The 243793-nt window shown below is 39.4% G+C and overlaps 1 protein-coding gene and 2 pseudogenes across 1 annotated transcript; 1 reads left to right on the forward strand and 2 right to left on the reverse strand.

The window, feature by feature from the left end:
• The first annotated feature begins 44903 nt into the window (after nucleotides 1-44903).
• On the forward strand, nucleotides 44904-46346 carry LOC133102280 (ferritin light chain-like; annotated as a pseudogene).
• Nucleotides 46347-95133: 48787 nt separating this feature from the next.
• On the reverse strand, nucleotides 95134-243363 carry UBE3D (ubiquitin protein ligase E3D). The gene is made up of 10 exons (XM_061207382.1): nucleotides 243208-243363; nucleotides 231688-231884; nucleotides 227988-228078; nucleotides 216220-216451; nucleotides 210396-210465; nucleotides 202090-202159; nucleotides 200966-201074; nucleotides 197729-197892; nucleotides 151666-151804; nucleotides 95134-95575 (listed from the first exon to the last, which is right to left on the reverse strand). The coding sequence occupies exons 1-10, from the start codon at nucleotides 243282-243284 to the stop codon at nucleotides 95555-95557; spliced, it is 1170 nt and encodes a 389-aa protein (XP_061063365.1). The 5' UTR covers nucleotides 243285-243363; the 3' UTR covers nucleotides 95134-95554.
• Nucleotides 116664-138742, reverse strand: LOC133102642 (cytosol aminopeptidase-like; annotated as a pseudogene).
• Nucleotides 243364-243793: the final 430 nt, after the last annotated feature.

The following is a 243793-nucleotide window of genomic DNA, read 5'->3' on the forward strand; positions in this document are numbered from 1 at the left end:
TCACTATGTTGAACACCTAAATCTAATATAATATTGTAAGTCAATTATATTTCAATTTTTTACAGGTAAGAAAAGAAATTCAAGGAAGAGAAAAAAGAAAGAGAATAGGGGTTTATTTTACTCTATTTCTCAATAGGAACATACGTTACATTTGCTCATATTTGGAGAAGAGTTTAAAAGCATAAAAATTGATAAATAGTAAGTAATCATATAAAAAGAGAAAAAAAGAAACTAATCACATCTGACAGCATAATCCCAGAAGAAAATTCTTCTTTTTTTATTGGAAGGGTTATGGAAAAAATCACCTGGTGTTGACTCCCAAATTACTCTATAGATTCAAATCTCTTTTTTCAGTCCTTGAATGATCCAAATTTCTCAGATTTGAAGGCTTTTTGACCTTCCCGTAATGTTTATATTGCCAACCCACACAATTTCTTATATATGTCTCACTCTCAATTAAATCTGTAATGGGTTTTGACCAATCTGAGCCCTCCTATTTCAAGAATTTTTTAGTGACACGTTTATGGAACCTAGTGCAAACGGTATCTACACAATCACCTCATTTTAAAGTTTATCTTCCCACAAGGCTACTTCAACTTCTCACCATATAAACTGAAATTACACAGTATTTATTGGACTGTTTATCTATATACCCTGGGCCATTATTTCATATAAAAGGTTTTTGGTAAAATAAGAAGCATGTTCTCTTGAACCTTGCCCTTTAATTAGTGTAAGCTCATTAGGGCCTGATGGTCTGACTTCATAGCAGGTAATAGAATGGATCTAGGCAACAGTGCTAAAATTAAACATTCCTTCCAAATGTTTCAGGCAACCCTAAGCCATGAAATGCCTGCCAACCCGTCCCCCACCCCAGAAGATCAACAGAGCAACCGCTGGGCACATAAAGTAGAACCGCCCACTGCAAAGTCCAGTTAATGAAAATCCACAATGGGTAATAGGTCTGCAACATAAGCACATTCTTACAGAAGAATGGATTCCCTTTATCTGTGCTTCTGATTCCAGAGGATGGTCCAGTGAGCAATTAGACCAGCAAAAAACTAATACCCATCAGCACTAAACTGATTAGATAGCTTCACATATATAATATTAGATTATTATGGAGTTCTTGCCTTTAGAAATCACTAGAGTACTGATCTTAAACACAAGCATTCTAGGGTCATATTGAGTTACAGGGCTTTTTTTTTCTTTTTCTTTTTTTTTTTAAGAAATTCAATTCAAATCAGCAAACTTTCAGATCGCCTTTTGTAGAAAAAAGTAATTTGTCTTTTACTGACCAGCACGCTTATCCATGTCCTTTGCCTTGCTTCATTAAATTCAATGCACATGTTTTGTACATATTTTAAGAGGAGAGACACACTCAAGTGTTACAGGCTGTATCTACTTTGCAATTCTATATGAGGTTAGAATCCCTCTTTCAACAGCAAGTTATTTATCTTCCTAACAATCTATCAAAATAAATATCTCCTAAGGTAGAGTATTATTAAATATTTTTCACAGCTGAAATTCTCCAACCCCCTCAGGCAGAATTAATAGTTCTTTGCTCAGATATATATCATGATGCTTCTCACCTTTTTAATGGGTGCTGTTGTTGATGGATCTTTTATTACTGCCAGATTGGGAACCCCCTGAAGGCAGAGAACATGTCTTATTCATCTCTGAATAAGTCCCAATGACTTTCATGGTGCCTCCCACATTATAGGTCAATAAATAATGACAACTTGTAGCTGGAGGTTTGTAGTTCTCTCTCTCTTCTGCCTAATCCCCATGGCACTATTGGGATGGGGGTGGCCAGGCAGAGAGGGGCAGAGGGTTGAAGCACTTTAGACTATTTCTCCTGAGTTCCTATCAATCCCAAAGCCCTAGTTCTCCTTTCCCTTTCAATTCTATTGCTATTTTGACTCCTAGATTCACAATATAACTCTTTTGAATGTGGCAGTGCTGTGCAGAATGGAAATTTAGACCCATGACAGTTCAATGCCGGAACAGGCAGCCTGGAGCACTAAAATTACCCAGTGGCACCTGAGGTCCCTGTTGGTGACACACTCTCACGCTGCCCTTGCACAGCCCTCTTTTCTTTCTTTCTTGCACAACTTCTCCTCTGTCCCTTCCTCTGGTTCTACTCTGTGACTGTCTTTTCTTCCCACACCCCACTATTTCTATTCCCCTGCCTGTGCTCAGAGTAGCCCATGGGCTAAAAGTATTGCTGAGTAGGGCTGGAAAATAGCCAGCAGAGTGCTGCCACTCTTCTTTCACTTGGCCAGAACAAAAATCATTAATCGATTTTTAAGACTCTTGTCTGCAACCCCCAAATCCTAAAACAGGGCTAGAGACAGCCACCACCAGTTAATATGAGCATGCATGGGAGACGAAATTCACTTGCAATCTCTAGGGAATTTTTATTCTCTTGGCAATAGAAAGTATTCATTTATTTAAGCCTTAGTACTGAACTGTCAAAATAAAAGCTTTCTTTTTTTTTTCCTTAATCTGCCCCACCCTCACTTCCATCCTGATTGACTGGTAGCGACTCTCCTGAAGCGCTGTGTTTAAAGTGATCAAGAGATCGCATCCTGGCCCAATAATAAAAGGTGCTGTAATGCATTAGCAACGTCTTGCTAAGAAATCAGGAATAGAAAGTGGCAACATACATGCTAGATATTTGCTGCATTTGCCCTACACTCTCGTCTGGTAAATTACTATTCCAATATCCTCAATGTAATCATCAGGGCTTGCAAAGTTTATTTCATTCATTCCACCAATGAACTGAACTTGAGTTTGAGTTAGTTCATTACAATTGAGTATGAGCCGGCACTATTAGACATTAGATGTATAAAGATAACTAAACACAGTCCTTAATGTCAGGCAACAAATACTCTAGCTTCTAACAACCACAGTATTCCATTTGTGCTTCAGTAAAACCAACCAGTAGGCAACGTTATCTATGGTCTCCTAGTTTAAGGGAATGGCTTGCATGGAACCATACTTTTATTTAAACCATGAAATCTTAACCTTGGATTTCCAAAAGCCTAAGCCAGTCACAGATATTTCAGAAGGTCTCCCAAGATTTTCTTGTTACATTTGAAAGGGCCTAGGTGATGTAAGTTCAAATGGTTAAATATTGTGTTCCCCTCCAAAGAGTTTGGGAATCTGTGGATTACATTTACATAGTACATGATATTGGTGACAATCGCTGAAATCAGGACAAGCCCACAGAAAATAACAGACTAAAGCAATACAGTTCTGCACAGATATGACTACAGTTGACCTTTGAACAACTCGGGGTTGGGGGGGGATAGGGATGCCAATGCTCCACAAAGTCAAAAATCTGCCTATAACTTATAGTCAGCCCTTCTATCCCTGGTTCCTCTAGCCTCAGTTTGGCATCTGCAGATTCAACCAGGCACAGATGGTGTAGTACCATAGTATTGACTATCGAAAAAAATCTGCCTATAAGTGGACCCACGCAGCCTAAACCCATGTTGTTCAAGGGTCAACTGTACATGCCATGCAAGCAGTGACTAACTTTCCAGAATAATCAGTTTAGGGTGAGGTGTGATTAATGTAGGAACTGTGACATTGACACATCCATGATGGGAGTAACAACCAGCCATCTGTGCTCAAAAGAGCTGTTTCCCTGCAAGAGGAGCATCTGGTCAACCTGAGAACTGGGGCAGCAGCAGGGCGAAGAGTGAAGATCAGAATGGAATATATACACGCTTAGTTCTCTGAGTTGAATCACCCTCTGCGATCAAGGTCTCCTCCTCTCTCTATCAAATACCATGGTGGTTTCAAACCCAGAATCCTCCCAAGCATTCGGCTTCTGTTTTTTAACTAGGTACAGCCCAACGTGAAATTGGGGATGGTGTGTCTTCCCCCAAACCAACCAAAATAAATCCAAGAATTGGTTTATTTTCAGCTGTTGCTCTCTACTGCAAGATGAGATGGGTATTGCCCCTCTTTTACCTCCCTACCCCCCTTCATTAGAACCAAATGGATCCACAAGACAAGGTATTTCTCAAGGTGCAGCCCATTGACCACCTGCCTCAAAATCGACCAAGGAAACATTAAAATGCAGATTCAGGGGCCCCACCCAGGAAATATTAAGGGCCCATAAATCTGCATTTTAACAATTTACCAGACAATTCATAAAGGAATTGAAGTGTAAGGATCCTTTCCATTCTCGGGTAATGGATTCATGGGAAAGGGCTTTTCCCATCTAGTTCTTAAAGGCATCTAAAATATATCAGCAAAACTGGTCACATCTGTGCAGTGGCACCAGGGTCACGCAAAGTTCAGATCACTGGAAATTTTCCGAAGGTTAACATGAAGCCTCACCATCAGCCTGGTGGGCCCAGAATAACCCTGTTCCCTGAGTACACCAGGCGTACGGAGGCCGGATGGCTGGATGTCTGTCGCGCGGTGATTCGAGGCCTATTTACAGACAGGGCATAGATCTTCGACCCTCAGAGGGCCTCTGGCAGCCAGGTCTCGGCCTTCACGGGAGAGGCAGAAGCTGACGTAGCTCCTTCCCAGTGCCGGGCCGCCTGCCTTGCTATTTACTGACGGATATTCCTGGCTCCGGGAGGGTAGCTCCCAAAGCGAGTCACGGAGGGATTTTTGCCTGCATCTCTGGCCAGAGCTGCTCAAAGCCAAGCACCTATCCTTCCTCCTGCCCCCATCAATCAATAGCAGACACAACATAACATGAACCAGGAAAGCTTCAAGTTCAAACACGGCCACTGAGGGAAAGCCCACTGTCCACTGATTCCCTGCTTCCTTTTTTTTTTTCCCTGCTTCCTTTTTAAGAAAGAAGACCTCAGAAATAAATAGAAAAAATCATTCCCTTGTTATTTTCAAATATCTAACCTTTAACTTTGTTTAACTTCAATAATTGCCTGAGTTGAGACTACTTTTAAAACCAGGTTCAAGTTAAATACTAAGTTCTCTATTTGATTTTATTCACTCTAGATTTCCTTTTCCATCACCTCAAAAAAGCAATCATTTTGATTCACGCACCCTTATTTCACACCACACATTTTAACACCCAAACAAAAAAGCCCCCATGCTAATGCTTCTATAGAATGAAAAGAGTTGAATTTGTGCATTTCCAAAGTATTTGTAAGTCTCTTGGTACTCCTACCATGCTTCTAGCAAATACACTTTACCAGGTATATTCAGAACATGATTTTCTACAGAATTCTTACCTTGTCCAGAACTGAACCTACAGGAAAGATCGACAGTCAATGAAAGAATTAAAAAGTTAGAGAAGAAAATGTCTAGAATTTAGTTGACAACTCTCATTTTTGCAATGAAAGAAAATGGATCCTGTAGGGTGAACTCAAAGTTTCCTTCCAGCACTGAAATTGTGATTTGCCTTGTATGGTGGAAGCTGTTGGCACCCTTCACCACCGGGGTCGCCACACAGGCCCACAGCATCCTACAGCGAGCACCTGTGTCTCTACCTGCCTGACTGCTTTCTCTGGCCACAGGAGCCAACTGAGTTTATGCATAGGTAGGAGGCAGGTGCTGGGGAATTAACGCCTCCAGACAAACTCTCAGCCAATGACACAGGTAGTTAGGTTAACCAGCTCCTCGCCCTCAGATGACACAGCCCTGAGGTGTGCTTTACACCATCTCCCAGAAACAGGTAACCTGCTGACATACCTTGTGTTGGCTTCCCTGACCCACTTCCCCACTCCCTGCCATACTTACCCTCCCTTATACTCAAATTCTTGTCTCAGGATGTAATTTCTGGCAGAGTCCACCCTAACACCCAAGGTCCCACAGTTATGGCAGAAAGGGAAAATCAAGCCAGTTTGGTTTTGTATTTTTTAAAGAGAAATGTATTGGGGAACACAGACGAAGAAGTCCATAGCTCTGTCTCAAACAGTGTGAGAGGTGTTCATCCGGTTCTTAACAAGTGCCAAGTTTTCAAAATCTTTATCTCAATTAATACTAGGGTGTTATTCAAATGCTGGAGAGGGTGTGGAGAAAAGGGAACCCTCCTACACTGTTGGTGGGAATGTAAATTGGTGGAGCCACTATGGAGAACAGTATGGAGGTTCCTCAGAAAACTAAAAATAGAGCTACCATGTGACCCAGCAATCCCACTCCTGGGCATATATCTGGACAAAACTATAATTCAAAAAGATACATGCACTCCTATGTTCATAGCAGCACTAATTCACAGTAGCCAAGACATGGAAACAACTGAACTGTCCATCAACAGATGAATGGATAAAGAAGATGTGGTGCATACATACAATAGAATACTACTCAGCGTTAAAAAAAGAACAAAATAATGCCATTTGCAGCAACATGGATGGACCTAGACATTATCATACTAAGTGAATTAAGTCAGAAAGAGAAAGAAAGACCATATGATATCACTTATATGTGGAATCTAAAATATGACACAAATGAACCTATTTACAAAACAGAAACAGACTCATAGACATAGAGAACAGACTTGTGGTTGCCAAGGGGGAGGATGGTGGGGGGGTGAGGGATGGACCGGGAGTGGGGTTAGTAGATGCAAACTATTATGTATAGAATGGATAAACAACAAGGTCCTACTGTACAGCACAGAGAACTATGCTCAAAATCCTGAGATAAACCATAATGGAAAAGAATATAAAAAAGAATGTGTATATATGTATAACTAAATCACTTTGCTGTACAGCAGAAATTAACACAACATTATAAATCAACTATACTTCAATAAAAAAAAATACTAGGGTGTTATTAAGAATTGAAGAACACATATCAATCAGGCTCACAACTAATTTAGTGACCAATTTTGAGGTAAAACTAAAAAAGCAACCGAATTTCCTCAAAGCCAAAAGTAGCATTTGGGATACTTGCTGTAAGAGGGCAAAGTGTTAACAATTCTGTAGGTGTCTTCAGAACTAATATTTAGTCTGAGTAAGCCCAGTGTCTCTATTTGGTTCACTATGTTTCAGTTTTGCTTTAACCAAGACACTTTTGCAATATTTCATTTAATTTGTGTTGGAGTAACCCTACAAATACTTGCTGGAAAACTTGAGTTTTTATCTTTTGTTTTTATTAACCTGGCATTTGGTAACTCTTTTGTCTCTGTAACAATACACAATTTTTATCAAATAAGTTTTGTGGGCAATTTGCAGGTTTTCAGAACAAAGGCTTATCCCTCTTCCATTGTTATATTGATGGATACATAAAGACACGAAAACAGGATTTCCAATTTGAGCCTCCACTCCACTGAGTCTGAGATCACCCAAAAGATTAATTTAGGATGAAAAATGTAGTAATATGGTGTACTGGTACAACTTTCTTGCCAAGGAAAGATATTAAATATCTTAAAAATAGTCATTGCTGCAGCAACACTGACCAAAGAAAAACATATATATTCATGTTTTCCAGAACAAACCAAGACACTGAGGTTGCAAGTGAGCAAGTGAATTGCTGAGACCACTCTGAGTCAAAAGTGTAAATGAAAACAGGTTGCAGGACCCTAATTCCAGATCATGTTGTCTAGATAAAAATTTTGATTATTTAACTTCACTGCGAGACAGAGGTGGATTTACCCCCAATTCAGTGAAGCTTAAACTTCAGGACCCTAGATGTGCATGCATCACTTCCAGAGCCCTGGGTGACCCCCTCATATGATCTCACATGGTGATATAATTTTGTAAAATCTGCAAAAGTACCATTATTCTAACTGTAATTCATTAAGATCAATCTCCTAAAGAGGACTTCCCCAAATTTTTTAAGCTTCAGATTCTACAAATTTGGAATCCTTTCTTCTGCTGGGTCTACATGAACATTACACGTATTTTTCAGCTGAACACTTACCCTACAACTCACAAACCCACCAAGAAGTTTTCTTTTCCCAAAGAGACTTTTTATTATAGCATTAGCTCAGGCCTCACAGTACCTCCCCCAAATAATGACTTCACTAATCCATGGACCAAGAGAAAATATTTTACAATTACTCTGAACCTTTGTGAGAAACTTAGGAAGCTTTAGTGCATCAGTGAGCAGTTAACATCTGTGGGTTCCTACTGAGATCTGAGGTTTAAATCAACTAGTGTTAACCTGGACTCTCTGCAATGGGCTTTCATAGAGAACAAGCATATGCTAATGTTTTAAATTAAAAATGTACTCTCCTGTAGAGAATGTTCACCAGCATTCTCCTTCTATGGCCCATGTAATTCTTATTGCATTTTGCACTCCAAGAGTGGTTATGGGACTCATGGAAACAATGAATCCCAAAAGAAAATATTTCTTTGTAAGAAACCATAACTCTTTGAATCTCATTATTTTGTGGACTTTTAATCATGTAGCTCTTTTTATCTTTGTTTTTTCATAAGCCCCTGCAGCTCTTTCTTCATTCTCCACTCCCAAATCCCAGCCAAGATACTAGATAAAAAGAGATGAGTCCTAATTTAATAGCAGGACACCCTGGTGTTACCATGCTTCCAGGCTAAGGGGTAGACCTGGAGAGGAGCTGGCAACTGAGCCTTCTTTCCAACTCTTAGCATTGTAACTAGTATTGTCAAGTTGCCTGCACAGGTTTCATTATCAATAATAATAGCTAACATTTATTGAGCTCAGATTATAAACCAGGCACTACCCAAAGCATTTGGCATGTATTATCTCATTTGAGCAGCCCAGTAACTCTAGAGGGTAGGTAATCTTTAATGTCCCCATTGTACAGATAAGGAAACTGGAGGTCAGCACGGTTAAGTAACTTGCCCATAATTAGTTTTTACAGATATCTACTAGCTTGAGTTGGCATCTGTTATTTGCAACTAAAGAGTTCTAACCAAAACAACTAAATCTTTCTCACACCAAACCCAAGTTCTTAACTATGAAAATTTTCATTTTTCTTCCTGTTAATGGAGGCATAATACAAAAACATGTAAATTGTGACACCAATAACATAAAGGTTGTGTGTGTGTGTGTGTGTGTCTGCAGGAGGGAGTAAAATTGTAGAGTTTTTGTATGTGATTGAGGTTACGTTTTTATCCGCTTAAAACAGACTGTTAAAATTATAAGATGTTTTATGGACTCCTGATGGCAACCACACAAGAAAATCCCTACAGAAGATGCATAAAAGATAAATAAAAAGTAATAAAAGAATATCAGTACAAAACATCAATGAAACACAAAAGAAGATAGCAAGAGAAGAAAAGGGGAACAAAAGAACTACCAGACAGACAGAAAACGGCAATAGAAGTCCTTCCCTATCAATATTTACAATACTTTAAACTAAATGGATTAAACTCCCTAATCAAAAGACATAGAGTGGCTGAATGATAAAATACAACAGTCAACTATTGCCTTCTACAATAGATTCACTTTAGAATTAAGGACACACACAGGCTAAAAATAAAGGAATGGAAAAAGGCATTCCATGCAAATGCTAAACAAAAGAAAGCAGGAGTGGTTATACTTATATCAGACAAAATAGATTTTAAGTTAAAAACAGTCACAGGAGACAAAGAAGGACATAATATAATGATAAAAATATTAATTTATCAGGAAGATATAGCAATCATACATACACCCAACATCAGAGCACCTAAATATATAAAGCAAACAGTGACAGAACTGAAGGGGAAATAGAGAGTGATTGTAGGAAACTCCAATACCCCACTATCAACAATGGATAGAACATTCAGACAGAAAATCAATAGGAAACGGCAGTCTTGAACAATACTATAGATCAAATGAAGCTAACAGACACAGAACGTTCCACCCAACAGCAGCAGAATACATAGTTTTCTCAAGCACACACAGAACATTATTCAGGATAGATCACATGCCAGGACACCAACAAATTTAAGAACACTGAAGTCATACCAACTATCTTTTCTGACCACAATGGTATTAAATTAGAAATCAATAACAGGAGGATCACTGGAAAATTCACAAATGTGTGGAAATTAAACAACACACTCCTGACAAAACAATGGATCAAAGGAGAAGTCAAAATAGAAGTCAGAAACTGTCTTGAGACACATGAAAACAAACACACAACATTCCAAGATATATGGGATGCAGTAAAAGCAGTCCTAAGAGGGAGGTTTATAGCAATAAACATCTACATTAAAAAAGAAGAAATATTTCAAATAAACAACTTAATTTTACACCTTAAGAAACTAGAAAAAGAAGAATAAACTAAGCCCAAAGTTAGCAGAAGGAAGGAAATAAGAAAGATTAGAGGAGAAATAAACACAATACAGACTAGAAAAACAATAGAAAAAAATCAATAAAACTAAGAGCTAGTTTAAAAAAACAAAGTTGACAACCCCTTAACTAGACTAAGAAGAAAAGAAGACAAATAAATAAAATCAGAAGTGAATAAGGAGACAATAACGGATGCCAGAGATATACAAAGGATCCTAAAAAAACTAGTATGAACAAACTGGATAACCTAGAAAAAAATGTATAAATTCCAAGAAACCTACAACCTACCAAGACTGAATTATGAAGAAATAGAAAATCTGAATAGACTAATTACTAGTAAGGAGATTGAATCAATAACCAAACCCTCCCAAAAAAGAAAAGCCCAAGACCAAATGATTTCATGGGTGAATTCTACCAAAAATTTAAAGAAGAATTCACACCAATCCTTCTCAAACTCTTCCAGAAAATTGAAGAGGAGAGAACACTTCCAAATTCATTTTATGAGGCCAGCATTATCCAGACACCAAAGCCAGACAAGGACACCAGAAGAAAAGAAAATTACAGGCCAATATCCCTAATGAACATACATGCAAAATTCTCAACAAAATACTAGTAAACCAAGTTCAGCAGCATATTAAAAGGATTTTACACCATGACCAAGTGGGACTTTTGCCTGGGATGCAAGGATGGTTCAACAACTGCAAATCAATCAATCTGATACACCACATTAACAGAATGAAGGATAAAAATCCTATGATCATCTCAATATATGCAGAAAGAGCATCGGACAAAATTCAATATCCATTCATGATCAAAACTCTCAACAAATTAGGTATAGAAAGAATATACCTCAACATAATAAAGGCCATATATGACCTAGCCCACAGCTAACATCATAATCAACAGTAAAAACCTGAAAGCTGTTTATCTAAGATCAGGAACAAGACAAGGATGCCCACACTTGCCACTTCCATTCAACATAGTCTTAGCCAGAGCATTTAGACAAGAAAAAGAAATAAAAGGTATTTAAAATGGAAAGGAAGAAGTAAAATTATCTCTGTTCACAGATGATATGATTTTATACGTAGAAAACAGTAAAGTTTCCACATCCAAAATGTTGTTAGAACTAATAAATGAATTCAGTAAAGTTGCAAGACACAAAATCAACATACAAAAATCACCTGTTTTTCTATACACTAACAACAGACTATCTGAAAAGGAAATTAAGAAAAAAATCCCATTTACAATCACATAAAAAAGAATAAAATACTTAGAAATGAACTTAACCAAGGATGTGAAAGACTTGTACACTGAAAACTGCAAAACACTGATGAAAGAAACTGAAGAAGACATAAATCAATGAAAAGACATCTGCCTTCATAGGTTGGAAGAAATGATATTGTTAAAATGCCCATTCTACCCAAAGCAATCTACAGATTCAATGCTATCCCCATTAAAATGTCAAAGTCACTTTTACAGAAATTTTTAAAAATTCTAAAACTCATTTGGAACCACAAAAGTCTCAGAGTAGCTAAAGGGATCTTGAGAAAGAAGAACAAAGCTGGAAGCATCATATAGGCATCACACTTCCCGATTTTAAAATATATGACAAAGCTACAGTACTTAAGACAGTATAGCATAAAAACAGACCATATAGACCAATGGAGCAGAACAGAGAGCACAGAAATAAACTCAAGCATAAACAATCAACTGAATTTGATAAGAGTGCCAAAAACACACAAGGGGGGAAAAGACTAGTCTCTTCAACAAATGGTGTTGGGAAAACTGGATATATCTACATGCAAAAGAATGAAATTGGATCCTTATCTTACACCATACACAAAGTCAACTCAAAATAGATAAGACTTAAATATAAGACCTGAAACTGTAAGACTCCTAGAGATAAACATCTTGACATTGGTCTTGGCAATGATTTCTTGGGTTTGACACCAAAAACACAGACAACAAAAAGAAAAACAGACAAGTGAAACTATATCAAACTAAAAATCTTCTGCATGGAAAAAAGAAACAACAGAGTGAAAAGTCAACCTAAAGAATGGGAGAAAATATTTGCAAACCACATATCAGATAAGAGGTTAATATCCAAAATTTACAAGAAACTCCTGCAAGTCAACAGCAAACAAACAAAAAAATAACTCAATTAAAAAATGGGTAAAGGATCTGAATAGACATTTCTTCAAAGAAGATATACAAATGGCCAAAAGGTAAATGAAAAGGTGTTCAACATCTCTTATCCTCAGAAAATGTAAGTGAAAATCACAATGAAGTATCACCTCACACCACTTAGGATGGATATCACAAAAGAGATAAGTGATAACAACATCCTGTAGGTAAGAATGTGGAGAAATTGGAACCCTTGTGCACTATTGGTGGGAACGTAAAATAGTGCAGCTGCTATGGAAAATAGTATGGAGGTTCCTTAAAAAATTAAAAAGAGAACTACCATACGATCCAGCAATCCCACTTCTGGGTATATATCCAAGAGAATTGAAATCAGGATCTCAACTTTTAACCAATCCTCTGCTGTCTGGAAACCCCCATTGTAATAACTCATTATTGTAAAGGTTAAACAACTTCCTCATTTTCACTTTATAAGGCATCCTGTAATGTCATGCCCCTGAACTTCATATCAATGTTTGAAGTTGAAAGCTCCCAGTTTGTGAACTGTTCTTATATGCATAACGAACTCCTACTAAATACTTTTTATTGATATGGTGGTTTTAATTTTGCTATTTCTGGATTTTTTGACAACATTATGTTAAGTGAAATAAGCCAACTGCAGAAAGACAAATACTGCACGATTCCACTTATATGAGGTATCTAAAATAGTCAAAATAATAGAAGCAGAAGACAGGTTGGTGGCCAGGGGCTGGGGTAGGGGGAACTGGGGAGCTGTTGTTCAACGGCATGAAGTTTCAGTTACGCAACATAAACTCCTGTGATACAGTGTCCATAGTCAACGATCCTGTGTTGTACACTTAAAATTTGTTAAGAGGGTTGATCTCATGTTCCTACACACAGACACACACACACACACATACACACACACACACAAGACACAAGAAGTCTTTTGGAGGTGATGGATATGTCTATTTCCTTGATTGTGGTGATGGTTCCATGGGTGTATCCCTATGTCCAAACTCATCAAATCAGGTACATTCAGTGTTTTTAAATATCAATTACACCTCAGTAAAGGTGTCTTTTTAAAAAGGTTGTCAATTAAAGAAGTATGTTTTCCCACTGACTTCCATAATAAATCCAAAGGTGCAACTATGAATATGGATAAAAGAAGGCCTATTCTTGAATGGAGTGTCCTACCCTCAGAGATTTTGATCTAATTGCTCTGCAATGTAGCCCAAACATCAGGGTTTTTTGAAACTCCCCAGATGCTTTCAAAGTGCAATCATAGTTGAGATCATCTGATGTACGTCAGGGTTTCTCCAACATGAATAAATGTACACCTCACCTGGGGATCTTGTTAAAATGCAGATTTTGATTCAGGATGTCTAAGATGGGGCCCAAGAGCCTACATTTATAAAAAGCTTTAGGAGATCTGAAGGTTGCTGGTCTGTGACTCACTCTTGGAGCAGCAAGGCTCTCATAGGTACCAATATGTAACCAAAAGGGTAACTTGGATACAAGAAAAGTGGCTCCTGTAGAAAACATAAACAGTGCTTCTTGGCTAGTGTGGGGTGACTTTGCAAGGAAATCCATGAGTGGGACTCCATCTTTTTCATTTTGTTTCCCTAAATTTATCAAGCATCGACAACATCATTGATCTGTTTTAGTGCTCTAAGTCAACCACTCTTGGGATGGGGAGAGAACAGCTTCCTTTTATGAGTAGAGACACTCTGGAATGGGAAAGATGCATTCATCTTTTTTTGTATTGCACCCGCCTGTGACAAGCTGTAAACAACAGGGGAAGTCATGTGGCATTTTACCTGCAGCCATTTGTCAGGTGTCATAATTCAATGAAAAAAAAAAAAAAGCCTTTGGGAAAGTATAATGAATGTATTCCTCACTATCAAATTTCTATTTATGCTGCTATCTTTTTAGAGTCTCAAGTTTTATCTGTATTGTAACATTATTTTAATATTAATATCATTAAGCTTTTTGGAGAATACTTATTTGAAACACAAACAGAAGGTATTTTTGGTAAAATAAAACAAGTATAACATTTCAGGATTTTCATTCTCCATAAAGTTTGTTCCTAGAAATAACCAGAAAAGACATACTTCTCACATTTATGACATTATTAAAGATTTTATGGCTTTTTTTTAAAAGATTTTTTTTTATGTGGACCATTTTTTTTAAGTCTTTATTGAATTTGTTACAATATTGCTTCTGTTTTTATGTTTGGGTTTTTTGGCCACAAGGCATGTGGGATCTTAGCTCCCCGACCAGGTATGGAACCATCACCCCCTGCATTGGAAGGCAAAGTCTTAACCACTGGACTGCCAGGGAAGTCCCTTATGGCTATTTTTTAACGTCATAGAAATGTGAGTGCTGGTTTTAATTTTCATGGAAGATGCATAAATGAAAGGACTTAAATGTGACCTCAGGAGGTTTCTTCTAGACCAGTGGTTCCCAAATGTTTTGTCGCAGGACCCCTTTCCATCCTTAAAAATTATTGAGGACAAAAATTGCTTTTGTTTATGTTGGTTATTTCTATTGATATTTACTCTTTTAGAAACTAAAACTGATACGTTTATATCCTTATTAATTCATTTAAAAATAACAATAGTACACCCATTACATATCACATAAATATTTTTTTAAAGTTTATCTCCAAAATAAAAAATATTTAGCAGAGTATCATTTTTTTTTTCTACATTAAAAAAAATCCCTTTTGAGTCTGTATTACTGGACATTCATATCTGCTTCAGCATTCAATTAATTTTGCTATGTTGTATTTCTTAAAGCATATAAAGAAAATCTAGCATCTCAAGATCTAGGATCTGGAAAGGAGAGAATATTTTAGCATTCAGATAATTGTGGATCTCTTTCTTTGATACTACACTAAAACTCAACAAGTGGTCACTTCTGAAAGGTTAACTGCAACATGGAATCAGAAACCTTGTCAATAAACTTTCATTCTGTGTTACATTAAAATCTATTGGTCTAGCTTGCTCTTTGAATGGATCTCTTACCCATGCATGATTTGGTAACATTTGGAGCATACTGATTCACCGAGTTATGGCAATCTTCCAAATGTTGACGCATTTCATTATACAATATCAAAAACATCAATTAATATCACCACCAATCTCATCAGAAAAGTTTTTACATATTGGATTAAGCTCATGGTGGCAGATAAAAGTTTTCCAAAATTCAAATTTTCACTTGGTAAGTCAGAAGGAGAAAGACAAATCCCATATGATATCACTTATATGGTGGAATTTAAAATATGGCACAAATGAACATATCTACAAAACAGAAACAGACTCACAGACATAGAGAACAGACTTGTGGTTGCCAAGGGGGAGGGGAGTGGAGGAGGGAAGGAGTGGGAGCTTGGGGATTAGCAGATGCAAACTATTATATATAGGATGGATGAACAACAAGGTCCTACTGTATAGCACAGGGAACTATATTCAGTACCCTGTGATAAACCATAATGGAAAAGAAAATGAAATAGATTGTATATACATATGTATAACTGAATCACTTCGCTGTACAGCAGAAATTAACACAACATTGTCAATCAACTATGCTTCAATAACATAAGATAAAATTTTATCATTGGCAACAAATGATGTCAGTTGTTTTCCTTGAAGTGACAGGACCAATTCATTCATTTCTTTTTAAATGTCAGCTAAATATTCATGTCTCAATACCAGTTATCTGTAGTCATTTTCTCAAGTGAAAAGGAAACATTTCCTGGTGTTCCAGGAAAAACATGGCTAGTTCAGCTACAACTCAACTCCACAAGAGATTTTCTTCAAAATAGCCATCCTACTTCATATGCAGGAGAAGTGTTTGTGCATAGTTTCCATTTACCCACAAGATTATTAAAAATATGTGTGCTCAATAGTCAAGATTTAATAATAATAATTTTTACTGTCCCATTGAGAACATTACTAAGTAAAATTGGCTTTTTGTTTGTTTATTGTTGTTTTACTGCAAGTGTGTGACAGTGAAGAATACAATGACAACTAGTACAGCTTGGAGCCACTCCCTTGATTTGTGCTAAGGCACCAGCAGTTTTACCCACCATTTGATTTTGCACCATCATTATTTGATCACAGAAAGTGTTCATTTATTTCTTGAAAATACTACTATTTTCTGCAATGGTGTTCCATGGAACACATTTGGAAGAAGCTGTATTAAATACCCCCTTTATTCCTTTCCTACTTCTAAATCTATGAAAGAATTTATGGTTGCACAAATCTGCCATTATCTCTTTGAAATGACATATATTTAGGGGGTGGGGACATTTTTACCAGTTTTCATTAGGCTTCAATGTTCTTTCCTATAATTTACAAATCAAGTTTTGACGCAGGTCTGTAGTACCTAACACAGTGCCTGCAACAAGAGTATGTTCTGAAAATGTTTATTTCATTATACTTTATCATTTTAAAAGAGGATTTGAGGCATTTTACCAAAACATACAATATAACAAATGCATTTTTAAAATCTGATCAAACAAAAAATTGCAGCATGTCAGGGCCCGCAGCGTAGTGGATATGCGGTATGTTTACAACGTGGTTAATGCTCCTGTTCTGACTGATGGCTGTGATCAGAAGAATTTTTGGAACTATTTGCTTTTCAAGGATATAGAAGCAGTCATTATATACCTCTCAATAAAATTCTAATACACAAATAGCCATATGGAAATTATAAATTTAAATCCGTTTGGGGGGCTATGTTAATCACAGATAAAATCAGTCTAATTAAAGCTGGGACCCAGCCCCACCAAAAGTTGCCTCTAGGAGAAATCTGAACTATTAATACTTCACCTTACTGTACCATACAAGTACCATAGAGAGGAAAGAGTAATAAGCAGAATAAAATAATATTTTTTAAAAAGTGCAGCATGAACACTTATAAGAAGTGAGTTGAAAATTTGACTCAGAACTTCCTCATGGTCAAAAAAGCCATTAAATCTCACTCAGAAAGAAAAGCCACATTATGAACTTGGGTTTTAATAAGAATTAGGCAAAAAAAAAAAAAAAAAAAGAATTAGGCAGAAGAGAAGTCAGGGTCATAGAAAGTGGTCCCCATCCATATCCAGAGGGTCGAGACAGTTTAATAAATATTAGATACAGATTTCTGTTTCAATTTATGAGTAGTAAAATATTACTTCCCTATAATTTTATTATTTCACTCATAATTATAATAAAATCTACCTTTTAAAATAAAATCTACTTATGATTGTAGCTGTGAGGAGCCAAGTTGTCCAAGTGTCCAAGGGAATTATCTGTCTCATTCACTGAACAAGTTAAAATCCCTCAAAGTTTTACTACAATAACTCAAGAATCATAATAGCAGCACATGCCAATCATTCTAGAAGGATTAAAGTTTGTAAAGAAGTCTAAATATATTTGTTACTCTATTAATTTACTTATTTGGGAAATATTTATTGAGTATCTTTTGTGTACAAAACCACTGGCTGTGAGGTATGAGCACCAACATAAGACTCTCATGTTTCCTTGGAGTCAGGTATCCAGGTGTGATAACTCATGCAAATAATTTTTCCCCCAAATATAAAAATACTTGAGAAGTAGCTAAGAGCAAGCAAATTTTGCATTCACTAGGGATCATCTTTGACCATTGTGTACAGGGCTTGGATAAGAGCTCATATTAAGTAGATGTGCTAATTTAGATTTGGGACTACATAGCACAATGTGAAATGGAGACACACACACAGGAATATTACTCAGCCATAAAAAAGAATGAAATAATGACATTTGAAGCAACATGGGTAGACCTAGAGGATATCATGCTAAGTGAAGTAAGTCAGACAGAGAAAGACAAATACTGCATGATTTAACTTCTATGTGGAATCTACAAAACAAAACAAATGAACAAACACAACAAAACAGAAATAGATCTATAGATACAGAGAACAAACAGGTAGTTGCCAGAGAGGAGGGGTGTAGGGAGAGTAAAGAAATAGGTGAGGGAGATTAAGAGGTACTAACTTCCAGCTACAAAATAAATGAATCAAGGGGATGAAATGTATAGTGTCAGGAATATAGTTAATAACATGTAATATTTTATCAGGTGGCATATTTTAACTAGATTTATCATAGCAATTATTTTGAAATGTATAGAAATATAGAATTACTATGTTGTGTACCAGGAACTAACACAGTGTTGGAGGTCAATTATACTTAAGAAACAAACAAACAGGGGCTTCCCTAGTGGTGCAGTGGTTGAGAATCCGCCTGCCAATGCAGGGGACACGGGTTCAAGCCCTAGTCTGGGAAGATCCCACATGCCGCGGAGCAACTGGGCCCGTGAGCCACAACTACTGAGCCTGTGCGTCTGGAGCCTGTGCTCCGCAACAAGAGAGGCCGCGATAGTGAGAGGCCCGCGCACCACGATGAAGAGTGGCCCCCGCTTGCCGCAACTGGAGAAAGCCCTCGCACAGAAACTAAGACCCAGCACAGCCATAAATAAATAAATAAATAAATAAAATAGAAATAATAATAATAATATTTAAAAAAACAAAAAACAAAAAAAAAAACCCCACAGAAAAAAAGATCAGATTTGTGGTTACCAGAGACGGGGGTGGGGGAGGGGAATTGGATAGTCATTCAAAAGGTACAAACTTCCAGTTATAAGATAAATAAGTACTAGGGATGCAATGTACGACATGATAAATATAATTACCACTGCTGTAGGTTATATATGAAAGGTGTTAAGAGAGGAAATCCTGAGTTCTCATCACAGGAGGAAAGATTTTTTCTATTTCTTTAATTTCGTATCTTTATATGATGATGGATGTCTGCTAAACTTATTGGATAATCATTTCATGACGTATGTAAGTCAGATCATCATGCTGTATACCTGAAACTTATGCAGTGCTATATGTCAATTATTACCTCTCAATAAAAATGGAAGAAAAAATCAATCCGTTAATTAAAAATCTCCAACTCTGTCAGCTAACTGACCAAGGAGGATTTATAATAAAGAACCTTTAGAATGTGTCTTACTTGTCCTGAGTAGCATTTTGAGGGCTGGAAGGAATTACATATCTGAAGGATATATCCAGAGCCTCAGGAATTACATCGCTTACCACAAATGGGCCTCACAAAAACAATGATGGTAGATGACTTGTAGCACAGTATTTTGTAATTTGTACTGAACAATCTATTTGAACAAGAATAAAATTCAGGCAGAATTAGACTTGCTGAAATTCTCTAATAATCATTAGAAACCCTGCTACCATTTTTGGTATGATGTGTTCCAGACACTAGCAAATCTCTACAAACCAAATGAAACTGATGTTAACATCACCATTTTACCGATAAAGAAACTGAAAATCAATCAATGAAGTAAATAATTTGTAGAGGTCATATAGCCAAAAAACAGAAGAGGTAGGAAACAAATACAAGTCTGTTTAATTTCAAGTTCCATGCTTGTAAATGCTGTGCAGACCCACCCTTAAAAAACTGTTTATATTCTGCCAATTTCTGAAGAGGATTTGCAGGTAAAACCTAGGCTACTTGGGAAGCTGACATAATTTTAATTTACCTTCCTCAATGCTCCTTTGTGGAATCCAAATAAGGCTCTCCCTCTATACATAAAATTATTTCTCCTAACATTTGTACAGTCTTACCTTGGTGTTGAGCTTTCTGCCCAGAAGTTAAAGCAAGCAATTTAGCTATGACTGTGTTAGAGAAACGACAGAGAAGAAAACATGACTAACAAAAAGGTAATTTTTGTCTTGGCCTCCATTCATTTAACAAATATTTCTTGAGTAGCTTCTTCACATCAGGAGCTGTTCTTATGCACTGGGGATACGACTGTAGGCAAATAAAAGGATCTTTGCTTTCATAGAACATGTCCAGTGGGCAAGAAAGACATTTAACAAAAATAATATAATGTGAATAAACAAAGAAACAAAAACTAAGGAAGAGTCTCTATAGAAAAAGAATAAGAATTTATGAGGGCCTATAATGAATGAAGGCTTTAAATTCAGGGAAGCCTTCCCTGAGGAAGGGACCCTTTAGCTGAGATCTAGGTATGATATGGTACTAACACTACATAAAGAGGATGACGTTCGAGAGAGAGTATTCTATAAAGAGAGACTTGGTTCTTCCCTGGTGGTCCAGTGGTTGAGACTCCGTGCTCCTAATGCAGGGGGCCCGGGTTTGATCCCTGGTTGGGGAACTAGGATCCCGCATGTCACACGGCGCAACCAATAAATAAATAAATAAATAAATAAATAAATAAATAAATAAACCAGTGGCTATGTAAATCAACCACACTTCAAATAAAAATAAAAATAAGAGAGACTTACTTGTGCAAAGGCCCTGTAGTTGGAGGCAAGATGGCAGCATTGGGAACCTGAAAGAAGGCCCTGTAGATACAGGGAAGAGAGCAAGAGGAAGAGTGTGAAGGGAGTTGTAAGAATCTGTGAAAGGTGGCATATAGGGCCATAATGATCTTTTTCTTTATTCTAAGAACAATGTATAGCTAATGGAAGATTTTAAGAAGAAAGAATGGGCTGACATAGAATAGATGTGGATAGGCCACATGAGAAGCAATTATGATAGGTCAGACATGAGTGCATGGTAGCTTGGACAAGAGTGAGGCTGGTGGAAAGGGCGAGAACAGGAACATTTTGAGAGATATTCTGTATGATCAAATAGACAGGACTTGGTGATATGTTGGATGTAGACAGTGAAGGAAAAGTCAGCATCAAGAAAAACTCATGGGTTTCTGGCTTGTGCAAATGGTCTGATGAGATTATCATTCATCGAGATAAGAAATACTGAAAGAACATCATGCTTGGGGAAATGGCAAGATTCTAAGTTCAGGGCTGGACATGTTGAGTTTAAGGTACATTTGAGGGTATCCAAGAGAAGTCAGTGGGCAGTTGGACATATGGGACTGGAATTAGAAGCGAGATCTTGAATGAAAATAGAAATTTCCAGTCATCTAGACATCCACAGTAATTGAACCAGAGTTCTATCTGAGATTCCTTAGGGAAGGACTAGAGCATGAGAACAAAACAGAGGGTGGAGAACAAGCCCAGGACAGTGCTTCGAGGGAGATGAGTATGTATAAAGAACACAGAAGAACTGGCCAGAAAATATAAGAGGGAAACAGAAGGATATAAGAGGATATCAAGGGGGCTTCCCTGGTGGCGCAGTGGTTGAGAATCTGTCTGCCAATGCAGGGGACACGGGTTCGAGTCCTGGTCTGGGAAGATCCCACATGCCACTGAGCAACTGGGCCCGTGAGCCACAGTTACTGAGCCTGCGCGTCTGGAGCCTGTGCTCCGCAACAAGAGAGGCCGCAACGGTGAGAGGCCCGCGCACCGCGATGAAGAGTGGCCCCCGCTTGCCACAACTAGAGAAAGCCCTCACACAGAAACGAAGACCCAACACAGCCATAAATTAATTAATTAATTAATTTTAAAAAAAAAGAGGATATCAAGAGAACTAAGGGAAGAAATCATTTTAAAAGGAGGCTGCGGTCATCAGTCATTGAGTGTCAAGATTATCAATTGAATTCGGCTACATGGAAGACATTATGACCTTCACAAAAGGTATTCTGGTGGACTGATGAGAGCACAGTTACATGGTAATGGTTTTGAGAGTAGTAAAGAATGGAGCAATGATTATAGAGAGCGCTTCAAGAAATTTGGTTGTGAATGGGGAAGAGGGGAAATAAGATAGAAGCTTCTGGGGATATGTGAAGTTTAAGAATTTATTTTACCTGGGAGAGACTTAAACAAGTATAACTGTGCATAGATACGATCCATACTCGTGGTGGAGGTGAAGACTGTGATCCAGGTGCCAAAACTGTCAACAAATGAAAGAGACCCAGAAGCTTCCAGATGACAGGAACCAGGAGGGGGTGGGGTGATAGAGCTGAATGGCATCGGCTTTAAAGAAAACAACTTTTCTTATAAGCAAGTAAGGGAGTACTAAGTTAGAAGAAGCAAAGAGAACATCAATTCCATCTCTAAACACAAGGTATGGAATGTGAGTGGTAGAAGAATAAAAGGCACCACTTTGAGATGGCCACAAGGAATGCCCTATCCTTGGGGAAAAGCCTGGTTTCTATTAAGGCAAGAGGGTCTTGGGAAAACTATGAAGAGGCTATGACATAAAGGCATCTGTCTATTAGACTGTGAGAGCCTTGAGATCAAGGATTATGTCTGTATTGACAAAATAGTTTAGACCTATGCTTCTCAAACTTTAGTATACATCAGAATAACCTGGAGGACTGGTTAAAACAGTTTTTTTTTTTTTTGTCCCATCCTTAGAGCTTCTTATTTAGTAGACCTCAAATGAACTCAAGGATGTGCATTTCTAATAAGTTCCCAGGTGATGCTGATGCTGCCAATATAAAAACCACACTTTAAAAACCACTGAGAGTTCCATTCTTAATTTTTTGAGGAATCTCCATTCATGATCAAGCTATTCTACTTCTGGGTATTTATCTGAAGAATATGACAGCTCTAATTCGAAAAGATACATGCACCCCAGTGTTCATACAGCATTGTTTACAATACCCAAGATATGAAAGCAACCTAAGTGTCCATCAACAGATGACTGGGTAAAGAAGATGTGATACATATCTTCTTTAGTCCAACTGGGATGGATAGCTCTTCTAAGCAGAAACCCAGGAGTCCAAGTTACTTCTTCCTTGTAGTGATGCCATCTGGAACATGTGGCCTCCAAGGTCACATGGCAAAGAAGAGAGACCTGGAGAGTCATGTGATATGTTCTCGGGGGTCAAGTCTGGAAGTAGTTTATATCATCTCTGCAGAGATTTCATTGGCCAGAACTTAGTCACATGGTCCAAACATAATAGCGAGGGAGTCTGGGAAATGTAAAGAAGAACATGGATGTCTTGTGAGCATAAACAATCTCTCTCAGAGCATCTTCTGTCTCTAACTTCAGCAGAGAGAACAATGCCAGTCAAGATCCAGAGCTCAGTATATGTTGACTACTGGTTTAATAAATAGAATTGAATTGAATAATTATTGACTGAAACCTGGGTTTTAGTTTTCCTTTAGACACACAAAGCACCCCTTACAACTAACCATTGTTATCCATGCATACCCTTCAACACACACACACAAATCATGCCTTTGCTGAGTTAGCTTTTCTGTCCTTGCCAGGTTCAACTTTACATTGCTACACTTGGGACATTCACAGATTGAAGTGATATGAACACATAGAGATGGAAAAGAAAGTTACACTGATTAAAAAAACCAACCCTGAAGCATGTTCACTCCCCTTTGCTGTGAATTTGGACACTTGAAGGAGAGTATTTAGTTCAACAAGCAGCCTCCTTTTTGAGAAGCTTACGCCTTTGGGATGCTTCACTTCCTGTATTACCTTCAAGGCCTTTATTATATCTGAGGACTGGTGATGGCCGAGTGACAGGAGAGCTGACAGTTCTATCAGCTGTAGAAGCAGGACAGGTCAATCAAGACTTTCACTTCTCTAGATAATGAGCTGAGTTTCCGAAGGCAGCCCAGATTTCAGCAGGATGAGCTGCAGAGTCTTGTTACAAGATGAAATGGGCTCTTGAAGGCTGCTTTTATACTCAAGAATCCTCGGTCACTGCTTGAAACAGACAGTGTTAGTCCTGTTTCAAACTTGTCCTGCCAGCCTTTGGGAGCACCTCGTGCAGAGGACAGAAATAAAAACTGGGAGGGAGAGAGCAATTTTCTGGGTTCTGAGGTGTCAAGAGAGCACACTTCATCCTCAACCACTTGTGGTCTTTCAGGAAGGAAAAGATCTTGTGATGGGTACTGAAGATAAAAGAGGTTATGTTTTAATAATGTACATCTTATTTTGAATCACCAATTGAAGCACGGGTCTCACAATGCTAAAGAATTACTTTGTTCAACAAGCACATCTATTGGGGAGAAAATGAGAAAACTTTATGAAAAATAGTGGAAGACATTCCAGTGTGAAGTAAAAATGTATTATTCGATGTCTCAGTACAATTTGTGTGATGGGGCAATTCTAGTTAAAAAGTAGTTAGATTGGCATTTTATCAGAAATATAATTTTCACAGCATATCATAGATAGACGATGCATTAGAACATGTAATATCTAGCTGCGGCTTTGAATCTTTGCACAGTACAAATCTTATATATCTTCAAGTTCTCATGATAGTGACCAAAGGAACAAAAAGTTCATTTCTTAATACTTGACCTTGGTGAGATGCCTTTCAAAGGGAAGCTGAGACAACTGTAGCGACTGTCACTGGGTTCCCTTTTCAGGCATAAAAATATAGTGAGGTTTGCACAAACACGATCAGCCTTCAGATCCCTACACACCCCAGGAAATGACTGGCTGAATGAGACTGTATTTGTAAAACGCCAGTGTGGCTTAAGAGCTCCTTTGCTGGGAGAAGTTGTTATTTCAGGAATGAATGTCTTACTTTTTGATACTCTGCTGTGGAGATCTGGGAACCAGTGCAGTCCAAAGATCTCACCAACACACACCACGCCACAGGTCATGCTTATTAAGGTGTTATTGTCCTTTAAAAACATGAAAATGGTATTGTTCTGGAATCAATTCTGCACTCAATAAATATTTATTGGTGCCTATTATGTCCAATGAAAATAATTCTACATAATTTTTAGTGAGTACATAGAAAAGTGAAAGCATGAGGCTCAGAATCAGGGTTCACGTTTCAGTACACAGAGAGATCAGTTCTAAGAAAGAAAATATGTCAAATTGCATTGGAAGGTTTGTTCAGGGACTGTCGTTGTAATGGAGAGCGTTTTTATGAATTTTTTAATTAGCAAGACTTGGGTTTCTCCATCATCCTATCATTTTCTATTTGTGGGATCATGGGAAAATTACTTAAGGCTCAGTGAGCCTCAGTTTCCTCATCTGTAAAAGAGACATAATATTATGTACCTTGTAGAGTTGCCATGAGGATTAAATGAAAGATATATGAAAAAGCCAAGTATGTAGTAAATGCCCAATAAATAGGAGCCATAATTGAGCTATAGTTGTTATTATTCAGCCTTCTGTGAAGAGGTGACTGTATTAAATGTTCTTTATCAAAAAGAATATAATTTCTAAATAAAAAGTGCTATAGACTGAATGTCTGTGTCCCCCCATAATGCATATGTTAAAACCCATTCCTCAATGTGATGGTAGTATTTGCAGGATGGGCCTTAGAGAGGTGATTAGGTTATGAGAGTGAAGCCCTCGTGAATGGGGTTAGTGCCCTCATAAATAAATGAGACTCCAGAGAATTCCCTCACCCTTTCTACTATCTGAGGACACAGTGAGAAGATGGCCACCTATGAACCAGGAAGCGTGCCCTTACCAGACACCAAATCTGCCAATGCCTTGATCTTGGACTTCCCAGCCTCCAGAACTGTGAGAAATAAATTTCTGTTGTTTATGAGCCAGTCTATGGGATTCTGTTATAGCAGCCCAAATAGATGAAGACAAAAAAGCTTTCTTTGTAAAAATTTTAAAAGGATCTAAATGCATGATAATATATTTGTATAACTGCTAACATCAAATATACATTAGCTTGTAAAGGCTTGTTAACCTAAAGAGCTGGTTTATATTTCAAAAGAAATGAGGATGAAAAATAAGAGGAAATGAATTCTGACTTGCTATTTGATTATACTTTCTATTGTGTATTTGAATTTTTAAATTTCCATTGACCTTTAAATTAAACTGTTTATGTGTCACAGAGTAGATTTGGAACATTCTTTTAGACAAGTCCCTAGGCAATTTAAAAGAACCAGGCTAAGGCTGGATATGAACTACAGTATACACACTGAAATTTATCAAACACCATATGAGAGAAATATGATTCCTGAGTCACAGAAGCCAAAGAATTGCAAAAGTAGAAAGTTATTTTAAAATTTGCTCATTTTTAAATTAGCTCCTATAACATCATTCATCATAAAGTGTGAGAGACCTGTTCACAAATATCAGAATTTGAAGGTCACATTTATAGATAATATACCTGCTAGGCTTTCTCTATCTGGCCAATTGTCCAGAAGTAGGTTGTTTTTTCGCATGGACCAGACATACATTTTTAGAGTTCTCAAAAAATTTCATTTCTAGAAGGTTATGGTCACAGTTCCTGAAAGAAGAACTTTTTTATTTAGAAGTCTATCATCTTTTTAATGGAATAAAAAAGGTTTATCTACCTCAATATTTGCCCTCAATATTTGCTTTCCTTTTTAACAAAATTATTTATTGATTACAATAAACCTAAATCATCAGGAAAAGATACATTATACTCAATATGGATTTTAATACATCTTATATTTTATAAAACGTTCTTTTGCAAATTATTTATGACATTTCTTGGAGTAAGCATCATTTATTTGCAAGTTTAAGAAACAAGAATTTTTAGAAAAAATTTAGAAAATTTTTTAGAAAATCATGATCTTTTTAATATTAACATATAATTTTTATGGCCACATAATTTATTCTGAAAGAAGAACTTTAAAAGACACATATTGTAAAGAAATTAATATGTCTTTTACCAATATGAAGGTCTGGATTTCATCCTCCATACTGTTCGACAGAGTTAAATGTCAGAAATCAGGAACAAAGCTTAAATGTTCCATGCCATCTCTGACAAGGGTGTAAATTTAAAGGCTGTCAACACATTTAGTTTTAAAAGCGAAAGTAGGCTTCCTGGCAGTCACATTTTTCCACCACTGATGACTCTGACTGTATCCAGAGAGGATGTGAACCAGCAAAGCAGAGCCAGGCAAGGAAGGAGAAGGACAAAAGGAAGTGAGAAGCATAATAAGGGAAAGAGAAAAAGAAAAAGAACAGTTTGAAAACCAAGAATAGAAATAATCACGTTATTTTTCCAACTGGTTCAAATACAAAGAGAATTGAAGAAAATCAGAACTATTTTCTCAGTAAGATGTGATAAATAAACAAAAGGAGGCACCCCTTCAGGTCAAGTGTTTTTAACTTAGATGCGATTGTCCTCGTGTGGGAAGAGGCACCCAAGGCCAGTGTTTTAAAATCACATTCGAAAGAGATTACGTTTCATATTTTAGTTTTAGGAGTGGCCATACATTTGGTCTCTTATCAAATCCAAGCTATGGACTCTAAAAGTAACAATGTGACATCTCTAATGAACTGATTTAAGGAATGAAAGCAGGATTTGGGAAACTAATTGGATTTCTTATCTAATTTGCCCTGTTAGAAATAAATGAGATTCATTTCTTCCCCAGAAGTAAATTTTAGAACTAGGACTCATCTATGCTAATTTATATACAGATATCTGGTTGTGTTCTGTCCTTTATACACATTACTACATCTGTATATTCCCTTATAAAAAATACTAAAATGAGCAACCACACCGAAAAGATTAGTGGTCATCTGTTCAGATCACACATTTCTATAGAAGCCAAGCATGAATAGGTAATCGTATTTATATTGTTATGATAGGATACTATTAAAACAGATGGATTTAGACATACTGTTGTCAAAATATATCTAAATACAACTCCTCACTGAAAGGAACCAGGGCTCCTTGGTAAAATGCTTAATTCCACGGCTGGAACAGGCAAAACATGAGCCTAGAACATCTTGTGCCAGAAAATGCTCACAGAATGAATGAGTTATTTTTAAAGGACAGAGAAATCATCTTGAAGGTGCCCCCACTGGCCAAACTGGAGACAATTAGATCATCAAAATACATAATAGTGGTAATAGATTATAACCCACTGAACTAAGAAAACCCGAGACAAGACAGTTATAAATAAACAAATAAACTGAAAGTCTGGTGAGGAACTGGCATTTACATAGTCTCATGGCACATCCCCACAAAAAATTTGGTAATCACAGAAGGAAAAAGAATAAGCCTCTGGGAAACCCTGGCAGACATCACCTTTATGAAGAGAAAGTGAACAACATCAGTGATGGGACAAATCAGGATTGGTACCACTTAACAGGATGCAATGAGAAGAAGCCAGCATCACTTCTGTGATGTTCCTGCTAAGATGCTAATCTGAATCAAATCATGAAGAGATATCAGATAACACCACCTTAGGGACATTCTACAAAAATACTGACCTGTAACTTCAAAAGTATCAAGGCCATGAGAATCAAGGAAAATCCGAGAAAGCGGTCCAGACGGAAGGAGACTAAAGAGACCTGGCAACTAAATGCAACCCATGATTCTGAGCTGGATTCTTTGGCTATAAAGGACATTATTGGGACATTTGGCAAATGGGGTCTGAAGACTAGATAGCAGTACTTTATCCACGTTAATTTCCAGACTTTGATGGTTGTTATGGGCTGAATTATGACCCTTCTCAAGTTCGTATGTTGAAGTCCTAACTCCCAGTACCTCTGAGAGTGACTGTATTTGGAAATAGGGCCTTTAAAGAGATGATTAAATTAAAATGAGGTTGTTGGTGGCGGGGCGGGGTGGGGGATCTATTCCAATCTCACTGGTGTCCTTATAAGAAGAGGAGATTAGGACACATGGAGAAACACCAGGGATGTGCGTGCACAGAGAGTAGGCTGTCTGCCTGCCCAGGAGAGGGACCTCAGAAGAAACCAAGCCTGCCAACACCTTGATCTTGGACTTTCAGCCTCCAGAACGGGGAGCAAAATTGTTGTGTGAGCCAGCCAGTCTGGGGTATTTTGTCATGGCCGCCCCAGCAAACTAATACCATGGTTATATTGTGGTTATGTAGGAAAATGTCCTTGTTTGTAAAAAAAATTAACTCAAGTAACAGGGTGCTTACTCTCAAATGATTCAAGAAAAAACATTCTTTGAAATTGACCTGTAAATGTTCTGTAAGTTTGTGATTGTTTCAAAATAAATAAAAATAAATATATATTTTAAAATTATATATATATACATACATATATATATGTATATATATGTATGTATATGGGCTTAAAAGTCCCCAAAAGAAGTGTTTGCAGAGTTGCGAGAAGAACAGAAAGGTTTCTGACACACACAAAGTGCTGCTTTGCTGTTCCAGATCACTGCCAATGACAGGCTGAAAGGAAATGGGTTTAAACTGAAAAATTAAATATAAGGGTGGAAATGTATATAATCTTCTTTTAATGAAATAGTCTATAAAAGCCTCTATAAATAGAAAATTCCTTAAATTTTATTCCCCTCCTTAACTGATTCAGGCACCCGCCTTCATCCTCTGTAAGCTGTGGTTTCAAACTCTTTCAATCTTGTGAGGGTCCTCGATTATGTCAACCGGTAAAAACGGAGTCACTCTGGATAAAATAATGGTTCTGGATGAAATAAAGTCATGTTCACTCAGCCTACCTTTTCCTTCCCTCATGAGCTCAGGAATTCTGGGATGTCCACAAAGTTTGTGAGGCCTCTTCCTATAGGGGCTCCTTTGGCTTTTTAGAAAGAGCTGTGTAGATTCTAGGTCTTTATCACTACACACACCCAGGATTTCGTGAGCATAAATATGGGTCGGGGCGTGTCCATGGCAAAAGGTTGGCACCATGCTGACAAGAAGGTGGCACTGACACCTGGATGTTGCTGACCCTTCAGGGCTAGCCTTCAATTCCCCCCCAGGCTACACCTTGTCCTGGTGGTCCAGAAAACCTCTAAAGCAAAGATCATGGTGTAGTGTCTGTCTGGACCTAACCAGAATACTTCTGAGCCTACCTTGGGGAGTTAGGGCACTCTGGGGCATCGACAGGAGTGGTACGTGTTGGAGAACTGAAGACCAGAACTGCCCAACTCAAGACAATCTAGACTGGGAGTTGGCACTCAGAAGGCTTCCAAGATAACAATGAGCTCCTGAGTCTCTCCTGCTCTGAAAACCACATCCCTCTAAAACAGCCTCAGGAACGCCAGGGTGGACTGCATTCTTGTTCAAAAGTATTCACTGCTCCTCTCCGGGGAAGGACTATACTTTCCTACATTGATGGCAGGCTTGGTCTCGTGATTTGTTCTTGGCTGTTAAAAAATGTCAAAGTGACACGTCACTTCTGGACAAAAGCTTTAAGAGCCAGTACGTGATTTGCTGTCTCTTTTCCCTCTGTTACAAAAGTGGCAATACTCCAGATAGAGGCTACTGCATCAGCCTGATCCCAAAGATGATGGGGAGCAGAGTTGTAGCTTACTCAGGATGGACCTGTACATACTGTTAATGTAGTGTGGATTAAAAATAAATCTTTGGGTTGTAGGCCATTTAGATTTCGGAGTTGTTTGTTAACACAGCAAACCTAGCCCATACTAACTAACACACTATCCAATTACCTAGAATCATTTCATAAAAAGCACAAAGTTTATTGTTCTAATAAGTACATTGGAAAGTTCAGATTGAATACCATATATTTAGTCTGGCATTTTAAAAGAGATTCTGTAAAAACTTGTGCTGTATTGCTTTGGCTATGAAGTCATCATTTGCTGGAGAGCTAAATGTAACAAGGTTTTAATACCCATAGTTTGGGGTCACAAACATCACCTCAAAAGTATACATTCAAGCAGGGCTTTTCTCTTAACCTGCCAGTCAAAGAACACATGCTCATTTTTTGCCCTTCTTTATATCACAAGTTACGTTATCCACATTTTTGGAAACAATCGTCCCCCAATCACAAATACCTGGAGGTCATACGATTTTCTGTCACTTAGAGACCCATGACCCCAGCTATGTCTCAGTCCTAGTGAACTTTAAAGCACTAGAAAGTTCATGTTTCTAACCCCCATCTGAGAACATGGCATTCAAAGGCCCTGTGTGGGTAAATCACACCATCACAAGCAGGGGGGAACATTGGTCTTAGCCACTTGCTCCTATATTTGACTAGAAGAAAGATCCGATTCAGACGATTATCCTCCTGGGAAATGACTATCTTACTATACCAAATTATAATAAAATTCATTTCTGAAACTCAACAGTAAGACCTAGACAATGTCCTTTTACAATTTGTTTAGTGATTTTTTTAAACAAAATTAATAAAAATAGGAAAAATATGTAACCATGACTATATAACAAAGCAGTTAGAGTTCTTCCATGGAGAAGAATTTGTTTTTCTTTCAGTGGACTAGATGTTAATTCCCAAGGGAATCATTTGGAAATTTAAAACAGGAGGTAGCAGATTGTCCCCACTGGCTCAGAGAGGTTATTTGGCTAATATGATCGTGTTAATGACACTGGAATTTCACCCAGAAATAATAGCTCAGCTCTGCCAGGGATTGATAGGATTTTCTTTAATTCAAAAGGTCAGGCTAAGGTTTTTCTTAATTTCTGTAAAACAATATTTCTCAAACTGTACTCCTTGAAACAGGACTGTCCTGTAAGCTATTAATAAGAATTATGGGGGCTTTCCTGGTGGCGCAGTGGTTGGGAATCTGCCTGCCAATGCAGGAGACACGGGTTCGCGCCCTTGTCTGGGAGGATCCCGCGTGCCGCGGAGCGGCTGGGCCCGTGAGCCACAACTGCTGAGCCTGCGCGTCTGGAGCCTGTGCTCCGCAACAAGAGAGGCCGCGATGGTGAGAGGCCCGCGCACCGCGATGAAGAGTGGCCCCCGCTTGCCGCAACTGGAGAAAGCCCTCGCGCAGAAACGAAGACCCAACACAGCCATAAATAAATTAATTAATTAAAAATTTAAAAAATAAATAAGAATTATGTGAGAGAGGGATGCTAATGAGTATTCTATGAGAAATTTTCAAATAAATTTGTGAAATGCTGAATACCATATCATCTCCTTGTTCCAACTGACATTAGCATATTAAGACCCTGAAAAGTCTTGCAGGAAAGGAACCTGCTTAACATCGTTTAACCAAGTGATTTACAAAATTATAGGCAGCACCGTATAACATCCCTGGGAACTAATAATTCTCTGGATGTACTAAAAGATTAAATCTGTATAAGTACCACAGAATGGTCAGCAGGGTAGAGCCAATCCTCAAAACTGTCTCAGGTCCCCAGGGAATTCAGACTCTGTGTGACCAAAGACATACTAGTTGGAAGAGACACAACTTGGAGCAAGTGTAGCCCACATGATATCAGGCATGAAATGATAAAACAGAAATGCTCCTAAACTATTCCTGCGGCACTGCAAGTAGGGAGTTGTTGGTGTCACATAGGAAGTGTCATCAGGCTACACAAGGGGTGGATCCATTTCCAACTTCCACTGCAATTTGCAAGTGGTTCCAACCAAGAGAGATTCACACCCTCTGTTACCACCCCTAACCCCCAGCCTCAACACCGTAGTATGTAGACTGCTAATCCAACAGGAAGAGCATAGTTGGAGAGCATGAGGGTTAGAGATACAGACATCTACCGCATGCATCACAAAGCCATTCCTGGGGTTACCAGGCAATCAATCATATGATATGTGATTAGCATTTGAGAGCCAGTGACCTCAACTGATTGCAATCTTCATCTCTGCTGGCTTCGGTTGTTCAGAACTGTCATGCTTCCTGTCCAGTATGCTACATGGGCTTCTGCTATGCTAAGTACAGATCCTTAAAGCTCTATCATCTCCTGGTGTCTTGAGAGTTCAGTAGACTCTTCTGAAGTGAGAACACAAATGTTTCCTCCAAGGAGCACTCTTACTGGCTGGAGAGGGACAGATTCAAGTGTGTGTAACAGCCTCTGTGTTACATGTGCAATCACAACTTCCTCAGACCCTGAGCATCTCCAACATTGTTTCACAAAACCTGAATTCCATTGTCTTCCACACCCATTATCCACAAGACATGTCTGTAAATCTCTGAACTTCCCTGGAAGTCACAGTTCAAGACAGGTTGTTAATACTGTGGTTTTGCAGATTCTTTGGTCCCTATGTACGTCACTGGGTGCAAACAATTACTTGAGGGAATTACACATTTCACACATTACATTCAGTCCAGTCTCAGTTCCAGACCATTTATGACTCTTTATATGTATGTGATTTTCATTTCTGTGTATGGGTTTAGTTATTCTTAACAAAATTGTTATATGGAGATGCCAGGATAGGCTGACTACCTCCTTGGCCAATAGAGTCAAGAGTCTGAGTCACTTTGTAGAATGCTCTCTGGGCATGCTGAACATCACACCACACAACCACAAGTTTACTGGTTTTTTTCCCCCTGGGGCATTCACACCCACATAGAAGTACTCTTTTTATTTTTAAGATTTTTTTTTTGATGTGGACCATTTTTAAGTCTTTATTGAATTTGTTACAACATTGCTTCTGTTTTGGTTTTTTGGCTGCGAGGCATGTGGGATCCCAGCTCCCCGGCCAGGGATCGAACCCGCACCACCTGCATTGGAAGGCGAAGTCTTAATCACTGGACTGCCAGGAAAGTCCCCACACAGAAGTACTTTTAACTTTCAGGTCAAAAGACAATATCAGTGAAGCTGATTGGCCCCCATAAGCTTTAGCACATTCGCATTTCAATTTTGCTACTCCCTTTCTCCTGTTTGCACAGGGAGTCCACCTTAAGAAATCACCTTTTCCCACACAACACTAATTTTTTTCTACCCTCTTGCAACCTGAAGATTTTTTCTCCTGACCACCTGAGGCTGAACTTTTCATCCCAGATCCCAAGTTCTCATTCACATGTGAAGTTACTGTCTTTGTTCAGGCGCTTCCTCCCCTTATCTGAGGCAATGGTCAGAATCTCTCAAGGTTTCTGTTACTGAAAAGACCACCAGCCTTGCAGCTGAAAATTCTAACTGGAAGCAATAATGAATTTACAACACTTAGACCAAACTCTTGAAAAATAATTTAAATATAATTGATTGACTTTAAAAAAAACTTTGCAAATCATTACTAGATGATATCTTAATATATTGGCTATAATATGTTGTTCCTAAAATTTTTTTTCAAAATATTATTGTGACTAAATATAACAGGGATTTGTTAATGATTTTAATTATATTTTATTTGCACATTTAATAATAATTATTTATTGTTTTAAACATATATAATTTTATTCATAGTATTTTAAAATTATCCATAATTATTTTATCTATTTTTTATACATATTCAAACTATTTTAGTGCTATACTCTTTTTTAAGACAAAGAGCTTCACAAAACATAAATCTTTGATGTAATTTTCCTCACATAGCAACCTTATTAGCAACAACAATACATTTATTTATTTATTTATTTTAACTCTACATTTGTGTTTTCTTTTTAATCTTATTTATCTTTTTGGCTGCACGGGGTCTTCGCTGTTGCACATGGGCTTTCTCTAGTTGTGGTGAGCGGTGGCTACTCTTCGTTGCACTGTGTGGGCTTCTCATTGCGGTGGCTTCTCTTGTTGCGGAGCACGGGCTCTAGGCATGCGGGCTTCAGTAGTTGTGGCACACAGACTCTAGAGCGCAGGCTCAGTAGTTGCGGCGCACAGGCTTAGTTGCTCTGTGGCATGTGGGATCTTCCTGGACCAGGGCTTGAACACGTGTCCCCTGCATTGGCAGGGGGATTCCTAATCACTGCGCCACCAGGGAAGCCCCTCAACAACTATACATTTAGATTCAATTTCTTTCACATTCAAAACGATTTCCTCATAATCAGGCAAATCCATTTGGAAGTTATTACTTCTCTAACACTGGAGTAGCATTTAGTGAGCCCAAAGAATAATGTTCTAGGCACTGGGAAATGGCTTAATAACTGCCATTCCTATGTGATGAAGAGGACCTCAATAGGTAAAAAACTTCTATAGGTTAAAAAAAACCCAACAAACCCCTCCCCCCTGCCATTTCTAGTTATGGGGAAAGGATGACATACCCTTCCCTTAGGCACTGATACTGCCTCTCCCTGTGGACGTGAGGTTAGCCATCTCTGCTTTTCTTCAGGCCCCAAAGTCCTCCTCCAGCCTAAATTGCCAGACACATTGGAGAAGGGGAGAGGAAGCACAGAGAAATACTGGGACATGAGTGGAGAACACACAAGATAAGAGTTGCTTCTTTTTTGAGCCAAGGCCAAGAAAAATAGCCATTGGGGGAGGGGAACAGCAGGTACATGATATTAGGAGAAGGTAGTCAGGGTGATTTTGAAATTATTAAGCATTATCTTAGTGCATTCAGGCTGCTATAACAAAAATATCATAGACTGGATGGTTTAAACAACAACATTTATTTCTCACCAGGGAAATGGCTGGCAAGTCCAATGTCAAGGCATCAGCAGATTTGGTGTTCAGTAAGAGCCCACTTTTTTGGTTCATGGACAGCCACCTTCTCATTGTGTCCTCACATGATGTAAGAGATGAGGGAATTCTGTGGAGTCTCTTTTATAAAGGCACTAATCTCATTCATGAGATTAACCTAATCACCTAATCACCTGCAAACTGGTGCAGCCAATTACAAAAACTAAAAATAGAGCTACCATATCATCCCGCAATCCCACTCCTGCGCATATACCCAGAGAAAAACATGGTCTGAAAGGATACATGCACCCCAGTGTTCACTGCAGAGCTGTTTACAATAGCCAAGAAATGGAAGCAACTTAAACGTCCTTCAAGAGAAGACTGGATAAAGAAGATGCATATACAATGGAATATTACTCAGCCGTTAAAAAGAATGAAATAATGCCATTTGCAGCAACATGGATGGACCTAGAGATTGTCATACTGAGTGAAGTAAGTCACACAGAGAAAGACAAACATTGTGTGATATTGCTTATATGTGGAATCTAAAAAAAATGATACAAATGAACTTATTTACAAAACAGAAACAGACTCACAGACTTAGAGAACGAACTTATGGTTACCAGAGGGGAAGTGTGGGAGGGAGGGATAGTTAGGGAGTTTGGGATTGACATGTACATACTGCTATATTTAAAATAGATAACCAACAAGGACCTACTGTATAGCACAGGGAACTCTGCTCAATACTCTATAATAACCTAATTGGGAAAATAATTTGAAAAAGAATAGATATATGTATATGTATAACTGAATCACTTTGTTGTACACCTGAAACTAACACAACATTGTTAATCAACTGTACTCCAATATAAAATAAAAAGTTAAAAAAAAAATAAGGGCACTAATCTCATTCATGAGATTAACCTAATCACCTCATAACCTAATCACCTCCCAAAGGCCCCCCCCCTTCCTAATACTGTCACTTTGGGGGGTAGGATTTCAACATATGAATTTTGGGGGAATGCAAACATTCAGTCCATAACAAGTATATTTAAAGAAATATAGTGTCATTATTTCAGGTACACACTACCAGGAAGCAGGGCAAGGAACTATAATTACATAAAGTTTCTTAAGGGAATTGCTTTCAATAAAATCTGAGTGACTTATAGTTAATGAATCAATTATTTAAGGATAGATGGGTATTTCTGAAGTGTGTAAGGGTGCTTAAACTGTTTTGTTCTCCTCGAAATTTCAGCAACTGCCTACAGTTTTGTTCATACCATTTATTTTCGGAGTAAAACTTTCTTTACAGCTTCACCCAGCAGTGGCCTCCACTCTCCCTGACATGGGCTCTACCACAACAAGGTGTCAACCATGAGCTTCACCTTGAGCCTCCAACTGCTCTGGCACCAAGGCACTTCATCACTGAGTTCTGCTAAAACCTTGAGGCCTGTTGTCTTCCTTGGCCATGGCCCCAAACAGAAGCAACTCTTACCTTCTTTGTTCTCCACTCGTGTCCCAGTGTTTCTCTGTGCTTCCTATCCCCTCCCCACTGCTTCCCTCCTTCCCAAAGTTTTCCACTGAAACAAGCTCTCCTCCATCCTTTAACTATTCACAGAAAGCATCTTCCATCTCTTTTTCCTGGCTTAAAAGCTTTCTCCCCTAAGATTGTTGCTCCCAAAGATTATCAGGCTTCAGGAGACCATTCTAGCTTATTTCTTACTCACTTTACACCTGGAGGTTGGGAAATGGGGTTAGCATTTTCTTAATCACTTATGCCACTTCCAGACCATTATTTTTTCCTATTTAATAATAATCCCTGCTTAGTTTAGGATGCTGCCATTTGGCTACACCACTTTGGCCCTTCCTCATCTCTGTCAGTTCTGATCTCCATTCACTCCACCCTCTTCTGCACAGTTTATGGCTCTAATTCTTCCTCAACTCTCCAAGTATAGCCACCAGCCTGTGTGACTTCACATGGGTGACCATCCAGGGCCCTAGACTCCTGGTTCCTCAGAGTTCCATTGATGGGAGCCTCTGTCATTCCATCTACTCCTTCTTACATCACACTGAGGACATCATCATGTCTCAGAATTGCTCCTCTTTTGAACTCTTACTCTGTACTCTCTCTAACCTCCTGGCCCCCCTTCCTTTAATCCCACTATTAGCAGTTCAGAAACCTCAGCAAGATTTTTACCCCCCTAACATCATTTTCTTCCAAACTACCAGTTTTTAATGCTGTCTTGGGCCCAAGCACCCACGGTCTATCATTACCCCTTTACCCTCCTTTATATTATTCTTCATTATAATAATTAAAATCAGAATCACACTAGTTATTTACTCATCTATGACTCTTCCACTAGAATACAGCCTCCTTAAGGGCAGGGACTCCAGTTCACTGAGGCATCCCCAGAGTCTAATAGCATGAACCACTAATGAAACTCACACATAGTATAGATTCACTAAATATTTGTAGAAGGAAGAAAAAAAAGGAGAGAAGAAAGGATACAGACTTTTCTTCAGTCTAGAGACTAAGATCTCCTTATTTAGTCCAGCAAGTTTAAACCGGAAACAACTTTTCAGAAATGTGTATATTAAAATGATTCAGTAAATCTAAGAATACATTATTCAACATTAGAGGGTTGATTTAATCCTTACTGGTACATCTGTATAAGATAATACTGGGCAGTCAATGGTAAATGACTTAGAAGAATATTTAACAACATGAAAATTTACATATATATGGATAAGCATAAAAAGCTATTACAGTACAGTATAGACTATAATCTCATGTTGATATAATAAAAAAAGACTAAAGAGAAAAATCTATGTGGCCTTGGATTTGGTGATGACTTTTTAGATACAATACCAAAATCATGATCCATGAAAGAAAACAGTCTGACCTTATTAAAAATTTTAAAATCCTCTCTGCCAAAGGCACTGTTAAGAAAACCAAAAGACAAGCCACAGAGAGGAAGAAAATATTTGTGAAATATTTTCACATATCTGATAAAGGACTTACATCCAAACTATGCAAAGATCTCTTCAAACTCAACAATAAGAAAACAAACAACCCAATCAAAAAATGAGCAAAAAATCTGAACAGACACCTCACCACAGAAGGTATACAAATGGCAAATAAGCACATGTAACGATGCTCAACATCAGTTGTCCTGAAGGCAATGCAAATGAAAACAAGGATGAGATACCCCTACACAGCTGTTACAATGGCTAAAACCCAGAAAAACTAACCATCCCAATTACTGTTGAGGATGTGGAACAGCAAGAACGCTCATTAATCCCTGGTGAGAATGCAAAATGGTACAGCCATTCGGAAGAGTTAGGCAGTTTCTTACAAGCCTAACAATCGCATTCCTAGGTGCATAGTCACAAGATTTGAAAACGTATATCCACACAAAAACCTGCATGTGAATATTTACAGCAGCTTTAAAGTGAAAATCAAAAGCAATCAACTTGTCCTTCAATAGATAAATGGATAAACAAATTTTGGTATGATTATCCAGTGACAAAAATATGAAATATTCTTCAGTGAGGAAACGAAATGAGCTATCAAGCCATAATAAAATTTACATGAGTGTATCTTAAATGCATTTTGTTAAGTGAAAAAGTCAGTCTGAAAAGGCTACATACTATACGATTTCAATTATAACATTCTGAAAAAGACAAAACAATTCTGAAAAGAGCAGTTGTTGGCAGAGATTTGGGGGTGTGGGGGTGGGTAAGAGGGTTGATAGGTGAAATAGAGAGGATTTTTAGGGCAGTGAAACTATTCTATATAAAATTATAGTGGTGGATATATACTACCCTTGTCAAAACCCATTGAACTTTACAGCACAAAGAATGAACCTCAACTGATGCAAATTTTCTTAAAAATCACTTAGGAGATCCTGCAGATCCTAGCATGGAATGCAGAAAGTGACAAAAGAATCTAATTGTATTCCAAATGTGTGAAACAACTACAGTGAAAGGAGTAGGGGGAGAGGTGTTGAGTAAGTAACTTTAGAAATGAGTGAAAACCATAAGACTAAAGGCAAAAGAAACTGCACATAAATACTGTGGTCTAGTTAATAAAGTTGGTTCCCATATGAACACCAGTTAACAATTCTAATTCTGCTGTACACGTATGCTAGAACTGAACCGTTATGCCCTTGCTCTGTCAGCTGAAAGGGCCTAAAAGCAATGACACCCCGGTAACAATGAGCACACCTAACACCCAGATCTTGCTTCCTAATACCATTCTCTAATGAAAGGACCAGGATTCCTTGGAGAAATGGCTGACTAGGACCAAGACCATGAAGATAAGCTTACACCATCTTGCAGTACCAGAAAGTAAGGAAGTACTCAAACAAACAAAACCACTTACAATTAGGGGGTAATGTCAAAAGGCAAGGACCCAGAGCCAACTGAAAGAGCTCCCAGTAGTGAAAGCTGGAAAAATTTGTGCAAGAAAATAAATAAAGCAGTATTGGATTATAACCCAAAGGACAAAAAAAGTATATTCATATGTACATTCATATACTCAAAGTGTATTCATATGTTCACAATGATAAATAAAAATAAAGCTAGCTAGCTAGATAGATGGATGAAGAGGAAACAAATCTCTCATGCAGAAGAATCCCAAATAGTCCATATAGACTCTCCATTCTCAAGGATGTGAAGCATAACTTCCCACTCCATAAGTCTGGGCTATGCATAGTGACTTCCTTCCGAAGAGGACAAGATGGTGAGAGGGAGAGAAAAGAGTCACTTTATAGTGGAGAAACCTGACAACTACTCCTTCATCCAGGAGGTCAAGGTCAACATCAACGGTGATAAGTCATGTGTATAGCTTGCATCCTTGATACCATGGGATCAGAATGCATTTTACCTCCATGGTCTTCCTTTCGACAACCCATAATCCCAGTCTAATCATGAGAAAACATCATACAAATCCTAGTTAAGGGATATTCTATAAAACACCTGATCAGTACTCCTCAAAATTGTCAAAGTCATCAAAAACAAGGAAAGTGTGAGAAAATGTCATAGCCAAGAAAGACCTAAGGAGACAAGATGACTAAATGTAATGTGGTCTCATGGATGGGATCCTGAAACAGAGAAAGGATACTGGGTAAAAACTAAGGAAATCTGAATAAAGTACATTACTTAATTAACAACAATATATAAATATTGGTTTATTAATTTTAACAAAGACACCATACTAATACAAGATGTTAATAATAGAGAAACTGGGTACAGGGTATATAGAAAACTCTATATTGTACTCTCCTGGAAACTCGTCTGTAAACCTAATACTTTTTAAAATGTATATTTAAGAAGGAAGAAAAAAACTGCAAAGATAAGCCCTAAAACTTTATCAGTGACTGTGTTTTAGTTATGGAATGACAAATGGCTTTCTTTTTGGTTATCTATATTTTAAAAATAATACTATTGGATTTTGATTTTTAGCTCTTGAGGGCTTGACATTAGCCTAATAGGTTTAACATTTGGTCTCTTGCTTCTTCAGATACAGTTTTGGCCCTTGTTAAGCAAGTGACACCTGTTACTACCTCCAGCGAAGGAGTCCCACTGTGCTGAGGGTCCCACTACCAGGAGCACGAGTCCCAGAATGTCAACCCACTGCATGGTTTGCAGGTTGCATGGGTTGCTGAGAAAAAAATGACTCCCACAGACGCTGGAGGGAACAACACTCACACAGAGAACAGACAGAGCCAGATCAGCCTTCATAGCGAGTGTGGGTGCCCCACGGCCAGTGCATCTCGCCCCACAGCTGACACAGGTCTGCACACACCCCTCCTGCGATACAGGCAAAGGACCCCCTTCTCTCCCCACCAGGAACAAACACAGCAGTGGGGTTGTCCAGGTGCCATAGGCACACGCTTGAAGCAGAACAAAGAAGTACACATCAAACCCAGAACAGGAAAAGAGAGTCACAAATAAGGCAGCACGCTCAGCACAGGCGGTGAGGGCTCCAGGTAAGGAAACGTTCCAGGCCCGAGGCGCGCGCTTAAGCATCCCTGCGAGGTCAGCAGGCTGTGCGTGACCGCCCTTCCCCAAACCCCTCATTCATAGCAGTGTACCCCAGACAGTGTAACTTCCTTTTGAAAAATGAAATAAACGAAATATAATTATCTCCTAATGAGTGATAGAGGTAAGCCATTTTAAACATCAGGGGAATACCGTGAGCCATTATTTTTAGAGAAACAATTATTTCTGCAAATTAAATTTTAGGAATCATGCCAGAAAGATAGCTGCAAAACTAATAACGCCTAGCAGAAGTAAAATCTCAAGCTCTTCAGAAAGACAATCCTCTACATATGTTACAGAAGCCAGAGGGAGACCAACAGAGCAGAATTTCTTTCACAGAGGATGGCAGTGTGTCAGAGGGGATATGAGTAGACATCAGTCTTACCCTTGGTTGATAAAGGAATCCCTCTAAACTTGCCCTTCACATCTGCCTGAAGTGCCAGACTCCAGTGACAGCAAGTTTATTTGCCATCAACGTGGCTGGTTTTACTTCCAGATAGATTCCAAAGCCAAGTTACATAAATTAAGACTAAATTACTCTATGATGATTTGTTTGCTGTTTGTAAACAATCAGTCAGTGAAGAATAATTGTGAATTGAGGAGATGAATATTACTTACAAAATGTCTACTACCTGTTTGTTCAACTCTAGAAAGGCTATACAGAGGCACAGAAGTTCAGAACATACATTCATATTCTACCCTGAGCAATTATTTAACTTTTCAGTGCCTCAGTTTCTTCATCTGTAAAATGGAGATATTTGTAGTTCCTATCTCTAGCTGCTGCAAGGGTTCCATTGAATTAATGCGTGTTAAGTGCTTAGAATGGTATCTGGCACGTAGCAAGTTCTATATAAATGTTAGCTGTTAATTTAAGTAAAGGCACTCAGTGGCTTTTGACCGTCTCCCTTTTACTCTTTCACGTTCCACTCAGATCTCCAAACCCAACATCATTTTGCCCACATCCCTTGTCACTCGCTTCTGCGTGGCCTAGCCATTCTCTGAGTTACACGGGAACAAAGCCTACTGATTCTTTCCTTTCTCACTCTTTTTGCCGTGGGAATTGCTACATCCTTTAAGTCTCCCTTTGGTTATGGTTCTTGCATTTTTTTCCCCATTGCCATCACTAACACTGAAATCAATAGTCTATTAACCTGTTATTCTACTTCCCTCATCCACCCCAATCACTCATACCTCGATGCCAGGTTAAATTTTCTTTTTAACTTAATAACAACTTTGTTGAGATATAATTCACATTTCTTAAAGCTCATCACACTGTTAAAGTGTATTACTCAATGGTTTTTAGTATATTCCCAGGCTTATGCAACTATCACCATTATCTAATTACAAAATGTTTTCATCAGCCCCCCCAAACCCCATAACCATTAGCACTCACTCCTATTTTCCCCCAGTACAGCCACAGACAACGCCTACTCTGCTTTCTATCTCTATACACTTGCCTACTCTCACATCCTCATCAACACTTATTACCCATCTTTTTAATTACAGCCATTCTATAGGTATGGAGTGTTATCTCATAGTTTTGATTAATATTCCCCTAATGCCTAATTTCATGTGCTTTATTGACCACTTGTATATATTCCTTGTATGTAGTCTTTAGAGAAATGTCTATTCAATTTTTTGAAACTGGGTTATTTGACTTTTAATTGTTGAGTTGTAGGAGTTCATTACGTATTCTGGATACAAGTCTCTTATCAGATAAATGTTTCACAAATACTTTCTCCCATTCTCTGGGCTGTGTTTTCAAGTTCTTGATGCTGTCCTTTGAAACACAAAGGGTTTTCATTTTGATGCACTCCAATGTATCTGATTTTTCTTTTGTTGCTTATGCTTTTGGTGTCATATCTAAGAAACCACTGACTACCTAAGGTCATGAAGACTTACTCCTATGTTTTCTTCTTAGAGTTTTATAGCTTTACCTCTTACATTTGGGTCTATGATATGTTTTGAGTTAATTTTTGTGTAAGAAGTTAACACTCTAGCTTCATTCTTTTGCATGTAGATAGCCAGCTGTCCCAGCACCATTTGTTGAAAATACTATTCTTTCCCCATTTTGAGTTGTCTTGGTACCTTTGTTGAAAATCTGTTGACAATAAAGGTAAAGATTTATCTCTGGACTTTCAACTGTATTCCATTGACCTGTTTGTCTGTCTTTATGCCAGTACCACACAGTCTTGATTACTGCAGCTGTGTGGTAAGTTTTGGAATGAGGAAGTATGAGTGAGTTCTCCAATTTTGTTCTTCTTTTTCAAGATTACTTTGGCTATTCTTGGTCCTTTGCCTTTCCATATGAATTTTAGGATCAGCTTGTCAATTTCTTTTTTCTTTTTTCTTTTTTTTGGCCATGCCAGGAGGCTTGAGGGATCTTAGTTCCCTGGCCAAGGATTGAACCTGGGCCCTCGGCAGTGAGAGCACAGAGTCCTAACCACTGGACCGCCAGGGAATTCCTAGCTTGTCAATTTCTGCAAAAAAAAAAAAAAAACTGGCTAGGATTTTGACAGAGATTGCATTGAATCTGCAGGTCAGTTTTAAGAGTATTGCCATCTTTTTTTTTTTTAATTTATTTAATTTATTTTTGGCTGTGTTGGGTCTTCGTTTCTGTATGAGGGCTTTCTCTAGTTGCGGCAAGCGGGGGCCACTCTTTTCATCGTGGTGCGCGGGCCTCTCACTATCGCGGCCTCTCTTGTTGCGGAGCACAGGCTCCAGACGCGCAGGCTCAGTAGTTGTGGCTCACAGGCCTAGTCACTCCGCGGCATGTGGGATCTTCCCAGACCAGGGCTTGAACCCATGTCCCCTGCATTGGCAGGCAGATTCTCAACCACTGCGCCACCAGGGAAGCCCCGAGTATTGCCATCTTAACATTGCGTTTTCCAATTCATGAACATGGAATATCTTTCCATTTGTTAGGTTTCTTTAATTTCCTCCAACAATGTTTTATAATTTTCAGAGTACAAGTTTTACACTTCTTATGTTAAATTTATTCCTAAGTATTTTATTCTTTTTGATGTTATTGTAAATGGAATTTTCTTAATTTCATTTTTGAATTGTTTAATTGCTAGAGTACAGAAATACAATTAAATTTTCTATATTGATCTTGTATCCTGAAACCTTCCTGAACTCATTTATTATTTCTAACAGTTTTAGGATTCTTTAGGAAAAAGGTCTACATACAAAAAATCATGTTATCTTCAAATAAAGATAGCTTTACTTCTTCCTTTCCAAGGAAAACCTTTTATTTCTTTTTCTTGCCTAAGTGTCCTCTCTAGACCCCCAGTACAATGTTGAATAGAAGTGGTAAGCACAGACATGCCTATTTTGTTCCTGATTTTAGGGAGGAAGTCTCCAGACTTTCACCATTTAGTGTAATGTTTGCTGTGGGTTTTTTATAGATGGGCTTTCATAGATGGATGTATTTTACACTCGGGAAGAGTGTGAATTTGGCGAGGAGGTAAGAAGGCAGACTATGGTAGGCAGAACCTTTCTGCTCTAATCTCCAGAACCTATTAATATGATGATGTTTCATTCCTGTGATTATGTTATGTTCTTTGGCATAATCTTAAGAAAGGAAGATAATCTAGGCAGGCCTGAACTCATCACAAGCCCTTAAAATCACGGAGCTTTCTCCAACCAAAAGCACAAGAGGAAGTCAGAGAAATTTAAAACATGGGAAGAACTTAGTGTGCCATAGCTGGATTAAAGATGGAAATGGCCTCATGAGAAGGAATGCAAGCAGCATTTAGGAGCAGAGAGCAACCCCTTGCTGACAGCCAGCAAGGAAACAGGGAACCTCTGATCTACAGCCTCAAGGAACCAGATTCTGCCAACAACAGGAATGAGTTTGGAAGCAGATTATCTCCCAGAGCCTCCAGATAAGAGCCCAGCCCAGCCGACACCCTGACTTCAGCCTTGTGAGATCTCATCATACATAGGATGTAGTTGAACCCACCTCGACTTCTGGTCCATAGAACTGTGTGCTCACGGGTGTGTGCTGCTTTAAGCTTTGAAAGTTGCAGTCATTTGTTACGCAGCAATAGAAAACTAAGACAAGGACTGATACGATTCATTCACTGCAGCAGAGGAGGTCAGCGCATTCCTCAAGAGTAGGGTGTAGGCAGTGTGCTAGGCGGGCCCGCGGCCCCGTCTCTTGCTTCAACAGTGTTTGGGTGGAACAGACCCACAGGGACATCCCGTGCTCCAGCCTCCGATCACCCTCCAACCTTTTTTCCAGTCGCAACCTTCAGAATCGGCCACTCAGCTACCCTTGGTCACCGGGACCAGCCAACACCACTTTTTGAGCTGAACTGCTTACTACCGATCAACCACGAGCTCCCAGACTCGTCAGAATTATCCCACTTAGGCAGAGGCCGCTGTCAACCCCCTGGCCGACGCGCATCTGCGGGCCTCCTACACCTCCCTCTCTCTGAGCTTCTATTTCGACTGCGACAATGTGGCCCTGGAGGGCATGGGCCACTTCCGTGAATTGGCCAAGGAGAAGTGCGAGGGCACCAAGCAGCTCTTGAAAACACAAAACCAGCGTGGCGGCCGCGCCCTCTTCCAGAACGTGCAGAAGCCATCTCCAGATGAGTGGGGTAAAACCCAGGATACTATGGAAGCTGCCGTGCTCGTGGAGGAGAGCCCGAACCAGGCCCTTGTGGACCTGCGTGCCCTGGGTTCTACCCGCGCAGACCCCCGCCTCTGTGACTTCCTGGAGAGCCTTGTCCTAGATGAGCAGGTGAAACTCATCAAGAAGATGGGCGACCACCTGACCAACCTCCGCAGGCTGGCTGGTCCCCAGGCTGGGCTGGGTGGGTCTCTCTTCGAAAGGCTCACCCTCCAGCACGACTAGGAGCCTCTGGAGCCCAGCGGCCTTTGAGGAGCCCCTCTGGTGTCGGGGTTTCTGCCTGAAGCCCCTCCCTGCAGCCACTAGGCAGCTTTTTAACCACACTGGAGCCCTCTCCTAAGCCTTGGACCAAATGGAAACCATAAGACTTTTTACAGCAAAAAAAAAAAAAAAAAAAAAAGAGTGGGGTATAGTAAGTAATGCATTATGCTTGGAACACATTGGAGACACATGGAAAAGCAAGCATTGCTGGCCAGGAGATTTCTCAGCCATGTGAAATCCTTCCTTCATTTGGAAAGTCTTGGACTTGGAACTGTCACTGGTGTTCCTATAGTCTGGCACCTCAAAAGCATGACCATTTAATTTTATTCTCCACAGATAATTTACAAACAGTCAACAAGGGAAGGAAATGGAAGCAGGAAAATTTTTATAACTGGCTTCTTTGGTCAGAGGAATTGTGCTTGCTTGCTACTTTGTAATCTGCCCACTAGAGACTAAAGGAAAACTCATTTGGATGTGTACCAAATAAGAAGCAGAAGGTTGCAACTGGATATTATAACTGTCCATTACTTACCTTATTAAAGAGGGATTCAATTTTTCTCAACAATCAAAAGTGGAAACAACACAAGTGTCCATCAACAGATGAATGGATAAACAAAATGTGCTGTATACATACAGTACAATATCATTCAGCTTTAAAAAGGAAATAAATTCTGATATGCTACAACACGGATGACATTATGCTCAAAGACATCATGCTAAGTGAAATAAGCCAGTCACAAGAGGACGAATATTGTATGATTCCACTTATATATGATATCTAGAGTAGTCAAATTCACAGAGACAGAAAGTAGAATGGTGTTGTCCAGGGGCTGGGAAGAGAGGAATGGGGAGTTTAATGAGTTCAGAGTTTCAGTTTTGGGAGATGAAGTTCTGGAGATGGTTGGCGGTAATGGTTGTGCAACAATATGAATGTACTTAATGCCAATGAATACACTTAAAAGTAAGTAAAAGGTTAAATTTTATGTTACGTATATTTTACTGCCATTTTTTTTTAAAAAAGAGATTACATCAGCTTCCCTTCTTCAGAAATCATCATTCAGTTGTGTTAAAGGAATTTCACTGTGGGTGACTTTCTATAATAAAACTCCTTCTATTCTCATCTACTTATTTGTGTGAAAAATTTTCTCAGGATTTACATCTTATAAAACACAAAATAGGAATCTAATTACTGCTAAACCTTGTGTCTTTCTAGCAACTCTTGGATACATAAATTCATTGAAACCAAGCAATACTGTCCCAATAAGTGATGCATTTGCAATAAAATTTTACTTTGTATGTTTAGTTATATTGTTCAAAATGTGGAATACATGTGTTGTTTTGACCAATTGTGCACTAATAATAAGTGTAATAGTAACTAAATTTTAAATTTTAATAAAATAAAGAGACATATCATAGGAAATAAAAATTAATATTAATCTATACCCATAATTATGGAAAGAGTTGTGATAGATCAGTTAAAAACCTTCCACCAGGAAGTATAGTTGTCCTTCATTATCTGAGGGTGATTGGTTCCAGGTGCCTCCGTGGATACCAAAATCCTCAGGTGCTCAAGTCCCTTGGTAATACAAAGAAAAGAGCTGGCCCTCCATATCCGTGGGTTTCCCACCCACAGACTAAAACCACTTTTGATCCACGGTTGGTTGAATCTGAGGATGCAGAAAACTGCGGATACAGAGGGCCAACTATATATTATTATAACTTTTGAAGGAAGAGGGAAATGCACAGATACAGAGAACAGACTTGTCATTGCCAACGAGGAGTGGGGTGGGGGAGGGAAGGCTTGGGAGTTTGGGGTTAGCAGAGACAAACTATTACATACGGGATGGATAAACAACAAGGTCCTACTGTGTAGCACAGGGAACTATATTCAATATCCTGTGACAAGCCATATGGAAAAGAATATGAAAAATAATATATATATGTATAACTGAGTCACTTTACTGTACAGAAGAAATTAACACAACATTGCAAATTAACTGTACTTCAATAAAATTTTAAAAAATGTATCAGGAAATGGAAATCTAGCCTAAATTGAAAACTAGAGCAATGCAAAAGTTCTGCTTATTAATGACAATCTTGTTCTTGTATTGTTTAAACAGGTGATGGTATATCTCAAATGCTATCGTACTTTGATTCCATACTAGTTACATTTAAAACTAATGTAAACAATTTATTTTAAAATCAAACTGGAAGTTATGCACTCTTTCTGATAACTGTACTTTCTTTTGAAAATTTATACTGTTTATTTCTATTCTTCTAGGGGTTTTCTTTGAAATTTTATGGTGAGTACCTAGCACAGTGCCGTCCATGGTTAACATATTGACCTTAACCCAGATGATACAAAGATTTAAAAACACTTTAATTTTAACCACCCCTCCCAATTTACATAATATTAGTTGTCAAGTATTTTAATTCTGCCCTTTGTTTAATTCTCACAAATTAGATACGATTTTATACAGATCATGTTTGTTTAGACTTATTTACAGGTTTATCAGTTTCTTTGTTCGCCACTCCTTGCATGCCTTTTAGAATAATCTTTCTTCTCCCTTAAATGCTTCCTTCAGAAGTTCTCATGTGTAGATCTGTTGATAAATTCTCTCCATTTTTGGTTATGAAATGTCTTTATTTTGCCTTTCTTCTTAAAAGGTAGTTTTGGTGGATACAGAGAGGTTTTTTTTTTTTTTTTTTCCCAGCACTTTGAAGATATTATTCCACTTTCTTCTGCTTCTATTGTTGCTATTGAAATCACTGTAGACGTCAAATGTCTAATTGTCTTTTCTCTCTAGGATTTATTTTTGGGTTTTGGTGTTCTAGTTTGATTATAATCTTTCTAGGTGTAAATTTCTTCTGATTTATTCTTCTTGGTATGAATAAGTGAATTCATGTCATCCATCAATTCATTATCTCTTCGAATATTGCTTCTTCCCCATTCTCTTTATATTCTCTCTCTGGGATTCAAATTATAAATTTGTTCACCCAGTTTCTCAAACCTTTGGGTACATATGAACCACATGGGGAGTTTATTGACCAATGCAGATTCGGATTCAAGAGGTCATCAGTGAGGCTGAGTCTGAATTTCTAACAATCTCCTAAGCGGGGCTCTTGCTACCGTTCCATGTATTATACTTCAAGTAACATGATGTTAGACCTCCTCTTTCTATCCTCCACATCTCTTAACATTTCTTTCCTATTTTATACCTCCTTATTTCTCTGTGTTGTTTCCCAGTTAATTTCTTCAGGTCTGTCTCTCAGTTAACTTATTTCTCTTATCTTATATCTAATTTGCTCTTTAGCCAATCTGTTCATTTTTCAACGACTACATTTTTCATTTCTAAAAATTGTATTTCATACTGTTTTATATATGCCCACACATTTTAAATAGTGCCTTGTAGTTTGCACATTTTGGTTATTCCATCTTCTATTTTTTCTTAATTTTATAAAATATCATTTGATGTTCTACATCTTATGGAAGTCTATTTTATGATTCCCATGTTCAGAGTCTTGAGGGTCTAATATGTCATAGGTTACCTAGGCTAACTCTCACTCATGTAGTTTAGTTCCTTTGCATGTTTAGTAATCTTTGATGGTAGGCTTATATTTGGTTGATCTTAATGAGTGGAAACCTAAAAGCCTACAATGAAGATATTTAGCAAGAATTTGGTTTCCCTCAGCCTTGAGCTAGGATAGGCTATCAACCTGTGACCACTGAGGCCACCTTCAAGTTTCCTAGGCTTATTCTGGACACTCAGATTTAGCAACTTCCCACCCCTACCTTGTCACCAGGCCAAGGCACAGTTTCTTGGAAGAAGTGACAATTCGGTTCCTGACTTTGGAGAAATCCCTACTTTCCCCTGTGTGTTTGTTGTTTGCTGACTCCTCACAGATTTTCTCTTTTTTTTCCTTTTTTCTTTTTCTTAACCCTAGATCTTTTGAGATTACCCTGAATTCCTTCAAGCCCCAAAATACCGAAAATTATGTCTCATTAAGTATCTAGGCTTTTTCCCCAATGAGAAGACCCCCTCCACAATACACACAGATATAAATATTCAATATGTTATACTCCAAGAACTATAAGTTATGAAAAGAATTTTCACCCAAGACTCCCTCACAATTGGGTATATGTGACCCATAACTCATTACATGGTTATTTCCCAAGGTCCTGAACATAATGTTTGAATACATTTCAGTAGCTGGAAAAATAATCACAGTAGATTTCCAACTCATAGAGTAAGAACTATAGAAAATAGGTCCACCTGGAGCCTGTGTATCTTTTTGTACGGAATAGTAAATCAAGAGCAATACTACACCCCTAGGAGCATAGAGATTATTGCTACCATTGAAGGCTAGAAAATGCAGGGTGGTAATTCTAACACGCCCAGTTTAATTCTCTAGTTTAGTTAATGCAAAGTATCATTGATTCTGAGAAAGCAATAGTGAATTTTCATAACTTGAGCTAGTTGATGATGCCAACAAATGTTGCTATTCCACATGTACTTTTTCTTTTTTTTATTTTATTTTATTTTTGGCTGCGTTGGGTCTTTGTTGCTGTGCACAGGCTTTTCTCTAGTTGCAGGAGCAGGGGCTGCTCTTCCTTGTGGTGCGTGGGCTTCTCATTGCAGTGGCTTCTCTTGTTGCAGAGCACAGGCTCTAGGCACGTGGGCTCAGTAGTTGTGGCTCGTGGGCTCTAGAGCGCAGGCTCAGTAGTTGTGTCACACGGGCTTAGTTGCTCCGCGGAATGTGGGATCTTCCCGGACCAGGGCTCAAACCCATGTCCCCTGCATTCGCAGGTGGATTCCTAACCACTGTGCCACCAGGGAAGCCCCAGATGTACTCTTTTTAATGGACTAAATTAGTATAGCCAGTGACACCTGGTAAGCAGCTACTGATCCAGTGATTTTCTTTTCAAATCTCCACAAGCAGAAAAAAACACCAGAAACCATTAGATTCCCCTGAAATAGAGAGTAGTACATCTTTGTTATCCTGCCTCAGGAAACCTCAACTCCCCAGCCCTGTGCTACAATTTAGTTCCCAAGGATCTTGACTGTTTCCCAGTCTACAACATATCTCACTGGTCCACCACATTGATGATAACAATAATATAACCTGAAGAGCAGGAAGTAGCAAGTTGCCTGGAGGCTCAAGTTAGACACAGGCTCATCAGAAGATAGGAGGTAGGTATCACAAAGTTAGAGGGATCTGATAGTTCAGCGAAGTTTTTGGCAGATGGGCAACCTGGTACAAGGCAGGATATCCCCTTCAAAACTAAAAATAAGTTGTAGTTTCACATACATACAAGTCTTGGTAGGATCCTTGCATTTTGGAAGCTATATATACTATATTTACAAGGTAACTTGTTTATACGATGATCTGACACTCTACTTAATTTGAATAAGGCTTAGAGCAAGAGAAGAGTTTTTATCTTGTCCAAGCTATACTGCAAAAGCTCTGTCCTTTGATCCCCATGACTCAGCCAATTCAATGGGGTATGGCAGTTTAAATGCCTTGGGCAGATTAAGATAATGTATTAAGCTTGTGGCAAAATCCCAGCAGAAGAGTCACAGTGAAGGCTCCCAAGGATTTTGAAGAAAGCCATGCCCCCTTTGGTGTATAACTACTTTTTTGGAAAACAACTGTTTGCTTGTCACTGAGTCCTGCTAACCATAGAACGTCTGGTGACCAGGAACCTCAGTTTGTTACTGAGTCCAAATGCGTACTGCTCACTGCACAACAGGGCAATAAATCGAGAGATGCGTTGCTGGGGCAAGGAATAGCAACTTTAATAGAAAAGCCAGCAGACTGATGGACTCATGTCCCAAAGAACCATCTTGCCTGAGTTAGAAGTCAGGCTTCTTTTATACTAAAAGGGGAGGGAGTAAAGTCAAGCATTTCCTGGTTCCCGTCAGCCTCCAGAGAGGATGTGTTAATTTCTTCCTTCCTGCAGTCGTTCACAGATGGGCCTGGTCAGGATGTTTCCTGTGAGCTAAACAAAGGTATTTTAGCTTAATGCTCATTACCTGGGAGGCAGGGTTCCCAGAGATGGGCCATTACGTATAATTTAAGCTTATAGGCAACATCCCTTTAGTGATTAACTTGTAATAAAATACAAAGGTTCTTTCCTATTACAAGTTGACCATCATAAACTTGGAGTTTTCAGATCTACCTAGTTCTAAAACTGGCTGTAAGTAATATACTCCACAATCAAGGAGAAATTGGTGTATTAGAGACCAGCCTTAGGAAGATCCTCAAGGAAAAAACTGAAAAAGAACATTGTCCACTTTTCTAGCAGGGCTACATCTCCCAAGCTGCTGTCTCTCCCTCAGCTCACTTCATGGGCTCACAGTGCTTCATGGGAAGTTTCCTATGACTAGCTGATATGAAAGAGAAATCTGTGGCTGACAACAGGCAAACATAGACCACCATGATATTAGAGCCCACCCTGGGGTGGACCTGAAGAGAAATGAAGTAAAGGAAAGAAATAGTCCCAGTGGGCAGAGCTTCAAGTACATTTTCTATCCACATTGCCGAAAAGAAGGTCAAACCTGATTGGTTTGACTGGATGGGTTGTCAAGTTCTTAGAAGAGACAGGATCAGAGGACTGACGACAAGGAGAATATCTGTATCTCATGTTGATGCTGATTATAATGCCTTTACTGCAGAGAAGCTGCTTGGTCATTAGGTGGCGCTCAACTAGCCTGTGGTACCAGTTAGCCTCTTTCTCCAGCCTGGCAATCCTGCTCACTGGGCTTTTGCACACTCATCCATATTGGCAGGGACAGAGGTAACACACAGACTCATCAAGAAGGACCTATTCTCACTATGACTGTCTGGCTATTGTCCCAGTCAGTCAGCAAATCTGCCAACTACAGCCCATACCCTCCAATATGGTAGAACACTTAATTGAACCACGAAGCCATCTTGTGGCAGATTAATTATGCTGAATCCTGCTACATCCCCTGGAACAAACACTTATTCTGAGTTTGGATATGCCTTTCATGTTGGACAGTCTTTTCAATACCATGGACTTACTAGATGGGTTTTTCATCCTAACAGAATGTCACACAACATTGCTTCTGGCCAAAAAAAAGTCCTTTTATTGTAAAAAGAAATAAGTCAATGCAATAAAAATTCACTGATCACATCTGTTTCCCCATCCCCCAGATGTAGCTGGAATTGCTTACTAAATACCCAGTTATCATGTCAACCGGTACATAACATTCTTCAAGCTTGAAATGCTGTCCTAAAGGATATGGTAAACGCTCTGAAGAGGACTGGCTAGAAGACATGAGTCCCAGCACCAGAGGGGAATGAGATGGGCACATCTTTTAGTTACACCCAATGACTCATTCACAAAATATTTGCTCCCAATCTCCATGACTTTTTACTCTGCTGACTCAGAGTTTTCAATATCCAAAGGAGAAATGATTCTATCAAAGGATTTAACAATAATCCCCCTACATTAGAGGTGGCGACTACCATCTATTCATTTACTCCTCCTGGGGACGTTAGATAAAGCAGCAAAAAAGTGATGCTAGGTCCTGGCTCCCTTGGGGAAATAGAGTGACTGCTGCAAAACAGGGGCATGAAGGAGTATGGCTGGAACCCAACTGATCCTAAGGTGCCTCTATTAAGTCAAGAGGTAAAGATTAATGGAAGAGTCCTGCAGTTCAAGACCGATTGGACATCAAGAGCCCACATGCTCAGGAATGAAGGTTTCAGTAAGAAACCCAACAATCAGAGGTGCCGGCTGAAGGCTACATCAACCATGGCTCATGCCAGCTGCGTAATTTCTTCTTGCTGTGTTATGTATCCATTAATATACCTACATAAATGCCCTTCTCTTTTTTTTTCCTTTTTCCTCAGGATAGTTCATTTTACTACTTTGTACTTGTACTATATTGCAGCATTTGAGATGGTAACCTAACTGGGATCCTAAATAAACTTTAGATTCTTCCCTTTGAGAGTTTCTGACCATTCTAAGGATGATAACATAACATTAAGCAATTTTTTGGAAGTGTAAGTATGGAATTAGATTTTTATTTCTGTGCACAAAGTACATAACACAATATAAAGGCAGAGTATATACTTGAATAAATGTTTAGTGACTGAATATATGGGAGGGAAGGATTAATGATTAGGTGGATGGATGAATGGATGGATGTGTAGTAATAGAAGAGAATAAATGTATGTGATCTTTTCTCTTAAGGGGAATTCTACCCTCTGTTTTTTCCATGTGGAAGTTGTATTAGACATATATGTTAGAGCAACTCAGTCTATTCTTTATGTCTATCTGTAGTTCATATCATCCATAATTTTAATTGAGTTACATTATAGTTTTCTTCAGATATATTTTTCAATTCATTAATTCACTTTTCAGCTGAATCTAATATTCTGTTTAATACACTCTCTGAGTTTTTATTTAAATGATTACATGTAAATTTCCAGAGGTTCTCCTTGATACTAGCCATGTCTTGTTCTTTTATATTTCTTCTTTTAATCATTTTAATTCACCTTTTTAAAGTCTGAGACTGAACCCTCTGATACAGTTTGAGATTTTTAAATGTAACATCTGAATTTCTTCAGGTTATGATCCTGATGTTTGTTTACTGCCTTTGCTGATTCTAGTTCAGGGTGAATTACTTCCTTAAATATTTTGTAATTTTAGATTGTGAGCTCATCTTCAGAGTGTCTATTTCTGTGGGAAACCTCTGTGGCCTGGGCTGGGTGTTTGCTCTTTCCAGGTACTCAAGGGTTTCACTGACCTGTGACCACTTCTCATGTTGATTTTCAACTTGTGGGTTCACATATCATACAGAGCAGTATACATCTGAACCACAAATCCACAAGATTAACAAGCCAATGATTATGAAATTCTTCATGGAAGACTGACCTACAGCAAACATGCTTAGTTTTAAAAGAATCCTTGTGAGGGTGAGCAGATTTATTTTCTAGTCTCTCTTTTATGGAGGGTGTTGCCCTTCAAGAGTCCCACTGTAAAGGTCTCAGTTCCAATCCCTACCTCATATAGGCCCCAAGCCTTGTCACTGGTCCCCCCATGGTGATATAATCTAAATCCTTAGCTTATCATGATTACTGGAAACCATCCCTCTCCTATACACACACACACACACACACACACACACAGAGCAATTAGAGTGTCAGATATGGTTTTTTATTCATTTGTCCCCTAGAGATTATGTTTTGTGAACTCATCTAGGCATTTATAGGGAGGTTTAAAAAATTGTTCATTCAGAGTTTCTAGGTATTTTGTCAGGGGAGGATTTGCAGGTTATTTCATATGAAATATTGTCTGAAAAGGAAGTCTCAGGTAGTGAGAAACTGAAAGGTCTGTGAGATGATGCATCTTAGAGAAGGATTTAATTTGCTGAGAAAGAGAGAGAGTGAGACATGCGTGGAGGGAAGGAGGAAAAAGACCCCAGGCAGGAGAGTAGCACTTGTAAGAAAAATCCACAACAGGAAAAGATAAAGCAGCTAGATTCCATGACTGAAAGGAAAATCATTGACCCAGGCAGGAAAGACTGTTAGACAAAGGGGCACAGAAGGGATGGTGTGTGGGGGATTGTGTGTTTTTCTGGGAGGTGATTGGAATTTTATATCAAAGATCTATCAGGTCACTGTTAAAAGAAGTAAACAGTACATGCCCACATTTCCAGTTCCATGGGGAAAGAGACAGAAGAGAAAAGCCTTGCAGCTTTTAAATGGAAGTTCATTTGACCAAAGGAGATCTAATAGAACTAGGAGGTGACTGCTGAAGTCCAAAAGGAGATTGAACCCTCTGATACAATTTGAGATTGAACAAGTGTTGATAGATTAGCATCCACAAGCATTTCTGACAAGATATTGTTCCCTCGGGCTGTGGACAAACCTGGAAGTGGGCAACTGACAGCCTGCAGTACACTCACCACTTCCTACCACCTCGTCTGCATTTTATGATTATGAATCAGTTTTCTTTGACACGCCCCATTTTTCACTGCAGCATCTTCATCTCAGTGCCTGTATCAGTTATAACTTCATCAGAGCATCTGAGTGCACCATTTACAAAATTGCTTTGCTGCTGAAAGTGAGAGAGTACAAAGCAGTGCAATTCTGCAGAACAAAAGGGAAGAAAGAAGTACTACCCGGAGATGCCAGCACAGATGGCCTTCATTTTTCTAACAAAACACCCCTGTGAGGTGTTTTGCCAATAAATATCTTTATGTGTTGCAGTAAGATGAAACTACCATTGAGTTGCTAATGCATGCAGGTTTTCTCTATAGGTGGATAAGAGAAAAAAAGTAAAAAGGCCTTCCATGGGACATGTGCACAGAGAAGCACTGGAGTATGAAGAGTATCTACATGCAAGCTTCTCTCTCAAGTCCTCCAGCTCATAATAGATTCACTTATTCCTGTTCCAAATGAGAACTCAGTTCTCTTGACAGGCAGCTCTATTTTATGCCCTTCCCTATCTGTGTCCTTAGGCTTCCCTAACATACTTACTACAAGGCCTAGAGTAGAAGACTGGAAAATCTTCTGCTTTCTAGAAGCTGCATGCACCGTCCGTTCAGTTTGGGCATCTTCAATTGACAAAATGTGTGTGTATTTATTCTATCATCCCATGCATTAATGTAATATTAATCACCACAGAATGATCAGCTGCAATGGCTTCATTCACAATTATGACCTGTGAATAATCTATAACCCATGAATAAATAACCTGGTAAATATTATTTTTGGAAGCAACATCATGTCCTTAAAGTCACAGATTTCTCCAGGTATCAGTCATGGCCAACAGGGGCTGGCATTTGCAATGTAGCGTTTGCTCTGCCTCAAAGGTCAGCTCCCTGGGACCAGATCAGCTTCTCTGTGTTCTAATCCTCGCTGCCACTAAGCCACTCATCCAGAGCAGGTAATTTACCCTCTTTCTGTCTTTGTTTTTCAATCAGCAGAGTGATGGTAGGCTACTATTGCAACTGAGCTGACAGAGTTCAATAAATGTCGTTGAGCGCATGACTATAAATTTCCTTGAAATATGCCTGCAAATGTACCAGATGTTATTGTCCTAACTGCTAATTACTTCAAATTGCAAATATTTGGTTTAAAAGTTGAATCGAGGCCATTTTTATATTCCAGAGCCACTTCATATAACAAATTATCCTAGCTTAACACAAAATAAACACCTGTCACACTTGGGTATCCAACCAAATCCCATCCCCCCAGCAAACATGAGCCACATAATTTATTCAGCCCCCCCCAAAAAAAACAAAACAAAACAACCCTCCAGCTGCCCTCATGGAAAGTTACTGCCCAGATGACTGTTAACTCCCAAGAGTCTTAGATTGGGTGGGCAGCTAACCCTTTCCTGAATCTATTTTGTATCCAGTCCAGTGAACAGGAAACAGCTAATGATTATTGAACGCAGACGGCCCTGCAGTGACCGGAAGCAGCAAGGTGCCCATCTCTGCCCAGGGGGTCAAGTGATGCACAGGTGAGGCTGCTGTAGTCCTGCAGCTGTTGTGCTTTTTCTCCTTTTTCCCCTTTCTCGGCAGTTCTAGCAGATGGATTCGTCAAAGCCCCAGATGCCCTGTGCCCCTGAGAGTCCTATTAGACCCAATGTGTGAATAAATCTCTCCTTCACCGATGCTCATTTTTCATTGGCAAATAAAACTCTGTTGATTGAGTAGGATGGTTGTTAAGTCAACACTTCTCTGGCTTTTACCAGTGAGGACGTCTGCATAAGCTATGACTTATTCCATCTTCAAATCGCTTTCCCCTTTTCTCCCTCTAATCACCTTCAGATTCAGTGTTAACGTTTCTACAGGAGCGTCCATAGTAAATGTTTCATGAGTGGCCTTGCTCAGCAGCTCTCTCCGCATCACTTACCTTTTCCCCCAGCAACTACCTCATCCCAGGGATACTGTTTGGTGGAGGTGGGGCAGGACAGGGATTCATGGCACTCATACACCTGATCTGGCAGATCACAAATCTGCCTGGTTATAAAGAGAAAAATCTATGTCCTTTTGAATAGTCAATGCCTTTTCTTGATTTGCATGTTATAAATAAACTGTGTGCCTCCCTCTTAGGATGTATCCTGAAGCTTCTCTTAAGTTAACTCCTTTTTCCCACTGCACTGGCTGCATCTCACGTATCCTGTCCTCTGTATTTCCAGATATTTATCTTTGAAGCACAATTTCCATAAAAATCTGGAAAACTGACTTAGTAAAACCAATACCTATCAGTTCCAACATCACCTCTGGTCTTTAAAAAAATATCACAGCAAAGAATTTTGCTCTGCTGTCTTGGCCATTTCACTGTTATTCTGCATGCCACTTAGAAAGCCACCAAGGGCAGGGGCTCTGCTGCTGAGTCAGCTCCACCCTGGCCCTCGCCAGCCCGTAAAACCTCAGGGTTCTATTTATAGTGCCCACCCAATCCCTGGCCCAGACCATTCCCCCAAAACCGTCCGGCACAGGGTTCATTCTTCCCACCTCAGTGGCTATACCCCGTACCCCTCTCCCTCTTCTCGGGAGCAGGCAGGAATTTTTCTGTCCCTGCCAGGTCACACAAGGAGACCCAGGATTTCTCAAAGGAGCTCAACCCAGACCCTTCTTCCTGTCTGCAGGGACTTCTATCAGAAGCACCTCTGTGGTCAAGTCCACTAAACGCTGATATATTAAGAATCAGAAAATTCCTTTGTCTTAAAGCGTCTGGCTTTTAAAGGTGTGTCTTCTTGCAAAACACTATTTCAGATTTCCGGAGCTAATTTAAAACTTTCTTGCTTTTCTTTGTATCTTGTTCTCCCCCATCTAGCCCCACCCTTCCACTGCCCTACCCCTTCACACCCCTACCTCAACACACCCCCATCCTCCTTTGTAGGCCTGCTATAACAATCTTCAACCTCCCCAAGACAAAGAATGCTCTCCAGAATAGTATGAGGTCGGGGGGAGGGTGGAGATGCAAAAGAGAACTTACACATATATATATAGTTTTTAAAATTATCCCCCTCACAAGCACCCGTCCTATCTGCAACTCAGTTAAGCTGCCTGACAGCTGCAGCTCATTGCTTTATTTCTCTCAGACCCTCCTAATGGCTTGAGCAATATCCTCTGTACTTCTTTCTCCTGAAGTCATTCCCCGCACCATCTTCATGGTCCCTCTTGCTCTTGTTAAATCTCTGCCCCTTACGCACTCTGGGGATGGAGTCTTTATCGTTGCCTGAACTTCTCTTTCTTCTCCTCTCCTGAACTCTAACCGAACTTCTCACTTCTATTTTAATTTTTACTATTTTGACTTAAATTTCATCACCTCCATCCGCCCCACCCACCATCTTCCTAAGTGCTTCTATAGCTGGGAATATACATTTTAATTTTTCAAAGGCTTCAGCTTCATTTCTTCCCTCAAGTGCTTCTGGAACACAGTGGGGTTATTTAATGCTGTGATCCAGGAAGTCTTAGAACCTATGTAGTGGACATACTATTTTTTTTTTTTTTTTATGAAATGAGGTTAAGGATATGTTTTCTTTTGTTTTTTTGTGTTTTTTAAGACAATCAGATGTTTTTATTTATTTATTTATTTATGGCTGTGTTGGGTCTTCGTTTCTGTGCGAGGGCTTTCTCTAGTTGCGGCAAGTGGGGGCCACTCTTCATCGCGGTGCGCGGGCCTCTCACTGTCGCGGCCTCTCTTGTTGCGGAGCACAGGCTCCAGACGTGCAGGCTCAGTAATTGTGGCTCACGGGCCCAGTTGCTCCGCGGCATGTGGGATCTTCCCAGACCAGGGCTCGAACCCGTGTCCCCTGCATTGGCAGGCGGATTCTCAACCACTGCGCCACCAGGAAAGCCCTATACATTTTTATCTAAAGCTCCACAAAAGAAAAATCCCTTAGCAAGAAAAGGCCCCTACTATCAAAATGGAGGACACAGCACTGGCCACAGTACCCAGCTAAAGAATACTCAGGTGAGAAAGAGCTACAACAGGGTCTAATAACAGCAAGAGGCAATTTTTCAAGTTACAGTTTTCCAGTAAGGCAGGCATTTTGCAGAGCACAGTGAAACAAAAACCTCTATAAAGACAGCACTTAAAGTGAACAGTTATCACTTGCATATTCATTGACTGGAGGCAATTTGCAACTAATAATAAGAACCCTGAAAGGAGAGAGAAAAACCAAACCCCATCGCTAGTTTTTGAGTGTTTACCAAATGTGTTGGGCAGAATGCAAAATATTTTACATGCGTTACCTTAATTAATTTTCACACCAACCATATGAAATTGAACTATTACTTTGACAATCTCACAGAAGAGGAAACTAAGGATCAGAGAGGTTAAGTGAATTGCCAAAAATCACACAGTATATATGTGACAGAATCCAGGTGGTTTTAACACAAAGTAGTCAGAATACATAAGGTGATTTGGATAACACAAGGAGAGGAGCAATCCAAAACAGAAATCCTTCTTGGACATCTGGATAAAGATGATTATCTAATATTTAACTTAAAAAAACATGATATTGACATCAGAACCCCACTCAATAGTATGTAAAGCTAATGTATATATTTAAGCTTTAAAAATGTATAGTAGGGTCCAGACAGCAGAGTAGGAAAACCATGAGCTCACCTCCTCCCATGGGCATACCAAAATTACCACTATTTACAGAGCAACTACTAATGAGAACAACCAGAAGACTAGCAGAAAAGTGTTTGGCAAAATGAATTAAACAGAAAGTAAGGTTAAAAAAAAAAGAAGAAGAAGACTAGCAGAAAAGATTTTTTCACATCTAAAGATATAAAGAAGGAAAGACAGCAAAATGGGGAGAAGGGACAGAGACGTGGGCTAGTCAAGACCACTGGGGAGATGACCCACAAATGGGAGGATAATCACCAGTGCAGAGGTTCTCCCCAAGGAGTGAGGGTTCTGAGTCCCACATCAGGGTCCCGAGCCCCACATCACGGTCCCCACCCTTGGTGTCCTGCACTGGAAAGATGAGCTCTCAGAACATCTGACATTGAAGGCCAGAAGAGCTTGCATATGGAAGAGCTGGAGGGCTGTAGGAGACAGAGACTCCACTCTTAAAGGGCACACACAAAATTTCACAAACTCCGAGTTCCAGAAAAAGGTAGTAATTTGAAAGAAGTCTGATCAGTCCCAGTTACTGATCTTGAAAAGCCTCCCAGAGAGGTAGGAGACAACTGGGACTCCCCCTGGGGATTTAGATACTAGTGGCAGCCATTTGAGGGAGCTCATTCTACCACAAGGACACTGGTACTGTCAATGCCATTTTGGATTCCTACCTCTAGTCTATTAGCACCAGGGGCTAACCCATCCACCAGCAGGCAGTCTAGTGAAACCCCCCAGCCAAGCAGCCAGCTGCAATGGGGACCCAGATGTACCCACCATTGGGCAGAATGAACCCTGGGCCCCCTGGGCTGTGAGCCAGCAACACCAGAACTTGGCCCTGTCCACCAAGGACTGGCACCAGTCCCACGAAGCTCTGGGCCACACAGCCAGCCACACCAGGACCCGGCCCTGGCCAAATAAGGCAGGGCTAGTGGCCAACTGAGCAGGGGACCAGTCTCACCTACCAGCATGCCTCAGTAGAAGGGCCCACACAGCCCACATAGTGGGCACCCCTAGAGTTTATAGATCTTGTGATCAGAGGAGAGTGTGCTGCTGAGCCCCATAGGATGTCTCTGACACAAGGCCACTTCTCTAAGACAAGAAAATGTAACCAACCTACCTAATACATAGAAATAAACACAGAGAACTAGGCAAAATGAGAAGAGAGAGGAATATGTTCCAAACAAAGGAACAAGACAAAACCTCAGAAGAAGAACTAAACAAAGTAGAGATAAGTAATCTACCCAATAAAGAGTTCAAGGTGTGATCATAAAGATGCTCAATGAACTCAAGAGAAGAATTTAACAAAGAGAAAATATAATGAATAACCAAACAGCTGAAGAATACAATAACTGAAATAAAAAATACACTAGAAGGAGTCAACAGCAGATTAGATAACACAGAAATGCAGATCAGCAAACTGGAAGACAAAGTAGTGGAAATAACCCAAGCTGAACAGAAAAAAGGAAGAGAATTTTAAAAAATGAGGATAGTTTAAGAGACCTCTGAGACAATATCAAATGTATTACAATTTTCATTATAGGGGTCCCAGAGGAGAAGAGAGAGAGAAAGGGGCAGAGAATATACTTGAAAACATAATAGCTAAAAACTTTCCTAACCTGGGAAAGAAAACAGACATCCAGGTCCAGGAAGTGGAGTCCCAAATAAGATGAACCCAAAAAGTTCAAGAAACATTATACCTAAAATGGCAAAAAGTAAAGATATAGAGAGAATCCTAAAATAAGAGAAAAACAACTAGTCACATACAAGAGAACTCTCATAACACTGTTAGCTACTTTTCAGCAATAACTTTGCAGGCCAGAAGGGAAAGTCATGATATATTTAAAGGAATGAAAGGAAAAAATCTAAAACCACGAATACTCTACCCAGCAAGGCTATTATTCAGATTTGGATGAGAGATCAAGAGTTTTACAGATAAGCAAAAGCCAAAAGAGTTCAGCAACACTGAACCAGCTTTAAAGAAATGTTAAAGGGATTTCTCTAAGTGGAAAAGAAAAGATCACAACTAGAAATATAAAAATTATGAAAGGAAAAATCTCATTGGTAAAGGAAGCAGATCAACCACTTATAAAAGTAATAGAAAGGTTAAAAGACAACAGTAGTAAAATTATCTATATCCACAATAAATAGTTAAGGGATACACAAAACAAAAAGATGTAAAATATAATGGAAAAACATTGTATGGGGTGGGGAATGCAGGGTTGTAAGAATGCATTCAAACTTAAGAGATCATCAACTTATAATAATCACATACATGTAATTACATATATGTAAGTTGTTATATTAAGAACTTTATGGTAATTACAAACCAAAAATCTATGCTAGATACAAACAAAAGAAGAGAATGGGATCCAAACATAACATTAGAAATAGTCATCACAAAGGAAGAGAGCAAAAGAAGAAGAAAGGAACGAAAGAGAACCTCAAAAACAACCCCAAAATGATGAACAAAATGGCATTATGTACATACCTATCAATAATTACTTTAAATGTAAATGGACCAACTGCTCCAATCAAAAGGCATAGAGTGGCTGAATGGGTACAAAGCAAGACCCATATATATGCCACCTACAAGAGACACAATTCAAATCTAAAGATACACATAGAAAGTGAGCGGATGGGAAAAGGTATTCCATGTAAATGGAAATGAAAAGAAAGCTGGGGTAGCAACACATATCAGACAAATAGACTTTAAAACAAAGACTGTAACGAGACAAAGAAAGACATTACATAATGATTAAGGGATAAATCCAACAAGAATATATAACAATTGTGAATATGTATACACCCAACATAGGAGCACTTAAATACATAAAGCAAATATTAACAAACATAAAGAGAAATTGATAATAACACATAATAGTAGGGGACTCTAACACACCACTTACATTAATGCACAGATCATCCAGACTGAAAATCAGTAAGGAAACACTGGCCTTAAGTGATACATTAGACCAGATTGAGTTAATAGATATATAAAGGACATCCATCCAAAAGCAGCAGAATAAACATTTTTTTTCAAATGCACATGGAACATTCTCCAGGGTAGATCACATGTCAGGCTACAAAACAAGTCTCAATAAATTTAAGAAGACTGAAATAATATCAAGCAACTTTTCGAACCACAAAGGCATGAGACTAGAAATCAACACTAAGAAAAAAACTGCAAAAAACCCACAAACATATGGAGGTTAAATAATATGATACTAACCAACCAATGGGTCACTGAAGGAATAAAAGAGAAAATCAAAAAATACCTGGAGACAAATGAAATGAAAACTCAATGATCCAAAATCTATGGGACACAGCAAAAGTAATTCTAAGAGGTAAGTTTATAGTGATACAAGCCTACCTAAGGAAATAAGAAAAATCTCAAATAAACAACCTAGTCTTACACCTAAAGGAACTAGAAAAGGAAGAACAAACAAAACTCAAAGTTAGGAGATGGAAGGAAATAATAAAGATCAGAGCAGAAATAAATAAAATGGAAACTAAAAAAAACAATAGAAAAGATCAATGAAACTAAGAGAGGGTTCATTGAAAAGACAAATAAAATTGATAAACCTTTAGCTAGACTCATCCAAAAAACAAAAAACAAAAAACAAAAGAAAAAGAGCAAGAGAGAGAGGGCCCAAATAAATAAAACAGAAATGATAAAGAAGTTTCAACCAACACCACAGAGATACAAAGGATCATAAGAGATTACCATGAATAATTATATGCCAATAAAATGGACAACCTAGAATAAATGAATAAATTCCCAGAAACATACAATCTCCCAAGAATAAATCAGGAAGAAATAGAAAATATGAACAGACCTACTACCAGTAATGAAATTGCATCAGTGATTTTTAAATCTCCCAACAAACAAAAGTCCAGGACCAGATGGCTTCACAGGTGAATCTGACCAAACATTTAAAGAATAGTTAACACCTGTCCTTCTCAAACTATTTCAAAACATTGAAGAGGAAGGAATGCTTCCAGACTCAATCTACAAGGCCAGCATCACTCTGATACTAAAACCAGACAAAGACATCACACACACAAAAAATTATAGGCCAATATCACTGATGAACATAAATGCAAAAATTCTCAACAAAATATTAGCAAACTCAAATTCAACAATACATTAAAGGGATCAAACACTATGTTCCAGTGGGATTTATCCCAGGGATGTAAGGATGGTTTAATAGCTGCAAATCAATATTATACACTGCATTAACAAATTGAAGAATAAAAATCATATGTTCTTCTAGATAGATGCAAAAAAAGTTTTCAACAAAATCCAATGTCCATTTATGATAAATATAAGACCTGAAACAATAAAACTCTAAGAAGAGAACATAGATAGAACACTCTTTGACATAAATCATAGCAATATTTTTTTTGGCTCTGTCTCCTAAGGCAAAAGAAATAAAAGCAAAAAGAAATGGGACCTAATTAAAAGCTTTTGCACAGCAAAGGAAACCATCAACGAAATGAAAAGGCAACCTACAGAATGCGAGAAAATATTTGCAAATGATACATCTGGTAAGGAGTTAACATCCAAAATATACAAGGAACTCATACAACTCAACATCAAAAAACAAACTGATCAAAAAGTAGGCAGGGGATCTGAATAGACATTTTCCAAAGATGACATACAGATGGCCAACACACATGTGAAAAGATGTTCAACATCACAATCGTTAGGGAAATGCAAACCAAAACCACAATAAGATATCAACTCACATCTGTTGGAATGGCTATCATCAAAATGACCACAAGTAACAAATGTTGGTGATGATGTGGAGAAAAGGGAACTCTCATGCACTGTTGGTGGGAATGTAAATTGGTGCAGCCACTATGGAGAACAGTATGGAGGGTCCTCATAAAATTTAAAACAGAACTACTATAGGAACCAGCAATTCTACTTCTGGGTATTTATCCAAAGAAAACAAAAACACTAATTTGAAAAGACAGATGCACCTCTATGTTCACTGCAGCATTATTTACAATAGCCAAGATATGGAAGCAACCTAAATGCTCATTGATAGATGAACAGATAAAGAAGATGTGGTATATATAATTAGTGGAATATTACTCAGCTATAAAAAAAGAATGAAATCTTGCCAATTTGTGACAACATGGATGGACCTAGAGGGTGTTATGCAAAGTGAAATAAGTCAGATGGATAAAGATAAATACTGTATGATTTCACTCAAGTGGAGTGTAAAAAATAAAACAATGAATGAACAAACATAACAAAATAGAAACAGACTAAGATACAGAGAATAGACAGGTGGTTGGCAAAGGGGAAGGAGATGGGGAATAGGCAAAATTGGTGAAGAGGATTAAGGGGTACAAACTTCCAGTTTAAAAATAAATGAGTCACAGGGATGTAATGTACAGCATAGGGAATACAGTCAATAATATTATATGGTGACAGATGATAACTAGACATCATAGTGATCACTTTGTAATGTATCAAAATATTGAATCACTATGTTGTACACCTAAAACTAATATCGTAAGTTAATTATACTTCAATTAAAAATTATATAAATATGTGTCACTCTCTTTACAGAGCGTGGACTCAAGACATTTTGAATGAATTATTTTTACATCTTCATAACACTATATGTTCAAGAACCCCTCTAACTGTCAACAACAATAGATACATAAATATTTCAGTCAATACTCAGGTAGCAAAAATGGAAAACCAGGTGAATAGTTCACTTCTTACAGAATTATATCTTAAAGAGTATTTTAACTTGGTGTGTCAATTAATACTCTATTTCATACCGTGTTACATACCATCTTTCTTATACTATCCTGAAAAGGGACAAGAGGTTCTTGCCTTTAATCATTTAAAATCATATGCTAACATTATCTCTTGTTTAAACAAGAGATTTTTTATGCTCTATGTATTCTTTGCAAAGTATTCTAGGTCCGAGAAATCATTTCAGCTATTCCAAAGCACAATCAGAAAGAGCAATTGTTTCACATTATATTTCATAACTGAAGTTCTTTTTTAGTTTGTAATTCTATTCTTTTTGGTCTACTTTCTTTTTTGTAAATATTTATACTCCAAGTATTAGCATACGTACCTAAATAAATACCTTTCAGTTCTCCCTTCTTGCAGCCTGATTAGAAAATGTGATGGCACCATAACAACTCCTTGAGTTTACAACGACTTATTAATGGTGTCTGGCAAAGTGCTGCGTGCACTAAAAGGTGCTACTTTTAGTAAATATTTATTTACAGAATTTTGGCTACCTCTGGGCTCAATAACAATAAGAATAATAGAAATAATAATGAACATTTCCAGAGGGAAAGTAACAATTTACTCTGTGTTTGGCATTGTGCTAGGTTTTAAATTACTTCTCTCATGTGAACTTCATAGCAACACATTATTTCTACTTAACCAATGGGGAAATTAAAATTTGGGGAGGTTAAATGTGCCCTTCCCAAGATCACACATCCCATAAGTGAGGGAGCCAGATTCTGTCCCAGGTGTATCTGTTTCCAAAGCCCACCATGCAAATAGTTTACAATACTATCATCTCCCTACCTTTTCGACTTTCCTAAAAAACTCCTGAATAATTTTTTTTTTTTTTTTTTTTTGGGCTACACTGCGCAGCATGCAGGATCTTAGCTCCCCAACCAGGGATCAAACCTGTACCCCCTGCAGTGCAAGCGTGGAGTCTTAACCATTGGACCGCCAAGGAAGTCCCAAAGGCTGCTGAATAACTTTTTAACCTCACCATTTCCTTTCATATTTCCTTGCAAGATACAAATATTTACTAATTTCAGTCCCCAACTCCCCTCCAATTCAAATCTATGCCCCTGCAAAAAAAGTGTCAGATCTTATTATGTATGCTCGTTATTTATGATTCTTCTCAGGGGTGTGTTGGTAGATATCTGACAGTCAACTCTGAGAATGGAGGTTGGGAGAGGGGCCCTGATTTGTAGTGTTTGTCTGATTTCCATGGCATAAATCCTGCTACCATGGATAATTTCAAGCCACCGAGGTGATGCCACTGAACACAGAGTTGGAAAGAGATGCGTACAGCTCACTTTCTGCATCTGGTGCAGGCGTGCTTCAGCACACATCACCAGCTCTTCTTCCCCATGTTGACTAGTGTAAGTTGAAAAAAAAAAAACATAAAAAAAAAATCCTCCCTGTTTGGATTAACTTTGGATGACTAACTAGGAAACACATCTATTTTAAACACTCACGTACTGTTTGATGAATTAAACTGATTTTTTGTTCTTCCAGACCAGTGGTTGTAAAAGAGTGGTCCCCAGGCCAGCAGTATCCGCATCACCTGGGAACTTGTTACAAATGCAAATGATGCGCTGCGCCCCACCCCAGACTTACTGAATCAGAAAGAGGATGGTGACTGGGGGGGGGGGGTGGTGGTGGTGGTGGTGGTCGGTGGGCGGGGGAGGTCAGCAATCATTATTTTTATGAGCCTCCAGGTGATTCTGTTCCTAATTTCAAAATCTCTCTTCCATTTCAGCCCTGTGAAACTAAAGAAATCAAGGTAGAGGAAGCTAATAAGAGGAACACAAGGTCAATTTTAATGGAAAAAAGAGCCAGGGGTGGTCACAGATCTGGTAAGTAAGTGTGTAATGCAGACTGCAGAGCAGAAAGGTCTCACTCATTTACCATTCACCCGATTATCACTGACATCTGGGTCAGGAGAAGTGACTGTCAAACCTGTCTGCAGACGGTCTCTCCAGAACAAAGCAGCAGCTCACTGACTTTTTGAGACTCATCCCAGAAGCACTGGGATGGATCCAACTGGAAAGCCTCACTCCTTAGTGTATAGCTTGGGAAGCTCTGCGCTTTACCCAAGTGAGTTAAAACACAAGCTTCTGGGACTTCCCTGGTGGTCCGGCGGTTAAAACTCTGCGCTCCCAATGCAGGGGGCCCGGGTTCGATCCCTGGACAGGGAACTAGATCCCACATGCATGCCACAACTAAAGATCCCACACGCGGCAATGAAGATCCCGCATGCTGCAACTAAGACCCAGCACAGCCAAATAAATAAATATTAAGAACAAACAAACAAACAAACAAAAACCCCACAAGCTTCCTACCTAAACACCACCTGGGTGTACCCTGGGTTTACCTGGGGGTAATTTTTTTCTGTCTTCCTCAGTAGTTGACCTGCTTCAGAGTCTCCTGGAGGGCTTGTTAAAACACATATTGCTGACCTCTGTCCCCACCCAGTTCCTGATTCATTAGGTGGGGCCCATACATTTGCATCTGTAACAAGTTCTCAGTGATGCTGAGGCTGCTGGTCTGAGAACCACAGGCCACACTCTGAGAACTACTGGCTGTACCCCGTGCTCTAAGTTCTCTCCCCTCTCTGGATTGTGTTCTTGGATTGTTAGGAGCTGTTGGATTTTACCCTGAGGCTGGCCTGATGGAGTGGTTGGTGAGGAGAGGTACACAGTGGAACTGGCAATAGCAAAGCTTTCATTTTAGTAAAGCCATCACTGCAAAACAAAAACACAGTTTAACCAGAGCCATAATTGGTACACTGCACAAGGATTTTCATTTATTCTGCTACATCTCATTTTACTCTGAAGAGGCATTTACTGCAGACAGTTTTTAAAGGAAAATTTTTATAATTAGAGAATGCTTTATAAGTGTAATCAATTTTGGCTTAATGGGAAGGCTTTTCTAGAAATCAAAATGCACACTGGCATCAAAATACAAATATTCCAGAAACAAACATTATGCAATTGATAAGGTATTCATTAATATTCGAATATACTATTTCCAGCATCTCACTCAGGAATGAGTTGATACTTTCTCTGTGAAGACTCAGTGTTCCTATTCCTGAAATGACCCAGAGTCATTAGTACAACTTGTCTTCTTCATTCAGCTCCAAAGCACATGAATAACCAGATAGCAATCATTAAGTTTGCAGGTGGCATCAAGCTAAGAGAGAAATTATCCCAAAGGAGAAAAAAAAAAAAAAATTAAATACAGCATGACCTCGGTAATTTGGAGCAAAGGAGAGAAAATACAGCAAACATTATCTGAGCAAGATATACATTGAAAGAGAAAATCCAAATTGCAAAATAAAGGTCAGTATATAAGCAAGTTTGTCATTTATTTATACATTTATTCAGCAATTAATTATTGAGCACCTACTATCTGCCAGGGTCTGGGGATAGAGCAGTGGGCAAAACAGACATTGTTCCTCACTCATGCAGCTCAGAGACAAGAGGGAAAGAGCCCTTAAACAAGTAAGCAAACAAATAAAACTTTAATTTTCTAATTATGGTATGTGCTTTGAGGGAAAAGAGCAGAGGAATATGAAAAAGAATAGCTTGGCGTGAGAGAAGAGGGATTATTTAGGTGGAGTGGTTACGGAAGCTTCTCCGAGGAGGTGACATGAGCTGGAATATAAGTGATGCGAAGCAGTCAGCTGTAGGGAGGAGACACTGTTCCAGGCCAAGCGAACGTCCTGTGGTTATTCCCAGGGCAGGAAGGGTCTAGGAACTGAAAGACCAGTGTGGCTGGAGCACAGTGAACAAGAGAGAGGTAGAGAGAGATGAGGAGTGGGGAGGCATCCAGGTAAACATGCATCAGCAACACAGTGACATTTTAAAGCAGGGGCTCAGCAAACTTTCCCCCCAAAGGGCCAGACAGTAAATAGTTTAGGCTTTTGTGGACCATAAGGTCTGGGTCCCAAGTTCTCAGCTCTTCAGGTGTAGTAAGAAAGCAGCCATAGACAATACTTAAATGATGCATATTCCAATAAAACTTGATTTACAAAACAGGCAATGGACAGACTTAGCCTGCAATCAGAATTCTTTCAGTTGCCAACCCCTGAAAGAATAAAAGCAGGAATAAGACTGGACTAGAAAACATAAGCAGGAGCAGGACATTCATCTTCTAAATGAGTTAGGAAATTCATCTTCTAAATGAGTCAGCACTCGTCAGACCATCACTCGATAAAATGTCTTCCTTAGGCTCAGCATTTAAGTGGGGTTTGATAAAACATGCATAGGCTCTAAAATAGTGATGATGATAGCTTTGGAAAACTCTGACCAAGTGAAGAGTTTAAATGAGCCGACTTACTCAACGTGAACAACAGAGAAAACGTAATAAAATAGTTTTCACATGTTTGAAGTGTTATTTTTGCTGAGGACGTGTCCAACTCTTTTCCGTGTTCACTGAGCAGAGAGACACGGGAAACAAAGGGAAGGGGAAAGTGAGGCGTGGGAAGGAAATGGAACTAGAGGAACAGAATGGCCCGACAAGGTAAAAACTTGTAAACATGGTCCCCGCCAACTCTCCTCCCTGTTTCTGTGGCAGACATGTCTATTCAGGACTAAAGGAATATTTTCATCAATGTGTCTCAGGTATACCACTGTTTAAAGGAACGCCACCACAGGGAACTATACTCAATATTTTGTAACAACCTAGAAGGGACAAGAGTCAAAGATAATAGATATATATGCATATGTATAACTGAATCACTGTGCTGTACACTTGAAACTAACACGACATTGTATGTTAACTATACTTCAATTAAAAAAAAAGGATGCTATATGTACACTTGTCAAGTGGATAGTTGCCCCATAATTTATCTTCTTTTAAACACTGCATCTTCCTTTTTAAAAAGAAGCTCACATGTATTGATCAATTATTCTATGCCAGGTGTGCTAAGCACCTGACATGCATTTTCTCATTCACCCCTCACGATACTCCTAAGAATCAATTTTATTCTCATCCTCATTTTACTAAAAACTGAGTCCTTGCTTTTATTGTCCTCATTTCATAGAAAACTTAGACTTAAAGATAGTAAATTACTTGCCCAAGGCCCAAGAACTAGTAAATGGTAGACCCAATTTGTTTTACTTTTAAGGTGAGGCAGATTAAGGAATAGCTGTATTTACATTTCTTTCGTAAACAGCACTGAGTGATATAAATCATAAAATTTCCACTTTTTTGTTTGGAGGATCAAAGGTTAAAGAGAATGTACTTTTGGCTAGAGCCAACTTAGCTCATCCACAACTCTGAAAACATTTCCAGCAGATCAACGATTTTTATTTATTGTCTATAGGTATGTATTATGTGAAGAGGCTCAAATCTTGGAATAGTCTAAGATGTTGATTCACTTTTCTAAGCTCTCCTAATATCTTTGGTAGTAATTAGGGGTTTAATTTCTTTAAACATAGGAAATATAGTTGTTTTGCCACCTCTCTCACACTTCCAGTATCTGAAGTATTTGTGGGTCTGTTTCTTATTCTGTCGGTTCTTCCTCTCATGTATGATGTCCTTATGTGCTTAGGTATCTTTTAGTATATGATGTTCATTTCCTTCAGAAAATTCTTTGTGAGAATTCTTTGAGGCCTAGGATGAAGGTGCATTCCTCTGAAGAGGATTGGAATTTACTTCTGCCAAGTGCTTGGAGGGACCACCGGTTTAAAGCCAATTTAAACAAAATTCACAGGCTGCGTTTTATTGGACCGCAAATCTGGGAAGTTTGGGCTGCAAATCTGTGTCAGGATCAACTTGTCGTTACATCTCATGTTTCCCTCTTTCCATCACTGCTTGGTGCCAAGGTAAATATCCTGGCGTTCTCTTGGAGGAGGATGTTAAGTGAATATTTGTGGTTTCCCCTTCCCCTTTGAGGTCCCAGAATGATGACAGAAGGGTCTGCTATTATATTTCCCATCTCAGGCTTGGTCTGATTCCCCACACCTCTGAGGCCAGCTGGACAAGCCCATCAGGACTAGCAATTGTCCTTAAAGCAGGGACGGCTTCAGGGATTTGCCTACCTCTCTGGGTCCCACCCTCACTTAATCTTGGCCTAATAATTCTGTTATCTTATCAGGTCTTTGATGCTCTTAAAAGAGGGGTCTTAAATATTTTGTAGTATTTTAGGTTGCTTTATAGGAAAGAATTAACCTCACTCAACGAGGGGTCTGGCCTTTGCTCTTGGCCCCTGGGAGGTGATCTCTAAGCTCTTGGAATGTCCTGCCTGATATGAGTGTGTCTTGGTTACCTAAGGGCCTTGGGTCACACCAAGAGCCCACTGTGGAGGATGTGAGTCACTGGGTATCAGCCACACAGGCTTCAGCCATGTCTAAGTGACTAAGTCCTTGGAAAAACTCTGGACACCAAGGCTCGGGTGAGCTTCCCTGGTTGGCAATACCCTGTGCATATTGTCACACATTGTCCTGGGGGAAGTTAGCCCTACACATGACTCAACTGGGAGTGCAAGAGAAGCTTCACACATGGAACTTCCCTGAACTCTGCCCCTATATCTCTGTTCTTGGTGGATTTTAATCTGTATATTTTTGCTGTAATAAACCATAACCATGAATAAAACAGCTTTCAGTGAGTTCTGTGAGTCCTTCTGGCAAATTATCAAAGCTGTGGGTATCTTAGGAGCCCCAAATTTTCAATTGGTGTCTGAAGTAAGGGTGGTCTTGGGGACTTCCCAAATTCTGCAGTTGTATTCAGTGGAAAGTTGTTGCTTTCAATGGAAAGGTAGTCTCACTACCTACCCATAATGATTGGAAATGAGTCTGTAATAATGAGGAAATGCATTTTCCTGCCTTTAGTCCATGTTTTCATACAAAACTGTTTACTTGAGTTAAGCAATATGACTGAATTAATTTTAATCAAAATGTCGGAACAGGCTTTTATTAATCAGACTTAGTCAAATACTGACTACTTGGTTTTTCCAACAAAACAAATGTCATCATATGTGTGTGAGTATATAAATATATATAAATGTAATGTATGTATATATAGCTATGTCTGTATGAATATACCTGATTAACAATAAAGCACTACATTAGGACTCAAGACATGTGGGTGATACTTGCGTAACTGATTTTACTACTTTCTGGAAAAGCCAACTTTAGTGATTCATTTATTTTCTTGAGCCTACTTCCTTGTAAACCTAGTGACATAGGTCAGGGGTTCTCACTGGGGGTGATTTTGCCTTTGAGAGGCCATTTTGAAAATGGAGGGGGGCGACATTTGGTTGTCATAACATTTGGGAGAACTACTGGCATTTAGGGGGAGTGAGGGGTTTTAAATGTTCCACAAGGCACGGCACAGAGCTGCCCAGCGAAGAACTGTTCCACATCCTACACAATTTTTGGATGTTTTATCAGACATTCATTTAGGTGAAACATTTGTTTAAAACTATCAGAGCCTACAATCTATTTAATACATAAAAACAACATATATTTTGCATGATTTTAATACCTGTGGAATTTTCCAAATTTACAACTGCTATGTAATTGAGAGAAGACTGCACATTGTCTTGTCTGGCACTTTCCCAGCAATGCCACTCATGGGTTTGAGTCCCTCAGACCACCCACCCACCTGCATGAGTCTGCATGTGTGCCCGTCACACCCATGGTGCAAGCACAGATGGCTTCATCAGGTCCTCAGTGTGGTCCTAAACCGAGCATTTGCCTACTGAAATGTAGGTTATTATAATTATAAATCACTTCTTTCATGTCTTCTCTGTACTGAAGTTAGTACACTATAATTACTTAAAATTAGGTATGTATGTAGGTTATCATATCTATGGATTTCATTTCTGTGTGGTGCCCTGGTCTGCCTGTCAAATTTTCCCTAGGCCACTTGTAAACACACACACACACACACACACACAAATGGAGAATGATTGGGATCTCCTTTTTCATTAAAAGATATTCCACATTAAGAATATGCCAAGGTGGGGATTGGTTCAAGACGGCAGAGTAGAAGGATGTGGTCTAACTCCCTCTTGCGAGAGCACCAGAATCACAAATAACTGCTGAACAATCATCAACAGGAAGACACTGGAACTCACCAAAAAAGATACCCCACATCCAAAGACAAAGGAGAAGCCACAATGAGATGGTAGGAGGGGCGCAATCACAGTAAAATCAAATCCCATAACTGCTGGGTGGGTGACTCACAGACTGGAGAACACTTACACCACAGAAGTCCACCCACTGGAGTGAAGGTTCTGAGCCCCACGTCAGGCTTCCCAACCTGGGGGTCCAGCAACGGGAGGAGGAATTCCTAGAGAATCAGACTTAGAAGGCTAGCAGGATTTGATTGCAGGACTTCGACAGGACTGGGGGAAACAGAGACTCCACTCTTGGAGGGCACACTCAAAGTAGTGTGTGCATCGGGACCCAGGGGAAGGAGCAGTGACCCCAGGGAGACTGAACCAGACCTACCTGCTAGTGTTGGAGGGTCTACTGCAGAGGGCGGGGGGTGGCTGTGGCTCACCGTGGGGACAAGGATACTGGCAGCAGAAGTTCTGGGAAGTACTCCTTGGAGTGAGCCCTCCCAGAGTCTGTCATTAGCCCCATCAAAGAGCTCAGGTAGGCTCCAGGGTTGGGTTGCCTCAGGCCAAACAACCAACAGGGAGGGAACCCAGCCCCACCCATCAGCAGTCAAGCAGATTAAAGTTTTACTGCGCTCAGCCCACCAGAGCAACAGTCAGCTCTACCCACCACCAGTCCCTCCCATCAGGAAACTTACACAAGCCTCTTAGATAGCCTCATCCACCAGAGGGCAGACAGCAAAAGCAAGAAGAACTACAATCCTGCGGCTTGTGGAACAAAAACCACATTCACAGAAAGATAGACAAGATGAAAAAGCAGAGGGCTATGTGCCAGATGAAGGAACAAGATAAAACCCCAGAAAAACAACTAAATGAAGTGGAGATAGGCAATCTTCCAGAAAAACAATTCAGAATAATGATAGTGAAGATGATCCAGGACCTCAGAAAAAGAATGCAGGCAAAAGTCGAGAAGATGCAAGAAATGTTTAACAAAGACCTAGAAGAATTAAAGACCAAACAAACAGAGATGAACAATACAATAACTGAAATGAAAAATACACTAGAAGGAATCAATAGCAGAATAACGGAGGCAGAAGAACAGATACGTGACCTGGAAGACAGAATGGTGGAATTCACTGCAGTGGAACAGAACAAAGAAAAAGAATGAAACGAAATGAAGACAGCCTAAGAGACCTCTGGGACAACATTAAATGCAACAACATTTGCATTATAAGGGTCCCAGAAGAAGGAGAGAGAGAGAGAGGACCTGAGAAAATACTTGAAGAGATTATAGTCGAAAACTTCCCTATCATGGGAAAGGCAATAGTCACCCAAGTCCAGGAAGCGCAGAGAGTCCCATAAAAGATAAACCCAAGGAGAAACACACTGAGACACATAGTAATCAAATTGGCAAAAATTAAAGACAAAGAAAAATTATTGAAAGCAGCAAGGGAAAAACGACAAATAACATACAAGGAAACTCCCATAAGGTTAACAGCTGATTTCTCAGCAGAAACTCTACAAGCCAGAAGGGAGTGGCACGATATACTTAACGTGACTAAAGGGAAAAACCTACAACCAAGATCACTCTACCCGGCAAGGATCTCATTCAGATTCAATGGAGAAATCAAAAGCTTTACAGACAAGCAAAAGCTAAGAGAATTCAGCACCACAAAACCAGCTCTACAACAAATGCTAAAGGAACTTCTCTAAGTGGGAAACGCAAGAGAAGAAAAGGACCTACAAAAACAAACCCAAAACAATTAAGAAAATGGTAATAGGAACATACATATCGATAATTACCATAAACATGAATGGATTAATGCTCCAACCAAAAGACACAGGCTTGCTGAATGGATACAAAAACAAGACCCATATATATGCTGTCTACAAGAGACCCACTTCAGACCTAGTGACACATACAGACTGAAAGTGAGGGGATGGAAAAAGATATTCCATGCAAATGGAAATCAAAAGAAAGCTGGAGTAGCAATACTCATATCAGATAAAATAGACGTTAAAATAAAGACTGTTACAAGAGACAAGGAAGGACACTACATAATGATCAAGGGATCAATCCAAGAAGAAGATATAACAATTATAAATATATATGTACCCAACACAGAAGCACTTCAATGCATAAGGCAACTGCTAACAGCTGTAAAAGAGGAAATCGACAGTAACACAATAATAGTGGGGGACTTTAACACCTCACTTACACCAATGGACAGATCATGCAAACAGAAAATTAATAAGGAAACACAAGCTTTAAATGACACAATAGATCAGATAGATTTAATTGATATTTATAGGACATTCCATCCAAAAACAGCAGATTACACTTTCTTCTAAGTGCACGTGGAAAATTCTCCAGGATAGATCACATCTTGGGTCACAAATCAAGCCTCAGTAAATTTAAGAAAATTGAAATCATATCAAGCATCTTTTCTGACCACAATGCTGTGAGATTAGAAATCAATTACAGGGAAAAAAAACATAAAAAACACAAACACATGGAGGCTAAACAATACGTTACTAAATAATCAAAAGATCACTGAAGAAATCAAAGAGGAAATCAAAAAATACCTAGAGACACATGGCAATGATAACACGATGATCCAAAACCTATGGGATGCAGCAAAAGCAGTTCTAAGAGGGAAGTTTATAGCAGTACAATCCTATCTCAAGAAACAACAGACATCTCAAATAAACAACCTAACCTTACATCTAAAGGAACTAGAGAAAGAAGAACAAACAAAACCCAAAGTTAGTAGAAGGAAAGAAATCATAAAGATCAGAGCAGAAATAAATGAAATAGAAACAAAGAAGACAATAGCAAAGATCAATAAAACTAAAAGCTGGTTCTTTGAGAAGATAAACAAAATTGATAAACCATTAGCCAGACTCATCAAGAAAAAGAGGGAGAGGACTCAAATCCATAAAATTAGAAATGAAAATGGAGAAGTTACAACAGACACCGCAGAAATACAAAGCATCCTAAAGAGACTACTACAAGCAACTGTATGCCAATAAAATGGACAACCTGGAAGAAATGGACACATTCTTAGAAAGGTATAACCTTCCAAGACTGAACCAGGAAGAAATAGAAAATATGAACAGACCAATCACAAGTAATGAAACTGAAACTGTGATTAAAAATCTTCCAACAAACAAAAGTCCAGGACCAGATGGCTTCACTGGTGAATGCTATCAAACATTTAGAGAAGAGGTAACACCCATCCTGCTCAAACTCTTTCAAAGAATTGCAGAGGAAGGAACACTCCCAAACGAATTCTATGAGGCCACCGTCACCCTGATACCAAAACCAGACAAAGATACTACAAAAAAAGAAAACTACAGACCAATATCACTGATGAATATAGATGTAAAAATCCTCAACAAAATACTAGCAAACAGAATCCAACAACACATTAAGAGGCTCATATACCATGATCAAGTGGGATTTATCCCAGAGATGCAAGGATTCTTCAATATATGCAAATCAATAAATGTGACACACCATATTAACAAATTGAAGAAAAACCATATGATCATCTCAATAGATGCAGAAAAAGCTTTTGACAAAATTCAACACCCATTTATGATAAAAACTCTCCAGAAAGTGGGCATAGAGGGAACCTACCTCAACATAATAAAGGCCATATACAACAAACCCACAGCAAACATCATCCTCAATGGTGAAAAACTGAAAGCATTTCCTCTAAGATCAGGAACAAGACAAGGATGTCCACTCTCACCACTATTATTCAACATAGTTTTGGAAGTCCTAGCCATGGCAATCAGAGAAGAAAAAGAAATAAAAGGAATACAAACTGGAAAAGAAGAAGTAAAACTGTCACTGTTTGCAGATGACATGATACTATACATAGAGAATCCTAAAGATGCCACCAGAAAACTACTAGAGCTAATCAATGAATTTGGTAAAGTTGCAGGATACAAAATGAATGCACAGAAATCTCTTGCATTCCTATACACTAATGATGAAAAATCTGAAAGAGAAATTAAGGAAACACTCCCATTTACCACTGCAACAAAAAGAATAAAATACCCAGGAATAAACCTACCTAGGGAGACCAAAGACCTGTATGCAGAAAACTATAAGACACTGATGAAAGAAATTAGAGATGATACAAACAGATGGAGAGATATACCATGTTCTTGGATTGGAAGAATCAACATTGTGAAAATGATTCTACTACCCAAAGCAATCTACAGATTCAGTGCAATCCCTATCAAATTACTAATGGTATTTTTTACAGAACTAGAACAAAAAAATCTTAAAATTTGTATGGAGACACAAAAGACCCCGAATAGCCAAAGCGGTCTTGAGGGAAAAAAACGGAGCTGGAGAAATCAGACTCCCTGACTTCAGACTATACTACAAAGCTACAGTAATCAAGACAATATGGTACTGGCAGAAAAACAGAAATATAGATCAATGGAACAGGATAGAAAGCCCAGAGGTAAACCCATGTACCTATGGTCAACTAATCTATGACAAAGGAGCCAAGGATATACAATGGAGAAAAGACAGTCTCTTCAATAAGTGGTGCTGGAAAAACTGGACAGCTACATGTAAAAGAATGAAATTACAACACTCCCTAGCACCATAAACAAAAATAAACTCAAAATGGATTAGAGATCTAAATGTAAGACCGGACACTATAACACTCATAGACGTAAACATATGCAGAATACCCTTTGACATAAATCACAGCAAGATTTTTGTTGATCCACCTCCTAGAGTAATGGAAATAAAAACAAAAGTAAACAAATGGGACCTAATGAAACTTCAAAGCTTTTGCACAGCAAAGGAAGCTACAAACAAGACGAAAAGACAACCCTCAGAATGGGAGAAAATATTTGCAAACAAATCAATGGACAAAGGATTAATCTCCAAAATATATGAACAGCTCATGCAGCTCAATATTAAAAAAACAAACAACCCAATCCAAAAATGGGCAGAAGACCTAAATAGACATTTCTCCAAAGAAGACATAGAGATGGCCAAGAAGCACATGAAAAGCTGCTAAACATCACTAATTATTAGAGAAATGTAAGTCAAAACTACAATGAGGTATCACCTCACACCAGTTAGAATGGGCATATCATTAGAAAATCTACAAACAACAAGTGCTGGAGAGGGTGTGGAGAAAAGGGAGCCCTCTTGCACTGCTGGTAGGAATGTAAATTGATACAGCCACTATGGAGAACAGTATGGTGGTTCCTTAAAAATCTAAAAATAGAACTACCATATGATCCAGCAATCCGACTACTGGGCATATACCCAGAGAAAACCATAATTCAAAAAGACACATGCACCCCAATGTTCATTGCAGCACTATTTACAATAGCCAGGACATGGAAGCAACCTAAATGGATAGGATAGACGAATGGATAAAGAAGAAGTGGTACATATATACAATGGAATATTACTCAGCCATAAAAAGGAACGAAATTGAGTCATGTGTAGAGACATGGATGGACCTAGACACTGTCACACAGAGTGAAGTAAGTCAGAAAGAGAAAAACAAATATCATATATTAATGCATATATGTGGAGCCTAGAAAAATGGTACAGATGAACCGGTTTGCAGGGCAGAAATTGAGACACAGATGTAGAGAACAAATGTATGGACACCAAGGGGGGAAAGCAGCGGGGGGGAGGGGGTGGTGGTGGGATGAATTGGGAGATTGACATGTATACACTAATATGTATAAAATGGATAACTAATAAGAACCTGCTGTATAAAAAAATAAATAAAATTAAATTTTTTAAAAAAGAGAATATGCCAAGTTAAAGAGTTCTCTGAAATCTTCCCTCCTTCATTCCATTAATTAGCCTGGTTTGGACTGTAGGTGATGAAACACTTTGGGAATGTTTCTAAGCCACCCTTCCCCATGTAGCACCATACTCACCTGCTCCTTTAAGGTGTGGTCTATAACCGAGGATGATCCTCTGGTTTGGAGAAGAAGAAAGAAATGCATCAAGTCCATTCTTTTTTTTTTTTTTTTTTTAATTACTTAATGTGGAAGTTGTTGAAGTTTATTTTAAAGTTAATGGGTTATTTATTTGTTTATTTATTTTTGGCTGTGTTGGGTCTTCGTTTCTGTGCGAGGGCTTTCTCTAGTTGCGGCAAGCGGGGGCCACTCTTCATCGCGGTGCGCGGGCCTCTCACTATCGTGGCCTCTCTTGTTGCGGAGCACAGGCTCCAGACGCGCAGGCTCAGTAGTTGTGGCTCACGGGCCCAGCTGCTCCGCGGCATGTGGGATCCCCCCAGAGCAGGGCTCGAACCCGTGTCTCCTGCATCAGCAGGCAGATTCTCAACCACTGCGCCACCAGGGAACCCCCATCAAGTCCATTCTTAAAGGTAGCCTCTGCTCAGGATCAAGTGAGTGTGTCTTCATTTCAGCATAATTCATTTCAGTGAACTTACTACTAAATAGTAGAATCACACGGATGACTGATGACCAGTGTCCTTCATCACAAAGGGCTTGCCATCTAACTGCGGAGAACGTTTTAAACCCAAAAGGCTATGACATCATGCAGCAGATGGAAGAATCTGAAGGGTGAGGGAGAAGCAAAATGCTGTGGGGGAGCTCGCATGGGGATAACTAATTTGACCTGGGAGAAGATGAAAGGTTTTGAGAAGTGGGAGGGGGTGTTTCAGGTAGGAGGCACTCCATTTAACAAGGGACCAAGTGGAAGTTAGAAAGTGTAAAGCAGGCCATGGCAAAGTCTGGTCCATGGTCTCAGAAATTTCACATCAGTGAGGAGATAAGGACAAGGTAAGGCTGGAAAGGTAGGTTGGGATCCGATCGTGGAGGACCTTGAAAGCCAGGCTGAGGAGACCCGACAGGATTCTGAGGCAATTCTGCAGCAAGCCACAAAGTTTTGAGGACAGTGATATGATCAGAGCCCTGGTTTCTGAAAATATTCTGGCTGACCTCTGCAGGATGCACTGGGGGCTTGGAGGAGGTACAGAGAAAGACACGTCTGTCGGTAGGTGGTTGCAGCCGTCCAGGTGAGACTCCCAGGTGAGACTCCCAGGTGAGGGTGGGAAGCAGAGCAGCAGCTGCTGGGTTGGGAGAAGAGGGCAAAGAGAGACTTACAGAGAAGAAGGACGGTGAGGGAGGGCTCCAGCCTGGGTACCCAAGTGCAGGTGATGATGCTGCAGCCTGGATACCGACAGCCAGGGGAGGGTTGCCCAGGAAGATGGAGGAGATAATGAGCTTGGTTTTCAGACCAGTTGGATTTGAAGGGCAGACACTATATTCATGTGGACATGTCCAGCAAGCAATTAGAAAAAAAGGGCTGAGTGCTCTACAGTTTCCAGATTATCTGTCACTTCTCTACCGCTCTCTCTTCCTCCAAGAAAGGACCTCTCCTCTGTCATGACTGAAAGGTTACACATAGCACTGTGGATAAGAACTCATGCTCTGGATCTGACTGAGCGAGAGTCCAGTACTAACTCCGCCACTCTCTAGCTGTATGACCTTGGGTGAGTCATTTGATTTCTCTAAGCCTTGGTTTCTTCATCTATAAAATGGTGCTCACAAAAGTATATTCTGTATAATGTGGGTTTTTAAAATTTATTTATTTATTTTATTTTTTGGCTGCGTTGGGTCTTCGTTGCTGTGCGCGGGCTTTCTCTAGTTGCAGGGAGCGGGGGCCACTCTTCGTTGCAGTGCGCAGGCCTCTCACTGCAGTGGCCTCTCTTTGTTGCAGAGCATGGCCTCTAGGCATGCGGGCTCAGTAGTTGTGGCTCGCGGGCTCCAGAGCGCAGGCTCAGTAGCTGCAGCACATGGGCCTAGTTGCTCCGCAGCATGCAGGATCTTCCTGGACCAGCGCTCGAACCCCCATCCCCTGCATTGGCAGGCATCCGGATTCCTAACCACTGTGCCATCAGGGAACTCCATAATGTGGTTTTGACAAACCAATGAATTAGTACCTGGCATATTGTAAATGTCTAAAAATGTCACCTGTTATTAAACCAGATGACTTACCATTCCACAAACACACCCCAACTTTCCTACCTCTGGTCATCTGCCCCTGCTGCTGTTCTCTGCTTACAATGTCCTCCTACCTGAGCCCGACCCATCCACTAACAGATATCATTCCTCCTGTTCACCTTGCTCCCTACTCAAGATCTTGAAATCTTATTTATCCTTGACTCTAAGAGCTGGGGTTGGAATTTGGAATTAACGAGATTGGAAGAGTTTGCACACTCACTGTGATGATTAAACAAAGTCTTGGCTGGCTCACAGGGGGAAATTCAGACTTTATTCTATGACAGAAAATACTCTGATTCTGTGAGACTTTCCTAATACGTTTTATTTAGTTACTTATTTAGAAAAAATTTACTTATTTATTTATTTATTTTAGCTGTGTCGGATCTTAGTTGTGGCACGAGGGACCTTCGTTGAGGCATGAGGTATCTTTCGTTGTGGTACATGGGCTCCTCTCTAGTTGTGGCGTGTGGGTTTTCTCTCTCTAGTGGTGTGCGGGCTCCAGAGCTCGTGGGCTCTGTAGTTTGCAGCATGCGGGCTCTCTAGTTGAGGTGCGTGAGCTCAGTGGTTGTGGTGCTTTGGCTTAATTGCCCCGCAGCATGTGGGATCTTAGTTTCCCGATCAGGGATCAAACCCACGTTCCCTGCATTGGAAGGCGGATGCTTTACCACTGGACCACCAGGGAAGTCCCCTAATATGTTTTAATAGAAGGATCATATAGCAAGCATCTCGCCAAACACAGCCTTTATCGAGTACAAAAAGGAGAAAAATGAAATCTTGGGAAGCCCAGACAAATTTGGTGCTGTCTAATGTTTGCTATCCTTTTATCTTTGTGAATAGCTGAGTACTTTTTCCTTGGCACTTCTGTTTTGGATTCCTCTTTGGCAGCATTTTCCCAGATAGAAAGTGCTACCAGCCAGTTCTTTCCTGTTACCTTCCACCCACGCTTTGTTTTGGCAAATGTAACCTGCCTGGGAGCTGCAGAAATGCTGCTCTGCACAGCTCTCATGCCAAATTGGAAGAGACATTGTTTTCTGTAAAATTAAGATAAGAGTTCAGAAGGGCCAATCTGCTTCAAAATATGATTTTAACAATTTTTTAAGTTAACTGAAACAGTAGCTCAATGTCATTCTTTGGGTTTCTACTTATTACAGTATCTTTCTTTTGTTTTCAAACAGTTCCTATAGCAATATAATGAAAATAACCTTTATTTTTTTTCCAGCTGCAAAGAGAGAACTATAAATTATTCCTTACCCTAGTTTCCTTTCAGCATATACCAAAGCCAGTGCTTGCTCTGCCCCAATAAATCAAAGCTTCAAAAGGGCAAGGCAGCTAATCAGAGAACACAGCTTCCACTAACTAGACAATGAAATCCTGCGTCTGTCATCTTTGGAATTAATAAGAGATAAAGTGCCACTTTACACAAAGTTTCCAAACCAGGTCAGGAAAGAGTCAGGACATAGAATGGATTTGCAAACCTGGTCATTATATTCATGTAAGAAGATATAATTCAATCAAGATTGAATTTTCATCTGCATTTCATAGCCATGGGTTAATGTCTTCAATGCATTTTCAATAGAACCAAAGACTTAATCATTTTACTTTTGAAAAATATATTTCCAAAAGAGAAATATTTTTGAGCTGATAAGGAAAATGTTTCTAAGAGAAAGTGATATTGAAAATAAACCTTGAAGGATGTAGAAGTTTTTAACAGAGATGCACAAACATTTTGTAATAATGGATAGACTCGAATCATAGGGTCATGCCCTATTGATCTAACTTTTCTAGTTTTCCAATATTATTGTCCCCAATAGAGTAATTAATGAAGGCAACAACTTACTGAATGCCTTCTCTGTACCAGGCACCATGCTGAACACAGGGTTAAGGAGACGAATAAACACTGGGCCTGCCCTCAAGGAGCTTTTAACCTTCAAAAGGTTCTAACTCTTGTTTAGCTTTATTACACAAAATAAAACACAAGAATCATTATAAATTGATTCTGAAGTTCAGTTGGAAGCTCTACATGAAAGTCTTGCTTCATAGCAATTTTCTCTGAAAATAAAATTGAATGACCTAAGATACAAAGAAGATAGCTTTTCTTTTTCTTTTTAATTTTCATACTCTTTTAATTAAAAAAAAATTTTAATGAATAAATGTGTGTAACATTATATATGGTTAGGGTGTGCAACGTGTTACTTCGATACATTTATATTCTCATATTGCCAATGTAGTGATATTTATCACCTTGCACATAGTACAATATTACTGTCTATATTCATTATACTGTGCATTAGATATCTATGGCTTATTTATTATTCATTATAAGTTTGTACCCTTAAACACCATCAGTTTTATTACCCCAGTTCTCAGCCCCTAGTGACTACCATTTTACTCTGTTTTTTTACAGGTTTAACTTTTTTATATTCCGCATATAAGTGATATCTTAACAGTACTTGTCTTTCTTGAAGACAGCTTTTCTAGGACAGAATGTAATTGCAAAAATCAGCTGGATTCCATAAATTTTCACCATAACCATAGCCACAAATTTAGTAATTCTACATAACTGCTTGCAAATTAAAACAGAAGAAAAAATTGGTTAATGCTTAAGTTACAACACTTTTGTAAAGGTAGAAGAGTCAAAAATAAATAAATGTATTGGAGTCCCATCTTCATCCAAACAGTGGCAACATCTGGGTCCAAGAAACTTCCTGGGAGAAAATCATTTCAAAAGAAGAGAGAATTCTGCATGTGGGCTTGGTTCAAAAGTGGCATTTTAGTGTGTTGTACTCAAAATTTGTCTTGAAGTCCAGCTACAGGATGGGGACTTCAAATTTTAAAAATTGATAAGCAAGTTTTACTAAAAACAAACTATAGACACTGGGGTGCAGGGAAACACTGCTTTGGGATTTCTGTCACAAAGTGTAACACAAAATGGAGACACTCAACATTCTCCTACGTCTGCACCCTACACAGAGGACCACTGGCTTATCCAAGCTTCAGAGACAACTGCACCCTTTTGCTCCAATGGGGGGCATCCAGGAATAAGGGACACCATGCTCACAGACAACAGCCCCACCATGGACACCTTAGCAGTGGAGATCACCAGCACCAAATGATGCTGGATAAAAGAAGAAGAAAATGGTAGATGCCATAGGGTAGGTGATAGCTGGTAGATGATTTATATGATCACCACCTAGATATAGAAAATTTTGCAGGGAGCTGCAGGACTTTCAATAGCAGGTGAAGATAAGAACCAGAGAACTACAGTTTATTCTTGCTCGTCTGACCCCATTTGTCTACTTCCCTATGCTGAAGTTGACTACAGTAGACTACATAAACATATGTTACTCAAATATTAGGTCCTAGTTCATTTCAAGAATATGCTGAATTATTCTCTAAGAAGAAAAGTGATCACTTATCTGAAATTTAGTAACATATTCAACAACTTCTTTCCCATCTGTGGTATTTCTGGTTGAGTACTCATATTTTACACTGCTGCGACCCCAGAGCCTGATGCTTGAACAAGAGGGAGAAAAATACACAAGAAAATTAAGAATATAAGGGAATAAGGCTTGTTCACCATGAAGACTCCACCCTGTTCTCCTGAGAACCAGTGGCAATGAACAACGAAAAAGAACTCCTGTTACTTTTGGAAATTATATAAAAGGTAAATTGAACTGGTCAGAAACTTCTAGGCTGGCTTCCTTTCCTCTCTTAAAGAGTTTTGCAAAAGCTTTTCTGCTCACAAGAGAATACTGAAAAAGAACTCATTGTAAAAGGTCTATGTGAAAGTGCTGAGAATGGGTTATCCTGCACCGTGGTAGATCAGAGCTGACTGCAGATGGAAAAGTATGTATCCTACTGTACTTTTAATGGCCTTCAAAAATAATTAAGAACTGAACAGGAAAAGCACTGATGAAGTTCTTCCATCAAGACTCTCTTTGACAGTTTTTTTTGGAATTGGAAAGTCTCTTCTTGTTTTGTAACAGTAGATCTTCCTTTTCTTCTCAATCTACTGGCTGCTCTGCTACCAGATTAATTTTCCTAATGTACCACCTTCATCATGTCATTCTCCTGCTTAAAATCTCAGAAAATAAATTTCATAGGCAATGGGAAGGAGGAGTGGCAAAGAATAGCTAATAGAATAATAGCTATAGCTAAAATGTATGGTGCACGGTGTGCCAGGCACTCTTCTAAACACTATGTTAACCCATGTCATACTCAAAAATCCCTATGACATAGATGCTAATTTTTTTTACCCCAATTTAAAGATGAGGTTACAGATGGCCGAAAAGCACATGAAAAGATGCTCAACATCACTAATTATTAGAGAAATGCAAATCAAAACTATAATGAGGTATCACCTCACACCAGTCAGAATGGCCATCAACAAAAAATCTACAAACAATAAATGCTGGAGAGGGTGTGGAGAAAAGGACCCCTCCTACACTGTCGGGGGGAATGTAAATTGGTACAGCCACTATGGAGAACAGTATGGAGGTTCCTTAAAAACCTAAAAATAGAGCTACCATACGACCCAGTAATCCCACTCCTGGGCATATACCCGGAGAAAACCATAATTTGAAAAGATACATGCATCCCAATGTTCATTGCAGCACTATTTACAATAGCCAAGACATGGAAGCAACCTAAGTGTCCATTGACAGAGGAATGGATAAAGAAGATGTGGTACATATATACAATGGAATATTACTCAGCCATAAAAAAGAACAAAATAATGCTATTTGCAGCAATATAGATGGACCTAGAGATTGTCATACTGAATGAAGTAAGTCGGACAGAGAAGGACAAATATCGTGTGATATTGCTTATATGTGGAATCTAAAAAATAGTACAAATGAACTTATTTACAAAACAGAAATAGAGTCACAGATGCAGAAAACAATCTCATGGTTACCAGGGGGGAAAGGGAAGGGACAGATAAATTGGGAGATTGGGATTTACACATACACACTACTATACCTAAAATAGATAACAAATAAGGACCTACTGTATAGCACAGGGAACTCCACTCAATACTCCGTAATGACCTATATGGGAAAAGAATCTAAAAAAGAGTGGATATATGTATACGTATAACTGATTCACTTTGCTGTACAGCAGAAAAGTAACACAACATTGTAAATCAACTATACTCCAATAAAAATTTAAAACAAAACAAAACAAAAAATAAAGATGAGGTTAGTAACTTGCTCAAGATTATAGAGGTGACATTTCAACCCAAGCAGTCTGACTCCAGCGCCTTTCACTCTTAACCACTGCAGCTCAATCCCAGAGCCCAAAAGGCCCTCAGGGGCACGAAAGAAAAATGTGTCTCTTGTTCATGTTGCGCTCAATCCGGAGAAGTCAGAAGGAAGATTCTATGGTTTCATGATGGCATTCAGTGCCTTCCACCATCTAACAAGAACTCTTTTTCTATCTTATTCACTCTTCCATCTCAACTCCTCCAAACTAGCCAAATGTTCTTAATATCCTGAAATGCTCTCCTTCCTCAGTGTCTCCATCTTCCTGTCTTTACAAATTTAATGATCATTTAAGGCCCACATCAAGTCCTGCCTCATCCAAACAAGGACATCTTCTCCAGCCATATTCATTGGGAGGGACCTCTTTGAACTCCTACAGTCGTTGAGGTAAACACCAGGGGTTTGCTCTCATCATTCATTTGTGATGGAATAAAGCAGAGGAACAAATAAATACAAGTATCGAAACAGGCTTTTCTAAAATTGCCTTGAACAATTATCACAGGGCTGGAAAGAAACATAGGAAATGTGTTTTATTGATCGAGTCTCTTTGTTTCCTCTAGTGATTTCTAACACATATATTTCCAATTGGCTCATGATTTCTTTAAAAAAATTTAAAAATATATTTCAACTTATTTTTCTCTTAATTTCAACCATAAAACAGCATCTTCTGCTGTGCTAGATGAGAAAGAACCTTGGCCACTTTTTCTTTTCTTCTTGACATCTCTTCTCAGGTTTAATTGAATTAAAATGCAGAATTTTACTTCAATTCCTTTGTTACTTTATGTACCTTATTTCAAGAATTCTTTCTTAACATTTGCACTAAATTTTGTAATCATATGAACAATTAAGAGAATTTATAGTGACCTCTGTCGAGTTTATTATTCAGAATATTTGTGGGGATGGTATACTCTCTGAGTCCAATATGTACTATTATGGAATGATGACTAATTTTGATACTGTCACCATTCTATGAAGACAAAGTTTCAAGAGAAGAGGCCACACCAGTTTCCAATCCTTAAGGCTTTTTTTTTTTAATTGGAGTATCATTGCTTTACAATGTGATGTTAGCTTCTGCTGTACAACGAAGTGAAGCAGCCATATGTGCACATATATCCCCTCCCTCTTGGACCTCCCTCCCTCCCATCCCCCCCCATCCCACCCATCTAGGTCATCACAGAGCACCAAGCTGACCCTTAAGTCTCGATTCTGGAAGGGAGTATAGGAGTAACTAAGGCAGGTGCTTCTGGTTCATTTTCCTAGAAATGGTGTTGCTTAAGGACGGATGGGGAAGGGGGTGGGAAATGTAAAGGGAGATACAGGTCAGAGATCTGTTTCCTGTTTCCAAGCACTGGTTTCCTAAGACTCAATGAAGAAACAGAGATTCCATTATTTTATGGGCACTTACAAAATGCTTTGCTTCTATAATTCCTTTCCCAGCTTAAGGCTGCAGAAAGCCTGCCAATGGCCTCCTCAAGCCTGGAAGGGTTCTGGGAAAAGGGTAACAAGTCCCATTTTTCTAGAGTTTAGAAAAGGTTCAGCCAGAAACTCCAAACAGGCAATTTACTGCTGCAATCGTTTTGAATTAGGTTACCTACTTGTTCCCGATTTAGGTCTTTTGGTAGATGTACTGAAATTTGCAACCAACATACTGATGGAGTGTGTATAAACAAATTTTGGCCATAAAGATTCTTCTCATTTTTTTGCCTCCAAAACAAATAATAAAGTAGGAGGAAAAAGTTTTAATCCATGAAATGTTAAGAGATCAAATAAAAATATTAAAGAAAGGCTGTGGAAGGTCACAGATAGGTCTACTACAAGGCAGAAAGGGGACACAAATCCTGCACTCTGCTAATTGTACCTTGTAGCCCAAGGACCCTAGAATAATTGTGGGCCCCTGAAAATGGGTTTCTTAATTTATCTATAACAGGATTGAGAATGAATTAGTTTTGTCTATTCCTCAGTGAAAATGGACTCATGTTTTTAAAAGAATATTAGGATAGGTTGGATGCTTTTTAAAATGTTTTGACCAAATGTTTCTCTTGTCATTTTTCTTAAAACTAGAGAATTTACCTCTTAAAAGAACTTATTTCCATGTAAGTCCCCCCAACTTTTTCTCCCAGATTAAGGAATGATGAGCTCGATTCAATAGATAAAAGCTGGAAGCATCTCAAGAGGCAAACAAAGAGAAATCATTATATTAAGTCACACTGAATGCCATTGAGTATAAAGATTATTTAAGAATGTGTAGAACGCTTAGATAAGCAGTTAGTGGGAATCACCCCTCTGATGTGTAAGATAAATGTTAATGCTTTTCTAACTACAGAATAAGATGTACCAGTCATCCCCACATCCTGAATTACAATGAAACATGAGTCCCAATTAATCTTTGTTATATGCTAAGAACAAAAACAAATGTTACAGGGTCAACAACTAGGCTGGCTTTTTCTATGCAAAACCATTTAACCTTGTCAGCACTTTTTACTACACGGGCTACTGATGGGTTTAATTACCAAAGTGGTTACTACAAAGCCAATTTCATCTGAGTTCTAGTCAGCTCTTCTGTAATCAATGAAATCAAACAAGCTTTGCTAACACTGGTGTATCTTGTTTCGTCAAGCTACTTTCAGCAAAATGTGGTAAGTTTGTGGTTTCTACTCAATCTGTTGGCATTTAATAATGTGTCTCCACAGTCACTTTTCATGGAGTTGAAATATTTTGTACACTTTAGGCTCAAGTTGGACCTCCCTTCACTCTCCCTTTACCCAGTTTTTTCTTATTGTATTTATTATTTTTAGAAATTATACTATTGTATAACATAGCATTTTACAATAACATATAGTACTTTTTTGGTCAGCTCCCCCATGAAAATGTAAGCTCTGTGAGGGTAGGGACTTTGTTTTATTGATTCTATCTGTTGTACCCATAACTGTGCCTGGCATGTAAAAGGCATTCGATAAACGCATGTTAAATGAAGAAACCTCAGAGACTGGTTTGCCAAAATGGGTGGCCAGTAGAAATGTTCAACAGGATCTATGTACTGTAATTATACTAGGTGATAATAGGTTCACAAAACCACTCATTTAAGCGATATGTGATTTAATAGATAACCACTTTGTCAACTTAAAGAAAAAGCACACAACATAAGGGTTGTGAGTTTAAGTTTTACTCAGGGTCTTATTGAGGACTATAGCCCAGGAGACAGCCACTCAATTAGCTCTGAGAAAACTGCTCCAAGGAAGTAGGGGAGTGGCCCATTTATATATGACTTTTGGTGAGGTCATACATGCAGTCTAGCACACACCTTGGTAAAAGATTACTGCTAATCGCAAAGAATAGATATCTCAAGTTCATGATTTTAGTGCCTTTCTATGTATGGAAAGATGCAACACTCTGGGTTCATAAAATTCTTCCTGAGATATGCAACTAACTATCTAAGGAGTCTGCTTGTTTAAGCACAGAGTGCCTCCTCTGGTTTTCCATCCCGAATTCCTCTCAGGGTGCACTGCTGGTCAGTCACTGCAGTGTGTTACCATGTAACCCTAGTAGGATGAGGGGTGAGCAATGCTCGTTGATCTTATTTGTTCACAACTTACTTAAGCGATTTAAGTTTTTAGATATAAAAAAATGGATTGGAAATTGATATTTTACTATGCTTCTGGTCCTTGGTAACCTCTTACTGTTCAAAATTCTCAGTACCATTATCTAGGAATGCTATGGAATAGATTCTGGAATTGTATTCACAAGACACAGGAGGCTAATGTGGAACGATTTTCAAGGGCCAACATTAAGGTTGTACAGCCTGTTTCAATTCTCTCTAGCCCTCCTAACGTGGTTTACTAAATTCACACACACACATACAGAGAAGCAATTTTCTCTGTACAAAGAGGAAGTCAGATAGAAAGTCTCCCATTTCCCTTGTTTTCCCACCCTCTGTGGCCCCAAAGAAATAAACTCTCCCAGGTTTAGACATGTTATTCTCAGACCTACCCAGTGACTTGATGTTTACATTCAGCTCACTCTGGGCACTAGCTGAGCTGTGCTGGCCCCCCCCTCCTAGCCCTGGGAGAACCAGTGGAGACCGACTGAGCTTGAGAACTTCACCATGACAAGATTTCAGGTGCCATGATAGATGCAACTTCACCCATGGTAACTGCAGTGTGTGGACAGAAATCTGCCGTGCGTTTGTGTGTGTGTGTGTGTGTGTGTGTCCCCTCCTTCAGAGTCCCTCACAGCCACTCCACCTTGCACTGCCCCACTCTGCCAACAGAAAGGAGGTGGGTGGGCTTACCTCTCATTGGCTTGGTTCCCATTCAGACCCCAGACAGAGGTGAAGGGGTGTCACTATATTTGACTTAACCTGATTTTACTTAGACAAGGTTAGTAAATCAGAATACCTTTCTAGTTGGGTTTTGTTGAGTGGTAGAGTTATCTTTTGAATCATGAGCACCTTTACCATCTAAACTAAACAAACATTAGTATGGTACGGGTTTCTTTTCCAGAGGGAGAAAAACTATCTCAGAAGGAAATTCTATTTTAGGCACAGGTTGAACTCTGCTTCATCTAATTTATTCCAATCTCCAACAATTAGATCAAAACAAACTGAACTCTTAAGAAATAGTCACACAGTGGTATTCATCAGCAGTGTCCATTTGCAAAAACAAGATTATACTAAAGCCAGGCCACGTGCCAGAAAAAGACTAAGATTTTGTCATGACTGTGTCATTGGCGATACACCACTACAGGCAATCACCAAATGTTGTTCTCAGGACACATCCTCAATAGCAGTGGTTCTCAAATGGGGTCAATTTCAGCCACCAGGGCAATGTCTGCAGACATTTGTGGTTGTCACAACTGGGGGAGGGAGCAACTGGCATCTGGTGGATAGAGGCCAGGGGTGCTGCTGAACATTCTCCAATGTACTGAAGGGTACCAGGATATGTCACCCCAAAATATGCCACTTTGGCATAAGGATTATTTTGAGCTAAAGACAACTGAGAACGAGCAGAGGCAAGAAAAGCTTTTTAACCTCCCCTTAACCGCCTACAAATAAAGTCTAAATTTCCCCATTTGTAAAGGAAATTTACATTTATAAAGGAAATTCCCATTTGTAAAGATGTCTCTGTATCAGGAAAAGATCTACACCTGGAGACAACTCTTATAATCCTAGAAACTATTACCAACAAAACAAGACAACCCTTATTTACCACGTATTTCCTCCCCTCACCTTCCTAGAACTTGCCTCCCCCTGCCCAGAAGCCGCAAACTCCCTTTTCTTTGTTTATTCTAAGATGGTATATAAATTTCGATCATCTGGCCACTTCCTAAAGTCTCATGTCTTTGTGAAACTTCTGTGCAGATGTATGTAATTAAGCTGGTTTTATTTTTCTGTCGTCAATCTGTCTTTTGTCAGCTTGATTTGCAAGCCCCAGCCACTGAACCTAGGAGGGTTTAGGAAGAAACGGTTTTCCTCCCCGCAGCACAGGACAGTCTCCAAAACAAAGACTTATCGGGCCCCAAATGTAAATAGTGCCGAGGTTGAAAACCCTGCTCTATACTGACAGACAGAAATCTAAAGCACCAAAAGTCAGCAAGGTGTTTGGGAGTTTAGTAGCTTCAGTGATGTCAAACCAACTCTCCTTTATGGCTGTGAGTCTTGGACATAATACTAAGAACTTTAATGTTTCAAACTGTGCTTAATAAAATGACCCTGCAGGATCAGACAGAGGGGTTTTCTTCCTCTGTCCATTCACCAGCCACAGAATTAGGAGCGTTACACACCACTGCTCTGCTGGTAGGACCTGTGTTTTGGTTAAAACTACACGGAAAAAGAAATCATGAAAGGTTCACTAAATCACAACGCCAGTGACCCCTATGTTAAGGGTGTTAGGAAATCAGGGGACAGAAAACTTTTTGAGTAAAGAGGTATTAGGTGGTCCGTGGGGTAGGATTAATGCCAATATGAAACAAAGGAGGACCCTCCTGGGTACAATTCCTCTCCATGTCTCCCATTTCTTGTTTGTAGGAAATAGGCTTCATTCAGCCTCCTAGACCTTCCCTGAGTTCCAAAGGGCAGATTCAAACAGTTGCTAATCCGAGAAGGGAAGGAATGCAGACACTAAGGATGAGTCAAGAAACAATAGTGCAGTGATGAAATCAGGGTCCTGGTTCCTTCTCAAGGGATATACATAACAATATCTTCTGCAGGAACTAAGACCCCCCCCATCCAAGTGGAGGATGGTAGCTTCAGGCTGAGCACAAGATTCTTGGAGCACCGCCCCGTTACCTCACCAACAGCCAATCGGAAGAAAGTCTGCACACTCTAGGAGAAAATGAAGACTCTGACCCCCTCCCCAAATGATTCTCCCTTTAAAAACTTTCATGGTTGAGCAGAATCTTTGGAGTTTGTTTTTGGACACAAGTGCGCCATCTCCCCAGCTTGCTGGCCTCCTGAATAAAGCAGCCTTTCCGTTCCAACCAACACTCATCCCTGGAGTAGCGGCTTTCAAGCGGCGAGCAGCCAAACCTGAGTTTGGTAACAAACAGGCTTGACGAGAAGCAGATATAGCTGCAAATCCAGAGACTGTCCTCCCTTGAGGAGTGGGCAGGGAGGATCTGCTTGGCTCCAGCCCCAGAGTTGCTCCTACTGTGTGATTACCAGCAGGTCTGAAACCTTCTCTGTAAAATTAGGAACGGGGACTATGCCTTGAAGGACCCCCTCCAGCTCTGTCATTCTCATTCAGTGGTTTCCTCGTCACCTGCTCTGGCACACAAGGACTCAGACAACCCTGTAACAGGATGCCAGTGAGGTATATTTATTGATCTGAAGCAGTATTTGGTAAAGGAAATAAAGAACAAAAGGAACACATACAGGTTTGCATAAATGGGAAACCCTTTAATTTGATAATCATGCCTTCAACAAACATTTATTTACTGAGCATCTCCTCTGAATAAGGTATACAAAATTCCATATTTTATTTTAAAAAAATGCTTTTATACGAGCCTGCGAAGTTCTCTGAAAGTTTATGTCCTAAGATTTGCAGCAGCTAACATTGAACTCCACCAGCGAAGCCCCTTGCTGCATTCCGCACAGGACAGATGGGTCTCCACCAGCTCTCTCTCCAGGTGGTGCTGACGCAGCACATATTTGAACACTCCTCTCGCTGGGAAATAGAGACGTAAATTCTATACTTATCTCTCAACCTGCTACTATGACTTTCTTCACAGCCTTGGTTTTTCAAAGATTTCAAGTTAACTCTTCTCTTAGAGAATTTATGCAAGCAAGTAAACTCAAAACTGCAATGCCCTGTTCTCATTCTGTAGCTGGGTTCTTGTCTCTGTAATTGCTGCCCACTGGGCCGACTGCTGGCTGCCGGTGCACCCCGTGCTGCGGACAGGAATGTGTCGGCTCCCGCAGTTACATCTTCAAAAAGGCCACCTGGAAAAGGAAGAAAAACCCACAGTGCTTTCCTTATATAATGTGACGAAATGGCTGAGTGCACATCAAACCTGAATCAGGTAAGTCTGCTCGGTAAGGATGCTCACTGGTCTACAAAGAAAAATGACTCTTAGTCGGGCCAGACATTGCCATGTCACAGCAGGAGCCCATTACTCCTTTTTTAATGAACCATACAGTAGTTAAAACAATTCACATGCACTTTAAAGGAAAAAAAAAAAAGTTTAAATTGACACTAAAGTCGTATTGCCGTGAAGTAATCCAGTTCTCTTTCCCATTGGTTCAAATGGCTGCTTTGGATCTTCCATGAGCATTATTCCAAATCCCGAAGACTCCTGGGCAATTCCAGTTTCTCATTACGATTGGTAATTACACCAGTCTCTCTTCGGGTCATGCCAGTGCTTTCAATTGCATCATATTTATTGGGCTTGCCAGCAGCAATTTATCTTAAAACTCGGTTGTTTTAAAACATTTTAATTCATACAGGCTTAGGTACAAAATATTTTCAGACTATTTAATGAGGTCCAGATCAAATGCATCGAATTTCTCAATAGTTTTAGCTAAAGGAGAAACAAACATCATAAAGTCAATCATAAACACTTAGAAATTTCTAGTTCAGGGTTCAGGGGTGATAATAAATTGGGAAGGTGCCAGCATCAGGAAGAGCGTGGAATGTAGGTTAGAGATAAAGATGGAGAAACACGGGGCAGTTAGAAAGCTCGTCCCAGGCCTTTTTCGGGGGGAAAGAGACAGCAGCAGAAGGAAAACATTCTACTCTTGGGCATTTGGTACTTAAGTCCCCAAACGCAGATGAAGGAGGTATGTACTTAATGATCCCTGTTAAGGGGATAGGAAAAGTGAAGAGTCGTGCAGGGCAAAAGCCATCTGCTTTATGTTGAGTAATTCAGAAGGATGTTACTCTTCATACCGTGCTGGTGAGAAAGGCCCCTGCTGAGTTTCCATATCAACTTCCCGCTGAGTTTTTACATCAAGTTCTGCAATGAGAACAAAGTTGAAGGAGCAGGCAAAGAAGAGAGGTTAAGATTCCTAAACAAAATATAAACATGGAATGCGGAGGGGACGAGATAGGAGAGTAGAAGGATGTGAGCTCACCCCTTCTTATGGACGATTGATGCAAACCTCAAGGGCTCACTGTGAAGAGTAAATGAGATAATGCTTATGAAAATACTTGTGTTTCTCTCCCTGGCCTCTCAGATGATAGACATTAGAAGCCCATGAATATTCTGACGAGAAGGGGCTGCTGAAGACAGACCAGCTGGGCCTTTTAGGGAATGATCACAGAATCCCAGGGAAGGGGACCTAGGGGTCACTGAGGCTGACTTCTGGCTCACGGTGGTTAGTAGCCCTGTCGGGACATTCTGCTTCTTCAAGAACAGTTTACAGGGAGATTCCCAAGATGCCAATACCACTGCTGATACTCAGAGACACAAGGACGATGGATAAAAACCAGTTATCTCTTTGTTAATTCTGAAAACTGCTGTGTCATGGAGTATTCCAACCAAGAACTACTTAGAATAACTGATGATGATAAATGTCATCATAAAAATGGTTAAGAACTTTGGCTCTGGAACCATACAGACCAGTGGTTCTCTACTTGGGACAATTTCGCCCACCAGGGGACATTTGGTAGTATCTGGAGATTTTTTTTTTTTTTTTTTTTTTGTCACGGCATGTGGGATCTTAGTTCCCAGACCAGGGATCGAACCCAAGCCCCCTGAAGTGGAAGCCCGGAGTCCCAACCACTGGACCGCCAGGGGAGTCCCTGGAGATATTTTTGGTTGGCACAACTTGGGGGATGCTAATGGCATCTAGTGGGTAGAGAGGTAGGGATTGCTGCCTAACATCCAATTATGTGCAGGACAGCTCCCCATAAGAAAGAACTAGCAGCCTCAAAACGTTAACAGTGCCAGCGCTGAAAAATGCTGAAGTTTAGAATTAGATCTCTCTGTGACCTTCGACAAGCTTGTTAACCTCTCTCAGCCTTTCCTTGTCTGCAAAATGGGAATTATAACAGGACCTACCTGAAACCTGTAAAGCACTTTCCTATTTTAACTCTTTTCATCCTCAGCACAGTCTGGTGACTTAGGTAAAGCAGGCATTTGAAACTTTGTTTTACAAATGAAGAAACAGAAGCTCAGAAAAACGAAGTGACTTGCTCAGGATACAAAGCTAGTAAGTGGCAATGATGGGTTTAGGAAGAAATTTTGATTTCTAATCCATGCTTTTTCCCCTGGTAAGTTTACAGATAGATGATCAAGATAAAACTGCACAGGTTGGGGGACTTTTAATCCTCATTATTGTCTCAAATATGAAAGATGTATTTTCTTTTGCATGCCTGTGAATATGGACACAAGATGGAGAAAACTACATGAGGCTGAGCTCATTAAAACAAATAATGCAAAATGGAGTCCCCATCAAAAAAGAAAAAAATTTTAATTTGACCTGTCTTTTTTTTTTTCATCGTTCGTTTTTATAGTGCCGCCTGCCAAGGACACTATGTGTTTTGCAGGACTTAATAACAAGAAACTGCAATCATCCTTGGGAACAGGTACTGTACAATGCATTTTAGCTTCTTTTTATTTAAAACACTGTGAGTTAACATATTTCAAATGTTGATTTTGTGTTCCCTAGCTTTCATCCATGACAGGAAAAATTGCTTTCCCTAACTGCCATTTATTTTGAGAGGATAATTTTATTTTGTTCTACTACACTGAGAAAAGTCTCTGTATTTCATCTTTTTAGTTTTATTCCCCAAAGTAAAAAGTTTTAAAGCTTTGCAGAGTCTATGAGTACAGCTACAGCTTCAGGTTCCATTGTTACATTCCTGGAATATATAGTTACAAAAGTATAAATAACTATTAGAAACTAGGGAAGACAGGACTCTTTGGAGTTGGCTGTAACATTTGACTCTCCCTGTTCTCTCCTCCTGAATTTGGACACTTGGGAAAGGAAAAGGGGAGAGAGAGTGAAAATGTCTAAAAATAATGTCTCTGCTTTGAGTCACCATCTAAAAACAATCTTCTTAAACTACCATGAACAGGGCCAGGCTGCTGTAATAGCTGACCAAATGTTCAGTTTATAATGCTTCTGTACAATTGCGTAAATATGTTAAACACTTTTGAATGTTCTTGTTATCTTAGTTAACAAAATTATACTATGAAATTCTATTTCTCAACATAGAGCTGGAATTTCAATCAATAAAAAGACATGCTGTCAAGGCAGACTGCACAAGATAAAATTAGCATTAAAAAAAATCCTACATAAATGCTTTGAGGTGCACTAAACAAGACAGATGAAACTGTAAAATACTGGAAACTGTGAGTTTCATAATAATTGTGAGCTTTAGAAAAGTCTCTTTAGAATAAGCAGCATAGGCATACACAAATGTCCCTTTTAAAGGGTACTGTAGACTTAAAAAAATAAATATTTAAAACTATTCCTTAAATATGTATTTTTGTCTAGGTACGGCTCCTGTTCAAAGTTATGTCTGAAATAAATGTTATGGCATGGAAAAAAAGTTCATATTACAAAATCCAGTTTCTAGGCTCAAACTTCATTTACAAAATAAAATATACAATATAAATGTAAATATAAAAATAATAAAAGAAAATGACCTTTTCAAGCATATTATTTATTTCGAGTCTTAAATCCCACTGGGGGCTTCCCTGGTGGCGCAGTGGTTGAGAATCTGCCTGCCAATGCAGGGGACACGGGTTCGAGCCCTGGTCTGGGAAGATCCCACATGCCGCGGAGCAACTGGGCCCGTGAGCCACAACTACTGAGCCTGCGCGTCTGGAGCCTGTGCTCCGCAACAGGAGAGGCCGCGACAGTGAGAGGCCCGCGCACCGCGATGAAGCGTGGCCCCCGCTTGCCACAACTAGAGAAAGCCCTCGCACAGAAATGAAGACCCAACACAGCCAAAAATAAATAAAAAAAAAAAAAAAAAAAAAAAATCCCACTGGGGTACAAACCATTTACTAACTCACTAATTCAGCATCGATCAGGCCTGTGTTGATGACACCTGGACTCCACTCTTTGTGCTGAATAAATAGTATAAGATTTTCCTCTCTCTGGGCTGGCAGGCTGTCTTCATTCATTCGATTCATTCAATGATTAAGTACCATCTATGTGCTGTGACTGTCCAGTCACAGACCACAGTGAGAAGGCATTCCCTCGTGGCATTAACACGTGAGTCGGGGAGAAAGTCAAGTCATGAGATGATTCTAATAGGTTGGAATAAGTCTAAGACGGACGCCTAACGCCTGCTGGCAGAAAAAGGATCATTCTTGGGTTATGAAAGGAAGTGCGATTTCTGAAGCAGTAGCCTGAACAAGGTAGTTATTACTCTAATTATGAATAGTGTGTTGGCAAGGAGAGACAATAAAACCTGGCATGGCACTGAGTGGGATATACTTTGTTCCCACCAAAAGATGCTGGCTTTGCTAAATGCACTCCTAGCAAAGAGGAAGGATGGAACAAAGGACCAAAGATGTGACAAGCAATACAATGAGGAAGGAGGTCTTATCCCACTAAAATGACAACGAGTGTGTGGACACTGTCCACACACTTATATGTGGACAGAAATACCAGACCAAGGAAACATCAGCGCGGCCTTCCAACTCAAATTCTGTAAAAGCCTTTAGAGAGTGGGAAAAAAGCAAATAGGATCAGTGTCTTTAAGGGGATTTAAACCCTTACCTTGTACTTTATTTAGGCCATGGATGCACTAGGATAATTTACAGGTCAATCAAAAGCTTGTGATTTTCATCTACCGGGAACCAGTGAAGCAAAGCACAAGCTGTGTTTTCTAGCGGAGGGCAGCGTGTGAAGTACCAGAAGACAGAGATGTGAGTGGGGTAAAGACGACTGATGCCTCTTCCTCTCCAGATGGGGCTGGACACATGGACAATTCCTGGGTCCTGAGCCTATTCTTCAACAAAGCAAGCTGACTGCAGATGGAAAAGTATGTATCCTACTGTACTTTTAATGGCCTTCAAAAATAATTAAGAACTGAACAGGAAAAGCACTGATGAAGTTCTTCCATCAAGACTCTCTTTGACAGTTTTTTTTGGAACTGGAAAGCCTCTTCTTGTTTTGTAACAATAGATCTTCCTTTTCTTCTCAATCTACTGGCTGCTCTGCTACCAGATTAATTTTCCTAATGTACCACCTTCATCATGTCATTCTCCTGCTTAAAATCTCAGAAAATAAATTTCATAGGCAATGGGAAGGAGGAGTGGCAAAGAATAGCTAACAGAATTAGAGGAACGACTCAAACACAGTTCTTCTAACTCCTAATCCAGTGCCTTCATTTCTGGCCACTGCAAAGTGAAGACGCTGGTCTAGGGTATCCAAAAGTCCTTTAAAAAAAATTTTTTTTTTTCTAGACGACAACAAGATTGTCAAAACAAGGGAGAAAGAAACAAATTATGTCTAGACCGGTATCTTGATATTGATATAGATTGGGCCCAACATCTACAAAAGGAGGACTGAGTCCTTTTTGTTAGCTATCTAGAGACTGAAGGGGCCAAATCTCTCAAACTGACCCACTGTGTAAAGCTAGTCTAGTAAGAGTTGAGAGAATGATTTTTTTGGGGGGGGGAGGGGGGAGCTTCTGATATGCCCTGATATAGTTTTCTTTTCTAAATCTACTTAACATGGGCATCTTCAGCAAACTTATTTGGTTCAGGTAAAGAAAATTGTCACAAATTTGACTTCAGAATAAGCTGGTAAAGAAGAAATCTCCCATACATTGCTTGGAGTATGCCTATAAAACAGGATAGACATTCTAGAAAACAGTTTGGCAGTCTTTAAAAACTAAACATGTACATAATTACTGTATGACCCAGCAACTGCAGTCTTGGACCTTTATCCCAGAGAAATGAAAACTTTATGTTCACGCAAACAGCTGTACATGAATGTTCATGGCAGCATCATTTTAAGAGCCAAAACCTGGAATCAGCCCAGATGAATGCTTAAGGGTGGTACATCCATACTGTGGATGCCTACTCAACACTAACAAGCAGCGAATTGTTGATACATGCAACAACTTGGAAGATTCACCAGGGAGTTATGCCAGGCTCAAAAGGTTACGTACTGTAAAGTTCCATTTATACAACATTTTTGAAATGACAAAATTTCACAAACAGAGGACAAGGTAGTGGTTACCAGGGGTTGGGGATGGTGAGGAGAGGAGGGAGGGTGTGATTATAAAATGGCAACAGGAGGGATCCTGGTGCCAACGGAACTGTTCAGCGTCTTGACTGTGGTGGATGCACAAACAGACCCACGTATACAATTACACAGAACGTCACACACTTGCACACACACACGCAAAGGAGTACAAATACAACCAGGGAAATCTGAGTAAGATGGGAGGACTGTACCATGTCAATACCCCAGAACCATAGTTCTGTAAAATGTTACCATTGGGGGAAACTGGGCAACGTGTGCAAGTGATCTTTCATACTCCTTCTTACAGCTACGAGTGACTCTATAATTCCTTCACTAAAAATTTCGACTAAAATAATGCCACAATACTTTGCAAATGACCTTGTCTAGCTTACTCCAATCCAGTTACCTAGAGTGTCATTCTGAGATGCATTATTCAAAGTCTTGTTCACACTGATGTTATGGTTAATATATCACTGTGATCCCATTTTCCTCAGTGGAATGACCTGAGTAAGCTGGTAAGTTAATTTTGGAATGAGTCCTGAAGCAGACGGCTGCAGTGAGACACAACACCGTTATATTTAACACGGGTTGGGCTGACAGTCTGGCATTAAATGCTTAGGTTACACATAACAGCACCTGAAATCTTAGGTTGTATATGAAGTACTTATTCTAAATAGTCCACTAAGCACTATTTTTTGCTTTTTGATTGCCATGGAGTAAATAATGAGAAAAAATTCTGGCATTTTTAAAACCCAGAATTGCTATAACAAATTTCCCAGACACATAAGAGGCACTGGACAAATATTTTTTTCAGACTGAATACATTAGATTAAAACTCTAATTTTAATCTTAAAATTAACAGTATCTTACAAAAGATTTGGAGAAAGAGGAAAACAGAGTTAGAGCATTTGTTTGTTTCTTGTAATTTGGTTAGCTGTGAATTCACGTCCTTTTTTTTTAACCTACGAACAGGGGGCTTAATTTTTTTAATAGTTTGTATAAACCCTTTAGTAAATGTTAATATGTTTTTTATGCAGTGAAGAAATTAAGTGCATTATTTTTTCCTGTTTCCCCAAATACTCTAACATTATTATTATGTGGGTCTATTTCCATATGGTTTTAAGATGCATTTTTCTCATACTGATTATCACATGTGCATATTTTTTATATCATAAACATTTTTAGGTGCTGCTCAGTAAGTCTTTATTCTTATTTTAATAGCTGCAAAACAGTCCATCATAACAATCTATTACAAATTTAAGTTGTTCCCAGGTTTGTTAATATCAAAAGTAATAATGAAGTAGTTACTATCGTGTTTATAATTTTTTTCAATTTTTAGAATATTCCCTTAGGATAGAGTCCCAGAAATGGGATTATTAGATTGAAATGTATGAGTATTAATCTAATTTGATACATATTTTTTCCAATGAGCTGCACCAACTGGTAATGCCACCAGCATCCTATCTTTTTTTAAAAAAATTAGTACTAATTTAATAAAAGGAAATGACATCTCAATGCTCTTTGAATTTATTTAATTGCTATGAGTTTAAACATTCTCCCAAACGTTTGTTTAATAACATTCTCCCAAACGTTTGTTTAATAAACATTCTCCCAAACGTTTGTTTCTTGTAATTTGGTTAATCGTGAATTCACATCCTTTTTTTTAACCTACCAACAGGGGGCTTAATTTTTTTAATAGTTTGTATAAGCCCTTTAGTAAATGTTAATATGTTTTCTATGCAGTGAAGAAATTAAGTGCCAGGCAGCATCTCATTAAATCTTTATAAAATCCACTTGAATTAAATATCTAATTTAATTGTCTCTGGATTATAAATGGGGAACTGAGGTTCAAAGAAGCTGAGTAACTTCTGCTCACTGCTATAAGCTAGTAACAAGGCTGGGTGTGCAATCGGGTCTTTGTTTCTGAGCCTAGTATTCATTCCATCATCAAAGCTCCCTTCCATCTAATTATGGTGAGAGATAATTGCAAGTAACTTTAGTTGAAGAAATAATCCATAATATTCCAATTTTAAATCAGATTTAGTAGCAATTGAAATGATGCAGTCGCTCTTATTTGTTAAGCAGAAAGCAGATTACTTCTTTACGGTTAGATGTAAGGAGGAGAAAGAAAAAGACAGAAGAACAAATTAAAGCCCTGTTTGTAAAGAGAAAATCATTCCTTGATTAGAAGAGAAAGCTTCCGGCAAGTGAGGAGAGCCTGCAGGATAAATGAGAAATCAGCCTGAAACCTCAGAAAGGAATTTTTGTCTGTAAGTTTAGCAAGCAGGATAAGTTACATTGGCATAGTTTAGTCAGTTCAGTAGAAAAGATTATGACTTGGAATAATCAAACAACAGTTAAGGCCTAGTGAGAAATGGATCAAATTGGAACCAGATGCTTATTTTCTTTAGCCACTTACTCCTTAGACATTACTTTGAAAATATAATATTAAAGATACACGAATCTTTAAAAAGGAAAGCATGCTAATATATCCATTTTTAAATAAATACCATTTATTTCTTAAGCCTGTTATTTGGAGTTGCTGGAAATAAACAGGGCTCATAAAACTGTAATTTATTTATTTTAAAGGAGGAGCATGAGGATATTATAACTACAAAATGAAACAATAGTAAATGCGCGCGGAAGGGAGCACACTGAAGAGGACAAAGCTTTGTGATTTTTTTTTTTTTTTTTCCTTTTTGCTTTAAGCCACGTGGAAAGTAAAGAGGGGCTCTTGTATATAGAACTGTTGGTGGAGCGTCTCCAAGTCAAGAACAGCTCAGTGTATGGGAACAGAAAAGGGCACCTACTCATCAAGGGCTCCCAGGGTTCAAAGTGGTAAGTTTTACACTTGCCATTCTAAGCTCCACGAGAAGCCAGAGGAAATCAGGTGGACACGAGGAAAGTGCAGACTGGTGAAGTCTAACTGATGTGGAAAGACTGGAAAGCTGGAGACAGAGTATATGAAGCCGAGAAGTAAAAACAGATTGGTGTGAGAAGGTGGTACTCTGTACAGAGAGCAAAGATTCAGACCAAGGGAAAGATGAGACTGAATCCCTTCCCTGACTCCTCCAAGCTGAGAGCCTCCTCTCCCTCCAGTTCTGCCCACCGGTGGCCGTGGGGACTAGTGACAAAGGACATCAATGGCCTGGCAGGCCCTGGAATGGACAAGACCCTCAAAAACTGAAAGAGATGATTATTATTATCATAACTGTACATTAATGCTTTATGTATTTTAAATATTGCTACAGATGCTGTTCATGAATAAATTCTTCTCTGCTGTTCATGAATAAATTCATGCTTCTTTAATTATTTTTAAAGGAAGAAGCACAATTGGCTGATTGTGTATAAAAAACCTCCAAGGCTTACATAAGGCTTTCTCTCACTTACACTATCCTATAACAATAGTATCTACCAGGCACAGGGACTGACACCACACACATTGCCTCTGAAGAAAAAAACTGCAAACCTATAATGTTTGCACATGGAAGAATGTAGATGGCTTAGTGTAAGATATCACCAGCTACTAGAAAAATAACTCCGAGCCCAGAGGCCACTGATAGGATTGTGTAGAGAGGGTGTGTGTAACGGAAAGCACTCGAAGTGGTTCAGACCAGCACATCCTTGGTTAGAGACATAATTCATTCCATAGAAATTCAGTTCTGAACCCAGGATTATTGACTAAGCCGTAGGTCTTTAATACATGAAACTATCTGGCTGAATTCACCAATAATTAGGCTTCTCCCCAGTATATCCAACTGATAACATTAACTAGAAAGAAGAGTCTGACTGATTATTCATCAAGGCACTCTGTAAAGCAGCGGGAATGAATGGATGGACCTAAACACGACTTATAACTACTCATCATTAGTGTATTACAATGTGGACTGGACTTTTCTGGCTTCTGGGGCATTGAATACTTGGAGATGACCAATGCTCAACTATATTTTGTTGGGAAATACCAGTAACCTTTAAAATCAGCTAACTGCCTTCAAATGCTGGCCTTCAGAGTTCACTATGAGTTCACCATGCCAGCTTTCCACAGAAATGCACGTTCTATGAGATGGCATCACAGATTGACTGAAGAACTTGCATACTTCAGCATACTTCAATCAAGTAACAGCTGGCACAATTTATAGCTGAAAGAGGCTTCCTGGCTTAGGAGAAAGACTGTATGTAATTTCCAGAGGCAACACAGTCAGGTTACCCAACCTCCGTGCCTGAGTTTCTTCATCTGTAAGATGGGGCTTCCCTCTTCCTCTGGTGGGTCAAGGATTGTATGAGATACTGTGATGTCTGTGACTGGCCCCAAGGAGGTCCTCTCTTCCCCACACGGATGATGAGGAAAGCTTATTCAGCCAAAAGCCTCCCTCCACCTACCTAAATGGGGTCTGAACATCATGACTCACTGAGCTGCAAAATTAACATCAAATATCTACGGGTCCTTTACAACAAAGTGCGAAATAATTTTTTCAGGATTAGAGAAGTTCTGAGATGAGACACAGAAACAATTTTGATCTGCGGAGAGGAAGGACCGGAAAGCCATGAGAAAATAATGTACTACATTTTGGTGGGAAGTGGAGAAAATTTGGAAACTCATATATTGTTTCAGGTGTCTTTAACTCACCTAAATTGCTAAAAGGTGGTGAGCAGAAACAAGTATTCCACAGAGTCTGCTGTGTTCTCAGAACTATTCCATTTGGTATTTTTAAAGACAAGGCCTATAAACACTTGAAAAATGTTCTCTATTTTCTACTGGTTTAGGGGTAAAAAAATTTTCTTTGAAAAGAAAAAATATATTTTTTAAAATTCCCCCAAATTTTCTTTGAGGTCATCTTTCTAAAGTATGAGAAATGAATGGAAAAGGAGAGTGGGCCCAGTTGGGAGTCCCTCAGTTAGGGTTTTTTTGAAAACCAAGACCCCATATGAGATAAGCGTGCATGACCTCACTCCTTTTCTCGAGAACCCTTGGTTCATAACATTAGTATGATGCAAATGTGGAGAGAAAAATGTTGGGGACTGGTTACATCAGTGAGTTACTATCTTTTCATTTTGACAAACTTATGAACAAACCCATCAAGACAGGGCACCTCTTTGTAATGTACAAAAAATATTGAATCACTATGTTGTATGCCTGAAACTAATATAATATTGTAAGTCAATTTTACTTCAATTAATAAAAAAAGACAGGGCTCCTCACTCAAGTCCCATCATCCCCAGCGGTCGCCCCTCCCTGTTCAAACTTCTGCCGGTTAATCCATGACACCAACAATCTTCAGGGCACTTAGCTGTTTTTTGTTTGTTTTTAACTTATAAAAGATTTCAAATATTAACATATTCTCTAGTCAACAGAATAGTATAATAAATCCACAAATATTACCCAGAAACAATAATTACCAACTCATGGCCATTTTGTTTCATCCAAAGCCCTGCCACAGAACTCTTTTGAAGCAAATCCCAGACCTATTATTTTGTATATAATTCAGTGTGTGTCTCTGAAAGAGGACTGGGATAAAAATAAAACCACAATGCCATGACCACATCTAAAACATTAATAATAATTCCTTAACATAATCAAATATCCATTCAGTGATCAAGTTTCCCCAACTAGCTCATAAAATTTTTTAACAGCTGGTGTTTGTTCAAATCAGAATCGAAACATGTCTAAGTAGTATTACAATGGATTCATACGTCTTTTAAGTTTCTTTTAAATCATAAGTTCCTCTTCTCTTTTTTCTCCCTTTGATTTTTATGTTTTGAAGAAATCAGATCTTTTGCCTGCCAGGTTTTCCATAGACTGGAATGTGGTGAGTGTTTTTTGTTTGTGTTTTTAGTGTCATTATAAACTCATGGATATAAAATACATCTGATACACTTTAATCTACTACAGTCATTATTTGTATTAATGCTCACATCATCCCATCTTTGTCAGTGAGAATCTCTTCAACTCAGAGCCTAAGTCCTGAGGACATGATCTTAGTAGTTTATACTGGTTTTTTGTTTGTTTGTTGGGTTGGTTGGTTGGTTTGCTTTCTGGTAGGATGGGACTCAGCCTCATCTTATCCCAGACATGGAATCAGCCATTCTCCCGAGGAGCCTAGGTCCTTCAGTGAGGAATGGTATTTGGAGATAAGAACTAGAGCGCCTTCCTGCTTCCAAAGTTCCTTGGACACGTTACCTCATGTGTACACATATACACCCGCTACCCACCTCTAGGGGCCACCATGTTCCCTTTTCAAAGTGCACTCAGACCCTATTCAGAAAGCAGGTCCTCAACTACTCAGAGATGAACCTTTTTGTCTGGTTACCTAAGGAGGACAGGTTAGAAAAATACCACCTTAGCAACAGAGAGAGAAACTGAAACCAAAGAAAGATCATGAGTCCCTTCCTTTTCCACTGGAACTAAAAGGAAATAGTTAAGATCTGTTATCAGAACTTAGATGGAAAAAGGAATCTTTCTAGATAGAGAACTTAATTTTTTTTTTTTTTTTAACTAGGTAAAGACCTTCCTGTATGAGTAAAAGAAAAATGCTTCCAGAAAAAGGCTGATCAAGAAGGTCCCTTGGGCATGGAATGATAAAGGTGACTCACTGCCTTGCGTGGACAGGTCCCTGCTGTTAATTTGTTTGTCAAAGCTGTGGAAGAATGAGGGGGGGACGGTCATTCCGTGGAGGCTGAGCACTGGAAGTCCGTCCCAAAGACAATAAAAGTCGTTTTGTAAACTTGTCTGGCTAATTAGGAAGAGTATTTCTGCCCTCACTAAAGGAAAATACCCTATAACCCTCACAGTATGTCTGGAACAGAGAAAAAAATGAAAAAATGGAAGGGCACGCTTCACAGTAATTTTGATAATTTAGAGCAAACTTATTCAGATGGCAAAATGTTTCCCAGCCCCTGAGGAGCAGCAGGTTCCTGTAAAACCTGAACCTATTATCGGGGGTGGGGTCTGGGGGGGGTGTAATGGGGACTCCTCCAAATCAACATAAAAAGTCTTACAACAGACACTTCACAAAAGAATGTAAATAACCAAAAAGCATCAGGGAGATGCAAATAAAAATCATAATGAGATGCCCACCAGAACAGCTAAAATAAAAACGACTGGCAACACCAAATGATGATGCCGTGGATGGTGATACGGAACAACAGCAATGCTCACACACAGTTGCTGGGAGTGTAGAATGGCATAACCACTTTGCAGAAGTGTCTGGCAGTTCATTAAAAGTTAAACACACGTTTACCCTACAACCTGGCAATTCCATTCCTAGATATTTACTGAGAGAAATGAAAACATGTCCACAAAAAGCCTTTATCAGACTGTTCACAGCAACCTTATCAAAATAGCCCCCAGTCAGAAACAACCCAGGTATCCATCAAGAGCAGAATGTATTAACAAATTGTGTTTTTTTCATACAATGGACCACTATTCTGCAATAAAAAGAGAGTGAACCACTGATAAATGCAATAATGTGGATAAACTGCAAACACATCACGTTAAGTAAAAGAGACTAGACCAAAAAAAAGAGTATACACTGTACGATTTAATTTATACAAAGTCCAAATATAAGCAAAATGAATCTATGATGATAGAAATGAGAGACTGGTTTCAGGGGAGGGAGGATTAATAAAAAGGCCTGAAGGGAACTTTCTGGAGGAATGGATATGATCTATATCTTCTTTCTGGATGGTAGTTACACGGGTGTATGTACAGCAGTGGTTCTCAACCACGGGTGGTTTTGCTACGCAGGGAACATGTGGCAATGCCTGGAGACACTTTTGATTGTCACCCCCCAGGAGGGGATGCTACTGGCATTTAGTGACTAGAGGTCACGGATTAACAGGACAGCTCCCTACAAGAAAGAATTACCTATTCCAAAATATCAACTGTGCCCAGGCTGAGAAACCTAGTGTAAAAACCTAGTTTTTGTCAAAACTCACCAAACTGAACAACTAAAATCTGAACATCCTATTGAATGTTAATTATTACCAAAAGAAAGAAAGAAAAAAGAACTCAATAACCTCTCTCCTCACCCCAAAATATAGGTGAAGGACAAGATTGGGGGGAAAAAAATTTCACATTTCAATTCTGTGAGTTGAACTGCTCAAAAAACACATTTCAATATCCAAATCACACTCAGTTAATGTTGATTGAAATTTTAAAATCTTGGGCAAACTTCCAGTTCTGCATGTAAGGAGCTTGGAAGTTGCCATTGCATCCTAACAAGTAAAAAGCTGAACAGACTGAAAAATCAGCAGCTCTTGGATCCATGAGGGAGAGGAGGACACAGGGCAGACCGAGGCTGGAGAGACAGGACAAGGCGGGGATTCAAGGCTTGCTGGAGGAGAGATTTACTAGAGGGAGCCAGAGCCAAGGTAGGAGACCTGGGCTGTAACTGACGAACCGCTGGAGGCTCAGTGTGCACCCGTCTGAGAGTGAAAAGCTGCAGGGGGATCCAGTCATAATGGGTCCCACAGTTGTGCGAGATTTACCCCCAGAGGCTCGACCCAGGCTCTCACAGTAAATATGGGAGCAAAGTCCCCTTGAGCTTCCAGAGAGGAGAGGGGAAAAGGAACCATTCTGAAATATGCCAGAGTCCTCTGCTGTTAACAAGGTCTGCCCTCGGGGTGTGGGGGGGGGCGGGCGACTAGTTAACCAGAATCTAACCTGCTGGGTGTTATTAGAGCCTAACTGACCTGGGGAAAGGGAAGTGACCAACTCCAGCCCAATCTGGCCATCCCGTACCACCGAAGGGGGGAGAAAAAAAATTAAAACTTGATATAAAAATGTCCAAAAAAATTATACCGGGGGAAAGATGGACGGGGTATGGGCAGTCCTCTCCACAACTCTCCCTTCAAACACACCCTTCCTATCTCCCCTCTCCCACTGGTAAAACGCACACCGTGGGCTACTCCACTTAAAACTTCCTGAAGGAATTACATTTGGGCCTCAGGGGAATGTTGATATAGTTGTGCACAGACAGCCCTGGGTGATAAAAACATTGGGGGGCAGGGAGCCCGCCTGGCCCTTCAGCCTCAGCATCTAATCACCCACCCCAGACTCCACGCTCTTCCCGCCCATGGCTCTGAGCTCACGAACTTCGCGGGAGGCAGCCGCAGGGCAAGGCAGGCGTGGAGCTGGGTGAGGGCTTCCCGCTATCTCACAGGTCACAGTGACAAGCAGGCAGCTGATTTCCACGGTTCTCTCTGAATCTCAGGAAAGTTCTGGTACAAAGTAAAAAGTTGTTCTTAAGTGGAAAGAGAAATGGATCCGGAAATGCTATGCCGTAAACTAGTTTACGGTACAGGTGCTGTTACCTCTGATGTTTGCAGAAAACAAGTAGCTCATGACTCAGGTTACTAAAGTTGAATTTCAAAAACATTTTTTCCCTCGGGGGGAGTCTGAACTGTATACAATTAGCCTTCATGCCAGTGAGTTTCATTCCCTTACAGTGGCACCCAGAATACATTTTACAATAAAGCCTGGAGGCAGCCCTGAGTCGGCTGTGCCATTACCTGTACACCTAAGCCAGTCAAGAGACAGATTACTCAGAAATGCCTCCGGAGGAGATGCTGCAGAGCTCCTTCAATATTCTGGCCTTCTCCCAGACCAAGAACTTATTCCTGAAGTTTGAATTAACTGACTTTTAACACAAGCATGCACGTCTGCTTCCCTTCCCTTTATGCAGGAGGAAGTAGCTGCTTCAACTTCTGGCCGGGCAAACGAGAACTCCCAAGTTAGAAAAACTGCCCTCAAAAACTGTATCCCTCACTCACTCTCAGAAGCCTGAAGTTCTGTGCTTGTCTCTAACCTTCGCGTTGATTCTCCAGGAGGCGAGCTCTCTGAGCAATGAAGCCCATTAGCTAAATTCTTTTGGAAACCTGACAACCTCACACTGCGCCCTGGTTCCTGTGGGCACATCTGCTGCCCAGCAGGGGAGTGAAATTGGATGTGTTTTAGATGCACATCTAAAGAGAGTTTTAGACGTGGTAGGTGGTGGACAAGAAAGGCACCTTTACACTTTGGCCACCATCTCTGACATATTCAGATACTCCAGCTTTACCATCATCCATTCAATACTTGAACTGCTGATTCCAGGGAGCTACTTCGTAGGGTGGGATTCACAAAAGAGACAAAGCCCCAGTGATTTTTAATTCCCAAACCTTGCATGCAACACAGCTCCATGGAATGTTCAACAGCCCTTGCCCATGCACATGGACACTGTGGGTGGGGGGGGAACCACATGCTTCTTCTTGCTGACACTTTGTGTTTTCGTTTTCCCAGTAAAAACCATTTTTATCCACCCACCCTCCACCCCACAAAAGGCAAACCTGCATGTGGGATAGTAATGTCTTATCTAAATTTCTGTCTATCCCTCCATGGGGTCTTGCACGCAGGAGGCTTTCAATAAATATTTGTTGGCTGAAATGAATAAATGATTGAATTAATGAGTTACGTAACTAGAATCAAGGCTAAGTTCTTTTCTATGGAGGTGTCAAAAAAAAAAAATAATGTTTAATAGGATGGAGCTAAAAACGACTGGGAATTTTGATATTTTCAACTCTAACACTTCCATGCTACTGCGCAAAGCCTCACCCTGGCCAAAATGGGACTTGGCTTAGAAAACACTGCTTACAGCTTTGCCCAGCACTGCTTCACAGGCCTCAAAGTTGAGACCAAGGGGCAGAGACCCTCATTGCCCTTCCCAGCTCTGTGAAGAGGTAACTATCAGAAGGTAGGGGCCTGGGGATTCCGTGGTGATTTTGTTTCCTACAAAAGTTGCTTGTTGGGGTAACGTTGTTAAGAATCCAAGAATTAGAATGGGGTGATAACCATTTTCACGATGAAAACACAAACTTAAAGACAACCTCAATCATCAAGTGATTTAAAATGTAGAAATTTAGGCGGGTGGTGACATTGACAAGGTGAAGATGTTCCAAGTGTGATTCTGAACACTGAGGTGCCGTCTGGGTCTTAACAATGACCATGAGGACCTACTGTATAGCACAGGGAACCCTTCTCCATACTCTGTAATGACCTATATGGGAAAAGAATCTAAAAAAGAGTGGATATATGTATATGTATAACTGATTCACTTTGCTGCACAGAAGAAACGAACACAACATTGTAAATCAACTATACTCCAATAAAATTAAGACAAACAACAAAAAAACAATGATCGTGGCTCACCAAGTTTACAAGGGTTTGCCTTCCATGCACAATTTGTGTCATCCTCGTCTAACTCAAAAGATCTAATCCCACAAGATCACCTATAATTAGTGATGATGCACTCTTAGAAGACAAATATAGACACCAGAGGTGATGCATCAGCGGTCTTAAAATAATTAATGCTTATCCTCACAAGGCCACCTACACCAAGGCACTTGGGAACAGTTCACCATAGCCATGTCATAGAAGGATGGCAAAATCATTTTTCTTACCTGCAGAAGTAGGTCACAGCAAGAGCCTTTGGCAAAGGAACCAGAGTGGACATGAATGGGTTTTGTGACACAATCTTTTCATTTTTCATCTCAATGCAAGACTCATTCGTTGGTTCACTGTACTCACTAATCGTCTCCCTCCATGGTAACAGGACCAGAATGAGGCTTGGAAGTGCAGTATTTGGGGACACGGCAAAAAGCCCCACTACCAGAATACTGCTGCTACATTGAATAACCAGAGCTCAAGCATTTCAGGCAGCCACTGGGTTTTGTTGTTTTATTTCCAGTGATATGAAAATAAAACGGATCATCATAAACCAGCACACTGATCCGGAGTCTGAGCTAGGCAGTACAGAAGCACAGAGGCTAAAGGTTATAGCATTTCACACAGCAACCTTTTAAACTCCGCATACGGCCCCCATGTGGGACATTTTATTTCTGTTGAGACTTCTACTTAAACTCAACCATTCAGACTTTCCAAAAACAACGTGAGTTATGTGCATTTCACTAGTGCTACTGCCTTCTAAATATTGAATGCCTTTCCCAATGAGGATGAAGAAGGTAGAAAAAAGAGGTAGACAGTAGCAAGAAGGGGAACCATGACATTCGCAAGTACTGTGTGATCTCAGGAAACCTCATCAGAGGGGCTGAAATGCACCTCATCTAAAGCTTTGTCCTGCCATCCCTCAGAAAGGCTCAACCTGCTTCCTGTACGAGCAGCTTCTCCCTGGCTAATGCTGTGTCTCCTGACCATCAGGCACTTGTGTTCAGACTAACTGATGGTGGACTTTCTTCCTGGGGCACGGACAAATTGTCTCTAGGACACCAGGCTTCTCTGCTAACTCTGTGGTCTTATCGACCTACCTTTTTTTTTTTTTTTTAATTTAAGTATAGATGATGTACAATATTATGTAAGTTGCAGGTGTACAATATAGTGACTCACAATTTTTAAAGGCTATATCCCATTTATAGTTATTATAAAATATTGGCTATATTCCCTGTGTCGTATAATATATCCTTGTAGCTTATTTTATACAGAATAGTTTGTACCTGTTAATCCCCTCTCCCTATATCACCCCTCCCCCCACTGGTAACCACTAGTTTGTTCTCTATATCTGTGAGTCTGCCTCGTTTTTGTTATATTCACCATTTTGTTGTATTTTTACCTGTTTTTAAAGGGATGTGCTCTGAAGTTCTGGTAAGGGCTAGAACCCATTCTTTGGCTCCAATTCAGAGTTACTCATTTGGTACAGTCCTTCCTCCCTTCCCCCCCAAAATGCACTAAAAAGCTTTCCTCTGTCCTTTTTCTCCCCCTTACTTTCTTCTTGCTCAGAGCAATCCTATTTCATTTTTCACAGAATATGATTTTCTGTGTTCGCTTTATCATTTTTACCCCCTCAGTGTCATTAATGACCTTCGAGCTATTAATAACCTTCAGTTATTCTATGTTTTTTCCTTCCATCTTCATCCTTATTTTGCCCCCATTTCAGAGCTGAAGGACAACTGTACAATGAGTAAATTGTAAAGTTGTGTCACAGTTCCCCTAGGGACAGTCTCCTTCCTTGCGCTATTAAGTTGGAAAACGGCTTTTTAAAAAAAATCAAGGTTTTGTCACAGAGCAGGTGCAATCATTACAATGTGAAATTAGTCCTTTTTCCAGTGAAAGTGGTGCAATACTTTACTTGTAACTGCACAAAGGGATTTAGGAAATGGAATATAAAAAAAACCTATCAAGAGCTTTAGAGGGTTATGTGCAAAGTTATATGATAGTTTGTTCCTGCAATATAGACAATAAAGCCATGCCGCTGTGGAATGCCAGTTTTGCTTTCTGGATTCACCAATGCAAAATCAGTTCATTTAAACTTTGGAGAATGACCTGCTTTTCATTCATGCACACATCCATGTCGTCTCTGTTCCCCACGTTCACTGGGCTCCTCCAATGTGCCAGGCAGAGTGATGAATTAAAAAAAAGCAAAAGAAAAAAAAGAAATCTTTTTTATCCTGAGAAGCATGTCGATGGTTATCCTCTATTCTAGGCAAGCCGCTCACTTCAAAAATTATCTCATAAATTGTATTTACTTGCAGAAAATGAGGCGGCACAGTAATAATAAACCTGCCTGCAGGCAGATTCACTAAGGCAGATGTGGTTTTACAGCACTCTGTAAAACCCATGACTGTTTCGCTAGTTAATAACTGGCAGCCCAGAGGGCTTGGACCACAGTGGGAGAAAAACAACCAGGCCTTGGATTCTTGCTCTGTGGTTTGCTGCTTGTCTGGCTTTGACTTAGCCTCTCTGAGCCTCAGTTTCCTCCTGTGAAAAACAGGACCAGCTGCACCAGTTTCCAAAGAGTGGTTCTTAGGATTGAATGAGATAAAATCCACAAGGCTTCTATTACTGTGCCTGTTGCAAAGTTGATGCTCCATACATTACAGTTTCGGCAGCATGATTATCATGACTGGCGTTTACAGCCTGGGAGACATGACAGCCCTAAATCAAGGCACTCATTTTTTCTCAGAAGGAGAATGACAGGGCTAATTTCAAGGAGGCAGAGGAGACGGGTTGAAAATTAGGGTCTCCCTCGTCCTAGCCCCGCCCCACTGCTCTGAGTTGGGCACCTACTTCCTTCACCTACATACCCCCATTACTCATTATCTCCATGAATGCCCTTCTACATCAGCACCCCAGTCACTGATCCCTCCCTGTCACCATGATCTTTTCCTCTATCTAGCCCAAACTTATTTAGAGATAGCTTAACTCAGGGAAGTAGCTGACCACTTTAAATGAGTCAAAGAAAGGGAAGAAAATAAACCAATTTTCTTTTTGTTTGGGGATGGAGATGACGGAAGAAGAAAAGAAGGACACAGAGATAACTGGACTAAAAAAAAAAAAGGGACTTAATAATCCATACTTAACAACAGAAACTGATGCTTGCTTGCGGAGAGGCCTATCGATTTTATGTGTTTGCCTCAATTTGGCTCACAGAATTATAGAACACTAGAGCTGGAAGAGATCTCAAAAATCATTCAGTCAAATCCCATCCTTTTAGAGCTAAAGAAACTGAGGCCCAAAGAAGTCTTATATGATGTGCTGACGGCAACCCAGCTCATCGCTGCAGACCTACAACTAGACTAGGTTTCTTACAGTTTCATTCCAAACAGAATTTCAAATGATTTGGGTGTAGTATGTTTAGGTGGTTGAGGTTATGATATTTTGTCTCTGTTTCTTTGTTGCTATTGTCTTCATTTAGCATGAAAAAGATGCAGTCTGACTTGATAACTCTGGACTGGTGGGATGTACTTTAAGTGCCCGGTGATGGTGGTGGAGTGGTCCGTGAATGCTCTGAAATTGCAGGCAGAATTTTAAGTGGATGGACATTTTTCTAGGGATAGGGTGAAAAGCTTTAACACGCTCTCAAAGGTGCCAGCGAGCAAAACAAAGTTAGGCGAGTGGCCTGGGCAGGGAAGAGAGTGGTGAGCCCAGTGTTTCCACGCTCTGCAGGTGCAGACCTGGGGGGTGCGGGGTAGGGGGCAGCTGGCTGGCACAGCAGACTCCGCCGTCCACCTTGGCGTCAAGCAGCGTGGCATGACTTCCTACCTTCTTTCGAAATTCATGTTCTGTTCAGTTTGCTGAAAGACAGTCTTCTGCCGCTGGGAGTCGGGAGACTGAAAACCACTGTTACAGCATGCCTGTAAAACCTCAGCGAAGGTGTGTCCATAAATTATGTGTAAATTATTCCTGTCCATAATAATTTACAGCATTCTGCCAAGAGCGCCCCTTCTCCTGACTGTCTCTGTTGCTGTTCTTTTACTCTCGTGTTTAACAATCAAGATGATAGATACCTCTTGCCTTCTCAACATCTTCATGAGTGCCTGCCGGTGGCAAGAAAATAAGGGCCAGGCATTGGAAGTGGCTAGAAAAAAAGAGCCTGAGTCCATCCTTTCTCATTCTGAGAGGATAATGGAAATTACTTTTTCTGTTTCCCTGGCATCTCACAGGCTGATCTTCATCCCAAAGGCCTAGGTGCTGCTATAGATGTATCAGAATCCCCGAGGGATTGTCCACCTTCTTCTTTTTTAATCACCAGAGAAATGCTCTCCCCTCCATTTTTCTCAGACAATAAAGAGTTGAGGGCATATATTTACAAACAAGAAGTTTTAAGTTTTATAGAATGTTCATTAACTTGAATTATGGATGGGGAAAAATGAGAACTAGTAAAAAGCAATAATGTTTAGAAAGCAATATATTTGGTCATTTTCACCCCAAATTAGAACTTCATGCCCCTAAGACACAAGTCTAAATAATGTTGTTTGTGTTGCATTAACCTTAAGCTATACTATGGCAAAAGTAGATTATAGGAGATCACAAAAAAATAGTTACAACATTAGCAGCAGCTAGCAGGGATATTTTGGCAAGCAATCACTCTTAAAGATTCAGTTATAAACATCAGGATCACGGTCTGGGCCTGTGTGAGTTTGTACGATATTCGAGTACAAATATATGACTTCAAAAATAAGTATCATACTGAAAGTTGACCACCCAGAAGACATTTTTATATTTGAGGTGTTTCTCTTCTTCTGGTTTTACCCCCTGACTTCATGTGTTGATGAAGGTTGGCAGAGCCTGGGGTTGGAGGGGTACTTAGCAATCAGCTGGTTCACTCTCTCTCTCCCATTCTCCCCAAGTCTAACCATTTCTGCTACTCCATATGGCCCCTCCCCTAGAATTAGAATTTTTAAAGCTATTCTCTCATTGAATAGCTGGGCGGACACCCAGCAATGTTCCGGGCATTGTGAATTATATTATACAAGTATAAGGTAATGTTCCTGTTTTCAAGGAATTTATCATCTCACTGGAAACCTTGGAACTACATTTAAGCAGCTGTCATACTAAGTGTCAGCAGCCAGAGCAGGAAGTGATGAAAACGCAGGAGTTAATCTTATTGTCTTCTTTGGGATCCTCTACAGTACCTAATATCAGGTTTATAACATGGCTTGTTGAGCCAGAGTGGTACAGACAACAGAGCACTGGGCTGGGAGATAAGGGGCCGCGTCTCCAGGAGTAACAGAAGTCGATGTGTAGAATTAGAAATAGAGGGAATAGTCACAGGGATAAAAGTAACAACCATTTATTCAGCATTTTTTTTTTTTTCCAAGTACTTCTCATATACTCATTGACTTTATAATTACAATACCCATAATGTAATACTATTAATATATAGATGAAGAGGCAGAGGCTAAGAGGGGTCCTACAGTCAGCATGATGTGGAGGGGTTGAACTTTCACACCACACCTGTCTGATTTCTAAGCCCATGCTTAAAAATGCATCTCGACTCCTAAGTCCTATCATTTCCGAGATTCTGTAAGTGTGTTAAATACCTAGTATTTGATATCTTATTTAATTATGAAATATAGCAAAGCTCATAAAGTATTCAGACATTTCTGCAGAAATTTTACTGGTATCTAAGTATGTAATGATTGTCTAGTCCTCACATTAATATACCTTAAAGACTTTTACTGTAGCATCCTTAAGATAACAACAAACCCTTCACAAATCCAAACTTTTTCTGCTACTTATATGCATGACTGAACTGCTATGGTTACAAGGTTTTTAAAAGTCACTTTACAAATGAGAAAATGATGGTATCAGGTATTAAGAAACACACCTGAGTTTATTTGATTAAAAAGTTCAAAAGAAGACCAAAGCATTTTCCAGAACAGATTCCGAGTTTAGCTTAGCTGAAGTTCCACGGAAGCATAAGGTTGGTATAACGAGGTATAAACCAGTGCACTGTCTTCTTTGAACCAGTGCACTGTCTTCTTTGCTGCTATGGATTCATTCATGAAAGAATTATAAGATAGTTTTCACTCTCCTCACCTTCCCTCACGCATAGAAAGAGCAAAAGGACCCTAGTGAGCATGACTCTGGACCTTCCTTACTCCCCCTTGAGGCTAGCGCTTCCAGAGGCCAGGGGAGTGGGCAGCCCCACAAGGACAAAGTAGAATTCTTAGGATGCAAGTCAGGGGAGGGGTGGGTTAAGTTCCAAAGTGGTGGCGACTCCTGCTCTTCATATAGTTCCTGGCTGTACAAGTGTCAGGATCTAGGAGGGCAGATGATTCTAAGGTCAAGGTCCTTAGCGAAGGTCCCAGAGGCAGCAGCACGGGTCTCAATGACAAGCCTGGCACAGAGGGAGTCAAAACCCCAGGGAAACCATTCTTCTGGATTTGGGCAGAGTGTCTTGCCAGGAATCTTTTTCCTTGATTTTCTTGGACTGATAAAGACTGGTTACTTGTAAGAGAATCGATCGACTGATTACTTTAGGAGAGAGAAAACTTGCCTGAGAAAAACAAGCAGACATTGTAGTTTCAACGTCTATCCCCAAAATGGCAAACAGGAAGCAATGTCTTACACACAAAAGTTCACTGTAAACATTCACTATCTGAGAAAACAGTACTTCAAACATCACCATATGAAATTACTAAGAAAAGTCTCATTTTCCAAGTCTGATTCCTAACATTAAGGCTCAACTGCTAAAAAAAAAAGTATATAAATTTTTAAAAAACATATTCACAGACAGAACTACTATATATTAACACTATAACCAAATACCACACAGTTGGCTGGAGTCATGGGAGAGAAGTGTTTTGGGATGAATTATGGAACAAAGGGGATCCGCATCTGGCAATTAATCTCTAAAGTCCTTCGCCAAAGTTTCCCTTCTCATCCAGGCTGACAAATGCATTTTGGGATTTGATATCCAGAAAATCCTTGGGAGGAATTCTAAGAGTAATTTTTCTCCGAGGAGGCAAAGTAGTAAAGAAGGCAAGGTAAATTGCCTTCAGTACTCCTTTGATATGCTTCTCTTTTTAGTACGGTAATAGCATGCTGATCTGCAACAACACAATTTAAATGGAAATTTAAGATATATTACACATTTTGCTGCCCTTAAAAACAGCAATGCACCAAGCCTAAAAAGATTTCATCAGGCACAATTTAACCTTTTCCTGATGATCCAAAGTCAATATTATGAATTACCTATTAGTTCTGTGGTCTCAGGCAAGTCATGGGAACCTCTAAGCATAGGTGTCCTCTTTACCATGTGAATGACAGTACTTCTCTCATAGAATGGTGATGGTGGGTTAAAGGAGATCAACCCTGTAAAGCACTTAGCACGGAGTCCTTTGCATTCTTAAAAGACTCAAAATGGTAGCTACCGCTACTTTTAACATATTTCCCTGCTTTTGGCAGTGATCTAGAAAATTAGGTTGACCTATGAGTGTAACTTCTGAAGAAGTTACTACATAGGATTTAAAACTTTAAAAGATTTATTTGTCTTTTAGGAAAACAAAAGATCTAACTCCCATTTCTTCCAATATGGTAGACTTGATGTCAGAAGAAGCCCTCTCAATATAAAAGACTAAAAGTGCTGAATAAATATTTTTTAAATCTTTATAAAGCCCATAGCTGAATTGTCAGGAGAATAATTGAACCCTCCAGTGGGAAAAGAATCCTGCACCTCTTGGTAAGCCAGGGCGGAAGAAAGAGTTTCCCAGAGGCCTCTGCCTATCCTTGAAGGTCTCGACTAGAGTGTGAGCTTTAACCTGTGGAATTTTGGGGGTCCGAGGACAAGCCCGGGGCCCTGAAAAATAGAAGGTTGGATCAGAGACCCCGGAGATTCCTGCCCCACCCCACAGTGAACAAACTGGGGAAATATATCCACGTTCTAGAGGCAGACTGTGTGGGTGAGGCTACTTGCCTGCCTCGGCCTTGACGCAGAGTCTGGCATGGGGGGTGGGGGAAAGGCACCCCTGAGAAATCCTGATCGCAGGTCCACGCTAGAGCGTTAGAATTCACCCTGTTTGGGATCAGAATTCACCCTGTTTACCGGGCCTCACAAATAATCCTCTCTGCAGGAACATACTTTCCACCCAGGCCTCAAAGAACTCCCACAGATAAAGTTCCAAGGAGAGCGCGAGCTTGCCAGTACAGTTACCCAATACGTGAGCAGCTGAGCAGAAACAAGGTGCAGAGCCAGACCCGCAAAGCTGTAGGGATTTTAATTACGGAAGAATATATAATAAGTATGTTTAAAGAAATAAAAGAAGTACCAAAAGTATGCCTAGGGAACATGAGACTTTCATAACTTCGGGCAGATCCGAAAAAGAAACAAACAGTATTTCTGGAAATGAAAAATATAAAAATTGACATCAGAAATTTAATGGATAAGGCAAAACATGAGATGGGACATCGCTGAAGAAAGATTAGTGATTAAGACTAAATAATAGGGACTTCCCTGGTGGTGCAGTGGTTAAGAATCCGCCTGCCAATACAGGGGACACGGGTTCCAGCCCTGGTCCAGGAAGATCCCACATGTGCGGAGCAACTAAGCCCGTGCGCCACAACTACTGAGCCTGCGCTCTAGAGCCCACGAGCCACAACTACTGAGCCCATGTGCCTAGAGTCCGTGCTCTGCAACAAGAGGAGCCACCGCGATGAGAAGCCCGTGCACCACAACAAAGAGTAGCCCCTACTCGCCGCAACTAGAGAAAGCCCACGCACAGCAACAAAGACCCAACGCAGCCAAAAATAAATAAATTAATTAATGTAAAAAAAAACCTAAATAATAGTTGTAGCAGGCATAAAAGGTATATTCTGAACAACTTTCACCAAAATTCTGAAAATGTAGATGAAACAGACAAATCTCGAGAATATAAATTACTGAAAGTGATTAAAGAAGAAATAGAAAGCCTGAATCATCCTAAACCTTTACTTCTGCTGAGTCAGCAGTTAAACATTTTTCTAACTTGGAAAACACCAGGTCCAGTTTTACAAATGAGTTTTACCAAACAGGTAATTTCAATCTTATTATAAAGTCTTCCAGAAACAGAAAAAGAAGAAACTCTCTCTCCAAGTCATTTTATGGGCCTATCAAAACCTTGACACAAAAACCCCACAAAGACAGTATAAACGAAGAAAAGTACAAGCTTGTCTCAACTCTGAATATAAATGCAGATCCTAAACAAAAGATGAGCAAACTATAGATCATGACCAAACTTAGAGTAACTCAAGAGTAAGTTTAACATTTGAAAATTTCAGGTAATTCACCATATTAACAGACGACATGCAGAAAAAAATTGTGTGCAGCCAAAGCCTGGAGTCAAATGTAAAAACATAAATTAAGCTTTGTAATGTTCTTTGTAGGCTAATTACACCTTCCCTGCATACCTGGTAATTCACAGTAGGTAAAGCAGTGAAAAGAGGTTAATTTCTTTCTTAAGTAGAAACATGCATATGCAAAAACAGCATATAAAGAAAAGCCAGACGGGAGAAAAAACATACTTAAAAGAAACTAACACACCATTGTAAGGCAGTTATACTCCAATAAAGACGTTAAAAAAAAAAAAAAAGTCCCCAAACAGCCATCATTAAACACATTTCTCTCTTTATTCAAAACATTTACTGAGCCTCTAACTGTACACTGAGACACTGTACTTGACAAGATATACAGTAATAAAAGCAAAAAAACGTACAGCCTTTTTCTTGCATAGCTTACAACTACTAATTGATAAAACAGTATATTTTGGTGGAAAAGTAAATTGATGTGAACTTTCTGGAGAGTGATTTGGCAAAACGTATCAAAACTAAAAATATTAAAAATATTCATAACCCTTTGACTTCAGAAATGATTAGAGATTCGGCCAAGGCTTATGGACAAGAATTGTTTCTATAGCATAATTAATTTTTTGTACAAAAAGCTGAATTTATTGTTTCTGAAAACTGTTGAGTAACTTTAGTTTGTTTACAGTCTCTAGTATCACAGATTCAAAACACTGTATTTTGCCTCTCAATCCAATTATATGATCTAAAAAGTGATTAGGCAACTTGTAAACCATTTATTACCATTTATAGAATATGTTAAAAAAAATCCTTGCCCAGCAGGATACTAGCTTTATTTTTAAAATTGCTGAATCTTTGCATAAGTTTTAAAAAAGGCACACATATTTCATTTTATTCCGTGTTTTAAAAAATGCCATCACTTGTTTCCTTTAAAAATTTTTCATCCATTTAAAAATGTTTTGAAGTTCAACTGTTCAATTTAAGGTAGAATGTAGAAATTTCATAGTATTTAAATTAAACCTTACCCTTGTCTTGACTGAACCTAAGAACTCTGCTGGAGTCCTTGCTGGCCTCTTGGTCATGCTTTTCCTAATACGTGGAATCTCATCTTTACTGGTCATCACCTGCTATGTCTAAATGAGCCCATGGAGAATGTGTGCTGTGGCTGGACATGACCCTGCAGACCTATATTGCCCACTGATATTAACAGCAATGAGCTGACAATCTGTAATCTGCCTTATACAACGTTCAAATAGAGACATCCCCCAGACATGGTCCTCCATTTCAATGCTGGCCTCAAGTAGTCTGGTATGCCACCAGTATGAACTGGTAAAAATTCAAGTGATACCTGTCCCCCCCCCCCGCCCCGACCCCCAAGCTATGTCTATGGCACCTGTTAAGGTCGAAACATTTCTTTCTTTTTTTTTTTTTTTTTTTTATATGAAGTCACTGAATCATACAGTTTTTTTTGTTTTGTTTTTGTTTTTGTTTTTTTAAATTTTATTTATTTATTTATTTATGGCTGTGTTGGGTCTTCGTTTCTGTGCGAGGGCTTTCTCTAGTTGCGGCAAGTGTGGGGCCACTCTCCATCGCGGTGCGCGGGCCTCTCACTATCGCGGCCTCTCTTGTTGCGGAGCACAGGCTCCAGACGTGCAGGCTCAGCAATTGTGGCTCACGGGCCCAGTTGCTCCGCGGCATGTGGGATCTTCCCAGACCAGGGCTCTAACCCGTGTCCCCTGCATTGGCAGGCAGATTCTCAACCACTGCGCCACCAGGGAAGCCCCAAGGTCGAAACATTTCTGATGAACTTTGGATTGAAGATGTGCACATAACAGAGAATGTCAGCTAATAGCCTTGGCTCAGCATTAATGTCATTGACTTGTATGGTCTCCCCATTCTTGGCTCTGATGACACCTCCCGGCTTGAAGGCTTAGGCTTGAGGTTACGTCCACAGAGAGGGCCAGACCTATTACATTAAGTGGCAAGCTGAGCTTGTGGCAGTCACAATGGCTGAGCACACGGCAGCTCCTCCCATGTCAGCCCTCAGGAAGTTGATGTTTGCAGACACCTTGATAAGATTACCACCAGGGTCAAAGGACATCCCCTTCCCAAAAATACGAGTGGCACTTTACTTGCACTGAGGCTGCCCCTGTAGTGAATCTGCAAGAAGACCAGATGTTCATTACGTCATTTGGCCACACTTTAAAAAGATCCAATTTCTGGGTCTTCAGTCCAAGACTTAGGTGTGATCTAGACCTGAGCTTTACTCTTAGAACTTTAAGATTCTTCTCTGTTATTTCTGCAAATATGGTAGGTATCATCTCATAGGCTGGTGTCTCCATCAAATAGGAGGCCAAGCTCTGCCCAGAAGCAAATAGGCCTCCTTCCTGCCAGGCCTGCGATTCCCCACTTCCACGTAGCTCAGCAGAGACAAGAGCTTTGTCTTTCTGCTTCAGCTCCTCACATTTGTATAGACCAAGATATGCCCCTCCCACTGCTGGGCAACCCCATGGATACTCCTCCACAGATGAGATCTCTCTGTCATGAAGCTGCCTGCACTCTGCTGGAGTAGCAACGCTGGATTTTTCTGCCTTCATTCTGGTTTTCCTGGTCATTTGTTCTATCTGCCTTTTTACCCAGGATAACAGGATGGTGGAGACGTCAGGACGCTGGCCATAAAAGGTTGGTGTTTTGCCTGCCTTCGGAGGTGGTTCAGAATGTTCAAATTTCTCTTGATATTTCAGAAATCAGTTTATCACGATTATCTCCTGTCCATGTAAACTGTGAAGCAACTTTTTTTCCTTTGGCACAGATTCCTAAAACAAGGCCCTTTGTTATGGCTGTGGTAGGGAGACCCTAGTCCCAAAGATGCTTTATGCCCAGGCCCAGATAGGGACTCTGTTTATCATCTTAAAAACTGGAAACAGCCTCAGACTTCATACAGATAGTCATACAAATGAATATTATGCAGTCATTAAATATTATGTTTGCAAATCACATTAATGGCCAGGGAAACTGTTCACAAAAATAAAACATTAAGGGAAAAAAGCAAAATCAACACTATTCATGATTGAATATCATATAGGCATCACAAATCATGTTTCAAAGTGATAGAAGTCAACAGCATAATTGTTAAAAGTCACAGACTCTGGAGTGAGATCTGAGTTTGAATCCCGTCTCTATCACTTACAAGCTTTGTGAAATTTTAAAATCTCTCTGTGATTCAGTTTGCTCATGTGACAAAGGTAGACAATGACAGTACTTATATTAGGGACTCTTGAAAAGATTCAGTGAGTTAATATGTATAAAGTGCCTACAGGAGTGATACCACATTGTAAATACTCAATAAATATAAGCTATTCTTATTAAATGATAGAAGAAACTATTAATGACATAAATGAAGAAAGCAGGATTTAACATTATGCACAGTATGATTCTAGTTTTGTAAAACCAACTGCCTTCTCTTTTCATCACCGCCCCCCGCCCCCCCCCCCCCCCCCGCCCCGCCCCGCAGTTCTCCCCTGCGTGTATGCAGAGAAAACTCCGGAAGGCAAGACACTTAAATGCTAACGCTGAAGGATACGATTTAGGAACTTTTTTTTTCCTTTTTAGACTTTTTCATTTTAAAATGTCCAACAAGCACTATATATTTCTTTTAAAATTAGAGAGAAATTCTTATTTTTTTTTTAAAGGACTCCCGTTTCTTCTTGTTGGGCCACGGTACTCTGCCTCAGTGCTAGTGTGCTCTTTTTTTTTTTTTTCCCACAGAGATCCAATTTAGGGACATAACTTTCAGGTTAGTAGGTAAGATAAGAGAAGGATGACTAGAGGAAAACATATCAAAAATACCAGAATGATGTCTAAAGGAGAATATATCAGAAAGGAAAAACTGGCAGGTGCCCACGTCATGAAGGAGAAAAGTAATTTCCATATTTCCATGTAGAGAAACGGGTCAGCTAGTGATGACACTCATGATAAAAGTTAGCACAAGGCTGGGGATAAGGAAAATGAGTTCTTCCCCCATCTAGGTTGATTTGCTTAGGTTTTGTGTTCACAGCCTACCAAAGTCAAGACGTCCCATATATTACATACGACAAAAATTTGAATGATAAGGTTAAGTGACACAGATATGTCTGAAAACAAAGCCTACTTCTTTAAAAAATAAACTATATGATTTGAAGAAGGAATAATACACCGAAGTCACCTTTCTTTTAATTTGAATATATTTTTGTCTTTATAAATCAATCTACTGTAACAAAAATGTCCCTGGAGTGTTATCATATTTTCTGCCTGCCCAGCATCTTTTGAACACCCTTGAAATGTTTGAGGAATTTCTTTCCTTACTGACCCTACTTCCCTAGGTCAGAAGCCAGAAAACTTGTTTCCCCAGACCCCTAAGAAGCTTAAAGGAGGAAATCCCAGCTTGCTTTACCCAAGCCCTTTCTCAGAATTTTCAGTCCATTTCACTGTGACTTGTAAACCTGAATGTAGAAATGGAGTGGGATCCATGTAAAAAGTGAATAAGAATGCAACATTTGGTCAGATGCTAAACTGGATCCTGGGAGCCACACATACGAATGACTTTCTTTTTTAAGCCAATTGCTATCAACCACAAAAAACCAAAACAAGTCTTCGAATCTCTCATGGACGTCTGAAAACATTATTAATGATGTTACATGTATCATAAAAAGCAGAGGAACAGGAAATAATCTGAATTTTTAAAAATACAGTTCAACTACATCCTGATTTCTGTAATCAGCTCTATACTGCAAATTACCACTTCATCATAGTAAATTTGCAAATGTATGGGGAAGCTTAAAAAGATCTTTTAACACCTGTTTTAGGGACACCAACCACCTTATACAATCACCTCCGCACATTTAGAAAACAAGATTCATTTACCAAGTCTGCTTAAATTTTAAAACATGAACGCATTCAGTGATAATTTTATTTTGCAGAGCAGAAAGAAGCACAAGGGAGCTTCTAAATGTTGGCTCTCATTATACTTCCAATTATTTCAATTATTTCAGATCATGCATAAAGCAATTTCCTCTCTCACAAAATACTGGATAAAGATATCCAAAGGAATCCAAATAGCAGCAGTCTTTGTACATATGGTAAATTATCTTCTTGGGGGGAAAAAGCTGTAAGTTAGGTGATGTAATATGAATTTGATTTTCTTGTGGAAACACTATTATAACAAAGGCTTGAGTAACTAAATCTATTCCAACTTTAAATATATGACTACAAACACTGTACTTAATCACCTCTTCTGTAATATTTCAAACATGAATCTAAAAAACCGATACGGCAACCAAAATAATGAGACCATGCCAAGTATGATTCCTGATTGAGTTCATGTTAAAAATCAGAGGTTAGGGCTTCCCTGATGGCGCAGTGGTTGAGAGTCTGCCTGCCAATGCAGGGGACACGGATTCGAGCCCTGGTCTGGGAAGATCGCACATGCCGCGGAGCAACTGGGCCCGTGAGCCACAACTGCTGAGCCTGCGCGTCTGGAGCCTGTGCTCCGCAACAAGAGAGGCCGCGATAGTGAGAGGCCCGCGCACCGCGATGAAGAGTGGCCCCCGCTTGCCGCAACTAGAGAAAACCCTCGCACAGAAACGAAGACCCAACACAGCCAAAAATAAATAAATAAATAAATAATTAAATAATTTAAAAAAAAATCAGAGGTTAAAGAAATAAATCTTTCTTTGGGTAAAGGTAAGATATCCATTTAGCCCACAAGCCAATGAATCCTTTCTTAACAACTTTCTCACTTCTTAGGCATGGCTCTTCAATAGCCATGTTTGTCCTGCATACCCTGGGCCCTAATAATTCTATCCAATGTAATAAACACTGCCCTACTAGAATTGTCTGTTGCATCATGAAACTAAGATTTTTTGGGGGAAAGGGTCACTTCCATGCTTTTAGAGAAAATGTCATTTTTGCTAAGCTTCTTTTATAATTAAAGGACTAGATAAGGGCTTTCTATAAATAAAAAACAGAAGATTTCTGATTTTCTTAAGATTCCAGTTCCTCAACATCACCATCTATACATTAAACCTAATGTTAAGTCATGGATGTCTTTAAGATGAAGATAACCAACACTTACTTCTTCAGTATTTTCTACCCATCCTTCCAACCCTCAAAGTGTGCATTTATACCATCAACAAGCTTAAAAGCTTTGAAATAAATGATGCCCACACTCAAAAAACAATTAATTATTGTGTATATATCAAAACTTTCCACCTCAACCTGAAGTCTTATATGTTATCTTACATATTATAGTAATAAAGTAAACTATAATCAGTGTGATGATTTCTTTTTTATTTTATTTTTTATGGAAGTACAGTTAATTCACAATGTTGTGTTAGTTTCTGGTGCACAGCAAAGTGATTCAGCGTTACATACATATATGCATATATATATATATTTTCTTTTTCATATTCTTTTCCATTATAGTTTATTACATGATATTGAATATAGTTCCCTGTGCTATACAGTAGGACCTTGTTGTTTATCTATTTTATATATAATAGCTTGTATCTGCTAATCCCAAACTCCTAATTTATCCCTCCCTCTCCCCTCTCCCCTTTGGTAACCATAAGTTTGTTTTCTATGCCTGTGAGTCTGTTTCTGTTTTGTAAATAAGTTCATTTGTATCATATTTTAGATTCCACATATAAGTGATATCATATGATATTTGTCTTTCTCTGACTTACTTCACTTAGTATGATAATCTCTAGGTCCATCCATGTTGCTGCAAATGGCATTATTTCATTCTTTTTTATGGCTGAGTAGTATTCCATTGTATATATGTACCACATCTGCTTTGTCCATTCATCTGTCAGTGGACATTTAGGTTGCTTCCATGTCTTGGCTATTGTAAATAGTGCTGCTATGAACATTGGGGTGCATGTATATTTTCGAATTATGGTTTTGTCCAGATATATGACCTGGAGTGGGGTTGCTGGATCATACGGTGGTTCCACTTTTAGTTTTTTAAGGAATCTCCATACTGTTCTCCATAGTGGCTGCACCAATTTACATTCCCACCAACAGTGTATGAGGGTTTGCTTTTCTCCACACCCTCTCCAGCATTTGTTATTTGTAGACTACTTAATGATGGCCATTCTGACCGGTATGAGGTGATACCTCATAGTAGTTTTGGTTTGCATTTCTCTAATAGTTACTGATGCTGAGCATCTTTTCATATGCTTATTGGCCATCTGTATGTCTTCTTTGGAGAAATGTCTATTTAGATCTTCTGCCCATTTTTTGATTGGGCTGTTCGTTTTTTTGTTATTGAGTTGTATGAGCTGCTTGTGTATTTTGCAAACTAAGCCCTTGTTGGTATGTGAGGACTTCTTAAATTGTATCCCTGCTACCTCCTGGCCCAAACCCTCAGATGCAGTCTGGCTTCCCTCTAACACCTCTCTTCCCTACATGGTACCAGGATGTTCCCTTTCTTAGGGTTCAAAAGATAAGCCTTAGTCTAGCCTCCCACTTTGCATAGAATACCTTTTTTTCATTTTTTGGTATGCCACTCATTATTTTCAAACTTTTTTATCTTCAAATAATTTTAGACTCAGAGAAAAGTTGCAAAAAAAAGTACAGAGTGTTCCCATATGCCCCTAACCAGCTTCCCCTAATATTAACATGTTCCATAACCGCAGGACAACTACCGAAACCAGGAAATTAATATGTGTACAATATTTACTAAGTAAACTACAGACCTTATTCAACTTCATCAGTTTTCATTTGTTGCACTTAGATGCCTAATCCATTCGGAGTTTATTCTTATGTGTGGTGTGAGATATGGATCAAATTTCACCTTTTTCCAAATAGCAACCCCGTTGTTCACAACAGCATTATTCATAATAGCCAAAAAATAGAAGCAACCAAAATATCCATAAACTGATGAATGGATGAATTAAAATGTGATATATCCACACAATGGAGTATTACTCAGCAATAAAAAGGAAGGAAGCATTGATACGTGCTACAACATGCATGAAGCTTCAAAACATTATGTTAAGTGAAAGAGGCCCGTCACAAAGACCACGATGCCATCACTTAAAAAAATTCTGCCCTTTCAATATATATGTCCCTTTCAGGAGTTGTTTAATAAGAGAATTTATGAATATCCAGGTATAAGGGCCTTCCTCTTTTTTGTTTTTGTTAGAAAACTGTGACTTTTAGCATTCAAGCGTGTCCTTTTTCATATTTAATGCTCTGGGGCTTACATTCTATGTTGTCTGATATCAGGATCACTACCACTTCTTTTTCTTTCCATTTATACAGTACACTTTCGTCCATCCTTCATTTTTAGAATACCTATTTTAGCTAGGTCTCTGATATAGAACATATATTTGGGTTTTATATTGTGAACCAAATTGTAAATCTTTTTCTTCTAATAGGTAAATTAAGCCTATTCACATTTATTGTTATACCTGATGTGTTTAGTCATAAATCTATCATAATATTTTATAACCATAAATTTTAAAAAATTTCCCTGTGTTTCTTTCCCCACAAGAAGTGTATACTGACATTTAGGAAAGTTTCTTATTTTTGTTCTAGTGTCTACCTTTGTAATTATTCTTTTTTTAAATTTTTATTTATTTAATTTATTTATTTTTGGCTGCGTTGGGTCTTTGCTGCTGCGCGCAGGCTTTCTCTAGTTGCAGCGAGCGGGGGCTACTCTTTGTTACGGTGTGCAGGCTTCTCATTGCGGTGGCTTCTCTTGTTGTGGAGCACGGGCTCCAGGCGCATGGACTTCGGTAGTTGTGGCTTGCAGGCTCAGTAGTTGCGGCTTGCGGGCTCTAGAGCACAGGCTCAGTATTTGTGGCACATGGGCTTAGTTGCTCCGCAGCATGTGGGATCTTCCCCGACCAGGGCTCAAACCCGTGTCCCCTGCATTGGCAGGCGGATTCTTAACCACTGCATCACCAGGGAAGCCCTGTAATTATTCTTTTTAAACATCCTTTATTTAACTAGTCACCATCTGGATTATCAGGTTTTGCTTTTGGTAGGAGTATTCTCTATCACCCACTTACTGCCTATACAACAATGAGTTTTTTCTGTTTTCATTTTTCCCTCTCCCTCTCCTCCCGCCTTTTAGTTACATTATTTCTACTTTGCACAGTATGTAACATTTGTGCATTAGTCTTCTACCATCATTCTCATCATTGTTCTCGTCTAATACGTGCATCTTTATATTTTTAAAGGTCATGATCAGGGCCAGTCCTATGCTGAATTTTTCTCAGCCATTACCAGGGAATCCTCTAGAATAGGGGTCAACATACTTTTTCTATAAAAGACCAAATAGTAGAGACTTGAGGCTTTGTGGGTCATATGGTCCCCAGTGTACTCCAACCCTGCCAATATAGCACAAAAGCAGCCACAGATAATATGTAAACAAATGTCCGTGGCTGTGTTCCAACAGAACTTTATTTACAAAAACAGGTGGCAGTCCATGGTTTGCTAACCTTTCTCTAGCACATTCTTCAAGAGGGGTTAAGTGCAGGATTAATTTTGTATGGTCAAAACTGTTTCAGCATTGCCTTAACATCTGAAGGACAGCTTGGTTAGATATAAAATGCTTTATTCACACTTTACTGAGGTGTTCCTTTGGTTTTAGTTTTTAAATGCTGCTCCACTGTTCCTTTGATTTGTAGTGGTTTTGTTGTTGTCGTTGTTGTTTTGTTTTGTTTCCATTTTTTTTGGCTGCAACATGTAGGATCCTAGTTCCCTGACCAGAGATCAAACCCACGCCCCCTGCATTGGGTGTACCGAGTCTTAACCACTGGACTGCCGTGGAAGTCCCTGTAGTTTTTGGTGGTGGTGGCGGGTTTTTTTTTTTAATTTGTAGATTTTTAAGTCTGATGCTAGTCTAATTCTTTTGCCTTTGTAAGTTATTTGACCTTTGGGTCAAGATTTTAGAAAATCTTTCTAAAATCTGTTTTAGTATGATGTGTACCAAAGTTGATCGCTCTAGGTTAACTTGCCCAGGTGCCCAGTGAACCTTCTCAATGTGTAGATTCAGGTCTTTTTCTATTTGTGGGAAGTTTTCACAGGTGTGTGGATTCAGGTTTTTCTATTTCTGGAAAAAAAATTTTAATTATAGTTTTATATATTAGCTCTGTACCATAAATTTTTTTTTAAATTAATTAATTTATTTATTTATTTTTGGCTGTGTTGGGTCTTCGTTTCTGTGCGAGGGCTTTCTCTAGTTGCGGCAAGCGGGGGCCACTGTTCATCGCGGTGCGCGGGCCTCTCACTATCGCGGCCTCTCTTGTTGCGGAGCACAGGCTCCAGACGCGTAGGCTCAGTAGTTGTGGCTCACGGGCCTAGATGCTCCGCGGCATGTGGGATCTTCCCGGACCAGGGCTCGAACCCGTGTCCCCTGCATTGGCAGGCAGATTCTCAACAACTGCGCCACAAGGGAAGCCCCCATAAAATTTTTTAATGACTCTGTCTGCCTCTTTCATTCCCAACACTTTCTCTTGGACCTGAAGGATGGCTGAATATACAACCCCAAAATATACCGCTTTGGCATAAAGATTATTTTGAGGTAAAGGCACTTGAAAAACAGCAAATGCAAGAAAAAACACTCTGACTTTCCTTCTTTTTCTTAAAAGCAGGAGATGAAATTCCCACGTGAAAGATGTCTTCACTGAACCAGAAGAAAAGTAACATTTTTATCATCAAGGAATGTTCTTATCGTCGAGACTGAAAGAATTCTATACCGTTAGACCTTGTTAAAATAATTATCTTCCTTTAGCTTTTCTACATAGTTCAGTTACTTTTCCACAATTGCTTCTCTCTGCTCAAGCTACTATCAAAACATGTAGGTTTGCCATTTCTTTGGGTCTTCATTCCTTATGACGGCTCTTGTGCCATGTAAAATTCATATAAATTTGTATGCTTTTCTCCTGATAATCTGTTTTATGCTACTTTAAACCTCAGGGACAGCCGAAAAACCCTAAGAGGGTAGAGGTAAAAATCTGCCTCCCTTCAGATACTTTTTAACTTCCTTCTTTATGTCATTTTTCATTTTCTTGGTTATTTTCCTATCTTTCTTCAAACCCCTTATTAAATTTTCATTACTTTCATTTGGGCACTTTTTAATTAATTTCTGAAATAATTTTGTCTTTTTCTTCCATTTCTTTTCTGAGTTCAATTAAATCCTTTATTTATCCTGGGTTTTGTCCATTTTGCAATTCTGACTTAGGGTGACTTTTCATATCCTCAAATGCTTGTTTGAGAATCCTTAATTCTATTTGGAGTGTGAACTTACAATTTTCTTTTGCATTATGGGGAGAATTTTCCTGAATTGATGTTTGTGATTTTTCCTTTTCTGATTTTCTTTTTCTTAAAATAAACACATTTATTTATTTATTTATTTATTTATTTTTGGCTGTGTTGGGTCTTTGTTGCTGCGCGCGGGCTTTCTCTAGTTGCGGCGAGCAGGGGCTACTCTTCGTTGCTGTGCGCAGGCTTCTCATTGCGGTGGCTTCTCTTGTTGCAGAGCACAGGCTCTAGGTGTGCGGGCTTCAGTAGCTGTGGCATAGAGCACAGGCTCAGTAGTTGTGGCTCATGGGCTCTAGAGTGCAGGCTCAGTAGTTGTGGTACATGTGCTTAGTTGCTCCGCAGCATGTGGGATCATCCCCAACCAGGGCTCGAACCTGTGTCCCCTGCATTGGCAGGTGGATTCTTAACCACTGCACCACCAGGGAAGTCCTCATTTTCTGATTTTCTGTAAAGCTTCTCTACTGACTTTACTTTCCTTTTGTTCATTTTTATGATACTGAAAAGCTTTATAAATTCCCATTTTAACAGGTGCCCTTTTCTGTCAGCCTAGCAAAGTCCCAAAGCTTTAGTGGGGTTTTCTGTCAGAGTGTTTCAGTGGTGGAAAAGAGGTATCAATCCTCTGTGTGATTCTCTTTTATCTTAGAGAACCCTAAATTTCCCTTTTCTCCTTCATCCTCTAATTTCTAAAAAGTACTTATTTTCTTTTTTTCTCTTCCAGAAGTTGTACTTCTGGAAGACTGCTCTATTAAGTGATGCCTACCTTTTAAAATCATGCTTGCCCCTTTAAATCGTGTATGTCTTTAAATGGTGCACCTGGTCCTGTATTGCATCTGGCCCTTTAAATCACATGCACTTTAAAAATCCCTTCCCTAATCTCCGTGCTCTGATCTGCTTGGACATTTTTCTAGCATTTTAAACTTTAGGCTGAATTTAATCTTTCTAGTGGCCATTCCAAATAGCTCTTAGGTACATTTGCTAGCCTCTCCTGCCTTCTCTGCTGTTTTTTTAAGTCTGCTTTTGCTCACCAAAAGCCTTGTGGCAGAGTGGAGATGGGGCAGAAGTATAAGGAATTGAGTGCTGGAACCTGTTGATATTTTTTTCTATTTACTCATAGTCACTTTGCAGTTCTGGCACTCTCTGTCTCCAGAATAATGCTAAAGGTGTGGTTCTGTGTAGAATTTTCACAGTTGGGCAGTTGTTTAATGTTGTTTTCACTTTGGGAGATTGATTACTACGTGGCTGCCATTGTTTTCTGCTATGTAGAAACGTGCAGGGAGCATTTTTAACCTCAGGTGATCAGAGAATGGCGAAAGAGAGGGAGACAAGATATTCAATTTAAAAAATGGCCAGTTAAAGGAGAAAAGCAGGGCTCTAGCTGACTGTTGCCAAGACTGTGGCAGCAGGAGAAGAGGAAACCTTTAATTTTTGTATCCAGGGTCAAACTCAGGCTGGGGCCTCTCTGGCTGGTTCTTAACACCTGATAATGCACAGTTTTGAGTTTTTTTTGTCGGGGAGGGAAGGACCTAAACAAAATGGTTTACAAAACTGATGAAAAGCATCATCTTCACAGTGAGACTCTCCAAGCCCTCTGCATGATGAGATGAAAGTAATCAACTGAAAGAAGAAATTTAATAAACTCTTAAAATACCCAGAGCAGGTTTAGTTTAAATGGATTTTTTTAAAGCACCTAAATATCAGATAGCAAGTTGTGTTTTGGACACCATTACTGGGTTAAAAAAGAAACAATAAAGTTGAGAAAAAAATGAAAAATCCAGTGAATGGTTGAGCTAGTTCTACTGTCATTAAACACAATTTCCTTTCCATTTCACACAAGTCTAAAAGTAAAAACAAAGCCACAATCCATTTGTCTCTAGAAACCACTCTGTAATTTGTGACCTGAACAGCTGACAACATTTAGTAGAAAACTAAAAATGTGGGGATATTTCATTCCTTCACCATGCCACTCACACACCCCAAGAAAAATTTGACTCTAAAGATGTAGAGTAGTGGTAAAATGTGATACTAATTACATTAATTATAAAAATGGCCACACCTTGCCTATATGATTTACAAAGTGCTTTCACATAGGAAGGGTAGTTGTTATTCTCCTTCTATTGATGTAAAAACCAAGGTTAAATCACAGAGAGCCAAAGACGACACTAAAAGTCCTTGCCTTGAATTCTTCAAATATATGGCAATGGCGGATAAAATATAAAGTGAGAAAATTCCAAACCATAGCTACACTCAACGAGCTAAGCATCTCCTTGGACCAGAAGATCAAAGCGGGGAGTCAGAGCTGAAGCCAGAGATCTGATGGGGTTGAAGTCAAAGTCAGGCTCCAGGGCGGAGTAATACCCACGAAAGGAGACCCAAGAAAGTCGCTACTGACACCTGCTGGAGGTTACGACTCACACGGACTCCACAGCTACAGCAATGGCGAGAGGCCAGGCTGCCTGCTGGTTCAGGGGGTAAATCTGCAGGAAGCCCAGGAGCAGCACAGAACCCCCCCCCACCCCATTCTGGACTCAGTTCTGGACGAGGCAGGTTGAAGTAGCTACAAAACTACCAGGAAGGTGGGGCAAGCCCGGGGAGCACAAAGAGGAGAAACTTACACAAGGTGAGAACTTAAACAAAGTGAGCTTGCAAACCAACATTCTAAAACACACGAAGAAACGGAACCCTGAATTAGGCCACAAAATGAACAACTAGAAGATTAGGCGACTCCAGACAAAATTAAAAGAACAGAACAAATGAAAAAGACTTAAAAGCGGGTATATTTAATAGTCTCAGAAAGATTTTTAAAACTTGGTATCATCTAAAGAGAACAGATTGATAATTGCCAGAGGCAGGGAGTGGGAGGGGCATGGGGGGCAAAATGGGTGAAGGGGTCACAAGGCACAAATTTCCAGTTATAAAATGTCCTGAGGATGTAAGGGACAGCATGGTGACTACAGTTCATAATACTGTATTATATACTTGAAAATTGCTAAGACAGTGGATCTTAAAAGTCTTTGTCACAAGAAAAAAAATTTGTAACTGTGTATGGTGATAGATGTTAACTAGACTTATTGTGGTGATCATTTCGCAATATATACAAATACTGAATCACTACACTGTACACCTGAAACTAACATAACATTATATTCAATTACACCTCAATTTAAAAAACTTGATGCCTTGGAAATGAAAAAAATATCCATTGAACTAAAACTCAATAGTTGGGATAAACACCAGAATGAGTGAACTGGACTATCTAGTAGTGAGGAATTTATCCCAAATGCGCACACGCGCGCATACACACACAAAAGAACATTTAAGAGATAAGCAGAATAGACTGAAAGACTCCAATATAAGTCTAATAGGAGTTCAACAGAGGAAATGGGGGCGGGGGAGATAATGGAGATTTCATATATGATAGCTAGTGATTTTCCAGAACTAAGTTAAAGACAGGAGTCCTCAGGTGGAGTAGTCTCAGAATACTAAGTAGAATACATTTTTAAAAATCCACACCTACACATCACTGTAAAGCTAGAGTACATCAAGCATAAAGATAGAATCTTACAGGCCAGTAGGAGAAAAGAGATGGATTCCATCTGCAGAGCAATAGCAAATAATGCTATAATAGCTGTCTTATCAACAGAATGAGAGGGCAGAAGGCAATGAGTGATAGATCTTCAAACTGAAAAGGTGTACAGAATTCTATACCTAGCTGAGCCATCATTCAAGAAAAAAATGAAGACATTTCAGACAGAAAGTCTGTGAAAGGAATACGAAAGGATATGGAATGTCGGGAAAGAAAACAAAAAGTATGACACTGATATGTATATATGCAATGAATATTAAAATATTTAAAATCAATCACTAATTTATTTGTTTTTAAGTGAAACAAAGACAGTAGACGATAACAATGTGGCAGATGTGGGGTATAGGGAAGGAATGTGCTTAACAGGTAGTTAAAATATGGTAAGGTACTTGCCTGTTTGAAAAAGGTAAAGATATTGAACAATTTTGTTTTTACTACAACACTTTATATATTTAAAAATTCTAAGAGCAACCACTAAAAGAAGAAACCTGCAAGCTATTGCTTCCAAGCCAGCAGAGGAAATTTTTTAGAAAGGGATGAAAAACCTATCAAGACAACAAGGAATAAGAAATAAGGAAAGGGCTTCCCTGGTGGCGCAGTGGTTGAGAATCTGCCTGCCAATGCAGGGGACACGGGTTCGAGCCCTGGTCCGGGAAGATCCCACATGCCGCAGAGCAAATGGGCCCGTGAGCCACAATTACTGAGCCTGCGCGTCTGGAGCCTGTGCTCCGCAACAAGAGAGGCCACAATAGTGAGAGGCCCGCGCACCGTGATGAAGAGTGGCCCCCGCTTGCCACAACTAGAGGAAGCCCTCGCACAGAAACGAAGATCCAACACAGCCATAACTAACTAACTAAATAAATAAATAAATAAAATAAAATTAAATTAAATTAAAAAAAGCAATGTTTAAAAAAAAAAAAAAGGAAAAAAGAAGAAAAGATCAAGTGTGACAATGGAAAAACACACACGTACACCCAACTGTATTATTAATCACAATAAAGTAAGTAGATTTAACTCCCCTATTTAAAATAAAAATACCAAGAGCCACGTCTTCTGTTTGCAGCGCTCTGATTTCTGTTAAAATTATTAGTGTATTTGGGGGACTTAGTGCTGAAAAGCAGCTGATGGTTCAAATGGACAATATCTGAAATGTTTATGGCCTTTACAAATGGTTTTCAAGCTGAAGGTAAATGAGAAGGAAACAATAAGACCAACAGAAACAGAGTCAGAAACATTGGGACTAGAAGTAAATGTAGTTGTTTATAAAGAACATCAATCAGCTCTAAAGAGACAAAAAAAGGCACCGGTACTTAAACATTACTTGGCTAATTGTTGACTTCATTTTAGTCTGTTCTGTTATTACAGCTTCGGACAACATACCAGACACCCTCTTGTAGGCTACAGATTTATCAAACCACCTTAAATTATTGCAAGCTAACTGCAGATGCTCACTGCGTGAAGCCCGGGCTGAGCTACAGAAATACTCTCCCTGCTGTCCCAACGTCATCACTACTCTGGGACCTTCATTCCCAACTTGTAACCTAGAAGGAAGCAACGTGCTGATTTCTAAGGCGGATGCCAGCCTTAGGCTGGACGCTAGCCTTTCCTCTTTAGACTAACTTAATCCACAAGCTCTCACACTTCTGTGAATCCTTCAACTCCTGACACTTAACATCAGTGGATTCCCGAGCCGGAGGGATGAGAAACCTGGGGTCTCGGCAGGCAAGTGATTTGTGCCCAGATGTACCTGTTGCAGGTACAGCAGCCAAGACCGGAACCCAGATCCGTCTCCCACCTCCATGCCAGGGCTTTTCCACGCTACGTCGTATGTCAGGTCTACGAGAGTGAGGACCGAAGGGATAATAAAGTAACTCCATTCTTGTTCCTCACAGCTGCCCTGGCCTGGTCCTCCACACCTTCTCTGTTCTAAATCTTCTCTCTGCTGAGCAGTCAGTGGTTCCTGGGTGGGCTCACGAGACGTTCTCAGCGGAGGCTCAGGATGGTGTCCCTTCCAATCCACCATTCCCTTGAAGGCTGGCATCCCTCCCAGGCTGCCCTTTCCGCTTCGAGCCAGAAAAGCTCCTTCAAACACACGGTGGCTTCCTCCACGGAAGAAGCCAGTGCAGTCATTTCAATCTTGATGCAACTTTGTTTCTAAAAGCAGACATGTAGCTTTAGTTGCCTCTTCAAGGAAGCAGGACCAGGGAGCCACTTGGCTAAACACAGCCATGCTCAGTGTGGGAAAGAATCAAGTCCCTTTGTTAATAGCTCTGGGCAAGGGGGAGCGTCTCACATTTTAGAAACCTTTCTTGGAGTAACCATACTTACAAGTAAAATACATGCAAACGCGAAACCACTGGAAAATTCCTAAGCCACAAATGTTTCAATGTGGACCTGGATCAGGGTCAGAAACAGAAGTTGAAACCGAAAGCAGAAGAAGCCCGAGGGAGGGCAGAGGAGAAGAGAGAGGCAGAGAAATCAAAGGCTGTGCAGAGAACATTCCAGGTTTCTCCTCTTGCTTTTCTCTGGCACACAACCTACCTGACAGTGTTTTCCCCTCGCCTGCCTCCGTAGGAAAGGGTGAGCCGGGTCTCTCAGGCGGGAAGAGCCGAGGGCCAGACAGCACCCTAACCCCATCATTCCTGACCTTTCTTTGTGGCTGGTAGGAAGATCCTGTGACAGAGACCCCATTCTCTTGGAGAGCAAAACAAAAACAAAAACAAAAACCCTACAATATGTGGCTTTATCTATGCTTTCCTTCAGTTAAACACTTTTGAGATGTTCAAAAGAAATAAGGACTTGGTCCCCTTAAGGAATAGCTTTATATTATTCAGTCTGGGTGAATAAATTAGGAACAGCAGGGAACAGAAAAAATGACTCTGTGTGCATCTACTTTCAAAGGAACTTTAGATTTTAACCCAACCCCCTCATTGCACAAAGAAACTGGGACCCACAGAGGTTACCTGGCTAGGCGGGGTCACAAAACCCAGGTGGTGGCAGATCTGAGACTAGAGCTTGAGTGTCTTACATCAGGGTGAGTGACTGTCCTAGGACACCAGCCTTGCTATGAGAAGGAGAGGTTACAAGGGCTGCACGGCCCTGAGGGAGAGAGGATGCTAAGTTCATGCTGAATGGCACAAAGATGAGTTACAGAGATAAATGACCCCCGGATTCTACCAAGCATTTGAGTGCGAAAGGGAAAAATCATGGTAGAAGAAAAAAAAAAAGAAAAACAGCAAAAGAAAAAATACAAACTGCATGACGACAATTCAGTTTACTCCATTTGTTAGGGACTGTGTAATGTGCAGATTAATAAGAAAAAGTGAAGAAAAGAGGAAAAGAAGCTACTTGAGCTAATGACTAGGTGTTCATCATAACTGAAAGATTTTCTTCCTTTACATTTCTCACTTTGGTGGGAATATATTCCATTTTCATTGAAGTGTTTCTTACCTTGGTTCTCAAAAACCTTTTTCAGAAACGCTTTGGGTGTGTGTTTGTTTGTTTGTTTTTTGCTTTCCAAAAATTAATTTATTTTTTTAGGGGTGTTTGTTATAATGCAGATCCCTGGGCTCTCCTCCGGAGTTACTGAAGCAGAATCTCTGGGGCTCTCACTCAGAAATCTGAATGTTGAACAAGTTTCCTATGGACGCTGACATACAAGAACCAGAACCATCCATAATCCCGGCATTGCAGAATCAGCCAAAACCATCTGTCCTCCAGGCCTCCCCTCACCCACTTCAGAGTTACTGAGTCTGAGACACAGAGACAGTGAGTGCCCTCCAATCACAGAGGCTCCCCAGGCCCTGCCAGGCCTGCTCTCGCCACCAGGCTGTGAAGGACTGAACCTGTTTGATTTGAAGATTCTATACTTTTAGGCTCAAAGTGCAAATAAGTATTGCTTTCCTAATGAAAAACATACCAGATTTTTCTGTCATGAGGATGTATTTTCCCTTCAAGGTCAGGGGAAAAAAGTTACCTTATTAAAAACAAGCAAACAAAACAAGAGACAGGATGATTGACTTTCTGGGCTACGCCTCGTTCCTACTTCTCTCAATAAGGCCGAAGCCAGGGCGCCCCAGCCCTACCAGGCTCCCCACCAAGTGGTAGCCCCTCAGAGTAAAGGCCATGGAAGGCCTGGGAACTGTCTGTCCCGCTTTGCCTACAAGCCCAGCTCCTTGGAAGGGATAGAAATTTCTGAGGAGCAGCGCATGTGGCGGGGAATCTGGGACAGGGGAGCAGCCTCTTGAAGGAAGCAGTGTAGCAGCGAGAAGACTCCTGGGCTCGCTGACCCTCTGGGAAACCTCCAGGCTCTTTCCTGGCCCCTCCGTGTATTCTCTAGAACGTGGCCAAACAGCAGAGTCCAATACGAGAAGAGACAGAGGATGGAGAATTCAGACTAGAGACCTGTATGAATCTAAGGATACCTGCTTATTTCCCCAAACCACAGAACGCCCCACGGGGCAGAAAGGAAGGTTAGGGCAACATCCTTTTCACACCCAAATTGTTGAGGCAGTTCTCAGAAATCTGTTTTAAGGAGAGAGATTGAAAATAGCCAGAGCAGTAATCACCACCTTTGAGACTGGATTCCCTAAATATAACGAGTGGCACTCAACCCTGGATTATCTCTGCCCACTGAGGACGAAGGCGTTATAGAAGGAAAGAAAGAAGGCCTACGTGCCTTGGGACCTGAGGGCACCAACGCTGCATGCTTTTGAATCTCTGGACGGTGCGTGCGGATCAGGACAATTTCTATCTAGCAAGTGCCTGCCCATCTTGATGCGGGTCTGCCTGCCTCCTAATTCCATCTGCAGCAACCCTTGGACATCTGGAGCGGCTCGCAGCCTCCCTCCCCTCTATTCCCACCTGATAACAGGACCCCGGTTTATAAAGCCCTCCTTTGACAGTCTCCGGGAAGGCTGACTGTCTTCATGCCAGTGACGAAACAGAGGAAAAGGCAGAATACAGCCAGTAATTGAGTCCCAGCATCTCCAACGAGGCCAACTTTACACCAAAATATATTTCTGTGTGTGTGCGTATATATACATATATAGAATGAGAGACACTAACAAGAATTACTCTAAAATGTCAATCCTGGTGACTCCCAGTGATTTTCACTCTCTTTACATTTTTCTGTATTTCCCAATTTTTTATCATCAAGGTGATTATCTTTTTATAATCATTTAATAAAACGTTACCTTAGAAGATAATAAAGGCTATAATTTACCTAGACATGAACATGGCATATGATAGACAAGACCGTTCACGTAGTGTAACGTCTGAAAGTAGACAGGAAAAAAATGGTGTAGAGATAGAATCCTCACTTTCCCTTTCTGTAGCCCCTTTGTTGTTCCTCATCTGTAAAGTTCCTGGGCCCCTGCCTACCCATTTCTTGGAGCCCCTATATAGACTGCATATACCTATAAAAAAGTTCTTAAGTTGGAACCACAACTTCAAACTTCCATACAATCAAAGCCTTTCACCTGAGATGCCAACTAATGGCCAAATGACTAAACCAAATTTTTATGTGTTGTTTTCTTCTCCTCTTTGGATACAGATATTAAAACAGGCAGTGAAAAAGTAGCTGGATGGGAGAATTATCTGTAAAATGATTAATTTCTGAACAATTGAGAAGTTGAATACAGCTGACCCTTGAACAACGTGGAGGTTAATCTGTGTGTAACTCATAGCTGGCCCTCTGCATCCGCAGTTCCTTTCCATTGGCACATTCGACCAACCACAGACCATGCAGTACAGTGATATTCACCATCAAAAAATACCATGTATAAGTGGAATCATGCAGTTCGAACCCATGTTGTTCAAGGGTCACCGTATACGGTTTTCACGCCATGGAAATGTTGACACTGGGTATCAGTGCGTTTCTTAAAGTTAAAATCAAACTGCAACGAACTGTAAAATTTTTTGTTCTAATTCTGTGAAGAATGCCATTGGTAGTTTGACAGGGGTTGCGTTGAATCTGTAGATTGCTTTGGGTAGTACAGTCATTTTCATGATAGTGATTCTTCCAATCCAAGAACATGGTATATTTCTCCATCTGTTTATATCATCTTTGATTTCTTTCATCAGTGTTTTATAGTTTTCTGAGTACAAGTCTTTTGCCTTCGTACGTAGGTTTACTCCTAGGTATTTTATTCTTTTTGTTGCAGTGATAAATGGGAGTGTTTCCTTAATTTCTCTTTCTGAATTTTTGTTGTCAGTGTATAGGAATGCCAGAGATTTCTGTGCATTAATGTTGTATCTTGCAACCTTACCAAATTCACTGATTAGTTCTAGTAGTGTTCTGGTGGCATCTTTAGGATTTTCTATGTATAGTATCATGTCATCGGCAAACAGTGACAGTTTTACTTCTTCTTTTCCAATTTGTATTCCTTTTATTGCTTTTTCTTCTCTGATTGCTGTGGCTAGGACTTCCAATACTATGTTGAATGAGAGTGGCGAGAGTGGACATCCTTCTTTTGTTCCTGATCTTAGTGGAAATGCTTTCAGTTTTTCACCATTGAGTATGACGCTTGCTGTGGGTTTGTCATATACGGCCTTTATTATGTTGAGGCAGGTTCCCTCTATGCCCATTTTCAGGAGAGTTTTTATCATAAATGGGTGTTGAATTTTGTCAAAAGCTTTTTCTGCATCTATTGAGATGATCATATGGTTTTTATTCCTTAATAGGTTAATGTGGTGTATCACACTGATCGATTTGCGTATATTGAAGAATCCTTGCATCCCTGGGATAAATCCCACTTGATCATGGTGTATGATCCTTTTAATGTGCTGTTGGATTCTGTTTGCTAGTATTTTGCACAAAAACAGAAATATAGACCAACAGTACAGGATAGAAAGCCCAGAGATAAACTCACGCACATATGGTCACCTAATTTACAACAAAGGAGGCAAGAACATACAATGGAGAAAAGACAGCATCTTCAATAAGTGGTGCTGGGAAAACTGGACAGCTACATGTAAAAGAATGAAATTAGAACACTCCATAACACCATACACAAAAATAAACTCCAAATGGATTAAAGATTTAAATGTAAGACCAGATACCTTAAAACTCTTAGAGGAAAACACAGGAAAAACACTCTGACATAAACCACAGCAAGACCTTTTTTGGCCCATCTCCTAAAGTAACAGAAATAAAAACAAAAATAAACAAATGGGACTTAATTAAACTTAAAAGCTTTTGCACAGCAAAGGAAACCATAAACAAGACAAAAAGACAACCCTCAGAATGGGAGAAAATATTTGCAAATGAAACAACAAAGGATTAATCTCCAAAATATACAAACAGCTCATGGAGCTCAATATCAAAAAGACAAACAATCCAGTTAAAAAATGGGTGGAAGACCTAACTAGACATTTCACCAAGGAAGACATACAGATGGCCAAGAGGCACATGAAAAGATGCTCAACATCACTAATTATTAGAGAAATGCAAATCAAAACTACAATTGGATATCACCTCACACCAGTCAGAATGGCCATTATCAAAAAATCTACAAACAATAAATGCTGGAGAGGGTGTGGAGAAAAGGGAACCCTCCTGCACTGTTGGTGGGAATGTAAATTGATACAGCCACTATGGAGAACAGTATGGAGGTTCCTTAAAAAACTAAAAAAAGAACTACCATATGACCCAGCAATCCCACTACTGGGCATATACCCTGAGAAAACCATAATTCAAAAAGAGTCATGTACCACAGTGTTCATTGCAGCTCTATTTACAATAGGACCTAGAGTCTGTCATACAGAGTGAAGTAAGTCAGAAAGAAAAACAAATACCGTATGCTAACACATATATATGGAATCTTAAAAAAAAAAAAAAATGGTACTGATGAACCTAGTTGCAGGGCAGGAATAAAGAGACAGACATAGAAAACGGACTTGAGGATATGGGGTGGGAGGGTGAAGCTGGGGCGAAGTGAGAGTAGCATCAACATGTATACACTACTGAATGTAAAATAGTTGACTGGTGGGAAGCAGCCGCATAGCACAGGGAGATCAGCTCGATGCTTTGTGACCACCTAGGGGGGTAGGATAGGGAGGATGGGAGGGAGGCTCAAGAGGGAGGGGATATGGGGACATGTGTGTGCATACGGCTGATTCGCTCTGTTGTGCAACAGTATTGTGAAGCAATTGTACTCCAATAAAGATCTATTAAAAAAAAAAAAATCAAACTACACACAAGTAACATAACTGAGAATTTCCTGTTCTGGAAAAGTATATGCAACCCTTAGTCAAGGCGCTTCATCAGCTTCACCTTCCCCCGTGGAACAGTCTATGACTTCAAATCCATCAAGAGCTGAGGAAGTTTCCCTGACTAACCCTGTCAGGTGGTAATAGATAAACTCTATAAAGCTCTTTTGTTTCTTCTCTTCTACATGTTTTCACTGCGTTATGCAACCACACAGCATATACATAAAACTATAGTCTGATGAAGTTCAACTTATTTGCCAGGATCCATACTGCTCATACTACTCCCTTGGCTGAAGGTTGTGGTTCTCTAAAGGATGATATTAATAAAAGAGATACTGTTGCTGCCATATGGTAAAACTAAGATGCGCAAGACCCAGGGCAATTAGAGAGGACCATTTGGTACCTTCTTTGATGTAACTGCCATGAGATGGAATACATAATAGACTCAGAACCAGAAGACCTAGGTTTGAAACACAGCCTTGCGTTTTGGTAGTGACGTGATCTTGCCTACATTACTTACCTTCTACACCTTTATTATTATTATTATTTTTTTAAAACAATCTTTTTTTTTTTTTTTTGGCCATGCCGCGCAGCATGCGGGATCTTAGTTCCCCTACCAGGGATTGAACCTGCGCCCCTGCATTGGAAGCATGGAGTCTTAACAACTGGACCACCACGGAATTCCATGCCCCTTTAAAATGAGGGTTGTTGTGAGGATTTTAAAAAGGATAATGTCTGTGAAAACATTTAAATTACTGTAGGATGTAGCAACTTACCTGGGTAAGAAAAAGAAGCCTCAGTTCTGGGGCTCTATGGCCTGGAAAATCCCATCCACACAGTTTGGATGGCCGGGCGCAGTGGGCAGAGCTTGGAGTTAGAGGTAAGGTATGTGAATGAACAAAAGGGGCTTCCTGAGCTCGGAGCTCAAGGCCGTAGAACATTCCTAATCTCTCAGTTGAGTGTAAGCTCCCAAGGTAGACTCCCCTCGGGAGTTCTCGGTGGGAGTCCAGCCATCGGTTAGGAGAGAGACGGAGTTGAGCCAGATGGCCCCATCTATTAATGGGAGCCCTTGCCATATGACTACCTGGCGACGCTGTGTTTAGACTGGATGAGGTCCGAGCGAAACGGAAGGGGCACCAGGTGCAGACTGGGAAAGCAACGTTCAGCCAAGGGCCTGCTGGGCCTCCGGGCAGGGTCAGCGTGTACCACAAGGGGCCGCAGGCTCATCTTGTTCCTGTTGTACCTTCGGACCAAGGTGGCCCAGACCAGGAGGAGAACCACCTAGTCACTAAAGGGAGAGATGCTATCCTTCTGACAATCCACTAAGCCTGCAGCACTACTTCTCTGGGAGATAAACAAGGCTGACACAAAGACTGAGAATGTGAGCGCTCTGCCTCCGTCACAGTCATCCAAATCTTTCAAGATCGGACAGGACACTGTCTCCCCATCTGTGCTCTGAGAGCATTAATCCCATAAAACGCCCCGAGGAAAAGTCTTCCTGATATCAAGTTTTAAAAGCATTTACTACATTCTTCAACTAGGAGGGTCACACGGCCTCTGTATACACTTGAAAGGCCCTGAAAAGTCTTGCAGCTAAAAAAAAAAGATCTAACTTTGTTTAACCAAACTTCTTTTAATAGGCAACATTATCTGGTGGTTAAGAATGGGGGTGGAGGTGCGGTCTAGAGCCAGGCTTTGAACCTTCTGTTCCTCCACTCACTAGCTGTGTGAGCAAGCTAATCTCCCTGGCTCAGTTTCTGTACCTGCGGAATGGGAATAATATTGATAATATACCTTCCTCATGCTGTTTCTCATAAAAATGAAATGAACGAATAAGTACAAATCATTGAGAACAGGGCCTGGAATACAGAAAGCACTGAATAAATATTAGCTATTTTAATTTGCATTATTATTATCTGATGATTAAATATCTCATGGTTTTTTATGAGTGACACCTATTTATATGCTAAGCAACTTGTGTCCCACGGAACAGGGAAAATCAGGTGTAGCACAAAAAGCGTAACATAGGAATCAGAGTTTCAGTCTCCAATAACAACTTACCCTTCCTGGCTCTGCTCCTTATTTGTAAAAGTAAAGTCATTAGACTAGTTGATCCTTCCAGCTACAACAGTCCAAGATTCTAAGAAAGAGGCACAGAACCATTAAACCCAGCGGCCCCGACCCAGTCCTGGGTCCAACCTGGGTGCTCTAAGGTTCTACCTTCCAGAGACCTTGTTCAGATTTAAAGTTGCTACTGCAGGACTTCGGGTTAAAAAGCCGGATGCTGCTCACCAAGATGGATACGGAAACTGCCTCCTGCCACCTCCCCCCAGAGCTCTGAAGCTCTCAGAGGGGAATCAAACTGGCAGCAGTTACAGTGGCAGCAGCTGCCACGTGCCCCCTCCAAAGGAGCCGTCGACACCCCCAGTCCCCTCTGCCTCGGTTTCTGGCACCAAAGCATCACTCCGGTTTCCCCTCCTGTGGTCTCCAGGGCCCAGAGGGAGCCTGGACCTGTCTACTGGTCATTCTGCTTATCTTGGATCTTGCCAGCTCCTTCCAAGGTCGACCCCTTCTTCGAGTCTTTCTCATTTGTACAGAGCTCCAGGCTGTCATTTCAGACACTCATCTATGCTCAGCCTTGTTGACGTATCTCAAATCTGGACCTTACCCTTGGAGTCCACCGTGCCCCGGCAGGGAAAAAGCTGCTGCTTCTGCCCCTGAGGGTGTACTGCCCATGACTCTGCTTCTCCCTAGCTCAGTCCTTTGGAATTCTCTAGAATGTCAAATGGCCATGCCAGTTTGCATTTTACTTGTGCATCCGTCCACCCATCTCCAGCCAGCCAGCCAGCCAGCCAATATTTATTAAATGCTTCCTACAGCCGAGCACTGTCCTAAGTTCTGTGGATGCAACACTGAGCAAAAATAGACATTCTCCCTGTTCTCATTCAACACACATTTTTGTACAGGAAAAAAGACAAACAAAAAAAAATGAAAAAGCACTCTAAATAGTGAAAAGAGCCATGAAGAAAATAAAACAAGGTGAGATTATAGAATAATGGTGACAGGGAGCGGGGGAATTTAGTAAGGGGCAGGGGGTGGGGGTGAGGTTAGGCTTCTTAGGGGAAGGGACACCTGAGCTGAGACCTGAAAGACAAGAGGACCCAGTCATGCAAAGCTCTGGTCCAGAGTATTCTCCTGGAAGCACAGAGAACAGGCAGTGCACAGACCCTGCGGCCAGGACCAGCTCGTTAGAGGGAGCAGGAAATAAGGCCAGTGTGACTGGAACAGAGTGAGTGAGAGGGAGCGAGCAGGAGATTAGGCCAGAAAGGGAGGTAGGGACAGATACTGCTGGGCTTTGTAGGTCCGGATAAGGAGTCTGGATTTTGTTCTCACTGCAATAGGAAGTCACAGAAGAACCGTAAGCGGGGAGTGACGTGGTAAGTCCATCCTTCTTGGGGCTGCAACAACTATGGTATGTGATTAGCAATACACCAGTGATTCTCAACCAAATCCTACATTCTGTTTGCTCAGAACCATACCAGGGATATTAAGGTACTGGACCAGAGCGGAAGTGAAAAGTATAACAAAACCACCCAACGATATCCCTGTTAGCCTGGGAGAAATGTTGCACTATAATTTAAGAAGTTAGAATTTCATATACATTAATGGCTCTAACTAATAAGATAAACCCTTCCTTCTGGGATTTGGCAGCGATAAGAGCTCAGGCAGTAGTGCTGTCTGAATCGTCAGAAACCTAAAATAACATTTTTACAGAAAAAGCAGCATTGCTCACAGTAACTGACTCACCCTGGAAAGTTAGAGAACTGGAAATGTAAAGATGGTATCTTTAACAAGTGTCATTCTACTATTTTACAGCTCTTGCCAACGCAGCTCTTTTAAAACAAAACAAAACAAAAAACACAAAAAAACGCGCACTAAAGTGAGTTTCCACTTGAAGAAATAAATCCCCAACACAGGCAACATTAGCAGCCCAGTTCCTTGCCATTGTAATAACTGATAAGGTAGGTGTTCCGAAGATGAAAAAGCAGAGCATCTCTTTCTAATCTTGACAGACATCCTCCCCTGTTCACTGATCCTTTATCTTGGAGTGAAGACCTGCGTGGGGAAGTCAATTCCTGGTGTGTCCTTGATAAGAATGCATCTTTCCAGGGGTAACGGCAGGGACAAGATCTCTTTAGCAGACATTGTTTGTGAACCCGCGCCCAGTTTCTCTGTACCTCTGAAACTGGGAAAAGTGTGTGTGTGCCGCTGACAATCATGTTCAGCAAATGCAGTGAAAGCAGAAGAAGCACAGTCACTAATAGAGAGGGACAGTCAGCAATTCACGTCGTGACGGTGAGAGCTCCTGTGATGAGAGGTGCCAGGAGCGAACACGGATGGCACGCAGGGCGGCCAGGCTTTCGTGCCTGTGTGTGTATGTGTGCTCGAGGTGAGCGCCTTGAAGGAGCTGGTTTTCCTCCGTCTCCTGGAGAAGAAATACAGATTGGGCTCCTCTCAAATCCCCCACGCCCAACCTAGATTACTCTTTTACCTTTAATCTCTTTAAGACTTGCGTGGAGGCTACCTTGTAATAAAATGATTCTAGATTTATATCGCCCATGGATGACGGTTCTATCTCCCCCAATAGGTTGTAAAATCCTCCAAGTCCGAGTCATCTCTTTTGCTCCTCACTCACCCGTCACATAAAAACTTCCAACAGTGTAGAAGGGAGTGAAATAAAAAATAATTGTCTTCCAGCCTCGCTCCCCAAAGACAACCACTGTTAAGTTTCTCGCATCTCCCATAAAAGTTTGTGGGCAAACTTCTGTGTTATTCAATGTTCAATCCAAAGAGCAAAACTTAGAAGAAATATGGATTGATACACAGAATTTTAAATCAGTTCCAGTTCAGGGCAGTAGACAAATAATTACAATAATTACATAATAGGGGGGTGTTGTGGACATTCCAAGGCACATATGACCACTCACACCCCGTCCACCTCCTGGGGCTTCGGCGAGCACTGAATTTGGGTAGCAGAAGCTGTTACCCAGCATAAGCCTGGCGAGTCCAGCTCTGTCTCTAACATGCTGGCTACTCCCTGGCCAACTGACTCCATCTCTCTGGGTCTCAGTTTCCTCTCCTACAAAATGAGAAGGTGTTCTCTCTGGTCCTTGAATCTAGGACCTTCAAGCTGATAATCGAGTAACGATAAATTCAAACAGGTATGACACAGCTGAAGTCCGAAATGTGTGTATCAGGAAGAAAATCACAGAGACAATCAATGTAACAGAGTACCAGGAGAATACGGATGCAAATTATTATGGAGCAGTTATTATTATTATTCTTTTTACCAAATTCCTGAGCTATATTGCATAGGAAAATCCACGTCTTGTTTTACCACAGAGAGGCACCAAGCAATATCCGCCAATTCTGAAGTTATCTCAGAACACATCAGCAACCCTTCAGAAGTAGAAACAAGCCACCCACGTTCAGTCATTTCTCAGCAACGCACGTGGCCTGCTCAACAGGCTCAGAGGGCTTGGGAATATTTTTCCAATGCCGAGAGTCACAGAGAAGTTCAATAACATTCAGTAGCTACATGGTCACAAGTGAAGTGACCAGCCAGCATCTGAATTCTCATATGCCACCTTGGTGACAACTAGCTGCCTACCAGGGAAGGCGTCTTCCTGCTGGTCAGTCCACGTGTGTTGTTCTGTTCTGTACTGCTCTGACCAGGAGCACAGACAAATACCCAGAGAAGGGAGGGAGTGGGGAGAGAGGGAAAAGGTGCCGAGAGTGGGGGGCGGGTGGTGCAGCCACTGTTAAACCTCCATTCGGCAATCTGACTGCAAGCTAAAAGCAGCAAAGATCCTAATGATGGCCGAAGATCCTTGTTCTAGGGCAAAGCTGGGAAAAGGGAAGTGGCATTCACAGGTGTCTTTGCCGAACGTTCTCGCCTCTTCTCTCAGAGGCAGGAAAGACGGAGATGACGAGAACAAACCCCAGGTTAGAGAGACATGGGTTCGGCCACTACTAGACAATTATCTAATCAGTTCTGAGGCTCCATTTGAGACAGAACAAGGCAATACATGCGTTGTGCTCGTTATTACTATCCTGTGAAAACGTGGGTTTCCGTGGGCTTGGTAAAGACAGGATCCTTAAAAAACGATAACGAGTCAAACTGAGAAATCACACCGTGGTAAAGGAGCCACGCCTTACCTGGAAAGAATTCATGCAGCGGAGGGAGGGAGGCAACGTGGCATTACTCCTTGACAAGATCAACAGCAGCTCCAAGCAGGTTGCAGAGGGCAGGGTGAGGCAGTGGACACTGATGTCACTTTCCCACGAGCTGGCGAGCCTGAAACACACCAATAGGTGCAACTTCATCATTGCATCCGGTCAGACATATTTGAAAAATCTGATGTAAGGAGAAAACTTTTGGTTGTGGGAGAGAAAGAGCGATGTACAAGAAATCAAAATAAAATGGTTATACTAAAAACTCACAGAGAACATGTACAAGACATTTTTATAGTGTTTTTCAGAGAAAACAGAGGGATTAGGCAATTTTTCTTCAGGTCAACAGCTCATACTCAAAGTTTAAGAGTTGTATGAAATGCAGTCTCATTTGTGAGGGACCTATTGGGGTGGGGGGTTAATAGCTAACACATCAAACGCTTCCTTTGTTCTATGCCCTGTTCCACATGTAGTAATCTTGTTCAACCCCCAGATAGCAATGAAATGGAACTACTGTTATCCCATTCTCCACATGTGGAAATTCTTTCTGACCTGGATATGCCCCATGAAATATCTGGTTCTGTTTTTTTTTCCAGACTTTTAAAAAGTGATAGAATCCTTTTATCAATAATTCTTATAAAAGCCCCTGTTCATAATACAAACGAGAGTGAAGCTGCTCTCTTGGAAGTGAAGGGTTGGCGGAAGACCCCGTCATCTTCCAGAGAGGCCCGTGAAGCAGCTCTGCTACTTCCTGTGGGACCTACTCGAAAATCCTCTCACCAGGGACATGAGGGAACGGAGGGCTAGAAAAGTAAAGAGACCTGTCTGAGATGAGGCAGATGTTTAGAAAACGCTGTGGCTGGCTCTGAATCCTGGTTTCCTGACTTCCCATCTAGTGCTTAAAGTACAGGGAAAATCAGGAAAGCACGAGAATACAACGTACTAAGAAGAGCACGAGTCTTATGCTATGAACTCTTCTATTTACTTGAGTATTTCCTGCCTGTGCCCCTACCAAAGTGTCTCTTATCATTGTCCTAATTTTGAAAGAGTAATAGATGTGTATTTTAAATATATATTTTCGCTTAAAAATACATGTTTGCCTTTCCTTAAACCTCTCTCTGTAAAGGTACCTTTAACCGAATCAGTGGTGACTTCTGGAAGTTGAGAGAGCATCAGTGGCTGAGGGCATAAGGGATTTAACACTCTCTATGACGAGCCATAGCAGATGCTTTAGCTGTGCGGTCCACCAGGTTACTTAGGCTGATGCATCTCTGATGTGTGGTGGGGAGTTAACTCTGCAGCATTTGCCTACTGGCTGGACTGCAAAAGGACACTGTCCACTTTCCTAAAAAATGGTCTATTTCAGCAAGTGCACAGTTGATGCCTTTTCTATGTTTTAAAAATTACTCTTTTCTATTGATTGGCTAAGTTATTCTTTCTGCTTTTACCAAGTATACAACATTCCCAACATTTCACTGGCATGGAAGTAAAAATCTTGCTGTCTTTGGTAAAAGTCAAGTGTCATACTAGTGCAGTGGCTTCAAGCTCATCCTCCCCTCCCCCTTCCTTAGGACCCACAAACCACATGGCTACTTTCCATTCCCTGAACTGCAATATACTACACATGCTGTGTCTTGCTCATACAGTCTTCTGGGCCTAGAAGGCTGTTATCCTTACTGGTGAACTTCTGTTTATCCTGCAAGGACCACTTAGGTAACACTTCTTAGAGACATCCTCCTGTTTCCCTATGAGAATTAACTACTTGCTTAATACCGTACTTGTAGCTATTACAATCCGTAACCACCACCCTCCTTGCATTCTTATCTGGGCTGCCTCTACATCTCTGACTCATCCTAGATCAGACATGAGCAACCACGGCCTGTGGATTCCTCTAACTCTACAGCTAGTGTGGAAATAAAGATAAGGTTAGTGTTGTTGTTCCTCAGATACACCCAGGTATTGACTTTTTTAGTGGCTAAAAGCAATAGTGATTTTTCACTTTTATTGTATGTTCAATCAACAACTTAAGTTTTCAGAATTGATACCGCCTGCCCTATCACCCAAAATAGGGCTGACTAAAGCTATTTTCATTCTGAAATTTTTTTCAGTGTCTTGAAAAGGTATTTGCTTTTTCTGAATTGGATCTCTTGCCTCGACAAGAGGAGGCCTGGAGCGTGAATGTCCCTAGGGGACTCATCTGTGAAACCCCCAACCCTAACCCTGGTTCGTCATGCTGCAGACCGTCAGCAAGGGCGTCCCACAAGACGAAGGGAACACCGCAACCTGGACCGGGGCTGCTGCAGCTCATAGTTAAGGGTCCTGCCAATCAGAGATCTACTTCAGCCACTCTCGCTTTTCATCATTTTCTTCTCCTCTTTTGGCAGTAATCATATTTGCAAGAGAAAGAGGAAATGGTGAATTATACAAATAAATCATTTCAGAACAGAGTTGTCTTGGCTTATGGCTATAACATGCTCTCCACATTGAATGCTTACATTTGACAAGTCTTAGGGCTTAGGTTGCTTCTGACTACCATCTCACCTGTGCCTACCCATCCAGACGGCGGGCCAGGCACTCTATTGACGGTTGTTGTGTCTCATCCTACAGCAGCCCTGAAAGGCAGGCATGTTCATCCCATTTTAAAGCTGAGGAAACCAGAGGTCAGAGAGTTTAAGTGATGGTCCAGCATCACGCAGCTAGTGGGTGATGGGACCAGGATTCACTCAAGCAAGCCCGAATTCAAAGCCTTGATCTCTCCCCATCGTACCACACTGATCTCTGAAGACATCGTAAGTAGCATTATCCTCTCCAAACAAACCACAAGTAGGACCTTAGTAAAGGAATCTGCCAATGCCTGTTTCTTCTGCATTTTAACTCTTTAGCTTGTAAAAGATAGAGTTAAGAGTATCTTCAGTTTTCTGTAGGAAATTATTTTATCCTTTATAAGTTGCTACCTCATTACATATTCTAATACTTGAATAAGAAAGGTGGTAAGATGAACATGGGAAACCTATGTCACGGTAAGCGAAAACAGTTCTACAGTGAGAAAAAAAATTAGGAGGCAACACAAATATAAACGGTTATTTCCATGAGAGGAATATAATAACCTGTTTTTTACATTTTCTTCTTTATTCTTTCTTATTTTCCAAGTGTTATTTTTTATAATCAGAAACAAGTTAATGTTATGATGTTGATGTGATCTGTGGTGCAGACAAAGGAATGTTTAAATGCTGTTTAAAGGTATCAACATGCTGCTAAGTGGCTATGGTGTGACCTATCAAAAAGGACACTCAAATAGAAAATAAAATACATTAGCACTGCCTTGTCACTCACCAGCAAGTGATCTTGGATAAGCCAAGTTTCCTCATAAGATCTTGGAGTTTATACATAACCTAACCAATCTATCAAACCACCAAAAGTTACATAAAAAGGACATTCATTCCACAAATGATAACCATAGTCACAAAGAAAAAATACAATTAGTTATACATGTTAATTAGCCATGTTTCTCTGTAATTATATGTGTATGGCATGTAAATCCAAAACTGGCATTTTTAATCCAATCTTAAAGTATTCTGTGATTTAACAATTTTTATCTCTATTGAAGCTCAGAAAGGTGAAGAACGTTGTCCTGATCACATAGTCAGTAAGTGATAGAGAAGAAACTCAAGCATGTTCCTCTCCATCTAAATCTCATTCTTTTTTTGCTATATCATAAACAGAGCAAAAGCATAGTAGATATTTTTTAATAAATTTTATCCAAAAAAATAGAGAAGCCCAAGGGCAAATAATGGGATAAATTTTATTTATTTTTTATTTTTTTCCTTTACATAAATTTTATTATTAGAGTTTGCAAGCAGATATATCTGATATTTATCAAGTTTTGCAATGAGAGAAGGAAATTTTACTTACTCTGATCTAAATCCTATCTCCTGAGTCCTCTTTGGGATAAATTTTAGATATCTCAGAACATGTCATTTTTTAATACTTTGAACAGCCTTATTTTTGACATCAGACAATCCAGCTGGACCTAATATGGCTCTCAAATCCTAATATTCATCCTATCCTTTTTTTTTCTTCAGTATACATTTCATTTGCCCAGGACTTATTTTTTTAGTGTTAAGATTTATAAATTTTCTTTACAATTTTAATTGCATAAAACAATAATCACATGAAACATCCATATCTGTGGAGAAAGAAAGTAATACATGAAAAATGAAAATAGTTGTTTTGGAAAGTTAGAGCTACGGGTAAGTTTTCCCCAAAACTCCACTTAATGTTTTTAATTTTTTTTTTTTAATTTAGGAAGAAAGAAATGAGAACAGGAAGGAAAGAGGGAGAAAATTCAGTTTATCTTAATATAAGTACCAAACTCATTATGTATTATTTAGGGCATGTGTTGTTTAAGCCAGAGGTGATACTTGAGACTATCCACCCATGGCTCAAATATCAATACAAATTTCTGTTAATGATATAAACATTTTAAGAAACAGGATTCTAATAATCCAGAATCTGGATTATTTCTGGTATTTCCTACAAAGACATCATAGACCTAAATCACATTAGACCTATAAAATCAACAAGATACTTCAAACAGAATAATGAACTAAATATCAATTGAAACCTATTTCTGTGATTTTTAAAGCAATGAAGAGGACAAGCCTTCCTAGGAGACCAGAGCTGTCAGCCAGGTAACCTTAGTCTAAGAGACCAAATGCGAGCAGAGGACACACCATCTTTATTTCTAAACTTCTGCCTTGACAAAATTCCCTAGAGAAGCAGCTATGGCCTATCTATTTTAAAAGTGGCAATGAGAAGGAGAAAAAAAGTCATTTTCCATCACTTCGAACAAAAATAGTGAAACTGAGAATGAATCAAACACCAATCAATATTAGGAAAAGAACTTGAGAAAATAGAAAGGTGATACAGTCTTCTAGGAAACATAGAGGTCATCTAATGTAACAAAGGCAAAAATGACAAATAGAGATCATATAACACCTCTACCAAAAATTACAATTATATCAAAAGAGTCCAACACACTGTAATACGGTATAAAAGAGCTCAACTTGAAAATATTTAACTTAAATCTCATGTTTCTCATATTTTAGTAGTTAATTTGGACCCTTCAGTCCTAGAAAGACCTAAAAAAGCAAATAGCCTTTATTAATGATGTTGAAATATAATATTGTTTATACCTGTAGATTCTTAAAATTCAATTTCAAAGCTTTAACAATGATAATCTCATTAATTTAAGCTGTCAAAATACCAAATCAGGCAAATGACCAAAACTTAGTGCTAGAATCATTAAAAACATACAACCATTTAATACATAATTTGGACAAAGAGTCAAAAATTTTAAAATTCTTATATTGTCAAGAACACAAAATTCTGCAACAACTAAATGTACTGGCATATCTGTTATGACAAGCCGTATTAACTCCATCATATTTAAATATTTAAAAAGTACTAATTCATAAAAATAGAACTTGAAAAATGCACATACCAACTACTGCTTATAAATTTCAAAATAAGGTTCATTAAGTGATGAACAGTATTTCTTTGAAATTACAGTGTTTTCTTTGAAAATCACAGGAAAAAATGAGCTTTTTAAATCACAAATGTCAAAACAGTTCTTCAACTCTCTTTGAATTAAAGGGCTCTTGAGAGAAGAGATTTTGGTACACAATTCCTGAAAGCTATGGCTTTCAAACTTTGCTCCTAAGACCTACAAGCTTATCAAGAGAGAGATATAAACTTCTTTCTCTCTCCCACATGTCAGAAAGCACAGGGAAAATGGTTCTGCTTAAATAAGATACCAACAAGGCAATCTCAAAATTAAGTGTATTAATTCATAACAAAAAATAATAAGAGATTTTGCTTTTTGTAAATGACTGTAATATTGCAAGATACCAGTTGTTGAGAACATCAGACTGGCATTATCCTTATCACTAAAGAAGAGAACTGACCCTACAAACATGCGTGCCAGAAACTTCATAATTAGAAGTAATATCATTAGAGATGTCATAATTTAAAGAAGTCCATCTAAAGAGGCCAGCTAATTTCAGATTTTTTAAAACTTTTTGGTGTAGAAAATGTCAAGTATACAAAAGGATATTTGGAAGAAAATAAATTTTAAAACTTCTACCATATTCAAAATTAAAGTCAAGATGTGTTAATGGCGTAAGTGTAAAAAACAAATCTATAAAAAAGAATCTTTCCAGAAAAATCTAAGTAACTACAACAAACTCATAAGCCATAAGGGCTTTATTTTTTTTTTAATGGTATTGTTAATAAACAAAAAATCTTTAAAAATCACAGGCAGAGGGCAGAAACCATTGTGATAGAAAGAACTACTACATATTTATAAAAGGAGGACAAAGGATACAAATTCATTTTTTAAAAGGCTTTCAAGTAGTGATTTCCAAACCATTTGAACGTCACAGGTTTCCGTGATAATATGATTAAGACTATGAAGTCTCTCCCTACAACGGTGTTTATTTATACAAAGAAAATTTTGCACAGAATTTTGATTGTTTCTCAGACCACCCAATCCCCCAAGCCCATTCATGCCCTCCTTTCATATATACATGGAATCATACAATATATGAACTTTTTTTTCCTGGCTTCTTTCACTTAGCATAATGTTTTTAAGATTCATGGACCTCAGCGTAAGAACCACTGTTTTTTAGGTCAAAATCTGATTTCTAATTTACCATATTTGATAACGTATTTTAAAAGTTCCAACTAATTATACATCATAGTATTTGTGTTAGCATATTTTAGTAAGTATAACCAGTTAGAAAAAATTTTTGAAGCATTTTAAAGAGAAAGTCTCCTGGCTCACATTTTTATCTCAATACATTACCAGAGGAAGTTAGTTGAAAAGGAGACTGAGAAATGCATTTCCAATCCTTTAATCACTTTCTTGAGTAACTGAAGTCAATATATGAGGTTGGGATGTAATAAATTAGGTCCACTCTGATGACATTCTCATAAATAAACCTCACACTGGGCCTCCCTATCTTCCCTGTCCCATCAGGTGCCACCGCAGCCAACACGTCCATTGATCAACACTACCTGCTCTGTCCCACAGTTTAAGTCCTTTGCCAGTGTGGATGGAAAAGTGCTTATGATGCATGAATTACAAAGCAATGGATTAAGATTTCTTCTTTTATTATTTCCTAGACCTGGTATATTTCCTAGACCTGGTATAACAAACAGGTTATATTCATTTCTCAATTCAAATCGGTTGGCAGTGACCGTGTTGAGATGTCCAGTGAAAACACATTTGGTCTCAGCAGAGAAGAGAGAGATGATCTATCGGAGCTGTATCAGCCCGTGGCTTCAGAACGGGTGTTTCCTGGTGGTTTGCACCATCCACCCCTCCCGTCTCTGCCTTTACTGAATACCGTCATCTTCAGCATCCCTGGCTACTCTTCACTAAGTCCACTCTCAGATGGCCTTCTTTTGAAAATCCAGACACACTTCCTTCACGAGAGGGCAGTTGGCAATGGTGTAACTCATTTAGATGAATCAGGCCTGGTCAATCTTGGTATCCCAGCTATTAGTAACTGGACTGCATGACCCTACATCACAAGTGGCTCTCTTTGATTCATCAGAAGACACACCCTGATGACTAAAAATTCTGTCCCTCTATGAGGAGAGATGAGAATCCAAATGCCAAGATCACTAACTCACATATGTCAAAGTAACTCTGGTAACGTGAAAGCCCAGATGGCCACACCCACTTCAGGTAAGGTCAGAGAATCAATTTCCAAGTTATCTTGCATAGAGAAAATTCATTTCTACCAACTTAAATTCAATTCCCCTGTAACAATTTGATTCTTCTGTACCTTAATAAAATGAATATAAACCATAAGATCTACCAGGTCAGGCCATAGAGTCTCCTAAATTTTATACCTATCATTTACCCATTAGTGGACCCTAAAGAGATGTGATTATGGAGACTGACAAGTATACTCCAAAGTTCTATTCAAAGGTTTTATGGATTAAGAAGTACCCCCTAGGTGAGTATCTTGAGTCAAAGAGGGAAATGTTTGACTAAATTTTTCCAAGGCAGAAAGAGATCTTGTTAAATGAAAGCTTTTGGAACCTGAGAGCAATTTCACTGAAACCCCCAAAGGCCACAATTTTTTTTTAAATTATTAAATATATAGTTTCCCTTTCCTTGCCACCATACCCTTGAAATGAGCTATCTCTGATAACTGGCTTTCACTATTCTACATTCTGTTCATTTTGGAGAGGCTATTCTCAATATTTGGGACCAAAGTATGAAAAAGACACTGAAAATGTGGGTAATCATCCCTGTATAAGTGTGTGTGTGTAAGTGGGGGTGGGAATGGGATATTAAATGTGGGACACTCAAGAAATCAGTATTCTAGAAAGGTTTTCAAGTTATTCTCAGGAACTGATGAAAGGCAGTTAAGCACCTGAATTTACTGACATTAGGGGAGCTACAAAAGCTAACTTGTCTTTTTTTTTTTTTTTAACAGCAATACAACACACTGTGAATAGAAAAATGTCGCCATCCTCCGAACAAATTTATACTATAACAAGAAATTATTTGTGAATGTTAAAATGAGGAAAGCTTGCATTTTTCAGCCTAAGAAATAGGAAGATAGCAACACAATGCTTCTTGATGGCCCAACCAGAAAAGCTTTTGTTTAATTCCTTACTTTAAAATAACAAAAATATTTCATTTATAACCAAAGTTTTTTTGTTAAATTATTATTACTTTTTACTTACTTTTTATTTTATATTGGGGTATAGCTGATTTATAATGTTGTATTAGTTTCAGGTGTACAGCAAAGTGGCTCAGTTATGCATATACATATATCCGTTCTTTTTAAGACTCTTTTCCCATTTAGGTTATTACAGAATACTGAGTAGAGTTCCCTGTGCTATACAGTTGTTGACTGTCTGTTTTATATATAGTAGTGTGTATATGTTAAACCCGAACTCCTATTTATCCCTCCCCCCAACCTTTCCCTTTTGGTAACCATAAGTTTGTTTTCTATGTGTTTTCTGTGAGTCTATTTCTGTTTTGTAAATAAGTTCATTTGTATCATCTTTTTAGATTCCACATATAAGTGATATCGTATGATATTTGTCTTTTCTCTGTCTGACTTACTTCACTTAGTATGATACTCTCTAAGTCCATCCATGTTGCTGCAAATGGCATTATTTCATTCTTTTTAATGGCTGAGCAATATTCTATTGTATATATGCACCACATCTTCTTTATCCACTCCTCTGTCAATGGACATTTAGGTTGCTTCCATGTCCTGACTATTGTAAATAGTGCTGCTATGAACATTGGGGTGCATGTATCTTTTCGAATTATGGTTTTCTCCAGATATATGCCCAGGAGTGGGATTGCTGGATCATATGGTAACTCTATTTTTAGTTTTTTAAGGAACCTCCATACTATTCTCCATAGTGGCTGTACCAATTTACATTCCCACCAACAGTGCAGGACAGTTCCCTTTTCTCCACACCCTCTCCGGCATTTATTGTTTGTAGACTTTTTGATGATGGCCATTCTGACCAGTGTGAGGTGATATCTCACTGTAGTTTTGATTTGCATTTCTCTAATAATTAGTGATGTTGAGCATCTTTTCATATGCCTCTTGGCCACCTATATGTCTTCTCTGGAGAAATGCCTATTTAGATCTTCTGCCCATTGTTTGATTGAGTTGTTTGTTTGATATTGAGCTGCATGAGCTGCTTGTGTATTTTGGAGATTAATCCCTTGTTGGTCACTTTGTTTGCAAATATTTTCTCCTATTCTGTGGGTTGCCTTTTCGTTTTGTTTATGGTTTCCTTTGCTGTGCAAAAGCCTTTAGTTTAATTAGGTCCCATTTGTTTATTCTGGGGGTTTTTTGTTAACTTATTGATACAAACTTTCAAAACCTGTAAACTTGCTTTAGTTAGTGAAAGAAACATATATTTTCAGTGAAAGTATACTTTTGATACCTAAGTTCATCTCTTATTAACATCCCAAGCATCATCTTCAATTCTGCTTTGTAATTACTTACAACATTGAGTTTTAGAAACTAGCAAAAATAAGTCACTACTTCAAAATATGAAACCCCCAAAAATGAAGACCTAAATGATGACTGCAGATCTATAGTGACATGGAAAGACAGTCACACTATTTTGACAAGTTAAAAAAAAAAGCAAAAGAAGAATAAAGAACAATATATATAGCTAAAATTAATTTATATAAAACTAAATCTTCTAACCATATCTTTTTGTGTAATGTACATAAAGAGGTATATACAAGGAAGAGTGCCAAAATGTTAATAGCAGTTTCCTACGGGGACTGAAATTACAAGAATTCTGCTTGCTCTCTTATACTATATTTTCCTGTATTGTTTCAAATGTTTACAATGAATATGACTATTTTGGTGATCATACAAAAAGTCAAGCTGTTTTCATTTTGAAAATATATGAAATGAAACCTATCTTTGAATGTTTAAAATATATATTAACATTACATAAATTAAAATTAGTTTTTATGCAAGAAATCAACCAAATCATCTTACAAGTACTTTAAATCTTTAACTTAAAAATTTACTGAAACTAACCTAATCAGCCATCTTTTCCATGAAAAAAAGTACTTGAGATGGTAAATTTGGAACCCAAGATTTTCATCACTGTTAGCGTCACTCAAATTGCTCTAGATATTAAAAATCTGTTGCCTGCAAACTGACAAACTTGGTGGTTGCCATTAACAGCATTTTTTGCTTAGAAAACAAAGAATACAAAATAAATATACAAATGACTGACTGCTTGAGGTGACGTGAGCAGGTATATTATGTATTATTAGGAGATAATAAAGAGGTGTGAATAAAACTAGGGAGACTTTTTTTTTTTAAGTGCCAGGAACAAAAAGCTTGCATCCAAGGAACATACGGCAAAATTATTTCAGGTAATTTCCATGAACTTGGAACAAGGTAAAAGCCCATGACAGTTGCTTTTGCACTTTGCCAAAATAAACAAGAGAGTGTGGTTTCTTCGGAAAGTCAGTGTCCGACCTCGCAATCAACCTAGCATCCATTTGTCTTTTTGTTATGTCCAATAAAATCATAATAACAGCCAATCTGCCTGGTGCTATGATCCCATTAGGTTGTGTTACCTAAGCAGAGCCAGCTTAAGTCTAATCAGACCAAACAGCTGTTTTAACAGTTGGGTTTCTCCAAAATTAAAATATTCTATTCCTGACAGTGCCTAGCAACTCAACTGTTAACACACCTACTCAAGTTGAAGAGTTAAAACCAAGTGTACATACAGTCTTCCTCCCATTCGCAACTGCTTTGAGATTCTTCCAGAATAGAAGTTCCTAAACTTAAGTGCATTTTGACATTTCCCCGACCTGTTTAAATTTTCATGCTTGTACTGCCTCTACCTCTGGACTTCAGCCAGCATTTCTGCCATCAGCCTCTCTCTTGGTGTTTGCCTTCTGTCACCTCCATACTCTGCACCATAATTGCCAGCTGGTGGTTCTGTGCTTCCCTCCTTAGAAATATCATCTGTGTGTTTTACACCCTTATTCTTCCCTTTATTGTCTCAGAATCAGAGGTGGAAACTCAGAAGTTCCCAGATTCCACTAAGTGATATCCTACTTCCAGTGACTTACATTAGTACTATTAAGGTTAATTGCTGAAGAAAGATCCTTAAAGATAATCCAAAATTGCTCACTGGCTACAGGTTTTCATTTGTGGTCACTTCATACATGTCTTCAAAATTCTGCATTTGTCACCATGCTCTCACTCAGATGTGTCTGTTTGTCCAATTCTTTTTACTCATTCTTTAGCACAGAAACCTATCCACCAACAATCATGTTATCAACAATAAGTTTTATCTGTCTATCCATCTCTCTATCCTACCTTTCTATCTATGGATTCATCCATTTATCCGCTCACTTTCTCATCTTAAAATTTCTGCCAACTGGACTGGACACACCCAAGCTAAATTGACTCTGATAAGCTCTTCAAGTCTGCAAAAGACCTTGCCCCTGATTTTGTAACATTTGCTTTCTCCCCTCACAATGTCCTCATTCCCCATAATTGTACTGCATCACAGATAATTTAAAATCTTAACTCCCAGGGTCTGTCTGAGAACAGATTCACGGCAGTACCCAGACTCATCAAACCAGAAGATACCTACGAAGAAGATGAACAAGTTTCAAGATTGCAAAATTTTTCCTGCGGCAGCTTCGGCTCTTCCACTGGGTTACGTACAGAGTGATTTGGGCACATTTACCTTAGAAACAACCTCTCTCCCATGGCCCACTTCTCAGCATGGGAGGGCAGAAGTCAAAGACTTCAACAAGTGCAGATGCCGTAAATGAAAAGGGCTCACAGACCTTGTACCAGGCGACACGGTTCTGGAGCAACAAGACGCCGATGGAGACACTGGAGTGCTCTGGGAAACAGGACCCTTGGGCTGGAAGCCATTTCAATAAGTCATGCCACACCCTAAATTACCAGCATAGTAGAGCTGAACTTTTTTAGTTAAAGGAGACTTTGAAATACTGGCTCCACTGTCACTATCCCATTCCCATCACATCAGTGCTGAAGACACTAGCCCCAAAGTTCCTGCACTTTATTTCTGAGTCAGTCTGCAGAACAGGATTCATTCTCCCAGCTTACGGTATTGTTAGGATCAGTTTTGCTTTCCAGGGCTAAACATAGAAAAGTTTTCATTTTTAATAAGAGCTTAGATAAGTAACCCTAAATTCCAAAGGGCCTCGTTAAAGCAGCCTCATAAAAGTTTTACACTTGCATATGAGTTTAAAAAAAAAACCAAAAACTGTCTACCTAGCGGTTTGAGCTCCCACTGACTTCTCTAGCCTTGGGGAAGTCATTGTTGAAATTCATGTCTTGCTATTTCAGACGATTTAAAGCAGTCTATTATGATAAGTCACCATGAAATACACCAAATGAAAGACACTGTTCAAACAAAAATCTCAATTTTTAAATACACAAAATACACACAATGCACTCATCCATATGTTTAAATAGCATTAAGGTTCTGGTACGGTACTCATCTAGCCACATATTTTATCCTCAGAGCCTACGATGCAAAAACATATTTTGTATGAGGTGATCTGTTTTCCCTTTCTTTTCCTCAGGAGGTCATTTCAACACATTCTGACTCTACCCTGGAGAATTAAAGTCTAGGCAGGAAAGTTCCAACAAAATTGGAAACCAAATCAGTTGGAATAACAAGAACATAAGTAGTGGGCAATGTTAACATTTTATCATCTCTCTTACCAGACCTGGAATGATCCAGACTGACACGGGATACATTTAAAAGGTGAGAGAGTGGTTGGAAACAGAACAGAATCTCATAGGTTCAAACAATGAAACACCAGAAATGGCTCCTTAAAAATGCCTCCGTACCTAGCACATCACCTTGCAACATGGTAAGTGTTTAATAAATATTTGCTAAATGAATTTTTAAAAATCATTTTCTGCCATTTTTATTCCATTACAGGACTATCATCCTCAGTACTTCTCAGACCTTGGAATCAGTGATCAGGAATCTTAACCCAATTCTAAAAGTTTGTTATATTTCAACAATAGATCCCCAAGAGTAGAAACCTGAGAGGAATTAAACCCCCCTGCAATATTCCTAACATGTGGCTGCACGGTCTTGGCTTGAATATCTCCAGTAACAGGGAGACTCACTGCAAAGAATTTCTTTAAGTGAAATCTCTTCACAACTGGAGCCCTTCAGAAAATATCTGACATCTAACTCTTTCTCCTGACTTTTCTCTAAGCTAAACATTCCCCATTTCCTCATATCATATGGATGAGTCTCATTACCATTCTAGTTTTTCAACTTGGTGACCATTTATTAAAATAGCCCTACCACGATCTTCATCTTCACTGCAGAATGAAAGTTTGCATAGTACCTCTTATGTTATCAGACACTTTCAATACATTAGTTCATTTAATCTCCATAATAACATTGAAAATGGGGTTTCATTACACTGATTTTACGGACAAGCAGGCTGAAGTTCAAGAGTTTAAATGACATGCACATGGTCTCACAGAAGAACCAGGACTCAACTCCAGTTCCTCCAACTCCCAAGTGTTTTCCATTACTCTTTTGAACCTCAGTCTTTTCAGCTGTAAAATAGGGGTAATAATATTTGCCCTTTTAACCTCAAAGGTTTCTTGTGAATATCAAATGAGATAATATATGAAAAAAAAGCATAAAAGGCAGGTTTTTATCACTAAGATCATTCATATGTAGATAAATTCTGCTGTTTCAAGTATTTAATTTAAGAATGGGAGATGTCCAAGTCACAGGTGATGTGAATGTTATTGCTCTTTGCTTCCAAAATTCAAAGCACATGGCAACTAAATGATCCAGGAGTATTAGGAGACTCAGTCCTATAAAGCTGTAGGAAAGTCACTCATCTTTTGGAGTTCTGAATTCAATTAAGAAAGTATTTTCCTAACAATTAAATATCAAGAATACAAACTACCCAATCAAAAAATGGGCAGAAGACCTGAATAGACATTTCTCCAAAAAGACATACAGATGAAAATATCTCAAGATCGCTAATTATTAGAGAAATGCAAATCAAAACAACAATGAGATATCACCTCACACCTGTCAGAATGGCCATCATCAAAAACTCTACAAATAACAAATGTTGGGAGGCGATGTGGAGAAAAGGGAGCCCTCCTACACTGCTGGTGAGAATGTAACTTGGTGCAGCCACTATGGAGAACAGTATGGAGGTTTCAAAAAAAAACTAAAAATAGAACTACCATATAATCCAGCAATTCTGCTCCTGGGTATGTATCTGGAAAAAACAAAACACTAATTCAAAAAGACACATGCACCCCAATGTTCATAGCAGCACTATTCACAATAGCCAGGACATGGAAGCAACCCAAGTGCCCATCTACAGCTAAATGGATAAAGAAGATGCGGGGAGTGTGTGTGTGTGTGTCTGTGTGTGTGTGTGTGTGTGTGTGTGTGTGTGTGTGTGTGTGTAATGGAATACTACTCAGCCATAAAAAAGAATGAAATTCTGCCATTTGCAGCAACGTGGATGGACCCAGAAAATATTATGCTTAGTGAAATAAGTGAGACAGAGAAACACAAATACTGTATGGTATCATTTATATATGCAATGTAAAAAATAATACAGGTGAATGTATATGCAAAACAGAAACAGACTCACAGATATAGAAAACAAACTTGTGGTTACCAAAGGGGAAAAAGAAGAGGGAGGGGCAAATTAGGGGATGGGATTAACAGATGCAAACTCCTATGTATAAAATAGATAAGCAACAAGGATATATTGTATAGCACAGGGAATTATAGCCATTATCTTGTAATAACTTATAACAGAATACAATCTACAAAAATACTGAATCACTGTGCTGTACACCTGAAAGTAATATATATTGTAAATGAACATACTTCATACAAAAAAAAAGCGTTTTCCTAGAAAAATGATGTAATTTTTGCCTGTACTGAACCCTTACTACTCTGTCAGTTTTGCAGATTATACTATATTATGGATTAATAGATTTTTGTGGACTGGACTGGAAACCTATTTGATATTTATAACATTAAGTCTATGAGAAACATACTTCTAGTTCTAAGGAACTGCCTTAGAAAGAAGCTTTTGGAATATACCCATTTATAAGTGAGAAGAGACTTTTTTCACTTTCTTTTGTAAGGCCCATTAATGGTTTTCTAAGGCATGATAGAATATTTTAAAACATTATTTTATTCTCATTTTTCAAGGGGAATAAAGTAGTAGTGTATACTCTAGATCTAGTTGCAGAATGGCAAGCTGATTCTCAATTCAAGTACAGGTTACCCAGTGCTGCTGCGGGAACACCACATTAAGAACAAGACCTCCTTCATTAATGATTGTTTTCTAGAAGGATGGATTGATAAACGAATAGGCAGAAACCTATGGTAAACTACCTCTGTTTCTCAATGAAAATCATTTCACCTAAATTTAAAAAAAGATTTTTTTTGCCAAAAATTCAAAAGATATACAAAAGTACAGAGAAGAGTGTAATAAACGCCCATATCCCCATCAGCCAGCTTTAACATTACCAATTCATGGCTAATTTTATTTCAGCTATATTCCCCACCAAATACCTTCAACCCCTGGATTTTTTTTAAAGCAAATTTTACAAATGCTATCATATCATCTGTAAATACTTCAATATGTACGCTAAAAGTTAGGAACTCATTTTACACTAGCATAACCATAATATTATCATACCTGAAAAAACCTAACAATAATTTTTCCATCTCATCAAATGTTCACATCTCCTCAACTATCTTTTTTTAAAGGTTTTTTGATGTGGACCATTTTTGAAGTCTTTACTGAATCTGCTTCTGTTTTATGTTTTTGGTTTTTTGGCCCCGAGGCATGTGGGATCTTAGCTCCCCAACCAGGGACTGAACCTGCGCTGGAAGGCGAAGTCTTAACCACTGGACCTCCAGGGAAGTCCCTCCTCAACTATTTTAAGATTCTTTTTTCAGTTTGTTTAAATTAAGATCCACATACAGTCCATATATTACAACTGTTTGATAGGTCATATGTTCCTTTTAATCAGTAGGTTCTCCCCTCTATTTTTTTTTTTTCCTTTGCTAGTTTTTTGTTAAAGAAACCAGGTTGTTTGCCTTGTAGAGTTTCCCAGTTGGGATTCTTCTGATTACAACCTGATGGTATAATTTAACATGTTTCTGTCTCCTGACTTTCCTGTAAGCTGATTGTTGGATCTAGACACTTGATTGACCAGGTTTGATGCTTTGGGGAACATCACTTCATAGGTAGGGTTATATACTTCTATCAGGAGACACATAATCAACTCCCCTTTTCTGTCTTTCTTCTGGTGATGTTAGTATCCACAGATGACCATTTCCAAGTCCCATTATTTCATGATGGGTCAGGAAATGGTGATATCCCAATTCTATGACTTCTTTTTCATTTATTGGCTGGAATCCTTCTATAAAAAGAAACTTTGCCTCATGATCTATTTGGTTCCACTGAGGTGCAGTTCAGAGAGAAAAGGCAGGATAAATGCTAGAGGTTTTTTCCCCCTTTTCAAAGCAATGAGGTGGTTCACTAGCATCTTCCAAAGGCAATGACCAATGAAATTTCTTTTTGATTTTTTTTTAGTATCATTATGAACTCATGGACCTAAACATATTTATTGTTTTATTCTTATTATTAAGCTATTATCTTTATTGACTCAGATTGACCCATATTTAGCTAGTGAAGCCTAATTAAGTTGCCTCCTGAGTCCTTTTGACATGGCCCTGATAATACTTGATAACTTCTTTTCTGTTAGAACAAGATATTACAAGTTCTTCTCATTCACTGCCTGTACATACCTGGAATAATCACTTCTGGCTGGAGTCCTGGTTGCTTTTATTGCAAAATGGTACTTAGAGATCAAATACTCTGGGTTTGATGGATGCATTGCCACAGGTTAGTCAATATTTTTAAGACTTTTCAGTGAAAAAAGCTAAAAGGGTTATTTTTTTTGAGATTAAATTAAATCATGGATACCACTTATAGTGCAATCTAAATATGACACAAATAAACTTATCCATGAAATAGAAACAGACTCACGGACATAGAGAACAGGCTTGTAGTTGCCAAGAGAAGGGGGAGGTGGGGGAGGGATGGATTGGGAGTTTGGGATTAGCAGATGCAAACTATTATCTATAGAATGGATAAACACCAAGGTCCTACTGTATAGCACAGGGAACTATATTCAATATCCTATAACAAACCACAATGGAAAAAAGTATGAAAAAAATATATATATATAACTGAATCACTTTGCTGTACAGCAGAAATTAACACAACATTGCAAATCAACTATACTTCAATGAAATAAATTTTTAAATAAATAAATAAATCGTGTATTCATTTTAATATACTATTTCAAATGCAGGACTACAGAGGTTTTTAACCTCTTCAGTCCTGCATGTATATCTTCTTTCTCCCTTGCCAAAAATCCCAGTTCTCATGACACCAACATAATTACTGATTTGACTTATCCTAAAATGCATATAACAACAGCCTCAGTATATCAGCCACATGATCACCAACAATATGACCAGTGAAAAGGCTTTAAGATGTTTTTGTAGTTTCTTTTGTCATGAGGATATATCCCAAGAGAGACGTACAGTCCACTTACTGTGTTTTAAAGTCACTGGAGCGCTTTCTCTTCATGTGTTTATGCTACCAACAGTATATGTGCACTTAGGTGCCCCCCGCCCATGGATTTTTAGGGATGGCTTTTTAAAATCGTATTTTGTCTTATAATTATGTAAAATACGTGCACAAAATCTATGAAATCTGGTAGATTTTTAAAAGTCTAACTTAACTCTACTCACCCTCTTCTCTTCCTCCTTTTATACGTTATTTAAGGTTTTTATGTTTTCTCCTTTGACTTTTTAAAATATAAGCAAATATATTCATATTCTAACCATTCTTCAATAAATGATAGAATACTATATACAATTTTCTTCACAAGAGCATACTGTACATACTTTTCTTCAACAAAAAGTTTCCTCACATTTTACAGTCGTATGGTTCTTAATTGCAAGAATGCAGGGACTTTCCTGGTGGCGCAGCGGTTAGGAGTCCACCTGCCAATGCAGGGGACACGGGTTCGAGCCCTGGTCCGGGAAGATCCCACGTGCCGCGGAGCAACTAAGCCCGTGCACCACAACTACTGAGCCTGCGCTCTAGAGCCTGCAAGCCACAATTACTGAGCCTGTGCACCACAACTACGGAAGCCTGCGTGCCTAGAGCCCGTGCTCCGCAACAAGAGAAGCCACCGCAATGAGAAGCCCGTGCACCGCAACGAAGAGTAGCCCCCGCTCACCACAACTAGAGAAAGCCCACACGCAGCAACGAAGACCCAACTCAGCCAAAAATAAATTAATTAAATAAATAAATTTTTAAAAAAAGAATGCATCACATACGGATGGGCATTTAGGTTGTTTCTTTGTTTCTTTCTTTCTTTCATTCATTCATTCATTCATTCTACTAACAGTACAAATAGTACCACATTGAATAGTCTTGTGTATATATGTCCTTTCATTTTTGGCCAATGTGTCACTGGAACAAATTTCTAGAAGTGGGATTGCTGCAACAAAAAGGAAATGCACTTGTAATTTTGTCACATTCTCCCGCATCAGGATTGTACCATTCTGCATTCCAGCATTGTATGAGATTTCTCATTTCCCCACAGTTTCATCAGGAAAATATGTTGCCAAACTTTTGGATTTTTGCCAACCTAATAAAACAGAAGAGTTTTATTTTGCGTTTATTTTATCAGGAGTGAGACTGAACATCTTTTTATATGTTTAAGAGTTCTTTGCATTTCTGTCCCTATGAAATATGTGTGAATATCTTTAGTCTATTTTTCTATAGGGTTGTTAGCCTTCTTCTCTGTAGATTTTCATAAATTAAGGTTGTTAGCCTTTGTCTGTGGTTTAATTTACAAAGAGTTTTCATAGTTATTCTTTTTTACCTTATGATGCTCTTTTGTTGTACAAAAGTTATTTTTGTTAATGTAATCAAATTCATCATTCTTTCTCCTTATTGCTTCTAGATTTTAAGTCATAGAAAAATTTGTCGCACTCCAAGGTGATGGAAGGATTCACCCATATTTTTTTTAAAACCTCTGATCCATTTGGAATGTATATAGCGCAGGATGTGAAGATTAAAATTTTATCTTTTCCCTTGTATCTGTCCCATTATCCCAACACAAATTATTATAAATTCTGTATTTCCTGATTTGAGAGGCCACCTTTATTATATATTCTATTTCCATATGAGATCAGGTCTATTTCTACTGAATTCCAATGGTCTGTCCATTCATGGGTCAGTCCCATACTATTTTAATTACAGTAGCTTAATACACTTTAATAGCTGATAGGTCTATTCTCTCCCCTGATTTCTTTTATTTCTCAGGGTTCCCCTGACTAATTTCATTTGTTTCCAAGTGAATTTTGTAAATCAACTTGTCTGGCTGAAAACAAAACAAAGTCTGATGGCATTTTTATTATTTTATTTTATTGGGTTTATACATTAATTTAGGGATAACTGGAATTTTTATGATTTTTAGCTTTCTTATCCAAAAGATAAGAAAACTTTTTGTTTATGGCAACTTTTGTGGTCTCTTTCTTTTACAATTTTCCTCACACAAGTTCTGGACATTTCTTATTAAGTTTATGTATCCCCTCTCTCTCTTGCTATTTATTATAAGCGGGGTATTTCCTTTCATAATACATTCTAAGTGATTTTTGATTGTATACTAAAAAACAATAACCTCTACATAACTTGCTAATTTTTTTTTAAATTAATTAATTTATTTATTTATGGCTGTGTTGGGTCTTCGTTTCTGTGCGAGGGCTTTCTCCAGTTGCGGCAAGTGGGGTCCACTCTTCATCGCGGTGCGCGGGCCTCTCACTATCGCGGCCTCTCTTGTTGCGGAGCACAGGCTCCAGACGCGCAGGCTCAGCAATTGTGGCTCACGGGCCTAGTTGCTCCGCGGCATGGGGGATCTTCCCAGACCAGGGCTCGAACCCGTGTCCCCTGCATTAGCAGGCAGATTCTCAACCACTGCGCCACCAGGGAAGCCATAACTTGCTAATTTAATAAATTATTTTATTGTCTGCAGTCTTTTCCTGGATACTTTTGGATTTCCTTGATATAGAATCATATCACCCTCAAAGAGTCTTATTTCTTCCTTTCTAATTCTTATGACTGTAATTGCTTTCTCTTGTTTAACTGCATTAGCTAATATCACCAACACAATGTTAAAGAGTAAAAGTTTAAAAATAAAGTCAGTGCTCAATCACACTAGTAATTAGAAAAGTACTATTTATAATAATGAAATATCAAAATTGGCAAAATTAAAAAGTGTTGACCATGATGTGAAACAACAGGAATGCTTATGATGCTGTTGTGAGTGTAAGTTTGTGTAGCTACTTTGGACAGCTACTTGGAATTAGCTAATAGTACTGAAAACGTACTCTAAGACCCAATCATTCCACTTCTTAGTGTAAAGAAGAGAAAAGCTCATGTATATTAATAAGACATATGAATAAGAATGCGCAAAGCTGCATTATTTGTAAGGAAAAAAACTGAAAACAACTGAAATGTCCACTGAAAGGATAACAGATAAATAAGTTGTGCTATATTCTAACAAAGGAATATTTTACCATAGTTAAAATAAATGAATATAAGTTTCAACATGGAAAAGCCTTAAAAACACAATGTTAAGTGAAAAAAGCAAGTTGCAAAAGAATACATACAACCTGATACCATTTACATGGCATTTAAGAACACACAAATGAATAGTATTAGTCTTAATATTTATATTTAGTAAAAGTAAAAAAGTACACGTATTTTGTAAAAATATGAATGGTGATCAACAGCATATAAGCTTCTTATTTATAAAAGTATGCATGACAATGGTAAACACCAAATTTCAGAACTCACATTTTCTCTGGGGAAAATGAAAGAGGGTGGATTCAGAGGAAGCTTCAACTGTATTAATATCTTATTTTCAAAAATTACCTATCTATCTATCTATCTATCTATAACAAATAAGGCAATGGTAAAGTTTATTAAAAACTGGGAATAAGAAAAAGGAAGTTCATTACATTATTCTCTAACTTTTCTTTTTGTTTTTTGTTTTTTCAGCCGTGCCGTGCGGCTTGCGGGATCTTAGTCCCCCAACCAGGGATCGAATCCGTGCCCCTTGCATCGGGAGCACAGAGTATTAACCACTGGACCACCAGGGAAGTCCCATCTCTAACTTTTCTATAAATTCAAAACAGTTCGTAACAAAAGGTAATTTATTAGATTATAAGTTTGGTAAGAACTCCTAGGAAATTAGCTAAAGTACTCTGAGAGACTGGCTCCCTCACTGAAGTTTAAGATGTAAGAAAACGAATACCTTTCACCGGCATAACCAGCCATACAGACAGAACTCTTCAACAACTGGCTTTGAATACAGATGCATGAATGTGGTAACTGCTCCTCCCTGTTGAGGACATTAGCCAGTGTTCGCATGAGGTCGATGTTAGTACATACAACGGTATGGCAGGTATCAAGCTGCAGGTAGAGCACCTGGGCAGTCACAGTCAGCAGAAATAAGACAAAAAGACTGTACAAAACACTGACACAAACTACTATGTGCCATTTCCTTTTGAGATTTTTTCTAAACTGGATATTATTAAAGCTTGAGAAATGTCTTAGACATGAAAGAATAAACATTTAGCACAATGGAAACCAAAAGTACAAAGCAAAACCAGCTGTTTCCAGAAAGTTAACTTCAAGGAAACAGAATCTAACCTGAAGTTCCAGAATGAAGCCCAGTACTAAAGGGAATATCACTTTTATCTGGAAGAATCAATCAGCAACTCTTAGTGACAAGAGAGTTCACAATACTATACAAAACAGAATGGAAATAGACTAGAATCTAGCCCTCAAGCCTCTTATTTCAAAATAAAGTATGCATCATTTATAGACCATTTATGAAATGTTTTGGGGAAAATAAGAAAGATGTCAAGTCATCGAGATAAATACAGGGGAAGCAAGAGCTTTATAGTAACAAATTACAGCAAGTTCTCCTACTTATACCCCTTATAGCTGAAGAGCCACTTTGAGCAGTTCAGCACCCTGGGGTGTTCACCTCTGATCCAGCATCATTAACCCGTGCCCTCTGTTCTACAAACCTCATTTCTCCAGGAGCCTGTCCAGATAGCCACTTCTTCCTTAGACCAGGATGGTAATCCCTCCTATGGGGCCCGGAGAGTAACTGTTAATGGATTACCTACCTGTAACAGAGTCTGCTACATGGCATGTGGTGTGTTCACTCATCAGTTGGAAAGATGCATCTTAGCTACTACTTTTACCCCACAAGAATGCCAGCCTCATCTCAGCATTCAAAAGTAAAGATCAGCAAACTTTTTCATACAGGGTCAGATAATAAATATTTTAGTCTTGTGGGACATCTGTCCCAACAACTCGACTCTGCTCTTATACGGCAAAAGCAGCCTTAGACATTGTTTATACATATGCACGTGGCTATGTTTCAATAAAATTTTATTTACAAAAGCAAGGGAGTGGGGGCATCTTGAACTTGTCCTGCTGGCTATAGTCTGCCCAGCCCTGATCTAAAACAACCAAACACATTTTGAAAGAGAACCGTCCCATGTGACTGTGTAAATTCTTTTCACTGTTTAAAGCCCAATTCATTCCAGGTTTCGTCAGCAAATACACATCAATTACTTATATATAAGAGATGTTTCCCACAATGAAACCTTTCTATCTATTTCTCTGGGCCCTGCTGCTCTATTTCCTCTGAATAAAAACAGATTTAGAGTCTTTCAGAGATTAAGGACTCCTTTTAGAAACTGATGAAAGCTTTGAATACTTGCCAAGAGAAACACACATGCATAATACACACATACTTTTCTATCCAATTTCATGGGGCTCACCGACACCCTGAAATTTGCTGGAGGTGCGGGTAGCAGGTCCCAGGCCTCCAGGTTTCTGTCTTATCCCTGCAGTTAGTCATCTGCTACAGCTTAATGACCACTCCAAAACTTGGCAGCTAAAACGACAAACATCTCATGGTTTCTGTGGGACAGGAATCTGGGAACGACTGAGCTGGGTGGCTCTTGTTCAGGATCTCTCACGAGCTGGTAGCCAAGATGCCAGCAGGGCATCATCTGAAGGTTGGGCTAGGGCCCCAGTGTCCTCAGGCTGGCAGGTGGATTCCCCCAGAATGAGTGATTGGAGACCCAGAGCAAGGAGGAATCCGCTGTGCCTTTTATAACCTACTCTCAGAATCCATACTTGGGCACATCCACTTGGTTCTACACATGAGAAGTAAGTCAGTAGGTTCAGCTCACACCAAGGGACGAGAGAATTAAGCTCCACCTCTTAAAAGGAGGAATAAAGAATTGGTGGACATACTTTAAAATCATCACACACCATCAGGTAACCCAAATGATACCAAGAAGGTGGGATTATATTTAATCTGCCAGGAATAACTCATTTTTCCTAGCACCATGCTTACTAAATGAATACATGGCACTGATTGATTAATATACTGAGTTAGGTAGGGATCAGGTAGTTTTTCATTAACAATCCTGTGAATTGGGTAGCAAACCATTTTTACAAGTATCTAAATAGAACCTTTAGTTGTTTGGCTTTCACAAATGAATTAAAGTATACAATGAAGAATGAATGATGATTCCTGAGCTATGCTCCCAGGGCTTACAAGTTAAATCTGCCTCCCCCCCACCCCCCACCAATTTTTGCTAAGGAAGATCTTATGTAAGAAGGTAAAACGGATAAATTCTATTGATAAAAAAGATTTATCATTTTGAAGATTTAAAAAAAAGAACACAAGCATAGCAATCCCTAACCAATTAACATTTACCTTCTAAACTGGCTGAACAAAAACCATCTTCCCCTGAGTACTTCCTGAATTCCCAACTTTTGGAATTTTCCCTTAAGGTTTTTCACCAAGCCTCTGATTATCCATAATTCTGCCAAGGACACAGCCTTAGGAGGTAGAACTGCCAGGCATAATCAATATGGTTTCAGAGAATTAGATGTACAAGTCACATTAGCATTAATTAGCATCGCCTGTAAAAGTTCCAAGTGAATCAATAAAAAAATTAAGATCTTCATGTTAAAAAAAAAGTTGTAAGTTAAAAATTTTTTATTAAATTTTCCTTTGTTTCCATAGATTTCAGCGCAAACACACACAGAGTTTATATAAATATGCTAACATGTCAAATAAGCCCTCCAAAATTTATAGGTCATGTCTCCATGGTAAAAAAATGGTATCTGTAGTTTGTCTCTGTAAAAACATCTTGCATTCTTTAGGGAAAGGAGGGTAAAGTAGGAGAAACTGGGTTTTCCAACGGAAGTGTGAGTTGGAAGCACGATGACAGCTTTGGGACGGCTCCTTACCTGTCCACCCTACAGGCCATGGGCACTAGGGTAACACTGGCTCTGTGTGTGTACTCGCATAACAGACCCAGTAGTTTTAACTCCTCACAGGGTAGTTTACCTGTAGCTACAATCCTGGGAACCCAGCACACTGGACAGGGTCCAATAAGATAGGCTAGTGTGCACAGAGGTACTGTTGGACATATTTTGTATTATAAGCCATTCTAGAGATTACTTCTATTTGAGTCCTTTACTAAGAACTGGCTTTGCCTTTTGGGTTTTTTCCATGCAGTCACCAGGTAAGTGGTGATACTCTTCAAAATAAATACTAGATACAGATTAGTCCCATTCTTAGACTGTATGTTCTACAAGAGCAAGAGTCTTGTAGCTTTTATTTACTAATGTATACCTATCACCTGACACACCATCTATTAGATGAATTCATGAACAAACAAATAAATAAATAAACCTTCCATCTTATCTGTGTGTACAGTAGGGCAGGGTTCTTGGGAGTGTGTGTGAGCAAGATAAAATTCATTATTTAAGTGGTTTAAAACATATTAACTTTAAAAGTGTAAACAGATATAAGTTCTTTTATGAACTGTTTTCCTTCGGTAAACAGGCATTGTTGGAAATGACAGACATGTAACTGCCCTCCTTTAATCTATTCCCCTTGCTGGATGTAACCAAGCCATACTTGGCACACACTGACACCTACCGGCTGGCAAAAAAATGGCTTCTGTGTGAACATACACATTCTTCAATCTCTTTCTTCCTTAAACTCTTACTTGCCAACTTTGGTTCAATTAATATCAGGAAATCTCTCTTTGTATATTCACTCTGTTCCTCTGATACATAGGATCTTCTTGTGCAATTTCTCAAAAATATACTCTTTGGACCTAGCGTTCCCATGAAAAAGGGTTCCATGATCATGTAAGACTCATAAATGGTAAGTGCTATATGTTCCTCTTAGCAAGTCATATTTACCTTTAGAATATTAAGGTGCTAAGCAGTATAGCAGTTAAAAATATCTATATATACAGTTTCACTGAGCCACTGATTCACAAATTTGTTTAATAACAAAATGGTCGTAATAATAGGCAACAATAATTGCACAGTAAAAATCTCAAATAGTATTATTTGACTTTGGCATCATTTTCTCACCTCCAAAATATCTATTAATATCTTTTCAAATATATTTTGGGAAATACATCCTGTAATTTTCCACCTTTGGTCAGACTCTCTCCTCTTCAACCATTTGCCCCCATTATCTTTCCATTTCTTCATTCTCAGATCAAATGCTACCTTCTCCATGAAATTTTCCTTAATTAGAAATGATCAGAAAGCCCCTTGTTTGTCTATCATAGGACATAGCCTGTGTACCTTCTAAAGCTTTTATGTAATTTGCCAGTTTCCAAGATTAAACACTAAGACTCTGGAAGCTAAAATTCTGTCTTCTTTATATTTTTATTTTTTATATCTCTAAGCAGAAAGTTTTACACACAGGAAGCCTAAGTGAATGTCTGTTGAAATGAATCTGAGACTAGGCATTGCATTCATTAAATACTTGTAGCAAGGGAAAATTAAGCCTTCAGTTTATAAGAAAAACTAAACACAATAAAGAGCTTGAGGTCACACTCTTTAAAATGCTTATGTGTGTCCCAAAGTCGTGGTATTGCAGAATGTTAAAGTATACCCATCCCAAAAGATGAGGAAATTAAGGCAGGCCCAGAGAGGACATGTCACTTGTCCTGCCAACGTAGCTAGTCAATGGAAAATCTGGGACTAGATTCCACGTCTGACTCCAATTCCATACTCTTCCCATTGTAAAATGTCAAATGTCCTCCTACAACTTCTAAGCGCCCCAAATGCTTCAGGTCATCTCAATATCAAATACCCTAACAATCACCCCAGCTATAGATGGGGGAATCACTCCTGTGGCTGTCCTACTTCAGAGTGCTTCAGAAGTCCCATACCAGATAAGATTATTAAATTTAAGAAATGCATGTCTACAACTGCATCACGAAGCCCCATGCAACTTTTTTCAATTAGAACATAGTATCGTTACCTTAATTTTGTTCTAGGTTCATACTACTCTTCTAGAACACATTTGCTGAGTTATATGTAAATTTAACTAATAATTTGCATATATCTATAAGCATCTAAAGAATTATTTAGGTAAGAATTTTGCTAAGAACAAAGCATTTCTAAACAATCTCCTATCCTAAAGTTCTGCTTTTGTTGCAGGTGTTTATAAACACAGACCAAATGGTTTCATCAAAGAGGTAAAAAGTAGCTGGTAAGCCAAGGTGGATCTGGAGGTTTTACAGTGACTAAGTCAGTTACCCCAATGGGAAAAGGGTGAGGTGAATAATACACAAATAGCTATTGGAATTAGGTCCAAAGACCAGGGAAAAGAAATGAAGCAGGAGACCTAAATGAGAGCTCACTATGGAGAATATTGGAAAAATAAAGTATTTGCAAAGGAGCCCTGTCTGTGCGTCAAATATGGAAAAGAAAGGGAAGGGGGTCAGCCCAAAAAGCACCAAGATGGTTGGAAGCCATTAGTGAGTGCATGGTAATGGGGAAATAAACTAAGATGGGCTCAGGGGGCAGCCAATTAAGGCTGCTATTTGCAACCAGGAGGGAAAAAAGAGTAGGTATTGAAATTAGGTTTAAAGGCAGTAAGTAGCCAAGTTTAGGCTTTATTAGGTAGATAAAAAGAATGGATTAGTTACTCTTACTTGGGGGTTTAAATGAGGTTTGATGGTATAAATCTAGAGTGCTAAGTAAATAAATCCACTTCCACCACTATTTTTGCTTCACTGGCAGTGGCTTTAGATGCTAGTCCTTTAATACTAATACAAGGACACGTGGCAGACATAGCCCAGGGTTTTGAAGACAGACCTGTTTTTGAATCCTAAGTCTAATACATCTTAGCTGTGCCTCACTGGGCAAGTAACCTTAGTTTCTATAAACAGTGGTAAGCACAGCATTTCCACACAGAGATGATATGAAGATTCAATGATATAATGTATTAAAAAGCTTAGCACAAGCCTGATGCATAATAAAAGCTCAATCAGTGAGTTATAATTATTACTGTTAGATCACTAAAACCATAATATTTATCCTTAAACACTTTAAAGAGGAGGGGATTTATATCAAGCTTACAAAAAAAAAGAATACATAATGCACAGAAAACACAAAAATATTAACCCCAAGGAAAAGTGGGAATGGTAGTCCACAGTGTCTATATAAATCTTATTTGAACTTAGAGACAATTCTATTCAGAAAACTCAACTATGCCTGAAAAACTTTTCAGCGTTAACTGGAACAACCTAGCATATAAAATGTCAGCCATGCCTCCCAATCTCTCCGTTTCGGCCTTATTGATTTAGAGACAAACTCTGTGATAAAATTAGTAAGGTTAAGCCACTTCACTGGTAAAGGTATTACTATTTTATGTTGCTAAAAGGAGAAAAATGATGGAAATAAGAGATGTTAAGGACTTTCTTAAAAATCCAAGAATCCACAGGACCTAGAATAAGCTTCTATATATTTATTTTTATGTAATTCCCTAAGATATAAAGAAGAGTTTATGAGCCATGGATAACAGAAGAAAAAATTTTTATAGGTTTCTTACTGAAGACCTTACCCATGCAGGACTACTTACAAAGACATCATTTTCCGTATCAATCCCTTTCTTATGGAAATATTACAAAAATCACACGTATATTGGTTGAAACGGAAAGCTTAGAGTCCTGTGGGTAATTATATACTCTTAACAAACATACTTAACTATATATGACCTGCACAGGTGAATAAATATTTGAGAAGTTGCAGAACTCCATTCTGATTGGACATGACAGAACATGTGACAGGCAGAGGAGAAGGTAGGGCTGGGGTGGTGAAATTGGAGCAGGCTGTGGAAGACCCCATATACTAATCCAAGGAGATAAAGACTTTGGGTACATAAAAGAAAGTGGGGGAGTTATATTATGGGGATGACCGGGCTGGCTGCAGAATATAGGCTGGACTAGAGAGTTCAAATAGGTTGAAGAAACACTTATAAACTTCACATGAAGAGTGACAAAGTCTTGAAGTAGGTTAACAGTAATTATAAAGAGAAAGGAAAGAATAGATATGAAGGAGATGTTGAAGGCAGAATGGACATGACTTCACAACTGGTTGGGTGTGCGGGCAGCATGAAACAGTCGAAGGCCAGCTTTAGGACTTGAGCCTGGCTGACTAGCAGGATGGTAATGCCATTGATAGAGACACAAACAAGAGGAAGCGCATGTTCACCAGGAATGTTAATGAGTTTCTTCTACCTTGGCCACACTGAATTTGGGATATGGGATCAATGAGATCTAACGAAGACTTGAAAGGTTTTACTCAACAGAAATTAGAGTTTCTACCACAAGAGCAGGTGAGCTTCGCAAAGGGGAAGAAGGAGTCGGGGAGAACACTGTTAGCAGGGTATAAGACAAAGCAGATGTGGCAGGAGAGGATGAGAAGAGGTCAAAAGAAAGAGGAAAGGGAAGAGGTCAAAGAGGTCAGAACAAAACCAAGAGAACGCCAAGGCACACACTTCCAAGAAGAAATGGTGAATAATGCTGCGTGCTAAAAATTGAGAAAAAGCAAATGATTTTGCTTAGCAGGTGACCACCTGAGATCTTTGGATCAGCAGTTTCAGTAGATGACTGGAGTAAAAGCATGAATGGCCATGTTAGAAAGATCTCCTTAAGTGTGATACAGAGGCGAAAGCCTTCCAATTCTAATTTTAATTTTGATAGGATCAAAATGTAAACTTCTATGTATCACAAGGCATAATAAACCAAGCTTAGAAGTAAGTTGCAGGGTGGAAAATATATTTTCAACAGATAAAGAATTTATATATATATATATATATATATATATATATATATATATATATATGTATGGCACAATCTATAAGAACTCCTAATACCAAAGACACACACACAAACACACAGACTCACAGACACCAGCTTAAGTAGGCAAAGGAATATGAACAGGCTATTCATGGAAGAAGCTCGAATGGCTAGTAAACATAAACAAAGATGTTCAACCACACAATCAGGGAAACACTCACTTAAAAAAGATATAATTCTGTCAGATTGGCCAAAATTAATAAACCTAATATAATCAAGTACTAGAACAGGTATGAGAAGTAAAAGTGCCAATTAGAATAGCCCCTAGGAGAAAAACTGGGCATTATCTAAGTATTAATATTTAAAATGCTAGCAGTAAGGATCACTTCCATTCTGCGACAAAAAGAACCAGGGCTTCTTTTATGGCTGATTCCAGGGCTGGGGTAGGGAAAGTATAAGATGACTCTGGAGCATTGTGTAGTATCAGAAAGTAGGAAGATGATCAAAAATTAAAAGTATGAGGGCATGTCAAAGGACACAGGGAGCCAGCCTAAAAGGGCTCCCAATGTCCAAAGATGAAACAACTTGAGCAACAGAATAAACAGCAAATAAATAAATAAAATAAATAACATATTGTATAGCACAGGGAATATGGCCAATTTTATAATAACTTTAAGTGGAGTATAATATATAAAAATACTGAATCACTATGTTGTACACCTAAAACTAACAGAATATTGTAAATCAACTTTAATTCAATTAAAAACAAATGACTCACAGGGACTTCCCTGGCAGTCCAGTGGTAAAGACTGTGCTTCTACTGTAGGGGGGCACAGGTTCGATCCTTGGCCGGGGAACTAAGATCCCACAGGCCACATGGCACACACAGCCAAAAAAAAAAAATTCACAAAAAAAATAAAATCATTCACGTTGTTGCACAGATCAGTAATTCATTCCTTTTTCATTACTCAGTGGTAGTCCACTACATGGCTATTACAATGTTTGTCCATTCAGCTGCTGATGGACATTTGAGTTATTTCCAGTTTGGGGCTATTAAAGATAAAACTGCTATGAATATTAAAAAAATAAAAAATAAATAAATAACATAGTGTTGGTTTATAACCCAAGGTATGAAATAAAAATACATGAGTACATCAGATAAAAATAACTGAATAAATAAATAGAGGAAAAGAAACAAATCTTCCTGAAGTAAAAATTTCAAATAATATATGTAGATACTAAGCCCTTCTAGGAAGTGGAGCTTATCTTCCCCCCTCCTCTTTGACTGTGGGCTGGACTTGGTGACTCGATTCCAAAGAAAATAATATGGAAAGGGAAAAACAGTCACTTCACAGTGAGGAAGCCTGGCCAGCATTCCTTTAGCCAGGTGACCAAGTTGAACATTGCCAGTGATGGCTGTGGATTCCATGTACCCCCTGATATGATGTGATGTGATACAGTATTCTTTTCAAAACCTATAACCTCAATCTAATCAAGAGAAAAAAATCTCAGACAAACCCAAACTAAGGGACATTCTACAAAATGCTTAACCAGTACTCCTCAAAACAGTCAAGGTCATGAAAAATAGGGAAAGTATGCGGAACTGCTATAGACCAGAGGAGACAAAGGAGATGCACCGAATCAATGCAATGTGGTATCATGGATTGGATCCTAGAATAGAAAGAGGACGTTTGGGAGACCTAGTGAAATCCAAATAAAGCCTAGAGTTTAGTTAACAGCAATGTACCAATGTTGGTTTCTTAGTTTTGACAGCAGTGTCATGGAAACGTAAGATAACATCAGGGGAAACTGAAAATGGATGAAAGGTATGTACACAAGAACCATCTGTACTATCTTTGCAACTTTTATATAAATATAAAACTACTCTAATAAAAAAGTTTATTTTAAAAAATGTAAAATAAATATATTCCAGGAGCAGCAACTCCACTTCTTTCTATTCACTTGAAAGAAGTCCTTGCAGAGGTGCATAAAGATGTATGAACACGGTCTTCACTGCAGAATTGTTAGTATCAGGGAAAGATTTTAAATAATTGTAATAGAATGGCTTAAGAAATCATAAAATACCTACATGATGGACTATCAGACTGCAGTTTAAAAAATGAGATATATCCACATGCACTGAGAACATATAATGTCGAGAGAAAAAATAAACTGCAGAAGGATACTATATGACAAGAAAAAGGAAAAGAGAACACAAAGTATTTCTACGTATATTTCTGGGGCATACAGACACATATATCTATGTTTAGATAAAGTCTGGCAAGATACACAGCAACCTGGTTACAGTGGTGACTTATGCGGGGGGAGGTGCTGGAATTGGAGATGGTGGCCAAGGAGATGTGAGTTTTACCCTATGATGCTGAAATTATTTCACAAGGACGAGAGCTTCATCATTTACCTGGGGAATTAGTAATGATTTATAAGGTGGGAAGACAATTTTCCTCTAACACAGGAGAGAAAATGGCTAGAGGAGGGTTCTAGCAGTTGACCTGGTGCGGTGGCACGAAGGCATCCCATGGAGACCAGGAGCATTGTTAGAGGCCCTTGGCCTGAAGCCCTGCCTGGGTCCCTGAGACAAGCACTTGCTGTCAGGTGGATGTCACAGAAGCAGCCAGCCTTAACAGTGGAGAGGCCAACAATGGAATGTTCAATTTATCTTGGTTTTCAACAGAGGTGCAAGCACCCGGAGGGCTCCTACAGCCATATGGATTAAAAAAAAAAAAAAAAGGCCCCCAAGTGATACTGAAAGAAACTGACTTCTTCCCTCTACTCCAGATGACCTTAGAATCGAAGGTTCATTTTTCATTCCCAATGCCTAGAATAATAGCAGAACCAACCAAGACCATTGCAGTCGCTTTACATGACAAATGTCAAACTAAAACTCTGGCAGACTTGAAAAACTATGCATCTTTTCCTTTATACTTGTCCTGCCATGTTAGGCCAATAGATTTCCTTACAAAGTGGGATTACAAAAATCCTATGGAAAATTTGACTCCTCAGAGCATACATTTAAATAAGTGCCAAAGCTCCATTTTAAAGTATACAGTTTTCCTTAAGATATTTTAAAGAGCTCATTTCCCATCAATCTGGTGTGCTTTAAAAGAACACTTTAGAAGCTTTAAATATGTAATTAAAAGTCAATTTCTTCTCTACCACAACTAAGTCTCAGTAAATGATTGGAAGCTATGGCCACTTTCCAACCCTTGATCTTCATTAAAACAGGCCACGTAGATTCTGTGGTCCATCGTCTTCATGATACAAGAAGAACACAACATTCTTTTCATTGAGACAACACGGTTTTAACCCTGATGAACCCAACTCTGCTTTCTGAGTTTACACTCAAGTAGATGATAAGCTGGAGAAAGTCACACCGAGGGGAAGATTCATATCACCATAAATTCAGGATGGCAAACCTCAAATGGGCAATGAACAATGCCTACTGATCTCTCACCTGCTCTCCAAATGATCATTTTTCATCTCCTTTATTCTCTTCCAACCTCCAACTGTCCGTGACCCCCACCTCTTTCCCTCGTGCTCCTTCCCCATCATGTCTATGTTACAGATAAAACAGAGGCCATCGGAAGATGAGTCTCTCATCTTTCCAAAACCTAATATGCAGACCTGTTCCATCCTCTTCAATTCTGATCTCCTTCTGTCCCGTCACAGAAAGGGAACCATCTGTGTTCCTAAGGCTGGCTGCTACATCTGAGCCGGAGGTACAGCCCTATCTTGTAAGAATCTTAGCTTACCAGGCATCACTTCTTTCTCCTGTCTAGTCAATTGCTTCTTCTCAACAGGATCCTCCCTGTTGGCTTTTAAGTAGGCTCGAGGGGGCCCGACTGAACCTGCCTACCTTCAGTCAGCTCCCCATCCCCTTCCCATCCCTCCTACCCTTCAAAGTCAAACTTCTTGAAATGGTTGCCCATACTTGTTGACTTTGTTACATCAACTCTCACATGTTCCAATCCAGTCCCCAGCCCCGTCACTTGACAAAACAACCCCAGTTAAGGTCTCTAATGACCTCTGTAATCTAAATCCAATGCACATCTACATTCAACATCTTACCTGGCCTCTCACCTCTCAGGAGCATCTGACCACTCCCTCCTTCTTAAAGTACTTTCTTCCCTAAGCGTCTATGAAACAGCACTCTGTAGCTTTCCTCCTTTCCCTCCAGCCACTCCTCTGTCTCCTTTCCAGGCTCATCCTCCTTTATCTGGCCCAGAAATGTGGTAGTTCTTCATGGCTCACTCCTTCCATCCTCTCTTCCTAAACAACAGAGGTGCAAGCACCCGGAGGGCTCCTGCAGCCATCTGGATTTAAAAAAAAAAAAAAAAAGGCCCCCAAGTGATACTTCAGTTATGCCCTTGGCTTCAATTATGACCAATATGTAGATGACTCACACATTTACAAATCCAGCCCAAACCTTTCATCCGAACTCCAGGTCTATGTATTAACTTTGTATGTGCTATTTCCTCTTGAGTGGCTCAAATGTACCTCAAACTCAACATGTGTAAAACTGAACGTCACAATCTTCTCTCCAAACCTGATCTTCTTCTAAAGTTATCTATCCCAGTAAATAGTGGTTCATCCCGCAAATCCAATCAATCACCAAGTGCTGCAATATTACTTACTTTCAATTCTATCTTACCTACCATCACTCACTATAATCATTTATCTTGAGTTTCTGCAATAACTTCCTATCTGATCTACCATATCCAACTGTTCTCTAGATGGCTGCCAGAATAATCTTTTGGAAGCATAAATTAAAACCACCTCGGGGCCTTCCCCGGAGGTCCAGTGGTTAAGACTCCGTGCCTCCACTGCAGGGGGCGCAGGTTCAATCCCTGGTCGGGGAACTAAGATCCTGAAGGCCGCACAGCAAGGCCAAGAATTGAAAAAATACATAAAAAATTGAAAAAAAAAACCACCTCACCCTTGTCTCTGGATAAAATTCTTACTGATCTTAGGATAAACACAAAGACAAAACTCTATACAGTGCCCGTTAGGATGCTGGGTTGGTCTGGCTCCTCCCCACCTCACCCTCATTCTCACTCTCTCCAGCCACCTTCGCCTTCTTCCCATCCCCTGCACTCACCGTGCTCTCCCATCGCAGGTCCTTTTGTATTGGCTTTTCCCCATTGCCTAGAGACTCTTCACACAGAGAGCAGTCAAGCATCAGTTCTGCATGGAATTCTCCATGGAATCTGGACCTGGCTGGTCTCCCTATAATTTTGCTCTCACAGCACCATTTATCTCTTTTTCATAGCACTGATCAGCTTACAACTTTGCATTTTCCACTAGACTCTGATAAGGTCTATTCTGCAAGGCATCAGATCTCTTTTAGCTCAATATTGCCCTCACAGTACCTAGCATAGTAATATGCATTTAATAAGCATTTGTTGAATGAATGAATGACCATCTTCAACACCTCAGGTTGAAAACTTTTCTGTTTAATGTCCAAATTCAATGGAGTCTTGAAATCCAGTCTAGTTTCACTGAACACGCCTTCTTCCCTTTACACCTAAAATTACCTAAAACAGCCATGGAGGATGAATCCCTAGCTCTAGCTTCGCCCCAACCCACCCTGTCTATGTAAAGCTGACAGGAGGCAGTGGCAACATCTACGGGCAATCAAGATGGTCACCAGGGGAGGAGACCTTCAAGATGGCGGAGGAGTAAGACGTGGAAATCACCTTCCTCCCCACAAATACATCAGAAACACAACTACATGTGGAACAACTCCTGCAGAACACCTACTGAATGCAGGCAGAAGACCTCAGACCTCCCAAAAGGCAAGAAACTCCCCACGTACCTGGGTGGGGAAAAAGAAAAAAGAAAAACAGACACAAAAGAATAGGGACGGGACCTGCACCAGTGGGAGGGAGCTGTGAAGGAGGAAAGGTGTCCACACACTAGGAAGCCCCTTCGCGGGCAGAGACTGCGGGTGGCGGAGGGGGGAAGCCTCGGAGCCACGGAGGAGAGCGCAGCCACAGGGGTGCGGAGGGCAAAGCGGAGAGATTCCCGCACAGAGGAGCGGTGCCGAGCAGCACTCACCAGCCCGAGAGGCTCGTCTGCTCACCCGCCGGGGCGGGCTGGGGGCTGGGAGCTGAGGCTCGGGCTTCGGTCGGATCGCAGGGAGAGGACTGGGGTTGGCGGCGTGAACACAGCCTGAAGGGGGCTAGTGCGCCATGGCTAGCCGGGAGGGAGTCCGGGAAGAGGTCTGGACCTGCCTAAGAGGCAAGAGACCATTGTTTCGGGGTGCGCGAGGAGAGGGGATTCAGAGCACCGCCTACACGAGCCCCAGAGACGGGCGCGAGCCGCGGCGATCAGCGCGGACCCCAGAGACGGGCATGAGACGCTAAGGCTGCTGCTGCCGCCACCAAGAAGCCTGTGTGCAAGCACAGGTCACTCTCCACACCGCCCCTCCCGGGAGCCTGTGCAGCCCGCCACGGCCAGGGTCCCGTGATCCAGGGACAACTTCCCTGGGAGGACGCACGGCGCCTCGGGCTGCTGCAACGTCACGCCGGCCTCTGCCGCCGCAGGCTCGCCCCGCATCCGTACCGCTCCCTCCCCCCGGCCTGACTGAGCCAGAGCCCCCGGAGCAGCTGCTCCTTTAACCCCGTTCTGTCTGGGCGGGGAACAGACGCCCTCAGGCGACCTACACGCAGAGGCGGGGCCAAATCCAAAGCTGAACCCCGGGAGCTGTGCGAACAGAGAAGAGAAAGGGAAATTTCTCCCAGCAGCCTCAGAAGCAGCGGATTATACCTCCACAGTCAACTTGATGTACCTGCATCTGTGGAATACCTGCATAGACAACGAATCATCCCAAATTGAGGAGGTGGACTTTGGGAGCAAAGATATATATATTTTTTCCCTTTTTCTCTTTTTGTGAGTGTGTATGCATATGCTTCTGTGTGTGATTTTCTCTGTATAGCTTTTCTTTTACCATTTGTCCTAGGAGTCTGTCTGTCCATTTTTTTTTGTTTTTTGTTTTTTGGTTTTTTTAGTACAGTTTTTAGCGCTTATTATCATTGGTGGATTTGTTTTCTGGTTTGGTTGCTCTCTTCTTTCTTTCTTTTCTTTTTTTAATTACTTCTTAATTTTTTTATTTTTAATAATTATTTTTTATTTTAATAACTTTATTTTATTTTATTTTATTTTTCTTTCTTTCTTTTTTTCTACCTTTTCTTCTGACCATGTGGCTGACAGGGTCTTGGTGCTCTGGCTGGGTGTCAGGCCTGTGCCTCTAAGGTGGGAGAGCCGAGTTCAGGACATTGGTCCACCAGAGACCTCCTGGCTCCATGTAATATCAAACAGCAAAAGCTCTCCCAGAGATCTCCATCTCAACGCTAAGACCCAGCTCCACTCAACGACCGGCAAGCTCCAGTGCTGGACACCCCATGCCAAACAACTAGCAAGACAGGAACACAACCCTACCCATTAGCAGAGAGGCTGCCTAAAATCATACTAAGTTCACAGACACGCCAAAACACACCACTAGACATGGTGTGGAGGTAATAAAAGGAAAAAGAAAAACCCAAACTCTTCAGACATGAAAGTTTAAGATAACTACTTCAGACCTGACTTATAAAGATACCCAACACATGATTAGAAAGCATAGAAAAGTGAAGAAACAATTTCACATACATATTCCCCTCCTTTCCTTTATCCAATCCCTGTCACCCCACCTCTCCCTTTACCACCACAGGTCAGGACAATACTTATCTCACGTTCTTTCAGAAGAAAGAAACCGGACTGTCCCCCAAGAAAGCAATCCCAAGAGATGAACTACTTCTCATAGGAAACCTGCTTGATTGGAATCTCTAGGAAAAAACGCTCACTCTTATTATAAGTCATGGTCTTATTTCCTGTATCTTCTTTAATGATTATAAATGAATTCGTGGATAATACAGGAATTCCAAATAAGATAGGCTTGAATTTAGGCCACTGTACTTAACACGGTCCACTCAGAAGAGGAATTTTTCCAATCACAGATCAAAGAAGTGTGTGCTCAACTTGCTTCATCATGAAGAGTGGTCTCTTGATGGATGTCTTGGTGATAATATGGTATTAGCAGATAAAATGTGTGAAAAGTCCTTTCCAAAGAAGCATTTATATTTTCCTAGAGGTACCTGATTATTTTCCTGTATTTTTAGATTAACTTTCTTTCAATGGATTCCTGTTCTAAGAAGCTAAGGCGAGGGACTTCTGAAAAAAATCACATTTGTATCCTTAAATTCTGACCTGTAAGATCAGATATGAACACAATATAAATCAGAAGTTTCTGCTACCAAAGTTACATATTAATATGTATAAATATTCACTGAGTATAATAGAGTAAGCAGTATATTTTGAGGCGTAATCAAAATGCTGACACATTCTAAACTACCACAGCGACAGTTCTTGAGAAAGAGTAAACATTTATAGTGACATTTTCAGGTCCCCTAAAAGGGACTACAGGATATAATGGCAAAGCACTGAATTTGGAATCATAACAACGTGGCTCTAATTGTGGCTTTATCACCGACTAACAAACTAACTGTAGTCATTTCTCTTACTGCTCCTCAGTTTCCTCACTTATAAAATATAAGACATGTACATTCATTTCTGAAGTGTAAGTTTCTCCTACTCTGCAAAGTCAGTGTCCCTAATTGCAGTGCATGGACAATGTCACCATGTGACTCCTATGTGGGGAAGCAGAAGATGCTCACTTGAGATGGTTTAATAAAGTACTCTTGAGGGGCTGGTGACACATATCAATTCATTCATTCACTTGTTCATTCATGTATTCATTCTAGCATCATATTCACACACTATCCACATAAGCTCATATGAAGTGTTTCAGCAGGTTATGCAATTAGTAAATAACAGGTCTTGGATGTTTTGTTGGATATAAAATTAGCAAAAATTAACATTTGATTTATATTTTTATCAATCAAAAGGACGAATTCCTCTAAATCTCAAAATCGCTGATTTTTATCTCCAAAGTATTTCAGGCAATGATAGTCTCTGGCGCATCAGGTGTAGAGCTTCAAAACTAAGCAGAGTTTGGCAATGATTTCTTAGCTATGACACCAAAACCACAGGCAACGAAAGTGAAAATAGACAGATGGAACTGTATCAAACTTAAAACTTTTGTGCATCAAAAAACACAGTCAGCGGAATAAAAAGGCAACCTATGTAATAAGAAAAAGTATTTGCAGATCATATGTCTGATGAAGGGTTAATATTAAAATACATAAAGAACTCCTACAATTCAACAACAAAAAAATCAAATAACTACATTAAAAAATGGGCAAAGAACTTGAACAGACATTTCTCCAAAGAAGATATACAAATGGCCAAAAAGATGCTCAATATCACTAATCATCAGAGAAATGCAAATCAAAACCACAATAAGATACCACCTCATATCCATTAGAATGGCTACTAAAAAAAAAAACAACCAGAAAATAACAAAACATCCAAAAGAATTGAAAGCAGGGTCTCAGCTATTTGCACATCCAAGTTCATAGCAGAACTACTCATAATACCCAAGAGGTGGAAGCAACCCAAACGTCCGTAGAGGAATGAATGGATAAACAAAAAGTGGTATATACATACAATGGAATAGTATTCAGCCTTAAAAAGGAAGGCAATCTTGTTACATGCTACAACATGGATGAACCTTGAGGACATTATGCTAAGTGAAATAAGTCAGTTACAAAAAGACAAATACTATATGATTCCACTTACATGAAGTATCTAACGTAGTCAATGTGATGAACTGAATTGTGGCTCCCCCAAAATTCATGTGCTGAATATGAATGCAGTTAGGGCTCTAACCACCAATGTGACTGTATTTGGAGATAGGGCCTTTAAGGAAGTCCTTAAGTTAAATGAGGTCATAAGAATGGGGCCTTATCAGTCCTTATCAGAAGAAGAGACACAGATTTTTCTCTCTCTCTGTGCATGTACAAAGAGAACAGGTCACGTGAGGACACGGCAAGATGGTAACCATTTACAAGCCAGGAAGAGAAACCAATCCTGATGGCACTTTGATCTTGGACTTCTAGCCTCCAGAACTGTAAGAAAATACATTTCTGTTGTGTAAACCATACAGTCTGTGGCATTTTGTTATGGCAGCCCTAGCAGATGAATGCAGTCAAACCCATAAAAACAGAAAATAGAGTGGTGGTTACCACAGGCTGGGGGAAGGGGAAAATGGGTACAGTTTCAGATTTGCAAGATGAAAAAGTTCTGGAGATCTGTTTCACAACAATGTGAATATAAAGTTGACCCCTGAACAACATGAGTTTGAACTGCGTGGGTCCACTTATATGCGGATTTTTTTCAATACACGATCCGTGGTTGGTTGAATCTGTGAATGTGGATACAGAGGAACCTCAAACACAGAGGGCTGATTATAAATTACAAGTGGATTTTTGACTGCACAGTTGGTTTTGTTCAAAGGGCAACTGCACTTAACATTTCTGAATTGTACACTGAAAAATGATTAAGATGCTAAATTTTGTTATGTGATTTTTACCACAATAAAGAAAAATTAAGCAGAATTTCAAATTTCCTTCTGAAATAAAGAGAAAAAAGAGATTAAAAAATACTACTTCACAAATAGAAACAACTAGTAATACTATTTTATGCATAGGAAATGTATACGTGTGTGGTTTATATGTGTTTTTTTTTTCTTTTTCATTAGCCCTATTGCATTTATGTTCTCCTTTTAAAGTCTTAAACTTATATACTGTAGACTATACATTAACATAGCCCACAGATTTTATTTTATTTTTTATTTATTTATTTATTTTTAAAAATACCTATTTTTTATTTTATTTTTTTATAAGATTTTTTTTTAACATCTTTATTGGAGTATAATTGCTTTACAATGGTGTGTTAGTTTCTGCTTTATAACAAAGTGAATCAGTTATACATATACACATGTTCCCACATCTCTTCCCTCTTGCATCTCCCTCCCTCCCACCCTCCCTATCCCACCCCTCTAGGTGGTCACAAAGCACAGAGCTGATCTCCCTGCGCTATGCGGTTGCTTCCCACTTGCTACCTATTTTACGATATGTGTTTTTATTTCATTAGAAAAAGCAATAATGATGACTATCTTAAGGCAAAAACAATACTTCTGTTGTAGAACCAATATTTAGCCAACAGAGAGAAACCTACTTAGTTTATAAAATTTAATTGCTAAATCCTACTAAAATTAGGGGTGAATATAACATATCATCAGCATTTCCCTCAATACCTTTTGCAAGAAAATGCTGCTGTTAACAGTAGAATATAGAACAGTTCTTATCAGTTCAAATTTTCCAGATTCCTAAATCAGATATTGTATCTTTTGAAAAAGGTGGAAAGAACCACTACCAATATTAGGACTTATATAATTTATACAAAAGAGACTTCAGCTTAGCTTAAAATAAAAAAAAAAACCCACTTATTTGCACTTAATGAATGCATTCCCCTAAGATCTCTTCTCTTAAAAATATGAGAACAAAGGACTTGATATCTATGAAGTTCTTTGTCATTGTTTAACAAAAATACATCTATTCTTCACGTTTGCCCCCCCATAAAAGAGAGAAGTGTAGCAATAGTTACACTATATTTTACCACTTATCCTGTTTTATTCTAACCAAAGTTAACATGTGGGATTATAGATATTTTAACCCATGCCACAGTAAAATTTCCCTTATTTGCTGGCCTAAATACCATTTCAAGAAAGTGTGGGTTGTGACCCCCAGAGGGAAAAGGTAGACACAGCCTGATTTCAGGAGATAATCTAGAACAGGGTATCTCAACTTTGGCACTACTGGCATTTGAGGCTGGATGATTCTTTGTTGTAAGGGCTCCAGTGCATTGCAGGATGTTTAAGAGTATCCCAGCTCCACCTCCTACTAGATGCCAGTGGTCCCTCAAGCTGTGACAACCAAAAATATCTCCAGACATTACCAAATGTCCCTTGAGGGGCAAAATTACCCCCAATCTAGAGACTATGAGGCAACAGGTGAATTACTGAATTAGCAGAATTAAACTGCAGAAGTGAACTTAAAAGAGTCCAAAGCTAAAAAGTTAATATTTAGGATCTAAACTTTGATATGCAAACTAAAGAATGTGAGTTGTAAGATAACTCTGGCTTGGGGTGGGTAGGGTGAGGGGGATTAAATAAAAGACAATAGACTTCAAAATGTTGAGACGTGTCTATTGCTAGAAAGAACATTCTAAGAATATTACATGCCATGTTTTTGTATGTGCTCAAGGAAATAAAACCATACTTACATTTGCTATTTTCCTCTTTTAGACTGCCATCTGGCAATCCACACTTCCACTAGGAAAAAAATTCTAGCCGATTGGACTAAAATAGTTAATATACCACCCCATGTGCCAAAAATATGCCAGGGAGTCTACGGTTTGCTCTGTCATGCCCCAAAAGAAAGAAATTAATGTCCTTAAAAGACAAAAGTAAATAACTCACACGATGCTTACTCAACCTGCGAAATTTCCTCCCCACCTTTGGAGGACCCAGAGGCAAACAGCAGGAGAAGAAAAAGCACAACAGAAGTAGGTTTATAGAAGAGGCAAACTGAAGTAATAAATTCATTTACTGGATGTCAACTCATCCCCAAGACACGTGGAGTTAAAAAAAGTCCACTAATAAACACAGCAGAATACAATGGACTATATATTTATAGTCCATTACATCCCAGTGTCACAGGGATTTGTTAAAAATACATGAAATGATGGGACAGGTGCACTGTGTCCTTGTTAACACTCCTGAAGAAAGGCAGTGCAAAGATCCTTCACAATAATGAATACAAGGTTCACCACCATAACTAAAGCTACAATCACTTCCTTTTTCATGACACACAAAAGTTGTCAAAAAACAGGCACATCCAGACTAGTATCTCCTTTGAGTTCTCATTCACCAGTCCGTAAAGGCAAGCTATGGTAACAAGAACAAACAGTCACCAATAGATGAACATTAATTATCAAATACAAGGACAAGCAGAAAACTATGTGTGATTCACTTCACAAATGTTTCGTAGACGTAAACATAAATTGCATGTTTTGAGCACTTCTACGAGCACTCATCTAGATGGAGTAATGAGCAAGACGGTCAAGGTCCTGGCTCACCTGGAGTTTACAGCCCAGTGCAGGAATTCCAGTAAAATCATCAAACATTTGGGAAAAGCAACACCATGAAACGCAGTACCAAACACAATGTTTTTCTTTTTTTCCAAAAGAGAAGAGTTAATATCCAAGGAACAAGAGTTAATAGAAAAAACAGACTTTAAGTATAATTATGATTCTCAGAGACTGAGGACAGATTATGACATTAGAGAAAATCTTGAATAAACACTTACATTTAGACACTTCTGAAAGAAATCTTAGAAATCAAGGATAAAGAGAAAATCCTAAAGGTTTTCAGAGAGACAAAATAGGTACAAGACATTTTCAGATATTCAAGGATTGACTACAGTCCAAGTTTAAAAGAGCTATTAGACTTCATCAAATCAAACAACTGGAACAAAGAATCATGAGTTTAAAAAAATTGTAAAAATATACATACAATATAATACTATTTGTAAACATTTTTAAAACCATCAAGTAATCCTGTATGTTTTTATGGAAACAGACTTACACAATAAAAACATAAAAACATTTATGGTCATAATGCACGAGTGTAAGTAAGAAGTAAGCAAAAGGGGTAGAGCTTTGGCTTGATACTTCTTTAAGAAGAGACAACCACCATCATCAGAATCACAAAGGGAGAGAGTGCATTCGGGAGGGAGCAAGAGAGTGAATGTGAAACCCTGTTAAGAGTCATTTCTTGTTTTGGTGAAGACAATGGATACTAGATAAATCTAGATATTGACAGCTTTGAAAAAAAAGTATAAGGATATGTATTAAAAATTTAAGGTTAACCATTAAAAATCATTTTGAAATAGATTTTTTTTTTACTTTCAAATCATTACAGGAAAGAAATGACACAGAGAAGCTAACCAATGTAAAAGTTAGCAGACTAAGTTCAACTAAATCAATAATCACAATAAATGTAAATTAATTAAGTTTACTATTAAAATAAACAGACTGTCACATTGGAGTTTTAAAATATCCAGCTAAATGTTGTTTACAAGGTTAATGTTAATAAGATATATACCTAAGATAAAATAACACACAACTGAAAAAACACAATTGGAAAAAGATAGATCAATAATTTTTTAAAAAGGAAAGTAAATATAGCAATAATAACATCAGACAAATTAGAATTAAAGAAAAATAACATAAAATGAAAGGAGAGAAAAATCTTATTGATAAAATACACAATTAGTCAAGTCGTTATGGCACAAACCTTTCATGTACCTAATTACATAGCTTCAAAATATATAATGCGAAAAGAGGCATCAAAACCAGAAGAAAATGACTTTTCCATAATCACAGCGTGAGATTTAACATACCCTTCTCAAAATATCCACGTTTCAAATAAATAAAAAAGAGGAATAAAAAGTTTTAATAAATTTGACTATATAAATCTAAATACATAAAGGTACACACCACGCACACACACCCCTCAACAAAGTCCCCAAAGCATCAAATATATGTCATATTCTCTGATCATGCTTCAATAAAACACAAGGAGAGTCAACTGAATCTGTTTCACTTAGACTGGCATCAGATGGGCAAAAATCTACGTAGCAGCTTGGGTGAGGGTGTAGGGAAATGGGCATTTATAGAAACTTTATGTGGGAGTATAAATTTGCAATGCCTTTTTGCAAAATAATTTGATATTACCTATTAAATTTTAAATGTTACACCCTTTGACTTAGTAATTCTACTTTTAGAAATACCTCATAAAAAAGTACACATAATTGCAAAACAAATGTACAACATACAGTGGAATACTAATTACAGCAGCAAAAAAGTAATAACCCAAATATCCATCAACAGAAAAATGGTTAAATTACTTACAGTACATCCATTTCATAAAATGTCAAGCACTGACATGGAAAGAATCTCCAAGACACAGTGTGTCGTTGTTTTGTTTTTTGTTTTTTTAAGTGTAAAAAAATACACATGCATCATGCAAATTATGTTAAGATGCAAAATAGAAAAAAAGTGGAAAAATTCACAACATACTTTTTTCTTCTGGAGAGAGACATGATGGAGAACTTTCACAGTTTACTTTATGTAAGTCTCTACTGTTTGAATATTTTATGACTTGAACTGCTTGCATAATTCAAAGAAAAGAAAAGACAAGCAATAATTTTTAAAAATTTCTTATTTACTTCCCAGAAGAAGGCTGGGATCTTTCTGTTCTTAGTACAAATTTGATCAAACCCATCAGACAGTACAGGACAAGTATAAACTTCCAATCTGTTTAAATAAGAACATTTTCTGTTCCCTCTGCCAAGAATGCTCTTCCTCAGATATGGCTCACTCCCTCACTGCCTTCAAGTTTTCCACTTAAATATCATTTTATCTGAGGAACCTTCTTTGACTTTTCAGTACAAAATGCCAACCTCCTACACCCTACTAACTTGCTTTACATTTCACACCTGTGTCTCAGTGTCCTTGTCTTTAAAATGGGGTGATAAGTGTACCTACCCCACAGGGTTGTTGTTGGCCTTAAAGGAGCGAGAAGCCCTCATATGAGCACCTGACTTACAGGAAGAGCCATATCAGTCTTTAATGTTTTGTCTGTTTTGTTTATGGCCTGCCTTCTTTCTCCCTATGAGGATGACAACCCCAGGAGGCAGGGGCTGCGTTTTGTTCACAACTGTATCCCAAATGCCTGGAAAGTGTTTATCAGTAAATAGTCATAGCTGTTGAAGCCTGATTTGGTCCTGCAGCCATATGTACAGACAGCTGAGATTACAAAAAAAAAAAAAAAAGACCAATTATTTTCAGTAAAAGCAAGCTTTCTGCACATTAGCATGAACAACCTGTAATGATTCAACCCATTTTTAAAGCACAATGGGTAGTATGATTGCTAGAAGCATCAAGTAGGGAAGTGGTACAGTCCCATTTAATTCCTTAATTTCTTAACACCAATGTGGCAACAGAAAGGAAAACAAATGTGGAGGGAGAAAACAAAAGCAAGACTTACTCTGCATTCCTGCTTTTGATGCATGGCTGGTAGAGGACCTTGACAGCATTCCAGGCAGAACTAGAATCGGCCTTCAATAAGTCTTCCAACAGAGGGAATTTTTTGATACTTGTGGAACTTTCCAAAGCTTCAATCACCAAACTGTCTGAGTTTAAAAGCCATAGCTAAAGACACGGAGAGAGAAGTCCAAGTACAAGAATATCACAACCCTATTCATACCTCATACCACCACTCAAAAAAACAAAAACAAAACCATAAAAAAAAAGACAAAACTATAAAACACCAGAAAAAATATCACATATATAACTTTTAAGTAGGGTAAGCCTCTCAAAGTATAACCTTTGGTAGAGCCACTGACAACATAAAGTTTTTAAAGAAAAGACAACTGATTAGGAGAAAATATTTAATACATACAAAGTTATGATCCATAATATATAGAGCTCCTGGCAATCAATAAGGGAAAAAAAACAAAACAAAACAGCCCAAGAGAAATACAGGCGAAGAATATGAACAGAATTGAACAGAATATAAAAAGAAGAAATAAGCGATAAATATATAACAATGTTAACTAGTAATAAGGAAATGCAAAATTTTGTGCCACCCCTTTTCACTTATCAGATTGGCAAATACAAAAAGACTGATAACAGTCAGCTCAGAAGAGGGGTTTGGAGCAGGTATTCCCACACGTTGCTCATGGAAGACTGTTTTGGGATTTGGACACAGGTGATTCACTGAGGAAATGCTCTCAGGAGAAAGGGAGGGAGGGCAAGAAGATAAGGCAGGGTAGCCAACAGTGTGGACTCAGCCTGATCTCACAGGGAGCTCTGAAGCCTGAATTCACCTACAGAGTCTGTCCCATCTTGAGACAGGAGATGGCAGGTTTTGTAGCCCAGGGTCGGGTCATCGGCAGTGGGCTGAGTGGGGCAGGGGTGGCGGACGGCGGAGGACAGGAACTCCCGGGCCAGGCAGCATCTGTCAGGATGGGACAAGTCTCTGGAGAAGAGGACGACTGTGAGCCGTGAGCAGGCAACATTCTCAGCAATGGGAAAGGGGGGGACCAGCCGAGGAGAGGGGACCTCCCCTGGGGGGAGGCACCAAGAATGTCTATAAGGGATAAAGGATGTTCATAAGGGATAAATTAGTCCAACTTTTTATAGGTGATAATTATCAGAGTTTAAAATGCACAAATTCCAATACTGCATAAGATGAGAAAGATCTGCTTCTGAAGTACTAAAATACACGTGCAAAGATGATTTTCCCTGCAGCACTGTCTTTACTGGCCATACAGTGGAATTCTACTCATTAGTAAGAGTCCAATCCATATTTACACTAACAAGAAACAAGCCTCATGATACCTCGTTGTGTGAAGAATGCATGTTGAAGAACGATGCTAATCACATCATTATGTTATTTTTACAAATACCTGTGGGCGTATGTACATAGAAGTGTAAACAGGGAAAAGAATGATGAAGTACGCATGTCAGACTGTGAATGATTACCTCCGGATGGTATGACACAGCGGGGCAGAAGAGGGGACAGGACAGGGGAACTACCACTTCTTTTATGTTCTTCATGTTGTCAGAATGTGTTTCAAGACTGTATTACTTTTATAAAAAAGAAAAGAATTTTAATTTAAATATACATTAGCAGTAAGTTTAAAAAGTTCCTACTCCTGATTTTCAACTTGAAAACTTTGCAATAAAAGGAAATTAAGGGAATTCCCTGGTGGCCCAGTGGATAGGACTCCGCACTTCCACGTGCAGAGGGCACGGGTTTGATCCCTGATCAGGGAACTAAGACCCCGCAAGGTGCGCGGTATGGCCGAAAAAAAAGGTGAAAAAAAAAAAATAAGACTGATTTCAGACTAGGACTATGAGGTATACTTAGTATCAACCTGAGTTAGAAAATATTTTAGCTTTGAATAGAAATTATGTGGAATTAGAGAAGCATGGGGTCCCTGTGATAATGGACAGCCACAGAGCAACACCTAATAACCACCTCAATCCCTCTCTCCTTTTAGCTACCATGCTCCCTTATTAGCTTGCGAGGTCCTCAAAGGCATTTTGGTTCTATCTTGAGCACCCAGGACAGTGTCTTTCAAATAAGAAGTGCTCAATATATGTTTACTGGTTGAATAAAACAGGCGTGGAGGCAGAGAAAAGACGTGGGCCCTCGATCTTGGATTTTCACATTATGTCCCCAATTGTTTTCTGCAGAATGTTATTTTTGACAGGACCAGTTTAATATTAAATGCTTGTGGTACGTGTAGGGGATGATTCTGCTAACTGCGGAGCCCCTTCTCCAAAACTTGCTACTACTTCTCAAACATCCAAGTGCTGAAATCAGGATCTCAAAGAGATCTCTGCACTCCCATGTTCGCTGCAGCACTGTTTACAATAGCCAAGATGCAGAAACACTCTAACTGTCCACCAGTGATGAACGGATGAAGAAAATGCGGTACATACACCCTATGGAATATTATTTAGCCTCTAAAAAGAAAGAAATCTTGAAATATGCAACAGTACAGATGAACCTCAAGGACATTATGATAAATAAAACAAGTCAGACACAGCAGGATAATACTACATGATTCCACTTACACGAGGAATCTAAAATAGTCTAACTCATAGAAGCAGAAAGTAGAATGCTGGTTGCCAGGCGCTGGAGGGAGGGAAGAATGGGGAGTTGTTAATCAAAGGGTATAAAGTTTTAGTTGGGCAAGGTGAGTAAGTTCTAGAGACCGGTTCTACAACACTGTGCCTATAACTAACAATGCTGTATTGTGCACTGAAAAATCTATAAAGAGGGTAGATCACGTTAGGTGTTCTTACCACACACACACAAAACAATAAAAACAAAAACAGGAGCAACAGAACGTATTTTAACCATAAGAGTATCAAATGGGGAAAAAAGTGAGAAAGACAGAATTGTGTTACACTGACCAAGAAAGCCATTAAAAACTAAGAGTAGGAAAAACTTCATCTTGTGGCATGAGCTTCTACAGAGGGATCAGGTTGTAGCTGTCTCTAAATCCCTAGTACCTAGCACGCAGAGGCACTTAAATCACTTGTTCAATAAAGGGGATTTGATTTGTGAATTAAACTGAGATTAAAAACTCAATTTTTCATCATTTATTTTCTAGACCCGAGAATTAAGAAAAAAGAATGACAAAAACCAAAGAATTTCTGAGACCCTGGATTACTAGGCTACAAAGAGCTGGGTGAAATCATTTCTTACCAAGATGTACGCTTTGCCGTCGTGTCCTTGAAGAGCGAATCTAAAAGTGCTTCTAGCAGAGGAGAGTTCCATCAGGCACTGGGCAATAACGCTCTGCACAAACTGAGACCTGTTTGAACACAAACGAATTTTCACAATGTGCCTCTCGTAATAACTCTACCTGGCAGGATGAGCCAAAAATACCCACAGGGCACCTGTAAGGCAGAGGTGGGTGCATGTTGGAGTTTTCTATATGCTGCCCATCCCCCTCACAACCTATGCTAATTTTAATCTACTGTAATGTATTTGCGTTTGCACCAGTCTTCCTATAACCCATTCTTTGACCCTTAATACATTTTCCACCCCAAACCTAACTATTCCCCCCACTAAATAAAAAAATACTGTTAGACAAGTCAATAATCCATTTGTGCTGCGGCACATTCAACAGTGAATAACTAAGTTAAAAAAGAAGGTAAGAAATTTCCTCCCAAACATTAGACAGTATTATCTCCAATGTTTTCCATCTGTATCCCCTCAGAGTGTCAGCTCTGAGGTACAGAATCAAAGTATTTATAGGAGGATAAAGTTCAAGGTTATATTCAGAGAGCCCTAATTTTTAGACATCATTAGCTGAAATAAAGACATACTTCAGTTAACTTTCATTTGCAAGACTAAAAAGATTCTAAGAAAAGAAACACTAATAATGGATTGAGTGGCTAAGTAACATTCTTTTTAAAAATGCACAAGTCATTTGAAAACTAACCCATGTTTCAAGTAAGTTAAATTAAAACCAGAAATAATTACTCAAAAACCTATTGATGATTATATTATAAAACCTTGGGTATCTAGCACATAAAAAGAAACACAAAAAACTTTCAGAACTAGAAGATTTATAAGAGCACATTTGTCTATACCATTACGGAAGCAAACCATAAATAAATCCTCAAATCTTTCATATCTGTGGTTTGGTTCCACTACCTAAAAACCTTTCCAAAGACTTTTATTTTTCCTTTCCAAACAAAGAGGGGTATAAATAAAAATGAATTCCCAAATAACCACTTACAATAAATAATTATAATTAATAATTCCCAAATACCTATCTTTCCTTACATGTGAAATTACAGAACACAATTAGCTATTTGTACCTTGGTATGATGGGAAAATTTCTTTCAGATGGCTGAATAATTATCTCTGTCATATAAAACTTAGTGGTTTCTAGAAACAAAAAATAAGAATATTAAAAGATCTCCCCAATACATTAATATTTCTGTTGTGGACATGCTAGTTTCAAATTAAGACATTCCAAACCAAATATTCGTTATACTGGTACAGTTACCATTTAGTAAAACTTTTCCAAAAATGACTTAGTATCAGAAGACAAAGCAATGATGACTACAAGTAGACAGTCTGAGACTTCAGATAACTCCATGTTGTTTTATCAGAGCACGTGGCCAGGTGAGCCTGGTGCAGCAAGACTCTGCTCACACGTATGCAAGGTTATAATAACTAGTCACATCACAGCCATAGCCCACTCACCTAAAAATTAGTCATTTGGTTTCCTCATTTCTACAGAGTAGCCACAAAACTAGGAGTCACTGAAAAAGGCTTTTTAATCACAGTATTCTAAAGCCCATGAACAGAAGCTGTGAACCTCACGTTAATATTTACCCAGAATCTCACTGAGTCGATTAATGTGCAATTGTTACCAAATCTGGTTATCTGAGTCCTTCATTTACAGAAAAATTTAAACAGTAAACTAAATATTTAATAGAACTGAATATAAACATAACCATTTTGGATTTTTTAAAAAATCCATGAAAAACGTTCACTCACTAGTAATGAAATGGAAATTAAAATATTTTTCAGCATCAAATAAATAACATATTTTTGAATGATAAAGTGCAGCAGCAATGAAGATATGGAGAATTGGATACACCTGCTCACATTCTGCTGTCAGGAGTGCAAATAATAAATTTCTGGAAAGCCATTTGGTGAAGGCCTTAAAAATGTTTATATATTTTGACACCATAATTAAATGCCTAAAAATTTATCTCAAAGAAATACTCACAGATATCTGTAACATTTATCTATTAAGGTGCTTATAATATTAATAGAAAAATACTGAAATTTCTAAAAATTGAGGATGGTTGGATTAAATAAACAACTATACATTTAGGCAAGAGAATTATATACATTCATTAAAAATGGTGTGCTAACAATTTTTTAATTGTTTTAATAAGATGGGAAGTTGTTCCTTGTAGATTTTCTATAAATGTTTATAACTGCTCAGTATAACACACAGAAAAAGGCAAAAAAACAAATTTAAAAGTTTAACAGATTATTATATATCTAGAGTCATGATGATTAATTTATACATTTCCCCTTGAAGTCCAATTTTTCACTTTACTATTTTGAAGTCATGTTATTAGATGCAGAACTGAACCTTTTAACATTATAAAGTGATCCCTTTTGTCCCATCTGTTGTTAAACTATAATTTAATTCCATAATTTTAATCCCACAAGGTATTATTGATTTACACAGTTAACATTCATTTAGTGTCACCCACATATTTACCACTTTCTTTACCAATCCTTCTTGAACTTAGACTTTCTATCTGGGATCGTTTTCTTTTACTTAATATACAGGTAAAATTTCTTTTCATAAGAAACCAGACCATTAGAATTGAATTATCCTAGCTTTTGTTTGACAGAGAATATATTTATCTTTGTCTTGATTCTTTCATATCAGGACATTTTCTCCTGATATAAAATCCTCGGTTAGCAGTGTTTAACCTTTGTGCACACTATCATTCCACTTCATTCCACTGTCTTCAAACCTCCATTTCTGCTGTTCCTTTGAAGGTGATGTCATTTTTCCTTGGTTACTTTTAAGATTTTCTTTTCTTTTTTTTATTTTTCTGCAGTATCCCTGATGTGTCTAGCTATAGACTTCTTTTTATTTCTCTTACTTGGGCCTCATCTAAGTAGAATTCTTTGGACTTCAAACTACAAACTGTTGTTCTTTGTCATTTTTGCAAAATTCTCAGCAACTATCTCTTCAAATATTGCCTATGCTCTATTCTATTTCTCTTTTCCTTCTAGAAGTCTGATTAAACATACATTAGATCTCCTCTGTGTTTTATGTCTCTCACCCTCTCTTCTATATTTTTTACCTTCTTGTGTCTCTGTGCTGGATTACAGATTTTTCTTCTCATCTATCTTCTGTTCATTAACTCATTCTCCACTTTGTACCTAGTTTAACCTGCTGTTAAACTACCCACTGAGTTTTAAATTTCAATTATATTTTTTAGAAATTCTTTTCCAAATATGCTTATTGTTATAGTTCCCTTTTCCTTTTGATATCTTCTAACCTGTCTTTTGTATTGTTAAAAATAGTAAGCATGGTTGTTTTACAGTTTACATTTGATAATTCCAATAACATAAGTCTGTTTCTATTGTTTGCTATTTTTGTTAGTTCTTGTGGATGGATGTTGTTTACTTGTGTGCTTATTTATGTTTGGTTGTATGGTAAACACTGAACTTGACAAATTATTTGCGGGAATAATATGAGTTTTACAATGAAGGTATTTTCCTCCAGAGGTGACTTGCATTTGATTTTCCCAGGACCATGGCATTATGTCTAGTCCAACACAGACTAAGTTAAAGATTTGAAATTCCTAATGTCCCAAAGAACTGATACCTGTCTGTAATTCCACAGGCTTGTTTCACTTCTGATTCACCTTTACTGTGTGAAGGTGAATGGTACGGCCATTCAGGGTCTCATATTTTTGTACAGTCACCTACTAGGTTCTTACTTTGTGTAGTCTTTGACTTCTGTCCTTACTTCTCAAAGCAATCAAAAGTTCTACTTTTAAAGAACTGGCAAATGGCAGGGAACAGGTAGTTTTCAATTTTATGCTAACCTCTTTTGAGTTTGCTTTTGTGCTAATTAACCCACATATTTTCCATTTATCTTCTCTTCATTCCTTCCTGTGGATTCCAATTACCATATCTTTCCTTAGCATTGTCAGCCTGAAGAACTTTCCTTAGCATTGTCTGCTAGTAATGCATTATTTCCATCTGTTTATATAAAAATGTCTTTATTTTGCCTTCATTTTTGAAGGAGAGCTTTGCTGGATATAGATTAGATGAAAGGTGTTTTTGTTTGTTTTCCCCCCAGCATTTTTTTTTAATAAATTAATTTATTTTATTTATTTATTTTTGGCTGTGTTGGGTCTTCGTTGCTGCGCGCGGGCTTTCTCTAGTTGCAGCAAGCGGGGGCTACTCTTTGTTGCGGTGTGTGGGCCTCTCATTGTGGTGGCTTCTTTTGTTGTGGAGCACGGGCTCCAGGTATGCGGGCTTCAGTAGTTGTGGCACGCGGGCTCAGTAGTTGTGGCTCGCAGGCTGTAGAGCGCAGGCTCAGTAGTTGTGGTGCATGGGCTTCGTTGCTCTGCGGCATGTGGGATCTTCCTGGACCAGGGCTCGAACCCGTGTCCCCTGCATTGGCAGGCAGATTCTTAACCACTGCGCTACCAGGGAAGCCCCTCCCCCAGCATTTTGAATATCTCATTTTAGTGTATATTGGCTGTCATTGCTTCTATAAGAAGTTGGCCTTAATTCTTAATGAAATCCCTATATGTGATGTTTTGTTTTCTCTTGCTACTTTCAAGATTCTCTCTTCACTTCTGGCTTTTATCAGTTTGACCACAACATGCCTGGGTGAAATGCTCTTTGTGTTTATCCTACTTGAGATTCACTGTAGTTCTTGGACCCAAAAGTTAAAATGTTTCACCAAATTTGACAAGATTTCAACCATTTTTTTTTCTACATTTTTTCCCTGACCCTTTCTTTTTCTCCTCACCTTCTAAAGCTTCACTTACACATTTATTGAAACAGTTAATATTGTTCCACAAATCTCTGACATTCTCTTCATTTTGAGAATTTTTTCTCTGTTCTTTGGATTGGTTAATTTCTATTCATCTATCTTCAAGTTCAACATTTTTTTTCTTCTGTCACCTCAAATATGAGGTTTTAGTAATCTAGTGAATTTTTCTTTCGTTATTGTACTTTTCAGCTCTGTAATTACCAACTGGTTCATTCTCTGAAGTTTCCAATTTGTTGAGATTTGCTATTAGTTCACTCAAGAGGTTTTTTGTTTTTTTTAATTCTTTGCCATATTTATAATTAGCTACTTCAACATCTTTGTCTCCTAATTTAACATTTGTGCTTACCTAGCACCTATTTATTGAGTCCTGCTTTTTCCTTGAGTATGAGTCACTCCTTTCTCTTTCTCTGCATGGCTAATAATTTCTGTAAGAAAGTAGGACATTGTATGTAATACACTGTACCAATTCTGGATTTTGTCCTTTTTTTTTTTAAATTAATTTATTTTTATTTATTTATTTTTGGCTGTGTTGGGTCTTCGTTGCTGCGCACGGGCTTTCTCTAGCTGTGGCAAGCGGGGGCTACTCTTCGTTGTGGTGTGCGGGCTTCTCATTGCAGTGGCTTCTCTTGTTGCAGAGCTCAGGCTCTAGGGTGTGTGGACTTCAGTAGTTGTGTCATGTGGGCTCAGTAGTTGTGGCTCGTGGGCTCTAGAGTGCAGGCTCAGTAGTTACGGTGCACGGGGTTAGTTGCTCCGCAGCATGTGGGATCTTCCTGGACCAGGGCTCGAACCTGTGTCCGAACCCATGTCCCCTGCGTTGGCAGGCGGATTCTTAACCACTGTGCCACCAGGGAAGTCCCTTGCTTTGTCCTTTTAAGGGTAATTGGTTTATAGGTCAATTACCAAGCTTGGACTTAAACCAGGAAATATGTCTTCCCACAGTGTGTAGTCACTAATGTCTCTGCTCAGTTCTATTTTGTTTAGCCTGACTCCCTAGAGAGTATTCACTATCTCTGCACAGTTTGGTTGTCTGCAAATTTGGGGAGAGGTTCTGCTCAAATGCCTCAAGCCATTAAGGCTTACCATCTTCTGCTGCCCAAGTTGTGTGTGAATTGAGGAATGCAATCAAAGGCACAGCAAATTTTCTGGTCTCCCCAAGCTTTCAATTCTTATTGGACTCCCTGGCATCTATTGTATGCATGTATAGTTTTGCAATCAGCCAGAGCCGGGTTAAGAAGTTATCAGCTCAGCCCCTCCATGGCCCTCTTGCTTCCAAAATATCCCTCTTAAATTTCTACTTTCTCCTTTGCTTACCCTGAACCAAACCTACCACCTATAGATAATAAAGCTGTGTTTTCTTTCCTGCCCAAGTTTGGGGGGCATGTGAAGTATGGCAATGATCCCAAGCAAAAAAAGGTCACAAATTTGCCATTCTAACCCAAGACAGTAGCAGTTTTTGGTAACTACACCTCTCAAATCATTGCTTCATTTTGGTTATTTTCTAGTGGCTGTTCTTCTGAACTTGTACAGTTCAGTACTTGTTTCCTACAGAGTAGAACTATCCATTCTCTTTATGCCACCATTTTTGGAATTGGAGTCCTACTAATTTACTTCTAGAGTAGATGTGGATATAGCTCTCTTACATCACCCCACACACATATTCACATACAATGACCTCCTAATATACTTATATATTACATCATAAAGATTTTTGGTTAAATTGATATTCAGTGTTCACGTTGTTGTGACCGTAATGATACCATGGAAGTGCTTCCTTTTTTGTTCAATCTTCTGTTTTCCTGCAGCACATAACTGCTTTCTTTTTCATGTGTTTAGTTTTTCCAAACACCTTTAGTTAATTCTTCCCATATGATGAAATGGCTTGTCTCAAGATTATTTGTTACATGTGGTTAAACAATTCAACAAATTTACCAGTTTCAGTGTATAACTGAAAAAGTCTTTATTACAATTTCTCTCCCCTTGCTTCAATCCAGGCTGTAATGCCTGCTGTACATCCCTCACCCTGGGACTTCCTTATCTCATTCTCCTGTGTTGGACAATCTGTTCCCCAAATCCCACACTTTCTCTTTTGAGGTTAAATCCCTAGTTTTGGTGATGCATACCCTATGGTAGATTCCTAAGGAAAATATAACTTTGAGGTCCATGTTTTGAGACCCTGTATTTCCAAATATGTATTTATAATCTTCATACTTGACTGACAGTTTGACTGTCTATTGAATTATTCTGGGTTGAAAATCTTTTTCCTTCTAAATTATGAGGGCATTCTTCATTGTCTTCTAGCTTTCAACACTGCTATTAAGAAGTTCAGTGCCATTCTAATTCCTAATACTTTGTACATTACCTGCTTTTTTCTCTCTAGAAACTTCATCTTTGGCGTTTGGAAATCACTCAATTACGTGGCTTTAAGTAGCTTCCCTGTCACCCCTCCATTAATTATATGAGACACTTAGTGGGCTCTTTCAGTTGAGAAACTTAAGCCCTAGCTCTGGGAAATACCTTTTTAATGTGTTTTTGGTATTTTTGTTCTTTGATAATTTCCCCCACCCTGTTGTCTCTATTCTCTCTTTCTAGAATTTCTCCTAGCTAGATGTTGGATGCCATAAAAGGCTCAATTCATTCACTTATTCAACAAATATTTACTGGGTACCCACTATGTGCCAGATATTGATCTAAGTACTGTGGTTATCATGATAAATGAGATAGACAATATTCCTATCCTCAGGAAACTTACATGATCATTTTTTTGAAATTTCCTTTCCAATTTTCAACCTCCGTCTTTTGGTCCTTATTTCTGAAATAGTTCCTTAATTTTATTTTCCAGTCCTTTGGTTAGTTTTTTCAAGCTATGACATCTTTAATTCGACATTCTCCGAATTATAGAGATAATATTATTTCATTTATCCAAGGACATTTATTATGGTTTTTTAAAAGATTTTCTTCCGTTTTATACATAATTTGTTTCTTCTCAATGCGTCTACTCTGTTTACTTGATTATTTATTTGCTTTGGACTCTTTTTAATATTTACTGATTCTCAGCAATCTATTCAGATTTAAGTGTAAGGTAGTAAAATGCTGAGAGGGAGCTCTTGTGTGTAGATATAAGGCTTGTTGAGAGTAGGATGGCTGAATATAAGCTCATTTTTTTGCTGTTACACGACCCCTGAGAATCAGTGTCTGCAGATCTTTTCTCTGGTTAGTACACTTCCATTCCCTTATTCCAAGAAAGGCTGCTCCAATCTCCTACCTTGAGAGCACAAGTAAGTTGCAAGCGGAGAAAGAGTCTTAGGAATCTTATGGCTCCATATACAAACTTTGCATTAATCATCCTGCTTTCAGTCCCTTGTCCCTCTTACCTGCTACCTCTAAACTCTGGCCAGTTCTGGGGATCTACAGTGAGAACTGGCTCACTCCTTATCTAAATGGTCTTCTGCAGACACCAAGGTTGCAGCTTCCTCCACACTGCCAAGTGTGTTCCTACCCGTCTCAGCTCTACAGCTTCCAAAAAAAGTTTGCTTACACCTCTATTTCACATCACTGTTTCCTCCCCATTTCTCTTTGTCTCTGTGGATGTCTTTCTTTTTTTTATTCCTTAACTGACATTTTAACTGGGCTTCAGGGAGGAGAGAAAAGCATGAAAAAAATCAATTCACCTTATTTAAACTGGAAGCCTTAAGATTTTCTAAGTCATTGCTTAAGGGACTTGTTTTCATTCTCCAAAAATGACATTGAGGGTGGCATCCTTTACAACTACTCATTCTTCCTTTTCTGTTCTCTCAGAGCAAGTTATGAGACTCTGATGAGCTTAAAAAACAAACAAAAAAATGCCACCATCTGCCTTCCCTTGAGTACAACAGTTTCACTTAACTCACATCTTCTAATTAATTCTATTAAAAACAATTATTCTTCACCCACAAAGCTAACACAGCATGCTGTAGCTCTCTAGACATTTTTAAACCATATCTTTAAAGAGTGATGCATTTTAATTATCAGGATTTCATTATTATATTGGAAAGTGGTATAACATAGGCTTTATGTAAAATATAATTAACACTATTGGAAAAAAAGAACAAGGAAGAGAGTACAAAACTCAGAATGTTTCAACAGGTTCTCTGCACCCCCAACCTCCAAGCCTCAAAACACAGCCCTGAGGCAGACAACAGCCAGGAAAAGCATCTCCTCCATCATCTCTGGCAACCAATTCTTCTGACTGTGGAGCTGTATTAAGAAAAAAGCTCCAATCTTCTTTAAGATAGACCCAAGTACAAGCTTTATACTATTGCTTTATATCTACAAAGAAGATATGAAATATTGAAAATGACCCAACTTCTTAATGCTTAAAACTCAGTACTATGTACTTACAAAGGTCAAAATACACAAAATTCTTGGCATATTGGATGATATATTAGTTGATTTCTATTTTTAAAAGCATCAATTCTACAACATGCATTAGTCGTCTTTCATATATATTTCCTATAAAATCTCCTTCTACCGTTTTTTTTTTTTAACAAGAAGGTAATCATTTTGGCTTTTTTATTATGAAATTCTTACCTGGTGACACAGTCTCTCCCAACATTACCTTGCAACGCTTACAAATTACTTTGGTATTTGCCTTTGGTTTCTGTAGAACAGAAAAATGTCATTTAAATGTCATTCAGCTTTTCTTAAAAGGAATATATAATTTTAACATGGTCTCTAGAGTATACATTGAACTTTACATTTTATTTTGCCATCTACTAAATACTGGGAATACATTTAGCTTGTATGCATAATTCACATGCACAGAGATCACTTTTTTCAAGTCTAAAGACAAAATGAACAGAATGATTTTTCCAAACTAGTCAGCTCCTGATAATCTACACGTTGCCAAGTAATTTGAACAAGAAGCATCTTACATTTCTAAAAAGCACCTCCAAACATCATTTATAATAGGCAGATGGTGGGCAACAAAGGTAGAGAGGTTAGGTGGCTTGCCCCAACTCATGTGTCCAGAAAACAGAAGAATTAGAACTTGAACCTATATTATTTTGACTCCTAGTCCAGTGCAACGTATGTAAAAGTAATCTATAATTCATAATCACCATTGGAAGTTAAAAATACCTAACCCATTCATATAATTCTATTTTTCCATTTAAGATATGCATTGTACCTGGAAAGATAGCATTCTGGAACGAATTCCTGAAACATTGTTAAACTTTGAAAATCCAACTTTATCACTGGGGATACAGATTAAAACAGCTAGCAGTCACCTAATTATTAAGAAAACAAAAAACTAATCTTTTAGACATACAGAACAGAGGTTGGCAGGAGTGGGCAAAAATGAGTGAAGGTAGTCAAAAGGTACAAACTACTTATAAAATAAGTCATGGGGATGTAATGTACAGTATGGCAACTATAGTTAACAATACTGTATTGCATACTTGAAAGTTGCCTTAGTAAATCTTACAAGTTCTCATCACAAGAAAAAAAAGTTCTCTTACTAAGTATGGTGATGGATGTCAACTAAACTTATTATCATGATCATTTTGAAGTACATACAAATACTGAATCGCTATGTTGTACACCTAAAAGTAGTAAAATGTCAATTACACCTTAATAAAAAAAATCTTACTGACTTATAGTTTGTTATAAGAGATGATATTATAATTAATATCATGGTGGTTAAGAGCCTGGAGTCTGGGGCCAGACTTCCTAAATTCAAATTCCAGCTCTGTTACTTACTAGACGTGTGACCATGGGCAAGTTAATTAACCTGTTTTGGTTTCTTCACCTGTAAGATGAAATCGACAGTAGTGTTAACTCATAGAGCTGTTTAGGATCTAAAACGGATCTAAAACGGAGTGCTGTAAAACACTGTCCCTGGCACATGGGTAACTGCTAGGCAGATGTTACGTAAATAAAATACACTTTTGGCACACGTCATTCAAGAAATGGGCAGAAAACCCATATCTTCCCACAAAGGTACAGATTTTTTTCTCTGGATGTGCTGCTAGTAACTAATAGAGCTGATATTTAAATCCAGGTCCCTTTGATGCTAGAGCTTATGCTTCCTAAGCACTATGCCAAGTGTTTTCCAAACTAATTCATAGAATCAATTCAGTGGGTGACACCCTGAATTTTTAAAGAAATATGAAATAGAATGGAACAGAAAATATCACCGTGCTTCAAACATAGTGTAAGCAGTTCTATTTAAGAAACATCTACTTGAGGAGCATCTGTGTCTCTGTGTGTGCATTATCAGATCTTAATGTAAAAAAATTATTATATAGTTCTTACTTTAGTTAGAGGTCAAAAAAAAAAAGTCAAAAGCCACAGACATAGAAACCAAGGCAGGTGTCAATTTGTTTAGGTCCAGGCAAGGTTACAGGAAGACGACAGCTTAGAAACCAAGCATGCTCGACTGTAAAGTTTCACATTTTGGCAGTTTCATGCTTTCTTACAATAAAATCTATCTGTATGGCTCCAAATTGGTATTAAAGACACTTTTTAAAGGATCCTATTTCGTACAAGTTAAATCAGACCATCTTCATTAAATCTTACCAAATACTAAGGGCTTTACTAAAAACTAATACAGGGGCTTCCCTGGTGGCGCAGTGGTTAAGAGTCTGCCTGCCAATGCAGGGGACATGGGTTCGAGCCCTGGTCTGGGAAGATCCCACATGCCGCGGAGCAACTAGGCCCGTGAGCCACAACTACTGAGCCTGCGCGTCTGGAGCCTGTGCTCCGCAACGGGAGAGGCCGCGACAGTGAGAGGCCCGCGCACCGCGATGAAGAGTGGCCCCCGCTCGCCGCAACTGGAGAAAGCCCTCGCACAGAAACGAAGACCCAACACAGCCAAAAATAAATATAAATAAATAAATAAAAAAAAAAAAAAAAAAAAAACTAATACAGGTTATTGGAGTAGCAATGCTTAAGAAGAAGGGATTTTTCTGTTCGAAGCAAAAAATTTTTTGTCAGGTGCTGTTATGTATTTCATTTATTATTGCTCTTATAGCACATTTTGCTTTGTCTTTCAATGAAGCAGAAAAAGTGGGTTTTGTTGGTTGGTTTTTAAAATAAAATTCTACCTTTTCAACACATGGGTAATCAGGATTTTAAAATCTGATCAATAAAAAAAACAAATTACCTCAACCAAATGTGTGAATTTTGATTCAAACAAATTTTACTGACATCAGAAGATACTTCTAATAAAATTTGTAAAATCTGTATATGGCCTGGCATTGTACCATCGAGTGTTCATTTTGTCTGTTGTGAAAATGACACTGTGTTCATGTGAAAAAGAACAATCCATATGGGGTGAAATGACATAATGTCTGGGATTTGCTTTAAAGCACTTCAGCGAAAAACTAAAAATAAAATGGGCAGATGAAGCATACTTTATGAATCAAGATGACTGGTATACGGAAGTTCATAATTCTATTTTTTACGTTTGGGAATGTTTACAAAGTTCAACACGTTATTCTAAGGAAAAAAAAAAAAAAGAGAGACCCTCATGGATTTAACAAGACAAACAAATAACCAAAAAAAAAGGTAAAACTGTTAGTCATACTCGCCAGCTAAAATAACAATGTTCAATTTCATTTGTTCTTTAAAATGTAGGTTGAAGTCATCAGTGTGGCTATACTTTCGTCTAGAATAATAATATGAATCTTATAAAAGATTGAGGTGCCACCTTTATCAACCTGTTGTAAGACGCAAAATTTTTATTATGTTGGTGAAATGAAAAATATTGTGAAATAACAAATATTCAGTAGATGTCTTTTGAAAAGCAAAGATATATACTGTCACGTTCACAGAGGCACAAATGACACACTGTACACATACGGGGTTATTCAAGGAAAGGAATAAGTGTTGGACTTTGTTTATGCTGTTTCTTTGTCATTTATGAATATTTTAGTTCAAGAGATATGCTTTGGAGTAATTCATTGTCAAATACTCCTTAAGCAGAACTAAATATACATTTCTCATGGTGAGGTGAGCTATCTCTTAAAATCCCTTTCCACAATTAAAATAGATTTTTATAACCTCTCACAAGCAGAGGCAGAAATTACTCCTACCAAACACTCAGAATACACACAGAACGCACCATTAATGTCTGATAAGCTAAACAGTCTTGACCTTTTAAATTAACATATTACAATGCTTTTAATTCTGTTAAAGAGAAACTCTGCTTTGCAGTGCATTTTTCTTGACCTACGCCTAAAGGAAATAATAAAGCGAGTTGCGCAAACAAGCAGCCTAGCAGTGTAGCAACTCTACAGAGCAAACATGAAAGACAGACATTGTTGTGGACTAATTAAATCAGTATATCTGCGAGATGGCACCGCGGCTTGGAGAGGTGAATCAGCCTCCTGTCCTCGTTTTTAGTTTCCTTTGTATTGCTTCCATTTCTAAGGACCCTTGATATTGTCTCGCCAAAAAAATGTTTCCCAAGAGATACCATTAGGATGCTGTGTCACCGTGTGACATTTCAAAACCCTGCTAGATGGCTAGACGGGGTGATATGAGAAACACGTTTTCAATAGCACAGAGAAGCCTTGTTCCCACAAGACCCTTGAGAGTACTGTTGAAGGAGTCCCTCCAAATTTATGTTACTATTTCGGTCACAGGCATATGCTTTCAACTGCAGCAATACGCAATTAAAGTGATCCTTTCATCTAGGCTAACTTGAAAACAATCTTGTTAACAGCAGCTTGTCATGATGGTAATTTCCCACAGTCTCCTTGATACTTAAAAAACTGTAATGTCTCAATATGAAGGGTCTTCCTTTAACACGTGGGATGGTTGTTCACAATTAAGAGGAATTCTTATAAATGGCATCATATAACTGATAAAGACATAAATGTGAGGAATCTACTTCCATACAGAATGCAGAGTTCATCTGAAAGAAGGAAACTCATGGTTTTTCTTATTTAATCTTTCCCACTCCTCTTCTCGTACCTTCCACACATTTTAAAAATTTATAGCTTAATCATAAAAATGAAAGTCAAAATACATAAAACATAAAGTACTAGTATAGAAATTTAGATTAAAATATAATTTTACTATAACCATATTAAATATAATTATACCATAGATTTATATTATGTGCTTACCATTTATCTTTTAAAAATATAGAAGGCTATAGCACTAGAATTTGTGGGGGGTATTCTTATACATATATATATATATATATATATACACACACACATTAGAATATATACATACACTTTATCTAATGTATATTATCTAATACACACACACATATACACACTGAAAAGCAGTGGAGATCAAAGGAAATATGAATGGTTATGATTTTACTAAAGGTAAAGATACATACAGAGAAAGAGTTGGGAGAGAGGAGGAGAGCGGGAGACAGTAAACTACTATAATTTTAAATAAACCTAAAGGTAAAGGGATTTGTGTTTATGGTGAAAGATGAGATACTAACATAATTTAAACAGATAACAGCTTAACCTCGATATTTGACAAACTTCCTTAATCTCCCGCAAATTAGAAAATAGTTCTATAAACTAGCAGACAACCTAAGAGCTGCGGACTGCTGCGTGTTTCCTAGAGTGGCACAGTTCTCATTACAAAAATTAAATGAGTTCTAAATGAAACTTAACGCACAATGCTTTTGTTCCTACCAATAATCAGATGTTAAAATGAAGGTTCTCTGGCAATGATTTTCTTAACTTTTTAAATCACATCAGTATTGACTTGCCATCCAGGGAATGATTTCTCACAAGGGCCAAGTCAAGGGCACTGATTTTCTTTTAAAATAAGGTAAACCACCTGTTCTCTGCAGTGAGAGGAAATGGCCTTCTCCCTCCAGCAACTTTGAGAGCAGGAGCTGCCTGACCTCGCTCGTTAAGCATCAGCTTGGAGCCTGCAGTCCAAGCTTTATTTCCACGCTTGGGCTCCTCCACTTCCTCTTTTGCCTTGATGGCATCTGATTGTATGACACCAGCAGAAGTCTAGACTATGGGCAGACACAGGAAAATACCTGGACCTATCAGGACAGTACATATCCTGAAGGCAAAGAACACATTTAATTTAAATCAGACTGTGAGGATAAAATGTACATGGATTATGGAATATTGTCCTAAAAGCAAGGAAGGAGGGCATTTTGGTTTGTAAAACGGTAACATTCCCAAGTCTACGCGGGAAGAAGTCCTCTTCCCCTTCTTCCTCCCGCTCCCGTGGCTGTTTTGGTTTAAGGCCACAAGCTTTTTCCATAACAAAAGAGCAGAGCTGGATGATGAAGGCAACTGAAAATCATGGATTTTGGTCTTTAGAACTGTCTGTCACATGCCCTGAATGAAGAAAAGACTGGAGAAAGCAGTTTCTAAACTGACCTGTAAATGAGCATTTATTTTGAAAGATACATTACCATTTTTAAATGGTTCTCAGAAGAAAGACAGCGCGTCTCCACTGGGGCTACTTCAGGTCTCGGCTGCTGTAAATCATGTCTTAAATTCACCAAGAAGAAACAGTCTCCAGTGAAACAGTCATTCTCTTGCGGATGAAGTGGCTTATTAGCAAAGGGGTTGGGATGACAACACCACTCATCAACCAGAGCACCCCAGTTTTCGTGTGGCAGGGGGAGCAGCCTCAGGAGCTTCCTAGTGGAAAGAGGAAAACAATGTTTTACAGGACAAAATGGAACTGTGACATTCTCTCAATTAAATCAGCATAAAGGATGAAAGAAACTCATCAACCACATTACTTGCAGTGTTATTTTTTCCCCTGATGGCACCAGTAATATATACTCACTATAGACAATTTTGAAAATGCAGGAAGGTATAAAGCAAATAAAAACCATCCTTGGATGGACCTAGAGATTGTCATACCGAGTGAAGTAAGTCAGACTTACTTCACTTATTCCTAAGACAAACATCATATGATATCGCTTATATGTGGAATCTAAAAAAAAGGGCACAAATGAACTTATTTACAAAACAGAAGTAGATATAGAAAACAAACTTATGGTTATTGTAAGAGGTGGGGAGGGATAAATTGGGAGACTGAGATTGACATACACACACTACTATATATAAAACAGATAACTAATAAGGACCTACTGTATAGCACAGGGAACTCCACTCAATACTCTGTAATGGCCTATATGGGAAAAGATTCTAAAATAAGAGTGGATACATGTATATATATAACTGATTCACTTTGCTGTACACCTGAAACTAACACAACATTGTAAATCAACTATACTCCAATAAAATTAAAAACAAAAAATCCTTTCTTTACCACCCAAGGACAGGTAGCTATTTTTTTACATGACTGTATTTCTTTGCCAGCCTTTCAAGAGAGACAGCTGTACACAGGCACACAGTCTGGGATCAGAGGAAATACACAAACTGTATCTTGCTTTCATTGTTTTATTTAGCTATATCATGATACTTAATGACTCCATTCTATTCCATAGGTATGCCAAAACTTTTTAGATCATTCCCTCACTGTTAGATATTTGGGTTTTGAGTATTTCATTATCAACAACCCTGTGATGAACAGTCCTAGAAAATTTGTATACAGATCTGATTATTTCCTTGGGAAAGAAATCTTGTAAGTGTGACATTACAAGCACAAATGATGCGCATTTTTTTAAATTAATTAATTAATTTATTTTTGGCTGCATTGGTTCTTCATTGGTTCTTTGTTGCTACGTGCGGGCTTTCTCTAGTTGCTGCGAGCGGGGGCTACTCTTCGTTGTGGTACGCGGGCTTCTCACTGCGGTGGCTTCTCTTGTTGCAGAGTACGGGCTCTAGGCGCGCGGGCTTCAGTAGCTGTGGCACGCGGGCTCAGTAGTTGTGGCTCACAGGCTCTAGAGCGCAGGCTCAGTAGTTGTGGCACGTGGGCTTAGTTGCTCCACGGCATGTGGGATCTTTCCGGACCAGGGCTCGAACCCGTGTCCCCTGCACTGGCAGGCAGATTCTTTACCACTGCGCCACCAGGGAAGTCCCAATGTGCATATGTTTTAAACTCAATTCCTATATTGACAAACTGCTTTCCAGAAAGGCTATACCAATCCATAATTCTTCCACTTACTTTTTTCAGAATTGAATACTATCATTTTTCCATGTAATTGGTGAAAACGTTCTCAATACTGCTGTAACTGGCAATTCTTTAATTACTGGTGAGATTGAACTGGCTTTCATATTTATTCGCCACTGTGTTTCTTCTGTGAATTACGATCAATGGCTATTTTCCAGTGAGATGTTAGTATGTTCTTATTAAATTGTACAAGTATATTCTATATTAAGAATATCAGTCCTTTGTCTAAAATCTGTGACAAATATTTTCCAGTGTTATTGCCTCTAATTTGATTAACATGTCTTAAATTTCAAATCATCCAACCCTTTCTTCTGTGATTTCTCTCATTACTATTTTCTATAAACTTTTTATTTTGGCGTAATTTTACGTTTACAGAAAAGTTACAAAGATAGTACAAATAGTTCTCATATATACTTCACCCAGCTTTCCCTAATGTTAACATCTTACATAACCAGGGAGGGTTTGTCAAAACTACTGACTTTATCTGGATCCCCCTAGTTTTTCCACTAAAGTCCTCTTTTTCTGTTCCAGGATCCAATTCAAAACACACTGCATTTAATCATCATGCTTCCCTCATCTCCTCTGCTCTGTGGCAGTCTTTCCTTGTTTTTCAGGACCTTGAGATTTTTGAAGAGCACTGGTCAGGTATTTTACAGAATATCCCTCACTTGAGTTTGTCTGGTATTTTCTCAAGATTAGACTGAGACTATGGGTTTGGGGGATGTCTACCACTGAGGTGACTTCTCATCACACCAAACCCAGAGAAGACACTGTATCAATATGACTTATCCCTGGGGATGTCAACCTTGATTACTCGGTTAAGGTGGCATCTGCAAGGTTCCTCCACTAGCAGAGCTCCTATTTCTGCCTTTGCACACTCTATTGTTTGGAAGTGAGTCATTAAATCCAGGCCACACTCAAGGGAAGAGAAATTAAGCTCCACTCTGTCATTATTATTTATGCTTAGAACATCCTTACAATTAAGTAGCCCCTTATATTTGCTCCCAGTTTTTGTTTTAATGGTTTCATTTTTTTCCTGTAGAAATATAGACACCTGAGACTTTTCCATGGTTTACCTCTATTTTAATCTAAATTGGGAAGATTTAATCTAAATTTATCTCTATTTTAATCTCAATTGGTCTAAGGGGTGAAGAAATGTGGGCAGGATGATGAGGACATTTCAAAATAATTTATCCTGAAAAAAAAAAAAAAACAGAATACAAACATGCTTCTGGTCTTCCTAATGCCTTTGAATATTGTGAAAGCTTAAAGCACCCTGAATACTTGCTCACTTCTGCTCCAATCGACTGGACCATTTGCCTGCTAAGGATCAACTGTATTTGATCACAGACCTGTTTATGCCACTTATGCATGCTTTTTTAGTTACATAATTTAATCAAACATGTTATTTTGTTACATGTTATTTTAGTTACATAATTTAATCAAACATGTAAACCAAGGAAATATGAGTTGCTATTCCTCTGAAAACTAAACATTTCAGAGAAGAGGAAAGTCAGTTATTAAAAAACAAAATCACTGGTGGAATGTGGGAGATACAACTATAAAAAAACTGAGGTGAGGGAAAAAGAATAAAAATCTAGAAGAATTCTGCAATCAGACTGCTTCAGTGTCTAACTTCTCGTTCCACTTAAAGAAACCAAAACTGGAAACTCTGGATAATGAATTTAGGATGGCATAAGTGAAAAAAGCTAAAAGAGTCCACAGCAGCAGACTCGTATTCAACAAAAAGATATTAGTTCCATAATAAAATACTAGTAAGTTAATGTACATTTGCATGTTTTAAATGAAAATATTTAAGATGCAAATGTATTGTTTTTAAATGATTCCCTCACATGAACCCTTTTTCTTTGATTTCACCAATCAACTCTGAGTCTCATAAAAGGGCAATTATAACATGGAAGAGGGTAGACATTTAATTTTAACTCCAGAGGACAGAAGTAGGAACAAGAAAGGCTGATTTTAGTTTAATAGAAGCAAGAACATTCCCTTTTAAATTAGGAAATGCTGCACCACTAGCATCATTCAAATTGCTGAGTCTATTAAGGAGATTAAGAATCGATTCTTTCAACATATACTTTCTGAAAGTCTACTACTAGGAGTCAGGCATTCTGCTGACACAAAATATTAGTACATACAGTCCCTTTGTCAAGGTATTCACATTCTAGTGGGAAATATACATCTATGAACAAATAACAAAACCAGAATATAATAAATGCTCATAACAGAGCAGCAGTTCTAACTTCTTGGGAGTTGAGGGGGGAAAGGGAGGGGATGGCTCAGACCCCTTTGAAAATCCGATGAAAGCATTAGCCCCTTTCTTCAAACATACATTCCCACCTGCACACAAAATCTGCATATTACTTTAGGGGATTCGTGGACTCGCAAAACCAATCCATGAATTCAGGGCAATATGTACAAAGTGCTAGGGAAGTAGAGTGCCACTGGACTTCAGAGAAGAGGTAACATCCGAGCTGACCTTTGAAGGATGAATAGGAGTTCTCTAGGCACTGAAAGGAACTAAGGGCATCCCAGGTGTAGGAAACAATATGAAGACAGGCACCATATATGTTTAACTTGCCACTGGAGTCCCAGTGTCAGGCACTGTGCCTGACTCATAGTGTGAGCTCTTAAATAAAGGAATGAACTAGCATGTGTGGATAACTATAACATGTGAGGCCCCTGGTTGGGTCTGCAGCATACCCGGATGAAAGGGTTAACAAATATTTTCCTTTGCTTGAGAATCTGACCTTTGGTTTAACCACCTAGACCTGTTACCCTGGAAGCCAGGTAGATGGTAGGCATTAATTATATTGCTAGGCAGCGCTGACTATGGTAAAAATGATCCTTGATTGGTATATCGCATCTGGACTAGGAGGAAGTTTGAATGAGCTGTAAATATTAGATGCAGATGCCATGCTTTAAACTTCCCTGAATGCAGGTCTTTGTGGGGAACCCTAGAAACTATGCCAAAGAATTATCACAAGAGCTATTGGTTGTTTAGGGCATGAGGCTTCTTCTCAGGGTAGCTCCTGCACCTGCCAGATATGAATCTTGTACTTTGTACCTGGAACCGTGTCACATGGGAAGACAAGAGTCCCCAGAGGGGTATGTGACCTGCCATCTGCTTGAACTGCTGCAGGCCCTCTGCTGAGGGGAACTCCTGCCACTGCCCCGAAGGCGCGAAACGTGGTCTGTGGTAGTGTTGTGAGTCCACACATTTAATTGAACTTAAGAAAACCTCAGGTGGGCACCTCCCACACCTTATTCCATGTAATGCTTACTACAACTTTGTGAGATGAGAATTTCCATTCCCCTGTTACAGAGAAGGAAAGGGAGACTCAGAAATGTTAAATAATCTCTACAAGTTCACAGAGTCAGAGCTGATGAAGGAAGGCAGGATCTTAACCCAGGTCTTCCAGACTCCAAACTAACTCTCTCCCTTGGAATATATTCCCTCTCCTGGTAACACAGAACATCAGTAAAGGGGACAGGGAAGGTGGGATGGTACAGACTACATGGGGTGTGACACATCAACCTAAGGGGCGGGAACTTGGTTCTACAGATAGTTGGGGAGCATCACAGAATTTTAGGTGCAGGAGTGACAGGTCGGATTTGAATTTTTACAAAGATGAGGAGGAAGACAGACAAAGGTGCCTGTTTAGAGTAAGAGTTGGGCCTAAACAGGCTCCTAGATCTTCTCCATCACTAAGATTCTCTGTCCCTTGACATTTTGCACGTAGTGCCAATAAACAGATGCTCAATACAGTGTCAAAGGCAGCAATGTCAAAACCTCATACATGATCAGAAATGAAACTGCACTGAGACTTAGAGAGATCTGGGAGCGTTGATGCACATTCGCACACAATGTGATATTTCAGACTTAACTTGATCCTGCATCACGGTGAATAAAAGCTATACTATATCCCATAGCTATCTATGTAAGACATCGAGCAAGAAAGAGCCTAATTCACAAGTCATTGCAAAGATAAAAGTGTTTTTACAGCAGAAAGAAATTTTCTGATGTTTGGAAAAAACATAAAACCTTTAAGAACAAAAGATGTATTTTAATCACAGCTCTCCTGAAAGTGTATCTATCGAAAACCCTGAAACTTTGATATGATCTACTTCCCAAGAGGACTTTCAAAAGAAAATAGATACCACATTTTTTTCAAGGTAGTTTTTACGTAAAAACCTGCTGAACCTCAGAAAAAGAGTGAAATGATTTCTTGAACATTCTCTCAGCTTAAGATTCTACGATGAACAGCAACACACGCTTTTAATTAATTAAAATGTTTTAGTTATTTTTTTTTTTAACTTTTTTAAAATTTATTTATTTATTTTTGGCTGTGTTGGGTCTTCGCCTCTGTGCGAGGGTTTTCCCCAGTTGCGGCAAGCGTGGGCCACTCTTCATTGCGGTGCGCGGGCCTCCCACTATCGCGGCCTCTCCCGTTGCAGAGCACGGGCTCCAGACGCGCAGGCTCAGTAGTTGTGGCTCACGGGCCTAGTTGCTCCACGGCACGTGGGATCCTCCCAGACCAGGGCTCGAACCCATGTCCCCTGCATTAGCAGGCAGATTCTCAACCACTGCACCACCAGGGAAGCCCCAAAATGTTTTAGTTATTTTTAACGTATCTTAAGCATAAGCTTTGGGGGAAAAAAACTTAAAATGCACAATTTTATTTTATTTTATTTATTTTTTTAAACTTGGTCAATGAGTATAAACAATTTTTAGTCTTTTAGTTCGTATTGCCAAATTGCCTTCAGAAAAAAAATGATCAATTTAAAGATCCACCACTAACATTGAAGAGTATCCATTTTACTACATTTTAAAATGCACAACTTTAATAAATGTTATTGATTGATGGTGTTTATTTAAAACTTAAACATAGACAAGAAAATGAAATGCCTTAACTTTAAAATCAACCATTAATCAGTGATATTAACAACGGTAATACAGAGATTTCACATTGGATTAGAACCAAGTGGGCAATAAGAATTTTAAGAAAAATATCAAATATCTAAAGCTCAAAATATAGCCACTAGAATATAGATAAGCTGGCATTATTATTTACTCCCAAAGTTTGTACAATGTTACCAATAATTCAGTGTGTGCCTGTCCTCTCTTTTCACCTCTTTGTTCTCTTTCATAGAAAAGTGACTATTCATAGGAGTAGTTATTTTCAGACTACAATAATAGCTGGTCTGTCAAATGGACCAATCAACTAGTTGGATATTCTGACATCTCTTATGTTTCTGTTAAGTCCATTCTTCTTGTTACCTGCTAGAGTTTCAATGCCCTCATAGTTGCTGGGCTGACACCCAGCTCTGCTGGTGCAGGTGGAACCTGGAGGGCCTTTCCAGAGACCTTGGGACACCTCTCAAATGACTGAAAATCAGGCTGATGTTTCAAAGAGTGTTTGACCAACCGATATAATTCAAGTCATGAATTTATTTCTAAAAGACATAACAAATTCCAAACACAACGACCATTTAGCTGTTTCTGAGACTGATCACAATGAACTAAATTTTATTATTATTGTTGCTTGATATTAGGGACTGTTAACAAGAGAATAATCAAAAATTGTATATGTTTGGACAATTTTTACAGAAAAACTCTGCTGAACTGGTAAGAATGCAAATTGGAGAATTTTATTGTAAAGAAACAAGGCATTATTTTCAAACAACCAAACAAATGGCTAGGAACGTGTGATTCTGAATGAAGAAAAAAAAAGACTGCTGTAATTAGCATATTTCATGCACCCCGGTGCTAGTAAGTATTAAAAGCCATTAATGAGTCTTAATAGGTTAAACAGTCTTCTGCACCTATAATTTGCTTGACAAGAATCTTTTTCATTCAAAAAAAAAAGTAACAAGCATTAGTCTTGCACTATCCAAATAATCATGATTCACAGAACTCAAGGTGCAACTTTTTGAGGTTCACTAAGCACAGAATTTTCATGCTGGCAGGACTCTTATAGGTCTATCTAACTGAACCTCCGAATTTTGCAGATGAGGAAACTGAGAATCAAAATGACTTGTTCCCAAATAGAAAGGCTGGCTGGTAAGCAGATCTTAACTCAGCTCCATTGCTCCCAATACAAGAGCTCCTGCTAAGGCAAACCACCATATTCTAAGATGCCTTCCTGAAAAGAATGCCAACAATGAGTGGATTACAGCACATACAAGCCTCCTTTGAAATACCTTTGGTTTTACTTTCTACTCAACAAGAACAGATGTCCTTACCACCTGCGTGGCACAGGTAACTGGGGAGAAATGAGACGACCACTGGGCTTGATGCAAACAGTCAGCATGACATCCTTGTGCAGACACAGGAGGAAGCATGTCTTTCCATCAAACAGAGAGCCACGGGGCCTGCTGCCTAAGAGTGAAATGGAAGCAAAGCCTTCCGTCGCCTACTAAGGATTTCTCCGCATTGCTCAAGAGGCCCCCAGGTGCCAGGCGCACATGTGTGATAGGCAAAGGCATCCAGGGAAGCCTTGTGAAGTGAGCAAGGCCTAAGTCACGTCCACTGTGGACCTTCTCGCAAAGAAAAAGGGAGAGAGGGGTTCATTTCCCTGGCACACCTAAAAAATACGGAGTCCTGAATCAAAAAGGCTTGAAACACTGTACTAGATAATCTGCTAGCTTGCCAATAAGGCCGATTATGGAAACGGGGGTGGAAGGAGGCTGTAAAGCCAACTAAAAGGAGCTTGTCGAGTATTTACTATTATATATGTTACAGCCTTAAACGTAAGAGCGTTTATTCTCTTCACAAGTTAGGAAACTAGGCCGTCTTACATCTACATAAGAAGCAGCGGAGGTGATGTGGACAAGGTTCCCCAGCCTGTGATGGTAAAGCTGGAGTTCGAACCCAGGTCCCATTCTCCCGCTCTGCCTCTCACTCCACGGCCTCCCGATGGTCAGGATTAGGGAGAGCGCATACGGTCTTCCAGTGTCAGCCTCTAAGCCCTCCTAGCTCTCAAGTCCAGGGTCGTAAACAGGACTGACACAAAACAGAAGATGCAGTATCAGCCAATGATGTACGAGCACATCCTTCAGGCCACGCACACCAGGACAGTCCGTTACTCTAGTAAACTCGCTCCTCTGTGACTTCCAGGTCTCTCACTGTTGTAGAGGCACACGTGTTTCAGAAACTGTGTCTGAGAGTTAAACCAAAGCCACAAATAGACTGAGAGAAGGAAGACTGTCCTGGTTAAACTCCAGGGTAACCTGGGATCCTCTGGACCTTCCAGGCTCAAGCGGGCCTATCCCTGACAGCGTGCCCTGCGGCCACCTCAGCCTTAGGGAAACTGAGCGAGGACGTTCTCCCTGCCTGCAGATTCAGAGTCACCCCGTGGCTTCCCCAAGATAATCACTCAGAGGGTGCTCTGCTCACAAGCCCCCCCACTTACACTAGCATAACTTTCCACGATCTCATCTACCCGGGATGCTGCCAGGAATCAGACAGCAAGCAAGAGAGGCTGATGGAGGGCCCGAAGAAGCACCCTAACGTGTACTTGAGTCAACACGGCAAGAATTTTTTTTTTTTTAATTTATTTATTTTTGGCTGTGTTGGGTCTTCGTTTCTGTGCGAGGGCTTTCTCTAGTTGCGGCAAGCGGGGGCCACTCTTCATCGTGGTAGGTGGGCCTCTCACTGTCGCGGCCCCTCTTGTTGCGGGGCACAGGCTCCAGACGCGCAGGCTCAGTAGTTGTGGCTCACGGGCCCAGTTGCTCCGCGGCATGTGGGATCTTCCCAGACCAGGGCTCGAACCCGTGTCCCCTGCATTAGTAGGCAGATTCTCAACCACCGCGCCACCAGGGAAGCCCCGGCAAGAATTTATAGAGAATGCACTCTTCCTCAGGCAGCGAGCCTGCTGCTGGGGGCGGTGATGATGAAGATGGTGATAAGAGTAAGAATTACAGCAGGAGCTACCACATACTGAATGCTTACCAGTTACACTCATTCGATCCTCCCCCAAACCCTATGGGGGTAGCTCTTATTGTTATCTATATCTTTGTCATAATAAAAAAAAAAATGAAGGCACAGAGTGGGTAAGTAACTTCCCCAGGGTCACAGCTAGTAACTGGTGGACACAAACACAGACAGTCTGGCTTCCGGGTCTGTACTACCAGCCACTACACAACACTGCACTCTAAATATGAGTGAGGAGTAATATGCGTTATGCGTAGGACTATCCCGCACCCAAAGCCTCCAGTTTAGGTGGGAAGACAGGCGAATAAACCTCCGAGGAGCACATAAACCAACCCAGGGTTCAGGAGAGGCTCCCAGCAGAGATCTGCTGAATCTAGGTAGGCGGTAACCAGCGGGAGATGGGGAAGGGGGGTGCGTTCCAGGAGCGGGGTAGCTTTCACTAGGCACTAGGGTGGGGAAACCCATGAAGAGACTGTGGGACTGCAGGCCGATCGCTGGGGCTGGGCACAGGACGTGTGTAGGGAAGGAAGCAGGCGGGCGAGGGCGGGCTAGAACACGAGGGTGCAGAGGTAAGCAGAGGCACGCTCACAAAGCACCCGGCGCGGCATGCAGAGGGCTTACGGGATTTATCTTGGAAGACATGGGAGGCCACGGGAGGGTCTGAACGGGGGAAGCCCGCTGCTTTCGGGAACAATCACTGGGCGGTCTAGACGTGATCAGAGGGGGTGAACCCAGAGTCAGGCTGAGCGCGTGAGGAGCAGGCAGCAAGGGCTCTTCGGCGAGAGGACAGTGGCATCGACTAAGAGGTGGAGGAAAGTGGAGAAATGCAGAGAAGGAAGTAGCAAAAGTACCCTGTAACTGGGTACCTGCAGGGGGACAGGGAGGAAGCCTAGGCAACAGCACCAGGATTCCACCTTGGGGACACAGGGAGAGAGAGGTCTGGTGTTCATCCCTCCATGGAGACCCGCAACACTGGAGGAGGAGGGGTCTCATGTAAGTCTCCAAGGAAACCCATCCAACAAAGAGCTCTAAATTCTTCCTTTAAATATTGTCAACAGGGACTTCCCTGGTGGCACAGTGGTTAAGAATCCACCTGCCAATGCAGAGGACACGGGTTCAAGCCCTGGTCTGGGAAGATCCCACATACCACGGAGCAACTAAGCCCGTATGCCACAACTACTGAGCCCGTGTGCCACAACTACTGAGCCTGCGCTCTAGAGCCCGCGAGCCACAACTACTGAGCCCGTGCACCACAACTACTGATGCTCACACGCCTAGAGCCCGTGCTCCACAACAAGAGAAGCCACCGCAATGAGAAGCCCGCGCACCGCAATGAAAAGTAGACCCCGCTCACCGCAACTAGAGAAAGCCTACGCGCAGCAACAAAGACCCAACTCAGCCAAAAACAAATAAAGTTAAAAAAATATTGTTAACAATAATAAGGGTTTGCTCTGTCTTTCCAGCCTATGAGTGATTAGAAAATTCAGAGAGCAGGGTTTGCGCCCAGGAAACAAAGAGGCTGACAGGAGGAGAGGGTGGAAAAATAATTAAAAGAGACAACATGGGAATACAAAGAATACAGCAAAGGGCCCTTCCCATCTCAATGGGGTAATCACAGCACACCTCGAAGGCAGGTTACAGCATTAACCTAAGCATGGAGAAAAGGTTAATTTGTGCTTTATATGCTGTTTTAATAAGCAGGGAAACAGGAAATGGATTTTAGAAAGGCACTAAGAGAAATAGTTCAAGTACAAAATTGTGCTGCAAAAGCTTCTGTTATTTAGAAAATTCACTTAATGTGGAAAAGTTCATTCACCCGGATGATGGCTAAAACGTGTGACAGATGCCGTGTCTGTTTTCAGAGGAGAGGGGCCTATCTCTACCAGCTATTCCACCAAGATAAGCCTTCCTCCCTCAGAGCCAGCATCCTATTGTTCCCCTTTGTCAGCTGGAGAAAATCTAGCTGCTCCGTGATTGCTGGAGAGTTTGGGGGCTGGTTTGGTTCAAAGCGACATTGAGCTGGCTCTCATTTGAAGGCCACAGACTGCTCCCTTGGCAGTTCCTTCAAAAATTCTGAGAGAAAAAGAGAAAACCCATTGCCAGGCACAGGATGAGCCAGTGTTGACTGTGTTCCTTACCTGTTCCTTATGATGATTTCACCGCAGGACTGGCAATAAAACGTGCAACATTCTTGGGCTTGGGAGCTTTGATTAAACACTGAGATCAGTTCTAGAGGAAATCAAGGAAACAGCAAATCTTAGAGGTTTGGGACAAATCCATTAACATACTTAGAGTTTAATAGCCGCAATAAATTACCACCAATAAGCACTGCTTATGATCTACCCAGAAATACCCATTTAGTTAGTATTAACTGATGACTCAAGCAGAAGCAAATATTGGGAAGTGTTTTCAAAAACAGATTTTGCTACATGTTTCAGAGTTAGGTATTGCCCTAAATTATCTGTGTAACATAGATAACTCGTTATTTCTCTCATTCTGGAAATACCAACATTAAGGATGAGAGAAAAGGAGCTATTTCTTTCACATCGAGCTAACTACTCAGAGCTTCCCCATTCTCAGCTTTCCTCTGCTATGCTTAGGGACAGTTTTTCATCACTGTGACTGCTGGTAAACAGACTTCTTAAATTTAATTCGATTTAAACAAGGTTGATGTCGGCTCTGGCATCTTACCAGTACGTACAAACAAAATCAATCTTGAAATTGGTCTTTATTGGGCAGGTCCCGGGGAATGAAACGGCTCCTAAGAAGAGTTCCATCTTCCAAGAGTGAAACTCAATTTCTGATTAAAGCTGTGGGAAAACATATATTTCCCATAGTATATGAAAGAGCAGTATAAGACAGTATGTTTCCTTAGTTTCTGTTATTTTATTCATGAAGGAAACTTTCATTTCCAAAAAAGCCCCAAAAACAAAAAACCAAACCCACAAAAATATGTCTATTAAAAAAAGTCTGAAGAAATGAGGTTATATCCATTAGAATCAAGCAATTTGAATTTGGTTTATGTTACTTTATATTTTAAGATTAAAAAAAAAAATTGATGTGAGAAAGTTTAAGCCTTGAGAGTTAAGAATTCTTCTGTTTAATTTCTAGGACTGCCCTGTAGCACTAAAGTGAAACAAACAGTATTCTTTAGCTCTGAGCAGATAATAAGTAGACCTGGGTAAGACATCCAAAATTTTCTTTTCGGAACCAATAAACAAATTTTCAGTGACACACTGCCCTCTGCTGCTCACCCAGCATGATGCAGGCTCAGGTTCAAGTCAGAACCTTCTGATACAGGGGCATCCTGGGAAGCACTGCCTCCTGGGGATGAATCTAATGCTGGTGCTACATCAGATTTTACTGCAGTCAGTTCTGGGTCAAAGGTCATGTCTGACTTATGCATTCAAAACAGTGTAACAATATGCCTACTGTAGTCCTTAAAAGAGCATTCTTAATAGTTGAAAAGTCAACTTTGTAAAAACCCTGAAACATAGATTGAATGCTATAAATGTTAAGACTCGCTTCCTACCACAGATTTTGATTCAAGTTTACATCAGTATGCACCTATCTGATATCTATTCATTCGGCAAATATTTATTCACCACCTATTATGTGGAAAGCACTAAAGCAATTAAATACTGAGGAATCTATTTTGCATACCCCTTCATGCACTGCAGAACAGGCTTTGAATGTTTTTCCTTTTCAGACTGTTGAGTAAAATATGTGTTAAAAATGTAAAGAAATTGGAGACCCATGAATGCCAACAACAGATGCAAACCAACACACAGCAGTCAATTTATTTTGTCCAACAGTTAAAACTAGACAGTAATGTTTGCTGATTTAAATTTTTAAAAATAGTTCAAGTTTTGCTATTTAACTGTTATAGAATATGGGTAGGCAACATACCAATTTTGTCTCTGGAAGGTCTCTGTACCTCCTCATTATAGGACCTAAAATCATGGTCCCAGAAAACTAGTAGAAGATCTGAAAACACTCCACCATGGCTTTCACACCTGCCTTTCTCCAGTTTCCTGATGTAACCCAAGATTCCTGCTGTGGGTACTGTTCATCATCGCTAAAGACAGGTGATGACGTCACAGGAGCCAGACTCCCAAGGCTTCTTCCCTGAAACAACACTTCCCCTGCCCATCATGAGGGACCCTCAGAGCGTCTATCTCCCATCTTGACGGCCCCATTCTTCTTTCCATGGTTATTCCAACAGTCATTCTTAGGTTTATCCTATGCCACTTCAGCCTCAGGACATTTCTTTCCTCAAACCAACCCTGCTCAACTCAGACTAGTTATCCACTAATCCAGCACTTGAGCAAAATCATTCTCCAACAAAAAAGGAACGGAACTCCCTCTACTTCTCTTTCCTTTCAAAAGCCAGGATAGAGATGCCAGGGAACACCAGACAACTCCTAAACAGCGCTTCAGTACAATTCTGTCGACCGCCATTGGGGCTGCATGGAGAAATGCAGATGAAAGGCAACAGGGAAATCTCAAGTGCATCTATAAGAACTATAATCCTTCTCTGAGAACGAGTATCACATCCAGCTATTACAGCCTCCGTTTCCCCTTTTTACATCATTTTTAATCCTCCGAAGCATATCACTCACATGGCAAAGAGGCAATGAACCAGTGAGGTCATTCGATAAATTACTGTGAGAAACATTTCTACTGCCTTTCTGAATCAATGTGCCAACAACAAAATATTGGAAGTATCACAGGCATAGCAACAATCAAAGTCAAATGATGCATCAAACTCAATTTCAGAATCTTTATACGTACTGTCCTCTCTAGTTAGAAACGTCCCGGACTCCCCTGGTGGCGCAGCGGTTAAGAATCTGCCTGCCAGTGCAGGGACATGGGTTCGAGCCCTGGTCCGGGAAGATCCCACATCCCATGGAGCAATTAAGCCCAAGAGCCACAACTACTGAGCCCGCGCGCCTAGAGCCCGTGCTCCACAACAAGAGAAGCCACGACAATGAGAAGCCCATGTACCACAATGAAGAGTAGCCCCTGCTCACTGCAACTAGAGAAAGCCCGCGTGCAGCAATGAAGACCCAACGCAGCCGAAAATAAATAAATAAATAAATAAGATAAATAAATAAATTGTCCCTACATGGATGCGATCATTTCCATCATTCAGTTCTCTGGTCAAACACTGCTTTCTCAGAGTGGCCTTCCCTGACCCTCATCTGCCCCTAGTCACGCCCTATCCCATTATTCTGCTTTACTTTGCCCACAGCACTTACCTCTGTATCCAAATAACTTGTGTGTTCATTACCTGTTCCCACTGATTAGAATCTTAAGCCCCATGAGGGCAGAGACCTTCCTAGCTTGCCCACTTCTGTACCCCAGCACCTAGATCAATGAGCTAATATGTGTTGAATGAATGAATATCTACGTATTGCTTTAATATCAACCAGGTCTTGCGCGATTGCCATCTGATTTCATCTTCCTATCAACTCTGTGAGCCAGGTTTTTTACAATTAAAGAAACAAAGCAGGGCGTATGTGGGAAATCTCCGTACCTCCTGCTCAATTTTGCTGTGAACCTAAAACTGCTCTAAAAAAAAAAAAAAAGGAAAACAAAACAAAACACTTTAAAAAACCCCAAAGAAACAAAGCCTCAGAAAGGTTAACATGTTCAATTGCAATGGGCAGAGCTGGCAAAAAAACACACGTCTTCTGGACCCCCAGCTCATTCTATGCAGCTGAAGAGCAGTGATTTTCACCTGGGAAAAGTTCAACCTTTCAAACGAAAAAAAAAAATCACCTTTGATTTATAATGAAAAAGCAAATGCAGAAACAGGACCGCGGCACTACTCACCTGTGCAGAATTCCGCCCGCGCCTGCAGCCGCAGGTGCAGCCCGTCCCCGGCCACGTGCTGCAGCCCGCGGCAGGAGGACGGGACAAGCCTGACCCCTGCTGGCAGCCAGAGCTCCGTGCAGCCGCCAGGGCTTTTCATCTGGAGCGAGGTCGGCGTTATGCAAACATCCATGGGCAGACCTCCTTCGTTTGGATCGCTGGGAATGAAAAATAACACACAAGAAATTATTTCTCATTGATGAAAACCACATTATGAAAGAAACAAAAATGGCCAAGGAGCTCTCTGTTCCTCTTCAATAAGGGCCCTGAATTTAGTCACTGTCGTGGAAAAACAGCAGTGAACTGATCGTAAAGGAAACTAATCTATACTAGGTTTAGATGAGGTCAGGGAGTACTTTTCGCTGTCACTGTAACAGGAAAGTTCAGAGACATATTTTTCATTCTTGCTTCTTCTTCTTTTTTTATGGTAACGATGCATTTTTAAGCATGTACTCTTTCCCACTGCCAATGATCCTGAGTGCCAACTCTCTCCTCTATCTCAGTGCTTCCTCCATCTACTCCAGCCCGGACCTCCCCCTGGGCTGCTCCTGGATCTGCTGCACGGCCTGCCACTTCGCTTCCCCACCCCCGACTCTTCCTTCCCACCAGTCTCCCCGACTTCAGCTTCTGCAAACCAGCACAATGGGATGCTAGTCTGTCATGCACCACGCACTTGTTTTTTTTTTTTTTTTAAACATCTTTATTGAAGTATAATTGCTTTACAATGGTGTGTTAGCTTCTGCTTTATAACAAAGTGAATCAGTTATACATATACATATGTTCCCATATCTCTTCCCTCTTGCATCTCCCTCCCTCCCACCCTCCCTATCCCACCCCTCTAGGTGGTCACAAAGCACCGAGCTGATCTCCCTGTGCTATGCGGCTGCTTCCCACTAGCTATCTATTGTACATTTGGTAGTGTATATATGTCCATGACACTCTCTCACCCTGTCACATCTCACCCCCCCATCCCCCTCCCCATATCCTCAAGTCCATTCTCTAGTAGGTCTGTGTCTTTATTCCCATCTTGCCACTAGGTTCTTCATGACCTTTTTTTTTTTCCTTAGATTCCATATATATGTGTTAGCATACTGTATTTCTTTTTCTCTTTCTGACTGACTTCACTCTGTATGACAGACTCTAACTCCATCCACCTCATTACAAACACCTCCATTTCATTTCTTTTTATGGCTGAGTAATATTCCATTGTATATATGTGCCACATCTTCTTTATCCATTCATCCGATGATGGACACCTAGGTTGCTTCCATGTCCTGGCTATTGTAAACAGAGCTGCAATGAATATTTTGGTACATGACTCTTTCTGAATTATGGTTTTCTCAGGGTATATGCCCAGTAGTGGGATTGCTGGGTCGTATGGTAGTTCTATTTTTAGTTTTTTAAGGAACCTCCATACTGTTCTCCATAGTGGCTGTATCAATTTACATTCCCACCAACAGTGCAAGAGTGTTCCCTTTTCTCCACACCCTCTCCAGCATTTATTGTTTCTAGATTTTTTGATCATGGCCATTCTGACCGGTGTGAGATGATACCTCATTGTAGTTTTGATTTGCATTTCTCTAATGATTAATGATGTTGAGCATTCTTTCATGTGTCTGTTGGCAATCTGTATATCTTCTTTGGAGAAATGTCTATTTAGGTCTTCTGCCCATTTTTGGATTGGGTTGTTTGTTTTTTTGTTATTGAGCTGCATGAGCTGCTTGTAAATCTTGGAGATTAATCCTTTGTCAGTTGCTTCATTTGCAAATATTTTCTCCCATTCTGAGGGTTGTCTTTTGGTCTTGTTTATGGTTTCCTTTGCTGTGCAAAAGCTTTTAAGTTTCATTAGGTCCCATTTGTTTATTTGTGTTTTTATTTCCATTTCTCTAGGACCTGGGTCAAAAAGGATCTTGCTGTGATTTATGTCATACAGTGTTCTGCCTATGTTTTCCTCTAAGAGTTTGATAGTGTCTGGCCTTACACTTAGGTCTTTAATCCATTTTGAGTTTAGTTTTGTGTATGGTGTCAGGGAGTGTTCTAATTTCATACTTTTACATGTACCTGTCCAATTTTCCCAGCACCACTTATTGAAGAGGCTGTCTTTTCTCCACTGTATATGCTTGCCTCCTTTATCAAAGATAAGGTGACCATATGTGCGTGGGCTTATCTCTGGGCTTTCTATCCTGTTCCATTGATCTATATTTCTGTTTTTGTGCCAGTACCAAACTGTCTTGATTACTGTAGCTTTGTAATATAGTCTGAAGTCAGGGAGCCTGATTCCTCCAGCTCCATTTTTCGTTCTCAAGATTACTTTGGCTATTCCGGGTCTTTTGTGTTTCCATACAAATTGTGAAATTTTTTGTTCTAGTTCTGTGAAAAATGCCAGTGGTAGTTTGATAGGGATTGCATTGAATCTGTAGATTGCTTTGGGTAGCAGAGTCATTTTCACAATGTTGATTCTTCCAATCCAAGAACATGGTATATCTCTCCATCTATTTGTATCATCTTTAATTTCTTTCATCAGTGTCCTATAATTTTCTGCATACAGGTCTTTTGTCTCCTTAGGTAGGTTTATTCCTAGATATTTTATTCTTTTTGTTGCAATGGTAAACGGGAGTGTTTTCTTAATTTCTCTTTCAGATTTTTCATCATTAGTGTATAGGAATGCAAGAGATTTCTGTGCATTAATTTTGTATCCTGCTACTTCACCAAATTCATTGATTAGCTCTAGTAGTTTTCTGGTAGCATCTTTAGGATTCTCTATGTATAGTATCATGTCATCTGCAAACAGTGACAGCTTTACTTCTTCTTTTCCGATTTGGATTCCTTTTATTTCTTTTTCGTCTCTGATTGCTGTGGCTAACACTTCCAAAACTATGTTGAATAATAGTGGTGAGAGTGGGCAACCTTGTCTTGTTCCTGATCTTAGTGGAAATGGTTTCAGTTTTTCACCATTGAGGACAATGTTGGCTGTGGGTTTGTCATATACGGCCTTTATTATGTTGAGGAAAGTTCCCTCTATGCCTACTTTCTGCAGGACTTTTATCATAAATGGGTGTTGAATTTTGTCGAAAGCTTTCTCTGCATCTATTGAGATGATCATATGGTTTTTCTCCTTCAATTTGTTAATATGATGTATCACGTTGATTGATTTGCGTATATTGAAGAATCCTTGCATTCCTGGAATAAACCCCACTTGATCATGGTGTATAATCCTTTTAATGTGCTGTTGGATTCTGTTTGCTAGTATTTTGTTGAGGATTTTTGCATCTATGTTCATCAGTGATATTGGCCTGTAGTTTTCTTTCTTTGTGACATCTTTGTCTGGTTTTGGTATCAGGGTGATGGTGGCCTCGTAGAATGAGTTGGGGAGTGTTCCTCCCTCTGCAATATTTTGGAAGAGTTTGAGAAGGATAGGTGTTAGCTCTTCTGTAAATGTTTGATAGAATTCGCCTGTGAAGCCATCTGGTCCTGGGCTTTTGTGTGCTGGAAGATTTTTAATCACAGTTTCAATTTCAGTGCTTGTGATTGGTCTGTTCATATTTTCTATTTCTTCCTGGTTCAGTCTTGGCAGGTTGCACGCACTTGTTCATCAAAGTATTTTTGGTCAGAGAATTCAACAAGGCAGTGTAAGACGGTGGCTTATGCACCTTTGCATCCCTTGATCCTAGCATGATTTCGACATTCATTCACTCACTCAACACACCTTTTTTGCGTTCTACCATGTGCCAGGTACTGGGAATACAATGATTAACAAGATATTTCCTCTGCACCCCACCTCCCCAAGCAGGGGACAGGCTAGTAAACAGGAATGATCAAGGGAGCATTAAAACTACGTTGCACTTATTCATAATACAGGGGACTAAAGAAGCACGTGGAGGGGGGCAGCAACTATCTTAGGCCAAGCACTAAGTAAATGTTATGTGAATAATGAATGGATGAGTTAGTGACATATTCTTGCTTCTGAGACCAGCATTTCAATGTTTTACTTTACTTACAGTAAATTAGAGTAAAGCATTGGTATTTGATATACAGGATTTTGATAAGGAAGCCAGGATTATGTAAAACAAAAGGTCCAGGAGAAAAAACTTTGTCGATTTTAAGAATAAACAAATAATGAAGAAAACAATCTAGTGATGCATGAATACCAGGCATGAAAGGACTTACTAACCCAGTCCACGACAAACACAAATCACTTGGTGCAGGCAATAGAGTAAAGCACAGTTGCTGTCTATCAGGCACCAAAAGGACAGAAGGGTATGAAGACATATAGAGATGATACTCCTATGAAGTTGAAATATGCTCAGCATTGCACCAGAGGAGCAAAGCACCTGGATCCCCTCTTAAGTGCTGACAGCAAGAGCAGGCCATCCACTCAGTGTCACTGAAGTGCAGAAGGTGGGCCATCCACTTGAATGTCATCCAAGTAGAGAGGTCATACCGTGTGTTCAGGTGTGAAACTTGGTCAGGCCTCCTATTTTGCCTTAGAAAATTTTAAAACTACTTTCTGGCTAGTTCCTTTTAGAAGTGTGCAGATCTGCACTTAATTGGCAATACAGAATATCAAGAACCTGAGTCTTGGGACTTCCCTGGCGGTCCAGTGGTTAGGACTCCATGCTTTCACTGCTGAGGGCGTGGGTTCGATCCCTGGTCAGGGAACTAAGATCCTGCAAGCTGTGCAACGTGGCCAAAAGTTGCTTTTTTTAAAATTTTTTTGACGTGGACCATTTTTAAACTCTTTATTGAATTTGTTATAATATTGCTTCTGTTTTATGTTTTGGTTTTTTGGCAGCAAGGCATGTGGGATCTTAGCTCCCCAGTGACCAGGGATCGAACCCACACCCCCTGCATTGGAAGGTGAAGTCCTGACCACTGGACCACCAGGGAAGTCCCCCAAAATTAAAAATTAAATTAAATTTTAAAAAAGAAATTATTAAAAAACAAAACAAATCTGAGTCTTTTCCAGGGAAGACAGACTCAAACTCTTGAGTCAAAAGTCTAGTCTTCAGAAATGATGTTTAAGAAATAATAATCCTCTAAAGTAGATGTCAGAAAACTTTTTATATAAAAGGTCAGATGGTAAACATTTCAGGTTTTATAGACCATATATGGTCTCTGAGGCATAGTCTACTTTTTTTTCTTCCTAATGACCCTTTAAAAAACATAAAATCCATTCTTAGCTCATAGACTGTAACAAAACAGGCCGTAGGTTAGATCTGGCCCCTAGGCTGTAGTTTGCCAACCACTGCTCTACAGATACACAATTTGTTCAGTTTGGTACTTCAGTGATTTTCAAACTAGACTGTGCAGTTGGCACTTGGAAGTGTCTCAAGGGAAACCACTGGGTTCCTAAGTCCCCTGCCTGCCCACCTCTGGCATACCACCCTTTCCTCCCTTTCTCTTCCTGAAAAACGCAGCCCATTACATAGGGCAAAGAAAGATAGGTATCTTCGAAAGGGTGGGAGAACCACTGAAGCCTGGGGTAGATCTGAGAAACCCAGCAGGGTGAGGAGAGCACCCACCAGGAGGGCCACCCAGCAAGGATGTCAGGTTCCCAGAGGAGAAAGGAGGAAATGTGAGGAGCAGGTGGGAGGCAGCTCAGCATGGGGTTTCAGAGCCTGTCTTAGTGTGCTCAGGTGCCTATAACAAAACACCACACAATGGGTGGCTTAAACAACAGACATTTATTTCTCCTAGTTCTGGAGGCTGGGAAGTCCAAGATCAACATGCTAGCAGTTCTTGGGGAGGACCCCCTTCCTGGCTTGCAGATGGCTGCCTTCTCACTGTATCCTCACATGGCAGAGAGAGGAAGCCCTGGCGTCTCTTCCCATAAGGACATTAATCCCATCGTAGTGGCTCCACACTCATGACCTCATTGAAACCTAATTATCTCCCAAAAGCCCCATCTCCTAATACCATCACATTGGGGTAGAGCTTTAACATATGAATTTTGAGGGAAAAGAAACATTCAGTTCGTAACAGAGCCCAAGCAGGTGAGGAGAGTGTCGACACTGAGTGGAGGGAAGGGAAGTGGCAAAGGATGCCAGCGGAAGATTAATTGCATAGAGTGGAACTGACCAAGTAAATACATGTCATGACGATAATGGAATCCAGGATTCTCACTGTGGGAGAACAGCTACCAAGAGGGAAAGGGAGAAAACCAGAATGGATCCTATGGTAGTAGACTAGAATCTAAAATACCTGGGTGAAGTCATGGTTTCCAATGCATATAAATAGATACAGTAACATATATAGGTGTATATGTATGTGTATTATGATATATTTACAAACACACACATATACACGCATACATAAACACAGTACGTATGTCATACACACACACTCTAGTTCTGTCTACTAGTGGGTCTGGGAGAAGTGACACTGCAATAGTAATGAGCACACTCTGTGCCCAGATCTTGGTTTCTAAAGGTCATTTTCCACTTCAAAACAAAACGAACTAAAATGAAACAAAACACGGTTCCTTGGAAAAATAACTACATCCAGGGCTGGGACAGGAAAAGAATGAGATGAGCCTGAGCCTGGCATATCTTGCTGTGCAAGTAAGTAAAGAAGAAATCAAAGAATGTCAAAACAAACAAACAAACAAAAAACCAAAAAAACCCAAAAAACACAGAAATCATCTTGAAGGGACTCCCCCTGGCCACATCTGGTTGTAATTTGAGAAAAAAGTAACCCACTGAATGAAACAGAGCTATGGGTCCATACTGATATGAATAAATGAATGACTATACTTCAATTAAAAATAATAATAAATAAATAAATGAATAAAATGAAAGTATGATGAGGAACAGGGCATTTACATAGTCTCAATTAATACTGATGATGAAAAGAATTATTAATATCAATTAATACTTATTGATAATGAAAAGAATTATTAATATCAATTAATACTTATTGATAATGAAAAAAAAGGGCAATTTATGGTGGAGAAGCCTGGCAGATACCACCTTATTTAAGTTCTCAAAGTTAACGTGAACTTTAATGGAACAAATCAAAATCACGTGCCACCTGAGAGGATGGATGCAATGAGAACACAGCATCAATTTTGTGATATTCCTGCCAAAGATGTATAACCTGAACGTAATCTTGAGGAAACATAAGACAAAACTAAATGTAGGAATATTCTACAAAATAATTGGGCTGGAGTCTTTGAAAGTGTCAGGATCATTAAAGTCAAGGAAACTGAGGACCTCTTCCAGATTGAAAAACGAAGGAAACATGAGGATGCAATGCATGATTCTGAGCTGGATTCCTTTGTATTACACATATTAAGTAGACAACTGGAAACACTTGAATAAGGTCTGAGTATAAGATGGCAGTAACATACTTCCCAATTTTGAGTGTTGCATGCTGGTTTTGTAGGAGAACGTCCTTATTTGTAGGAAATCCACAGTAACGTATTCAGGAGTGACAGCAACTTACTCTCAAGTTTGAGATTATTCCAAAACAAAGTTTTTGAGACCCTAATTGCCCACACTTTTTATATGTGAGGCTTTTGTCACTATTCTCTTGTACTCTTTCAGGTGTCACACCCTGCTTGAAACTATCTAATAACCTCACATCTCAACTCTGAGTCCGAGCTAAGGTCCTTTCAATGGTCTCTAACACCCAGTAATATGCTAGAGGCAGTTGTTAACATTCCAGGCATTTTGCAAGCCAGTTGACCTCACTTTGGTAGTTTGATATCATCTATGGTGAAAGTATTTCCACCACAGGAATCAGTAAGTGCTGCAGATCAGGAAGAATGTTTTTGTCTGTTTGGTTTTCCTGGAGAACAGGTCATTGAACGTTTTCCAGCACACCACTGCAAGACCCTTTACTATGTGCTTCACCAGCCCACCCACATCTCTCTGAACTAGGCACCACCTCATACTTCCTGTTCTCTCACAGGGCAACAGTCTTCCACTGGGAATAATACAGTCCCAGACCCACCCCTTTCAGTTTATTGCTCCACTGTTGCTTTCTCATTCAGAATAAGGGGGTGGAATTTTTTCCCCTACCCCCTTTTCTGTTTTATTTTCTGCTAGGTACATATCTCTATTCGCTATAACATATATAAATATTTGTGTATTTTCTGCCTACCTCTTGCCACCGTTAGACTGTAAGCTCAATGAGAGCAAGTATTTTTGTCTTTGCTTTGTTGTTAGTGTTCACAGCCATATAACCAGCACCTAGAATCTGAGTTTTGGGCCCTAGAATAGGAACTCAGTAAACGTCTGTGAATTTAATAAATGAATGGCCAAGGTTTATCCCAGGAATGCTAAGATGGCTTAATATAAATAGATTGTTTCTAATGCAATTCACAGAAGTAAAGACTAAAGGAAAAAATATGACCATCACAATACATGCAGAAATCATTAAGGAAAACACAGTATCTATTCATGATGAAAACCCTTAGTAAACTAGGAATAGAAAGGAACTATGGGGCTTCCCGGGTGGCGCAGTGGTTAGGAGTCTGCCTGCCAACGCAGGGGACGTGGGCTCGAGCCCTGGTCCGGGAGGATCCCACATGCCGTGGAGCAACTGGGCCCGTGCGCCACAACTACTGAGCCTGCGCTCTAGAGCCCACGAGCCACAACTGCTGAAGCCCGCGTGCCTAGAGCCCGAGCTCCGCAACAAGAGAACCCACCGCAATGAGAAGCCCGTGCACCACAGGGAAGAGTAGACCCCGCTCGCCGCAACCAGAGAAAGCTGCGCGCAGCAACGAAGACCCAACGCAGCCAAAAATAAATAAATAAATTTATTAAAAAAAAAGAAAGGAACTATGCAGTCTACCAAACAGATTCGCCAAAAGTCAACATCATCACACCTAATGATGAAATGCTAGAAGCAGTTCTTTTAAGATTAGGGAAAGAATAAAAATCATATCATTTACATTAACTGCAAATAGACTAAAAATTCTCATTAAAATGCAGATTGTCAGAATGGATTTTAAAAAACTCCACCCAGTACATGCTTTTAAAATTTTACATATAAAGACACAGGTTGAGAGTAAAAGGGTAGAAAAAGACATACCATGCTAACAGTATAGTCAGCTGACTTCTGACAAAGACATTGAGTTATATCAGTGGAAGAAATGACAGCCTTTTAACTAATGCTGATGGAACAACTGGGCATCCTTATAGAAAAGCAATGAACTTTGACCCCTACCTCATGCCAAATACAAAAACTAATTTGACATAATCACAGACCTAAATGTAAAAGCTAAAACTATGTAACTCCTAGAAAATAAACATAGGGAAAAAATCTCACAAGCTGGAGGTAGGCAAAGATTTCTTAAAGACACAAAAAACACTAACCATTAAAGAAAAAAATGCAATAAACTGGATTTCATTATAATTAAGATTTTCTGTTCATCAAAAGACACAATTAAGAAAATAAAAAGTTACAGATTGGGAGAAAATATTCACATACTCACAGGTATAAATGAAAAAGGTCTTGTTTCCAGACTATATAAAAAACTATTTAAATTCAACAATAAGACAAACAACTTGATATTAGAAGTCACTTGACAAAGGAACATATATGAATGACCAAAAAGCAAATGAAAAGGTACTCAACATTATTAATCAGGGAAATACAAATTAAAATGACAATGAGATACTACTTTATACCACCAGAATAGCTAAATTGAAGACTGACAACACTAAATGCAGGCAAGAATGTGAAGCCATTGGAATTCATTTTTTTCTGGTTAGAGTGTAAACTGGTACAATCACTTTGGAGAACTGTTCAATGGTTTCTCATGAAGTAAAGCCCCCATCTACCCTATGACCCAGCAAAAATACTTACACAAAAATGTATGGCAGCTTTGGGAATTCCCTGGCAGTCCAGTGGTTAGGACTCCACGCTCTCACTGCCAAGGGCCCCGGGCTCAATCCCTGGTGGGGGAACTAAGATCCAGCAAGCCGCACAGTGTGGCCAAAAAAAAAAAAAATGTATGGCAGCTTTATTCATAACAAGCAAGCTCTAGAAACACACAAAATATCCAGCAATAGATGAATGGATAAATGAATTGTCGTATATTCATACAGTGGAAAACTACTCAGCAGGGAAAAAAGAATGGTCTATTGATATATGCAATGACATAGATGAAACATGAATCTCGCAAACACTGTTGAAGGAAAGCAGCCAGAAACAAACAAGTACATATTGTATGAATCCATTTATACATAGTTCAAGAACTGGCAAGCTAATCGTTGTTGAATGAAATCAGAACAGTGGCTGCTTTTAGGGTTGGGGGAATTGACTGGTGATAAAACTCAACAGCCAAAGGCCACCAGGGACAAAACAGGAGTCCAGCAAAGTTAGGTTTCTTAACTTGCTGAAAGAAGGGAGAGTTATCCAGGGGAACCATGAAGGGCCCCTTTGACGAGAGGAAGGAGGGAGGTTGTCTTGTTTCGTTTTGTGTAAGGTGTGGGCTCCGAATAACCTTACAAGGTGAATTTGAGTTGGACGTGCAGCACTTATTTGAACTCATGATTTGAGAAAGGGCGGGGGAGGACGCAGGGGAGAAAGAGAGAAAGAAGAGTAATAAACATCGTCCCCATTTTACAATTGAAAACATTCAAATTAAAGGATTCTACTCTGGTGAAGAAGCTAGGATTGAATCCAGTTCTCAGGCCAAATCCTAAACTGCCACACCAGACATCCGGCTGGTTTCAGGAAAAGAGAAGGCTAAGCATCAGTCTATCTCAGAGTGGTGCTGTGTAATAAAATGTTCAGGATTTTAACGTCTAATTTACTCTGTTTGAAACAGTGGTCACAAGGGAATAGTCGAGGTCCCATATACTACCAAACCAAAAAAAGAGAACACTTTTCCTAACAGTTTCTTGTTTGTGTAATGAATAGCAAGTTAGACGCGTGCAGACTTCTCACTGGAACTCCGAATATGAATAAAAGAATGAGCTCCAATAAGAAGTCTGCAATCTTGGTTAGTCGTTCACTGAACACACGTTTACTGAACCAGTGTGTCCGTTCCTTTGCATAGAGAACAGTTTGGGGAGGAAAAAATAACACCGGAGTTTATTTACAAAACAGGAAGCTCTCACATTGGAACAGATTTCTTACAACGAGGATCCCAAAGAGGCAATCAAAACATTTTTTGCACTGTTTTGTTGGAAACGCAGGGCATTGTCAACGGTGTGGTACATTAGGTATCCTCAAACTTTAATGTGCATCTGAATCCCGGGAAACGTGTTAAAATCTAAGTTCTGATTCAGTAGAGCTGATGTAGAGCTAAGACAATGCATTTCTAAAAAGTTCCCAGGTGATGCTGAGACTGCCAGCCGAGGGGAGACTGGGGGCCGAGTAACTCCACTTTGAGTAACCCAGAAGCTCTAAGCAACTGGAAAAAAGAAATTCAAAAACCCGTCCTTCCGAGGGAGGCGGAGCCTGCCCGGCCAGCGGAAAAGCGAGCTAGGCTGCGCCTGGGAGCCCGCACTCCACCGCCCGCCTTACCCCAGGATCAGCAGCGCGCTCTGCAGCCGTCTCCGCACCTCCAGGAACACGCGCGCCTCCGCCGCAGCCGCCGCCATGGCGGGCACCCAGCCAGGGACTCCGGCGACGCCGGGCAGCAGGGCCGGAAAAGGGCTGCACGTGCGGCCCGAGCCGGAGCAGGAGCGGCAGCGGCGGCGGCGGTGTGGGCGGCGCGGGCCTCCGGGACCCGGAGGTCGGCTGCCCGCCGGCCCACAGCGCCACCTGCCGGGAGAAGAGCGCGCCGCCGCGAGGACTCCATCTGGGGGGCGTGGCAGTTTCAAATCCCGGCTTTGGGTCTGAGCGCGGAGAAAGATGGGCGGGGGGGAGCCGAAGTGTCCTCCCACGGTGCCACCTGATGCATCCGGCTCCCTGGAAATGACCTTCAAAGTCAGACCCCCAGTGCAGTGCTTTGGGTAGCGTGGGTAGGGAGGAGACTGGAGGAGAGGGAGATGATGGAGAGGGGTCGGTATAGCCGGGCACTGTCCCCAGGAGGCCAGAGAGCCGAACTCCCCACCCCAAACACACTGTATCTTGGATTTTTTGGGTTTTGTTTTAATGAACTACGGTC

Source organism: Eubalaena glacialis, chromosome 12 (genome assembly GCF_028564815.1).
Source record: "Eubalaena glacialis isolate mEubGla1 chromosome 12, mEubGla1.1.hap2.+ XY, whole genome shotgun sequence".
NCBI lineage: Eukaryota > Metazoa > Chordata > Mammalia > Artiodactyla > Balaenidae > Eubalaena > Eubalaena glacialis.

Bases quoted from the DNA above. Each gene is read 5' to 3' on its own strand.
- UBE3D (XM_061207382.1), bottom strand. From the start codon at position 243,284: ATGGCGGCGGCTGCGGCGGAGGCGCGCGTGTTCCTGGAGGTGCGGAGA. The intron at 231,885-243,207 runs GTAAGGCGGGCG...TTTCATTCCCAG, and splicing joins AGCGCGCTGCTGATCCTGGG to CGATCCAAACGAAGGAGGTC. The intron at 197,893-200,965 runs GTAAGAAATGAT...CCGTGTCTTTAG, and splicing joins ACGGCAAAGCGTACATCTTG to CTATGGCTTTTAAACTCAGA.